This window comes from Ambystoma mexicanum, chromosome 5p (assembly GCF_040938575.1).
Source record: "Ambystoma mexicanum isolate Mex_15411 chromosome 5p, UKY_AmexF1_1, whole genome shotgun sequence".
In the NCBI taxonomy this organism is placed as follows: domain Eukaryota; kingdom Metazoa; phylum Chordata; class Amphibia; order Caudata; family Ambystomatidae; genus Ambystoma; species Ambystoma mexicanum.
Window position 1 is genome coordinate 1,167,827,268 of NC_090930.1, and position 288,358 is coordinate 1,168,115,625.

A 288,358-nucleotide genomic window follows, 5' to 3' on the forward strand; every position below is an offset into this window, starting at 1 on the left:
GAAAGCAAAATCTCTCTGGACCACTTTGGCAATCTTAGAAGCTGCTGAAGCTGTGCGCTCATATAAATCTTGGGTCAAAGGCCATCACCTGATTCTATACCAACAGGACGTGGAAAGTATACTAAAGGCAATAAGCAGCCATAACAGTCGGGAGTTTTGGAAACTACTGAAACACTCTTCCTCAGTCGCTGAGCCTGCTATTATAGACAACATTGGAGAACTGTCGTGGACACATTTCTTTAAGACCTTGTTTCAAGAAACTACAACCTCTACACCAGGAAGCGCCAGTCTAGCTACATTAAAGTTGCCATGTCTAGACGACATAGAGGAAATAACCATCATGATCAAGAAGCTGAAGAATTCCAGAGCACCAGGGCCAGATGGCATAACCAACATAGATTTGAAGGCATTCCTGCATGAATGGGCGAATCTCTTGAGCAAAATCTTTCGCAGATGCGCAGAATTGAAATCGATCACTCCGTCATGAAAATCTGCCATAGTGGTGCCTATTTATAAAAGAGGAAACAAAAGTGACCCATCTAACTACCGGCCTATCGCCTTGCTTGATTCCATCGGGAAGGTGTTTGGATCTCTGCTGATTCAAGATTTTAAAGAATGGGACAGAAATGCCCCATGCAATGATTTCTTGCAAACCGTCTTCAAGAAAAACCTGGAACAGTGGCTAACATCCTGATGATAAGTGCATTGAAAAGGGGGGCCCTAGACTTTTCATAGCCTTCATCGACCTAACCTAGGCCTTTGATCATGTGGATAGATCACTCCTTTGGTCTAAACTTGAGGCATGGAACAGCCCGCAGCAACTTCTAGAGCCAATCAAAGCCCTCTACACAGGCAGTAACATGAGAGTGCGCTTAAATCAGCAAGGGCTCTTATCCTCTGTAATTCCAACAGAAAGAGGAGTCATGCAAGGGTGCCTACTGGCACCAGCACTCTTCCTGGCCTTTATAGGGGACATCCAAGTTTTGGGTCAGTCCGTCCGCTGCTTCCCACCAAAAATGGGCGAAACACCTGTAAACCGCCTCCTTTACGCGGACAACCTCATTCTTCTTGACTTTACACCTATCGGATTGCAGCACCAACTTGACAATTTACAGGGATACATGACCAAAAACCAACCTAGAGATAAACGAAAAAAAAACAAATTCATGGTCCTCGCAGCGTCCAACAGGAACAATGAAAAAATAAACTTAAGGCTCTCTGGGCAGCCAGTAGAAAAGGTGACTGAGTTCAAATATCTTGGGGTTACCCTGGACAGTTCCAGGTCAGAAACAGCAAAGCAAGATTCCTTAAAAGCCAAAAAAAAAAATGGCGGCCAAAGCAAAGGTGATCGACAGGAAATATGGCTGTTTTTCTCTGATCACGGTTCTGGAGTTTTACAAACTAAAGGTGGGGCCCACATTGACATACGACGCAGATGCTATGCCCAAGATCCCTGTGGCACTTTGGCCAAAACTGGAAGCCGTGTTTTGGAGATCCGTTTTGGGCTTACCAAACTCTACCTCAGTCGTGGCAATCAGACAGGAACTCAGTCTGATGTCCCTGGGAGGGACCGTCAAATCCAACACCCTCATGCTATTTCGAAAATGCACAATGTCTAAAGACCCACCAATCTACAACCTGATACTAAAGCAAAGTAAGGGTTCAAATTGTAAGATGTTTAATTTCTGGACCAAGTCGAACCAAGAAACACTACTTTCAATTGAATGTGAAGAGGAGACACTGCATACGAACCCTGTACGTGTGGTAAAGAAATTAAAAGACCAAGATTGGATCAGAAATAAAGAAGCAGCTGTTAACAACAAGCTGATAAACCACCTCCCCTGTAAGATCAGAAAACCTGATGAATTACAACCATACATCAAAAAGTTTCCATCCAGACAAGCCCATGACACACTACCGAGAGCTAGACTTAAATTACTCCAAACAAACGAAATCCTTGCAATCAGAGGTTTGTCAGAAACAGACAAGTGTTGCTTCTGTGATCTGCTTCCAGCAAAAGAGTCCATACGACATCTGCTTCTTTCTTGTACTAGAACTCAACGGATTAGAGCTCTGTATTTGAGACGAACTTTCTCAGAATTTCCGTTAAGCGATGAAGACGCCTGTTGGTCAAAAATGCTGGCGGGAGATAGAACATCATGGCTTTTGGCGACATTCAAAATACTCAAATACGTGAACACTTTGCTTCTCTCTACAAAGCCAGTGCTTCTCTCTTCAAAGCCAGTAACTGCAGTGGAACAGCAATTGGTAGCTTTCTAATCTACCGGGCAAAGAGGTCAAAGACTTTTTTGCCATTTTTTCCTTTTGTTCTTCTTGTTGTCGCTTAAGCTTTTCCATCTACAAATATATGACATTGATTGTTTTCTTCTTCACCTTTTGTAAAAATCTTAACGATTAACACAAATAAAAAAATAATAATAATAAAAAAGAAAGTCAACAGGTGCCTCATGCATTTCTCTGATTCCCTCAACATGTTACTTGTTCCATCAGGAAAATGCACACCAATTCTCCCAGAAAGCTATCTAGCCACTCAAGGATACAAAAACATATAAAATTATGCAAGGTTACAGACCCCTCACTCTCAACAGTCCTTGGTCAATGCTTTCACAGCAGCAACATTACTCATGACACATGAGAAAGACATTTAGGCCTCCAACACCTGAACCTCACCAGCAATTCACTGCATACTTCACACATCACCCATATGCATACGTGGATTGTGAGTGTCAAGTGTTATGCATGCCCATGCATCATGGACAGGGATGAACTGGGAACCAAACTAGGCCCTGAAAAGAATTCCCTAAGTGGCACCATACCACACTTCTACTACAGGCCCAACCCTTTCCCCACGAGAAAATGTGGAAATGCCACACAAAAAAGGGTCAGAGTGCAGCGGTCTACTGCAAAATTACCAGACCAGACCAGGCAAGTCCATCCCTGATCGTGGAATAGCTACTTGACATGACACATATCAGGATAAAAATTTCAAGGTTGACATGACAGGTGTGTAACTCTAATGCCACACAACAAAGAAGCTACTACATCAGCCCTCACCAAAACATGTGCACATGAACATCCCGAGGAGACTGACTCTAAGCAACATGTCGTGGAGCTGGAACCAGTAACACAAACCACATGCATAGCTGATCAAGGAGACATGCACACACACGACTGGGTAGGACAACTCACATCTTCAATGACAGTAACCATCACCCAATCATCACCATATTACATTATTCATGAAAGCCATGTGTGCTTTAAGATAGGCCCAAATGTTAAAGGTATTTATATTGTGCACCATCACCAAAGGAATTAGTCCCCAGGTGCTCAATAAAGTAAAGAAGTTCAATAACCGAGTAACTCCAAGTGCACGAGAAAACCCAGCTTTATTCCAATATAAACGGACGCTGGCAGAGCATACTAAAGACAATCTCAAAATGGTGCTAGGCACAACAAGTTTTTAAAAAAGAAAGTCATCATAGCAAGCCTTCTTTGCATGTGGTATTGCCCTTGTGTAATGGCTTGGCAGGAAAAAAACAATGGTCTGGATTTTTGCCCAGAGCAATGCCAGAGGTTAAGATTCATTCTAGACCTCCCAAACATCACCTATTTTGCTTTCCTGTAGTCACCCTGAGTGGGACAGGTATGCCCAGACGTGGGTTCCGTGATTGGTGGGCCTAGAGACCCAAGCTAATCCTCACTGATGAGGCCCAACAAGGCCGAAACAGGTTTTATGTAGAAGGGATGTGACCAAGCAGTTTGAGCTGGACTGCCCCTTTTGGGGAGGGACCAAGACTGATTTGGATATGGTCTTTCCCCTTTTGTTATGGCTTGGCAGGTGAATAACGATGATCTGGAGGGTTGCCCAGAGCAATGCCTGAGGTTAAGATGAATTCTTAGCCTTCCAGTCATCACCTCTTTTGTTTTGCTATAGTCATATTAAGTATAATAATAAAAACCTCTGTTCTCTCTCTTTATTTGTTGGTAGAGTAAAGAACATTTAGTTACCTACAAGCAAACCTGTTACTTTTGGTCCTTCTATAACAAAAATTATAGGTTTAACCTTCTACATATGATACATTTCAATCTATCATGCTATTGGCTGCATTCCTCTACACTAGTCAATAAGAAGAACATCATTTTGTTGGCGAGTCATTTGCTCAGGCATTTTTATGCAGTGCCAAGTTATTTGGCAAGGAAGGAGTGATGGGTGAACCGCTATTATCCAGGTTTTAAGAAGTTACTCCTTTCTTGTTCCCAGGCCTGAGGCCTTATGTGCCAGTCTTTTTGTGGCCTTGCCGTATTGTCTCTGTGTCTGGGTGTGCTAAGAAATTGGCAGGTGCACTATCTAAAGGACCGTACTCGGCAGTACTACAGGCAGTGCAGACCCGGCAGAGTGAGTGACGGCCCTCGTTTGTGACGTCTTAGCCCAGAGTTCTTAGCGCGACAGAGTTCTTCCTTTTCGCAGCCTGAGTGATTTAGAGAAGTTGGGGAGTTTGCCCGTTGATTTATCCTTGAGCCACGTGTCCCATTTGAAGGGTACAGTGGAAACATTGAAGGAATTTTATTTCTTTACCTCTATCCAACGCAGAATAGAAGACATTTGGAGAGATATTCCCAAAGAAAAGGAAATCTTGTTTTTCCCCCCTTTTTTACCATTTGGTGGTAATTCCCCGCCTGTGGAACGTCGTTACCACAGTTTGGAAGGGTTTGAAAACCACTGAACATACCTGACAAAGAAAAAAAGTGATAGGAAAGAAGACTATCACGTTTACAGAAACACAAGTAACGAAATACCCCTGATGAATGTCCTACATTTATATGTGCGTTTAGGGACAGAAACTTGTGCAAGTTGGGCCAAGGAAACAGTCAGAATATCAGTGTGTAAAAAAAGAAATACAACTCCAATGTGAAGTTTCACATGGTGTTAATCCAGTGATCAAGAGAATTAACCCACAGCATGTGTTTATTCTTGTGTCCTTTTTTTCTTCTTTTTTTTGTGAAAAAATTTGTTTTCATGTTTTTATGGAGTTTTATGTAATGTGATCATTTCATGAGTACTATTATCTATGTGTTTAATAAAAAGATATTTTAAGGTTTATAAGAGAATTTTTGGGGTAACTGATATACCTTTTTGTCATAGGAATTCGTGGGTTTCAGACACATATCAGCATACCTTCTTTTTTGAAGAATATATAGCTTAACCGTGTGGTAAGAAGCGTATGATCTCCCATTACACGGTCAAGGCCGTCTGAGAATAGTGCACTATCTAAAGGGCCTGGAATGGGGTAGAGGACCACTGTTCAGAGCTCAATTTGATCTATTTTTTGGATTTTCAGCTATCCTAACGTGTGTTTTGCTTTCCTTCAGCAGCCACTCGTGGCGGTGTTTCTTCATTTGTTACTGGATCAATTGGCGTGGTAGCCACTTGCACCTGGCATTCAAGGAAATGCATACTTCTCACTGCTACCAATTGAAACGTATTAATGTTAATAATTGTATGCTGTATGCCCTGGGAAACGTTATCTGGTGTGGTTTCAGCTTGCTAAACAGAGCTCACCTCCGCGCACTGACCTTAGTTTTTGGCGCTCGTCCGATCATCAGGTTGGGAAACTTGTTTTAAGACATTTTATGTCAGGCTGTACTATTTCAGAATTGAGGCCTAACAGTGTTTGGTCTGAGTAATGGTGGTACTTTTGTTCATTCTCCGGCATGTTGTGTTTTGTGTGCCTTGAATGCATGCCGCTATTCATTGTTCCCTGCCCATGTATGCTGTAACCTTCCCCTACCTAAAGATGTCTATACTACTTGTGTAAATCTGTCTGGGTATTCTGCAGCCCTCCTACTTCTGTGAATGCAAACTACTTCTTATGTGAATGCACCCTACTTTGCGCCCTACTTGTGTCGCACAACTATTCTAACCATCATCTCCCTCAACATGTCCAGAATCGACTATGCCAGCAGCTTAAACCTAGGAATGCCAGACTATTTACTAAAGAAACTGCAACCTATACAGAACTCAGATGCCTTACTTCTCCTAAATCCCTCACAAAGGGACCACTTAACTCCAGCGGTAAGGATGCTAAATTGACTCCCAGTCAAAAAAACGAATCACCTCAAAACTATTTGCATAACACACAGAGCAATACCTGGCCTAGGAGCGGAATATATACAAAAGAAAATGACCATCTACAAGCCCACTTGAACACTCAGATCCAGCGATGACATCCACCCTGAACCTAAACCGCCACAAGAAAAACACCTGGTGGACCAGCATTCTCCTGCTTAGCCGTAAAAACTTTAGAACTCCCTACTATAAGAAATAAGAACTATGAAGGACCACCTCAAATTCAGAGAACTTCTACAAACCTGGCTCTTCCACTCTGAATGGGACAAAAACAAATGAACAACATTGCCTCACCATGAAATGAACACACGATAGAGAAAGAATGGAAGGTATGCCAAAATGAAGTAGAGCGTGAGGAGGAGGAGAGAGGTCCGAATTGGTGTAAGACCCAGTTTCACCCTTCCCTATAGGGGGTGAAATTGGAAGTGAAGTGGGGGACAGAGATGGGTCTATCCTTGCTGGACCCACTGATGGAGAGCCTGTGTTAAGGAGGGGAGAAAGAGATGGACAGATTGGAGCTGATGGACTGCAGGACAAGATGAAGACATTCGAACATTGAGGAACCCGTGGGGGTGGCATTTGTGGCACACTGAAAATATACTGGAGGGGAAGATACAGCAATTTGGGGACCCAATATTCTGCACACATCATATGGGGGGGCAAGTTTATCCTGCCAGAATACATGACAGTGGAAGGGATACGTGCAACAGTCAATCAAAAGAGACGGTGTAGGATAAGGCACCGCCACTAACCATCCCTACTAAAAACCTCATCCATCTGCATACACCAATCAAACTCCTAACTAAACACAACCATACCTCTGCAACAAAACAAGCACTTCACTACACTACAATAATGAAACAAACCACACATAGCCTCACACAACAGCACATGATGGCCACCAATCAAAAAACACACCTATACGCAGTGAATAGTGTCAACCAAACGGAAGCTGCCAACAGCACATCACAGCGCTCTTGCTTCCTTTTCTCGCGGAGTCCCACTATCTTACCCACCTCCCTCTTGCTTTACAGAGCTGGCAGAGCACCAAGGAAACACGCAAGTGGTGAACCTTCACCATAAAATAACATAACATAACATAACATAACATAACATAACATACCTTTAATGGTGACTGCCACTAGTGTTTTGTTAACCGTTTACTAAACATTTCTCAGCTTGTATTGTCTCTCATGATTGGGAACAGGTTGGGCCATAGCCACGACCAGTGCAACTCACATCGCCATTATTACAGTGCCACATCATGCCACTATTGGGATGTGTATGTCACCAGCCATGAGTCAACCAAACGGAAGCTGCAACAGCACATCACAGCGCTCTTGCTTCCTTTTCTCGCGGAGTCCCACTATCTTACCCACCTCCCTCTTGCTTTACAGAGCCGGCAGAGCACCAAGGAAACACGCAAGTGGTGAACCTTCACCATAAAATAACATAACATAACATAACATAACATAACATAACATAACATAACATAACATACCTTTAATGGTGACTGCCACTAGTGTTTTGTTAACCGTTTACTAAACATTTCTCAGCTTGTATTGTCTCTCATGATTGGGAACAGGTTGGGCCGTAGCCACGACCAGTGCAACTCACATCGCCATTATTACAGTGCCACATCATGCCACTATTGGGATGTGTATGTCACCAGCCATGAAAATCAATGACAGCGCACCACCTTTCCTGGTGGAACAGCTGTGAAACCCTCACCACCTCCCCTAACACTGGGCCTCTTCATTGGTGCTAAGAGGGTCAGTGTCCAGCAGGGGCAATGGGAACTTGGGTGGGCATAGGGTCCTGGAGGGGTCCTCTCAGGGAGTGTAGGCATTGGATGAGGCAAAATACCTAAAATCTCACTGAACGTTTGTTTGCATCAGCTAATGTGGTATGGCTGACAGACTGCAGACATACACATCAATGTTGAACAGAATGTTCACCTGTATGTGGGAGGCTGCAGCAGTTCACAAGACCATGTCAGTTGACTCTACTGAGCATTGCTGCATGTCGAGTCCCTATGCTCGATAATGTGCCCAGTGCTATGAGCAGTTGACTCACTGCCCTCGAGAGCACAATGGCCCTTGAATAATGTAGAACAAATAATACAGTCCACTTTGGATGGGGGGTAAAAATGAAATAGAGTCTTCCATGGACGGGGGGTGTAAAAAACAATAGAACAAAAAAAAATTGTCCACCCTGGAGTGGGTGGGTGGGGGTTAAACATTTAAAAAAGGAATAAAATCAATGTTCCCTCCACAGGCTCATGGATACCAGTGTGCATTCAGAAGGTGTGGTGGTGACGAGAGGATAGGATTGTGTGGGGGCATGGACAATGGCATCAAATGTGAGGTTCAATTGGTCCTTCCATCCTGTGGTGGATCCTGGGAAGGTGCACTCTCACCATGCAATGCCAACACCCGATCCATTTTGGCTGCATCCACTCGGGTCCCAATTGCTACAGAGTCCGGATGTCGTAAGGGGCAAAAAAGTCATTATGCATGCTGAACCTTGACGTCTCCAACCGCATGGTGAGAGATTGTATTAAGGAATCCATCGCTTGGTGGTGGATTTCTCTTGTGACAAACATTTCATCAACTACAACCCTCTGACTGACACCAGCCTCCACTGCTCCCTCCATGATGGTCGAAGGCAATCTTTCAGACACTGAAGCCAACATTGCTTCATTGCTTCCCACTGTATGGGTCCCCGGCCCCCTTCCACTCAGTGATGTACCCTCCAGCATATACCACAGGATGGGTTCCACTTCAGATTCAGCAGCATCATCAGAATAGCAGGCAGGTCTACTGGTGATGACCTGCAACATGAGGGGATTCTCACCAGGTACTGGTGGATCGTTGTGCCTTATCCACCTCCTGCTACTTCTTTTCCTCATTCCACTGTTTCCTCACCTGTACATAGTCATACAACAATATTCAGAGCCCTACCTACTTGGATGGGCATGCATATGTGAATACTAATGCATGGCAATCCTATAGGGCCAGCCACACATACATCACACTTTGAAGCTGGACATTCTGAAACTTGAAAGGCACAGGTGACTAACATTCAATGTTCAGCGCAATCATGTTGGTGCATATTAGGCCCTTCTTCAAGTCATGGATTGGAGGAATAGGCAACCATACCTAGATGCATACATGAATGAGAGTGGAAGTTTGAAAAGTAGATGGATGGAGGTCTGTATGTTGTTGCTGATCCTTTTCTATACTTCAACCAAACCATGCCTACTTGCAACATGTGGATATAGCATGTTTTCTCCTTCTGAATAAACCTGCATGTAGGTATTTATGTAGAAAAAAATGTTCATCAATCCCTACACCACATTGGCCAGGGACAGATATGAAGCTCACATGCATCTCAACTATGTGTGAGGAGAGTGCAACATGAACATAACCAGTTTTCACCTGCAGGACCACTGAATAATTGACACTTCAAATGTGGAATGAACATCACTCAAACATATCTTGGCCAACCCCTGCACCTTCTGCCTGGAACAAACCCTCATTCGACTTCTCATTGACATTGTCGCGTATCTATGTCCACTGGAAGCAAGGGCCAATGAATTGATGACTCAGAAATTGTCCACTGCTTGGTGAGTCAAAATGTGTATTCCAATGCACTATCAACAAACATGATAGTATGAGTGTGTCCACTGACATGTGCCTTGCAGGCCATTGCCACATATAGGTGTACCAGCCACGCTAGAGAATACTGTATACATGAATGTGTGCTGTTAGATCACCTTCCAGGATGCACAACATGTAATGGAAGTGACCATGGATGCATTACTGCAGTACTCATGAATGGGTGAGAATGACCCCAACCAATTGCATCACATTTGATGGCATATCATGTCAACATGCACACATGGCACTCACCTGATGAGACTGTATAGCTGTCCATGCCTCCCATGCCAACCACCTGCTCACTGCTGATGAAGCCATTGCCGACATCTTCAAATGGAGTCAGATCATCCACATGTGGTGATCCACCTCCAGTAGCCTGGGCATAGTCCAGCCTGGTGTCGAGCTTCTACTTGGTCTACGCTATGAGGTTCCTCACCCTCTTGTGGACCTTTTCCACAGAGTGGCTCTCCAAACCACAGGCATTGATGTGATCTGTGACCTCCTGCCACTTCTTCCACTGCTGGGCCATGGGAAGGGTACTGCCAGCCCAAGGGTAGAAGCTGACCTGATGTTTGTCGACATAATCAGTGAGGATTGTTATCTCCACATCTGTAAAGCATCTCTACCTTGGTGGCCCCTTCTCCTTGACCTGTGCCTCTTCATGGGGTGCTGCCTGTTCCTGCTCTTCAGGCTTGCCCCTCTTGGCATTAGTGGGCCTTGGTGGTATAGGGGCACCTGTAGGGTTACCACAATGTGTAGCAGGTGCACCCTTCTTCTGCCCTCTTCCCTATCCTGGTGCTCTCCCTCTTTGTGGGACACTCCCACTCATGGTGCTAGCAGAGTTCACGGCCAAGTACCTGCACATTTTGTTGCAATAGCTGTGTTGTACCCCTGAACTTTGCCACCTCCATGCATGCCATGAAATACATGGTGTACCCCCTACATATCACTGTCTCCGCGTACACCAGCAATTCTGTGGTCTACCCACTAAATATCACTACCTCTGTGCACGTAAGAGCAGGCACATCATATAAAGCGTTAAGCGCATAAGCACCCTGCATGCAGCGTGGAGATTGCATGCAGTAGGATCATCTTCTGATTTTGTCACTGCTGCCGATATGCAGTAATAAAATTGTGGCAAAAATATCACCTTTACAAAAATCGCGGCAAAAATGCTGCGGTTTGACCCGGTAAAGATGTACCCCATTATACCATTTAAGGGCAGTAGGGGTTCTGGGGGTTTCCCCCGCTCCCCTTAAATGGTATAATGGGTCTGGGGGTTGCAGAAGTGTCTACCGCATCCTTTACATACACAGCCTTTTTGCCGAGATTGTTTGTGAAAACGGGCATTTTTGCTGCAATTTTAACACATGGAATCCTGCTGCCTCGTCCACGGAGATTAGACACCTGCACCTTTCTGTAGCTGCTGCCTTGTGCCATATCTTGCCTCCTCAATTATTATTTTGGCTCCATACCTCAATAACTCTTGTGGCCTGTTAGTGTGTCACTGGCTGCAGACCTCCAGCACTGCCTTGGAATGCCTGCTATTCCCACACAGCCTGTTCTTTTATGCCTCTCCTCTCAGGATCTGTGACCACCTCTTCTGCTATATATGGTCCTCAACCACTCTAACCCACCACCAGAGCCCCACAGTACTTTGGTCAGGGCCCAGATTCACTGCACAAGCCTGGAGTGCCCCATGTGCAGAACATCAACTAGAACTCCCAAGGCGAGCCTACGTGCTGTCAAATTTTCAATTGGAGTAGTTGGCATCCAGGGAGAGCGGATCCTGGCTAATTATCATGCCCTCTTCATTCTGGAGATGCAGCTGCTTGGAACATGTGACCCTCAGAAGATCTGGGTGGATATCATGGCTGCCATCAAACAGGAGGGTGTGGCAGTATGAACAGTTGACCATGCGAAAGAGGACTGGTATGACCTCAGGATCTGGAGCCAAGCAAAGACAAATGTTGCCCTTGAGGCAGATTGTCTCGGGAGGACAGCTCAGGGGCAATGTGCTTGCCTTGGAAGCAAGACAACCTGAGCAGCACACGTTCTATCCCCGGGTCCACGCTTAGAAACCTCTGGGTAATAAGCACGTTATAAATAACCAATCATATCAGATGCACATGTGGCGGTGCACCATGCAGGCCACCACCACATGTCACCCCTTCACCTCTAGGTCCTGGAGAGGATCTGCCCAGCGGTCCATGCCTAGGTCCTTGACCTGCAGGCACACATCCAAGCTGCTGGTAAGTATTCGATGTGTAAACATTTCCACAGACTTGTATATGTCCTGCATGACATAAGCTAGTTAATGCTTTTCACAGCATATGTGTTTCACAATACTTCACTGGCATGCTGGCTGTTGCTAATGAAGTAAGCATGAAATGGCACACATCTGTGAAGTTGACAGGTGGAGGTCTGAGTGTAGGTCTGAACACTTTTAGCTTTTGTGGACAAAAATTACTCGTGTGTATGTACTGTGTGTATGGCGTCTGACAGGAACAGTTGCTAGATGTAGATGTTGAGGCCATGTGAGGCACATTCATGCAGTCTCCTCTATGGGTTGTTAAATTGAGTATGATGATAGTATTATCTACACTCAGCAGCTGAGACTGAAACATGGGTATGACTGTCTGTCATGTCATTTTAGTGCATCTGACTATCCATATCAGCATTGGGCACTGTCAGGCCACTGAATGAGGAGGCATGCATTGCATGTCATCATCACATATGTTTGTGTAAGGAGTAAGAGCATTGTTGCTTGATCCACAGAAATTGGTGCATGTCTGTTTTGCATGTTTTCAGGTTGGACTGTCATGAGTGCATTTTGCTATATGTGGTTTGATGTAGATGTAGACATGGTGCTACTGACGCATGTGGCCAGATGGCCTTTCCATGTCAATGTCTGCAGGATACACTTGGATCATTGTTTCATTGTGATGGTGATTTATTATGAATTGTCATGTGTATGTGACCACACATTGATGGGCTATGTTCACATGTGCATGTCTCATCATTGTGACTCCTTATTTTGCTTTCAATTGTGTGACTGGATTCAATCATTTGACAGATGATGGGTCTGTGTGTGTGAGACAGTTGCTTGTTGCTTGATGCTGACAGCAGGCTACTATTGATACCTATGTTGTTTGTTCCCTTTTGCAGAGTTGCAGCAGAGGAAGAAGATGGTACGACCAGTGATTTTGAGATGCATCCCAGGGGCAAGGCATCCAGATGCAGGCATATACCCCAGCCATGTCCTGTTATATCCACCTCCGCTGAGGGCAATGTGCCAGGGGGGCACCTCATTTTGATGTCACTGCTGGTGAGGAGAAACCCCACGGTCCCATCATCAAGGTGGACATCTCAGCAGCAGAGGGACCGGGTAGCGGTGGTGACATTGACACACAGGGGCCTGAAAGCATGGAGACCTCATTGGAGGTGTCTGTGTTTATAGAGGAGGAGGAGATGGCCATTGCAAGCCTGCCCACGTTGTCATGTGGGGCAGTGAGGGGGATGTGCAGGATGAACACCTGGCCCTGTGACAGAAGTCTGCGCAGTCCACCATGGAGGGGTCTGCACAACCAACTGCCCCTGGACATCTGCTGGAGCACTGCCCACCTGCACAGATGCCTCCACCCAGAAGAAGAGCCCGCACTTCCGACCGATGTGGCCATCTGGGATTCAGTTCTGCCACTGCTGATGGGTGGCTTGAGGCGTAAGTTGTCTATTGGTGATGTTGTGCAAGCAACTCAGGTGCTGCTTGTAGGACATCATGGGCAGATGGTTCGCCTCTTGTACCAACTGGGAGCAGCACTGTTTTCTGGAGGCCACTTTGGACAGACGAATACAATGACCCCCCTCCTCCTGTTCTGTGCCCCAGTCATACTCAACTGAGGCCTCCATGCCAGTTACCACCATGGCCTCCTTTGCTCCTGCTCTGTCATCGGTCAGTCTGGAGGTGCCTGGTCCTCTGGTGGAGGTGGAAGTCTTTACTGTGGCAGATGAGGAGGTCTCTGGCCTGCCCAGGAACATGCAGGCGAACAACCTGTGGGGAACAGCAGGCACTTGATGGCAATGCAGGTGTTGTACTCCCCTCATGCAGACTGTCATCCAGCCAGAGGGTAGGTCCATTTCCAGGCAGCACGAGATGTTGTCGATGAGGAGGCAAATCATGGATGGCATTGCAACCAAAAGGAGGCATGCAAATGCACATATGGTGTAAGTGAGGCACGAGTCATGACGAGGCTATGCAGAATGCACATGCCTCAGCATTGGTAGGGCCCAGGTAGCTCAGAGATTGGAGCGGGTGCAGGCTACCGGCTGGAATATTCTTGGAGGGCTGCAGAGGAGAATAAGTTACAGTTGAGGGAAGCCATGCAAGCCCTCCTGGAAACAACAGAGCCTGTCTGCAAGAGACAAATATGTAGAGTGAATCGGCCATGCCTGAGGTATTGTCAAAGATTCCAGTGTCTAACCCGCAGGCTCATGAACATAGGTCACCAGTTGTACCTTTCCTTTATTTATTCATTTTAATTGACAATTATTTTCTTTCCATGTTTGTACATATTTTGTCTTTAATACATATTTCATTCATGATTCAACTACACAATTTGCCATCTCTTTGTCCATGCACACTTTTGGTTTGTACATGATCTCCAGCTAAGTATGTCATATGGCTGTCATGTGGTTTCAGGGCAGACTGTGTGGTTCATGTTTGTACTGGGCTGTTTGCTGGGGACATGTGGGAATGTTCCATCCATGTGTGATGTTTAGTAGTATGCAATCATGGTCATTTCAGGAATGCAGACTATTGTGGATGTGGTGAGCTGACATGTTTTGTGAATCACGTTTCCCATCTTTGTCATACAAATCTGTTGCTTGCCAACTTTTGTGCTTTGCAATACAGGCATGTTGTTCAATAATGTATATGGTGCATGTGGGTGTGTGATACATGTATGCTGTAGTTGACATGGCACTTCATTTGTGAATATGTTTATGGGTGTTGAGTAATTTTTGGGGTTGTTTGAGGAAGGAATGGTGGCATTACTTTGAATTGATCATATGGCCATGTGGACATTTGTTTCACATGTAGGAGAGGGACCATCGTAAGCCTGGAGGTGGCAAGGGATGGTTGTCTGATTCCATTCCTTGTGCAAGGGCACTGCATGTTTGGTGTCAGTGTCTCAGTGTTGGTTGAGTACATTATTATTGAGTTTCTGATGGTGTCAATGTGGGGATACATTTGGTGATGAATCAGATGTTTTATGCCAGTGTTTTGGGTCTCTTATTGGGGATGGCTAATCATTTCCTCATGTGCCTTGCCAGATGTTCCACAGAGTAGAGATGATTGAGGTATCTAGTACAGCTCATTCACCTCTGCCCATTCACTTCTCGAGGTTCTGTTTATTGTACTTTGTGTTCCTTTCTGGTACCACTGAGGTTTAGGTGTCAGTTTGGCATCCATCTGCTTGTCCATGTGGATGTGCTCACAGGTATGGCTTATTGGCATTGGGGATGATGAGAAGGGATGTGGTCTCACTCTGGATCACTGCTCTACACACATCACATGTCGCCTGCACATTAAGGGACCATCGTGTTGTTGCAGTAAGAGTATGGCTGGCTGTTGTTGTGCAGCAGAGTGTGATCCGATGGGGAGCCATGGAGGAGGTGACTGCCCTGGATTCAACGGCATGGCTTCCAAGTGATCATGTTAGAGGAGAATGTTTGGCAGATGTACTTTATGGTAGACACAGGCCAGAAGAGTTGATGTAGGTAAGTACTCCACATTGCACTGGGCCATGGGTTTCTTTGTTGAGTTACCCGAGGTGAGGAGTTTGGGGTGCAGATTATTGGGGGTACTGGGACATGGTTGGAGTTGTGGGTGCTGCCTTAATTTAGGGGGTTGGTGCGCAGAGTAGTGGGGGTACTGGGACAGGGTGGATTTGTGGGTGCTGCCTTATGTTAGGGGTTTAGGGGTTCAGATCAGTGGGTATACTGTAATGAGGATGGATTTGTTGGTGCTGCCTTAAATTAGGGGTTGGTGCGCAGATTTGTGAGGGTACTGGACATGGGCAGACTTGTGTGTACTGTCTTATGTTAGGGGGTTTGTGTGCAGATTAGTGGGGGTACTTGGATGTGGGTAGACTTGTGGCTGCTTCCTTATGTTATGGGGTTGATGAGCAGAGAAGTGAGGGTACTGGGAAGAGGGCAGACTTGTGGGTGCTTTCTTAAATTAGGGGTTGAGGTGCAGATCAGTGGTGGTACAAGGACGAGGACTTGTCGGCTGCAGGAGAGGATAGGAAGTAGTGGTGATAGCTGATAAGTAATCCTTCATTACATTTTTTCCCATGTGTTCAGGGCAAAAGTTGTCCTACGGCACTATGTTCTGTTTGCCATAGGACATGTTGTGGGCTTCCTGGCTCTACTTGTTTTCCTTTGTGATGCAGGTGTCTGGGTGCATTTAATTCCATTAATCCAGTCCCAGTGCTGTACATTTCGTCCACACAACGTTCTTGCTCGCACTAAGTACTTAGCGCAGACTTAGCGCTTTTTTTGTAAATGATGCCCAAAGTCTCGCTGTAGGGCCAAAAACGTTTGCTAGCAAAGTCCGCTGCTTTATGAACTGTTATTACATTTTTATGATACAATTTAGAGAGACAGAGAGTGGCTACTTAATGTAATGGATTTATATTCCACCAACAGCTGCCAAATCATTTGCAGAGAGATGCGTTATGGTGTCTCGCGTGTGCACTGCGAGAGTTACAAAAGCAAAAAAGCTGTTTGTTAAGCAAACGGCATACAGATATTAAACATTGTCTTCTGGAAAGCAATTAAAACGGGTAATCTCTCTTGCGTGTAGATTAATTAGCAGACACATGCGAGCCACATTTGCATTTAGTTCCTGACAAAACACATTAAAGCACAACTAATTCAAGCAAATGTTTACAAAGTATTATGCAGGTAAGGCCCATTTAAAAAAAAACTTCTATTTGTTTTCAAATATTTTGAAGTGCATTTTGAAGACTTGTCCATTCCAAAATGTTTTTGTTTTCTGTACACTTGTTTACAGGCGTGGTTTAAAAGTGCTTTAGCAAACCGATATATATCAGTTGTTGTTTATGCTGACAGGGACGTCATTTGGGGGTCGCCAGAGGTTGCAACTGCGACCTCTGAGGTCTCCCTTGCGACCTCTGTGGTCACCCTTGCGAAAAAGTTTTTTTTTTTTTGTAATGTAAACTCATGGGCTGTGGCCAGCACCATGTTGCTCTTTACTTCTGGTGTGGCTGGCTTTCTTGTTAAAGCCCCTTAAAAAAAAAAAATAAAAAAAAAATAAGAACAGGAGTGGCACAAGTCTAACACTTTCAGCACTGACCCTAAATAAGAAAGATTAGGAATACCAAATAATGTCTCTTTCTGGAATTCTATGCAATAATTGCTAGACTCATTAAAGGTTTATTTCAGGCACACTTCAGGGGGTGAGTCACTGATTTAATCTGTTCTTAAACGCCTCAACTCAGCCTTTAATCCTTCTGAGATCGATAAATGAGTACCAACACAGGTTGGGTGATATTGGGTGTATATTTTTTCTATATAAAGCGCTTAAGCGTAAGTGCTATATAATAACACATCATTATCATTTGGTCGTGGACGTCTGCTTGCATTCACAGTAATTTGGTAATATGGGCCTATATACACTTATCTTGATGATACATATGGCGATCCATTCTTGCATGAAATGTACATCACATTATAGCGATATCGTAACCATATTTTTTGTAGTGTACAATGCTATGTGATAGCACTTCCTGTTTTGTTAACGGGTGAAAGGTCGCGTTCATCGCATCCCACAATGTCACTTTGGGGTGGGGTCAAATGACATCACTTCCTGTGATGTCACCAGGGAATCAAGGGTTGTGCTTTGTCACTTCCGCTACCCCTGGCAATTTGGTGAAATGATGTCCCTGTATGCTGATATGGCTGAACACAATTTTTATGCAATATACGACAAGAACAACTAAGGTCTGATGGGCTGAGTGATTGTCAGGAAATAGCATTTCTCTAACATTTGCCCTGCTAGCATATTTGAAAGAAATATCCTTAAAGCTAGAGGGAATGGATGTCATATCTTGAGAGAATACAGTTAATTAGTGCCCTCGTTAAGGAATGTACGGAGAAAAGTTTAATAATTTAGACACATAGCATCTAGAGATTGATTTCTTGTATGCTCGTTTCTTGTATTTTGTAATCTGTAAATTGTGTTTTGTTTCTCCTTTTTTCTATTCTTCTTTTCTCTTTAACTTCTTTTCGTGCTTCCATTGCAAATTGATTACATTTTCGTTTGATCATTTCTTTTTTAGTCCGAGTGTGATATTCACTCTGCCTTTCTTATCAAATGGTATCTTCGTGATTAGCATTGGAGAGATTTTCTGTGACTAATTCATTTTTTTTCATGTATAATTTAATTTTGCTTAAGGTTTTGATTGTTTTAAAACCAAATGCAAATAAAAAAATACAATAAAAAAATAAAAACATGATATAAAAATACAGCTAATTACATACTAGCTGCAACTTTTGTTACACCAATGAGCCACTCTTTGTTTTGCATCATTTGGTCTGCTTCATTGCCAGACTAGTGTGTACAAGTAAAATGTTCCCATAAAGCCAAAAATGAAAATGTGCATGACGACAAATCCACTCGTTTAGTCAATGGGCCTCATTACGACCCTGGCGGAAGACCATGGTGCTCTTAGCACCATGGTCCATGCCGGTAAATTACCGACTCCGCCATGGAGAAAGGGGGAATTACCACCCCATTACAAGGTTGGCGGGGCGGTAATTCCCCTTTCCTCCATGGCCCTTCCCCATTCCCATTTTTGCCCCATAGGGCTCAATGGAAATGGGGAATGCGCCAAGTATGGTGCCGCAATTTGCGGCACCGTAATTAGCACCAAGGTCCCTTTGCGGGTCCCTACTTTAACGGCTGATCTAGACCAGTCGTTAAGGTCGGGTCCCGCAAAGGGACCTCGTAATTAGGCGCTAATAGGTTAGCGGCGCCGCAGCCTTTTACGGCACCGTTAACCCATTAGCGCCTGGGTCGTAATGAGGCCCAATGTCTTATTCGTAACTGTGTCAGTAAACTTGTGGCTACGAAGCATGTTAGCAATTTATTTTTCCCCGGTTCCATTCAATCAGAGGCACTTCTTCTATAGTAACATTTATCAAGTTTGCTTTACCCGTAATTGGTAGTAAAGTTTCTGCATGGCATGGCGCGCACACACACACACACACACACACACACACACACCACTCAGTTCATTACCATCTGAAAAAATAGTGTCGTCTCTCCATATATTCAAAACTGTCTTGATGTTCATATACCCTTGCCTCAAATATTTACGTGGGTTTCAGGAATGCGCAACTACAGGCAAGCTGTCACACGATGCTTAGTGTGAGTATGTGCTGTAAACTTATCTGGCATGTTTCAGGCTCCTGTTAAGCACTATATCAGAAGCTATACTCTATGATCTAACATCACAACTGAAAATATGAGTGTGTTTAATCTATCAATTTACATTATATGATATCATTAATCTCATCCGCCACTCGAGACCTACTTAAGGATTAGGTGAGGGGCAATGGTATGGACAGTGCTATCTTTCCTTTGATCTAAGTATTGTCATGTGGAGAACTAATGAACATGTATTATTCATCCAATCCTTTCTTTTTCTCCAACATCCAGACTCGCCTTGACTACTGGATTTGGTTGATGTTTCACTCAAATTTATATTTACTATCATATGCGATATGTGAAGGTTTAAAATGTGGGTAATGGATTGATTATTTTTTGTGTGTAATGGAACTGTATTAATGTATGATGTTTTGATAATAATGTTAATCTGTTAGCCCTGAAGAAGATTTGAGGTTTACGTGTCAAAACACGTGTTGGCTACATATTAATTGTAACAACAATTGTATTTTAATGTGCTGAGTTATTGTTCCTCTCTGATCGACCCTCCCAGGTCCAAATGGATCCTTCCATTACTCTATTTCACTCGCTACCTGTGGTGTTCCCAAGGGGCCTAACCTCTCTCTCTGGCTGTTCAACCAATACCTGGCACCTCTTGCCCACAGCATTGCCACTCTCTGCTCCAACTTTCAGTGCTATGCGGATGACACTCAGCTCGTTTTCGGCTCCCCTCTGCCACCTCTTCTCCTTCTACTTCTATGATCTCTGACTGTCTGCTATCCAGGAGAGGTGTGGCATCAACAATCTCTGCCTTAATGCCAGTAAGACAGATATTCTCCTTATCAGCACACCTGCCCCTCCTTTCCTGTCACTCTCTGTCTGGCCTCCCTTGGCCCTCTTCCACACCCAGGAGGGTAAGAGCCTCCTGGGTCATCTTCAACTCCACACTCTCCTTTTCTCGTCACATCTCTGATGTCTCTAAGAAGTCAAACTACCAACGGCACATCCTCAGAGCAATTCTTCCTTTCCTCTCCTTCCCCCAGATGTTCACTGCCTCTAGAGCGCTGGTTCTCTCTAGGCTGGACTACTGCAGCAGCCTCTTTCTAAATCTGCCTGATTCTACTCTCTGCCCTCTGCAACTCATCAAGAACAGGACTGCAAGACTAGTCCTTTGCCTCAAGCCCAGGGATCACATCTCTCCAGCACTGAAATCTCTGCATTGGTTCCCAGTGGCTGCAAGGATAAAGTTCAAGACCCTCTGCATTGTCCACAAGGCCGCCTGGGGTCTGGGTCCTCAATACCTCCAACTCTCATTTCGTAAATACCTTACTACTCAAGCTCTTTGCTCCTCCACCTCCAACTCCCTCAGGGTCAGTCGCTTATCCAAGCAACCAGTTGGTGGTAGATCTCTTTCTTCGGCTGGGGCCTCCCTCTGGAACAGCCTCCCTGTCTCTCTAAAACTTGAGGAGAAACATCTGTGGTTGCAGAAGCAGCTGAAGACCTTCCACTTTGCTTCTGACTTCTCTCTTCCTCTCCCAATGTCGATTTCCTGTCTGATATTGCACTGGTCAGCTAGCTACCCTCTGATTTCGAGCCCAGGTCCCTGCCCGCCCAGTTGCACACCTGCACAGCCTCCAGGCAACCGCTGCACATGGGTCTTTATCTGTAACCCCTATAGGGGGTCCTACAGGTGTAGGTCCCCCTAGCTACACTTTTGGACACCTGCTCTCTCTACTTACCCTTCCACCTGCCACCTGCTGGACGGACTTCTTGTTATTGTTTTGATCCCATGTACAGCGCTGCCCCCTCCCCTTTCTGGTGGCACTTTTCCCTTCCCTCCTCTCCTGCGCGTGCGTGATCTCAATGTCACTTGGCCTAATAAGATGGTTGTCTCTGTCCTCCTTCTGTTGCCCCTTCCTTGCCTTGTCGCACCTTGAAAAACTTGTGCATAGCCACATTACAAATGCCATATCATATCATTGTTATTAGTGAAGGTTACAATTTAGGTTATGTAGGGTGTAGCACTCTGGAATAATAGTGCAACATACATTTACACCTACAATATTACCCCAATGAATCTTCCACTGCTGTGCCATGCCTTGTCATTAAAACAGAAACAAGTCTGTCAGACTATGGGAATGCTGCTTAGGAGTCAACACTTAGTTCAGGTCATTGCCCACGGCTCGGTGCAAGAAGTATGCATTGGTAATCAGAGGTAATCTGTAGATAATGGGCTTGGTGAGTATATCGGCTCTTAACTCTGGTGCCAAAGCAGAATGGATACACTAACGTTTAATACACTTCAGAGATACCCATTGTGTACTAGTACTGTACAGTAACTACATGCATCTGTCAAGGTGCATGCATAGGCGAAGTTGTGGGTCCAAAACGAGACCAAGCAGTATCTTTAAATTATCTTGCATTCATCACTAGACCACTGGGGGTCTATTGATCATGGGCTTCCGGTTGAGTCAACATGAACACACATTCCACTGTAAAAAAAGGGTTTTTTTTTCTTTCATTGCATTTCAGTAGGCTTCGGGTCTTGTTAATACATTCTCCTTGGTTGTGCTGTGCTGTTTAATTGCACATGTGGGACGATTTTATTGTGTTGCTAACCCTAGTGTGTGCTTCCATTCTCCTTCCAGCTTGGTAGAAGTTCTGGAACTAGTGTCCCACCTGCTTGTGCTTGTCTGCTGCAGCTCTATAACCACATTAACCTTCTCTAAACATAGCCTTCCCCACCACCCATAAGACACCCTTCGTTGTGCCTCTATGTTTTGGCAGCTGTTCTTGGGTCTACAGTTTAGGAAGGGGGCTGGAAACTGCATAGAAGCTGAGTTAATAAGGAGCCCAAATAATCCCAACCATCTTGGGAAGATGCTCGATCTCTCCTCTGCCTTTGACACTGTCAACCATGCCATCCTGCTCAACCGTCTCCGTGAAAACCTGGGTATCACTGGTCAGGCTCTGGCGTGGCTGACCTCTTTCCTTTCAAATCGACCCTCCCAGGTCCAACTGGGGTCCTTCCTCTCCGACATCTTTTTCTCCACCTGTGGTGTCCCCCAGGGATCTAATCTCTCTCCCTGGCTGTTCAACCAGTATCTGGCACTCCTTGCCCACCGCATCGCCGCTCTCTGCCCTAATTTCCAGTGCTATGCGGACGATACCCAGCTCATTTTCAGGCTACCCTCAGCCTCCCCCTCTCCTTCCCTCATCTCTGACTGTCTGTCTGCTATCCAGGAATGGTGTGCCGCCAATGACCTCTGCCTTAATGCCAGTAAGACTGAGATTCTACTCATCGGTACACCCACTCCCTCCTTCCCTGCAGCTCTCTGGCCTGCCTCCCTTGGCCCCCTCCCTGCTCCTACCTGCAATGCAAAAAACCTTGGGGTCATCTTCGACTCCACACTCTCCTTCTCTCCTCATATTTCTGACGTCGCTAAGAAGTCACACTACCAGCTGCACCTCCTCAGAGGTATTCTTCCCTTCCTCTCCTTCCCCCAGAAGCTCACTGTCTCCCGAGCCCTGGTTCTCTCGAAGCTGGATTACTGTAACAGCCTCTACCTTAATCTGCCTGCCTCCACTCTCCGCCCTCTGCAACTCATACAGAACAGAACTGCGAGACTTGTCCTTGGCCTCAAGCCCAGGGACCATATCTGTCCAGGACTGAAATCTCTACACTGGCTCCCAGTGGCTGCGAGGATAAAGTTCAAAACCCTCTGCATTGTCCACAATGCCTTCTGGGGCCTTGGTCCTAAATACCTTCAACTCTCTCTTCCCAAATATCTTCCTTCCTGAGCCCTTCGCTCATCCGCCTCCAACTCCCTCAGGGTCAGCCGCTTTCTCGAAGCAACGAGCTGGGGGTAGATCTCTCTCCGCGGCAGGGGCTTCCCTCTGGAACAGCCTTCCTGCCTCCCTGAAACTTGAGGAGAACCATCTCCGGTTCCGGAAGCACCTCAAAACCTTCCTCTTTGCCTCTGCTTTCTCTCTCCCTCTCCCCTGCTGAACAGCTAATATTCTTCACTGAAACTGCACTGATTCTGCAACTGGACCACTCTTAACGGCCTCGGTCCTGGGCCCAGCCACTCTCCACTTGCACTGATGCCCTGGAACCCCTCTGCACTGCGGGACTGTCTCTGTATCCCTACAGCCCCCCCCCCTTTTTCCAGCACTTGTTCTGCACTTACCTTGCACTTGCCACCAGCTGGCCCTATTTATTTATTACTTTACGCCACTTACCTTGTACTGCACTTCCCCCCCTCCCCTTGCACTTTTCCCCCTCCCCCACCCCTGCACTTGCGCGATCTGAATGACACCTGGCCTAGTAGGATCGTTGTCTGTCTCTCCTTGTTTCCTCCCCTCCCTGCCTCGTCGCGCCTTGAAACACCTGTGTATAGGCGCGTTACAAATGCCATATCATATCATATCATTCCCTCAAAGCAATTGTTTGAGTGTGGCGAGATGTGCATGTCATTTGTTTTTAAAACATTATTTCTCTGTTCAATAGGTTACATGCTTACTGTCTGTTAGATCTTGGCAGTACCAGGTAGCAAGTGGGTTTGCTCTGACCTTGGTTTAGAGGCTTTTGGATGTAGACTTTCATGTGCAGTGGAGGGAGTTGATGTACATAAATTGGCATACGTTTCCCATCCTGGAGTGGAGACTGGCCTCCAAGGCCATTGTGGGCAATACCTGGAAGGTGCAATGGGTATCAGATGTAGGTAGCTTTTTTGTACATTCCATGTTTGTGGCAGAAGGCTTGATCAGGTCAAGTATGTTGCAACTGACACGGTTAGAGTCTGTTATGTGTTACATGATGGCCAATGTTTCAATGAAGTCCACAACACTTGTATAGCTTTTTTAACCTGTGGATCAAGGAAGGTTGATGTTACCAAGAAAGATGGTTTTGAGTGGTTGATTGATACTGATGTTTGAAACCATTCAATAAGCTCAGAGTGTGTGCACTAGGCATGGTAGATGATGTCAAATATAAAATGTAATGTGTGGTGGAGAGGAAAATGACAGGAGAGGCACTCCATGCATGGGACCAGAGAGCAGTGGTTTCATGCAAGGGGTGCAGACCATGCACTCTTCGGGATAATCACAGCCCACTACTGATCTTACCCACTCTATCTCTGTGTTGATGGCTGCCTTCTGGTATGATAAGGACATCAATTACTTAGGAAGATATGGAGATTAACCAAGACTCTTCAATAAAGAATGAAAGCACCCCACCTTAAGGGAAGTGAGCAGATCTGTGATGTTGACAGCATGTAGGACTACTGACTGGGCTGTTACCATCATCATATTGCATGTCTGGGTGGGGCGGAAGGGACCCTGCATGCAGTGATCAGCAGGAACAGAATCAGATTATGTGTGTCGAGATTGCGATGCAAGTGCAAAACACACTAGCTTTGTATTTATGACAATGTGCAGTGGGAATTGAGGCCTTTCATGGTGCAAGCAGGTTCAAACAGGTGTCAGCCTTTCCTGATTCTGCCCTTTTCTTGGGATGCCTGAGAGGCGGTTGCCCTGAGAAAAATTAACATTACAACTGTGTCATTTGATTGACGTATGCGGTTGGGAGATTAAGAGGCTTTTATGATCGTCAGTCTTTAGAGGAAGGAAGGTTGTCCTGCAACTGGAACATGCCTGCCACTCTGAAAAGTAAGTCAATGTAAGGTGCGCTGGGTCTGTAGTCTTAGAGCCTCATGACAAGTTCATCTCTGTGGTAAAAATCATAACTGTAATTCTGCTATTGCCAATTGTTAAGGTGGTAATGGAATTACTGGCACTTTTTCAACACCACTGCATTCTACTTTTGGACTTGAAGTGGAATAATTTCCCCAGCAATGCTGGAGGTAAATTCTCCACTTTAATGACACCATTTCGGTGATCTATCTTGACAGAATTATTGCTTGCAGTAAATCCATGAAAATAATAATTGATTCCAAAAATGTGGAATTACATCATTTTGCCACCTCTCATAATCTCATGGTAAATCCTTGGAACCAAGTGGTAATCATGATCAATTCTGGTAGTTATTCAAAGGCTTTTCTCTTTAATTTCTGCCAAACTCGTAAGGAGTCTCTAAAACCTTTACGGCTATCATAGTTAGAAGCCGGTCAAATGATTAGCCCAACTGACTCAGTTTAGTGGTTCCATTCTTTCAAAGCCCCAGCATGGAGGAAGGAGCATCCAGCAAAGGGCATGCTGTTGAGGCTCTGAAAAGGAAGTCATGGTTATGAGGGTCAGGGCTGGAGGATTTATAAGCCTGTCATCAATCGATCAGATGGCATGTGAAGGGTGTGGTACTGCTCCAGTGATTGTAAGTCCTGGGTTGAAAGTAGGAGTGTCTACAAACCCTGTGTTTCTGGGGTTCTTAAAAGCAAGTAAATTTAAGGAGGTTCATGTCTGGAGTCTTAGGCGTTTAAGCCTATCAAGATTGTTGGTGTGTCATGTGAATTGCATACATGGAGCATGTGAACTCTGGCCTCCACTTTCGGAACATCCGTTAAACTATATAAAGAAACAAACAAATCATGATTTTCTCTTAGAATGTGAGCTCTGCCTATTTCCTCAGATTGATCTGTTAATGCCTTAGGTTGTTACATAAGATGTTGTCATATATTGGCTCTTCTGAGTAAATAGCATTTGTTCTTGTGGCTGTTATGTGATATGTTGACTTCAGCAATGCATTATCTTGGTCTTTTGAAGCATCTGTTCTATATGCTGCAGCAGGTTCAGAATCTGGCTGGTGTGCTTGCACTTCATTTCAACTACACTGTCCCCTGCACTCTTTAATGGTTTCCTTTATAAAGAGGCGTCTCTATTAATTCTTTGTGATTGGCCCATTGAATTGTTTACTGCGTCTGCCAATTGTTCTCATCTTCAGATTTACATTCCCTTGCCCTTCACATTAACTCTAGTCCATTCATAAGTACTTACATGCTGTGTGAACATTCTGAAAGGACTAAACTGGAGGAAGCACATTTGCAGCTACACCGCTCTGAAAATCCCAACCTTTCTCAGTTTGAAGGATTCTGCTTTTTAAAAACAGGTCCTCATATTTCTACTTAACTAACCTTTTTGGCACGGTCCTGTCTCAGTCTGCACCATGAACCCTGTGGCAATGCATGTTAATTAAAAGCTTAACATAAGATATTTGAGGACGAATCACACATGTGGATATCATTCATTCAACTGTATTCAATACAGTCAAAAGAGGGGGGGGAGTAACAGGAACTATTGGTTGAACGGTGCAATAGTACCTTCCATAAGATGAAAGTGGAGAACTATCAACTCATGTCTTTCTAGATAGCCTGGAAAAGATGCATGGAAATATATTGGTAGGTCATCTAGAGATTGAATCCACATCTTGTTGCATTTCCTTTCCAGTTTTCAATCAGGAATGATATCAATCCACGTGCTCTTTCCTCCGAACATATTGATGACACCATACATAATTAAGAGGAATCATTATATTTGAGTTTTCTGAAACAAAGAGCTGAATTTGGTTTTGTATATTTTTTACCAGGTCTGGGATTCACTGTAGGTCCTTTGGCTCACCTTCCTTTTAAAAACTATCTTGACTCTTCACAAGGAAAACCTGAACATTGCATGGTGCGGTGAGTTTGCAGCAGGGTGTCTTTGCTACTGTTTTATTTTATTTTCCTTCTACAGGCCCTCATTGATTAAATGAATATGTTCAACGTCACTCATTCAAAGCTGGAAGAAGAAAGCATCAGCATTTTGCTTTCCATTGATGATGTCTTCATCTCTAGGACACCAATGGGACTAGCGTGCTTTTTAAATGGATTGGAATATCACAGGACAGTAAAAGGCTAAGCATAAACAAACCCCAAACATATTACATGGCCTAGAATTCACTGTTAGGCATTAAGGAGAATCTCCAAATAAGTGATTACTGCCTACATAAAGTATCCTCTTTTGTTTGCTTTGGTGATTAATTAGAAGAGGTAATTTGGGTTGAGGACATTATCAAACCTGAGTTCTGTTTAAAGAGAAATTGGGCTGTTTTATGGTGCTTTGCAATTGTATTTGGGGAAGAGCAAGGGCAGTTATGCTTGAAGACTATCAAACTCATCCTAAGGTTTCCATATTATATGCGACTGAGCTCTGGGGTTTTGAACTCAACCAAATATAACCTGTAAAGGACAAGCTCTTACTTAAATAGTTCTCATATGTACCTACAAGAACACTTAATTTAGTACTTAAAAAATGCAGATCTGAATAACAAGTATTTAATGTGGGGCCAAAAAGAATAGCTGTTCGAAAGCCCAGCCTGGTGCAATTTTTTGAGAGGAGCCCGCCATCTTAAAAACATCCACACGCCCTGCCATCTCTAAAATATATTGCATACCGGAACACAGAACAAGTGCTGGAGCTGCAAAACTGGGATCATAATATAATTATCTGGCATAAATAACTTTGAGGCGTGAACCTACACTGAGATACTCCTATTAGGTCTAGCTAAACTCATAACAATAGCAGTGAATCAGGATTAAACCCAATTGGCAAAGGAACTTTGATGGCAGGGATAGTTTTGCCCCCTTAGATGTGCACCTGTGGGTGGGCAGTTTGAATACTGCTGGGAACAGTATTGGAGAACAAAATTATAGCGAGTTAGGCTAATGCATCCAGTGGATCATCAGCACAGCCATGTCCAACATTTCAAAACCAGCAGTTCCCAGGTACTACATTGCTTTAGTGAGCTAAATATGACCGGCCCTCACCCATTAAATCACTTCTGTATCCAATCCTGACATACCTACTTGTAAAAGTTGAAGCTCTACAGCTTTTCACGCAAACTACAAATTCATGTATTTTGGCAAGTGAGGATAGATTGCGTAGATTTTAATCTTGTCACTAGGATGTAGAGCAGATTGTGAAAACCTTTATGTTCTGGGGACAAAGATCACAACATTGAAAAGAAATAGTCCAATATTTCTTTTTAAAAACACATGGTAAATGGGTAAAATATAGTTTAATATTAAAAGACGGAGACACATCCTGCGATAAGGTGGAATCCTGTTCTTCCTCCAAAATATCCACCATTGGTTTCTCTGGAGAAAATGAACAACATGACATCCTAGAGCCTGTCTTTTAAAGCCCTTTTCTCCCAGTGATTGGTATGTCCCAAGAAGGATCTGCACTCTGAGTAGGCTGTAAATTAGAGCATCTGTATGGTGGGCTGGTTTTCCCTTTTCTATCATCCCTGTGGGCAGGGACTACCAACCTAGGATCATGACTTTCTCCTGTACTTGAGGCAGTCTGGCCTCCTATCTCCTCAGCTCCTGGTGCCATCCTGTGCAGCTCCAGACCAGGTAAGGGTTCAGTACGGTCTATGGACCGTTGTTCAGAAGTGGGGGGCCTTTAACATCTTTCCACATTAGTGTTAGTGGGTGGGGCGACCTCCTGGTGGTACAGTTGTGTCAGTTGACTGTGGCAGATTCCTGGCAATGTCTATGCTGCCCAAACCACTGATGACACCCCAGGGTCGCAGGGCCTCACAAGGAGTATCACTTTTGAATCTGGAAAAGCTGTTCTTACTGATTCAGGGATTTCTGAAGTTTGTTCCCAATTGTATATGGTACCCTACATGAATCCACGTCAATTGTAACCACCATAAACATATTCCAGGTAAGAGTGTGGAAGTGAAGTATTCTCCCCAGTCTCATGTAAGTAATCACGAAGCGGGAACCACTCCAGACCAAGTAATGATGAAAAGGAATGCATAGTTATTATGTCTTAGTTGCAGGTAAGGTTAGATAAAGGAGAAAGGTAACTGAGCATCCTTCTGTTTCCTGTATCTCTCCATCAGTGTCCAACAGTCACTTAGAGAACTCCCATCCCACAACCATTCTACATGCATCTTACAATTCTCACAGTCCATGAAGCCTCACAGCTGACATAATACAAACATACTGATATAGAATACTACAGAAAGCCTGTGTTAGACACTGACTGCCTCTAAGTTCTGAAGGTCCTGATGCTTTTGGAGGAGGTTAAGGTTGCAATAAATAGTTAGAGGAACACTCAGGATCTTATGGATTTTAAATTTGTGTTATCGTCTTATGAAGAGCTCTTGGTCTGAACCTGCTGGCCCAGTTTAATTATTTGATGTCTAGTGATCCCATAAGCTCCTCATTCCTGGATGCTATGATCCTGGCTAAAACGGTTAGAGATAACTAACTTTCTAAAAATCACCACCTCCGGAGTCTTATTGATGGTGAATGTAAACTCCACGCCAAGGATTTACCCGTGAGATTGGAAAAGGTTCTCCCTAAAATTAAAACTAAATTAAACTGGGTTCATTTGAAAAAGGCTGTCTGTGGTGAATGTGTGTTTCTTTTGTTCTATTCTGTTGAAGGCCTATTATAACAATACGTAATGGGCCAAAATGGTGCCAGAAACATGAATAGCATATGACAGAGTGAACTTGTGTTTTTTAGAGAAGGTAATGCAATCGGATTGCCTTGGCCCGAAGTTCAGGAATCTGGAAGCCCTCTTACACGGTTTACCCCAAGCAACTGTATTTGCTAATTGTGTACTTCCAACTTAAGCATGGTATGAGGCATGGGTGTTCTCTCTCAACAATCCTCTTTGCCCTGTCCCTGGAGTCACTTATGGAAACAAATAAAACATCGCATAACTAACATCTGCAAAGAAATTCATTTGTCTGTCTGTGGGGATGACATTTTACCATGTTTCACTAACCCATGGTCATCAATTCATCTTTTCAGGGGTATCCAGGCATAAAGAGAACCTTGAAAAAACAAAAGTGCCACTTCTGTACAAGTGGTACTCCAAAGTTGTATTAGCTCAAATGGGAGTTTTATGGAGTGCTGACAAAATTAAGCAATTAGGAAAACGGGTGCCCATCCTTGACTCAGGAAATGATAAGACTCGACAGTACATTTATGTTGACAACACTGGGGAATCTGGAGAAAGTAAAACATTAATTATTCCCTTGTGGTGCTACACAGGCTTACTATGCTGCCTGTTCGTTTTCCCCAGGTGCCTTTTGAGTACTGGACTATAGCATTTGATTATTCTTATGGAATTAACATGTTGAACGTGTACAACAGTCAGGCGAAGAATGATTGTGAGACTACAAAAGATATCACTCTTGTCTGAATCAGGTGTGGAGTAGATTGTACATCTTACAGCAGAACCAATATGGTTGTCAATTGAGAGTTGCTGGAAGCTTCCATTCTGCTATGAAGCTTTTATGTTATGGGTAAATATACTTAGACATGTGAATCCCCAGTTGTATGCAGTATTAAGCATATTATTTCACGTGTATTGTATGGATCACTTCTACATGTTTAGGGTATGATATAAAGATCAAGGCAGCTTGGAAACCAGTGGTTTGGAAAGTATAAGAGAGTGATAAAAAACCCTCTCCGTATTACATGCTAACGGGGCTGTTATAAGCTTTCGTGACCTTCAAAATAATGATCACTTTTTCCATTGCTTACAGTTGTAAAAGAGTCTAGATACGCCACCTATGGATGATTTGATTAGGTTTGGTGAGTGACCACAGATGGGCAAACAGGCGAATCTGGGGCACATGGGTAATACTGTAGCATAGATAAATCAAACAATGATGGACATGAATTGGGGGAGCTGCATGCATTCATGAGAGGGGTATTTGCAGAGAGAGCTAAAACTTTAATTGATTAAAATACCATCCTTGTTCTTCCTATATCACAGCTCTAACTGCACCCCGATCAAAGGATTCAAGTTAAACTTTACTAGTAGTGAGGAGTGTTTGACAGTTTGTTTGATGCATTTGTTCTACCACTGCGTTTATAGGTGGGACGTCTTTGCTAAAGGGTTGTCCATCAGTTGTCAGCTGTGAGTTATTCAGATCCCTACTCTCTGCCAAGGTAATGTTTACTAGTCAAACCACTTTGGAAAAATGCTATGTTGAAATTGATTAGTTTACTTTTCATTGCAGCAATATGCTGCATGTCTTCCAACTGGAGGAATATGTCCATGGTTTCCATTCATCATTACTGCAATACCATGTGTCATATAATAGATATAGAAAAAGATGCAGTGGTATCCAGGTTGCAATATCTAAGATAAGCCTCCATTTGATGCCTCTTTGAGCAATTACTCTCTCTCCTTCTCACTTTATTTACACCCCTTTCCCATCATCCTACAATACACTACACTAAACATAGATGGTACCACTCTCTCTCACAAGCACCTCATCGTACTTACACTCAGCCTCCAACACTCCAACACTCTTCTCCATCTTATTATCAATATTGGTGTTGCAGTTCTGAAATACTCGAAAGAGAACTGTGGCAAGACACTGTAATGGGAGGGATTGGACAATAAATACAGGAACCATTGTGAACATTCTTGGCAAATGAGGACGAATGTTTAGGTGCTGGAGACCTCCCAACTCTCACTTCCCATATTTGGGTCAGTGTTGGTTGTGGCTGTTGTCTTGGCCTCCTGCCCCGCATTGTGCAGGGTCCCTCACCCTAATTCCCCCCTTGACAGGTTAATGACTTTGACCATGTCACACAAAAAATACAAACCCCGAATAAAGTTTTCTACCATTCAAAGTGGACTAGGAAGGAGGTTAGTTCTCTTTCATTCCCAAGAAAAGATTGTCAGATTAAATAACCAACATCATTTTTACGCCTACCATTGAACAAAAAGAGAAGTAAAGATTGTGTGACCCTGTAATACATCAAGATAATTTTCTCTCTAGAATAAAAATTCTACCTTGAGCCAAAGCCTTTAGAACAAGTGTAACCAAGTGAACCCTACTAAATATTTTTGTATCTATGTAGAAGAGAAGGTAAGTCTCTTTTTAGGCACACTCCAGAGTGAATACAACCCTCTAGGGAAATAAGTCAGGAGATAGCTTTGCAAGGATAATAACATTTTTATAACACAGAATACAAGTATCCGCAAAGGACTCTGCAGCTCGAGAACATTCTGGTTAATCTTAGAGGAAACAGAAGCTTAAAAAGCACAGTGATGTCATCAGATACAGTACAAATTAGTGCCACTGATTGGCGCAACCATATACAGGGACCTGCTCCATAGGGGATTTCAAGCTACACTTGGTTGGTTTCTCCGCCGACTATCAGGCTCCATGCTGGCCTCATCTTGTCAGCATGGAAAGGTCAGATTGCTTACGAGATACAGTGTCTAAGCTAAACTAACATCTTAAGCCTGCTACTACATCACTGTGGCATGCACCTTGGGGGTTTGGAACTCGGTGCCAGGGGGAAGGGAGCAAGAAATACGGTCATTCCGATCCACACACTCTGGGCTTCATTGATACCGCACCTCCCGCACCCAAGGCTTCCATCCTTACCTTGATCTATAATGTATCCCTCCCTGTGCCCTGTGTTACAAAGGAAGTATGTTATGCTGAGCGGTAAATTAGTTGAGCATGCTTAGATCTTTTATGGTTCCTTGGTTTATGCTAGGACTGGGAGGTTGCTCGCTTATCCTAGAATGCTGGGATGTGGGTGTCGAGTCAGTGATGTAGGCTCTGGCTCCTAGACTGGGTTGGGGTTAGAGGCCTGCTGGCAGTTTGGTTGTGGCAAATGGGCACTGCAAGGAGCCTGGTGCTGTCTTGGGCCCTTGCAGAGCACATTCCTCCCAAAGATACTAATTGTTTGCAAAAGTGAGGGGACAGGAGAAAGTGAACCTCTTTGAGGACTGGTGCTGCGGATTCATTCTGCCTTGCTGATTTGGGCCAAGAGAAATCTTTGCATGGGCTCGACTGGTGCAGTGCGGCCATACAGGCTTGTGCCTCCGTTATAAGTACAAAATGGTGTTTTCCTCTGTGTGTCTCCTAGTGCTATGCAGCTGTTGTTCACCCTATTTTGTTTCCACTCCGAGTTTCATAGTGTGGTTCTCTCCCGGCATATATAGTACACTATCTCATATGGGTTTCACCTCACCTTAAAGTGGCAAGGGAGTTGGGATATGCTCATTTCCATCCCAACAGAAGATCAAAACCAATGTTGTCCCAGATTTTACAGTTGAATCAGCTCTAAAAAAAGAAAGTCAATATTATTCTTTGATGCCAACACTTGCCACTTGTGGGATGTCTCAACCCACTCATCCAAACCCTACAACATCACTGTGCATTGCTGGCAGCAGAAACATCAGAATGGCCACTGGAAAGCATGCTGCTCACTCAAAACCATCCAAAAATGCACAGTAAAAATCTGCAAAATAGGCTGACATCCACTTTTGCCTATCTTAGTGAGCACAGGAGATCACTGCCTAAAACCACTATTGGGCTACACACACAGTAGCCTGAAACCACCTGGAAATAGCAATACTGATTGCCAAAAGCATCCCAGAGCTGTTTGGGAATTCATTTTCTTGATTGTCAAAAATTGCTAAAATCCTGGCTCACAAATCACCTAAAAGATCCAACTTCTTGTTGGGTGATCCACATTATTCGACTGCAAGAATCCACATCAGTACAATGTCAGCAAGAATCATATGCTATCAAGCTAAATCCCCTTTTAAAAGATAGACAGCTGTCAAAAATGGGTGCAATACCGTTACTCACCTCTACCAGAAAGCCGGCATTTTAAAAACATTTGTGTAAAATGGAACAACTGAACCCAAACTATGCCAAAGCAGAGAATTCCACCAAAATGCCATATAAAGTGCTACACAGTGATTTCATGTTGAAAAAGACTTGATTTAAAGATATGTTGCTTATTTTCAGTTTATAATGTTATATTTTTTTCACAAGGAAGTATGCACAATTGATCAGGAAGTAACTTGATGCAGGCAAAACTTCAAAAGGCTTGCTGTCCTGGGAATCCTTCACACATGGGGCCTTCCCAGCAACAGGAGAGGATGTTGCATGGACATGTTGATTAAAAGGGAGGAGATTTCCCCTGCTGGTAGGAAAAAGAGACAATAGATTCCTTGACTTAATGGAATATGCTGATTTGGGTGTGACTGGCCAACAAGTCCTGGCAGGAAACAGGCCATGTGACCTCTGAGTCAGAGCCAAGTTCTGGGGGGGCGGACCAGACTGAGATGTGAATTCAATTGAGAGCAAATATATGTTTTATAAAATTGCAATTTACAAAGTTTACCAAGCTGACAGAAATGTCAAACTTTGGGATTCTTAAAATGAAATATTCACCCACAATTTAAGACTAAGCTGGGCGCTGTGTGATGTTCTGAGACCAAACCCCGTAATTATTAATATTTTAGTTGCAGTGTTGTTGCTAGGAACATAAGAATTTACGGTAATATGCTCAGAGAGGGTGTGTATGTCTGGGTAAAATTTGGTGCAGAACTAATCTTGGCAAACCCACCAAAATCATGAATAAGTTGTCATTTCTGAACCCAAGCACGTAGGAACATGGGGCTTGAACAGAGACCTGCCTTAATTCATCTGTGAGGCCTTAATTCATCTGTGAGGTGTACATGTATTCGCAACAACTTGTGTATCTGGGAAATATGTTTTTTATGAAAAATTGATTTTCTAAGTAAAAGCAAAGGGGAGTTTCTTCACTAGATTGCAAAACAGAGCATCACTCTGACTCATTCTGACATGCAAATCCACAGTCAGGTCACAGGGAATTCTCTAACCTATCAAATCCTTAGGGGGTTGGGCATGTAGACCCAGCCTTCCCACCCACTTTGAAAACACATAGAAAGAGTCTGCTTAATACAGGCGAGGACACACTCATTTTTCCACTTCAACTGATTCCTGCGAAACACTCTGCCGGACCAGATCCAGACAATATCCAGACTCCAGACTCCAGATAGATCCAGAGACCAGACTCTAGATCCAAGCTCTAGAACCTGAAAGAGAGGCCTATTTCACAAGCTGAATCCTTCTCAGCAGGCCTCAGAAATTTAGCAACCTGATTCTCACATTCAACAGCTGGGCTGAGCTGTTCTATTCTAGTCGAGAACACTGTGCTAGGACTGAGGTCCAGACCCAGAAATTTTGTGTCCATCCTGTGATTCCAAATCTGTAAAGTGCCTTCTGTCATTTCTGAAATCTTTACTTTCTACCTTAACAAAAAAGTCTGTATCTTTTGAACCGCATGTCCTAAGAGCGTAATTTAACTGTCATTTATAGTTTTTCCGTAATCGCAATTTACGCACGCGGAAAAAGTGCCGCGAATTGCAATTTGGCTCAATTTCACCACATTTTATAAATAGCTGCCTCTTGCTTTCTACTAATGAAATTAGTTTTCAATCTGATAATCACTCATGAATCATTGCTAGTGTTGACCTGAACCAATCTAAAGTAACTCTCACTTATCCTGAATATCCCTTAGTGAATTAAAATCAATTTAGTAGATTTTCCCATCCTTTAAGCATTTTGACCTGTGTTTTAAAATCATACCTGTTTTCTCTAAGCTTGCTGGGGGGAACTGGAATTGAACTACATTATTGATTGTATTCTTGAAACCTGTGTACCCTCCTTCCCATCTCTTCATACTGCATAGTGGGGGGAGTGAGTAGTCACAGAGGAAAAAGTGATCATATTATCTTTTGTTGAAATCATATCAAGTTTATTCCTGTGTTGTATTCTTTCCCATCATTGTATTTCTTTGAATCATTTAAGGTATTCTCTGCTACAGTATCCTTCATATTCATACTCCTAAGTGATTAAAGGGAGTGTCAATTTTGTAATATTACCCATTGTTGATTACCGTCCATATTCATAAGTGCGCTATTCAGATATCATTTTGTTCATAAAAGTGTGATATATATATTGTTTAATTCTTCAAATAAACCTTTTTAATTTGCAAAACAAACCTACTTCTTGGCTCAGTGAGGTCAGGGGGATTCAAAGAGAGGGGCGTTATATAAGGGTTCATCATTCAGATTTAAGACCTTTGACATAAAAATATATAAATAAGGGCTTCCATTGGGCATCCCATCCTAAGCATTGACCTAGTTGGATTGCTGGATTGAAGTCACTTACACACTGGTTTCAGAGAAAACAAAGGGCCTCATTACACGGATGGCGGTAAGGGTTTACCGGTACCGGTATTTTACCGGTACCGGTAAATCCTTACCGCCTTACTACGAGGTCCCTTTGCGGGTTGGGGAATTTAACGCCTGCTTTTTGCAGGCGTTAAAAACCAACCCGCAAAGGCACCAGTGGAGCTAATTACGGTACCGCAATTTGCGGTACCATAATTAGCGCCTTCCCCATTCCCATAGAGCCCTATGGGGCAAAAATGGGAATGGAGAAGGGCAATGGTGGAAGGGGGAATTACCGCCCCGCCAACCTTGGAATAGGGCGGTAATTCCCCTTTCCACCAAGGCGGTGCCGGTATTTACCGGCTTGAACCATGTATTTCCCAAGATCTGTGTTTGCCACCACCCTTTATACTGCCATCGGTTGCGGCGGTCCGGTACGTTGCACCTTCGTTCCTTTGGTTCGTAGGCTTACGCTAGTGTGTTTTCTCTCATTGATCTAATGCTCCACAGTTCACCACTTTCTGTGGCTTTCTTCCTGTTGGGCATCTCTCCACCCGTATTCGCTCTCCCTCTCTCCCCTGTTACGCTCCTCCTCTTGGAGTGTGCTGCTGTCTCCCTTTCCCCACTTTCTATGGTCATTCAGCTTTCCATGCTTTGTTTTGTTTACTTTCTGTTACTTTCCGGTGCTCAGACCTGCTGGCTGTTATTTCCCCTTTTGTAATACTCTATCCTTTCCTTCCCGATTTCTTCTGTTTGCCAATCTGTATGGTCTCCGGAGAGTTTTCAGGTTGCCTCCCGAGCTGTGTCACCAGAGGCAACCCGCAGCTCTCTTTCCCTTTCCCAAGTCGCAGCTTGCCTGTACAGAGTCTCTGCTTCACAGATCTCACGCCGTCTCTTCTGGCACTATCCTACGGCTCTCTTTCTCTTTGCCGAGTCTCTGCTTGCCTGTACGGATTCTCTGCTTCACAGCTCTCACACGCTGAATTACCTGGAGCTATTGGGACACCAACAGCAAACTATGAACTCACTGGTGCTGTCATCTGAAAAGCTCCCTCCGGATCATCCACGGACATTGACTTAAATTCCGGACTCTGATATCTTGAGAGACAAGAGCAACCAGGGTTTTTTCAGCCAGGAGGCTTTTTCCCTATATTTTGGCTTGCTCCCGGGGTACCCCGCAATCGGGTGTTTGGTCATCCAGACAACATGGTCTCCGGCGGAGCTCGCCCTTACTTGCACGAAAGGAAACCAAAGAGGAAGACTGGAGAAAGGAAAGAAGTTTGCAGAAGAAGGAAGATGGACCCCATGAAAGTCCCATTGAGGAAACAGGTTAGGAGGAGGGGCGGGAGGAATAATTGGAGTTTGACAACGCCAAAGAAACTCTTACACTTGTAATTTATATATTATATATTTATTATATACACACACCTGAATCACTTTTAATACTTTAGACATTTACACTAGAAAACCTCGGCATACTTGAGAATACACTTCAAAGGATGCTTTCACTTTTGTGTTTGTTCCTGGTTATATTTGAGCAACGTTAGAAAGGGAAATGTCAATGTTATCGTATTATCGGTTATTGCGCGCACCTGCGGTTTTTAACAGTTCATACGGTAATACATGTACTCTGCAAACACATACAGTAAAGTCACTTTAAGTGAGGAAAATGGTTACTTAGTGTCACATTAACCTGATTCAAGGTTCTAGAGAGGGTTTCTTTGCACAGCAAGTATTTTAAGTCCAAAAATGCAACCCTAGTTAAAGAAAGTTCGGAGAGGGCTCAGCGTCTTGACATAAGCAGAATATGAAGAGTTCCAGAGGATTTCATCCAGTCTCTAGTGATATAGAAGCAGCAAGTTAACAACTAACAAGGGATACCTGTAAAAGGACTCGATGAAGGGACACAAGCAGAAGCTTGAGTCAGAGGTAAGAGGGGGTGACTGGAATGACTTCTTGGAATCAGGTAAGCAATACATTTTTCCCCACAGTACCTTAGGTTAGAAGAAAATGTTTGTGCTGAATTCTCCGCTTTGTTGCAGCTCTGGACCTGACCTCCAGATTCCTTGCTCTGATGACTGAAGGCAGGACAATGTAAGGGATTGCTCAGCATCAGTCTCGCAGGAGGACCTGAGGCATGATGTTTTCTTGGTTCACTCTGTGGTTTTGGCGCCTTGTCTGCAGCATCAACAAAGGACACGGATTGCCCGGTCAATCTTCTTTGCTTCCTGCAGTCCCATACTCGGATGAGGGGGTCTGCATGAGTTGGATCAGATCTCTGGAGTTTCCTTACAGGTTTAGCAAAGAGCTGGATGGATTCGGCCTTTCCACGATGATGCACTAGAAAAAGGCAGAAGGTCCCCAGGAATTGGGGTTCTGCAGCTATGGATACTCCAAGGACGTCAAGAGATAGCCAATTCAAAGTTTGTCTTGGGACTGGTTCTTCCCACCAGCTAAAGAAAGGAGCCGCCCTCTTCGGAGCTCCTCTGTTGCACAGTAAACAGGGTCAGGACAGCAGTGGTCGCTTCACAGTCTTGCAAAGGGTCTGCAGGCATCTCTGGTTATCTTCTTCTTCGGTTACTTCAGCTTCCAGTGGTAAACTTGCTTTTCACTACAGAAGCTTCACCTTTTATATAGTACCGCACACTCTCCTCTGCAATCTCTCTCAGCGTTTTACAGAAAGGGGTGTTTGGCTCTCTAATCAGGACAACCAGACCCCCTGTGGGAGCTGGTCCTATTCAGACATTCTGGCAGACAAAGGACAGGGGAGTGTAAGACTCCTCCCCCACTTCCTGCCTGCCCAGGCACTCTGGAGCCTAGGTGGGGATACCCAAGGGTTCCCGTCAAAAACTAAACACACACATTGACCTCCCCCTCCCAGAATAGGCGCTAACAAAGGACAACCATGCTAGTAATGGCGAAAAAAGAAGGGAGGCCCCAAGTTGGTACTTGGGTGTCCTTATTGTGAACTACAGAGGCTATGGAAATAGCCTGTGGTATATAAATGACACAATAAATGGTAGAACATGTCCACTGACACGAGCCATAACTAAGAGACTATCTATGTGACTAAAAAGTCACAGGCGTAGAGAGAAGGGGGATACCAACTATCCCTTTGTCACACCACTGAAGGTGGTGTGTGTCAATCTCTCAGACTATAGAGTGTTGGGAGAGATACTAAGGATCCTTAAGAACTGTAGTTACTCGAGGATATAGAAAAGGAATGTTAAAGGAGGACCCTAAGGGTCCCTACCAACACTGCCCATAAAGAGATCTGTGCTGCAGTAGTAAAAACACAAATCCCTTTCAGATCTTTGGAGCAAACAGACTCCATAGTACAGGTAGGATACAAAGAATAGAGTTCCAAAAGACAGAGCCCGCAAGAATGGATGAGTGGAAAAAGGCTCCACTCATTCAGGATTGTAAGAAAATGGTCCAGAAGTCCAGCAAAAAGTGTTGGGGGTCTCACTAGGAGAGGGGATGAAGCATAAATATGATAAACGTCCCTAACAAAGAACTTCTAGAAAAGACTGCAGGATAAACTCTACAGGCAAGTCAAGCGATCTTGCTTTGTGTACACTGAGAACATGAACAATATATGAGCATGGGTTCAGTTTACTGCGGAATTGTCAGCTAGTTGCCTCTGTGCAATCGAATGCAACTCTTCTTTAATCCTACACATTATTTTATCAATCAAAGAAAATGTAAGCTTCACAATCATATCTGGCTATGTTGGTGGGTTTACATTTGATGTACATTCCTTCATTACACTGAATGCAAGTACCGTCTCCGAGCTTCCCCTTGTGCCTGCAAGAGTAAAAACAGCGAAGGTGACTTTGATTAATATGAGCCATTTTGCAGTTTCCCCTGGATGACATCTCTGTTGGCAAGAATAGCATCTGTGCTAAGTAGTCTGCTAGATTATATACTGGTTAAATTGCTTTCTAGATAATGGCTGCTTTGATTAATGCTGCCTTCGTAGTCTCAGGTAGTGTTTTAAAATATCATTCTTTATGCTCAGTTTACCAGTTCCATTGATATGGTGCCATTTCTGTAACCGTCCCAATTGTGCGTCTAAAGATACATTTTTGCTTAGGGAATGCAAAAAAATAAATCGACACAATATTAGAGCAAGTTTGAGTTTGCAATAGTCTTAGATGCAGTGCTTTGCAGAGTGGTGAGAATGTGGACCTTTGATTGTATTGGGTGTCTACAATTACATTTGTATGGTCATTTACTTTTGGGCATGGGCGATGAAGTTTATGAACAACGGGATTGAATAGTTTAATTTCAAATTCACAATTTGAAAGTGAATTTTTCAAAGCTGCCGCAGTATCAGCTAATGACACCATTGAACAAGGCCTACAACGTTTTAGCGAAGTGCCTGAGTATTACAGACTTTATGAGGTACCTTTTTTTCGAAGCAGAGAGTATTGTTTCACCTGCTACCTACCATCTTTCCTGGTGTACTTGTTCTCTAAAACCCCCTTATCAAAATGTCAGCAATATAACCTTTGAATCGTTCAGAGGCCTCCTAGTCGGGCTCCACCAATGGCAGCTGTTCAGAATGAAAAATATATCAATAAAACCAATTTAAATACACTGAATTACAATGCATTTCCTGTGGGTAGTCTGAAAGCATGGAGTGGAATTGGCTACTGAGTACTGGACTAAGAGACCCCTGCTTTAAAGTCAAGGCAGAGGTACACACGTTTACTTCTCCAATCATCTGATAGTCCTCCTTATTGTCGAGATATAAACAAGAGAACCTTGCTGTGTGGTTGAGCACACTGCATCATAGCCTTTCCTGTGTTTTACCACGTGGCAGTGCCTGGTGTCAATCAACTTACTGTCAAGATGTGCATATTTGATGGTATAGACTTTACAAGAGTTCCTTGATGTAATTAATGGAAACACACACAATCTAAAGATGCACAGGACAACAACTCATCCACAAAAGTAAATTCAACAAACTATGGATTGATGGGAGAAGGCTTGCCAAAGTGGACTTCGAACTTTAAAACAGGAGAATGCAGCCTGTGGGTCCGCAGACGTTTGGACTACAACTACCATGATTCCTCACCATTCACTATCCTGGCTAGGTATGACGCAGTTGTAGTCCAAAACATCTGGCAAGCAAAAGATTGCAGATCCGTGCTTTAAATCAACCTCACTGAGGACTTGAGTAAACAGTCTAACCACCTGCATTCTAGAAAATCCCTTTACAATTCACCAGAGCCATCCCAGCGCGAATGTGTCTGATTTCGCCAGGCAGCTGTAGGAGAACATGCTAGTCCATTCAGTAAATTAGTACAACCCTTTCCTATGCAGCTATCATTCATTGCTAATTATTCTCAGCCAACACTATTTTTTATGAGGCCATCAGACAGGGGCACTTGGAGGCGGTTCATCACCTCTAATGCAAACTGTTCTTCTTGCAGTGTGGACTGAACTTTTTTTTTTTTTGTGGCTATCTTAGTGCCATTTGTTACAGTGGAATGTGCTCTTTTAGCTCTATTTCTTAACAGTAAATATATATGTCCTCCTCCTTCTGCAGAGACAATTATTTTCCATTTGAGCGTGACACTGTTTTATAGGAATGGTTATTAGCTAATTACGTCTCCCGAAGACTCCATTCATGTGTTACAATGGCGTAGGTACCGACCTCAAATGTCATTATGGTTTACACTACTCTCTGACTATTAAGCTTCTGCTTGCACTGACTAAACATGGATAATTCCTGATTAATTAATGAACTTCTCAAATATTTATACAAAACCATTTATGACTTATTGCTTCTTAGTCATGAATTCAGATACATAGTACAAAAATTAATTATCTTCTGCATGAATCAATTGGTATTTTTTGTCCTTTGGTTTTCACAATTCATCTCCTTAAATAGCTATAGGAGTAATGGTATTGAGCTAATTATCTCAGTGCTGCTATATCTGTGGTCATTCCCATTGGATGTCAAAATGATGTTTACACCACTCAGCCTAACTTTATAAGTACTCTACAGTGTGTGTCTTATTTGTTAGCCAACAGTTGAGCTTTATTTTCCGACTGAAAGACACCAATGTTACGTGGAATTATTTATCCGTCCATACAATAACCGTTATGGGTGATTAAAAAGTTTGAACAAATGCTTTGTTATTGTTTTTAGTATGGTGACATATGCAGTGCTTAATTTGTAAAAAAAATAAGTGCCAGTGCCCAAAAGATATTGGCCACATAATGCAGGGTACGGCGCCACCTTCAGCGCAGGCGCCGCACCGCCTTCAGCGCAGGCACTGCGCTGCCTTCAGCGCAGGTGCACCGGCCACGCCAGTTCAGTGCTAGACCTTCCTAGATCGGCCCACCACCAGCCCATCACACTCCTTCTGCTCCATGTCACATGTTTGGCGCTGCAGCAACTGCTGGCACAGACTAGTAGTGGGATGGATGAGGAAGGGCACACATGGGTTGAGGAAGTATAATGCTTTAAAGTTGGAAAACACTTGTTATGGTAGGTGACGTGGTTCCAGCATTCCGGAAAACCCAGAGGCAAAAGAGTGCATTTGAACACACTTCTAAGTTCTAGACCACACTTGTTAGACGTCTGGACCATACTTGCTGTCCCCGAAGTTACCTCAGGAAGATCACCCTCCCCTCAGCCCGTTCCTCAGTGAGTCACCTCATCCAGGTGTTTTGCGTAATCAATTTACTCTCAAGTCCTTATAAGTCATTCATCTCATAAATGCATCGCCCTTCACACTTCCTTCAAGCATGAGCATGTTGTTGTATAACTTGGAAAAAGTCGTTTGTGCAAGACATTGTTGTGAAATCAACGGCCTGTGCTACTTCTGCTTTAGGGCCTATTTCCACCTTAACACATATTAAAAAACTAAATATGTTTTGTCACCCAATATTCAGGAGCCAGAGGAGAATGCATATTTGGATATCTCCTTCCCACTGACATGTTCTTGACATACTTCACTAAACTGCGGGGTGCAACAGACACCCACCTCAATCTGAGGATTCCTATCTGAGGATTGCATGTGCTCTCATTCGGAGCACATGCTCGGAGTGTATTGTACCTAGATTAAGGGGCCAAATCTGGTGTATAAACCACACATCAGGATAGAAAACATGAGCTGGAATTATGTAAAAAAATGACAGCAAAAGACGGTTCAGAATTATACACGAATACTCAACTAGTGCTTTTATTTATGACGACAGGTTAGTGGGCACGTGCACCATGTTTATCCCTGTCTAGTTTCCATGTGTGTGTATCTTTAAGCCTGAAATGGCATTTCAGAAGTTTGTCTTTTCATGGGCTTTCCTCGCGAAGTGCAGCCGGTTCGGTTTTGGCCCAATACGTGCACCGTTCCGGGTCCCCTCACTGAAGCTCGTTTGTGAACTAATGAGGCTGATAACATTAAAAGCAAGAACGGAAACACCCAAGCAAAAATTCACAGTTCATGTTTCGCTTAGATGAATGCTATCCAGGCTCTGACTGGGGCATACAATTGTCTCGAGTCGGGCTCGGCACCAATACAAAAGTGGGCAAAGTTGCAAACGACATTTCATTCCTTTTGTGACAGACTAGTGGGACCACGATGCCGCCCGTGCACCGCCCGGTCCTGGGCCTTACCCTGCCTTGCCTCAATCACTTAGGCTACCTTCCATGGGGCCGCCACTGCCACGGCCATGCTGAGCCTAATGATGACAAAAATAGGTGCGCGGCGCAGCGGCCCCACGGAAGGTAAGATTTTAAAAGAAAAAACGTATATTTGGGCAGCTGGGGCCCATCACTTTTGAAGTGATAGGCCACAACCGCCACTCAAAATAAGTTATTTCTTTTAAAACCTACCTTCCGTGGGGCGGGGCCCCGGCCACTGGCCCCACGGAAGGTCAGGTTTTCAAAGAAAAAAGTCAAAAACTTACTTTTGGGCACAATCCACAGACACGGCCGCCCGCGGCAGAGTCATCCGACTCAGTCTGCGGCTGCAGCCAGCAGCCCATGGTCACAGAAATTGGCCTGGGCCTGGAACTGACTGCAGTCAGCAGCACACTGCACACAGGTTACACAGACAGAAGCCCGGGCGCGGACGGGCCCCTGGTGGATTCCTGACTCCTGGGCAGTCAGGACACCACCAGGGGACTGTGCCGCCACCCTGGCCCCGACCTGGGCCTTGCCTGATCACTTGACTGTGACAGGCTGAGGCTGAACGCAACAACAAGTGACTTACCAGCCAGCCGTTAAGGCAGGTCACAGACGCAGTCACCCAGGAGTCCACCAGGTACCACGCTGCCAGGGCCACCCCTGCCCGCCCGGTCCTGGGCCTTGGCCTTGCCTCAATCACGTAGGCTACCTTCTGTGGGGCCACCACCGCCACGGCCATGCTGAGCCTGATGAAAAAATAGGTGCGCGCGCAGCAGCCCCACGGAAGGTAAGATTTTAAAAGAAAAAACTTATATTTGGGCGGCTGGGGCCCTTCACTTTCGAAGTAATGGGCCACAGCCGCCACTCAAAATAAGTTATTTCTTTTAAAACCTACCTTCTGTGGGGCGGTGCCCCAGCCACCGGCCCCATGGAAGGTCAGGTTTTCAAAGAAAAAAGTAAAAAACGTACTTTTGGGCACAATCCACGGGCCCAGACGCCCACGGCAGAGTCATCCGACTGTGGCAACCGGCAGCCCCATGTCACAGAAATTGGCCTGGGCCTGGCACTGACTGCAGTCAGCAGCACACTGCACACAGGTCACACAGACAGAAGCCCGGGCGTGGACAGGCCCTGCTGCGGTCCTGACTCTTGAGCAGTCAGGACAGCACCAGAGGACCATGCCGCCACCCAGGCCCCGTCTGGGCTTTGCCTGATCACTTGACTGTGACAGGCTCAGGCTGCACCGCACGCAACAACAAGTGACTTACCTGCTTTGCCGGCTGGGACTTGGTCTCCTGTCAGGGCCTCAGGGTGTGGGAGGGGGTGGGTGCGCCCACTGGCACCCGCACAAATGAAAAAGCAGGCAGAGGGGGCCCCAGGAAGCAAGTTGGCCGCACCACGCAGGGCAGGCTCTCTCCCTCACAAGTCAGGGCCGATGATGCCATGCCTGGACACCTTCACTTCACAGTAACCTGTGAAATGAAGGTGGCGCCGCGCTACCTCCGGTGGCAACAACAACACGTCACCATGTAATTTCACTGGCTCAGAAGATCAGCCAATGAAAACTGCACATTCTGTGTTACTATACAGAATGTATCCAATACTGCATAGTAACAACAGAATGGTAGTTTTCATTGGCTGTTGTTTGTAACAGTTTGTTGTTCATTGCTATTGCTGGCCCCTCCCAGGCCTAGCCAGCCATGGCCTACAACCTGCAAGCACGAGAGAGATCGAGATCAGAATGACAAATCCCAATGATTTATAATCGTAGCAAAGCGAAGTGGAAGAACAGACAAAGCAATTGCACGTGCGCTGGCCCGCATGAGTTCCGGTACCCAAAAAAGAGTGCCGGTGTTGGCCACCGGCAACCACCCCCACAAATTAAGCACTGGACATATGTGTCGTATAACCACTGTTTACTAACTAAACACTCCCAATCAATGGTGGTCAACTCAGGTACACGTCTTCTATAATTCTCATGTTAGCTCATACAAATCACATTATATGCTTTCTGTGAAATGCGTTTCCTGACCAACCTCTGCTTCATACAGAATCCTCCAAGAATCCCATCACCCCATTACAAAACGCCCCCATAATATAAATTATATGTGGAGCTGTTGTGGGACCAAATAATCAGTTATTGTATTTCCATGCCACTGTACACTAATTATCCTCACTTGTAACCTTCCATGAACTCTTTTTTTTACATTTCTTTTGGTTCATTACAAACCTTTTATAATTGAACCTAAACATTTCTATACCACATTCATCTTCATCGATTCCAATACACTTCAACCATTTTTATCCATTTCAACTTTTAAAATGTCACCTAAAAATGCCACAAGTGCCCCAATCGAACTCTGCTTCTCCCCAATTAAAACCTTTCCCACCATTCCAGGGCCGACAATGTGTCTAATTCTTTAAAGTAAGACTCCAGATGCCTAGTTCTTAACTCTCACAATTCTCCACATCCCACCACCAGATGTTATAATGACTCAGTCATACCCTCTTTTTCTCAAAATATGCATTGCACAGTCTCGGGAGGATTGCTCACGGGAAACACGTTCACCTTGGAAGCAAGACAACACGAAGCAACACAGGTCCGATCCCCGGGTCTGTGCTTGGAAACCTCTGGGTATTAAGAGTGTTATAAATAAGCATTCATAATCATAATCATTTGGGCGACACAAACGGATGCTGCTTCTAAGCATGCAGAACCTTGCTAGTTGGCAGAATATTCAGACAGAGTCTCGTAAATATGTCCCGGTAGAAAGGGGATGGAAATTGAAGAAGATAAGCTAGTACTTGATTCTACGCCCTCCTTTCAAATGTCAAAGCCAGCTTAAATCTTGCTCTTTCATCTTGATTATCAATCCAGTCTTGGCGTTTTAATTTCTCCTTTACTTTCTGCGGATTCCTTCTCAAAGTGTCCAGTGAGATGTCCAGATATTCCAGCCACCCCATACTTTCCATTTTCCATTTGCTCTAAAGCTAATCTAAGGTTCCTTTCTGTGGATTTCTCAGGATCTCAAACGGGGATAAATAATCAACCATGATACATTTCCTAAGAAAAATTCACTTCCATAATAAAATGGATTAGATAGATTGGAGGCCCACCTCATTTTGAATCATAGCCACCGGCAACTCATTAAGAGCCTTAGAACTTGTCTCCAAAACTATCCTTCCAAGATCCCCCATGTTTTCCAGGGCAAATTTATCATTGCCTCAGATCGGTAGGTTAGGATTGGAACCACCTTCTGTTTGAAGAAGATTAGAATTGTGGCGGTTGTGTATTTACCGTAGCATGTATGTAGTGACACCCCTTTGGCTGCCACACTCTTAACCTTATTTCTAAGAGATACTTACCACCCCCTTTCATTTATGCTTCAATCAACCTTGGTCCCCAGATATGTGATCAATTCCACTTCGGGACCCACTTCCCCCCGAAGGCCCAACAAAATCTACTCTTTTCTTTTTTCCGCCTTTTTTGGGAAGCTGTTAATATCAGGATATTCGATATTCTGATGTTTACTTTCAAATTATTTTCCACTGTGTAGGCCATACAATGGTTTAATCTGCACTGAAGACCTATTGGGAGTTTGATCTATAACTATCAGGTCATCAGCGTACAGCATCCAGGGTGTGGACATTGCTGGATCTTTGGCGGAAAGGCACAGACTTCATTCTGTGATTCAGAGAGGTCAGAAATGTATACATTAAATAAGATCAGGGCTAGAGGACAGCCCTGTTTCAGTCATTTATAGGTGTTCATGTTTTTTGTTAACAGCCCCTGCCTTGTCATTCTGTCCTCAATTGACATTCCGGAATGTAGGGTCCTAATTGCACCCACTAAATCCCAAGGGCATCCACAGTTGTACAGCTTCCTCCACAGCCTGTCTCTATTAACACTTTCCAAAGCCTGCTCTAAATCAATAGTTTCATCAAAAAAAGAAGTCAGACATATTATTACCAATTCATAACAGGTGACATCTGGTTTCTTAAAACACACAATACCACTACTTGGTTCTTTATCAAAAATACAATTTTATTTTAATCAAAACACCATGAGAAATGTAATACAAAGAATTCGTATTCTTTCATATATAAAACCTTTTCATAAAAATGGTTGTTCCTTTTTTAGTTGTTTTCTTGTTTCGTTTTTTTGACCCCTATCGCCAGGTCAGGAAATGAACACATACAATACACAAGAGTACATTTAGACACCACCTTTAGACAATTATTTTTGCAAACAGAACAATGCCCACATATAACATTCACATAAAGAAGTCTGCTGTGTTATTCATTGAACCCAACATGTTTCTGTCAAAGAGACCTTCTTGCATCAGACATTCATCAGGGGAATCCTGTTCTTTGGTTCAGTGTCCAAACACCTGATTCCATGGGGATGGTTACACTTTTCAACCAATATTAACAGATAGAAAAATCCTAAGTCACCTCAAAATATACTTGTACTTGAACATCAATCCATTACATCAATTTACACAAAACGCTTAAATAAATCAAGCATCTATCTTATTCATCAATCGATGTGTCAGCACATAAGTGGTTAACATGTAAAATGTTACCTGCTTGAAGTAGCGATAAACAAACCCACTCAATGTGGGTGGAGTTTATTTTCACAGCAATCCTTATTACTTCAGACTTTTTTGGGAGCGTCGGAAGCGGCCAGTTCATAGCTCTGTTCACGTGAGCTTTGGAACGTGGTGCGGCTTGACGTTCGCAGCAGATTCTGTTCAGGTCCTCTACTCGAATCGTGCAAGGGCTGCGAGGGCTGCGAGTCACAGTCACAGCACCCGGAGCTGCCAAAAGAATTTGAAAGGTTTGCGGTCTGCTGTGTGGTCTGCGTGATCACCGGTGCTTGGTGCTGCCTCGGTGCTGCCTGGGGAGCGGGGGAGGGGCTGCCTCAAACTCATGTGTTTCTCCTTTCCCTGCCTTGGAGCTTGGAGACACCATTGGGTATGTTTCGTTATCAAAACCTGAGAGGATAACTGCTCAGGTAATTTGGCAGCCGGCAGCCGGTAGCTGGCAGCTTGAGGCCATAGCATCTAGGCAGGGACGCCTTGAGATGCGCGGAGTGTGTTAAGAAGAGGGAAAATAACGGATTTTAGAGGGAATGGGTGGCAACAGGGGCCTCTTCTGCTTACATCCTTATTGTGCCCCCACATACATCCCCTCTCCCTCCCCCCTATATTATATTATAAAGAGATTTATGGTTTGGTAAACTGGCACCACACAAGCATTCCCTTTGCCTTATTTGTTTGCCTACGGTGTCATTACAGGCACCAGGGTGGTGAGTCCATTAAAGCAGACAGTACCAACTTAGGCGGAATAGCGATAGACTGCATTGTTTTGGGACCACCAGTGTCTGCCCACAAATCCAGTTGTGAACACATTTGAACATTGGTTTGCCTTAATTCAGGAGACTGCTGGCCGAGTGCCTTGGATTCTGAAATTGACTGTATTTAAGGAAAGGAGCCCTGAGTGACACTGATCACGAGCTACTACTGAACTTGTGTGGGTATCTGATCAACAGCAAAAGTTGAGCCACTACAATAAGTAGTTGCTTGAGACACATTGGGTGTGAAGTTGACCCAGACATTCAGCCCACTACTAGGAAGCTTACAATGTCTCAGTGGAAGGGTTCCCCACAGACTAAAGAGAATCTTAGAAAATACAGGAAACAACCCAGGAAGGTGAGCGCCGACTCGGCACCTCCGGTGAACAATATGAGGCTAAAAAAGAAACTTAAGAACCCCATTCCCACGGATCAAGCCATGATCACAGGATTTTTCCCCCCGAACCCATTGATTCCTCCATTGGATATCACCTCCACCAGTATCGAAGAGATTGCCACCCCAGGACCTAGCGCCAGCGGATTAATGAGCTCAACCAACTACGAGAACTTCGACAACAATTCCCTATTGGAGTTATGTTTAAATATCCAAAAGGGAATGTTGTCACAAATCCCATTGCCAGTAGAAAATTGCACCCCGCCTCAGGTTGAGAACTATTCAGGTGGAGTGATGGAGCCACCAAATCCCTCGGGGAGCTTTGGCCATCTATCTGCCTCGCCCAATCTGGTCTTGACCTGAATGGAAGATGGACCAGAGAAAGAATCAGAGGAGTCTGACTGTCCTGCACTTATGGCAAACAAGATTGTGGAGTTGCAGTCTTCAGTGGCATCTATACAATTTACCCTTAAGATCCTGCTGCAAATGTCAGGAAGAATATTGGCCAATACGATTACATGTGCGCCGACCCAGGACCCGCCAGGAAACGAATGTGAAGAGGCCGACGAAGATGAAGCCATCCAAATTGCAGAGGACAATAATGATCAACAAAATAACGAGAACTCTCAGGACTCTGAGCAAAACCCTTCAGTCTACTTCTCTCGGAAAAAGCACTGACTGGCAAAGAAAGCATTAAAGAACATCAAATCTAGCATGCAGCCAGTGCCAGAGCCAGACGTATCATCTCCCATAATGCAGTCCAAAAAAGCCCTTTAGTCTACCTCTCTCGGAAACAGCGCTGACTGGCAAAGAAAGCATTAAAGAACATCAAATCTAGTATGCAGCCAGTGCCAGAGCCAGACGTATCATCTCCCATAATGCAGTCCAAAAAAGCTAGGAAAAGAGCGGCCAAAGCCAGGAAATAGAACCCTCCAGCCCATGCCCGCTTAACCAGCTGGCTGCTTAAGGAACAAGAGAAGTCGGCTGATTTGGTTGAAGATACCGTACTGTTGGACATTCCCGGCCACAGTGAAGATGAAAGGGCCCCTCTTACGCCTGCTATATCAGTAAAATCGTCAGATATAGGTGAAAAATCGATGAGGGCAACACCAATATTGCCTGAAGACGGTAAAGAGCCATCCAGCAATCGTGTGTGCCTTATAAAGAATCTATATCAGAGTGGCAAACACAAATGGCTAGCTCATTTCGACCTATTGGTGAGGTTCAATTCGGTCCCACAACTCTGTGTCCTCACATCTGATGATTTCTTATTTGTCGAGCCACTGAAGGGTCCTAACCAAAATGTTTCTTCTCTACACTGCAAATTTTCATCAACAGCTAAGATCATCAGAAAATATAAAGACGATCTGAGGTTAGTGGATATTGATATTGATGTCGGTCTGAACGAGGCCGACCCTTATGCAGTACCAGAGGATTCGACAACTCCACTTAAGCCCTTAGTATCCTGTTCTTCTATGGAAGGGAAGCGAGTGGACATTGCTGAATTACAGCAATCTCTAAAGTGGTTGTTGGACTCTCTTCTGGGTGCGGTAGCCAACAATTGAGATTTTACCGTCCTCACATGGAATTGCAGAGGCTTTTCCCACTTGTTGAGAGTGGAGGGGTCGGCCATAATCTTGGCCAGACATAGGTGCTTCTGTCTGCAAGAAACTAGGGCGACTGCCTCATTGGTATTTGATGGCTATGTGGTACATCAAGCTTTTGCAACTAGTGGAGAAAAAGGTCGTCCCTCGGGCAGTCTACTTATTTGGGTGACTTATTCATTGGCCTCCAGACGGGTTAACTGTTGCCAAGAAAACAACATTATTGCAGTTGAAGTGGAGCTTGGACATGAACTTAGACCAGAAAGATTCCTCCTCATAAACTTGTACAACCTACCTGGAGCAGTAAAAAGGGAATCAGTCCAAGAGGCACTACAGGAGTTAATGATATCTTGGTAAATAACATCTGGGAATTCAGCAGTGGTAGTGCTAGGGGACTTCAATTGTCATATGACAGGAGCGGGAATCTCTTCTTCGAATCCCAAGCTGAAAGACAAATGTACAATGATGCACATTAAACAAGATGTGGAGGGGCTGGGATGGTTACGACTGTTTGATAGTTGGGAACTGGAAATGATCAATGGCCGTACCCCCGGAGACTTTCCGGGAAAACAGACATGGACCAACGGTATGGCATTTAGTACATTGGATTACATTTTTTGTGCCCCAAAATGCTAGTTGCTGATATGGAAGTGATTTCGAATAATTGGAGTGATCATGCTTTCCTCCGATGCACTTTTAACATTGTGTTGGACAGTTGTGCTCAGAGCAATATGGGCACAATTAAGATAAATCAGGTAAGGACCAGAATAAGCTGGTCAGACAATAATATCAGCCGGTCTACTACATCCTTACTTGATGAGGACACTTGTAGCCGGCCTGATTTCTATGCCATGTCCATTAATGCTATTGAGGAGTGGGTGTCGGCCTTTTCTATCAAACACACCACATCTACTAGAGGACCAATGACAAGGGTGAAAGGAAATGAGCAGCCATTTAACAGTGAGATTAGAGATGCCAAGAGGGGTCTCAGAGCTAACCTTCACAAAATTAAGGTGCAGAATTTACCTATGCCAGAATATGATGCACTGGCAAGGAAAATAAAAAATAGATATAGGACCACCATCAAGAACATCAAAAGGGCGGTAAGAAATCGTGCTCATCAGCAATTAGTCCAAACTATTTGCTCTAAAAATGTGCGAAGTATCTGGACACTGCTAAGTGAGGCTGGGGCAAAAGCAAAAGCTCACTAGATAATCCTATAAGCAGAGTTCAATGGAAAAGTATTTGAATGAACGCAACTCTTTATTAGTGCCAGATGAGATTAATTTAATTAGCGAAGCACCGATATATCGCCCTTTCGATGTTTCACCGGAGGCAATATTGGCTAAAATTAAAGATCTAAAATCCTCAAGAACACGTGGCCCGAATGGATTGGCCAATGCTGTTATTAAGAACCATCCTGAATTCTGGTCCAGTTTATTATCCATCCTATTCCATAAGATCTTGGAACATGGAATAATTCCCCATTCCTGGCAATCTGCAATACTCGTCCCCATTTTTAAAAGGGGAAATAGATTAGACCCTAATAACTATAGATTATTATCTATGTTAGATGCTACAGGAAAATTATTTGCATCTGTATTACTGAATGAATGAAATGCAGAAATGGGTGGACAATACCAACATTCTGTGTAAATTTCAGAGTGGGTTCAGGCGAGAATATTCCAAGACTCATAATCTTGCTGTGATGGACATCTTATGCACTAGAGCGCTCAGTAATGAGCAGCCTCCACTCTATGCACTGTACATAGATTTTAAGGCAGCATTCAATTCCATCCCTAGAGATAGGCTGTGGCTCAAACTAGAAACCATCGGGTGCCCTAAGGGAATACTATACTATCTCAGACTCCTCCACTATAATACTATGGTCAGGCTCAAATTAGATCAGGAAGGGCATCTGACCAACATGGTGTACCAAAATAGGGGAGTCAAACAAGGGTGTGTCACTGCACCATTGGTGTATAACCTATATGTGCATGACATACCAGTAGTAATTGAGGCCGTTAACAACTGCCCCCCTAAAATTGGAGATTCTCACTGTGCTGTGTTAGCCTACACAGATGACCTGGTATTGTTGGATAGCACCATTAGTGGCCTCAGAAAATCTGCAATAGCACTATGGGAGTATGCCAAAAACAACAGGCTGACTATTAACCTTGACAAAACCAAGGTCATCAGATACACTCATAAAAGAGTCAGCCGGGTTAACCTCATGGTGGGCAATACGAGCATAGCATACACACTGTGTTATCGATACCTGGGGATTGAATTTGAACCACACGGTGACTATAATGCATGCAGACAAACGTGCATTATTAAAGCTGCCCAAGTGTCTGCCCTTATGGCTAGTTTTTCCTACTAACAGGGAGGATTCACAATGTGGGCCATGCGGCATATCTACATCCAAGTGTTCTCTCCACTCGCACTTGGGACCTCGGATCTGGCTTGGCTCCAGGTGATCGAAGGAAAATTCTGGCGCCGGATCTTGGGGCTAACTCCTGGGGCCTCATTATAACTTGTGCGGAATCGGTTTAACGGCGCCGGTGATGTTGCCTGTGCCGTTAAACCCATTCTGCACAATTACGAGGTCCCCTTGCGGGACCCGCTCTGGACGTCTGGTTTTTTTCCAGACGTCCATAGCGGGTCCCGCGGGAGGACCAGGGAGATAACAACAGGCCTGTTCGTAATGAGACCATTGTTAGCTCCCTCCCCATTCCCTTTGAGCCCTATGAGGGCTCGAATGGGAATGGGAAAGGACCAGGCCCAGGTTCCCTGAAGGAGGAAATACCGGGCCCTCCATACTCGGAATGGCCTGGTATTTCCCCATTCAGGGAACCCGGACACGATTTTGGTGGCAGCCATGCCATTAAGGGCATGGCTGCCTCCAAAGTCGTAATGAGGCCCCTGGAGTCCCAATGGCCCTCATAAGGCTAGAACTCGGACTCCTCTCTTTAAAAGCTACTGTCCTAAAAAAGAGAGCAGACTTTTTCCTGAGGATGATCGGCGGCTCTACCAATCCGCTATTGATAACTGTCTGACAGGTAAAAGCTGTGCCACTAGCTCACTTTATGAGCCCATGATTAAATACCTAACATAGATAGGATGGAATCACAGAGGAAGTAGTTATTCGAAAGCAGTGCAAAATGCGCTCCATAAGCGAGTTGCCTTATGGGATTGGTTAGAAAACTATGCCCATTTGAGCAAGCTAAAGAGATACCAGTTCGTTCATCATAGACACTATGGGCCTCATTACACGGAAGGCAGTAAACCATGGTGCTATTAGCACCATGGTTGCTGCCGGTACCACACCGGTACCACCATGGAGAAAAGGGGAATTACCACCCCATTCCAAGGTTGGCAGGGCGGTAATTCCCCCTTTCTCCATGGCCCTTCCCCATTCCCATTTTTGCCACGTAGGGCATAGTGGGAATGGGGAAGGTGGTAATTACGGTACCGCAAATTGCGGTACTGTAATTAGCACCAAGGTCCCTTTGCAGGTCCCAATTTTAACGGCTGGTCTACACCAGGCATTAAGGTCGCGTCCCGCAAAGGGACCTCGTAGTAAGGCGGTAAGGGTTAACGGTCACCGGTAATGAGGCCCTATGACTTTATGAAGCCTCAGGCATACCTAAATCTATGCCCAGCCATAAGACTCAGTCGATTCATTATCTTGCTAAAACTGGAACAACTCCCTGCTAGGATGAACTTGGGGAGTAGAGCAAAAACTCCAATGGAAGATCGAATTTGCCGTCTCCGCAACCAAGCAGAAACCCCTGAGACAGCTTCACACTTATTAACCGAATGTCATGTCATGTCCAAATCCATCCAGGTAACACTAGCCAAATATGTACACAATTTAGGAGCTATCGGCGAACTGTATTTTTGGCAATATTGCATGAACTATGAGAATATGAGCTTATTAGTGGCCTTATAAAATATATGGACAAGGATTGAATCCAAATTGGGCCCTCTGCTATAAAGTGTGATAAAAAGTAATCATATCAATGGTGACTGAACATAACCTGACTTGAATGCCAGTATAACTTTTATAGGTAACACCTATTTCTTTTTTAATCTTTTTTTGTTATTGACATAGGAAGGTACTTTGTTAATTTTGTATTTATGTGAAGATGTATATGTATCGAAATTGTTGTTTATTCAGTCTTTTTCTTTTACTGTGTTTTATTTATTGTGTATGTTTGGTTTATGATATGTGTACAGTTTAAGTTACTTAAACTAAATCACATTAAATAAATAATAATTCAGACTGCACAATTTCTTCCAACAACACCCAATTAATGGGTACAGGACTGGGCAATCTGTATCAAAACACAATGTAACCCACAAATATATACAATGTTTTCCCAAAACCAAAATACATGTTGACTATAGCACCGTTTTATTAAGTTAAAGAACATCTACACCTTTCTTACAATGGCATTCCGTAAACCACCACACTTAGCATGTACCAAAGTTCTTGTGGACTCAAAAAGTTATTCATTGCTCCATCTCCTTTGAACAAACGAAAGGACAAAAAAGTCAATTTAAAGGGGTCTTTAATGTTCAAACCATTAACATTAGTGTGCAAAATACAACCAGAGAGAGTCCTTCCGAGACACCAATGTCACCTCAATATTCCTTTTCACAATAGTTTATTTTGCCAGATTAAATAAGCCATAAAATGAAGTACCTAGCACCAACCAGAGGGCTTCTGTCATGCCCCATACTGAATGCTTTGCGTGCAACATTCAACACGCTTCATGTTCTTGGTGGACATCCAACCCGCTTACCTTAGTACACCAAACAGCGTTCTGAAAATGACACGTTCCGCTGGAAGCATTATCCTCAATCGATGACCCTCCCCCCCGGAAAACCAAAGTATATACACATGAGTTTTTGATACGCTGGCAACTCCCTCACATCGCATTTACAACATGTTATGGTCACTTGTTGTCATCGGGACAAACCTGAAAAATTCAACGTGAAGTAAAATGTTAATTTATACAAAGCAGTAATCCAAACAGGCTTTCTGATCACATCTAGTCCAGATCCATTGTGCGGGGATGTCTCCTGTGGTTTGGCCATTTAACATATGAAGACCACGTTCACTAGTCTCCACCAGCCAACGGTTACCTCTAATGTCCAAAGAGCTCTATGTACATGGGTTCCCCAGCCTAGAGTTTTACGTTCATATTCTAACTTGTGCCTTTAAATATTTCCCTCCTATTAGAAAAATTGGCAATTTGGGCAATACTGAGATCTTTTCCAATGGTGGTCTGGCACACATCCCTAACATACCACAGTACAAGTGCACTTTTGTTCCTTCCCCTTGGCCAAGTTAAATTTGACAAGTTGCATCCAATGCTTAGGTGCCAACCAATCAGGTGCTGAGGCATGAAGACTGAATCTCATGCTAGAGGTCTGCCTTCCATTCTGTGGCTGGCACCTTCCAGCCCAAATCAACCCTGCCCTTGCAAGACCACCCATTGCCCTTCCCCACCATCTCCGCCTGCAGCCAAGTACCTGGACTTCCACAAGAAGTACCAGATAAGGCTTTCCCTTTCCACCTGCACAAGCACTAAAAGCATTAGATTCCTAACCACTTAGCTCTTTTGTGTGCTTGGTAACCTTTGCCATCATTAGATGTCCTTGCCTTCTGCCCAGGAGCACTACTTGGACGACAGTCACACACTTCACTAATGAGCCCTTTGGGGCAGGCTCTTATGCTTCAATAGTTTTAGTCACTTGAACTCAAACAATACAGGTCGGTCTATAACCAACCACTATTCCAGCTACAACCGTGAGTGTTCAACTTTACTCCTGCGTATGTTTACAATTGTATTAAACTAAAAAGATATTCCAAACATTTTCTTGGTCACTGTTTCTCTTACGAATTGACTGAGAGATCTCCCCAATAGGGCTGAAAGGACCAGTACAAAAGAACACGTCATCCATTAGCAGGACATGAGAAATCTGACCACATCACCTCCCCAACCTGCATGACGCCAAATCAAACAACATAATGCAATCATAATTTACAAATCAGATACTCAGCGGATCATACGTCCTTTAAGATTACATTAAAATGGTAATTCAGCATATCAGATATTAGAGCATTGACTTCACAAATCCGAGTACTTACCATCCCTGTTGATAAGATTGTAGTTTTTGAACATGATCATTCATAGTTTCTACAAATGTAGCTGGAACAAAAAATGTTCAAATAATTGGAATTCTAACACTTCACAATTGTTAGAGGAAGATATTGTTTCTCTTGTAGTGTACAGATGTGCACTGGGATAAAAAGATTAACATCTCTTCACGGCCACCAGCCTGTACAGTGTGACCTCTAGGCGTGTACTTATACAACTAATCAACTATATTTAGCTGAGTTGATAAAGGTTTCTAGATTTCCTTAAACTACATAGTTATTGAACTCTAGAAAATAATCAAGCACGTTCAACTATATTTTAGAATGTTAGACCCTAAGACGAAGCACAGAACTGGAAGTGATAGGGCAACTGTACTGGCCTGAAGCTGTACATGTTTACATTAGATATGTCAGTGTTTTTTTCACATTGTCACTGATCCGAAACTATGTGCTCTCTGTTGTATCTATGCTCCCCTGAACATGCTTTTTATGGAAATGGTTCCCAAAAATGGAATTTTGGGTGAAGAAGCAATATGAGGATGCTCCTATTTCTTTCTTCAGAATAGCGACTTTATGGAAGACATGCGTTTTAGTGCCTAATGTAGAGCTGTGCCAGATGGCCCAATAGAGACACAAGCTAGACAAGGTCCAGGCATCGCAAGGAAGATATCCTTTGTTATTGAATGAATTCACCATTACGAAGTGATTATTCTTTTCTATATACCACACAATGATTAATGATTGAAATCCCTTAAACGCTGAATGTTATCAACAGTGTGATAACGTTGAGTCACACAAATGTGGAGTAGCGTTTAAAAATACCTGTTCAATGATAATATATGGCACTGGAGACCAAGAGTACACATGGTGATTTGTTTATAAATGTATACATGTATTGTAAGAGCGTGATTACATATTGCTCAGTGTTGACACCACATTGAGGCTATGTGCAGTTCAATTGACAAATAAGAGCTAGCTGAAGTATATATCTATAGGAAAACATGACCAAATCAAGGTCCTACTATCATGGCTATTTTTATCTGAATGCAGTGTATGTATTAGCTGTACATATGTGCAGCTTCCGTTTGAACTGTTAATACACTAGGAAAGCTTATGTTTAGCTCGGAATTCATTAAACCAAATTGCAGACAATTATTACTCAGCATAGTTTTTATAATAGAGAGATTATATTTGTCGGTGCAATTAATCAATTGATTGAATAGCAATTATGAACACATTTTGCATAAGAATGTGCCTTTAATTTTCAGAATGTGCAATACAACCTGAAATCTACATACCTCCTTATGCCAAGCATTTCAGCTACAGAGTGATAGATAGGTTTTGGATAAACATCCACGTCCCAAATGTCAGAATACATATTAGGAAGCTCCCATATTACTAGCTTTGCAAATGTTCTTTTATTGCTTCCAGTATAGGTCCCCATCTGTTTCTTTTGCTTTATATACCCAAGCAGGTGTTTGGGACTTGTCTTGCAAATGTTAGATCAGTGCCAGGTGTTTTTGGTATGCTAGCGAGGCAATCTGGTTAATGCCGTTAATGACAGACTACAACTTCAGCAGGTGATCAAAATTGAAGGCAGGGCCTCACTACAGCACGCTGAAGCTGTGATACATCCTGCCACCATCTTGAATTTGCATGTTCTTTTTTTGTAAATGCTGGCTGTTTTTTTCTTATTTCTTCATGGTCATACGTGAGCACGGTTCACTATGGCACCCTGTGAGCTGCGCCCCCATGGACCCAGTCTGTTTTGCTATAGTTACCAAGGTGACCGTGGACTACCATCATGGTGAGTCCAGGAGTGGGACATCCTTACAATTCCATGGTTTGTCTGCTAGATTTGTTATTATTCCCACTGAGTAACCATATGCATTTGGAGGCTGGCTTACTCTACAAAAAGGCTAGGGTGGTCGTGGGTATCTGTGGGATTCTATTTATACTGCTTATGGGGCCAGCATCACTGAGCAGCTGGTGGTACCTGGATCCCAATGTTCCCCATTCTTTATTACCTAGCATCCCACTTGCAACTCAATCACAACTCATAGCCTGTTAGTCATTGCTTCTATATGGATAATATGATAGTGTAATCAATAGGACTGGAAACCCCTTTTACATCCCATGTATTGTATTTAAAACATCTTCTAATGCTGTCAATAATAAAATTGCCAATGCCGACAGCTCAGAAAGTCTTCATTCTATCAAATACAAGGAGGCGAGCATTATGCTTTTCTTTCTTTAATACTGCCACAACAGCTTTTCAACTTATACTTTTAAACATCTACATTTGTGCTTTTTTTTTCTTTTTTCTGACATAAAATAAAAAATAGCCAATCCGAAGTTTAAAAGTTTCCAGAGTCTTACATCTCAAAAAAGCTCTCAAACTCCAACTCCCATGCACCTCCACGAGTGCAGTAGTCCTGACCCTATCCCATGCTCCAATGCAGTGATAGGTCATCCTATAAGAACCCTACTGTCCCAGGTCCTTTCCTCTTTCTTTCTTGCCTTGGAAATCCTCTGAAACGAATCCAACTCTGTTATGAACTGTCAACAACCAACTTCCAACTTATAACCGAAACAGTGTTCTTGGAACCAAACAGCCCTGCTTCTCAGACGACATATAGTACTTCGCCGGTACAGTGATTGAGATCATGCTGCTTTCTGATCATCTCCTAGAAAAAACAGAAACATATTCTTTTTAAGGGCGGGTGATAAGACAAAGTTGTACATGTGATATCAACATCATAACATCAACTTTTGAGTCTTTCCGGGTGGGATATAATGCTCGCCTCCTTGTCTTTAATAGAATGAAGACTTCCAAAAGACAGGAGGCTCGCATTATGCTTCTTCAAAGCTAGCCACCACCCTATTTGCCAAATCTGACACTGGCTTGAAATAAAAAGTCTTAAAGGTAGACTCGGAGGACCAATCTGCCGCTTTCATTATATCTTTCCTGCACCCCACCTTCTTTTCTCATTTTCACACCAAGTTCGTGTACTGCTGCAATCACGTGTGACAATGTCCTGTTTTCTGCATCTGAAGTAGATATGAACGTGCAACATAAACTTCCAATCTTTTTTGCAAACATCGCCCTCCCTTGCTGTAAGTAGTTCCAGGATATAGCGGTTCTGCATCGCCTTGACCCGCAGTGCTCTTATTTCTACCTTGATGTCATTGAACCCTTCTTCCGTGTCGTTTGCCAGCTGGATCAGCTCCCAACTGATTATTTGGAGCCATTTTGCATATGCTCATGTTTGGATGCTGGGTATTAGGGATGCAAAGAATGTTTCTGCCGAATTGAAGAGCTTGTACTCGTCAGGGATGTGTGCCAGCAGGTCTCAGCAATATTGGGATATGTAGTTTGAGGCATGCTTTCTTCGAGTCAGACTTTTTCTTTCTCCCTCAGACAGTGGGAGGTGCAAGTATGCCTGTTTGCCATACACCCAGTAGTAGTCCATTAGGGCGGCAGTGCCCTTTCTGAGATCTGGGATGACAAGTGTTCTGTTGCAGTGTGTGTTGGTACTCATTGGCACGTTTCCTTCTCCGTGGAAGCCCAGTCCATAATTTTCTTCATGCCCGGATTTTGATTCATTTTTCGAGGGCTGTGACCCATGTCAGTTTAGTGATATGTTCAGTACAAATTTGTGCACATGTTTCTTCCATCCATTGTAGCCCTTCATTAGACAAGCCAGACATTGCTTCTGCTTTTCACATGAAAGTTGAGTCTCACCATTTGTTATCTGCAGATGTTTTTCCTTCTATGGCTAGAAATGGCTCCTTCAAACACTTTGACTTTAGCACTCCTTGTTTGCACATTCTCTCGTCTGGCGGAAGAAGTTTAATTTTTACTGTGTGTGTCTGGAAGGTGCTCTTTATCCTTCATAGTGCGAGGTGGATGAGTCATTGAGATTCTACCAGAGGGGCCTCCTGAGGTACCAGAACCTTTGGTATTCCAGATGCGTGCGGTATCAATGAGCACACATAACAACTACCATGAGTTGATCTTTTCCCGAGGCACTCATGTCTGAGTACCATTTGTTAGATTGACCAGGATGATGGGGGTCTTTCTTCAACTTTATCTAGCCCCAAACCATGATATGCATCATACTTAAACTGTTGTGTTTGCCTCTTCCGCTTACTGTATTGTCAGACACATGGAGCATCCGTGAAGTGACTCCATACAGGACACCTCACCAATTCTTTGTGAGACTCCATCGAGGGGGAAGGCTGTCTTTAGCATTATCCATATCATTCAATACTTACTTCAAAGGAACGCTAAAATCAATTTATTGACAAACTATAGAAAAAACCCATATGGGTAAGACAGAGAGATACCCATTTGCTTTGAAAAAGACTTTTTAGTCGAAACACGTGTTGGCTGTTTCTGCTAACTTAAATACCAGACAATAAACTGGAATACCAAGCAGTTGAAGACTTTGGGACACTTTATATATGGACAATTATTGTGAACTTAATTGGCCAAGCGCGGAGCACAAGTGGTTCGTAAACCTTTCACTTGTATTGTAAGACATATTGTCTTTTCCCTACTAGTCTGCTTCACAGTCTATCAGTGGTGCACAGTGATGTTTGGACACTTATGGACTGCTGATGAAACATTGGAAAAATACCAGTATTCACATTTTCATTAACATCTGCGTTATCGTGCATATATGCCATAGGGAGGGGCGGGGATCGTGATGTTATTTCAGGGAATGTAATGAGGACCAATCATTGGATTGTATTGGACTTCAAGGTAGACATTATATTAGGTTGTGAGGTATCTTGCAAAGCATAGGGAGGGGCGGGGATCGTGATGTTATTTCAGGGAATGTAATGAGGACCAATCATTGGATTGTATTTGACTTCAAGGTAGACATTATATTAGGTTGTGAGGTATCTTGCAAAGCTGAAAACATGGTAGAAGGTGGCACTGTAACACTATTTACATCAGGTGAGATTTCACTTTAATTATTTACAAATACTCCGGGCTGTGGGGTTACTTTTGTTAAGTTTTATTACAGAATGCTAAGGTTAGGAAACGTGTTATTGTTCGAGGTCAGTTTTACCCCCCCCCCAATTCTTTTATATGGCTCCCCCAGATAAAAGATGATCCCCATAAAATGCCTAATATTGCTATTGCTAAAGAAAATGCCATTGCTTCAAAGTGCAGGCCGCATTCATAACTATAAACCCTTGTGGCACTTATTCTATTCCTACCGCTATCTAACTTATTGTCGTCATTGTTGAGTGGTCTGAGTTCCATTCTGGTTGCACCTATTGAAAAGGATAGAATGGGGTGATGTTATAGAATGGGAACTAGAACATGGGGAAGTGGTGAGACAAGGTGAGACAAGATAGTGAGAGAGGTAGGAGGTGGAGGAAAGTCAAGGAACAAGAGAGGGAGAGGGAGACAGACAGAGAGAGAGAGAGAGAGAGAGAGAGAGAGAGAGAAAGAGAGAGACAGTGATACATCATTCACTTATTTTTTAGTACTATCCTAATTACATAATATAGATGTTCTTATCTTCGTTATTTACCTTTTTTGCTTTCTTAATACATGTCCAGTAAACCATTATGGTACTGCACCATTTTCCTGATTAGTATCTAGTGTGTCAGACGATACACTATCGTGTGCTTTTCGTACATCTGAAAGGTGGATCCAGTACCTTAGCCCTTTCAATGTTACAGCGAGGGGAGTCCGATAAATCACCTCATATGGGGCATGAAATAGGGGAGAGTTCCACTTGCGGCAAAACTTCAGACATACACTAATTCTCCTGGCATCAGTGGTTGCTCTGGGCTATCTTGTGCCCAGTACATGTGTCAGTTACATTATCCGCAGTGAATGGTGTTGCGATCTGTCTGGCAATAGAGCTCACTGCTCGTGTGAGTTGTGTGAGGTACTCCTTGAATTCTTCTCCTAACACAGTGGCTGTTCTGTGTGCATCAGATACCCATCTTAGTGGTGAAAGTGGCGTTTGTATGCATCGATCAGTTACAATTTCATGGGGGGACAGGAGGAGGTCCTTACTTGGGTGAGTGCACAGCTGAAAAACAGCCAGGGGCAGACAGTATACCCAATATTTCTTCAGTGAATTGCATAGTTTGGACAATCTACTCTCCAGCAGGCCGTTAATTTTTTTCCACAATGCCATTTGCTTGTAGATGATACATCAAGCAGATTTTATGTTTTATTCCTAGCAGGGATGTTACTTCTTTGATCAGATCATTGACAAAATCTGACCTAATGGCGTCACATATACCCCATTGTGGAAAAACTTCTCCGACCAAAAATGTTGCTGTTCTCTTTGCGTCATGGTGGGCGCAGGACCATGCTTCCACCCATCGGGAAAATTGACACAGCACCACAATTAGATATCTAGCTCCGTTGCACCTCTCTCCCATGTCTGCGTAATCTATGTGCAGCTCTCGGAAGGGGCCCACGGGGTGGGGCACCATGCCTCGTAGTGTTCGTAAAGTAATTCCAGAATTGAACACTTGACATGTGGTGCATTCAACCAACATTTTATTGAGATGCTCCTGGAGGTTTGGGATGGGCCAATCCTCCTGAAGATCTGCAGCAATGTGTTGTTTTGTGCTATGGGCAGGAAAAAGCAATTGTTAGAAAGCAATTTGTAACAATTCTACAGGCATGACAACTTTCCCAGTCATGTTGTGCCTCCACAATAAGTCTGTAGGGGACTGTGTGCATCCTCTCTTGGTCCATAGGTCCTGCTCAGCTTGTGGGGCTCTCTTGTGTAATTCAATTATTTGGGCAATGGGTAGTGCATGATAACCATCGGGTTTTGCCTCTTACGTTTTGTTTATTAGTATGTATTCTGCACTCATGGGAATAGGGAGGTATGCCACCTCTTTTGTCACTGTGTCTGCGGCCATGTGTCCCAAAGAGATCTCATCCATATTATGGATGTGTGCTTGGCACGTCACGATCGCTACTACTTGGGGTTGTGCTAATGGTTCAATTTATTTAGTAACTCCGCATGTTGCACTGGGGACCCATCTGCTCTTCTAAATCCTCTCCTCCTCCATCTGGACAGACTGGCGTGCACTGTAGTGGTTATGTATGCCGAGTCAGAGTATATTGTTACAGAACATCCTTTTGCTACGTGGAGGGCTTCAATTAATGTCACTAGCTCTGCTGGTTGGGCAGAAAATTGTGTGGGCAACTGTTTTTTAATTAGTTTCATATTCCCCTTCCTCCAATCTTACTACTGCTGCTCCTAAATGTTTTTTTACCTGTTTCTTGACAAATGGATGCTGAACCATCAAAAAAGAACACTTCTCCTTCCTCTAGTGCATTTTCACTTCCTTTGGGAATGTCATCCCCCTCACCCTCATATGTAGCACAACCATGCTATCTTGAACAGTGCAGGGCTCGGTAAGGAATGTGGCAGGGTTTACAATCTTGCATCTGACAACATGGATATTGTGGCTTGACAATATGATTTCATATGCTGATGTTCATTGTGTTGTGAGAATGGATTTAGATCGCTCAAGTATGGCAAACTCGTTTTGATAGCAAAGGCAGATGCTGCGAATCGAGTGTGCCACTATAATAGGCCAGAGGCTTGTGACCCATGGATGTTTTCTGTGTGAGAACTGCTGTCATCATGCCCATTAGAGTGCATAAAAAGGTGACGTGTGCACTCATAATCAGGTGTTGCTAGAACTGGGGCTGTAGAGATCAGCTCTTTTAAGCTGTCGAATGCTGTCTGCATTTCAGATGTCCATATTATGTGTTTTTCTCTTTCTGTGTCTCCTTAAGGCCTGCCAATAAGGGCCTTGTATATGCAGCATAATCTAATATCCATGCCCTGCAGTAGTTACATATTCCGAGGAATTTCTGCATGTCCTTAATTGTGTGTGGTCTGGCCGAGGCACACACTGTTGATGCCCTGTCAGGTATAATTCTTTTACCAGTACCCTTGGGGAGGCAACCATGTTTGTATCTCCCCCCACCCCCAGTGTGAATGCTGTGAGGTACTGGGAACTGGGATCAAGGGGCACAGAGAAGAAGGCATTTTTCAAAGCCACCACAGTATGATATGATATGATATGGCATTTGTAACGCGCCTATACACAGGTGTTTCAGTAAAGTGGGTAGTCTGTTTTGGGATGCTCCACAAAATTGAAGCAGGATTTGGAACAAGAGAAAATTCTTTTTGTACTACGTCATTGAGGGGGCAGAGATCTTGTATCATACACCACACCCCGTTGTTGCTTTCTTGATCGGATATATGGCCATATTGCATGGGGAGGTGGAGGGGATGATTATCCCTTGTTCTAAGAGGGCACACAGTGTTTCCTGAATACCTTACCGAGCCTCTCTGGGCAGGGGGTACTGTTTCATCCTGGGCAATATCGCTCCTGGTTTTAATGTAATGTGTACGGATGTCATTTCTCTTAAATAGTCCTACCTCATGGGGGTTTGTGGTTCATAAATGAGGAGGCACTTGTTGCATGTCTTTGTCATAAAAGGACAGTGGTGCACTGACTACAGCCAGGGGGGGGGGCTGGGTACTTTTCTCTACTGTACCACCACTTCACAAGGTATAATTATTTCCAAGATAATTTCCCCATCATTGCAGTCGTCTGTGAACAGTTCCTCATCACTTAGCTGACGTAGGGGTATATTTGGGTCAATGCACAACACTGTGCGCCATTCACATCCACGAGTGTCCATTCTTATTGCTACAATCCTCTTAGCAGACACTTACACTCCTTCAAGATCTAGGGCTAAAATCATGCCAGTGGCCATTCCGGTGACAGCTATGGGTCCGAATACAAAATCAGAAGGCACCCTCCATTCTTTTCTCGCGAGCTCAGGAACTGCTCTAGCCAATACCCTGATCCCATAGATAAACATGTCAGGGTCCACTGGAATTGTGCAGCATCTTCATCCTCCCCCATTGTACATTGCATTATAGAGTGTAAGTCGGGGTGTCGGGAAGGTTCTCTGCAATGTATCCCACACTTGTGCCTGAATATTATTAAATGATGCCCCATCGTACGTGTCATTACTCAACGTTACTCCGGGGAACCCTGCTTTCACCCATATCGCGTCTACCTGGTCTCCTACTGCAGACACCAAGAGGCTTTTAATGTCCCCTATAGCAAAGGGTACTATATCGCGCCTTGATACACTTGTGTATAGGTGCGTTACAAATGTCATATCATATCATATCATATCATACTCCGGTGGTATTTTTTTCAAAGTCATATGATCACTTCCCCGCACCCACAGTGAGTGGGGGCAGGGACTTGAGGAGATTGTTTTTATCCATTTGAGCCCATTGAACATAATGGGGTCACCCTGCTCCCTTATGGATGAGGGGCATTTGCAATTTTTGATTTTACTTTTCCACCCTTCATTCCAGATCCTTTATTTTTAGGTAGTGCCATTCTTCCCAATCTGTTCTTCAACCTCCCTTCCAAGGCATTGTCTGCTGTAAGCAGGATCCACTGGACTGGCTGTATCCCTCCCGCTGCCCCTTCTTCTGATTCGTCAAAATCACTCCATGACTCTTCGTCCCTCACTGAAGCCACAGCATCATACCTCACACTATCAGCCTCCCCTTCTGCTCTATTCGCACGGCACGGATGGGTGCACTGTAAATCTTGAAGAGTATTTCTCCTGATTTCCATTTATCACCGGTATTGGTGGGGTACCCAGTTGGGGGCGGGGATCCCCTTCAAATTCCTGTGTTGGGTCACATGCTGCCCGTGATCAAGTTAGTTCTGTACATGTGGATGCTAGCGCCACCTCAAGATCCTGAACACCCACTCCTGCTGGGGTGGGTGTGGTGGTCGATGGAACATAAGGAGGGAGTGGAGCTGTGCTCGGAGTTACTGACGTATTCCTCCCAGGAACATACATAGTATTTGAATACCCTTCTGCAGGTTTTGTGAGCAAGAGGTAGTCGTTTAGGCTCTGCTTCGCCCATTTCTTTGTCTCTCCCTTCACCTTTCTCCACTGTCGGAGTTTCTGACCCTCGTTCCTTCTTGTAGATGGAGTTTCTTCGAACATCTGCCTCAAATCTTATATTTTCTTTCTATTCTGCAACTGTTTTCCCTTGTATTTAGCTGCTAGGAATGTGGACATGTGTTCTAATGTTCCCTTATCAAATGATCCGCCCTCTGACCAGGCATGCGATAGTCCCTCCCCTTTCGTTTCTTTTACCCACTGCCCATGGTATTTTTTTAATACGGTCATTGTACAGGGGGAGCTGCTTGCAAATATGTGACAATGGTGTTTCTGCCCCCATTGCTTGTCGTCCCTGTTCTTTTTAGTTTTTTCACTTCCTTCAAGGCTTGTGCAGGGAGAAAGGTACCCTTCCCTCCACGCACCTTACTCTGGTCAGATTAATATTTCTAGGTGGATATTCCCCGTCTACTGTTCATATTCTTATATTTGTTAATATACTACACAAGCACAATACATAAATGCATGTACTTATGGATACCTCAACACAAAACATTTTTCAAATCACTAGGACATAATACATAAAACAAACTACACCCCAACAACACCCCACCCCTATTTCAGAGCCACTCTTCCATTCCCACTCGCTCCTTCCTCATTCACATCACAGTAACCCCTCCTGGGCCTTCCTCCATACATATTTATTGAGAAAACACTGAAAATAATAAACAAAGATAATAAGCTAAAACAACAACTTCTACTTGTCACTGAGCCCTATAATTGTATGGAGCTCCTATTTTTGTCTCCTTATTTATTTCCAACACTGACCAAAACAGTGCCCTGAGGCGCCACCCTTCAACCTCTTTCTAGATCAGGCTCCAATACTTCCTCTTTTGTCTTTTCTCCATGTGTCTCTACCAAAAATAACTAATTGCCATAATAAATTGAAAGCACTTTACTTCAATAAGTCACCTAATTCAGTCATCCATTCATCCACTGCATGTTCCCCTCAATCACATTGCTCTATATTCCCCACAATAACCCCTGCTTTGTTGTACTTTGCAATTTATACTCACGTGCCAGTGTTCTTCCAGGAGCCTCCGTTTGCGGTCTATCACAACTTCTGGGCCTCTACTTGGGGATGCAACCGGCTCAGGCGAGCAGCGGGGTATTCGCAAAGCTGGGACCCACAAGAACCTCCTCCTTTAGCGTATGCGGTTTTTTGGGGACTGGTCAGCCATAGGTGGGGGTGGCCTTGCCGGAGAATCCCTGGATCTCACTGCATGTACTGGGGACTCAAGGATATCACATGTATTGGGTCAACAAATGAAGGCACTCCCAATACATGTGTCCCAATAAAATTGGAAAAATATTGTAGGTTCCCAGTTAGGAGAATGAGACCAGGAGATGAGTTGCAAATATAACAAAGTTTATATATCATAAAAATTGCCAGCAAAGACCTCTGCTGCCCGAGAGCGCTCTGCCAAAACATTACACGGGTTGCACATTAAAAGGACACACAGCATCACTGATGATGACAGGGATACGATACATTTTCTCGTGTTGGATTAGTGGGTGGCATATAGGACAGTCAATACTATATGGGATACAAGATGCTGATTGGTCGCCGTTGTGCAGTTGCTCTTGGCACACGTGGGTCAGCTGGGCTCATCTCCGTGGTGTGAAGGTCAGGGCAAGGGAGCACATTCTCTAACTAACTAAACTGAACAACAGGAACTGATAATGCAGAAAAAATGGCACACATAAAATCTTGCATGAATGGGGGTACTTAGGTCAGATGAGTTAATATATTGGCATTCCAACCTTTACACTTTGGACTCTCTTTGATACCACAGATCTCGCACCCAGGTGCCCAACCCTAAGGTTTTGAAATACCATCTTTCCTCCTGGGGTCCTAATGATATAGGTGGGCATGTGTTGCTTTTAGGAAAATATACTGCTACACAAGATTAGGGCTGTGGCGGGGGTCCTGGAGTGATCGAGGTACGGGCGGGTCAGATGGCTATAAGCATGAAAGGAACCCAGGGGTTGGGCTGGTGATCTCTGGCCTGGCAGGGTGGGGGTTGAGAGTGCATTGGCAGTTTAGTGGAGATGAGTGGGCACTGGGGCTTATGAATTGTCAATGTCTCACGCTCTCCGCAGGGCACATTCTTTCCGAAATGATACTACAGGATTGTAACAAGGCATGACTGGACTTCCGTGAGAACAGGGCTTGCACAGAACTGGCAAAGGGGAGGCGATGATTTGTCCTGGTAGTGTGAGTCGGTGGGGATGGGATAGCTGCATTTCTACAGAGAAATTGATTTTCAGGCCTAGTAGAAAAGATGGTGTTGGGCCTAGTTCAAAATGGCTTCTTATTGCGGGGTTGGGAGCTATAGTATATGTGTTATTCTCTATGAGATATGATGCAACCGGATTCCGCAGGGATGGCTGTGCCTCCCCCTTGGTTATTACATATGTTATGTTCCAGAAGTGATGCAAGGGGGGGAGGCAAGGATCGTCTCCTTCCCAAGAGACCTCCTGAAGGTCACCCGACCAGATCTCTTTTAGCCAGCTTAGTAAAGGTTTGAAACCCCTCTAAATTGAAGTTATAGATAGCCTTGGTCTTCTGTATGATTAGGACGTGTTTATCCACAAATTGAAATAGGGCAGTTGTAAGGCCATTGCTAAATTGCTATAGTAACAAACATTCCATATGATTAGCAAAAGGTTAAGGTTAAAGCTGCTCTTGGGCTGATCTTGAATTTGCAAACATCTCGAAAGCTGCCTCCAGCCATGTCCAGTCCTGGCTATACTCAGTATTTGGAACTGTGGCTCTATTTCCTCTCTGGGTGGCTGTATGACAAGTTCCTTCTAATCATTGTTTGTTGCTAGCTGGGAACGCGTGTGAGCGGTCTGAGGAAATAGTCGATAGGAAATTCTTTAGTTCTTATGGGTTATTCAACTCGTACAGGTCAGAGCCCAGAGATCTTAGAGACGCTATTTCCTCCAAGACGAACCTGGCCACCAAATTGGAATAAAAGTGACATATCAGGCAATTACAAACCTGGTTGCGAAATTGACATAATCTATATCACCTGTATGAAGAGCCTATAGAGATGATATCACTTGGAACATTTCCAGAACCTTACTCCTATTCAGGATCAAGTCACTGTTGATGTGGGTGATGTTGACCTATCCAATTGATTTGTAACATTACGGTTTACAGTTCTTGTGTCCTGGCATGCAGGTTCAAAGAGTGTTTATGGACCTGTGGTAGTTCTCACAATACTTCCGGCTCTTGTCCGTTCCTGTTTTGTGATGGAATATCAATCATTGATTCAACTTCACAAAGCAAGGTTGTGGTTGAATTTCCTTCCTCCCTGATCGTTGTTAAGGCACTACCTTTTAGTGTCCAGGTTGGTTCAAAGGGGCCTGTATAGGAGCTCATAGGAAGGTGGTCATTTTCTATTGATTCCCTGTATTCTCCAAGTGAGGGGGGTCTAGGGGTTCATCCAGGGTTATTGAATCCACCATCAGTAAAGAGGTGTTCCAATGGGGTTGATAACTTCCTCCACCACTGGCAAATACCTCAGAAACTTGAGCGAGGAATTCCTTCTGTTTTGATTCTGAGCTGCCTTGTTTTCATTTTCTTTTGCTGTTGTTGGCATTTCTTCCCTCTTAATTTGGCTTTCCTATTCCGTGTGGTAGCCAAACGAGATGGTGAAAATGTTTTGTGTAGCTGAGAAATAACTCCCTGTTCAAAGTTCTAGCTCGCAGTTGGTACTTCAGATTGAATAGGTGAGGCACAAGAATCCAAGTGACATTCAATAAGAGGTTATGGACTATTCAGTGTTAAACTAGCAGCTTCCTCTCCAAGTCCTGCCCCCAAGCCTGTCACTGTAGCCGGGCTATCACTGTTCAAGTCGATGATGTTGATGTTAAATGGCTTTCCACTCTTTTTTTCTTGTTGTTAGTCACTAGACCCAGCACTTTTAAAATGTTCGTATCTGTCCCTGTGATTTTTAGGGAGTTTTTCCTGGACCGTTTCTTTGAAGTTGTCGTAAAGCCTCAGTAATAATTCCAAGACCAAATTTAGGGCTGTTATTGAGGCCGGTTGCAGAGTGTCCAGGTTGGGTAGAACATTGGACTCACGCCTTGTTTGAATGTTGTGCGACATGAAGAAGTCATTTAAACCGGGCTCATAGGTAGTATGTTTTCTCCCAGATGGATTGGATTTCCATCCTGACAGTTGATCATGTTTCACGGCAAAACTCGTAAGTAAGAAAGACTCATTCAGGACAGTGGAGTTGTTGAGTGCCTTTTGCTGTAAAGGAGTTACTTGTTGTGGACTCAAAGTTGTTTTGCCCGGCATTGAACTGCGTATTGAGTTTGCTGCCACATGCACCAACACTGGAATGTTAAAGCACACAGTGTGTGGTAAATACTAAACAGGGTGTGTAGGCTCTAGTAATATCCCCTGACTATCAGGGGAACTGGCTGAGAGCAAATTTGCACCAGCACTTGTATTGAATATGCATGTTGACTGATTGTTCAATGAGACCAATACTAGCGGTGTACAAGCAAACCATGAATTTGAAGAAAAATTCTACAGATTCGCAAAAAGTTGATATTTTTTGATTGTTTGGGGTTGTCATTTTTTGTACCAACCTTTAAAGTCTCGTATAGTATCCAATTCTGTGCTCATCTTGCGCTTACTGCGCAGAGCCGCTGCCATGTAGTTTTACAGCTTGGGTAAGCATAGGCAGTTAATTGTTAATTGTCAAAGATTGCCGTAAGGTAAGTACTGTGTGCCCTTTAAAGAGAATTTACAGTTTTCAGTTTCAATCCTTGGAACACAGTCAGGAATGTTCAATAGTGTGCATCATATGCACCAAGTGGACATCAGTGTGAAACATAAATACTGGTTTAAAGGCAAAAAGGCAAAATAAGTTCAAGGCACTTAATGCTTACTTTTCCAGTTCTGCAGGGTAGAGTCTTGTCAGCCTGAGAATATTGCTGTGTACCAGAGAGGTAAAATAGGCGTTTAGCAAGGAGTGAGGTGGCAAGTGTGACATAGTGACCACTCCCAGCCCCACAGGAACACAAGAACACTCAGCCACACTATGTTGCGATCCGCTTGAGTCTGGAGTATTAGCAGCTGGAACCTCCTTCCAGTAATAGAAGCAGTAGAGAGGCTTGCCGGTCCAATGACACTGTATAACAATTAATGAAACAAAGTTGCCAAGTCCATGCTCACACAAGAAGACTCATCCACACTCTGTGGCACAACGCTTGAGCCAGGAGTATTTGTAGCTGGCACCTCCTTTGAGTAATAGAAGCAGTAGAGAGACTTGCCCCTCTGATGACACTGTATAACAATGTATAAAACACAGTTGCCAAGTCTGTGCTCACAGAAGAACACTCAGCCACACTCTGCCATGCTCCACTTCAGCCTGAAGTAGTTGTAGCTGGCACCTCCTTCCAGTAATAAAAGCAGTACAGAGAATTGCCTCTCCGATGACACTGTATAACAATGAAGGAAACAAAGTTTCTGAGTATGTGCTCACACAAGAACACTCAGCCAGACTCTGTGGCATTCCACTTGAGCCTGGAGTATTTGTAGCTGGCACTTCCTTCCAGTAATAGAAGCAGTAGAGAGATTCGTCACTCAGATGATACTGTATAACAATGAATGAAACAAAGCTGCTGAGTCCGTGCTCATGCAAGAACACTCAGCCTGTCAGGAATTGGGGCGGGGTCAGGAAAAGGCATGTTGTATGTGTAAAACTTTAGTAGAACTACACTTCCCAGCAGCCATGGGGAGTTTCTGGAGTCCTAGGCTTTGCGCGCAACTGCAGCTGATGTGGATTGTGGGACTAATTCTGATGCCCACCGCCCGTGCTCAGGTGTGGGTTATTGAGTGTTTTCAGCACGGGCGGTCACAGCAGCAATTTTTAGGCACATTGTAAGGTGCAGGGACGCCAGAGGAATGCTGGAATTTCATCAGCCTGGGTCGCAGCAGTGACAGGACGGCTCGGCGAGTGCTGCGCTTTACTTTTTCAGGTCTGGGTAGTTCTGTGGGGCTCCCAAATATTCAGTTAAGTAGCTGCATGTTGTTTCTTGTTATTATGCGCATGAGCTCTAGGTGTGCTCCTCGCACGCGTTTATGAACCTTATTTGAGAGGTAAAAGCCTGCACGCACTGCTGGCTTTTTGATGGAGGGACTGTTTGGACATTTATGTTGCAAGCACTGTTTATGTTTATCCAAAGGAAGTTATGAAGCCGGGGAAGAGCGCGGAATGCCTCTCTTTGAGTGGGGGACTGAGTGTTAATTTGAATATACAATCATTACATGATAGGAAAGGGGTCAGTTAATCGTAGGTCACATTATGGTACACATTTGAATGTAAGTTATGTTATGTTTGCTCCTGCTTATCCAACGGGCCATGTGTTTGTTATTCATATGGGCGAAAACCCTTTGCTACATTGTCAATATTTGCTATCATGTTGCATTAAGTTCCATTTTATATGTTTCACAATCACAGTCAGATGATTGTGGGCCTAGGCAGGAGTCTTCAGGGTAGGGTTTTAGGTTCACGTGTCAAGCAGGTCAAGGGGTGTGAGTAGATCAGATCAGATTGTTTGTGTATGTGTGTTTTGCTTTTTTCCTAATGTCCCCCAAACCTATCCAATTACAGTACCCTTACCCTCTAAACTGTTTCCCTTATCTCCCAGTCCCTATGCACAACCTCTCCCTAATCCGACTTCCCCCAATGGCTGCCACGTGGCTACCTGTTAATCAAAAATCCAGGCGCCCGTGCCAACCACGGTGGGAGGGTCGATCTATTTGGCTTCTGTGGTTTGGGGGAGAGAGTCAACACTCTCTCATCCTTTGGATGTTGACACAGTCACACTCTGCTTTCTACAGTGATGCTGCACATGTCAGGGAGCTCCCACACTTGCACAGACCCAGAAAGCCTGTGTTCATGAGTCATCACTGAAACAAAGAAATACCCTGATTTCTGATTGCCAGTCACAAGGAGTACATCTGCAACCTTGTGGCTGTGGTGAAAAAGCTGAAAGAGAGACCAATTGCATGCTGATACACTCAACCAATGAAGTAGAACTAGAGAAATTACAGTTCCAGTGAAAATGGGTCAATCTCTAGACATACTCTATATTTTTCAAATATATTGACCAGCTAGCTGGGGAGTAAGAAGGGCTGTGGGAATCCGAATGTTTGAGAATTAGAACGTTAAGACAAGAGATTGTGAGCTGTGAGCGTCAAAGTGGCAATGGATGGAGAAGGTTAAAGAGAGTAAGAGAAGCCATGGAAAAGGAAAGCAGAAGAATGATTGGGAGGAGCTAAGGAAATGGGGAGGAGATAAGCAAAGGGTGACAGGAGGAGGCTGGAGAATATAGGATGAGAGAGGAAGAAAATGAAGAATCCAAATTTAGTAAAGATAGAAAGGCAAGGAAGAGTGTAGAAGCTGAGAGCCAAGAGACGAAATCGAGATGAGAAAAGAGCAAGAACTGGGAGTGGAAGTGGAGTTTAGGGGAGCAAGAATGATAAAGATAAAGCTAAGGAGGCTAAGAAGAGGGGATGAGTGAGAGAGGAGGTTGGAAGGAACCACGTCTCAATGAAGAGGAATAGAATGTGGAATACGATTCAAGAAGTGGAGTAGAAGAAAGAAAGAGCAGAAGTATGCAGAAGGAAGAGCATGATATCAGGAGGAGACAAACCGTGTGTTGTGCAATTTTAAGAAAGAACATTCCAACCAGAGAGGGAAGCAGGAATTTTCCAGAAATAAGCGAGAGCTGGATAATGTTGTGACAGGTTACCATCTGCTATGGGCAATCCCCAGAGTTTTTGAAAGTAAATGAGCTCTAATAAGTGGATTGTGCTTTTCAAGTTAGATCTGCTTAACAGTCTCACTTTCAGACAGTGCTATGTGTTTTACAAACTGGTGTTTGCGGTCTTGTACGCAGCTGGACCTACCGGTTATTGGTTGTAAAATTGAACTTACCAACAGCCATATGTAAGACTCCCTCTGAAACTGCTTCTGGAAATCAGTAATGGGCATGCCAACAGCAATGGGCTTGGCTTTTAGCATGTGCGACAGTTCATATTTTCACTAAATGGTATAAGAGTGTGGTTGCCAAATCTACTACACAAATCATTGCTCCTTCCGAAAGATTCCTCCTACATGATTTTGACCTTGCATGTACAGAACCCAAGTCATTCAAATTGTGCCATTGGCATCATTCACAATAAAAACACGAATCCTTTTGAATATTAACAAGCCATTTTAAATATACATACATGTGACTTCCACAGGCATGATATACCATTAATTGAATTAAAAATACATATAAAGCCATCACTTTTGGAATGGTAGCTTATGGAAAGCTACAGTTATACTGATCAAACCATCTGATATCACTTTATTTGATGGCTTAGTTTCTACAATCACTCAATCTGCCAGAGATAATGGATTCATCTGTCTGGACTTGTTTACCAAATCCTGGAAACTCCCTTTTGAATCTCTCTTGGAAGGTTTGGCAATTCTCTGAAGGACAGGAAATCTCCCTTTCGTTGGTGTGTTTTTCAGTTTTTTTCTGTGCCTTGGCTCTGCTCTTTTTTTGCCCATGACCCCCTCCGGCTGCCCTACCCCCCTTTCTTTCTCTGTGTCCCTTTTCCTTTTATCTCCCTTGCTTAAGTGTGCTTTTCCATTTCAACCCGTGGCTTGGACCTGCTCCTTTCTGCTCTCTGACCCCCTCTTTCTGCCCCCTCCCTATCTGCATTGCCGACTCTTTCCTCTTACTTTAATTGGCCTACTTTGATTATTTATTGCCTTTCTGGCCTTGGCCAGGCCCCTTTTTTTTCCCACTCCCTCCGCTTGCCCAGTGTCCTTGGTCACATGACCAGGAGTCAACCGTAGGCCTTCAGACTGTGTCCCTGCAGTTTTGGTGTTCTGGCACCATGCAGATCTATACCTGTGCTGAGTAATGGCGTGGCCCATGCCATGGCCATGCTCCTTTCTGCCCTCTGACTCCCTCTTGCTGCCCCCTCTGACTTGTGTTTTCTGCTTTCTCTGTGCTTCTTTTTCCTTTCTTTAGTGTGCTTTTCTGTTTTTTTCTCCATGCGTTGGCCCTGTTCCTTTCTGCCCTCTGACCCCCCTCTTGCTGCCCCTTTCTACACCTGCATTTCTGCCACTTTCCTCTTACCTTAATTGGCCTTCTTTGCCTATTTCTTGCCTTTATGGACATGGCCCAGCACCTGCTTGCTTACCACTGTCTCTAACTGGCGGGTGTCCTTGGTCACATGACCAGGAAACACCTTGTTCACCAGCCCTCCCAGGGCAGCTATGTCCGGGAAGCCAGCGATTAAGGGCCAGGGGCAAAGGGCAACTCCATGGACATTTGACACAGACAACCTACATGACAGAAAAGCTAAGTGTGGTCTGAGCGGGGAGTACATCCATTACTGTACTCCAGTAAACCCCCTCACTCGTATTACCTAATACTGTATGCCTAGTGGCATCCAACCTAATTGTTTAAATTGGCCATATCCTGCATATAGTCTAATTCTGCAAGTTAGTCAGATTCTGCATCTAACCTTTTGCATACATTTGCCATATTTTGCTTCTATCCTAATTGTGTATGTTAGCCATATTTTGCTTCTAGCCTAATGGTCTAAAATAGCCATATTCTGCATGTAGCCTAATTGTGCAATGTGCAATATTTTGCTTCTAGCCTAATTGTGCAAGTTAACTATATTCTGTATCTACCCTAATTGTGTAAATTCCCTCTCGGATGGACATTATATAACATCTGTATTGTGGTTCTCTGCTCCCTAACCTGCTGGGCCCAGTAGGACCCACCACTTCTCTTCCAGGATGCATTTTCAGTACATTATATGCTTTGATTATGGGTGTATTTTTCAGGACAATGTGTCCTTGAAACTGGGAGCCTTTTCAGGACAATGAATGCTTTAAATTCAGATGCTTCCTCAGGACGACGTATGCTTCTGGACCTAAGCACTCTTCCCTAATAAAGAATATGTTGAGGGGAGGAAATGTGCTGCACTTAGATGGATTGTTAAAGGCGAGAAATGGGTTTCACTTAACTAGATGTTGGGGATAGAAAATGTATCACACATTTAATGGTGGAAGGAAATGTGTTGCTACTAACTAACGGTACTAAAAAGTCACCATTCTGCATACTCAGCCTCAAACTCTGAACTAAATACAAACATATCTCTACCACAACACAAACCACACACACTTCACAACACCCAACATGAAACCAAACCACACACAATCATACCTCAACACCACATGATGACTGCAAACCAAATGCGCACCCAACTTAGTGAGGGTTTTCTCCGAACTGAGACTGCCAACAGCACATCAAAGCTGTCTTGCTCTCTAAATCTGACTAACAAACACCTCCCGATTCTCTCTTCCATTGCAGATCCGCCAGAGAACCAAGAAACCATGCAAGTGGCAGCAGTGTGCGGTACAAAACCCATTGAGATTAACATAGCTGGGAGCCAGAATTCAAAGGCCGGTCCTGGCAGTGCAATAAACTGCTTCCACCAGGGTGTTAATTATTGGAGTCCCTTTCAAGCAGAACAGACTTCAGCCTCATTATGAGTTTGGTGGTATCTCTGTGGTAATACCACCAAGATACCACCAATCAGTATTACCGTTACCATGACTTTGTCTGGCAAAAGTATCACTGGATGCATTATCACCAGCAGCATTACAAGATGTTGTAGGTGCGGTGTTAGTCCCAATTAGTTGGAGTCCATACTACTCCATGGGGATTTCAGTGGTATTACCGCTGGCGGTATTACCACCACTGATAATATCACCAATTTGCCCATTTTTGGGCAGAAAGGTGGAGGAATTAAAGCCAGCATTCTGCTGGAGCTGTTTCCTCTGCCATACCTCCACACCTGTAGTTTGGTGATGTGATAATATGCTGGTAATGCAGTTGCAACTTTGTTACCGCTGCATTTCCACCGTTTTGTACCACACCACCAAACTTGTAATGAGGTCCAAGGATAGGGTGGTGTTAGAATGCCAGAGGAGGGAAATATCCAGGTAGAGACGGGTTCCACCAACTTGGTATTTTGCAGGCTACGACTTTTCCTTTGCCCTCTACCCATTTCCTGCAGAGAAGGCCCTCATGGTATGATATCGCCAGGCAGAAGACTCTGCAGACAGCATCCTTGTTTAGGGTCCTAACAGAAGGCTAGAATGGAACCAATCTGCTATGGCAGATTGTGTATTTTGTAGGTAAGCCATGCCCCCACCCCCTTAATTTAATATTGTCTCTACAGTAGAAGAAAATGGATTTCACCAAACACTTAATGGGGCACACTCTACCCAAAGTCCTCAGCAATTGAAATGAAGATAACGTCTTCCAAGAAAAGAGCAAGCCCTTTCCCCCATCCACATTGGAGTGACTTGTTGTTTGGACAAGCTTGTCTACTGATGAGACAATAGGAACTTCCTAATGCAGATCTGCAACCTTCCTGACTGGTGAGTGCAGAATAAAGACTTGCCTGATCCATTGAGACCATGCACCGGGTCTCACAGTAACCAAAGGACAAAGGAACAGTTCTTACCTCTGGTTCCTACTTGTGAACTTAACTAACCCAGACATCACCTGCCTGTCCCAAACCTCATCGTGTAAAGTGCTCTTGCTGCTTGTTGAAGCACACCATTTGTTTGAACTGGTCAACCCACTCACCACCCCAGTGGTGCTGTTGAGCCCAAAGAACAAGCCTGAAGTGTAGTGGTGTAGATCAGTAGTGTTGTCTTCCCCCGGCTTTGATTTAACAGTGCTAGTGACCTTCAAGACCTTACACTTTACCTTTCTATAAGATGTATGCTTTGAAATTATAATTTCTACCAAGACAATTGTCTGTTTACCCATCTCTTCAGTCCCAGAGTGCCCCTTGTATCCAAACGTTTGCATAATCTGTGTCTTCCTTTACAGGGGTAGTTTATTAGTGTTTTTGTAGTAGTTTGTTTTCATTTTTAGTTTGATTAAAGTTGTGCATGTTAATAAATCTTGATTGGGCATTTATGTTTTTGGTACCACCGACCTATATTTTTATGGGATGCTTCCATGTTAACTCACAAACTTCTTGAACAGTATATCCTGACCATGGTATCCTAAAGAGGCACATGATGTGTACAATCCATTGTGTGCCTGTTTCATTTTTATGACTGAGATCATGGCTGGTGTAGCATTAAAGTGAAGCTAAATAGGAGTCTTATTTAGTACTTATTTAGGGTTTCCTGCAGAGCAGTATTAGTGTAAACTAATTTGTGTTGTTTAGTTAAATTACTCCCTGCATTCACAGAGATACAGAGACAGACAGTTTTCTGAACCCTACAAGTTTGCTTTGTATAGTGTGTTGATCCCTTAACCTTGGAACCACTCAGATAGCAGGGGACATGTACCAGACACCCCACAAGTAAATATATAAAGAATTCAGTAGCAGGCGCAATCAGTTCAGGAAATAAAATAGTATGGCGGAGCCCTAAATACTTTTATGAACCCCTTTGTCTCTTAATAGCTTGTTTTGGTGTACTTTTCAAACAGTATGTAGATGATAGGCTCCTTTAATTAAAAATGTATTTATTTATGTATGTCATTTTTTATGTATTCATTACCAAGCTTAAATATCAAATTTATCCAAAGTGCTAGACAAAGAGAATGACAGGACTAAAAAGTGAAAGAGCTCACAAATCAAAGTGATTTTCACATGGACAACTTTTAGGAGGAAGCAGACTGCAACACATGAGATTGAAGAACTATTTTTAACTGATTTACATTTTGCAGGAATGAATGAATGTCCAAAGGTAACTCGTTCCATAATGTAGGGCACAACGTTGAAAAGAACAGAAACTAGAAGATGCACAGGGAGTGTGTGAAATAGAAAAAAGACATTGAGGAGCAGAACAAAGTTCTCTAGATGGACGATAACGAGAAATTAGAGAGCAGAGATGGGGGGCAGTGCATGAATACTTTTAAAGACTAAGCAAAGGAACATATCCTCAAAGTGTTTTACTACTGAAAGCCAATGAAGACAAACCAAAATATTGAAATGTTAGTTGATGGCGGCAAGCCAAACAATTCTTACTGCACAATGCAGGATCCAACATAAAGGAAAAAGGGCATAATTTGGGAGACCTACATATAAAGAGCAGCAGTAATTAAGACGGCATAACATGATAGAAGAGGTATTTTAGCAAACGCAAAAGTTAATAGATGCTGGATGTTGCTGACGTTAAAAATTGTAAATGGATTGGGCTAGAGCAGTGATTTGAGGAGAATGTGGCAAGGACGAGTCAATATTAAAGCCAAGCTTCTGAACTTGATGGCCGATTGAAAGGTAAAATGGAGGGAAAGGAATGCTCTGAGGATAAATTATCAAAGAAGAGTTAATAAATAAAAGGAAATCAGAGGACATTCAAGCTGTAATATCAGAAAGACAGGGGGAAAGGCTCTGTTGAATAGAATCATCAAAATCAGGTATGAAAGACATATGTGTATGTGGGCACACTCCTCCTGAAACCCCTGGTTGGAAATCAATGAAGTTACTGGACATGTAAAGATTCAAAATAAAATAGGCCAGGACAGAGCCTTGCGGAAAACAATAGGAAAGAGGGTACACCTGTGAAAATGAGCCTTTCCATTATACGTTAAAGGAACAACCAGAGAGATAGGAAGAAAATCACTGAAGAACGACATCAGAAAAGTCCAGAGATGATAGGAGTGTGGAGTGATCAACTGTATCAAATGCTGCACTAAGATCAAGTAAAACAATAACAGATTAATTATTAATATGACGGGTATGTAATATTGAATTAGAAACAGACAGAAGGCAGTTTTTGTGGAAAATCCCAGATGGAAACCAGATTGGTGTAAAGGCAGCAGGATTTGGGAATTTGGATAAGACCCAAGTTGGAAATAAACTAAGCGCTCAAGCAATTCAGACAGAAGGGAAATTGGACAGATATTTGAAGGTTTGTCAGACTCCAGGGACATTTTCTTTTCAGCAGAGAAATTATGGTGGCAACTTTTAAAGATGATGAAGGATTAAAGAGCAAAGTTAGTCTGGGAGCAAAGGCATAGAGAACAGACGTAATTAAAGGGGCAGCAAGAGGATCAGAGTGCACAAGAGTGGGATATGAATTGGAAATAGAGAAAATTATACCACTCTGAGAGGGAGAGTTGAAAGAGAAAGGCAAGCTCCCAGAATCACAAGTAGTGACTTTAGAGTGATCTGTTAACAAAACAGAGAGAGTTTGTTGGCTTAACGAACGTCTTATCATGTCATGTCATGTCATGCTTGAACAAATTCACACTCTAAATTTCATCCTTAAGATGATGAAATCTTGTTTACCCTGAACCTTCTGGTGCTTAAACCCAATACACATCTGGGACACATGAAGTCAGAAAGAGAACATGGTGTGCCACGGAGTACCCAGTTAAATGACAGCATTGCATATTTGTCATGCAAATGGCAAACCAGACATCATGTTGCATGAACGATTTGCATGTCTCACGAATGCACTAAAGATGTGGGCATTTACCCTACACCATCGAGAAAGAGGTAGTGGCCCCAAAACACCAAAGTTAATCTTTTTAGGCAGAAAGGACAAACTTGTGAAGCATAATGAGGTGGGGAAGAGGAGAAGGAACATAGAAGAAAACATGTCAAAGATCCAGGTATAGACCCATATTTATCCCAAATTGCATAAGGATGCAGTAGACCACCTTGTAGACCCATGCCTCAGGAACAAGGTTCATCTTGGAACCACTATCCACATCACCCTTTGTAAGTCAAATGAAATCATACATTAGGGACCCGACATCTATGATATTACTCCTTGTTGAACTTAATGACCAGACAAATGAGATCTTGGGAACACTCAATATGGAGCCCTTGTATACAAATATCCCACAAAGAAGAGAGTTTAAAAGTTATATAGAAAATCCTTTTTTACATACCCTGACCCCAGTCGGTGACAGTACATGTTTAAAATGTTTCTCGTGTGTGTTTTGAGTATTGCTCTGAGGAGGGACATCACAACTTGCCAGAGTAACGAAAGGATGATCATGCCATTGGTGTGCCTGGTGTTTTAGGAAGGAGACTTACCACCTGCCACAACCCAAAAGCAACACCACAGTGTGTGCCTAATTGGTCCCACACTAATTGTCGTCCCCAAGTACCTTTTAATCCTGGGAGGGGGGACGCAACACAAAAGGATGATGATCTGCTCCATACATGCTACATTTAGGTGTTTAGTAATGAGGTGGACAGCATTTTTCATCATCACAAAACAACATACAAAACATAAGATGATGTGAGTTTGAGTGACAGTCTGACCAGGTTGTGGTGGGTCGTAAGTGGGATAGGCACAAAGAACAATACATGGGTGGACTTACATAGATTAAGGACAATCAACATTAGACATTTTTAAGTGCAAGTAGGCTGTTTGGCAAGCTATGATGGTATGTGTCCATAATGAAGTGTTAGAGTGGAGGCAGAGAAAGTGAGGAACAGAAGCAGGTAAGAGGCGAGGGAAAAATGTTAGCTGAAAGTGGGATGAGAGGTTGGGTAAGAGCATAACTCGGAGGAGAGGAAGTCGGATTTCAATGTTGATTTGAACAAATCATTGTGGACTATTTCTCGGATGTCCAGGATCCAGATGCCAATAGGCCATGGATTGTGAGGTAACTGAGATATAGAGTGTGACATGAGGTAACTGAGATGTAGAATGTTTGCAGAGCTTGGTGAAGTATACAACGTAAATAATCACACTGCCCAGAGGATGTTTAGGACCATTTGGGTTCAGCGCCGGCACTATGAGACTGGTGCGTCCTACAACCACATAGGTGCATTCATAGAGCGCTATTTGTCTGTAATGTTGATGGCTTTCAAATGCAACCCTACATTCAAAGCTACATCAGTACAGTCTACTATTGTATGTAGTGTCACACACAGTCTCATTGAATCACTGAATTAACACAATCTATATGTTTACTTTCAGTGTTTATTTGGGGCAACACATAAATGAATACAGGGATTAAGGTTTTCACAGGATGGGTTTTAGGATATCTACAAATCTGTCAGGCTATTTCTATAGCACTTTGGTTCACAGTCCTCCCCTCTTACTCCTAAAGCAGATCTTCATTTTTGACGGAAGACAGTTAGTCAGAGTCTCTAGTATTTATAGTGTCCTCTACTTCATTTTCAGACTTCTCCTGGTCTTTCCTGGCTATCACGTGACCTGTCAGGATGTTGGAATCGTCGTGCATGGCATGCAGTTTACCTAGCACCACTATTCCTGGAGTCATGCATCATCTTAATAGAGGTCCGGAATCAAAGCCTTCCATTAACATTGGACACCAAGGTTCCTGATGTCTCTGCTAGGGCAATGTGCACCTTATCTGGGGGTCTTTTAGGGTATGTGTCTATATCCTTTGGCCTCTCCAATACTAGATGATCTTTCCTAATATCCATGTTTGATCAACTGGCTTCTGCTTTCCCCCTTTTCCTGCTCCAAAGCTGCTTTTCGTTAAACAAAAATGTTTTTCCTCCTTCATGGTGTTCACTCCCCTGCTTCCAAATGCCTCTTTTTCTTCTTCTATTTTCTGCCTGTTTCTCGAAGTTCTTGCAGCTCTCTCACACTTGATTTCATCTCTGTTCCTCCTCTCTAATCTTTATTCTCGCCTCCTTTTCTTCTCCATCACCTCCCCTCTCTTTCTTCTCCTCATCCTTCTCTCTCCTCTTGCTCCTCTCCTCCTCCCCCATCTCTCTCCTCCTCATCCTCCCCTCACCTATCTCTCCTTTCCTCCACCTCAACAGGGCACTCTCTCCATCTCTTCTCTTCAGTCACACTCTCTTTCCGCTTCCACACCTTTTCCTTTGTGCAATACCACAATGATATGTGCCAGCACCTCAGTCGACTTCTAACTCTCTTTTGCTCAACGCCCACGTTATCTCTCCATGGGCTTCGAAGTGAGCCGCATAACTGCATGTCTCTGTTTAGCTGTGTATGCAATGGGGATAGGGAGGTTTTGCTGGGGCAGATTTTGTCGAATTCGATTTAATCGAAATGTATTTCAATCAGTTTTGCCACAAATACATGTGAGGGGTGGGTTTAGGTGAATACATAATGTACTGGGCTTATGGGGGGGATCTCTGGGGGTCTCCCCCCACATATATTTGTGGATAAATCTACCACACAAAACATGCGATGATATCGAATTCGATTAAAAACAACAGCTTTGACCAAATCACATAGAATGTATGCCATCTGATAATGTCCTGGGATTGGGTATGGTCTGCGAGAACTAATGATTTTACAGCAACGTCTCGGGAGGAATGCTCATGGGCAACCTGCTCGTCTTGGAAAGTAGACGACAAGTAGCAACACAGGTTCGATCACCGGGCCTGCGCTTGGAAACATCTGGCTATTAAGCGTGTAATAAATAACCTATCACATCATAACGTGAATTGGCCAGTGGATTTCCCTGTGCTTCCACTATCTGGGCATGCTAAACATGTAACAGCCATATTTTAAGGAGTCTCCTAGCGGTTTGTACCTTTGCATCTCTTCGGGACTGCTGTAGTTGCTTCTTTACTGAGCATCTGTAATATGATGTGTTAAGCGCTCTTTTGACATATCGGCGACCCTGTGTGGAAGCGCCTGTGATTCTCCCCACAAGCTGCCATTGTCTTCCTTGTACTTTCTGACAACCAGCTCTCCCCAACTGCACTTAGGGCCTCATTCCAAGATTGGAGGTAGTCATGGCGCTATTTGCGCCATGACTGCCTCCAATAACGGTACCGGCAACGGTCTCGTTCAATGGGGACTTACCGGTGTAGTCTGACCTTTGCGGGACCGGTAAGTCCCCATTGAAAAAAACATTCCCCATTCCCATTTGAGCCCCCATAGGGCTCAATGGGAATGGGGAAGTAGCTAATTTGCGGTACCGATATTAGCTCTGAAGTCCCTTAGCGGGTCCCGTCCATAACGCCTGGTAAGTAGGGCAGTAAGGGATTACCAGCACCGGTCTCCTTAACGATGCCCGGTATCCCTTGCTGTCCTGCTTGTAATGAGGCCCTTAGTGTCTCAAGGAAACCCAAGGATGCATGACTATGAGCACTTTCACTGGCCTTGCTTTTTTCTGTTGCACCCGTGAACTGGGCTAATACACAACAATGGGTATTGGCTGGACACCCTATGGGATCCAGTATCCATCTGATGGTGACTGCACCATGGAGCAGTTGGATGGTGTCGGCCCCAATGTCAACAAATACCAATTCCCCTGCTTCCTCTGTGTGACAGCAGCCAAGCAGGAATATCACCAGTAGCAGCTGATGCTGGTTCCGGTGTCTCTGAGGAGGGGTGTTCACTTTTCTGCAGCAAGAGACATGCACACTACTGTCAATGGCAGGTTATACCTTGTAAATCGTTTTTTTGACAAAAGGCATGCAATTTACGGTTGGGTAAAGTAACTCGGCACTTAATTATGACTGATATTTAAAAAAACTAAATTCTGAAGTATCACTGCGTGAAGTGTTTTATTCAGCATGTTTGATTTTTGTGATCACGACCTCGGAACAGCCTTGTGCCGACTTACAATAGAAGCAACTTGCTTTGTTTAACAAGGTGTTTTAGTTAACGTGATCCGCACTTTGAATTGAAATGTGTGCGCAGGAAAAATGAGTCCACCTGACTGTCACTGAGGAAGTTACATATTTCTTGAAGAGATCTGGGCATAATGTAACTACATAAGACAATATATTAGCAGCAAATATAGAAGTAGTGATTGTCAGTGTTCTCATGGTAGGCCATGCCCACCTTGAGGACAGTGACATTTTAGCCACAGTACACAGGAAATATCCCGATCAAGTTGTTATCATACATGAACAACGTGCTCTGTTACAGGGTCTAGGCAAAACACATGCCAGATCAGTGAAAGGTCCATCTCCCAGGCCATCCCTACTTCCCACACACATTCTTGACAGTCACAGAATACCTGTATTCCTTGTTCCTGTACAGGGGCTCCCTGGACAAAGGGGGTCTGAAAGCCACGTGGGTGTAATCAAAGGCACCACACACTCCAGTAAAGCTTGTTTTGTCATAGAATGCCCACACCATGTCTGCCCGTCGACATCTATCAATGGTCATGCAAATATATTGCCTGGCATATGTGACAATGACATTTAGAACCTGGTGTAGGGCCTGTGCGAACTGTGAAATCTCAGCTGTGATAACAGTGTTCACCTGCAAGGAGCCTGCTTAAAATAAAATGCAAACTCGCTTCCTTGTGGGGTAATCCCCACTCCCGCTGTGTTAACATATCCAGTGTCATCTGGGGTAGTACCAAAATATGACCTCGTCATCTGCGAGCACACACATGGGCACACTCTGCTTGTATGCTATTTCCCTCTTCCTCATGCTGCTCATCAGTCATGGCATCAGCATGACGCCCAGACATTTGGTAAATGTGTACCGCTTGGAATGTGATACCGTTTTGAGTGTTCTCATTGTTGTGAGATGAATCATGTATTTGGTTGACAAAATCACTTGCTCACTTTTCTGACCAACTTGCTCCAGCTTGTGACTGTAGAAAATTGTGATCCGTATTTTTGGATCAAATCATTTGATCTAATTATCGGAATAGTGTTTGGTGCACGCTTACTCAATTGTAAATGGCACTTGATTTTTGAATGCATAATTTGGCAGATCGTCATGCTTTCTGCCCATTTAGCACATCTTTTGCCCTGATTTTGTGCAGTTATGTGTGTTTGTGCATCTCGAAAACGTACAATCCTATGACACATGCACATGTATTTGTTGTGCAAATCGTGTACAGTTTTAGAACATCTTCAACCTGTGTAGCAAATCATCTTGACCTCTTACTCTTTCTTCCACTGACGTCAATGTCAAGCAAGTAACACGAATAGCCAATGATCATTTCTACCTAATGAAGGAAATACAATAGTCGATGCCACACAATCACTTTGAATCCATGACGAAATCCTAATAGCAATCCACATTGATTTTGACAATGCCACATTGGCACTGTTAAAAGTGGCATACCACTCAGCTGCCTATATTATCACCGAAACCAGAAACCTTGACCACATCCCCAGACTTTTCAGAGTTTTTCATTTGGTCTCCTTGGAAACCAGAATGCATGTTAACATTGCTTGCCTCACATACAAGCCTTGCACTGTCACAAATAATTACATCTTGCAGATATACTTCACATTTAAAGTGGCATTCAGAAGCTAACCTTAGCCCAGCGTGTGCTTAAAAATAGGGACACAATGCCAACAGTTTTACGTTTTGGGGAAAATCTAAATACACATTTCTTTTGAAAATGCATGAATGTCCAATTCTACTTCTGTCTTTCTTCTTGCTGTTTTTCGAAATCATACTCTGTTCATTTTTCGCTTTCTACCTGTTTTTGTTTTTTCTACCTATTCATGTATATTCCTTTGCAAAGACTAGTTACACTGCCTACGTTTTTAGTATATGTAAAGCACCTTACAAAATACAATGGCCCTGACTGCAAGTTTGTGCATACGGGTAAAAACGGTAGTAAATTGGCAGTAATTCCGTTTACTGTCACTTTTTTGCCCTTTTCCACACCACCTCTGAGTTTGAAGGTGAAGTTGAAGGTTTACATCAAGTGTATAGATTGCGGTAAACGTTACACTCTGAGCCTGGAAATTATTGCGAGGAAAATCAGTACGTTTCACGCCAGTCTGCGCGCAAAACCTGGTTGGTGATTCATGGAAACTACTATGCAATAGTTTTCCCGCAACTTGCGGGGAGTTAGCACATGCTTGGCACGTCTCTGCGAGTGGTCGAGAGACTCACGTGAGACTCCTTGCAGAGTGTGGGGCGGGCCTACGCAGAGACCCAAATAGGGGGCGGGACATGCAGAATGAGGAAGAACCAGTGGTGCACTGGCCGATAGGGAACTCTGAAGATCTCCCAGTGGGCCTCAGGACCATGGGCCTATTAAGAAGTGTGTAGACTGTTTTTTTCTCCTCTCCCTCTCTCCCATACACTCTGCCATCTTCTTTCTATCTCTCCCTCACATCCCCTTCCAGATTTTCTTGCGAGAGAAACACCCAAACCATAGTTAGAGGGATTGGACTTGCTTACAGAGTGTACTTTGAGGCCACATGGAAAAAAGTTTCCAGGGCCACTATTGGTTCGCAGTCCACCCCTGGGAAGAACAAGGCAAAATGTGGGTGTGTTGAGGGACGGCACACAGCTAACCAAACGCAGGCCCATTCCCACGCAAACCCAAACGTATTCATGAATTACACCGTGAAACCTCGCACCAGGAAAACATACACACAAAACCCATGATCCATCTACCACATGATAGCAGGCATAAACTTCAAGGCGCATGGGATCCAAAGCATACAAAACATGCATGCAATGCACACCAAACTAATGTCTACAGCCATGATGAACCCAGCAATAGCAGGAGCTATCATGCACAGACACAGAAGGAGGAGCAGGATGCCCAGGATCTTCACAGAACGCACCATGCTGTTTGGGATGCCAGATGACCAGGTATATGCTAGGTACAGGTCCCCCCCATGTAATCGTAGACGTTGTCAGTGAGTGGGAAGATGACTTAGCATCACCCACCATCTGCTCCCAGCCCCTTACCCACCTAGGAAAAAGTGCTGACTGCACTCCATTCCTTTGCAAGTGATTCCTTCCAGTTAACCACAGCAATAGTTGGTGGGATATCGCAGGCCACACAATCCCGATGTATGCACCAGGTATTGTCATGCATAACAGCAGGTGCATGGGTGCACAGGCCCATAAATATGCCCCAAACACTGGCGGAAAGGCAGACAGATATCAAGGAATTCTACGCAGTAGCACACTTCCCCTGTGTAGTAGGTGCAATTGACTGCACACATGCAGCGCTATGGCCCCCCAGATTGACAGAGCACATCTACGGGAATCAAAATCATATGCACTCTATTAACGTGCAGGTAGTGTGTGATGCTAATGGAATTATCATGAAAGTGTATGCCATTTTTGCAGGCAGCAAACATGATAGCTACATCTTCTGCCTGTCACCACTGCACCGGGCCCTGGTATCTGGAAACATAGCAAAGCATGGCTCATCACTGAGTATGAACTGTCATGCACATGAATGCACATGACACACTGAACAACAGGCCGTGACAATAAATGGCAATAATAACCATGTACACATTTTCAGGGGTCAGTGCCTACCTACTGTAACCATTCATGATGACACCAATCCAGAATCTGCAAGCCCAGCTGAGGTGAGATACAATACAGCACATGAAGCCACTAGTGCCATAGTGGAGAGCACATTTGGGGAGCTGAAGTCATGCTTCCGCTCACACGACCACTCTGCTGGGGTGTTTCTATATGCACCACCACTAATATGTAAAACCATTATAACATCATGTGTAAAGCACAATGTCGCCACACGGCATGGCGTTCCAATGGAAATGCAGGGGGGACACCGCCCACAGGCACCACCCTTGTCCTTAATTGGCCAAAGAGCACGTGGCGAGGCTGCTCGCACCCAGCTGGCGCAAGCATAATTCACATAAAAACCTGCCCCTTTGGAGCATACAAAGTGAGCCTACATCCTATGTGCCATTCAATGATGAATTGGGGCCTATACTCCGTGCCCATAACAATACCCTGAGAATGTGTGTATGGGAGAGACACATTGTGTACATCCATTAGACATAAAACAACATGCACAAACAGTGCCCCATATAAGATTTGTAAGTGGTAGTATTGTACTCCCTATTTTTCAAATTTGGGAGTAAAATCATTTTGGAGGCATTACAAATGTAAATCCAATTCCCAAATGAGAGAATTTAATAAGCAAGTAAAAATATTGTGTAACTGAAAAACTGCATTCACGTGGTAACATTCATTTCTTAGCACCTAGTTATTTATGCCTGTTAGGGAGAATTCTCATTCTATGGTTAATTTCCTTTACCTACAGAGTCCCAAAACAGCTTTGCTGGATTTGAAGGGTTTGGTTTTTTCTCCTGCTAAGAGTGTGACTCTTTTTCCCACTCTTAGGCATGTTTGCTATGTGTGTTCTAGGCTATTTTTTGTGTTTAATGTCTATGGGGTTTTCTCACCCTATTAGTAACCATCTTTCTACACATGTGTTACACAGCACCAGTGCAGTAACACAGAGGTGTCATAGCGACCCCCAAACATAGACTCCATACCCTGGGACTTACTACTGCCTCCCAGGGCATGTAAAGTCCCCAATGACTTTACTAGTAAAATATTATGAACTAAACCAGTACAAACTATCTTACTATGGAGGTACTGAAAAGGGTTAATAGCTTTTCCCTGGTGTTCATTTTCGAGAGGTTACCGAACAGTCCCTCTCTCAAAAGTTTCTGGCTGGTGGCAGTGGTTACTACCAAAAATATTCGACCGCAAATATTTCCCAAGCGATTTCCCCATTGTTCGAGGCTACCACATTTTCTGACAGCCTCTTACATACCACTGGTTTATTTTATTATTAACTTTACTCCGGTAGATTCTATTTGCCAGAACTTTGATATAAATTCTTTCTTGTGTCTTTCTCTAAACTCCTAACCCAAGTCGGGGATCCTTTGTTTGTCCTTTTGGCGGGCTTCTGCCCAGAAGCCCACCTTTCGGCGCCACTGAGTCTGGGGTGGGTCCATTGTGTGGGAGGGGGAGGAGGACCCCTGGACAGGGTTGCCGCAGCAACTCATGTCACACTCTAACCCGATAGGCTGGAGGGTCTCCCGCCAAGGTGACTACTCCACTGTGTGAGTGACAGCTAGGCTGTATGAATGGGGATCTTTTTGCATAAAAGCGGGGTCCTGAGGACTGGAAGAGCAAGACATTGCCACTGGAACTACGGAACCGAAGGGGAGAGAAGCCAAAGACATCTGCAACGACTGAACCACCGGTGAAGCCCTGCTGCAGCGTCTCACCACTTTTCACCACATGACGAGAGGAGATCTTCATCTGAAAGAGCATCTTCCCTTTAGCTGGTGGGACCAACCAGTTTGCCAATCGCCTTCTCTGACCTGCCTTGGTCGAATCGCCAGTGCCCAGCACTTGTAGGCGGATAGCCAGGCAGCCATCCACCCGGACCGCGATTTAAAGGAGCGTACCTTTTATCCGTTGGGCAGCACCGTGGCTGGTCTCATCCCTGGGTAGTGCAGACTTGAACCTTCCTCCACAACGAGAGTCCTTCTTCCTCTGCTGGATCACCCAAACTGCAGGAACTACCAGGAACAACCGCCAGCGCAGGAGCCTCTTCTTCATTCTAAGGTACTTTGTTCTACCAGGCCTCCCTTTTTATGTGGTAGCGCTAAAGTGTTTTAAATCCTTTACCTACCTGTTGGGTTTGCCACCCCTATCGTCTAACATTGTCTTTTCACCTTCTGCATCCACCTTTTCGAAATCGTTAACCAAAGTCTTGACTGCAGCTACAAGAACATTTTGCTCATAAGCTCTGTGTCCTGTACCACTGACTCAGGCACAGGCCTATTGACTCTGGCTAAATTTGATGGAACTGCCCTCTCTAGATTGATTCTCAACTAGAACTGTGTGGTGCACCTGCTTCTTATAAGCACCTTTTCCTTCCCACTTTCAAAACTTGTGAAGTGCCATTTTGCTTGGTTTTCATTTAAGTATTCTCTATGCTAAAGTACTGCCTTGCCTAAACTTGTTCACAAACTTATTGGGAAGTGTTGCTAAGGTGCCTAAGAAGATATTCCTGTATAAATTGTGCTTTCCCTCCCTTGTGTGAAATTGCTACAGTGCCATTTGTGTTTGGTTTTCACTGTGCCGTTTTGCTCAGTTTTCACTCTTGCTCAAACTTGTCTACAATTAAACTAGGGAGTTGTGTATACTTTTCTTGACTGATTGTAACTTGCTTTATTAACTGTGATTAATTTGTTAAACTAGAAGTGTATATAAGAAATATATATATTCTTTTTAACACACAGATTTGGTCAGTGTTTCCTTGTATCATAGAACTGCAACCCTATTGTGTAAACCCTGAATACTGCCCATCTCCCTCTTGAGATAAGTCTGACTGCTTAGCCACAGCTACCAACTAAATCTTTGTGGTACAGACTGATACCAAAGGGGATGTATTGGTCATACCTGTAGTCTTAATCTTCTGTAGTGCACCCCAAGGGAACTGCACAGGATTCTGCCTAACAATGCCCATCAAACGCTACTTGTATACTTCTTCCAATCAGGCAGTCAAAACACTATTGTCTTCCTGTGGTACTACATGCACTACTGTGCCAAACCTATCCATGTCGCTGTGAGTGTGAAATCAGGGGCACAATGTTCCACATGTCTTTTTTTCATACTGTGTATAGGGAGTATTTGTACTCCATATTTTAATTTCCAGTGAGTATTTGCCAATCTTTAAGGGAGCAAAAGCAGTAGATACAACTCTAATCTGTATGCCTGGGCACAAATCACCAACCCAGTCATAGCAACCAGAAATAACAGTTTCCATGTAGTACACCCAAAAGCACACAGCGCAACCATGAAAGTCCACGACCACCATCACATGCACACCAACAACTCTACTGCATGTAGACACCAAACTACATACATGAGACCACAATTCAGAAGGCATAATGCAAAATGGAAATGATCAACACACTCATGTGAGGACTGACCTTCGATCACAGCAACCATCTTCCCCTGTAGAATGTCTCTGTTGAGAAATACAACACAAGGTCAGGGCAGGCAATACATCCATGCATCCAATTACACAGCAATATGTGCCCCCCTCGTTGCCATGCACCAAATGCAATAAGAACTCACCAGCCACCCATCACCATGTGTCTCTGCACCCATGCAGCCCAATCTGCCCATCACACATCAATGCAATATGAACACCCCACATTGTGACTCCTTACCCACCACAACACCTTCGCTGCCTGCCCCCCAGAGTGCCATGCAGTGAAGGACCAGGTAACATTTACCCATTCTCATGGTGATGGGACATTGTGAACACTCTGATCCAACCACAGTCAGAATGACACTGAAAGGACTCCCAAAAAGAGACCACTGAGAGGTTGGAAACCCAGGATCACCTTGGAAGAACTCCAAATGCCATGATATGGTATGCCATGATTAACATGGCAGCGGGACAGTGCAGTAAACACTGGTAGGGTAGCCAAAGATGAAAAGTACAAGGCGATGCGATGAAAAAATATCACCAATTAGATAGAAGACAGGGTCCGGCAGAAGGAAGCTGTTCATAGAGGCATACAGGAAGGCAGGGCACCAAGGCAACTGGCATGAAAGAGACAAGCTGACATGAGAAAGGAATGAGAAAAAGAGGCCAAGGACTCTGCCACACAAAATGGAGCAGGCAGCAGGAAAGTGGAAGGAAAGGCAGACTTCACAGAGACTAGATTGAATGGGGACCAATGTGTATGGAACTGAAGGAAGCAGTGAGATGCATTCAACAACTGTCAACAGGCTGAAAAATATCTCCCAGTGTACCGTGCATGGCACATGTTCACCTTGGCAAACAACATCTGGCCACTGGTGTGTGCCTGGTGTCTGTGGTGAACATGGCAGCCCCAAATGGCGAGCAATGCAGTGCTGTGTGTGGAATTGTCTTGGGACAGCACCCCAGACAGGGAAGAAGGACCAAGAGTGGACTGCCTGTGTGGATAGACATGGCTACTAAAACTAATTGAATGGGATGCACTGCGACAAGCAAGACACATGTGAAAACTGCAAGGAAACACTCCCCATCACTCCCATCTCCATATGTCACAGCACATATACAGCCAGACCTATCACCCTCATGACAGCTCACCAGAGGTGGACTGGGAACCAAAAGAGGCCCTGGAAATAGTTTTCAAAGTGGCCCCATATTATACATTTATTTGCATGTCCAACTTTTTTCCTATGAGTGCATTTGGAAATACTACACAAAAGAGGTCCAGGGTGAGAGGCCTACCAGGAAATCCCCAGAGTTCCCTATAGGCCAGTCCACCCCTGCAGCTCACCAACAAAGGCCCTAAAGTGTAAGCCTCCCTCAAAACAATCACCCTGCAACCAGTGCCACCCTGATTGTCCTGATAAAACAGCATGCATAGACACACCAACCTACCATCACAATTTATGACGTGCACCCATGAAATTGGACCCATTCACCTCAATACAAGTAAAAGAAAAACAACCCTACATAGTGCCAGACTCCCTGCCACCAACGACAATGCTTGTGCCACACTGAGTGCTTTTCACTTACCTGCACAGGGTAGCCGCCTGGCTCGCATCAATTGCATCCAACCTAAAAAAACATTTGAAACTCATAAAAACATGTATTGCATCAACATAAAGATACTGGGTAGCCATGCCAACTCCTGCATGGAACAAGGAAATAGGCATGAATCACCCAGTGTCGAAGGATGACATAGTTCAAGAGGGAGACAGGACACAGAATGACGATTGCCTAGCAGTAGAGTGGAGGGAGAGGGGAAAGGTGAAAAGCAGTGCGAGGAGGATACTGGCTGGTGGGGAGTTGTGGATGGGTATCTCTGATATAACAGCGGATGAGGGCAGAGAGAAATTGGCCAAGAGTGCAAGACAGAGACATGAACACTTGTGCAAGAAGCAACCTTTTCATAGAGCCTGGAAGGCACATAGATGAACCGTACCACTTGTGGTGGGCAATGAAGGACAAAAGTGGATGATGAAGAAGGCCGATGGGCAAATAATGGCCACCTGTCTGAGGTCAATTAGCAGCTCTACATCAAAGAAACAACATGCATGACCCACCATGGCATGCACACCAGAAAGAGACCCGTGTACATAACATCCCCCAAAGAAGTGCAAACAACCACATACCCATACCCTGCACTCTTCCACAAACCCACCCTGTTGGACGCCACTGTAAATGGACCTCAGGCCAACATGCAGCTGTTCACTCACCCTCCAACAGACATCCATCCTATCCATCCCAGTAAGTTTGTATTGATCCTAGGGTGCACTGGTAACTTCCAAAGGGACAACAGATGAAGACAACCTTTTGAGAGTGGACGATGTAACACATGCATGGGCCCAAAATGTGCACACACACCATGCAGTTACTTACAGTGCTGGATGAGATGAATACGTAATGTGAACAAAAAATCATGCAATACATCCTGGGTGTAGAGAACATACAGAAAAAAACAATGTACAAGAGACCTGTTGGGTAATATACAATCAGCCCATTAGGGGTAAAAATGCGCATATCTGTACAACCCTACATGCAGCAAGTGTGACAAACCTGTCCTGAGGAGTCAACATACACAAATACCCAGAACTCTCTCATCAAAGGCTACGCCATGAATCGGAGCATCTGAGGATGAGTAGAACTGACAATGGACGTATTTGTTAAATATGGAATAGTGGCAGGGCAGGGAAAGTCAGGTGAGTGGATAAGGGAGTCGAGCGGCCAGTGGCACAGGTCAAAGAGTAGTGTGGACAGGGAGTACACCTGCAGGACCCTGCAGGAAACATGTATCAGGGAGAGTAGAAGGGTGGCAGTAAGGAGACATCATCACAGTAAGTGAGGCAAGTGCTGGAGAATCAAAATTCACAGAGTCCATAGGCACAGACAATGCATGCCGTCAATTAGTATGTACATCTAGAATGATGGAAATAATGCCCTTGTCTAAAGTGTGACAATTGCTGCACAATCACTTCCATTTATTGCGTCAATTGTGAAAGAACATCCATGAAAACAATGAACATGCATCGAAGTGTAACTGCACAAACACACATGCATGTGGACAGACACATATCTGCGCTGACATTTAACGTGACCGAAGGATTACACCTCCATCTAGCAAATATGTGGCATGCATGCAAAGACCATGGTGACCAAAAATACAGATATAACATGAGAGACAGGGCACGTGCTTACCTGCTGACAGAGCTCACATAATGCGAATTCCTCATCACCTCCACCGGAAACTGTACCTCAAAATTCATTAAAGGAGGAAAGGAGGGGCAGTGACTGGCCGAGGGCCTGGGGAATAGGGTCGTGAAAGGGTGCAGGATGGATCTCCCATGTTGCACAGTCACCGGATGAATCAGGATCACTGCAACCACATGGGACATTGCATTTCACCAGGCATAGTGGCTAATCATGCATAAGCGCATATGTGTCAATATTCTGTCAACTCATTGTTACCTGTACATGCCATCCTGCCGACTTCAAGGTAACCATGGCAGTTGACACCACTGTGTATGGCTGCATGTCCACTACAGCACTCATCATGCCTTTGAGAGGGCAATAGCACATCTCAAGGAAAAACAATAAAGCTCTCCTTCACATGGCAATTCGAATTACAAGATGCCTCCTTCTCACGCCTCAGGGCCTTTATGTGTGCCTAAGCATCTGTATGCAGGCACATCTGCAGACACCTCAGATCAGACTGTCACCCCTTGATGTTGCCCTCAACGCCCAGTCTCTGAGAGCGGCTTGAGGACTGCATGACCAGCAGTCATTTCTCTACCCAGGTCGCTGGTGAGGTCATGGTCTTGGCTATATTATCCATGCACTCTGACATTCTTTCCAATAGATTGCCTTAGACATGGTGGCACGCAACATCTACTGCTCCCAATTTGTCTCTACAGCTTCCACAGGTCCACCAAATGTGTGAGGCCCACGGCAGCCTTATGCAAAGGACTGTGCCCAGAACCTGATGCCAAATCATGGGAGGGTGGCATTGCAGACATAACCAATGCAGACGGCAGGCCCACCACTGACTGCCTTGTGAAGCCAGCTGCACCACTGCAGGCTCAGTGGCCCCATCTGATCTGCCCGTTGGGGCACTCACATTTGCCCTCTTTGAGGCACACAGATGTTGTTGAGCATCCAAATTAGCTGATGCTGAAGAGTCAGAAAAGGTCACAGCATGACTGATGATGGTCTTGAGCAAGAGTGGGTTCTCATGGTGTAAAACACCACAGCCTTCACTGGTGGTCTGACATACCACCAACACGTGGTCCTCATTTTGATCCTCTGCATCTGGTGCATCCTCACCTGCACATGGACAGAGAAAGACATTTTGAGTCATGTGAATCCAGACACAAATGCACATGTGCAACAAAGTGCACACAGACACAAAGTGGCAGGACACATAAACATCTGGCATTGTGAATTCCTACACTATGAGCTGTGAGTCACAGATGTATGGCTTTTGCTGAAAAGGGGTCCCCAACCCTCCCGGTCCTGTTCATGCAGTCAGTTGACCCATCGACACAAAAAAGTGGCGTACACAATCACTGATGGGTCATGGAACTGGCATGTCAGCACACATGCCAGGGATAAGTACTGAACATGGGTCATTGTAATGCAGAAGGACATCACATGGGATCAGTCAGCCACCCAAATCCGCAGATACTACCATGGTCAACACATGACACACAATTCATGTTTTAAACAGAGAACTGGAGAACCATGTCCAATCAATACACATATGAAGAATGTACTACAATTTTGCAATATCACTACTCATGCTGCATGCCTGAGATCACAAACAGTGACATACGTGGATCAGTGGCCCTGTGGATGCATTGGGACACGGCCTTTACATGTATTCAATCAACATTGGCATCCACTCCATCCACCCAACATGTCAAGCAATGCCACATGTCACCTCAATGCAATCATGCACCTTTACCAGGACAGCACAGTCCATGGTGTCATTGTGCAGAGCGTACTCTGTGTGCACTGAACAATGTGATATGTGTTGAGCATAGATGTGTGCCTTGTATGAATGGCACCCTGTAAGTGTTGGCCTCCCTGTGTCTTTCAGACAATTGACCACACATTTGACTGTTACCATCTGCTGTGTCACATCAATGACAGCACACGGTCTCCCTGCACCCTGTGTGGGTCTCCACATGGGCAAAAGTCCCTTGCTGAATGCCTAGTAGCAGGAGTCAGGAATATGCATTGTAAATTGACATTGTGTGTGATGACAGTGGCATGTACATGACATAGTCATATGATGTGTCAGTTGCTAACTACCCATGACTGAGTGCACAGCAGTAATTGACTGTTGTTATCAGCGGCCGAAGTGTACGAAAAGAAGTAGTGGAACTATGTTCCCTACTAGCATGCACCGCTCCCCACAAATCCCATCGCCACACACTCTTCCACGCACAATACAAACCCCAAAACACATGCTCCTGCTGTTTAGGGGAACGCTGAGTGCAGTGCACTGAAAGTGAACGTTTCAGCTGCTTCCTACATTTTTATTTAAAAAACAAAAACATTCCGGAATGGTTTCTTTTTAAAATAAAAGTATAGGAACTCTAAAACTGAATTAAAAGAAGTAGAGGAGCACAGCTCCCGACCGCTCCCGCCCACTTCGACCACTGGTCGTTATATGTGACAGTGCCATGCAACGTCCACTGCCATCTCAAAGAATGCCAACTGCTAACGCACATCATGGGTGTATGTTGAGCACCATATTAGTTCATGCCTTATGTGGACCCACAACTTGTAATCCCCTTGCACCAGCACTATGGCAATAGGGATACAAATGGTGGACTGGGAACTTTGACGTATGCATCTACCACGAGTGTGGCATATTGGACATATTATCTATTGCATGCATCAATCATGGCTTCCTCCTCAAAAGCACTACTCCACTGTAACAAAACCCTTGCTCCCCCGCCAAAACATGCCATTCACTGGCTGCAGACCAGCACTGAGTGGAGACACGGGTGCCAGCACTGTCAGTATAAGCATTTATTCCATGGTTGGTATTGGGTATTCACAATGTACCTAAACCAGATGTGTACTGAGAAACAAGAAGACAAGAGTGTGGGGGAACAGGGAGGGTAACAAAGAAACCGGTCGTACTAAGCCTTGTGATGTTTGGATTGTGCAAATGCAGTAAAAGTGCAGGGGGTGCCAGTAAAAGCAGAAGGGCCTGTGAGAAAGAGTGAGTGCCAGGAGAGGCCAGGTGGACATAGCCAGGGCTGGCAGAGAGTGCAGGGGAAGAAAGGTCCACCAGACAAGTGCAAGGTAGGGGGGTGTAAGGGTCACACATGTGCAGGGACAGACAGCCCAGTGCAGAGGGAGGGGCCCAAAAGGGCAAGTGCAGGGTAAGGGGGGACCAGGGGAGAGGAACTGCAATGTTATACTTGAGAAGGGGGGCCTTGTGCCCTGTACGGCTCTGAAGGAACTAGGCAGCCAGTCAAGAGGCAGATAGGGACATTAGCAGTGTGCAGGAAAGAGCAAAGTAAGAAGAGAATAGGAAGGTCCTGGGAAGCTTCTGGAACTTAATGGAATCCGACTGAAGTATGGTGAGGGGTAGGGAGGTCCTTCAAGAGGGAGGCACTTGCGGAGGATGGATTTCTACCCTCCACTCTATGGTTAGCAAGGGGTCTGATCTGCAGAGAGTCACAGCTAGATGATCAAAGGGCTCTAGCAGGGAGGTATTTTGGGAGAGAGATTTGGATGTAGAGGGGTACTAAAGCCCTGAAAGCCTTGTAGATGATGCTGAGTGTCTTGAGCTGGATCCTTGTAGCAATCTGAAGCCGCTGGAGAGAGTTTAGGGCTGGATAGATGTGGTCACTGTGCTTGAGGCCAATGCAATGACTTGCAGTTCTGTTCTGGAATAGGGAATGGGGAAGAGGAGGAATTTGTCAGATTGAGGAAGAGGTGGTTGCATTGGTTCAGCCTAGAGAGGACCAGAATTCTGGAGACATTGAGATTCTGGGGGAAGTTCATGTAAGGGAAAATGCCTCTTAGGAGGTACAGCAGAAAGGGGGTCTTCTAGGCAAGGTCGGTGATGTGAAGAGAGAAGGGAAGAGATGCGAAGATGACACCAAGGATCATTGACTCCCAAGAGGGTGAGTGGAGTGGGCCTATGGAGTGTGGCGCAAGTATAGGAGGGAAAGAGGGAGCAGGGGTCCCAATGAGAAGGTTCTCTATCTGACTGGCATTTAGGCAGAGATTGTTAGCAGTGTGCCATGCCTATATAGCAGACAGGCAGTCATGAATGAGGGAGAATGAGGAGTAGGCAGAGGAGTGAGGCTTGGATGAGAGATCACTGTCATCCGCATGACAGTGGCATGAGTTCTGTCTTTTTGCTCATGCTCTGCCCATGCTGGTGGGGAGGCTGTGTATGTGCAAATGTGGAGCCCATACAACATATCCAGAGACACCTTTGTCGGGCATAGTGATGAAGGATATACAAGATCCAGTACTAGCATGTAGGTGCAACATTCAATCCCTACAGTGATGCCTCCGGTATAGATGTTCTTGTTTGTGAAGCTGTCCCTGTCTATGAGCATCATCCCACGATGATGGGTCAATGTTCATGACTGTGCATTTTCTGACTTCAAACCTGCACCACCGCTAATACTAATAACATTACAGAAGGCGCAACAGTGCCATCATGGCACATCTGAGTGGGCGATGTATCTAGCATGTCTTACCTTATCAAACAGATGACATGAGTATGGACAGGTATGCATGTATCAAGTACACAGACAGGCCAATGCTCATGATACTGTACAGCACAATGACTGTAGTGACAAGACATGTGCCTGTCAAGTTTCAACTGACAGACACATACAGGCATTTAACATCAGGCAGGTGCTTCTAACTTGAAATTGGTTGGTATTTTTCGACAACTACCACGCAAATACATTTAATGATATGCAGACAGGCACACTCATTACCATTCATGAGGCCTGTAACCTTTCACATGGGACATCTGTGGACATGTGATTTTATGATTGCAAGGACAGCAACCTCTGCATGACGACCCACCATCAGCTATTGTTCACCATGTAGTGCATGGCGTAACCCATTACTACACACAAGTGTTACTGCACCATCTTTAGGCCTGCAACTCGAGGAATGGTCTGTGGGCACTGATGTACCATTACTCTGACCACACCACAGTGCGTGGTGACAGACAGCTCTGATATGCACCATGAAAAGGCATTCAATAGGAGCAGGTGACAAATAGAACATGAAACTCAGCATGAAATTATGTGATTGGTCAACAGCTATCGCATTTACCTATTGAGCAGTGCAATGTGACATGCCACAAGAATGTAGCACACAACACTACTTGTAGGTGTTTCATTTCTTGTCCATAAAACAGACAGAGGAGTACCATGTGCATGATGTGAAACTTTGAAACACTGTCTTGTATAAGGGCCTTATAAATGTCCAATACATAAATGTTTACTGTCACACAGACATGTGGCACACATGCTCACCACGCAGGATACTCCCAGAATGAAGGCCATGTGACATGAGTCTAAACATCAGCAAATATGCATTCCGCAAGGATTTTATGCAACTGCAGCCAAATGTGGGTCATCCATGATTGGCAAAACATATGATGCATAATAAATGCCACTCACCAGATGTGTCACCATAGTTCTCCAGGCCTCCCATGCCTTGCACCTGCTCAAGGGTGATGAACTGACTCAAGGCCTCTTCATGCTGTGTCAGCTGCTCCTCCTCTGGTTGTGCTACTAGTGGTCAGTGCAGAGGCCAGGTTGTCACTGCGCTTCTGCTTTGTCCTACGTGTGAGATCATTACACTGCTTCACAACCTGTCCAGGAGTGTGCCTCTCTACACCTATGGCATTGATCTGGTCCATGACCGGCACCCAACATACCATCCATTGTGTGGTTGTATATGTGCTCGCCACACACTGGCACATCTCACTATAGTGATCAGTCAGGTAGTTGATGAGGATCTAGATCTCCTCATCAGTGAAATGTCTCTTCCTCTGCGGACCAGTATCATGTGCCGTGTCTTGGGGTGGAGCTTCTTCCTGCTCTGAAGGGTATCCCTTCTTGGCTCAAGGGCCCCTAGTTGGTGCTACTGCACCTGTCTGGCTGTGACCACCTTGGCATCCAGGTGCTGAGTCACCTGTGGACTGGGGCCCTCCACTTCCTCCTGGGTCTCCACACCGCAACCATGAACCCCTGGGGCTGGGGCAGAGGTGTCCGCCCCACGTCCCACACCCCCTGGGGCTGGGGCAGATGTGTCCTCACCATGTCCTCTGGGGCAGGGGCAGATGTGTCCTCACAACGTCCCAACCCTGTCCCTCTCTGCTCCCTTCCCCTCTTGGGGCATTTCCACTCATGTTTCAGGTGTAAAGAATAAATGGAAGGCAAATCAAGATATTGTTTTGTGCAAAATGAGGGTGGGAAGTGATGTGGCAGGATGTTATGCGATGCTATGTTATGCAGGATTGTTATGCTATACTATGCTGTGCTATGGTGTACTACACTAGCCTCTCTCTCATACATTTAGGCCTAGGATCTTCCATCTGTCTCACTCTGCCTCCCTCTTCATGCAGCACCCCAGACATCCCCAAACCCCTCCTGGGGCAGATGACACTTCAGACCTTCACTTCAGCTTATTCTCTATATGTATAGCATTAGTACATTATATGGGAGATAATAGTTGGGTTTCCGCGAATGTTGCTTATCCATAAAAAAACTAGATGTCCCTTCAAGGCTGTGTCACAAGTGAGATGTGGTCAGTTCTTGCCAAATGTCTGCAATATTGGGCCAGTAAAACCCCCCATTTGAAAGTGCTTTAATATAGTAGCGATTGCTTATGATATTATATTTAACCTAGGCTCTAGGGGTGGTCCCTGAGAGAGCTCTGTATGCTCACTGCCTAGACACTTGTGCTGCTGTGTGTCCTGCTGATCATTTCTTCACTCTGTGTGCTGTGCATTTGCTATTGTATACAAGAAGCTTGGTTTACCACCGGTTTGTGTCTGATCTCCTGACTTGCTGCAAACTGAGCCCGATCTTGGCCACCACAGAACAGTCTATGTGATGTGCAACATAGATGTCTGGTCCAGCAAGGATTCAATTTACCCCAGAGTCAAAAAATATGGTACACGATACGAAGATGCACCCCTAAACTCAAAAAAAACATACGTGATAGGAAAATAAAGTTTCCGAAATGCAGAAAATTCTGTACGAGGTACGTAGATGCACCCCTAAACTCAAGAAATGTATACACGACACACTGTAGGCCTCAAAAAGTAAAAGAATCCCTGCGCGTATGCGCAGAGGGAAGCCTCCTAAAACAAAAATGGGGCAGGTGTTACCTGAAGGAAACGGCTTGCATGGCACCCCCAAGTAGGAAAGCAATACTTGTCCAGATCGTACCTTCACGCGCACAACCAATGATGCGCGTCATGTGCCTTAAATGACACCATCATTGCTGTGAGCAGCATAGGCATGCTGCGTATCCACGCGTAAGATGTAACCTACTCGTTGAGGGTCTTTACTGTTATTGGCTGCTGCAAATTTGAGACGCATGCCACAGTTCCTCCTGCTTGCAAACTGATGTTCATGCCTCCTACCGCTCTGCTTTGCCTCACTCGCTCCTAATCTGCTGCTGCATGTGAGTGCCGGCTGGTGTCCAGCACTGGCTTAGAGGGCCAGTTTTCCAACATTTGCCTGTACTCCTGTGTTGGGCCTGTGACCACCCTTTCAGTACTTGGACTTCAACCTGTAAACACCACCACAGCACCTACCCATGACCCAGGAAAGCCATACCTGCCTTGGGGTACCATGTCTGTCTCATCCACATCCTCTGAGGAGTGCAGCACCCCCATGTCAAGGCAGAGAGCTGCCAACTTCACCACCACCAAAGTTGGCATCCTGGAAGATCGGGTCCTGGTCACCTATGATGCCCTCTTCAACCCAGCAACACATCTGGGCAATGACGCAAGGCTGAACATCTGGGACAACATCACGGCTGCCATCAAGGCAGAGGGGGTGGCGGACCGTATGAAGATCAGGGTCTGGACGCATTGGGATAACCTCAAAGTCCGCAGCCATTCCAAGGTGGTGACATACCTCACCGCGGGATCCACCGTGTTGGTGTACAGGGCAGGCTGCCACTGGTTCTCCCAGGTAGAGATTCTGGTCCTTGAGAGGTTACATCCAGATTTTCACTTCCAGATCTTGGCCTGGAGAAGTAGTCCGGAGGCTGCTGGTGAGTTCCCATGTGGGGCTATGCTCTACATCATAGTTGTGACATGCATTTTGCAGATGTAACATCATTTTTGCAGCTTGTGTGTGGGGTGACAGGCAACAGCTTGCTGCCTCATGCCAATGCTTGGCATATGTGGCTTCGGACATAGTATACTGCTATTTGCATGGGTATCGGCACATTTTTTAACATTGGCTTGTACTTGGGCACTTGCAGGGACAGTACGGAGGCAGACATGCTATGTTGTGGGCATTTGAGTGACATGCATGGTGGACTAGTCCATGTGTGGCACACCTGACAGTGCATCCGTGCAGACACTTCTGCTGCGGGTGACACATGTGCATGGGTGTCTTTGTATGTCACATTGATGCATTAACATCCCCGGGACAGGGATGTGATGTCTCATCCAACTGCATTTGGAGCACAAGTGTATGTTTGTACATTTAATATATGCATGGTGGGCCACATGACATGTGCTATTTGTTCCCTGATATGTGTTGCAGTACATGTTGCTTGCAGGTCATGCTGTTGTGTGTGTGTGCAGTGTGTGTGTGTGTGTCAGTTTCAGTAGAAAACATGCTACAAGTTTGGTGATGTAATGTTGTGTATGACACACATGCATTGACAAAAAATACTAATGTCAATGTGTTTTGTCCCATTTTCCACAGCTGCTGCAGCTCATGAAGAGGGCAGATGTATCACTGTGGAGCACAAGGTCAGGGACCGAACCATCAGACCAAGGTGCATACCCCTCCAACCACAGGTGAGAGCACCTCATCTGAGGGAGTGCTGGCTGGGGCAGTGCAAGGAACATCGGGCAGAGCTGCTAGGGGTATGTCCCAGGAGGTTTTTGTGGTGGGGGACTCCTCAGTGGCTGTGGGCAAAGGTGTGGAAAGGGAGGGGCCATCCATGGAGGAAGGATCTCTGAAGTCATCCGGGGAGATGGAAGTGGTGGTGGAGGATTAGTCAGAGGAAGGCCAGCGCATGGGGTCTTGTGGGGGAATCCAGGAGGGTGTTCATGCTGTACCCCTGGGCCAGGGACAGGAGCATGTGCAGTGAACCATGGAGGGAGCTTCCCAAACTCCTGTCCCTGTTCCATCTGCTGCAGCACTGACCACCATCGTGGATGCCTCTGCCCAGATCGAGCTTCGCCTTTGGCCCTGAGAGATCACCTGTGAGATGTTGCATGCCCTACTGGCTGGTATTGCAAGGTGGACGGCCAGGGTTCCTGATTATGTGAGAGCCATTTGTGCCTAACTCTCACAGCATCACAAATTGATGTCCCGCTAGCTGGGAGAGCTGGCATGTTCGTTACTCTCGGGTGCTCTATATGCCCTGGCGCACCCATCTGCCCCCTCCTCCACTGCCACCTCTGTGCCCAAGTCATTTTCCGGGGGGGCCTTCCTTGACAGTTCCAATCACAGCCCTCTCTACTCCTATCCCAACGAAACCACTGTGTCAGGTGGCAAGCATGTCCGTGCCTCCGGTGGAAGTCCTGGCAAGTAAAGAAGGGTGGTCACTGTGCCTGCCTTCGCACCAACACAGGAACAGGCATTATTGGGACAGCTGCCACCTCAGACAGTGCTGGCACTGTGCCCCCACCCCGATTTGCAACATCCAGACGGCAGGGGTACCTGCGCAGTGTGCTCTCGGCCAGGGAGCAGCAGATTTGGAGTGCCCAGAAGCAATTCTCACAGGGCCCATCAACATCTAGGAGGCAAGCAAGGCAGCACTGCTCAGTCATCTGGCAGGAGGAACATATGAGAATCAGGCATATGGTGTACGTCCAAGTGGACCTTAGAATGCAGCTAATGGCAGAAAAGCAGGGTGCCAGTATGGCAAGGGAGGGAAGGGTAAGAGCGAAGTAAGAAGAGAATAGGAAGGTCCTGGGTAGCTTCTGGATCTTAATGAAATACGGCAGAACTATGAGAGGGGCAGGAAGGCTGTTCTAGATGGAGGCACTTGTGGAGGAGGGATATCTACCCCGCACTCTCTGATAAGCAAAGTGTCTGATCTGCAGAGAGTCACAGCTAGATGAACGAAGGGCTCTAGCAGGAAGGTATTTTGGAAGAGACAGTTGGAGGTGGAGGGGTCCCAAACCCCTATAAGTTGTAACTCGGATGCTGCTGAAGAGGTCAGCCCAAGCACCCAGAAATAATGGCAGTGTGGTTATAATTAAGTATTTCTACACTGTTACTCCCTCTGACCCATCACCGATCCACAACCTGATATCATCAGCTCCAGGGCGAGGTCCGGCAAAGTTCTGTGCTGTCTCCAGCTGTCCGCAGATGGTGGCTGCGCTCTGTTTTTCTCTTTTAGTATTACCCATTTTGTGTTCTGTTATTATGCTTTCTTCTATCTATTTGCTCTGCTCTGCTGGATACATTTCTGACACTTCTTTGTTACCACATTTATGCTAGATTATGGGCTTTTTGGCCATACTATACAATTACATATAGATAGAGACAAGGTATTGACAGTTCAAGCTACATTAATGATCCATAAGTGTATATAAAATCAATTTATTTGTAACAAAACAATGGCAATTAGACTGTGAAATATACAAAATATGCATTTTAAAAAAAAAAAACTACTAGTCATTGAAGTAGTGCAATGTATCAATGCAAATTACAAAAGGTGAAAACAAATGTTATTGGAACAATCATTTGTCGGTGGGTCAAAACATAGTGGGGTTTGAGTTCAAAATTGGCTCAAAACCAAAAGGTCATATAGATTTTTTGTACTCTCTACATATAACCCTTATATGACTCTCCACGGGTTATCTTCTCAACACGTTTCTGTTTATTTCTTTCAAATAGCAAACATTCATCAGGAGGTTTCACACAGTTGGTTTCTTAATGTTGTAATAGTAATAGTCAATCTGCTCTCATTGAGTGGCATGAATAAGAAACTAAGCCCACTTTCCTTAGCCACATAATGTGAAGGGGTGAGTTTATGGTTCACCACCGTAGAATGAAAAGCTTTTATGAATACAATGGGAGTTTGGATTACCATACGACAATTTACCCCGCTGGGTGCATTCTGTGCAATGCAGAATCTTGAAATGTCCTATCATAAAAGACAGCTCTCCATTGAAAACACAGGAGACACCCTTTCTAGCACTTTGTTATGCAATCAAATGTATTTTAGATGCAGCTTCAATTCCCATTTACCTCTTACCCTTTAGCTCAGGTCGGGATAGTATGGGATTAGATATAATGGACTCTTCTGCATAGCCCAATAACCTCCTATTATTGTTGATGATACTGCTAGTTTTCTTTCTAAAGCTACCCCACCACTGCTCCCACAGAACGTCTCCCAACACTGTTAATTCCTATGGTCTATCCTTTTCTTCTTGCTCATCTAACTGCTCTTTATAATGCTTCTCTCCAATCCTCCACCTTCCCATCATCCTTCAAACATGCCACAATCCTTCCTATACTTAAGAAACCCTCTTTCGACATATATCACCTTTTCCGTATCATTCTAAGTACCTCAAGTGTATTGTTTATTTACAGGTTCCTCTTATCTCATCTCTAATTCTCTCCTCCCTCTCTTCCACTCTGGTTTTGGTCCTTGTCATTCTACGGACAGTGCCCTTCTCTCTGTCAATAATTCACTCCTTTTAGACAGCCACTTCTTGTACTTCTAGACTAGTCAGCAGCTTTTGATACTATTGCCCACTCCCACTTGCTTGTTTCTCTTGCTTCTCTTGTTCTTACCATCTCTGTCCTCCACTGGTTTTGTTCCTATCTTTCTAACCAAACTTATTCTGTCACTTGGGTTGGCCAACCTTCTCATACACTACCTCTTCATCATGGTGTCCCTCAGGGTTCAGTACTAAGACCTCTTTTCTTCTCTCACTCTGTTGTTCATTTGTATTTTGAAAGTATCTAGGAGCAATACGACTAGAGAGGTGAAATAACTACCACTGAACTAAGTTTATCTTAGTCCTCGTATTTTGATCTGCTTGTCCTCTATTGCAAGAAGTATGTTGAGTGCACATTTAATTGCCAGTCTTGTTTTAGGATCTCCCACTGGTATGGCCATAAATGGCTTAGTCAGTGTGGGTGGGTTGTGATAAATAGTGAGTGAGAAGGTTGTGGAGGGTTTTTCCTACTGGAGTCAAGGAGATTAGTTAAAGGGTGTTTGCTGTTGTGGATGTGGGATGTGATGAGGCTTTTGTTGGTAAAATTACCCCATGTTCTTAGACATATTTATTGCTTTGGTGGTGTAAGGTGGGTTAATGTGGGGCTGGTAGGGTAATGGCAGAATAGGTTTTGTTCAGGAGCACCTGGCTGGTTAGAGGCCATACTTTCAAAACTAAGTAGGATCATTTCTAGGTCCTAAAGGGGTACTTTTTTGCATGGAACATAATGGTTCACTTTTTGAGGGCAATGATGGTGATTGTGTTTAATTTTAGATAGGGGTTGGCAGTTTCCCATTGGTGGCCACCTATAATTGAGTTTGGGTTATGAGTGAAAAAGGACTGTCATGACATACTCTAGTTAGGACGATGAAGGGTGAATAGTAAGATGTCTGTGACCCATTCTTTAGAGTTCAAAGACCAACACATATCACTACATGGTGTATTAGAATTGCAAGCATGGTTTGTTGATTGAACTTCTTTTCGCCCTTATGATTTCAATGGTCCCTCCGATCATAATGGAGTAGCTATTTGTCAATGTTTGGGATCTGTTAAATGATATTTTATTGGGTTAATTTGATAACTAGGCTAATCGCTCTCATCAGAGTTAGCATCTAGGTGGCTGAAGATTACAAGTATCCCCTAGTGGGTTTCAGAAACTCCAACAGAAAAATACAATATGTGCATGAAACAAGTGAATGAAATCTTTAATCAATTCAATACTGTGTTTTCTGTGGTCCCAGAAACGGTTGGTATGCAGACTTGCGTGTCTGAGTGCATTGTTGTTTTTCTTATGCTGTTGGGGATAGGGCTGCTCAAAAGGGAGTTTGTTCATTGTAGGAACAAATAGTTATTGGAATAAAGCCCTCAGTATAGGTTCTTTGGTGTTCAAGGCATTTGACCATGAATTAGTAGTAACCGACCTGGTGAATGACATCTTTCTGTGCCATGCATATTATTCTTTCAAACTTAAGTCCACAAATGGAGTTGCTCAATTAACCAGGAAAATTGTAACTGAAATCCCTAATATGGGCAGTTGCAACTAACAAAACTAGAATCTCTCAACACATGAACTAGGTTTTTCTTTGAACCCATGTGAAAAAAGATCTGATTCTTCGGTTATACCTGACATATGTGTGATGTAACATATGTTTGAAAGCAGGATCTACTAAATTGCAAAATGATACCAGGTGCATCATACACCTGGTGGCAAACCCAGCTTACGTCTCTATAATTCATAGAGAAGCACACTTATGTATGACAACCACTGCTGGGAGATCTGCCGGTGAATTAACACAGATAGGTAATATTTTAACATAAAAGAGACAATAATTGCTTTTTATCACACAAACATTGGGCCTCATTCCAGGTCATCCTTTCTGGTAAAAAGTGCTGATATTGATGTATACCAGTACTTTACTAGACTGGCCAACTACAGGTTTGCCGATGGGGTATCTGAGTTATTTCCAGCTAAAAACTGGAGGTAAGGTAGATGCCCCATTGGCCATAAAAGCTGTAATTACAGGCACTGGTATTGCTGGTGCCGGTAATGATGGCAAATCCCTGGGGTTTAACACCATCATTTGGAATCTGGCAGCAGTGCTGCCAGAGGGATTGCTGGAAATGGTAATAGATTTTGCTGGTATCCTGGTGAGTTTTCCACCAGGATACCAGCAAGGTTAGAATGAGGCTATTGTTTGGTTACATACATCTACTTAATGTAGTCTATCCACACATTTCCATGCACTTGTGTCCAATTTCACACTCCTTAACCCACACTTACACCATGAAATCACTAGTGGTAATGTCATTGGTAACATGTAAATTACACCTTTCTTACAGTTTCACTCACAGACAACCTAACAGACCAACAGAATTAGGGACACGTCTATGACACAACTGTTGAAACTGCAATTCCAGGTGAGTTGAAGCAAATTCATGCTGGCAGATTCTCTACTGTGTTACCTGGCTTGGTGGATTTTCCACAAAGATATACACTACCAGAACACTCATGCATTCATTGTGAATCCGGTGTACTTCTTTTCCTGAATCAGTGTAAGCTCTGCTAGCATATGTCAATCCTTTTTCCAAGCATACATTTCATGAACATCTGGAAACCTGTATGTATCAGCCCCAGCGGGCTTCATCTCATTGAGATTGTGTTATTAGAGCATTGTTGTGCCCATGACCCCTGTAAAGCACATTAGATATGTCTATATTCTTCTCCCATCAAACAGCAAATCAAGTTCAAATCAATGTGCATAACGCACAGAGGAATCCATGTCCAAGGTGCAGAGTTCCTTAGAAGAAAGGTAAACATACATCGCACAAGAAGGCCACTCAGATCCATTAGCAACATCCGTTTGGAACCAAACCAAAAGAAAACTTGGAGGATCCTCTTTCTTGCACCTTGCACCAAAAACCTGGAACGAACTACCAAAGCACATATGTAACACAAGAGATCACCTAAAATTCAGGAATCTCCTCAAATACTGCCTCTTCATCCATAACTAGAAACCTATCCCCCATTCCCTAAGTCTTGACCCTCAACAGAAGTAAGGGATATACCAATCTACAACATATCCACTTACCAACTGACGATAGACAAACTGGAATCACAGCAAAGAACAACCACAGATTAATTTGGATGGAAGGTAATGATGACCTATCAATAACACCTTGGCCCACAGTGTAATCACAGGCAGCAATGGACCAACAATAGTAAATAGATAGGAAAGCAGCGGTGAAGGTAAAAACAACACCATTATCAGAGTGGGGAATAATGCTCGCCCAACCAGGTGTACTAAGCTCAATAACATAGCTGGGAACCAGAACCGCCATCACCTTAGAAACTTGATAGTCTGGAAAGAAAAGAGAAATAATTTACCACCCATATGACAACCGGAGATGTCTGGTCAAAGGATCAAATCCAAAGGGTCGAATGGTCAAAGGGTCGACACCAAAGGATCGAAAACCAAAGGATTTAATTTTTTTTTTAATTATATATATTCTTTTGGGTTTTCGTTTAGTGAAAAAAAGTGTTTTTACCACAAAAATGGGGGTTAGGGGTCCCCCCCGCAAAAAAATGTTTTTTTAAAAAAAACAAAAACATTTTGATCCTTTGGTTTTCGGTCCTTTGGTGTCGATCCTTTGACCATTCAACCCTTTGGTTATTGATCCTTTGACCTACAACCACAACCAGATACGTAGAACAAGAATTACAAGGACTAAGAGGCATGTAACCCAATGACCCAAAGCTCAGATTTCTGCATACTTAACTCACACAAAAACCCACACAACCACTTCTCGCACGGCAAACCTCATGCACTTCACCACACCGCAACAACAAACAATCAACACATAAATCACACCAACAGCACACGAGGACTCACATTGATGCGATATTCACACCCAAGCTCAGCGCAGAGTGAAAGCCGAACTGAAGCAGCCAACAGGACACCACCTTCTCACTTTCCTAGACCCTCTTCACCGCACTAACCCACCACAACCTCCTTGTTTGCAGATCCTCCTGAGCGCCTAGGGACCAATTATGTTGGTGATGGTGTGCTATATAAATACCTGTAACATTAACATTAATTATAATGTTATCCTTTCCGCAGCAGCATACACATTTTCTATAAATTCTTCCAGAGTGTGAGCTATTTCACAATGCTTACATTTTCTTAGTTAGCTATAGCTTCTGACACCAGCAGGAAAATACAGTAAAATACATGGTCCCTTTCCAATGTTGTCTGCTTGTGTGACAAATGTACCCGCCTATCAGGTGTATATAGCCTATTGTCTGGTTTTGACAGCTACATCACACAGGAATATATTTGAAACTGTAATGTAGTCTTCTCAGTACTAGACATCATTGGTGAACCGAATGCCTCTGAAGAGCTCAAATGCTCCTAAGGGATGTAACTGTGACTGAATTCCTGTATGCCATCTTGGGTTGCAATAATATTCTGGAAGTAGATTTTCAAACAAAGGCCTAACTGTGAATGTATTGATTTATTGTAAGAATTAAGTTATTTGCATAATCCTTATTTCTTTTTAAGTAGATTGGTTTAGTTTTTGAGTTCCAATCCACGAATAATCATGATTAAACACATTAGTATGATGTGCAATTAATTAGTAATTGCAACGAGAAATGTGTTACCTCATTACAGCACAATATATTCGGAAACGTGAAAAATTGTATTTGGATTTATATTATCTTGTTTAAAGCAATTATGGAGACTTTCAGTTTTAAATTCTTCTTTTTCATACATACGTTGCAATGTTTCTATGCTTCTATTTTGTTAACACACTATATTCCAATAGACATCTTTAAAATGTGCTACTGTAAAACTGAAGTCGTGGCTTGTATTAATAAAGATAACTGCACAAACATGCAACATTGTGCTGCTACCAAATAAAGAAGGAAAAAACGATATATATTTGTAGATTTCAAACACTAGAAAGAAACATTGTGAATTTATTTCCATGTGCATAATCGTCATTCAAAGTGAATTAATGTAATTAACAATGGCTAATCTTAGCTGTGCATTCTGAAGCAACATACAGGGGAGCTAAAGCACTGTGGAGAAACCCTTTGTAAAATTGTAGTGATGTAAGAGAACTACTGACCCTTTGGGAGAGGGTATACACGTATAATGTGTGATACATTGGCTCCCACAGCACCTAGACTATGCTATACATGGACTGAGATGAATAAAGTCTATTTAAGTAACCACTAAGTCACTGTTTGGCAGCCTGACTCAGCACAAGGTTTAATAGCTTCCAAAGTCAATGAGTGCACCTAGGTGAATCACCCAAAATGCACCCATGACAATCTCAGCTGGCCCACTCTCCGGATTCGAGTAAATCTGCGGAAGCCCGCCAGACTATTGCTCCATCCAAGTTACTGTCCTAAGTTGCAACGTGGTTGAGAAGGCAGCATGTAAGTGTTGGCATGACAGGGGGATTTGGTCTAAAACATCATAGTGACGTCAGATTTGATTCTTATCGCTTGAATTTTGGTTGAATTCCTAGGCAGAACATTAGTTTGGGAGGCTGCATAAAGAACAAGCAACTTTCTATTTTTCTTGTGGGATTTGTTTGGCTGGAGGAAGCTGAAGCATGTGTTATCAGTTGGTGCTAGACATGGCGCTATTAGCGCCATGACTAGCACCATTACCGGTACTGTGTCCGGCCTCGTTCAATGGGGACTTACCGGTCTAGTCTGACCTTGGCGGGACCGGTAAATCCCTATTGAAAAATACCATTCCCATTCCCATTTCAGCCCCCATAGGGCTCAATGGGAATGGGGAAGGTGCAAATAACGGTACCTCAATTTGCGGTACCGTTATTTGCTCCCTGGACCCTTTGTGGCTCCCGCTAAGGCCGCCTGGTAAAACCAGGCGGCCTTAACGGGACCCGCAAAGGGACCTCGTAGTAGGACGCAAAGGGATTACCGGCACCGATGTCCTTAACGGTGCCCGGTATCCCTTTGCGCCCTACTCGAAATGAGGCCCCGAACTTGAAGAAAGTGAGATTTCTGAGGGGTTAGACAGGATTTCTTTTTTCTTTATGGACTGTGGGTCTCATTCCAAGTCAGGCAGTCCAGTAAAAAACTGCCAGTATTCGTGGATAATGGCACTTTGCCGGACTGCAGACTATGGGTTTTGGTGGGGCACCTGGCTTACCTCATTACCGGCACCAGTATTGACGTTAAATTTGTAATGATGGTAAATCCCCTCATGGAGTCCGATGGGGCTCCATGAATGGGTATTAACACCGTCACTCAGAATCTAGCAGCAATGCCGCCGGACCGAGTGCTGGACACTATAATAGCCTTTGATGGTTTCCTGGTGGGTTTACCGCCAGGATACCGACAAGTTTAATATTAGGCCCATTGTGCTGTTGCATATATCTACTTACTGTAGTCTAATCACACATTTTCAGGCACTTGTGTCCAATTTCACAATGCTAAACCCAAACGTACACCATGAACTGTTCAGTGTAAGATAAAATTCACTATTGGTAATGTCCTATGGGACTCTGTGAATGGGGATTTACACCGTCATTCTGGCACTCAGAATACAGCAGCAATGGCATTGGATGGAGTGCGAGAAACGGTAATATTTGCCTATATCCTGACAGGTTTATCACCAGGATACCGGCAAACTCAGAAATAGGTCCAGTGTGTGTGTTATTTGTATTTGAAAGCTTTTTTATTTTAGCTGGGAAATCTTTATTTTTGTTTTCTGACTGTGTGTAAGAGGCCGATAGGCCACTTATTTGGAAGCCATGTTTTGTGTTTGTTAGGTAAAGCTTTGCTTATTGTGTTTTGATTTTGAAAACGTTGATACTTAGGTTGGCGACATTTTTAATTCTTCTTTTTTTTTTTACATTTTGTTAGGGAACCCTTTTCTAAGTTAATTGAGAAACATTTTCTTTTTCTTTTCTTTCACAAAATAACGTATTTTTTTATTTTTTTTTATGGAAACCTTGCCAGATTACCGCTACAAGAGATTCCCAGCAAATTGTGTCACTATTAATACTGACTCTACCTCACTTGTGACTTTGGTGATCCAAGCCCTTCCTGCCTATCTGCAGTATGGGCTCCACTTGCCGGCTGCCCCACCGTCCAACTGAGAGACTCCCAGGACACTGCACTGCTCTAAACTTTGTCACTCTGCCAGCTACTCAAATACCGTCAGCTCAGAGACAACTCCAGCAAGTTTCAGGGCTTTGGTTTTTCTATCATGCTTGGAAAAGCAGACTGAACGAGCCAGCCTGGTTTCCTCACCCAACGCAAACAGAGGTGACAAAAGCTCATTGCTCACCCCACTTCCAGGCAAAGGCAGTTCTTTTACTCGCAAGCCTCAGAACGCTTGCAAAATTCAACAAACAAAAACTCCAGGCCGTGCTCAGATTTTGTCAAAGCCCTGCCCCAGTTAAAACTCAGGGCAAAAATCCATACTGAAATGAACAGATCAACAAGCCATTAAGCAAAACTCAAGACCCATTCTTCCAGCTGACAGTCTTTTATAAACCTTTCTCCAGAACCATGCTTTTCTCCTATATCACATATGGATTCTGAATATTTTAACCCAACTAACCGGCGATGTCACCCGTCACCTACGTTCAACACATGACAGAGCCGTTGAGAATCTTCTAGCCCTTTCTCGGTCCACTCACGTCCCCAGACTCCAGGCATCCTTTGACAACATTCTTTCTGCAGCAGAAAGGGAAATTCCACACACATCTCTTTGCTTTCCTGACTGCTGCAAGAACAATGACCATGTTCATTTCCCAAGACCTCATCATCTTGTTACATCGCACATCTCGCCTTGCAAGCTGAGCTGTTCATCTTTCAAATGTCCGCTTTATTTTTTAAACTGTTTTTTGTTTTTGCACCTACTGCAGTGTTAGTAGACACAGAGTCTGGCCTACAAATCTAGCCCACACACCACCCCTATATCAGCTGTAAGTACCCCAAACACACCCCCATTTCAGTTCCTAATGCTACAGCCCCGCCTTTTTAGTGAACCACCTTAGTAATGCATGTTAGTAACCCATGTATTACACCACACAGCACATAGCATGTGCTGCACAAATTATTTAGTGCATAGCTCCTTACAGCTTCCACTGTGCTGCCTATACAACCTTATGCTCCTTACACCTACACATTGTGGGGACATATTTATGGTTACCCCATCTTGGTGCTGGTTTGTTAATTATTTTTCTAGTTTTGCCATTCTGTCATTCACACACTTATCCTATTTGCTTTCATTTCTACCATTTTCTACCTGTCCCTTCTTACTTTGCTTTAAATCCTCTGACAAATCCTCTGACTCCCTATTTTTCCAATCGCAATCTGAACAATTTTATTAATCCTTTCTTCACAGACCATTCTCCCCCATCAACATTGCTCTTTGAAATGAACGTTCTATTTGTAACAAGGCTCACTCTACCATGGACACCTTTTTTTTATCCAAATCTGCACCTTCTATACAATACTCAAACCTGGCTATCTTCCTCTAATTCTGTAACTCCTGCTGCGATAACATCATCTTCTATTTCTTTTTTCTATACTGCATATCCCTCAGGTCGTAAGGGTGGCATTGATATTCTATATCACTCTTCCTACACTATTTATCCATCTTCCTCTAATCTGCCTCTTTTATGTTCCTTTGAATATCCGTATTCTCTGTTTTCTAAACCATTTTCTTTAGCTTTCCTTTTGATTTACTGCCCTCCTCTCTCACCTTCCTCATTCTGTGAAGACATTGATACTCTCTTGTCCTCTATTGTTCCCTCTGAAACCACTTTGATTCTTTCTTCTCAGCGATTTTAACATCCATCTTCCTCAACTCATTCATCTGTTCCTGTCGTATCCCTTCGCAATTCTTTGTTTCTTTCTTCTGTTCCTTCGCCTCCTTCACATATTTCTAGTTCCTACCAGGATCTAATATTCTATTCTCCGTTATCCTTGCCTTCGGTTAATGCTTTTCCTATTTGCTCATCTGATCATGCTTTCTTATCTTTTTTACGTATACCTCAGTCTGCTAATCCTTCCTTCCTTCCCTTCCTCTCCTACTTTCCATCATCATGACTTATGTAATTTCCATATATCGGGTTTCAATTGTGCTGTAACCTCATCTCTTCCTCCACTACACGATTTTATATCTTCATCTGTTGATTCTGCGTTTTCTAATTTATTTCCATTATTTCTGATACGCTTGAATCTTTCTACCCCACTTCTTCATTTACCCCCCCACGTAAGTCCCTGCAACCCTGGCTGGCTCTGTCACTCCGCTCATTGCGTCATAAGTTCAACCGCTTGTTTCAGACCTTGTCATGTGTTCTTTCTTCTCCTGCCACTTCATCTCCTCTCTCTGCTTCCGATCTGCCTTCTTATTTGACTCAAGAAAAGCTCTTCTGTGCTGTTCTATTACCTTGTTTTCCTTGTCCCATAACTTGCCCTCTTCCACTTCCATTTCTTCTTCTTTGTCTGCCTTTCTCCCTATTATTGTTCATGATACTGCTAGTTTTCTTTCTAAAGCGCTCCACACCAGTGCGCCTACAGATCCTCTCCCATCACTGTTAATTCCTAAGGTCTTTCCTTTTCTTCTTCCTCATCTCACTTCCCTTTTTAATGCTTTTCTACAATCTTCTACCTTCCCATCATCCTTCAAACATGCCACAATCCTTCCTATACTTAAGAAACCCTCTTTAGACTCTGCTCTTCCCTCAAATTTCTAACCTATATCACTTATTCCATATCATTCTATGCTCCTTGAATGCATTGTTTATTTACAGGTTTCTTCTCATCTCAACTCTAATTCTCTTCTTCCTCTCTTCCAGTCTGGATTCAGTCCTTGTCATTCTACTGAGACAGCCCTTCTCTGTCACTAATTCAGTCCTTTCAGTCAATTATGCCAAGCACTCTTCAATACTTGTACTTCTAGACTTGCAAAACAGCTTTTCTTACTGTTGACCACTCTCCCGTGCTTGTTTCACTTGCTGCTCTTCTTCTTACCAACTCTGTCCTCCACTGGTTTTGTTCCTATCTTCCTAACCAAACATATTCTGTCACTTGAGCTGGCCAATCTTCTCCAACACTACCTCTTCACCATGGTGTCCCTCGGGGTTCAGTACTAGGACACCTTCTCTTTCACTCTGTTTTTTGTTTGTATTTTGAAGCTATCTGGGAGCAATGTGTCTAGAGAGGTGAAGTAATCACCACTGAACTAAGTTTATGTTAGTCCTATTATTTTGATCTGCATGTCCTCTATTGCAAGAGGTATGTTGAGTGCACTTTTAATGTCCAGTCTAATTTAAGGATTTCACAATGGTATGGCCTTAAATGACTTAGTCAGTGTGGATGGGTTGTGATAAATAGCGAGTGAGAAGGCTGTAGGGGGTTTTGTTATTGGAGTGAAGGGGCCTAGTTAAAGGGTGTTTGCTGTTGTGGATGTGGGAGGTGATGAGGCATTTGTTGGTGGATTACCCCATTTTCTTAAACATATTTAAGGTATGTGTTACTTGTGTGGTTAATGCAGGTTATTGTGGGGCTGGTATGTTAGATTTACCCCCCAGCTTACCGGCTTTTAGGTAGATGCCCCTTTGTTTGCCATGTGTTGTGAGCTAGGAGTTGCTTCCATAGGGCGCCAGCTGGCCTTAGACTAAAAGCTTACTGGGTTTGTCTGTGGTCTAACCCCCATACAGATGTCATGTCATTAGGCAGGCACTCTTACATGTTCTGTCTTTGGATAATTACTTGAAGCCTGGTTGGCTTCACTTCCTCAAAGAAGGATTCTCTTTTCTGGGCCTAAATGATCTTTGTTCCTAACCCAGTGTGTTAAGTAGGGGTGATGTTGTTGTTCTGCAACAAAATATTGGGTCCTAAGGCGATTAGTGGACATAGAATCAGTGATGATGGGTTATCTGTTGCATGTTTATTTTTAAACTTTCCAAGCAGAGAGACAATACTAATCGTATTTGGTAGAAATGCCTTACCCAGCCCCTTATTACACACTTTATAATGAAACTTTAAGCTGTGGGATCTTCCTTTGCAGTGTTTGCTTTGGACTGGGAATGCAGCACTAACTTTCATGGGGCATGTCTATGTGCTAATGTTTCAAAAGAGATCATAATGCATTTAATTTTATTTTTCTGCAAGTGGCATTATTTATTAAACCAATGGTAATAATTTAGGGTGGATCCAGTTTGCCATGCTTCATTTTAGCATGGACTGCGAGAAGATTTAAAAAAATCTGAATTTGTAGTGAGCTTTTTCTTCTTTAGTGTATTTGTGCTCTTTTTTACTTTATTTCATCACGCTTTTTCAATGGCATGCTTTTTTAACTTGTGTTGTGATTGCACTGTTGAGCTTGACAATACATTGACATTGAATTGCATTGACATACGTGTCCCTTCCTACTGAAATTGTCTGACCCCCCATATTGTTGCAGAGTTAGATAATAATCATTGAAATTTGACACATGGGCAATGGTTAATATTTTGTCCGGCCTGGTTTGGGATAGCTGGGCACGCTTAACATGGAACTTGGTCAAGAAGGGAGGTTCATCCTGATTGTCTTGCAACATTTTTTCAGCATATGTTTCCATAGACGTTGATATGCATTCAGGCAACCAAAGGATCCTTATGTTGTTCCAGCAGGCACATGACTCCAAATCCTTGTTTTTGCATAGACAACTTTCATATTGGGGCCAACATATTCATTAGACCTTTAGTAGCATTCCTCCATTCTTCCATTGGAGCGATTCTATCTCTGCTTCAGTGATCTTCCTACACTCCTTGTCTGTCCTTGGCTGCAATGTTTTTTCGAACCTGCATGGCAAGTTATCAGTCTTAGTGTGTACTGTATTGAGTCCATCCTTTCTCACGATAATACCCATCAATAAATCAGTAGAAGTGACAGGGGTGCTGCAAACACAGCCATAACTGAGTACTCACTTCCATCAGATGACAGTGAGGGAAATCCAGATAAGATTCAACCTTCCTCCCCTCTGCCATAAAACAAAGGGTCTGTTAGTAACTCCTATAGTGAACCGATGGAAAAAAACACTTAGGGCCTGATTCATGGAATTATTTGCGTGGTAAATGTGGACTTTGCATGCCAAACCATGTGCAAAATCCCATTTGTCGATTCATGGAATCGACTAGCCTGCACTTTTTTTTGTACCTTGCAGGGACCTTGCGCAGTTCTGCACACCTTTGCGATCAGCCGAGTGCCTTTCGCGAGACACACACAGAGTGTGGGCATGGCTTGCGCAGAGAGCAGGGAAGGGGGCGGAACTCATAAAATGAGGACGAACAAGGGAAAATGTGGGCGTTTTGAGGGATGGCCCGCAGGCAGTCCATCACACACCCACTATTGTGCGGAACGATACGTATTCATGGATTCATCTGAGCAACCTCTTGACAGGGAAATGGCAATGCAAAGACCTAATCCGACTCGCCATCCGAAGGCAAGCATACAGACACTTGCGCATGGGAATCACAGTGCAGAGGTAAGGTGGGTGTCAGATTTAGGGGTGCGTGTTTGCAGCCTGGGATCCAAACTAACTTAGGGGTGGGGGTATGCAGTGCAGTTGGGTGCAGGAATGGTTTACGGGGGTTCGCATGCAGAATTTTAGAGTTTTACCCAAGTTACAATAAATCATACGCATGTTGTCAGGATGCCGGTAACAGTTATAGGGGACCCAAGGCAGGGTCGCTGAGATGTAGGCCTGCTTAGGGGGGGACCCAGACCACTGTTTTAGGGGTGCATATATCTGTGCTCGGGAGCACACAAAAATACTTGTTTCTGGCTGTTTTGCTGGGCATAGAGGCATGTCAGGGGCGTTCTGGCCACGACTTGTGTACACGGTTACTTTGCGCAAACAAGAATATGCAGAGCACACAGAAAAACCTCTGCGCGCAGGCTCATGCAGAGTCGTTCTCTGCCCAGATGCTTTGTGAGATGACTGCACACTATTCCATGAATTGAGCCTTGATTGTCTGTAAGAGGGATATGATGGATTTGGAAAAATATTTCTAAGAGTGAGGAAGTTATATAGGGAATCATTACAGCATTCCCGATATCCTGCTGGTAATTCTGGTGGGAAACGGGAAAAGCTGCATTACTGTCTCCAGGGCCCAATATCCTGGTATTAAGGGGATGTTAGAGTTGGCAGAGTAACAGTAAGTTCCCATTCGGGAACTACTTAAGCACCAGTCAGTGCTTCGGTCATTTCTCTGCCGGTAGGGGCCTGAACTCCCGGCAGGATTGGCATGCCGCTAGTTCACTTCTCCTACCTGCAGACTCGCAGTATGCCAGTCCGGAGTAATGTGTTGGTAAATGTTGTTGCCAGCACCTTATTTCCGGACCGGCATGTTCATAATGAACCCCACAGTCTCAACTAACTCTGTACCCACTCGGTTTTATGCCGGAGACCTTGTTAATATACAGAGGACCGGGATCAAATCATTGTTAAAGGGACTTATCTACAGGGTATGTGCACTCATACAAGATTTAGCATCAAGCAAAATGATGGGCTGTGTATTTACATGTGAGTATATGAATTCAGAGTGTAGGAGGAGGAACTTGTAATGTCATGAATGGTATAGAGACGTCTGCAAGAAATGTGGTGGAATGCAGGCTCAACCGATATTAAAAACACTCAGTAACAGGTTGGAGCAAGCAAGGGGGCTGCATTCTCTGACCGATCAGGCTAGTCGGACTTTGAGGTTACTACATCCCTACACATCCCTCTCCTTCAGAATCTCCAGAAGTAGTAATCATCTGTGCAAAGCAGCTCCATCCAGTGCAAATGAGTAGAAAGAAGAATCTACATGCAATGTTGTGGTCTTGGCTTGGAGGATGCACGCAGAGCCTGAGAATCCAGTATCCTGGGCTGGGCCTTGACACCTCCGGCTCCCCGGTTGCCCCTGCTCTGGTACCTGCTGTTCTACCAATGTGGCAACCTCAATAAAATGTGCATGAGCCTTATTTCATGGCAGACAATGTGCTCTGCGACAAGCTACCTCCATTGCAGCTGTCTTCTGACGGTCTGAATCTCAAGTTGGTGCAGTGAGCGTGCTATAGAGCACTAATCACTGAGCCAAATCAGGACACCCAGGCTCCACCACTATTCTCAAGTGGGCCTGGGTGTCATCGTAGTGCACGACAGTGCACCATGGTCATTGCACCTGTTTTTGGGCACAAGGGGCGCAATGCAGAAATCTTGGCAGCACTTTTGTAAAATAACAGCATAATTGTTATTTTACGAAAGTGCTGCCGAGAACACGGGTGTATCATCTCCTGCACCAGTCCTGTTCTTGGTTGTGAATACCCCACCAAATCACAGAAAGCAATGTTCCAGTGTGTACATAATCTATAAGCAAGTGAAGAATCCATAAGAACCAAGCTCATTCCCCTTCCCACTATGCTATTTAAGCAAGCTAGTGGAATAATTAAACAACTATGCTCACCCTAACAGCAGCTTCAAAGTTATAGCCTGCCCTAACACAGGATACAACGTTGAAGCTGCTTACTTTACTGGTTTGCCCACCCACCTGCACTGCAACTGGCCTCCTGTGGCACTACTCCACAATACCGGCACCAAAATGGTACTGTATATGTGCACCACTTTAGCGCACATTTAAAAGTGGAGTAGTGCCACAAGAATAGCTGTCTTAAGTGGCAGGTAACAAATGTGGTGGTTGCTAGGTTGGTTTCCTACCCATCCTAGCAACTGCCACATATATTTCAAAAGTGGTTCATTCATACCGATTTCGGTAGAATGCGCCATCTTCAGAATAGGTCTTAACAACCGGTTGTTAAGGCTTTTAACTACCTTTTCGGTGCTTAACACCCACTTTAGAATCAGGCCCTGAGGCGTGATGCTACACTGCAGGGTCTCAGGTTCTATTGTAAAATTGCATAAAGGCTTCCAGTAAACTCTAGTCACTGAATAGGCCTGCTGCTGTAGGGGCCCAACGGAGCAGTCACTGGCACCTGCAGGAGAGGCAGGTCTTCACAATGTCATGCAGTCTAAACTAGTGCCTCTACTTGCAAGTTAGAGCAGACAGGATAACTGATTACCACAATCCATACAGAGCTTATCTAAAATGGGCCATTTTTGGAAGATGACACAACTGTGCCCCCCTGCAGCTAGCTTTACAAAAAATGTATGTCTTAATACAAATATGCTTACTGTGTTTCGTACCTGTATAAAACACACTTCAGAATTCAAAATGATAGCATTTGAAAGTACTAAGCACAATTAATATTTCAAATCGAGGAAGTATGTGTGTTATACTTTCGCATTGTGCTATTTAATCAAAGCTTTAAATCAGAAAAAGCACACACACGTACTGTCTACACAGTTCATATATTTTTGCATGCAATTTAAATAAATGTTTTATATATTTCTGTTTGCTGTACGTTACAGAATATCATTATACCTGACATCCTTTCTGTGTACAACATTTTAAAAAATGAGTGATGTTTCAATACTTCAGGAAGGCCCTAGAGAAGGTAATTCAGCAAAGAGGGTGCTTGAATGACATTGTCAGACCATGCACTATCAAACTTAGTTCAGTGCATAAACAACCTTTTGTTTCCACTTTACTGCAGAGGCAGACATTTTAATGTTTCTAGTTCGAAAGCCAAAAAACGATGCGCTTTAATTGAACTCAGTAATTCCTCTTCTCAATTTGAAATACAATGGCCCTCATTACGACCCTGGCGTTAAGGGGTTAACGGCCCCGTAAAAGGTGTCGGAGCCGTTAAACCCTTAACCCTGGTTTAGACCAGCCGTTAAAGTAGGGACCCGCAAAGGGACTTTCGAGGTAACTACAGTACTGCAATTTGCGGTACCATAATTACCGTCTTCCCCAGTCCCATTGAGCCCTATGGGGCAAAAATGGGAATGGGGAGGGGCCAATGGTAAATGGGGAATTACCACCCCGCCAACCTTGGAATAGGGTGGTAATACCCCATTTACCATTGGCGGAATCAGTAAGTTACTGGCGTTAACCATGGCGCTATTAGCACCATTGGTTAACGCCGGAGTCGTAATGAGGGCCAATGTGTACATTCGTACCCACTGTTATTTCGAAAGACATCAGGCCTGATTCATGGAAGTGTTTTATAATGGCGCAATCCCACAGGAAAACATTCTGTGAATCAGGCCCATTCAGTCAACATTTACAGAGATGCAAACATCAGGTTGAAACAAAATCTAATGGTTCAAAGAGGGGATATGATATCATAGAAACAAGTTTTATCACATGCACCTAGAAATGAATGTAATCTCTGTTGCTAAGGCCTCAAAAAAAGTTACGTTGATGATGTTTAATGGCATATTGTATCCAAAGTTTCTCCAATCTGCTGGTTTTGGGACAGCCATAGGGTGTGGTAGGCCGCGGTATTGAGACACGAGACATGCCAAATCATTTTTACCACTCAACTTTATTTGAATTACAGAGGAAAGGTGGGATCCACGCCAGTGGGTGCCTTGGCCGGGTCTATAAACAATAACCTCTTTTAAAAGGCTGAGAGGATCTGTTACTCTGGAATAATACCCATCTACCCACCTTTGATTGAATGCTCTAAAATCAGACATTTCTGCATCCTTGGAGACACCCTATTCTAAGAACCAAGGCTTCAAAATATTGGCCAACAGAAAATCCAACATCATTTTCTTCAGAGGATCTTCCCCTTCTGTTTAACCTAGAGTAAGAAAAAACTGTAAAGCATCACCCAAAATCTGCTTCAAAATTCGCTAGCCTTCAGAAGTCCATTGCTATGTTAAAGTATGAGAATATCATACTTTCCTGTGTACTTTACTTACAGTCTTGGTCTCCTCTCTCCAGAAGCATAGACAGGGTAGGGCCTGAACTGGCAAGGCCTGCCCAGAATCTGAAAATACCCATTCAGCAGCACTGTGTGGGCATTTACAGATGTTAATGTCACAAAAGTGGGCCCAGCTGCATTATCTTCAGGCCCGCATGTTAGGTAATACTGGCTACACTCACCCTCTCTGCTTTGACTTGTTTCCCCCTCCTTCAAGCATTTTTCATAGAAGTCCGACCCTGACCACCTCTCAGGTATCCTTGAGATCTCCTTGTGCCTTTATGTTTCTGTGGGTCAAGTGTTTCTCTTGGGTGTGTTAGAAGCCATTCCAGGCTTGATATGCCATCTTTATATCAGCAAGCTCTTTATCCTGGGTTTGGACTTTCTTGCCATGACTTATTGGGGATCCTTAGTAATTTAGGGTCAAGGGGTATGTTCCCAAACCTTTTGATTTCAGAATGTTCTGCATGGTTTTCCTCATAACATGGATTCAGGTTTCTAGACAGGTCTTCTTTCCAGCCCTCGCGTTTGAGGGTATCATTTGGTAAGTCTCTTCCCAGACCTTTGGTTTCAGTTTTTTTGATAGGTTACTCCCTCTCCTTAGGCGACAGGGTTCTATACATTTCCTCTGTATTTTTTCTCCTTTTGGATGTTCCAAGGCCCTCTAAACCACTTCTGCACTATCACATTGAGACAAGTATTTCCACCACCCTTCTCTCTATTCTTCTCAGCCAGATAAACATCTTTTGGTTGACCTCCAACCAGGGCAAATCTTTCTACCTCAAGGTTGCTGGTGAACACTGTAAGCCAGGGACTCTCCAATTCCCAAAGGGTTCAGATGTGTGTTGTTCACTTCATAGTTAGCCCATATGTCAAATGGTCACTGGAAGGGTTGTTCTTCCTCTTAGTTGCCAGCCACCTCTCCCAGGAACTAGCATGTGTCCACCAGCAAGCAATCGTCTTGGGCCCTTCCTTCCCTCAGCTCACTCCTTTACAAAAGCCAGCAGGAATTGACACATCTGTATCCCTGACTGGGCTTTCCCAGTCCCTCGTACCGTCCTACCAATAGGGCAGGATTTCCAAACCCTGTCCCCATAGCATAGGATATTCTCATGTGAGATTTCAATGTGTAAATCAAATTGGTTATTCCCCCTGTGTCACTGATTCCCCTTCATTGTATTTCTTTTGGTTGCAGGCCGATATTTTGTAGTTATTTCAGTGTCTTGATTTTACTTTAGGAGGGCCTGTGAGGTGTTAAAGAGCACCAAGTTAGTCAGCACCTTGGAACCTAAACAATACAGAACACAAAGCGGTGTAGTTCCACATCTCCTTGGTCTTCAGTGCTCAGTTTTATCTCCAGAGCTGCCAGCGCACAGCACATGTGATTCTTGGCTTCTCAGTATTGGTTTAGTTAACACTCATTAGAAACATGCTGAAATCTGGGAACTCTGTGGGCTTGTGACCCTGCCAATCCTTAGTATCGCCCGCCTGCTGGGTTTAAAAAATCCACGTGTCCACGGTTCTCATAGTAATTGACTCACAAACCTGGGCTTTGGTGAATCATACCTAACTTCACTTCTTCATAAAATTCAAAAGTTTGAATACATATCCTGGTTCCCCTTGATTTAGGTCTGCAGGCATTATGGGACTTGTGGATTTCTAAGTCCTTACCTACACTTCAGTGGGTCCCTGAGAGGAAACTTTATCTCCTGCAGAGTAGAGGACCACGGGATCTCACCTGGTCTGCCCTCAGGGAGACACATCTGGTAGTGGATGGACCAAACGAATCCCAACATACCCACTTCCCCTACACGTGAGGATGGGGAGTTAAGCAAGGGGTAATGTATACGTTCATGGACTCACTCTGGTTTAATAGCTGGGAGCTGGGAATCAAGGTATCCAAGGAGGTTCAGTTTTCCTTATGACAAATCTTGCAATAGAGGAAATGACACACTGCTGATGATTTGACTGACAATTGTGGTTTATGGATCACTCATTTCTGGTGGAGTCTGCACCCCTCAGTTTCTGGCTGAGCGGAGTCACCACAGCATGAACCTGGATAGGTCAAGCACCTACCTCTGCAGTTTTTAAAAGTAATTCCATATCTTCTTGACAGTTGTGGCCAATCCGGGCATTCTAGTGTGCAGTTGAAGGTGCAGTATATAAGAACTGATCAATCCTATCTAATATCATAACTGCATCACAATCTCCATGGGTTTTGACAGCTTCATACGCTTTGTTCATCCGAGGACAGGCAGCATGCAAGCAACTCCGACTTCGGAAATGTTTCTCATTGCTTCATGAGTAGAACAACGGAAAGGGGCTATCATACTCATTGCAATCCCTAGGTCTACCAGGGTGATGGAATCCCAATTGTCAAATTCATTAATGTTTTCATAGCTCATTCTGTGAATGGCCACAGCACTTAGAGTTGTATCCTTTTCAACATAGATGAAATGCTCAGCCACCATTGTGTTCTTGTCTGCGTCATGGTATCAATGAATCAATAAGCGGCAACACTAAATCAATTCAAATATAGAACAACTGGAGATTTTCCTGTCCTCATTATAATTGGCAATTCTCCCATATTTGATCCCTTCTCGCCCAGAACTTGTGTTGTTCGAATTAGTAACTCTCAGCAAAAATGTAGAAAAGCTTCAGAGTTGAACCTTTAAGAAGGGTGTCTACAATATCTCCCCAGGAAGTGGAACTGGAAGTGATGTCTGTTGTTAGGGCCACAGCATACTTACATGCTTCATCAAAAGGCTGAGTGCCACTTATGATTCTGTTCAGCTGAGCCATCCATTCACAGTGCTAATTCAGGAAACATTTGTGTTTTTTTTATTTGTCTAGTTAAAATGTACAATAATATTTTGAATTCGCAGAATTAACTGAACATTGCAAAACATCAGGCTCAAAGACACTGTGACGGCACATGCACTTCCATTTGAGAGGTAAAAGCAACTCAAATTTAAAAAAAAAATCATTATTCCCATATCCTCAAAAGCATGCATAGATTGATTGAAAACAGAGCACAGTGTTCAGCATGCAATGTGCATCTTCTCTAATGAGGATTTTCTTCACAAGGATGAGCCCCCAATGCTCCTTGGCACAGTATAGATGCTGAATTTTGGAGACAGTCTTTAAGAGAATGCAGTTTAGGATTGGATCTCCATGAGCAATGCAGGAGTGTCATTGTCAAGCCAAGTGGTTATAAATGAGAGTCAGACACACACAGCTGAGGTTTCATCAAATGTAGGCTTTATTGTGGTTGAGCAAAACCGAGGTCACCCAAAGCAACTGTGACAAAAACAGCCGCTCACAGTCGGAGAGTTTAAGTGTCCATGCACGTCTTTCTTGGTCCCTGGTTCAGTCTGCGGTTTCTCATCCTGGTCGCTTCTGTTTGTGGGAGTCTCAGGACCCTGCACTCCAGCAGCGGCAGTTGGGAGGCTGTGAACCACTGGCCAAAGTTCCACAGCTTCACACAGGGATTAGGCCACTGATGTCGGTCAGTCAAATGGGTCGTGTCTCACACACCTACTTCTAACCTGGGTGAATTGACACAGCTTCCCAATACCCTTTCTGTCTTATTCACATCTTCCTCAATGAATCAAGACATATGTGAGGAAGCCTTCCCTGCATCTCCTCTCTTCCTCCGCATGCTATATTCTTCTAATGGCTTCTCTGACATCTCCTCAATGTTTCGCCATATGCGTGTTCATATTCCCCATCCTTAATCCCTTTTTAACAGGTGTATGTGTCATGCCTGTTCCTCTCATCTCTCACATTCAGACACTCGTTATCCATAATGTTTTCCTCCTTTTCCTTATTCTTTTTTTCTCCATACTCCTTTATATGATTCTTCACAACTCTTACCCAAGGTCTCTCTCCTCATCCTTCATCTTACAGTTTTCTTCTATGTGGCACCTTCCCACCTTTATGCCCTTCTGGCATTTTCCCTTCTCCTGGTGCTACCCCATCAACGTATCTCTCAGATCTTCCTCTATAGTATTTCACCTCTATTATTATTGTTATTATTATTATTATTATTATTATTATTATTATTATTATGCTACACGTGCATGAGAAGAGGCCTCTGCAGCAGAGTCACACACTCCATGGTCTTCCGTTGCATCAACCATCATGAGTAGAACTGTTTGTTAGTTGGTTAGTAAATCATGGGATTCTGGAGCGTGATAGCTCACGCATATAGACTAGAAATCTCTCTTTAACAGAACTCAGGTTTCTCATTGTCTGGCACCTCCTACAACAATCGAATGTGGTTAATGTGCAATCCTCCTCTGCTCCTGTTCTGTCCTACTTTTACATTAGGCCTGGCTTGGGGAATACTTGTGCATTGGAGAGTGGCACTCTACAAGAACATATTCTAAATATTATGTGTCTTTGAAGCGGCAGGATTATGGATTTTCTCTACTTGACAAGCCCCTCCCATAAAGCTGGTGTGTGTTGGGGGAGTCGCACCACTCCTGGGGCGAGCTCACTTAGCAGGTGGTGGCACCCGGCTGCCATGGCTCGTCCAGTCTTCTCTGAGCCAATCAGGGAAAAGCCTAAGAGTGCATACAATCTCGTAGGCTGTTCTTACCCAAGTGCCATCAGTTTGGTGCATGTTGCCGTAGTACTGAAGTGCATGTCATGCATTCAAGGTGCAGATTACACTGAGATGTTTAGCATCAAAAATGAATGTACTGCAATTTTAATCACACTGCATGTTAAAATATTGGAGCTCAATAGGAAGAAAATCTGCATGACATGACTGGAGGTTTTTCCTCCAGAATAATTGAGAATTTACTGCAGGTGGTAATTCTGCAAGCAGTACATCCTCTATGTCCTTCATCCTCCGAACATGAGGTTTGACAGACTTCTCACATCACCCTCATCCTCGCGCCCTGCAACCCACAGAATACGGCTGACTCCCATGAAACATGTGGTCCAACAGTCACATAGTCACTGGCACAGCAGTCTTCCTATGCCTATGCAATATGTGCGGCATGAAATATTGCTTTAACTGATTGACGTCTGTTTATCACGGATTTGGCAACAAATGTTTGCACGCATTGTACAGCTCCGGTCATTTACATGTCCACTCAGACCACGGTCTTCCAAAGGCCATTCATCCACCACAGTGCTTGGAGGCCATACCAATGGCAGTAGACACTACACAGATATCAAATAACGTAACATAATATATCACAACAGAGGCAACAATCAAAATGGAGTAATATAGGAATAAAATCTGTTGACCTCTAGTTCCCAAAGCAGTAATGTAAAACGGTAAATGGTTAATGATTAACCAGACTGGCAGCATTCCCTGTTTTCATTGTTAGGGTTGCAAACATTGATAATCGACTGAATTGGTCACTGGCAATAATTCATCCAGGAAATATGCAGTTTAAATTATTTGTCTCTAAAGTTATAAAATATGTATTTCTTTCCTTTTTCCAGGGTTTTGATTATTTATTTTTTGTGACCGATTTATACATCAATAATTAGCTGTCCTACAACTAAACCGACTGCTTAGCATGTGCTTATTGATTTTGTGTGTGGAACTAATTGTTTAAACAATGTGTAGGTCAATAGACTCGATTTTATGATTGATCCAATTACTAGATGATAACGGGATATGGAAACATACGTTTTGATTGCCTATTGTGAGAGCTAGTGTGCACATCACATTTTGGATTTCTATGTGACATAAAAGTGCCATCACTGTACATTATAGGATCATGGTTTCAGATTCACCAGAGCAATGGTATGCTTCACGGGTTAAAGGGACAGTAAGTTAGAAAAACAAACGGCCCTGTGGGTAATTATCCTGGGTCGATTTTGGCCCCTGGATGCTGTCACCTTGGGCTAACTGTAAACACAATGGTCCAGTATTGTAGAGACTTAGGTTCCCCATGCCACAAGCATCGATGAGATTATATTTAAGCAGACTAATGGTATGCCCTTAGGCTGGAGTTGTTGGATACTCCTGCATCTGAGACTGTTCACAATGATTGGTGAAGTAGAGCTCTGTGAGCTATGATATGATATGATATGGCATTTATAATGCGCCTATACACAAGTGTTTCCAAGCGCGACGAGGCAAGGGAGGGGAACAAAGGGAGGACGGACAACGATCCTACTAGGCCAGGTGTCAAGTGCATGGGAAGGGGCAGGGACAGTGCAGTACATGAGAAGATGATAACAATACTAAAGATGGTTGTCATGAGATACATCAGCAGTTAATCTTTGTCTGGTGAGTCTCAGTTTTCATTTTATGCTGCACTATTATATGCAAGAGCGAGGTACAGTGGTCCACTGGGACAGTTCTCATCTGAAATAAACCAATTGTGAATGATGTATGTAACGTACTTTTTTATGAAAAGTAAATAGAATGGAAGCATGCATTTGATAAATATGGATGTGTTGATACAAACTTAAATCATTATAAAATGTTGTTTTAGAGTAAATATACTGATACACGTGTGAAGGTGTGATGGGATAAACATTGTTCTATTGAGGACTGATTAATAACCCATGGCTATTGTACACGATAGAAAAAAAGGAAAGAGTGTGATGAAGGTTTGGGTTATTCTCCAATAAATGCATTTTGATAGATTTTTTCGGGATATAGCAGTAGCTATGAACATCATTTAGTTCTAGTAAAGTTCCCGAGGAAGACCTCTACATGTGTGTGTGCTATATATATATATATTCAGTGAAAAAACGTTGTTAAAGGGACATTATGGTTCAAAGTAAAACCGAAAAAACCCTGAAATTCGGCAGTTATGGTAAAATAAGCAATCATAACTCGCGCCACCGTGCACTGCTAACACTAACACCCAGGACATCAAAGATGACATCACAAATGTCATTGATGACATCACTGATGACATCAAATGGCTGGCTCTCCCTTTTTTTCCTTTACTGACATATCTAAGCCACATAGTTTTCTTCAGTAACAGTCAGGAAGTAAAAATTGAAAAGGTACTATATTTGTAGACTTAGGGTCAAGTCACATCATATGAAACATATACATAGCGGAAGACACAGGCTTGAAAGAGAGCAATCCTTTCTGTGCATGAAGATAATCATTAGGGTTATCAGCACTTTCTCATAGTTTTATTTTTATTACTCTACCTTCCCTGTATATGCTCATATTTGTATACATTATACTCTCTCCTTTCCTTTGGGTGCAGTCACATCAAGTGATACACATGCATATGGTAAGTAGCAGCTTTGAAACAGAGCAATAGTTTCTCTGCATAAAGACAATCACTTAGGTTATGAACTCTTTCTGCTACTACTTCTGCTTTTTTGTTTACTTCACTGTCCCTGTATATACTGATATTTGTATGTGTTGTTGTCTCTTTGTGTTTTGTCTGTAATAATTATGTATTAAGTGGGTTTTATTATCTACTTATTACATGTTTCACAGTACGCAAAATTCTAATAAGAAAGCATTTATCATTTCACTATTCAACATGGCAAGATTATGAATATGGCACCTTCATCATGTATGCTGCACACACTGCCTATGTTTCTGCATGAGTAGCTTAGTATACTGGATAAAACTTCATAATAGAATGCTATTTAAATCAATGCATTGCTTAATGCACTAATTAGCTCATGATATTTATCCCAAGGATTCTTGACAGTTTTTGTTCAGCATTATAAGAATCCCTTGTACAGAGTTTTTATGAAAAGTAAATGCACATGTGATGTCATCAGTGATGTCATCAATGACATTTGTGATGTCATCTTTGATGTCCTGGGTGTTAGTGTTAGCAGTGCACGGTGGCGCGAGTTATGGTTGCTTATCTTACCATAACTGCCGAATTTCAGGGGTTTTTCGGTTTTACTTTGAACCATAACGTCCCTTTAACAACATTTTTTTACTGAATTTCATAGGTTTTTAGTAGCGCAAGTTAACCATAACGTCCCTTTAACAAAGCTTTTTTTTACTGAATTTCATAGGTTTTTAGGAGCGAAACTTAACCATAACGTCCCTTTAACAAAGTGTTTTTACTGAATTTCATAGGTTTTTAGTAGTGCAACTTAACCATAACATCCCTTTAACAATGTTTTTTTACTGAATTTCATAGGTTTTTAGTAGTGCAACTTAACCATAACGTACCTTTAACAAAGTTTTTTTACTGAATTTCATAGTTTGTTATTAGTGCAACGTAACCGTCCTTTTCAATGGAGGAAGACCACTAGCATCCTAGGTTCTCAAAGTGGGAACCCGGGGTGGTAAAAAAGAGATTTTTCTTCCCAAACCGGGACGCCGCAGGCAGGCGTCCCGGTGTAGGAAGGAAAATCTTTTACCAAGATGGACACCAGGGAAAGGGAAGGCAGGGTATATAAAGAGAACACAGCAGGGCATCGGCGGGGGGTCGGGAAGACCAGGAGAGAGACACGGGGCATGAGCAGGGGGTGGAAAGAAGGGAGACACGGGGCATAAGAGGGAAAGAAGGGAGACACGGGGCATGAGCGGGGGTGCTGGGGGAAGAAGGGAGACACGGGGCATGAGCGGGAAAGAAGGGAGACACGGGGCATGAGTGGGGGGTGGGGGGAAGAAGGGAGACACGGGGCATGAGCGGGGGTTGGGGGTGAACAGGGGAGACACGGGCCATGAGCGGGGGGAAAAGGAGGGAGACAGACACAGAACAACATGAGCAGGGGTGGGGGTGAATAGGAGAGACACGGGGCATGAGCGGGGGTAGAGCAAGGTGGGGCCCCCACCCCCACTCATGCCCCGTGTCTGCCCTATTCCAATAGTGCAGACAGGGGCATGAGCGGGGGGGGGGAGGGAAAGAAGGGAGACACGGGGCATGAGCGGGGAGTCGGGGGAAAGGAAGACACAGGGCATGAGCAGGGGGTGGGGGGGAAGAAGGGAGACACGGGCCATGAGCAGGGGGTGGGTGGAACAAGAGGTCAACAAGGGGCATCATAGGAGGGGGGACAAGAGGAAGACACGGGGCATGAGCAGGGGGTGGGAGGGAACAGGAAGAAGACACAGGGCATCAGCGAGGAGTGGGGGGGACAAGAGGAAGACACGGGGCATGACAGGGGTTGGGGGAACAAGAGGTCAACAAGGGGCATCATAGGAGGGGGGACAAGAGGAAGACACGGGGCATGAGCAGTGGTGGGGGGCAACAGGAGAGATACACGGGGCATGAGCAGGGGGTGGGGCCAACAGGAGAGAGACACGGGGCATGAGCGGGGGGTGGGGGGCAACAGGAGACAGACACGGGGCATGAGCAGGGGGTGGGGCCAACAGGAGAGAGACACGGGGCATGAGCAGGGGGTGGGGAGAACAGGAGACAGACACAGGGCATGAGCGGGGGGTGTGGAGAACAGGAGACAGACACGGGGCATGAGCAGGGGGCAACAGGAGAGAGACACGGGGCATGAGCGGGGGGTGGGGGGCAACAGGAGACAGACACGGGGCATGAGCGGGGGGTGGGGCCAACAGGAGAGAGACACAGGGCATGAGCGGGGGGTGGGGAGAACAGGAGACAGACACAGGGCATGAGCGGGGGGTGTGGAGAACAGGAGACAGACACGGGGCATGAGCAGGGGGAACAGGAGACAGATACGGGGCATGAGCGTGGGGTGGGGAGAACAGGAGACAGACACGGGGCATGAGCAGGGGTGTGGGGGGCAACAGGTAACAGACACGGGGCATGAGCGGGGTGTGGGGGGCAACAGGAGAGAGACACGGGGCATGAGCGGGGGGTGGGGGGTACAGGAGACAGACACCTGGCATGAGCGGGGGGTGGGGGCCAACAGGAGAGACACGGGGCATGAGCGGGGGGTGGGGGGTACAGGAGACAGACACGGGGCATGAGCAGGGGGTGGGGGGCAACAGGAGAGAGACATGGGGCATGAGTAGGTGGGGGGAACAGGAGACAGACATGGGGCATGAGCGGGGGGGCAACAGGAGAGAGACACGGGGCATTAGCGGGTGGGGGGAACAGGAGACAGACACGGGGCATGAGCAGGGGGTGGGGGGTCCAGGAGACAGACACGGGGCATGAGCGGGGGGTGGGGGGCAACAGGAGAGAGACGCGGGGGGTGGGGGTAACAGGAGACAGACACGGGGCATGAGCGGGGGGTGGGGGGAACAACAGAGACAGACACGGGGCATGAGTGGGGGGTGGGGGGCAACAGTAGACAGACATGGGGCATGAGTGGGGGGTGGGGGGGCAACAGGAGACAGACACGGGGCATGAGCGGGGGGTGGGGGGAACAAGAGGTCAACAAGGGGCATCATAGGAGGGGGGACAAGAGGAAGACACTGGGCATGAGCAGGGGGTGGGAGGGAACAGGGGGAAGACACAGGGCATCAGCGAGGAGTGGGGGGACAGGAGGAAGACACAGGGCATGAGCGGGGGTTGGGGGGAACAAGAGGTCAACAAGGGGCATCATAGGAGTGGAGACAAGAGGAAGACACGGGACATGAGCGGTGGTGGGGGGCAACAGGAGAGAGACACGGGGCATGAGCAGGGGGTGGGGGGTACAGGAGACAGACACGGGGCATGAGCAGGGGGCAACAGGAGAGAGACACGGGGCATGAGCGGGGGGTGGGGGGCAACAGGAGACAGACACGGGGCATGAGCGGGGGGGTGGGGCCAACAGGAGAGAGACACGGGGCATGAGCGGGGGGTGGGGAGAACAGGAGACAGACACAGGGCATGAGCGGGGGGTGGGGAGAACAGGAGACAGACACAGGGCATGAGCGGGGGGTGGGGGGAACAGGAGACAGATACAGGGCATGAGCGTGGGGTGAGGAGGACAGGAGACAGACACGGGGCATGAGCAGGGGGGTGGGGGGTAATAGGAGACAGACGTGGGGCATGAGTGGGGGGTGGGGGGCAACAGGAGAGAGACATGGGGCATGATCGGGGGTGGGGGGTACAGGAGACAGACACGGGGCATGGGTGGGGGGCAACAGGAGACAGACACGGGGCATGAGCGGGGGGTGGGGGAACAGGAGACAGACATGGGGCATGAGCGGGGGCTGGGGGGAACAGAAGACAGACACAGGGCATGAGCGGGGGGTGGGGGACAACAGGAGAGTCACGGGGCATGAGCGGGGGGTGGGGGGTACAGGAGACAGACATGGGGCATGGGCAGGGGGTGGGGGGCAACAGGAGAGAGACACGGGGGGTGGGGGAACAGGAGACAGACACTGGGCATGAGCAGGGGGTGGGGGAACAACAGAGACAGACACGGGGCATGAGTGGGAGGTGGGGGGCAACCGGAGACAGGCACAGGGCATGAGCGGGGGGTGGGGGCAACAGGAGACAGACACTGGGCCTGAGCGGGGGATGGGGGTACAGGAGACAGACACGGGGCATGAGCGGGGCATGGGGGGAACAACAGACACGGGGCATGAGCGGGGGGTGGGGAGAACAGGAGACAGACATGGGGCATGAGCAGGGTGGTGGGGGCCAACAGGGGACAGACACGGGGCATGAGCGGGGGGTGGGAGGAACAGGAGACAGACAAGGGGCATGAGCGGGGGGTTGGGGAGAACATGAGACAGACACGGGGCATGAGCGGAGGGCTGGGGGGTAACAAGAGAGAGACACGGGGCATGAGGGGGTGGGGGAAACAGGAGACAGACACGGGGCATGAGCAGGTGGGGGGAACAGGAGACAGACACGGGGCATGAGCGTGGGGTGGGGGTGAACAGGGGAGACACAGGCCATGAGTGGGGGAAAAGGAGGGAGAGAGACACGGAGCATGAGCGGGGTGAACAGGAGAGACACGGGGCAAGAGCGGGGGTAGGGCAAGGTGGGGCACCCACCCCCGCTCATGCCCCGTGTCTGCCCTATTCCAACAGGGCAGACACGGGGCATGAGCGGAGGGTGGGGGGGAAAGAAGGTAGACACGGGGCACGAGCGGTGAGTGGCGGGGGAAGGAAGACACAGGGCATCAGCGAGGAGTGGGGGGACAGGAGGAAGACACGGGGCATGAGCGGGGGTGGGGGGATCAAGAGGACAACAAGGGGCATCATAGGAGGGGGGACAAGAGGAAGACACGGGGCATGAGCGGTGGTGGGGGGTACAGGAGTCAGACACGGGGCATGAGCGGGGGGTGGGGGTGAACAGGGGAGACACAGGCCATGAGTGGGGGGAAAAGGAGGGAGAGAGACACGGAGCATGAGCGGGGGTGAACAGGAGAGACACGGGGCAAGAGCGGGGGTAGGGCAAGGTGGGGCACCCACCCCCGCTCATGCCCCGTGTCTGCCCTATTCCAACAGGGCAGACACGGGGCATGAGCGGGGGGTGGGGGGGAAAGAAGGTAGACACGGGGCACGAGCGGTGAGTGGCGGGGGAAGGAAGACACAGGGCATCAGCGAGGAGTGGGGGGACAGGAGGAAGACACGGGGCATGAGCGAGGGTGGGGGGAACAAGAGGACAACAAGGGGCATCATAGGAGGGGGGGACAAGAGGAAGACACGGGGCATGAGCGGTGGTGGGGGGTAACAGGAGAGAGACACAGGGCATGAGCGGGGGGTGGGGGGTACAGGAGACAGACACGGGGCATGAGCGGGGGGTGGGGGGAAACAGGAGAGAGACACAGCATGAGCAGGGGGTGGGGGGCAACAGGAGACAGACATGGGGCATGAGCGGGGGGTGGGGGGCAACAGGAGACAGACACGGGGCATGAGTGGGGGACAACAGGAGACAGACACGGGGCATGAGCGGGGGGGTGGGGGCAACAGGAGACAGACACGGGGCATGAGTGGGGGGTGGGGGGCAACAGGAGACAGACACGGGGCATGAGTGGGGAGTGGGGAGGGAAAGAAGGTAGACACGGGGCACGAGCGGTGAGTGGGGGGGAGGAAGAAACAGGGCATCAGCGAGGAGTGGGGGGACAGGAGGAAGACACGGGGCATGAGCGGGGGGTGGGGGGAACAAGAGGTCAACAAGGGACAAGGGGCATCATAGGAGGGGGGACAAGAGGAAGACACGGGGCATGAGCAGTGGTGGGGGGCAACAGGAGAGAGACACGGGGCATGAGCGGGGGGTGGGGGGTACAGGAGACAGACATGGGGCATGGGCAGGGGGTGGGGGGCAACAGGAGAGAGACACGGGGGGTGGGGGAACAGGAGACAGACACTGGGCATGAGCAGGGGGTGGGGGAACAACAGAGACAGACACGGGGCATGAGTGGGAGGTGGGGGGCAACCGGAGACAGGCACAGGGCATGAGCGGGGGGTGGGGGCAACAGGAGACAGACACTGGGCCTGAGCGGGGGATGGGGGTACAGGAGACAGACACGGGGCATGAGCGGGGCATGGGGGGAACAACAGACACGGGGCATGAGCGGGGGGTGGGGAGAACAGGAGACAGACATGGGGCATGAGCAGGGTGGTGGGGGCCAACAGGGGACAGACACGGGGCATGAGCGGGGGGTGGGAGGAACAGGAGACAGACAAGGGGCATGAGCGGGGGGTTGGGGAGAACATGAGACAGACACGGGGCATGAGCGGAGGGCTGGGGGGTAACAAGAGAGAGACACGGGGCATGAGGGGGTGGGGGAAACAGGAGACAGACACGGGGCATGAGCAGGTGGGGGGAACAGGAGACAGACACGGGGCATGAGCGTGGGGTGGGGGTGAACAGGGGAGACACAGGCCATGAGTGGGGGAAAAGGAGGGAGAGAGACACGGAGCATGAGCGGGGTGAACAGGAGAGACACGGGGCAAGAGCGGGGGTAGGGCAAGGTGGGGCACCCACCCCCGCTCATGCCCCGTGTCTGCCCTATTCCAACAGGGCAGACACGGGGCATGAGCGGGGGGTGGGGGGGAAAGAAGGTAGACACGGGGCACGAGCGGTGAGTGGCGGGGGAAGGAAGACACAGGGCATCAGCGAGGAGTGGGGGGACAGGAGGAAGACACGGGGCATGAGCGGGGGTGGGGGGATCAAGAGGACAACAAGGGGCATCATAGGAGGGGGGACAAGAGGAAGACACGGGGCATGAGCGGTGGTGGGGGGTACAGGAGTCAGACACGGGGCATGAGCGGGGGGTGGGGGTGAACAGGGGAGACACAGGCCATGAGTGGGGGGAAAAGGAGGGAGAGAGACACGGAGCATGAGCGGGGGTGAACAGGAGAGACACGGGGCAAGAGCGGGGGTAGGGCAAGGTGGGGCACCCACCCCCGCTCATGCCCCGTGTCTGCCCTATTCCAACAGGGCAGACACGGGGCATGAGCGGGGGGTGGGGGGGAAAGAAGGTAGACACGGGGCACGAGCGGTGAGTGGCGGGGGAAGGAAGACACAGGGCATCAGCGAGGAGTGGGGGGACAGGAGGAAGACACGGGGCATGAGCGAGGGTGGGGGGAACAAGAGGACAACAAGGGGCATCATAGGAGGGGGGGACAAGAGGAAGACACGGGGCATGAGCGGTGGTGGGGGGTAACAGGAGAGAGACACGGGGCATGAGCGGGGGGTGGGGGGTACAGGAGACAGACACGGGGCATGAGCGGGGGGTGGGGGGAAACAGGAGAGAGACACGGCATGAGCAGGGGGTGGGGGGCAACAGGAGACAGACATGGGGCATGAGCGGGGGGTGGGGGGCAACAGGAGACAGACACGGGGCATGAGTGGGGGACAACAGGAGACAGACACGGGGCATGAGCGGGGGGTGGGGGCAACAGGAGACAGACACGGGGCATGAGTGGGGGGTGGGGGGCAACAGGAGACAGACACGGGGCATGAGTGGGGAGTGGGGAGGGAAAGAAGGTAGACACGGGGCACGAGCGGTGAGTGGGGGGGAGGAAGAAACAGGGCATCAGCGAGGAGTGGGGGGACAGGAGGAAGACACGGGGCATGAGCGGGGGGTGGGGGGAACAAGAGGTCAACAAGGGACAAGGGGCATCATAGGAGGGGGGACAAGAGGAAGACACGGGGCATGAGCAGTGGTGGGGGGCAACAGGAGAGAGACACGGGGCATGAGCGGGGGGTGGGGGGTACAGGAGACAGACATGGGGCATGGGCAGGGGGTGGGGGGCAACAGGAGAGAGACACGGGGGGTGGGGGAACAGGAGACAGACACTGGGCATGAGCAGGGGGTGGGGGAACAACAGAGACAGACACGGGGCATGAGTGGGAGGTGGGGGGCAACCGGAGACAGGCACAGGGCATGAGCGGGGGGTGGGGGCAACAGGAGACAGACACTGGGCCTGAGCGGGGGATGGGGGTACAGGAGACAGACACGGGGCATGAGCGGGGCATGGGGGGAACAACAGACACGGGGCATGAGCGGGGGGTGGGGAGAACAGGAGACAGACATGGGGCATGAGCAGGGTGGTGGGGGCCAACAGGGGACAGACACGGGGCATGAGCGGGGGGTGGGAGGAACAGGAGACAGGCAAGGGGCATGAGCGGGGGGTTGGGGAGAACATGAGACAGACACGGGGCATGAGCGGAGGGCTGGGGGGTAACAAGAGAGAGACACGGGGCATGAGGGGGTGGGGGAAACAGGAGACAGACACGGGGCATGAGCAGGTGGGGGGAACAGGAGACAGACACGGGGCATGAGCGTGGGGTGGGGGTGAACAGGGGAGACACAGGCCATGAGTGGGGGAAAAGGAGGGAGAGAGACACGGAGCATGAGCGGGGTGAACAGGAGAGACACGGGGCAAGAGCGGGGGTAGGGCAAGGTGGGGCACCCACCCCCGCTCATGCCCCGTGTCTGCCCTATTCCAACAGGGCAGACACGGGGCATGAGCGGGGGGTGGGGGGGAAAGAAGGTAGACACGGGGCACGAGCGGTGAGTGGCGGGGGAAGGAAGACACAGGGCATCAGCGAGGAGTGGGGGGACAGGAGGAAGACACGGGGCATGAGCGGGGGTGGGGGGATCAAGAGGACAACAAGGGGCATCATAGGAGGGGGGACAAGAGGAAGACACGGGGCATGAGCGGTGGTGGGGGGTACAGGAGTCAGACACGGGGCATGAGCGGGGGGTGGGGGTGAACAGGGGAGACACAGGCCATGAGTGGGGGGAAAAGGAGGGAGAGAGACACGGAGCATGAGCGGGGGTGAACAGGAGAGACACGGGGCAAGAGCGGGGGTAGGGCAAGGTGGGGCACCCACCCCCGCTCATGCCCCGTGTCTGCCCTATTCCAACAGGGCAGACACGGGGCATGAGCGGGGGGTGGGGGGGAAAGAAGGTAGACACGGGGCACGAGCGGTGAGTGGCGGGGGAAGGAAGACACAGGGCATCAGCGAGGAGTGGGGGGACAGGAGGAAGACACGGGGCATGAGCGAGGGTGGGGGGAACAAGAGGACAACAAGGGGCATCATAGGAGGGGGGGACAAGAGGAAGACACGGGGCATGAGCGGTGGTGGGGGGTAACAGGAGAGAGACACGGGGCATGAGCGGGGGGTGGGGGGTACAGGAGACAGACACGGGGCATGAGCGGGGGGTGGGGGGAAACAGGAGAGAGACACGGCATGAGCAGGGGGTGGGGGGCAACAGGAGACAGACATGGGGCATGAGCGGGGGGTGGGGGGCAACAGGAGACAGACACGGGGCATGAGTGGGGGACAACAGGAGACAGACACGGGGCATGAGCGGGGGGTGGGGGCAACAGGAGACAGACACGGGGCATGAGTGGGGGGTGGGGGGCAACAGGAGACAGACACGGGGCATGAGTGGGGAGTGGGGAGGGAAAGAAGGTAGACACGGGGCACGAGCGGTGAGTGGGGGGGAGGAAGAAACAGGGCATCAGCGAGGAGTGGGGGGACAGGAGGAAGACACGGGGCATGAGCGGGGGGTGGGGGAACAAGAGGTCAACAAGGGACAAGGGGCATCATAGGAGGGGGGACAAGAGGAAGACACGGGGCATGAGCAGTGGTGGGGGGCAACAGGAGAGAGACACGGGGCATGAGCGGGGGATGGGGGGTACAGGAGACAGACATGGGGCATGAGCGGGGGGTGGGGGGAAACAGGAGAGAGACACGGGGCATGAGCAGGGGGTGGGCGGCAACAGGAGACAGACATGGGGCATGAGCGGGGGGTGGGGCCAACAGGAGAGAGACATGGGGCATGAGCGTTTGGGTGGGGCGAACAGGAGACAGACACGGGGCATGAGCGGGGGGAGGGGGGTGGGGGGAACAGAAGACAGATACGGGGCATGAGCGGGGGTGGGGAGAACAGGAGACAGACACGGGGCTTGAGCGGGGGGTGGGGGACAATAGGAGACAGACACGGGGCATGAGCGGGTGGTGGGGGCAACAGGAGAGATGCACGGGCATGAGCGGGGGGTGGGGGGTACAGGAGACAGACACGGGGCATGAGCAGGGGGTGGGGGGGCAACAGAAGAGAGACACAGGGCATGAGCGGGGGGTGGGGGGTACAGGAGACAGACACCGGCATGAGCGGGGGGCAACAGGAGAGAGACATGGGGCATGAGGGGGTGGGGGGAATAGGAGACAGACACGGGGCATGAGCAGGGGGTGGGGGGGTACAGGTGAGACACGGGGCATGAGCGGGGGTGGGGGGGTACAGGAGACAGACACGGGGCATGAGCAGGGGGTGGGGGGCAACAGGAGAGAGACACGGGGGATGAACGGGTGGGGGGAACAGGAGACAGACACGGGGCATGAGTGGGGGGGCAACAGGAGAGAGACATGGGGCATGAGCAGGTGGGTGGAACAGGAGACAGACACGGGGCATGAGCGGGGGTGGGGAGGTACAGGAGACAGACACGGGGCATGAGCGGGGGGTGGAGGGCATCAGGAGAGAGACGCGTGTGGTGGGAGGAACAGGAGACAGACACGGGGCATGAGCGGGGGTGGGGGGAACAACAGAGACAGACACGGGGCATGAGCAGGGGTGGGGGGCAACAGGAGACAGACACAGGGCATGAGCAGGGGGTAGGGGGAACAGGAGACAGACACGGGGCATGAGCGGGGAGTGGGGGAACAGGAGACAGACACGGGGCATGAGCGGGCGTGGGGGGAACAACAGACACGGGGCATGAGCGGGGGGTGGGGAGAACAGGAGACAGACATGGGGCATGAGCAGGGGGGTGGGGGGCAACAGGAGACAGACACGGGGCATGAGCTGGGGGTGGGAGGAACAGGAGACAGACACGGGGCATGAGCGGAGGTGTGGGGGGAGCAGGAGACAGACACGGGGCATGAGCGGGGGGTGGGGGGAACAACAGAGACAGACACTGGGCACGAGCGGGGGTGGGGGCAACAATAGACAGACACGGGGCATGAGCTGGGGCTGGGGGGGAGAGAGAGAGACACACAGGGCATGAGCGGGGGTGGGGGGGAGGGAAGAGACACACGGTCATGAGCGGGGGATGGGGGAAGGGAAGAGACACACGGGGCATGAGCGGGGGGGGAGGGAAGAGACACACGGGGCATGAGCGGGGGGTGGGGGGAGGGAAGAGACACACAGGGCATGAGTGGGGGGTGGGGGGGAGGGAAGAGACACACGGGGCATGAGCAGGGGTGGAGGGGGAGCTTCAGAGACACACGGGGCATGAGCGGGGGGTGGGGGGCAACAGGAGACAGACATGGGGCATGAGCGGGGGGTAGGGGTGAGGGAGAGAGACACACGGGGCATGAGCAGGGGTGGAGGGGGAGCTTCAGAGACACACGGGGCATGAGCGGGGTGGGGGGCAACAGGAGACAGACACAGGGCATGAGCAGGGGGTAGGGGAAACAGGAGACAGACATGGGGCGTGAGCGGGGGTGGGGGAACAGGAGACAGACACGGGGCATGAGCGGGGCGTGGGGGAACAACAGACACGGGGCATGAGCGGGGGGTGGGGAGAACAGGAGACAGACACGGGGCATGAGCGGGGGGTGGGGGCAACAGGAGACAGACACGGGGCATGAGCGGGGGGTGGGGAGGGAAAGAAGGTAGACACGGGGCACGAGCGGTGAGTGGGGGTGAAGGAAGACACAGGGCATCAGCGAGGAGTGGGGGGACAGGAGGAAGACACGGGGCATGAGCGGGGGGTGGGGCGAACAAGAGGTCAACAAGGGGCATCATAGGAGGGGGGACAAGAGGAAGACACGGGCATGAGCGGTGGTGGGGGGGCAACAGGAGAGAGACACGGGGCATGAGCGGGGGATGGGGGTACAGGAGACAGACATGGGGCATGAGCGGGGGGTGGGGGGAAACAGGAGAGAGAGACGGGGCATGAGCAGGGGGTGGGGGGGAGGTAAGAGACACACAGGGCATGAGTGGGGGGGAGGGAAGAGACACACGGGGCATGAGCAGGGGTGGAGGGGGAGCTTCAGAGACACACGGGGCATGAGCGGGGGGTGGGGGGCAACAGGAGACAGACATGGGGCATGAGCGGGGGGTAGGGGGAGGGAGAGAGACACACGGTGCATGAGCAGGGGTGGAGGGGGAGCTTCAGAGACACACGGGGCATGAGCGGGGGTGGGGGCAACAGGAGACAGACACAGGGCATGAGCAGGGGGTAGGGGGAACAGGAAACAGACATGGGGCGTGAGCTGGGGGTGGGGGAACAGGATACAGACACGGGGCATGAGCGGGGCGTGGGGGGAACAACAGACACGGGGCATGAGCGGGGCGTGGGGGGAACAACAGACACGGGGCATGAGCGGGGGGTGGGGGCAACAGGAGACAGACACGGGGCATGAGCAGGGGGTAGGAGGAACAGGAGACAGACACGGGGCATGAGCGGGGGGTGGGGAGGGAAAGAAGGTAGACACGGGGCACGAGCGGTGAGTGGGGGTGAAGGAAGACACAGGGCATCAGCGAGGAGTGGGGGGACAGGAGGAAGACATGGGGCATGAACGGGGGGTGGGGCGAACAAGAGGTCAACAAGGTGCATCATAGGAGGGGGACAAGAGGAAGACACGGGCATGAGCGGTGGTGGGGGGGCAACAGGAGAGAGACACGGGGCATGAGCCGGGGATGGGGGTACAGGAGACAGACATGGGGCATGAGCGGGGGTGGGGGGAAACAGGAGAGAGACACGGGGCATGAGCAGGGGGTGGGGGGCAACATGAGGCAGACATGGGGCATGAGCGGGGGTGGGGCCAACAGGAGAGAGACATGGGGCATGAGTGGGGGGTGGGGCGAACAGGAGACAGACACGGGGCATGAGCGGGGGGTGGGGGGTGGGGGGAACAGGAGACAGATACGGGGCATGAGCGGGGGGTGGGGAGAACAGGAGACAGTCACGGAGCATGAACGTGGGTTGGGGGGCAATAGGAGACAGACACGGGGCATGAACGGGTGGTGGGGGGCAACAGGAGAGATGCACGGGGCATGAGCGGGGGGTGGGGGGTACAGGAGACAGACACGGGCATGAGTGGGGGGCAACAGGAGAGAGACACAGGGCATGAGGGGGAGGGGGGAATAGGATACAGACACGGGGCATGAGCAGGGGGTGGGGGGTACAGGAGAGACACGGGGCATGAGCGGGGGGTGGGGGGGTACAGGAGACAGACATTGGCCATGAGCAGGGGGTGGGGGGCAACAGGAGAGAGACACGGGGGATGAACGGGTGGGGGGAACAGGAGACAGACACGGGGCATGAGTGGGGGGGCAACAGGAGAGATAAATGGGGCATGAGCGGGTGGGGGGAACAGGAGACAGACACGGGGCATGAGCGGGAGTGGGGGGGTACAGGAGACAGACACGGGGCATGAGCGGGGGGTGGAGGGCATCAGGAGAGAGACGCGTGGGGTGGGAGGAACAGGAGACAGACACGGGGCATGAGCGGGGGGTGGGGGGAACAACAGAGACAGACATGGGGCATGAGCGGGGGTGGGGGGCAACAGGAGACAGACACAGGGCATGAGCGGGGGTGGGGGGCAACAGGAGACAGACACGGGGCATGAGCAGGGGGTAGGGGGAACAGGAGACAGACACAGGGCATGAGTGGGGGGTGGCGGAACAGGAGACAGACACGGGGCATGAGCGGGGCGTTTGGGGAACAACAGACACGGGGCATGAGCGGGGGGTGGGGAGAACAGGAGACAGACACGGGGCATGAGCAGGGGGGTGGGGGGCAACAGGAGACAGACACGGGGCATGAGCGGGGGTGGGAGGAACAGGAGACAGACACGGGGCATGAGCGGGGGTGGGTAGAACAAGAGACAGACACGGGGCATGAGCGGGGGGGTGGGGGCCAACAAGAGAGAGACACGGGCATGAGCGGATGGGGGGAACAGGAGACAGATACGGGGCATGAGCGGGTGGGGAACAGGAGACAGACACGGGGCATGAGTGGGTGGGGGGAACAAGAGACAGACACAGGGCATGAGCGGGTGGGGGAACAGAAGACAGACACAGGGCATGACCGGGGGGTGGGGGGCAACAGGAGACAGACACGGAGCATGAGCGGGGGGGTGGGGAGCAACAGGAGACAGACACGGGGCATGAGCTGGGGCGGGGGGAAGAGGAGACAGATACGGGGGGTGGAGAACAGGAGACAGACACGGGGCATGAGCGGGGGAACAGAAAGACACGGGGCATGAGCGGGGGTTGGGGGAGACAGACACGGGGCATGAGCGGGGGTGGGGGGCAACAGGAGACAGACACGGGGCATGAGCGGGGGGTGGGGAGGAGGGAGAGAGACACAGGGCTTGAGCGGGGGTGGGGGGAACAACAGAGACAGACACAGGGCATGAGCGGGGGTGGGGGCCAACAGGAGACAGACACAGGGCATGAGCGGGGGTGGGGGGCAACAAGAGATAGATACGGGGCATGAGCAGGGGGTAGGGGGAACAGGAGACAGACACGGGGCATGAGCGGGGGGTGGGGGAACAGGAGACAGGCACGGGGCATGAGCGGGGCATGGGGGGAACAACAGACACGGGGCATGAGGGGGGGTGGGGAAAACAGGAGACAGACATGGGGCATGAGCGGGGGGGTAGGGGGCAACAGGAGACAGACACGGGGCATGAGCGGGGGTGGGAGAAACAGGAGACAGACACGGGGCATGAGCGGGGGGTGGGGAGAACAGGAGACAGACACGGGCATGAGCGGGGGGGTGGAGGGCAACAAGAGAGAGACACGGGGAATGAGCGGGTGGGGGAACAGGAGACAGATACGGGGCATGAGCGGGTGGGGGAACAGGAGACAGACAGAGGGCATGAGCGGGTGGGGGTAACAGAAGACAGACACGGTGCATGAGCGGGGGGTGGGGGGCAACAGGAGACAGACACGGGGAATGAGCGGGGGGTGGGGGGAAGAGGAGACAGATACGGGGTGGGGACAACAGGAGACAGACAAGGGGCATGAGCGGGGGAACAGAAGACAGACACGGGGCATGAGCGGGGGAACAGAAAGACACGGGGCATGAGCTGGGGATGGGGGGAGACAGACACGGGGCATGCGCAGGGGTGGGGGGCAACAGGAGACAGACACGGGGCATGAGCGGGGGGTGGGGGTGAGGGAGAGAGACACAGGGCATGAGCGGGGGGTGGGGGGAGACAGACACGGGGCATGCGCGGGGGTGGGGGGCAACAGGAGACAGACACGGGGCATGAGCGGGGGGTGGGGGTGAGGGAGAGAGACACAGGGCATGAGCGGGGGGTGGGGAGAGGGGAGAGACACACGGGGCATGAGCGGGGGGTGGGGGGAGTGAGAGAGTGTTAGGGAGAATTCTCTGTTTAGGCTGCATTTCCTAACCTAGTGAGTCCCCCAGCGGCTTTGCTGGATTTCGGGAGTTTGTTTTTTCCATCCTGCCAAGAGTGAGACTCTTTTCCTCCCACTCTTGGACATGTATGTGTGCAATTCCTTTGAATGTCAATGCGTTCTATGGGCTATGGAGTCTTTTACTCCATAGGGTCTCATATGTTTTTCTATGTGTGTTACACCGCACCCTACGTGCCGTAGCACTGGGGCGTCCTAGCGGACCTCCACCATAGACTCCATACCCGGGGACTGACTACTGTCTTCCCGGGCATGTAAAGTCACCATTGGCTTTACTAGACCTAAATTTACTAACAGAACTAGTACCAACCATCTTATTGTGGACGTGCTAGTTGGGGTAATTCGATAACATCTGGGTCTGTTACTCGAGGGGGCACTGTCCCGTCCCTCCTCGTCGAGTTTTGGCTGGTGGCAGTGGAAACTACTTGTTATGTTCGACCCCGGACATAACCCTATGGGATTCGTCCCATTGTTGGAGATTGATACTTTGCCTCGTTAATCTCTAACGTACCACCGGTGTACTTATCTTAAATAAGTTTATCGGATGGTATTTTCTGCCAGAACTCGGTTTTTAAAATGGCGTCTGTGTTCGTCTCTGTGACTCCTAAACCAAAGGTTGAGCCCTTTGTTCCACTTTTGGCGGGCCTCTGTACAGAGACCCTCCAAAGTGGTGCCATTCTGTCTGGGTTAACACAGGGGTGTGGGAGGGGGTTTAGGCACCCTGGACCGAGTTGCCTTGCCAACTCCGGTCGCACTCTGGAGTGATTGGCCCAAGCGGTGAGCCTCCCCGCTCACCACTTAGCGAGTGTTGATTGACAGCTAGGCTGAATGAATGGGGGTTTTCTGCATAAAAGCAGGGCTTTTTGGACTGGATCTTCAGAAGTCGCCACAGGACCTAAGAATCCGACGAGGGTAACGCTGAGCCAACCTGCAACGACGACACCTCCGGTGGAGCCCTGCTGAACCGACTCGCCACTTCCCGACGACAGAGGAGATCTCCCTGCCGGAGAGTCTCTTCCCCTGACTGGTGGGAACAACCAGTCCCCTTTGCTTTTTCTTCGCCTCAGGACGCGGTGGTCGAATTTCCCGTGCAGAGCACCCCGGCAACTGGATAGCCACTACCCCTGTACCGTGACCAAAAGGTGGTGCCTTGTGACGGAGCACTCCGCGGCTGGTCTCTTCCCTGGTGGTGCACCGGACTTCACTTTTCTTCGATGACGAGATCATCTCTACTCTTGGCAAAGACCCGACGTGCATCCACCACCAGGAACAACTGCCCCCGCCGGAGCTGTCTCTCCACAACCAGGTACCGTGTCCGCCTGGCTTCCCTTTCGATCGGTCCGAGTGATGTGTCTTAATCCTCGCCTTTCCGTTGGGTCGCCTCCAAGCTTTTTCTAGCGTGTTGTTCTGAACTGGTTCAATCTGCCGATAACAATTTGCTACAAAGACTCGAACGCATTTCCACTAGAGAGTTTTTGGGACATATCGCCTTGCCTCTCTCCGAGTGGGCCTGGCCTCTGAACTTTATGATCTATTGTGGTTCTTGCCTTCTTGCCTTGCATTTTACCCCCTGAAGTATTGAACTGTGTTGATTTCGTAACCTGCCTATTTTTCTCTCCATTCCTAACTAATATTAGAGTGCCATCTAGGTTGAGGTATACACCTCTGTCTGAAAATAAGTGATACCGGTAGAACCTAGACTTGTCGAAATATTGTTAGGGGGATTGATCGTTTTCTTCTGTGTAGAGTAATTGTAACGGAAGTGTTTGCCGTGATAGTGCCATAGTGTTTTCTATAGATGTTCCGTTATAAATAAATACCTTAATATCTTTACACTGAAGCTTTGTTGCGTGTTTGCTTGTCTTACTGTGAATAATTGTCCTATATTGTATACTCCACATACTGCTCAACTCTTCTTGAGAGAGGTCTGACTGCTCAGCCACAGCTACCAAGTGAATCTGTGTGGTGCAGACTGCTACCAAGTGGGTTCACCGCCAAACACCTGTAGTCCTAAATCTTTTGCAGTGGTCCCAGAGGGAACTGCACAGGTTTCCGCCTAACAGAGAGACACACGGGGCATGAGCGGAGGGTGGGGGGAGGGAGAGAGACACACAGGGCATGAGCGGGGGGTGGGGGGAGGGAGAGAGACACACGGGGCATGAGCGGGGGGAGGGGGAGAGAAACACGGGGCATTAGCGGGGATGGGGGGAGGAAGAGAGACACACGGGGCATGAGTGGGGGTGGGGGGGGAGGCAGAGAGACACGCGGCATGAGCGGAGGGTGGGGGAGAGACACGCGGGGCATAAGCGGGGGGTGGGGGAGGGGAGAGACACGGGGCATCAGCGGGGAGTGGGGTGGAGGGAGAGAGACACACGGGCATGAGCGGGGGTGAGGGTGGACAGGGGAGACATGGGCCATGAGGGTGGGAAAAGGAGGGAGACAGACATGGAGCATGAGAGGGGGTTGGGGGTGAACAGGAGAGACAGGGGTCATGAGCGGGGTAGAGCAAGGTGGGGCCCACACCCCGCTCATGCCCCGTGTCTGCCCTGCTCCAACAGTGCAGACACGGGGCATGAGCGGGGGGTGGGGGGAAAGAAGGGAGACACGGGGCATGAGCGGGGGATGGCTGGAACAAGTGGTCAACAAGGGGCATCATAGGAGGGGGGACAAGAGGAAGACACGGGTCATGAGCAGGGGGTGGGAGGGAACAGGAAGAAGATACAGGGCATCAGCGAGGTGTGGGGGGGACAGGAGGAAGACATGGAGCATGAGTGGGGGGTGGGGGGAACAAGAGGTCAACAAGGGGCATCATAGAAGTGGGGACAAGAGGAAGACACAGGGCATGAGCAGTGGTGGGGGAAACAGGAGAGAGACAAGGGGCATGAGCGGGGGGTGGGGAGCAACAGGAGACAGACACAGGGCATGAGCGGGGGTGGGGGGGTACAGGAGACAGAAACAGAGCATGGGTGGGGGGGCAACAGGAGACAGACACGGGGTATGAGCGGGGGTGGGGGGAACAGGAGACAGACACGGGGCATGAGTGGAGGTTGGGGAACAGAAGACAGACACAGGGCATGAGCGGGGGGGTGGGGGGCAACAGGAGAGAGACATGGGGCAGGGGGTGGGGGTACAGGAGACAGACACGGGGCATGAACACGGGGTGGGGGCAACAGGAGAGAGACACTGGGCATGAGCGGGGGGTGGAGGGGTACAGGAGACAGACACGGGGCATGAGCGGGTGGGGATAACAGGAGACAGACACAGGGCAAGAGCGGGCGGTGGGGGGAACAACAGAGACATACATGGTGCATGAGCGGGGGGTGGGGGGCAACAGGAGAGACACAGGGCATGAGCGGGGGGTGGGTAGAACAGGAGACAGACACAGGGCATGAGCAGGGGGATGGGGGCCAACAAGAGAGAGACACGGGGCATGAGCGGGTGGGGGGAACAGGAGACAGATACGGGGCATGAGCGGGTGGGGGAACAGGAGACAGACACGGGGCATGAGCGGGTGGGGGGAACAGGAGACAGACACAGGGCATGAGCGGGTGGGGGGAACAGAAGACCGACACAGGGCATGAGCGGGGGGTGGGGGGCAACAGGAGACAGACACGGAGCATGAGCGGGGGTGTGGGGGGCAACAGGAGACAGACATGGGGCATGAGCGGGGGTGGGGGAAGAGGAGACAGATACGGGTGTGTGGAGAACAGGAGACAGACAAGGGGCATGAGCGGGGGGAACAGAAGACAGACACGGGGCATGAGCGGGGGAACAGAAAGACACGGGGCATGAGAGGGGGGTGGGGGAGACAGTCACGGGGCATGAGCGGGGGGTGGGGGGCAACAGGAGACAGACACGGGGCATGAGCGGGGGGTGGGGAGGAGGGAGAGAGACACGGGGCATGAGCGGGGGTTGGGGGGAACAACAGAGACAGACAAGGGGCATGAGCGGGGGGTGGGGGGCAACAGGAGACAGACACGGGGCATGAGCGGGGGTGGGAGGAACAGGAGACAGACACGGGGCATGAGCGGGGGGTGGGGAGAACAGGAGACAGACACGGGGCATGAGCGGGTGGGGGAACAGGAGACAGACACAGGGCATGAGCGGGTGGGGGTAACAGAAGACAGACACGGTGCATGAGCGGGGGGTGGGGGGCAACAGGAGACAGACACGGGGAATGAGCGGGGGGTGGGGGGAAGAGGAGACAGATACAGGGGTGGGGACAACAGGAGACAGACAAGGGGCATGAGCGGGGGAACAGAAGACAGACACGGGGCATGAGCGGGGGAACAGAAAGACACGGGGCATGAGCTGGGGGTGGGGGGAGACAGACACGGGGCATGCGCGGGGGTGGGGGGCAACAGGAGACAGACACGGGGCATGAGCGGGGGGTGGGGGTGAGGGAGAGAGACACAGGGCATGAGCGGGGGGTGGGGGGAGACAGACACGGGGCATGCGCGGGGGTGGGGGGCAACAGGAGACAGACACGGGGCATGAGCGGGGGGTGGGGGTGAGGGAGAGAGACACAGGGCATGAGCGGGGGGTGGGGAGAGGGGAGAGACACACGGGGCATGAGCGGGGGGTGGAGGGAGTGAGAGAGTGTTAGGGAGAATTCTCTGTTTAGGCTGCATTTCCTAACCTAGTGAGTCCCCCAGCGGCTTTGCTGGATTTCGGGAGTTTGTTTTTTCCATCCTGCCAAGAGTGAGACTCTTTTCCTCCCACTCTTGGACATGTATGTGTGCAATTCCTTTGAATGTCAATGCGTTCTATGGGCTATGGAGTCTTTTACTCCATAGGGTCTCATATGTTTTTCTATGTGTGTTACACCGCACCCTACGTGCCGTAGCACTGGGGCGTCCTAGCGGACCTCCACCATAGACTCCATACCCGGGGACTGACTACTGTCTTCCCGGGCATGTAAAGTCACCATTGGCTTTACTAGACCTAAATTTACTAACAGAACTAGTACCAACCATCTTATTGTGGACGTGCTAGTTGGGGTAATTCGATAACATCTGGGTCTGTTACTCGAGGGGGCACTGTCCCGTCCCTCCTCGTCGAGTTTTGGCTGGTGGCAGTGGAAACTACTTGTTATGTTCGACCCCGGACATAACCCTATGGGATTCGTCCCATTGTTGGAGATTGATACTTTGCCTCGTTAATCTCTAACGTACCACCGGTGTACTTATCTTAAATAAGTTTATCGGATGGTATTTTCTGCCAGAACTCGGTTTTTAAAATGGCGTCTGTGTTCGTCTCTGTGACTCCTAAACCAAAGGTTGAGCCCTTTGTTCCACTTTTGGCGGGCCTCTGTACAGAGACCCTCCAAAGTGGTGCCATTCTGTCTGGGTTAACACAGGGGTGTGGGAGGGGGTTTAGGCACCCTGGACCGAGTTGCCTTGCCAACTCCGGTCGCACTCTGGAGTGATTGGCCCAAGCGGTGAGCCTCCCCGCTCACCACTTAGCGAGTGTTGATTGACAGCTAGGCTGAATGAATGGGGGTTTTCTGCATAAAAGCAGGGCTTTTTGGACTGGATCTTCAGAAGTCGCCACAGGACCTAAGAATCCGACGAAGGTAACGCTGAGCCGACCTGCAACGACGACACCTCCGGTGGAGCCCTGCTGAACCGACTCACCACTTCCCGACGACAGAGGAGATCTCCCTGCCGGAGAGTCTCTTCCCCTGACTGGTGGGAACAACCAGTCCCCTTTGCTTTTTCTTCGCCTCAGGACGCGGTGGTCGAATTTCCCGTGCAGAGCACCCTGGCAACTGGATAGCCACTACCCCTGTACCGCGACCAAAAGGTGGTGCCTTGTGACGGAGCACTCCGCGGCTGGTCTCTTCCCTGGTGGTGCACCGGACTTCACTTTTCTTCGATGACGAGATCATCTCTACTCTTGGCAAAGACCCGACGTGCATCCACCACCAGGAACAACTGACCCGCCGGAGCTGTCTCTCCACAACCAGGTACCGTGTCCGCCTGGCTTCCCTTTCGATCGGTCCGAGTGATGTGTCTTAATCCTCGCCTTTCCGTTGGGTCGCCTCCAAGCTTTTTCTAGCATGTTGTTCTGAACTGGTTCAATCTGCCGATAACAATTTGCTACAAAGACTCGAACGCATTTCCACTAGAGACTTTTTGGGACATATCGCCTTGCCTCTCTCCGAGTGGGCCTGGCCTCTGAACTTTATGATCTATTGTGGTTCTTGCCTTCTTGCCTTGCATTTTACCCCCTGAAGTATTGAACTGTGTTGATTTCGTAACCTGCCTATTTTTCTCTCCATTCCTAACTAATATTAGAGTGCCATCTAGGTTGAGGTATACACCTCTGTCTGAAAATAAGTGATACCGGTAGAACCTAGACTTGTCGAAATATTGTTAGGGGGATTGATCGTTTTCTTCTGTGTAGAGTAATTGTAACGGAAGTGTTTGCCGTGATAGTGCCATAGTGTTTTCTATAGATGTTCCGTTATAAATAAATACCTTAATATCTTTACACTGAAGCTTTGTTGCGTGTTTGCTTGTCTTACTGTGAATAATTGTCCTATATTGTATACTCCACATACTGCTCAACTCTTCTTGAGAGAGGTCTGACTGCTCAGCCACAGCTACCAAGTGAATCTGTGTGGTGCAGACTGCTACCAAGTGGGTTCACCGCCAAACACCTGTAGTCCTAAATCTTTTGCAGTGGTCCCAGAGGGAACTGCACAGGTTTCCGCCTAACAGAGAGACACACGGGGCATGAGCGGAGGGTGGGGGGAGGGAGAGAGACACACAGGGCATGAGCGGGGGGTGGGGGAGGGAGAGAGACACACGGGGCATGAGCGGGGGGAGGGGGAGAGAAACACGGGGCATTAGCGGGGATGGGGGGAGGAAGAGAGACACACAGGGCATGAGTGGGGGCGGGGGGGAGGCAGAGAGACACGCGGCATGAGCGGGGGGTGGGGGAGAGACTTGCGGGGCATAAGCGGGGGGTGGGGGAGGGGAGAGACACGGGGCATCAGCGGGGAGTGGGGTGGAGGGAGAGAGACACACGGGCATGAGCGGGGGTGAGGGTGGACAGGGGAGACACGGGCCATGAGGGTGGGAAAAGGAGGGAGACAGACATGGAGCATGAGAGGGGGTTGGGGGTGAACAGGAGAGACAGGGGTCATGAGCGGGGTAGAGCAAGGTGGGGCCCACACCCCGCTCATGCCCCGTGTCTGCCCTGCTCGAACAGTGCAGACACGGGGCATAAGCGGGGGGTGGGGGGAAAGAAGGGAGACACGGGGCATGAGCGGGGGATGGGTGGAACAAGTGGTCAACAAGGGGCATCATAGGAGGGGGGACAAGAGGAAGACACGGGTCATGAGCAGGGGGTGGGAGGGAACAGGAAGAAGATACAGGGCATCAGCGAGGTGTGGGGGGGACAGGAGGAAGACATGGAGCATGAGTGGGGGGTGGGGGGAACAAGAGGTCAACAAGGGGCATCATAGAAGTGGGGACAAGAGGAAGACACAGGGCATGAGCAGTGGTGGGGGAAACAGGAGAGAGACAAGGGGCATGAGCGGGGGGTGGGGAGCAACAGGAGACAGACACAGGGCATGAGCGGGGGTGGGGGGGTACAGGAGACAGAAACAGAGCATGGGTGGGGGGGCAACAGGAGACAGACACGGGGTATGAGCGGGGGTGGGGGGAACAGGAGACAGACACGGGGCATGAGTGGAGGTTGGGGAACAGAAGACAGACACAGGGCATGAGCGGGGGGGTGGGGGGCAACAGGAGAGAGACATGGGGCAGGGGGTGGGGGTACAGGAGACAGACACGGGGCATGAACACGGGGTGGGGGCAACAGGAGAGAGACACTGGGCATGAGCGGGGGGTGGAGGGGTACAGGAGACAGACACGGGGCATGAGCGGGTGGGGATAACAGGAGACAGACACAGGGCAAGAGCGGGCGGTGGGGGGAACAACAGAGACATACATGGTGCATGAGCGGGGAGTGGGGGGCAACAGGAGAGACACAGGGCATGAGCGGGGGGTGGGTAGAACAGGAGACAGACACAGGGCATGAGCAGGGGGATGGGGGCCAACAAGAGAGAGACACGGGGCATGAGCGGGTGGGGGGAACAGGAGACAGATACGGGGCATGAGCGGGTGGGGGAACAGGAGACAGACACGGGGCATGAGCGGGTGGGGATAACAGGAGACAGACACACGGCAAGAGCGGGCGGTGGGGGGAACAACAGAGACATACATGGTGCATGAGCGGGGAGTGGGGGGCAACAGGAGAGACACAGGGCATGAGCGGGGGGTGGGTAGAACAGGAGACAGACACAGGGCATGAGCAGGGGGATGGGGGCCAACAAGAGAGAGACACGGGGCATGAGCGGGTGGGGGGAACAGGAGACAGATACGGGGCATGAGCGGGTGGGGGAACAGGAGACAGACACGGGGCATGAGCGGGTGGGGGGAACAGGAGACAGACACAGGGCATGAGCGGGTGGGGGGAACAGAAGACCGACACAGAGCATGAGCGGGGGGTGGGGGGCAACAGGAGACAGACACGGAGCATGAGCGGGGGTGTGGGGGGCAACAGGAGACAGACATGGGGCATGAGCGGGGGTGGGGGAAGAGGAGACAGATACGGGTGTGTGGAGAACAGGAGACAGACAAGGGGCATGAGCGGGGGAACAGAAGACAGACACGGGGCATGAGCGGGGGAACAGAAAGACACGGGGCATGAGAGGGGGGTGGGGGAGACAGTCACGGGGCATGAGCGGGGGGTGGGGGGCAACAGGAGACAGACACGGGGCATGAGCGGGGGGTGGGGAGGAGGGAGAGAGACACGGGGCATGAGCGGGGGTTGGGGGGAACAACAGAGACAGACAAGGGGCATGAGCAGGGGGTGGGGGGCAACAGGAGACAGACACAGGGCAGGAGCGGGGGTGGGGGGCAACAGGAGACAGACACGGGGCATGAGCAGGGGGTAGGGGGAACAGGAGACAGTCACGGGGCATGAGCGGGGGATGGGGGAACAGGAGACAGACACGGGGCATGAGCGGGGGTGGGAGGAACAGGAGACAGACACGGGGCATGAGCAGGGGTGGGGAGAACAGGAGACAGACACGGGCATGAGCGGGGGGTGGAGGGCAACAAGAGAGAGACACGGGGAATGAGCGGGTGGGGGGAACAGGAGACAGACACGGGGCATGAGCGGGGGTGGGGGGAACAGGAGACAGACACGGGGCATGAGTGGGGGTTGGAGAACAGAAGACAGACACAGGGCATGAGCGGGAGTGTGGGGGGCAACAGGAGAGAGACACGGGGCAGGGGGTGGGGAGTACAGGAGACAGACACGGGGCATGAACACGGGGTGGGGGGCAACAGGAGAGAGACACTGGGCATGAGCGGGGGGTGGGGGGTACAGGAGACAGACACGGGGCATGAGCAGGGGGCAACAGGAGAGAGACACGGGGCATGAGCGGGTGGGGATAACAGGAGACAGACACGGGGCAAGAGCGGGCGGTGGGGGGAACAACAGAGACATACATGGTGCATGAGCGGGGGGTGGGGGGCAACAGGAGAGACACAGGGCATAAGCGGGGGGTGGGTAGAACAGGAGACAGACACGGGGCATGAGCGGGGGGGTGGGGGCCAACAAGAGAGATGCACGGGGCATGAGCGGGTGGGGGGAAGAGGAGACAGATACGGGGCATGAGCGGGTGGGGGAACAGGAGACAGACACGGGGCATGATTGGTTGGGGGGAAAAGGAGACAGACACGGGCATGAGCGGGGGAGTGGAGGGCAACAAGAGAGAGACACGGGGAATGAGCGGGTAGGGGGAACAGGAGACAGATACGGGGCATGAGCGGGTGGGGGAACAGGAGACAGACACAGGGCATGAGCGGGTGGGGGTAACAGAAGACAGACATGGGGCATGAGCGGGTGGTGGGGGGCAACAGGAGACAGACACGGGGCATGAGCGGGGGGTGGTGAGAAAAGGAGACAGACACAGGGCATGAGCAGGGGGTGGGGGGCAACAGGAGACAGACACGGGGCATGAGCGGGGGTGGGGGGAAGAGGAGACAGATACGGGGGTGGGGAGAACAGGAGACAGACAAAGGGCATGAGCGGGGGGAACAGAAGACAGACACGGAGCATGAGCGGGGCAACAGAAAGACACGGGGCATAAGCGGGGGGTGGGGGGAGACAGACTCGGGGCATGAGCGAGGGGTGGGGGGCAACAGGAGACAGACACGGGGCATGAGCAGGGGGGGTGGGTGAGGGAGAGAGACACGGGGCATGAGCGGGGGGTTGGGGGGAGGGGAGAGACACACGGGGCATGAGTGAGGGATGGGAGGAGGGAGAGAGACACACAGGGCATGAGCGGGGGGTGGGGGGAGGGAGAGAGACACACGGGGCATGAGCGGGGGGAGGGGGAGAGAAACACGGGGCATTAGTGGGGATGGGGGGAGGGAGAGAGACACACGGGGCATGAGCGGGGGTGGGGGGAGGTAGAGAGACACGCGGCATGAGCGGGGCATGGAGGAGAGACACACGGGGCATAAGCGGGGGGTGGGGGGAGGGGAGAGACACGGGGCATCAGCGGGGAGTGGCGGGGAGGGAGAGAGACACACGGGCATGAGCGGGGGTGAGGGTAGACAGGGGAGACACGGGCCTTGAGGGTGGGAAAAGGAGGGAGACAGACATGGAGCATGAGAGGGGGGGGTGAACAGGAGAGACAGGGGTCATGAGCGGGGTAGAGCAAGGTGGGGCCCCTACCCACGCTCATGCCCCGTGTCTGCCCTGCTCCAACAGTGCAGACACGGGGCATGAGCGGGGGGTTGGGGGAAAGAAGGGAGACACGGGGCATGAGCGGGGGGTCGGTGGAACAAGTGGTCAACAAGGGGCATCATAGGAGGGGGGACAAGAGGAAGACACGGGGCATGAGCAGGGGGTGGGAGGGAACAGGAAGAAGACACAGGGCATCAGCGAGGTGTGGGGGGGACAGGAGGAAGACACGGAGCATGAGCGGGGGTGGGGGGAACTAGAGGTCAACAAGGGGCATCATTGAAGTGGGGACAAGAGGAAGACACAGGGCATGAGCAGTGGTGGGGGAAACAGGAGAGAGACACGGGGCATGAGCGGGGGGTGGAGGGTACAGGAGACAGACACGGGGCATGAGCGGGGGGGCAACAGGAGAGAGACACGGGGCATGAGCAGGGGTTAGGGGGAACAGGAGACAGACACGGGGCATGAGCGTGGGGTGGGGGGAACAACAAAGAGACATGGGACATGAGCGGGGGGTGGGGAGAACAGGAGACAGACACAGGGCATGAGCGGGGGGGTGGGGAGAACAGGAGACAGACATGGGGCATGAGCGGGGGGTGGGGGGAACAGGAGACATACACGGGGAATGAGCGGGGGGTGGGGAGAACAGGAGACAGACACGGGGCATGAGCGGGGGGTGGGGGGCAACAGGAGACAGACATGGGGCATGAGCGGGGGGTGTGGGGCAACAGGAGACAGACACAGGGCATGAGCGGGGGGTGAGGGGGAACAGGAGACAGACACGGGGCATGGGTGGGGGGCAACAGGAGACAGAAACGGGGCATGAGCGGGGGGTGGGGGGAACAGGAGACAGACACCGGGGCATTGTTAGGCGGAAACCTGTGCAGTTCCCTCTGGGACCCCTGCAAAAGATTTAGGACTACAGGTGTTTGGCAGTAAACCCACTTGGTAGCAGTCTGTACCACACAGATTCACTTGGTAGCTGTGGCTGAGCAGTCAGACTTCCCTCAAGAAGAGTTAGACAGTGGGCCTCATTACAACTCAGGCGGTAAGGGGTTTACGGCAGCGTTAACAGCGCCGACCCTTACCGCCTGATTACGAGGTCCCCTAGCGCCATGGTGCTTTTAACACCTGCTTTTAGCAGGTGTTAGGGCCTCATTACGACCCAGGCGGTAAGGGGTTTACGGCAGCGTTAACAGCGCCGACCCTTACCGCCTGAGTACGAGATCCCTTAGCGCCATGGCGCTTTTAACACCTGCTTTTAGCAGGTGTTAAAATCCATGGCGCTAAGGGACCATGGAGTTAATTACGCCACCGTAATTTACGGTGGCGTAATTAACGCCTTCCCCACTCCCATTATGCCCTATGGGGCAAAAATGGGAATGGGGAAGGGTAAATGGGGATTGGGGACTTACCGCCCCGCCAAGGTCGGAATGGGGCGGTAAGTCCGCCAACCACCATGGCGTAAACGTAGTTTACGCCATGGTGGTAAAGTCACGGCCCAGGCGGTAACTTACCGCCTGGGTCGTAATGAGGCCCTTAAAATCCATGGCGCTAAGGGACCATGGAGTTAATTACGCCACCGTAATTTACGGTGGCGTAATTAACGCCTTCCCCACTCCCATTATGCCCTATGGGGCAAAAATGGGAATGGGGAAGGGTAAATGGGGATTGGGGACTTACCGCCCAGCCTAGGTCGGAATGGGGCGGTAAGTCCGCCAACCACCATGGCGTAAACGTAGTTTACGCCATGGTGGTAAAGTCACGGCCCAGGCGGTAACTTACCGCCTGGGTCGTAATGAGGCCCAGTATGTGGAGTATACAACATAGGGCAATTCTTCACAGTAAGACAAGCAAACACGCAACAAGGCTTCAGTGTAAAGATATAAAGGTATTTATTTATAACGACACATCTATAGAAAACACTCTGGCACTATTATGGCAAACACTTCAATTACAATTACTCTACGAAGAAAAAGATCAATCCCCCTAACAATAGTTCGACAAGTCTAGGTTTTACCAGCATCACTTATTTGCAGACAGAGGTGTATGCTTCAACCTAGATGGTACTCTAGTATACGTTAGGACGGGAGAGGAAAATAAGCAGGTTACGAAATCAACACGGTTCCAATACTTAAAGGACAAATGCAAGGCAAGAAGACAAGAACCACGGTAGATCATAAAGTTCAGAGGCCAGGCCCACTCGGAGAGAGGCAAGGTGATATGTCCCAAAAAGTATCTTAGTGGAAATGCATTCGAGTCTTTGTAGCAAATTGTTATCGGCAGATTGGACCAGTTCAGAACAACACGCTAGAGAAAGCTTGGAGGCAACCCTATGGAGAGGCGAGGATTAAGACACCTCACTCTATCCGGCAACAAGGGAAGCCAGGCGGACACAATACCTTGATTGTGGAGAGACAGCTCCGGCGGGGGCAGTTGTTCCTGGCGGTGGGTGCACGTCCGGTCTTTGCCAAGAGAAGAGAGGATCTCGTCTTCAAAGGAAAGTTGAAGATCGTTGCACCACCAGGGAAGAGACCAGCCGCGGAGTGCTCCGTCACAAGGCACCACCTTTTGGTCGCGGTACAGGGGTAGTGGCTATCCGGCTGCCGAGGTACTCTGCACGGGCAATTCGACCACTGCGTCCTGAGGCGAAGAAAAAGCAAAAGGGACTGGTTGTTCTCACCAGTCAGGGGAACAGACTCACCGGCAGGGAGATCTCCTCTGTCGTCGGGAAGTGGTGAGTCGGTTCAGCAGGGCTCAACCGGAGGTGTCGTCGTTGCAGGTCGACTCAGCTTTACCCTCGTCGGATTCTTAGGTCCTGTGGCGACTTCTGAAGATCCAGTCCCAAAAGCCTTCTGTCATGATGCCTACCTCCAAGGAGCCAGGTCCGACCCAGCAACCCCAGAGGCAGGCATCATTTCCCCCAGGGAAGTGCCAGCGGGTCCAAGCTGGGGCCCTTTGGACACAGTCCTGGCGCCTTAGGCGCCAGGCTCATGTTGGACCCCTGTCCTGGCGCCTTAGGCGCCAGGCTCATAAAGCTAGACATGTGTTCAAGTGTTTTAATGTGCACTTACCTGATGCAGACCATGCTGCTACATCCAGGCCCTCTTGAGGCCTGAATGGAACTACTTTACCTGTGGGACTACTTTCCCTGGGTGTGGTCGGGGAAGGATACATACCTGATCGGTGGAAGAATACATACCTGGAACTTCTTCCAAAGCTATTTAAACCACACCCGATCAGCAACTCACGCTTCGCGTTGTTCTGCTCCTCGCAGCTGGACGCTCACCGTGTCAGCTCCTGCTTCTGGACTTCAGCCACGCCTGTCAGCATTCTGGGTCACCTGCTAAGAGAGAATTGGAGAGAAAGAAGACCTTACCTGCTAAAGCTGCATCACGGAGACATCACACCGACAATCCTGAAAGGGAAGACATCATTTTAAAAGCATTTCACTTCGATCGCTGCAGCGCTGCATTTCACTCACCTTTCCTGGGCACCTCCATCTTCAGCAGCGATCATCCAGACCCGCAGCCACTTCCCAGAGCCTAGAGAGAAAAAGACAAGAACACAAGGTGAGAGAAGGAAGGGAATAGGAAAAGCTCAGTTTCCTTCTAAGACTTACCTGTTGGGTAATTTCCTTTTCATTTCGGGTCCTGCCGCTTCCTGGCATTCCGAACCCCGGCCCCTATGGGGAAAAAAGACAAAGACATTGAATGAGCGAATGCAACGCTCATCCAGAACTTACCTGCCATTTACTGGAACTGCACGTTTCACTTCGGGTCGGCGCCATATCTCCGGCATTCCGAACCCCGGCCCCTAAGGGGAAAAAGACATAAGCGTTAGCGCTTGCTGCAATAAGACAATGAACATTATTATTAAGCTTGAACTTTTGAACTTGCTACAGAACTCTTACAGCGCCTTACCTGAATAGTCAAGCTTATTTGAACTCCCATCAAACCTCAATCCAGTGAAGTAATTGGGTTTCAACGCGCCCCTGCATCAGAAGCAGGATGGAGAGCTCATCCTTCCTGACCCTAAGGTGAGACTTCACGGGGAATAGAGGAAGGGTATCGTGGAGGGTTGGAAGGGAGTGGGAGGCTTGAGCATTATTCCATCAGTAGGTAATACTCCCTTTTCACGCACAGGGGAATATTCCTGCGAGCCAGTGAGTCCATCTTCAGAGTCCTGCGCTTCACCATTGAAGAAGCATCAGCACTCGAAGCCAGACCTGCGCCTCCGTGGGAATCAGGTGAGCATGACACAACGCGAAGCCTACCCACAATTTCCCACCCGGGCGCTATGGAGACTTCCGAGACAGATCAGCTGGCCCAGCTTTTGGGGGAATTACGGGCAGAAGTGCACTCAGCCCGCCAGGAGACTAACGCTCTCAAAAGAGAACTGATCCTATCCAAGGAAAGAACAGATGACCTGGCCAAAAGGTTATTGCAGGCCCAGGCAGGGCACACTCTTTTACCTAATTCCGGAGGTACTTCCACATCAATGGGTTTGAATAACCCGGTACAAATCAATCTACCTGAACACATGCCTTTGGCCCCGCCAGAACGTTTTGCGGAGGATCCCAAGAAATATGCCGTCTTTATGAACCAATGTCGTTTACACTTTCTATGCAGACCCAGGGCCTTCCCTAAAGATCAGACCAAGGTAGCCTTTATACTATCTTACCTCAGTGGCAGTGCTGCCGATTGGTCTATTCCATTGGTAAATCAGGATGATCCCATTCTCCAGAATTTTCAGGGTTTCCAGGCCAGCATGGAAAGATTGTTTGCTCGACACTCTCAAGGACAGGCCCTTGATAACGAACTGCTATCCTTACGACAAGGTAATCAGGATCTCCTGTCCTACGTTGCCACCTTTAATAGACTGGTTGTGGAAACTGGATGGCCAGAAAACAAAAGGATCAGATTGTTTCATCGAGGCCTGCGCGGAGAGCTTAAGGATGTTCTAGCTCAGATAGTAGATCCACCCCAGGTCTGTGCAGACTACATAGACTTGGTGGTTCAACTTGATCACAGACTTCAAAACAGAAAAGCAGATCGGTTCAAGTACGAAACCCGAGTACCGATCAAAACCCACGCTAACTCCAAGAGTACCGACGTATCCGAACCTATGCAAATCGGCGGTGTTAAAGGACCATTAACGCAGAAGGAACGAGAGAGAAGGCGGCAAAAGCAACTTTGTCCGTATTGCGGGACTTCCGGTCACTTTCTTCGAAATTGTCCGGTTAAACCACCTAAGAAGGTGGTTGGAGCCACTGATAACGATTTATTGACACCTGATTCGGGAAACGACCTATCCCGACAAGCGTAGGGGTCCGCTTGCCGAGCTTGAAAACAAACTCTTTGACCTCGCATTTTGTCATGCCAATGGTGCTCGTGGACTCAAAACAGCCTCAGCTGTTGCATGTTATAAAAGCATACATCGACAGTGGAGCTATTGGAAATTACATAGACCGTGAATTGGCTTCCAGGATTAAGCTCCCTCTCCGCCCGAAAGTAACCCAAGATGTCATTACTACAGTAGATGGAACCGAAATAGCCTCAGGGCCTGTAACACATTCCACTGTTGAAATGACACTGGTGGGTCAGGATGGACATCGGGAAGCAATCGTGTTTGATGTGATGAAGGGCCCACAATTCCAAGTAATTCTTGGAATTCCTTGGTTAGTGTTAGGCAGAAACCTGTGCAGTTCCCTCTGGGACCACTGCAAAAGATTTAAGACTACAGGTGTTGGCAGTAAACCCACTTGGTAGCAGTCTGTACCACACAGATTCACTGTGATAGCTGTGGCTGAGCAGTCAGACTTCCCTCAAGAAGAGTTAGGCAGTATATAGAGGACACAGGATAGGTACAGAGGCACAGTAGTACAAGCAAACACTGACCAGAGCTAGGTGTAAAAGTATATACTTATTTATTTTTAAGGCACACTCATAAATTACACTAGCACAGAAAAAGGTAAGTAAGTCAAAACACAGTCACTATTACTTATATGTACATCCCTAGTCATTTGTTGGACAAGTCTAAGTTAACACCACTTATTTCCAAACAGAGGTGAGCGCTTAACGTTAGATGGCACTCCAACAAGTTAGTTAAAAAGGGAGGGAAAAAAGGCAGGAGTAATAAAAACAACAAAGTAAAACACTTTTCACCTAAGGTTAGAAAGACAGTCAATTGTGGAACAAGGAGAATAGGCCCGCTTTAGAGAGAGCCAGGCGAGAATATGCCCAAGATCACACAATGTCACAAGTCTTTGCAGGTGAGTAGAAAAGGTTTTTCTAAGTTTAAAAAAGTTTAGTTAGGGTGTCCCAGGCTTACCCAGGTTCGAGAGCCGAGGGCTAAATCTACCCCGTACAATCGGTGGCAAGGGAAGCCGGGCGGAACACAGTACCTTTAAAAGTGGAAAGGATCCTCCAGCGGTGGTAGTTGTTCCTGGTAGTGGGTGGAAGTCGCGGTGTCATCCAGAGGAAGAGGTGATCTCGACGTGGAGGAAAGCTGAAGGTCGTTGCACTACCAGGGAAGAGACCAGCCGTGGAGTTTTCCGGTTACAAAGGATTTTACCCCTCTTTCGCAGTTGAGGTAAAAAGTGGTATCCCGGTTGCCGGGGTGCTTGGCACAGGCAAGGCGGCCACGAGATGCTTCGGGATGGTGAAAAGAAGGCAGAAACTGGTTGTCCCCACCAGTCAAGGGAAGAAGACTCTCCGGCGGGAGATCTCCTCTGTCGTCAGGAAAAAGTGGTGAGACGTTTCTGCAGGGCTTCACCGGTGGTGTCGTCTTGGCAGGTCGGCTCGGCTTCTCCCTCTTCGGCTTCTTAGGTCCTGTGGCGACTTCTGAAGAACCAGTCCCAAAAACTCTGCTTTTATGCAGCAAACCCCCATTCATACAGCCTAGCTGTCACTCAAACATGCTAAGTGGTGAGCGGGGTGGCTCACCACTTGGGCCAATCACACCAGAGTGCGACATGAGTTGGCAAGGCAACTCAGTCCAGGGTGCCTAAACCCCCTCCCACACCCTCTGTGGTACCCAGACAGAATGGCACCACTTTGGAGGGCTTCTGTGCAGAAGCCCGCCAAAAGTGGAACAAAGGCTCGACTCGGGTTCAGGGTTACTGAAGTGAACCTAGACGCCATTTTGGCGGCGAGTTCTGGCAAAAAATCCCAACCAGTGAATTTATATTAAATAAATAAACCGGCGGTATCTTTAACATTGCACCAAAAAGTGGTGCATTAAAATCAATGGGAAATCCCATTGGGAAATATTCCGGTGGAATATTTCTGTGGTATCCACTGCCACCAGCCAGAAACTCGGCGAGGGGGGACGGGACAGTAGCCCCTCGACAACAGACCCAGGGGCAATCTAATTGCCCCTACCAGTACTTCCACAGTATGATGGTTTGTACTGGTTAAGTTCCTAAGTTAAGACTAGTAAAGTCAGTGGTGACTTTACAGACCCAGGGAGACAGTAGTCAGTCCCAGGGTGTGGAGTCTATGTTTGGGGGTCACTATGACACCCCTGTGTTACTGCACGGAGGGTGCTGTGTAACACACATTCAAAAACCAATGATAGCCTATGGGGAAAAAATACCCCATAGCCCATAAGCATATAGCAAGTCACAGTAACACTCTCAAGTCATGTCCAAGAGTGAGGGTAAAAGAGTCTCACTCTTGGCAGGAGAAAAAATAAACCCCAAAAATCCAGCAAAGCTGCTGGGGGACTCACTAGGTTAGGAAATTCAGCCTAAACAGAGAATTCTCCCTAACACTCGCCCCCCCCCCAGACTAAGGGACAGGAGGATTTAATCCACTCCTGGATGAACCTCATACCTCTAGTCGATGACATACATCCTAGAGAGTCCATCAGCATTTTGATGGTGACACCCTGACCTGTGCTCAATGGTGAAATCAAACCCTTGGAGGCAGATTGACCATCTCAATAGTTTTGGATTTTCCCCTTTCATTTGCAGGAACCATCTCAAGGGTTGGTGGTCAGTCTGAATGACAAAAGTAGAACCATACAAGTATGGCCTAAACTTCTTCAGTGCCCACACAATAGCAAAGCATTCTCTTTCGATTGTTGCCCACCTTGTTTCAGGATCCTTAAGTTTTCTACTGATGAAGCAAATGGGGTGTTCCCTACCCTTCTCATCCAGTTGGCTAAGAACTGCACCTATACCTACATTGGAAGCATCAGTTTGTACAATGAAAGTTTGGTGGTAGTCAGGAGCTCTGAGTACTGGAGCTTGGCAAAGGGCTTTCTTCAGGTTTTCAAAGGCCTGATTGCATTCCTCATTCCATTTGACCTTTTTAGGGAATTTTGGAGAGGAGATTACATTCAGAGGAGAAGCTATGGTCCCATAGTTCTCAATGAAATTCCTGTAGTACCCAGTGAGGCCTAAGAAGGCTCTTACCTGGGTCTGAGTAGTAGGTGTTGTCCAATTTTGCACAGCTTCAATCTTGCTGAGCAAAGGCCTTATTTCTCCACCTCCTACCTCATGTCCAAGGTAGACCACTTTACTCTGACCAATTTGGCATTTGCTTGCCTTTATGGTCAGATTGGCCTGCTCAAGAGCCTGCAAAACATGTCCTAAGTGGTTCACATGTTCCTCCCAGGAGTGGCTGAAGACTGCAATGTCATCCAAGTATGCCATGCAGACGTCCTCCATCCCAGCTAGAACTTGGTTCACCATCCTTTGGAATGTTGCAGGCGCATTTTTTAGTCCAAAAGGCATAACCTTGAATTGGTATAGGCCAACTGGGGTAGAAAATGCAGTTTTCTCCTTGGCATGGTCTGTCAGGGCTATTTGCCAATAGCCTGACGTAAGGTCCAGTGTGCTGAGGTACTTGGCTGCACCAAGTTTATCCACCAACTCATCTGTCCTTGGCAAAGGATGGGCATCAGTCTTGGTGACTGCATGAAGAGCTCTATAGCCCACACAGAATCTCAACTCTTTGGATCCTGCCTTTGGTACTAACACCACTGGGCTAGACCATGGACTAGTAGAGGGCTCTATTACCCCGAGATCAAGCATCTTCTTGACCTCACCTTTGATGTGGGTTCTGACATATTCTGACATTCTGTATCCTCTGCTTTTGACTGGCAGACAGTCACCAGTGAGTATATCATGCTGTCCCCAAGGGGTGAAGCCTGGTGAAAGTGAGAACAGGGGGGCAAACTGATTTAACATAGCTTTGCACTCCTCCTGTTGCTCAGGGGTCAGATCCGAAGAGAGATTGACTCCTTCAACCTTTTCGTCCAAAGGTAAGCCTCTAAGGAGGTCAGGTAGAGCTTCACTCTCCTCCTCCTCTTCTGATGAAGCTAGAAGCAATGCTCCTACTTCTGGTCTAGAGACATAGGCTTTGAGGCGGTTGGTGTGGAAGACTCTGGGAGCTTCCCTGGGTTTACCCAGATCCACCAAATAGTTGACCTCTCCAAGTTTTCCCACAACCTTGAAGGGTCCCATCCATTTGTCTTGCAAGGCCCTCTGCCTTGTTGGAAGCATAACTAGAACTAGCTGGTCTTGAGTAAACTCAACCATGTTAGCCTTCTGATCATGCCAATGTTTGATCAGAGCTTGGCCAGCTTTCAAGTTGTCACTTGCTTCTGCCATCATGTGTGACATTCTCCTTCGGAGACCTATCACATAGTCAGTCACTCTGACTGGCTTGGGGGAAGGAGCACTCTCCAACCCCTCCTTAATCAGGGCCAAGGGGCCTCTGACGGGATGGCCATAGAGAAGTTCAATGGGAGAATAACCTACTCCCTCCTGAGGGACTTCTCTATAAGCAAAGAGAAGGCATGGCAATAGAAGGTCCCACTTCTTTTTAAGGGGTTCTTCTAAAGCACCTATCATGCTCTTCATGGTTCTGTTAAACCTTTCTACCAACCCGTTTGTCTGAGGGTGGTATGCGGTTGAGAACTTGTAGGTGACTCCGCAGGTTTTCCACATGGCTTTCATGTAGTTGGACATAAAATTTGACCCCCTGTCAGAGATCACCTCCTTAGGAAAACCAACCCTGGTAAAGATACCAAGGAGGGCCTTAGCCACAGCCTGAGCTGTAACAGTCCTCATAGGAATTGCCTCAGGGTACCTAGTAGCATGGTCTACTACAACAAGGATAAACCTGTTGCCTGAGGAGGTTGGGGGATCAAGGGGACCAACAATGTCAATCCCCACCCTCTCAAATGGGACTGCCACAACGGGGAGAGGCACTAAAGGTGCCACATTCTTGGAACCAACCTTACCAGAAGTCTGGCAGGTATGGCAGCTCCTGCAATATCTATCTACTTCGGCCCCCATCTTTGGCCAATAAAAGTAGAGAGAGAGCCTATCTTTGGTCTTCTTGAAACTCAAGTGACCAGCCAAAGGAATCTCGTGGGCTAGTTGCAAGAACTGTTGTCTGTTTTCTTGGGGCACTACCAGGCGTTGGTAGGCTCCAGGTTCAGATTCAGTTGGCTCACTGTAGAAGAGGCCATCTTCCCAGTGTAACCTATACTTCCCAGGCTCTTGCCCATCAGCCTGAGAAGCTGCCTGTTGGCGAAGGCCCTCCAGAGTTGGACATTCTCTTTGTCCCTTACGAAAAGCTGTCCTGCTGGGTCCACCTTCTGCCAGTAAAGACTACAGCTCAGGATGGTCAGCCGGGTCCAGGTCTCCAATAAGTTCTGGGCCTCCTACTAGCTCTTCTTCAGAGTCTAGTTCAACCAGACAGGGTTGTACCTCCCTCTCAGCCTCAGCTGGAGGTGGAGTTACAGGTGTAACTTTGGACAACCTCGGGGAAATCCTGGTTGGAAGCACTGGGGTGCTTGCTGTAGGTTTTTTCCTAGGAGTCTTGGGTTGCCCCTTTACTCCTGATCTGGTAGTTACTGCAGTAAGTTGCTCCAGTGGCAGAGGCGTGATTTCCGTCATCATCTCCTGAGATAAACCTCGCAGGGTTTTCTCTCTTGCAGGTTTGGTGAGCTCCTGTAACCTTTTACTAGGAGGTCTGGGGGTATGTGACACAACTCCAAGAGCTTTCAGGTCATTTCCCAACAGAACCCTTCCTGGTACTTCACATTGTATACTGACAGGTATCTTCACAGCCATATCATTACACTGGATGAGAACTGGTAACTGGGGACACATCTGCACAGGCCCGCCAGCTAACTTGGTGAGGCATTTGGGTGCCTTAGCAACATCCTCTGCCTTGAAAAATGATTCATCCACCACAGTTATGCTGGCTCCAGTGTCTCTGATGGCAGGAGTCCCCTGACCATTCACGTGGACACTGTCCTTATAATACTCTTCAGTATTATCTGGGATAGAATTATACACATCTAAATTCTGTTGTTCCCACAACCCCAGAGAGACTAAAGAAACACTGGCTGAGACTCCAGTGGGTTCATCAGCCAGTAGTAGAAAGTTTCCACTTGCCATAGTGACTTCCTCCTCTGGAGCGAAGGCTAAGGAGACAAGCTGGACCCCTGAAGGTTTACCCTTACATCTGGGATCTCCTTTCACATGGTCAGTAGCCTTACAAACATAACAGGCCCCAAAGGTCCTTTGAAATGGAGGCTTGTTCTGACCTCCTTCTGGTTTAGCACCAGAAGGTATACTACTCTGCTGTGGTTTCCCAGGTGGCTTACCCTTATGGTTTGGTTTGGGGCCCTCTTTGGAATTGGAATTATTAGAATTCCCTTTGGAGTCTTTCTTAGGCTGTCTTCCCTCATCCTTCTTCTGAGTTACCCCAGAATCCTTGTGAGTAGCCCTGTTGGCAACCCACAAGTCAGCAGCCTTAGCTAGCCTTCTAGGATCTAATTCCTGTGAATCAGCCAAGTGCTGTCTGAGCTCAGGAGAGCAGGCATCATAAATTGACTCCATCATTACAAGATTTCTCATTCCTCCATAAGTGTTCACTTTGTAACCCTTAATCCATCCCTCTAAGTTTTTCAACCCTTCACACACCCAGGTAGCCCAAGGGGTACCATCATGCTTTTTGAGGCCTCTAAACCTCTTAAGATACTGGGAAGGGGTCTTCCCAAACCGAGCTATCAAAGCCAGTTTCACACATTCATACTCTTTCCTATCCTCCTCCCCCAACTCCATTACCGCATCAGTTGCAACAGGGGGAAGTCTAGAGAACAACCAGGTGAGTAACTCATTACCTGTGATGTTCTGGAGCCCATGATTATACTCAAACATAGACAACCAATCCAACATATCCAACTTAGGCTCATACATACCAATCAATTCTTTAGGCATCCGGGGTCTTTTAGGACTGGAACTTCTAGAGGAGCCAGAGAGAGAAGCATTCTCAACAGATAATTTCTTCAATTCTAGCTCATACTTGAGCTCCATTTCTCTTAGCCTTAGTTCTTTTTCAGTTTGAGCAGTAAGTTTCTTGTACTCTAATTCAAGTTTCATTTTCTCCAGTTCATAGTACTGAGGAGCAAATGTGGGACCTGGTAAAGGTCCAGTAGGTACAGCTGGTAGAGCAGACAGAGGCCTAGAGGGAACATCTACAACAGTTTCATCCTCCTCTTCTGGTTCTGACCCAAGATCATCAATACTTTGTTCAATATCAATATCATTGCTGTTCTCTACATTTGCTGGATTGATAGGTTCCTCTGAACCATCATCCAGACTTTGGTTTTCTAACAACCTTTCTATTAGCTCCATTTTCTTTCCTTTAGTCATGAGATTCTTATGCTTACAGAGAAGTCTTAGACAATCAGCAGTTTTTGTAGCAAGAGATTCTTGACTATAACTTTCCATAGTAGACAGGTTAGAAAATGACTTTTTCTTCATTTTTTTCTGTACTTAAGCTTTGTGGTTAGTTGCACCAAGGTATCTCAAAAGTACACTAAAGTGTATACTCAATACAAATCCCACCGCTGTACACCAGTGTTAGGCATACACCTGTGCAGTTCCCTCTGGGACCACTGCAAAAGATTTAAGACTACAGGTGTTGGCAGTAAACCCCCTTGGTAGCAGTCTGTACCACACAGATTCACTGTGGTAGCTGTGGCTGAGCAGTCAGACTTCCCTCAAGAAGAGTTAGGCAGTATATAGAGGACACAGGATAGGTACAGAGGCACAGTAGTACAAGCAAACACTGACCAGAGCTAGGTGTAAAAGTATATACTTATTTATTTTTAAGGCACACTCATAAATTAAACTAGCACAGAAAAAGGTAAGTAAGTCAAAACACAGTCACTATTACTTATATGTACATCCCTAGTCATTTGTTGGACAATTCTAAGTTAACACCACTTATTTCCAAACAGAGGTGAGCGCTTAACGTTAGATGGCACTCCAACAAGTTAGTTAAAAAGGGAGGAAAAAAGGCAGGAGTAAATAAAACAACAAAGTAAAACACTTTTCACCTAAGGTTAGAAAGACAGTCAATTGTGGAACAAGGAAAATTGGTTCGAGGCCCGCTTTAGAGAGAGCCAGGCGAGAATATGCCCAAGATCACACAATGTCACAAGTCTTTGCAGGTGAGTAGAAAAGGTTTTGCTAAGTTTAAAAAAGTTTAGTTAGGGTGTCCCAGGCTTACCCAGGTTCGAGAGCCGAGGGCCAAATCTACCCCGTACAATCGGTGGCAAGGGAAGCCGGGCGGAACACAGTACCTTTAAAAGTGGAAAGGATCCTCCAGCCGTGGTAGTTGTTCCTGGTAGTGGGTGCAAGTTGCGGCGTCGTCCAGAGGAAGAGGTGATCTCGATGTGGAGGAAAGCTGAAGGTCGTTGCACTACCAGGGAAGAGACCAGCCGTGGAGTTTTCCGGTTACAACGGATTTTACCCCTCTTTCGCGGTTAAGGTAAAAAGTGGTATCCCGGTTGCCGGGGTGCTTGGCACAGGCAAGGCGGCCACAAGATGCTTCGGGACAGCGAAAAGAAGGCAGAAACTGGTTGTCCCCACCAGTCAAGGGAAGAAGACTCTCCGGCGGGAGATCTCCTCTGTCGTCGGGAAAAAGTGGTGAGACGGTTCTGCATGGCTTCACCGGTGGTGTCGTCTTGGCAGGTCGGCTCGGCTTCTCCCTCTTCGGCTTCTTAGGTCCTCTGGCGACTTCTGAAGAACCAGTCCCAAAAGCCCTGCTTTTATGCAGCAAACCCCCATTCATACAGCCTAGCTGTCACTCAAACATGCTAAGTGGTGAGCGGGGTGGCTCACCACTTGGGACAATCACACCAGAGTGCGACATGAGTTGGCAAGGCAACTCAGTCCAGGGTGCCTAAACCCCCTCCCACACCCCCTGTGGTACCCAGACAGAATGGCACCACTTTGGAGGGCTTCTGTGCAGAAGTCCGACAAAAGTGGAACAAAGGCTCGACTCGGGTTCAGGGTTACTGAAGTGAACCTAGACGCCATTTTGGCGGCGAGTTCTGGCAAAAAATCCCAACCGGTGAATTTATATTAAATAAATGAACCGGCGGTATCTTTAACATTGCACCAAAAAGTGGTGCATTAAAATCAATGGGAAATCCCATTGGGAAATATTCCGGTGGAATATTTCTGTGGTATCCACTGCCACCAGCCAGAAACTCGGCGAGGGGGGACGGGACAGTACCCCCTCGACAACAGACCCAGGGGCAATCTAATTGCCCCTACCAGTACTTCCACAGTATGATGGTTTGTACTGGTTAAGTTCCTAAGTTAAGACTAGTAAAGTCAATGGTGACTTTACAGACCCAGGGAGACAGTAGTCAGTCCCAGGGTGTGGAGTCTATGTTTGGGGGTCACTATGACACCCCTGTGTTACTGCACGGAGGGTGCTGTGTAACACACATTCAAAAACCAATGATAGCCTATGGGGAAAAAATACTCCATAGCCCATAAGCACATAGCAAGTCACAGAAACACTCTCAAGTCATGTCCAAGAGTGAGGGTAAAAGAGTCTCACTCTTGGCAGGAGAAAAAATAAACCCCAAAAATCCAGGAAAGCTGCTGGGGGACTCACTAGTTTAGGAAATTCAGCCTAAACAGAGAATTCTCCCTAACAGTTAGAAACACATAATCCCAGAATTGACTGGCGAGCAAAGAAGATAAGTTTTCCTGATTGTGAACCAACTTGTTACCCAAGAAATCCAGTTATGGGTCTAGCCTCAGCAACTTCCACCCCTGTACAGCAACCGTCAGAATACCAAGAATTCCAAGACGTTTTTCAGAAGGAACAGGCTAACACGTTACCTCCCCATCGGTCTTATGATTGCCAAATCGATCTGGTACCCAATGCTCAACTACCTTGTAGTAGGATTTATGCTCTTACGGAACCTGAGAACCTACATTTGCGTCAGTATTTAGATCAGTACCTAGCCAATGGTTTTATTCGCCCGTCCAAGTCTCCTGTCTCCTCAGCTCTGTTCTTCATGCCGAAAAAAGAGGGCGACCTTAGAACATGTATAGACTATCGCGACCTAAATCAAATAACGATTAAGAATCGTTACCCTCTGCCCCTGATCCCTGAGCTTATCGACCAGGTGAAAGACGCTTGTGTGTACACCAAGTTAGATCTCCGAGGAGCTTATCACCTGGTGCGTATAAAAGAAGGCGACGAATGGAAGACTGCATTCCGCACCAAATTTGGGCTCTTCGAATATCAGGTGATGCCCTTCGGTTTGTGCAATGCACCTGCCGCCTTTCAGTACTTTATGAATGATGTTCTTCGGGAACTTATCGACGTCTGTGTCATTGTTTATATTGACAACATCCTGGTGTACTCTTCTTCAGAATCCGATCACAGAAAACATGTTAGGGCAGTTCTTGAGAAACTGCGCCAGCACAGACTATTTGCAAAGCTCGAAAAATGCGTTTTTCATACCACAGAAGTGGAGTTTCTCGGATTCATCCTGACACCTCAAGGAGTCCGAATGGACTCGCGAAAGGTGGACGCCATCCTCAAATGGCCATCTCCTAGCTCGGTGAAGGGAGTTCAGAGCATGCTCGGCTTCGCCAATTTCTATCGAAGATTCATCTCGGAATTTTCCCGAACAGTCCAACCCATCACAGCTCTCCTAAAGAAAAACAAACGCTTTGAATGGACTCTTGAGGCCGAACAAGCCTTTCAGGACCTGAAAACCAAATTCACCTCTGCACCTATATTGAAGCACCCGCACCCAGATCTCCCTTACATTGTGGAAACCGACGCATCCAGTTCAGCCATGGGAGCTGTCCTGTCGCAAAGAGACCCAGAAACTAACCAACTACACCCTGTGGCCTTTTGGTCCAGGAAATGTTCTCCTCCTGAAATCAACTACGCAATTACCGACAAAGAGTTACTGGCTATTAAATCTGCTTTCAAGGCTTGGCGTCACTACCTTCTCGGGGCAAGACACACCATCACCGTAATTACGGACCACAGAAATTTACAGTATTTAAAGACGGCCAAAGCTCAATCTTCACGACAACTCCGATGGGCTCTATTCTTTGTGGAATTTGATTTTGTAATTACCTATCGCCCTGGCTGCAAGAATGGTAAAGCGGATGCCTTATCCCGGATTGGCATGGAAGAACCCAATTCGAGTTTAGAACCTGTGCCAATCATACCTGAACAAAGAATCTTAGGCCTAACTTCATTGCGAACTATTGAGGACATCCAAACGCAAGTAAAACAACTTCTAGACTCTTCAGCCTTACTGGAATGGAGTCAAAAGGGTCCTCACTACACCGTTAAGGATGACTTACCCTACTTCCAGGAGCGGTTGTTTCTGCCTAGTAAAGAATTGCAAGAACTTGTTATTGCCCATCATCATGAATCATTAATGGAAGGACACCCTGGTATCGCTAAAACGGAGGAAAAAATCAAACGCCACTTCTGGTGGCCTTCTTGGAGAAAAGATATAACGTCTTTTGTATTGTCTTGCGGAATTTGCGCCCAAAACAAGGGTCAAAAGAAAAGGCCAGTCGGCCTACTTCAACCCTTGGACATTCCACCGGCACCATGGCACACCTTGTCAATGGACTTTATAACTGACCTGCCTCCTTGTGCTGGTTACAACACTATCCTTGTAATTGTGGATCTATTCTCCAAAATGGCCCACTTTATCCCTTTAAAAGGTTTGCCTTCAGCTTCCACTTTGGTAAAGGAATTTCTGGAGAATATAGTTTGCATACATGATTTCCCTTCCATATTAGTCTCGGATCGTGGAAGTCAATTTATCTCCCATTTTTGGAAGAAGTGTTGCCAACTAGCACAAATAGATGTGCGGCTATCCACCAGCCACCACCCCCAGACCGACGGACAAACCGAGAGAACCAATCAGACTCTGGAGCAATATCTTCGGTGCATGTTACACCAATCCGAGTTAAATTGGAAAGACATCCTTTGGATCGCAGAATATGCATACAACAATTCAGTGCATTCTGGAACCGGACAAACTCCTTTTTATACTTTGTATGGTCACCATCCTCGAACCTCTGATCTAGATCCACCTCTGACCCTGGAAATGCCCGAAGTAAATCATCTGCATTCCACAATAACCCGAGCCTTCAAAGAAGCTGCAATTCATTTACAGCAAGCCAAGAAAAAGTATAAAGAAAACGCTGATTTGCACCGAAGTAAAACTCCTCCTTACCAAGTAGGAGATCAGGTATGGCTAGCAACGAAACATTTACCCCTCAAGGGCCCGCGAACCTTCAATCCCAGATTCATAGGGCCTTATCCCATCAAGGCTATAATCAATCCCGTGGCCCTTAAACTGGATTTACCGTCTAACATGCGTATTCATCCAGTTTTTCATGCATCACTTTTGAAGCCAGTACAACCAGGGACCCGACTGTCCAAGCCTCCAGACCCAGTTCAAATTGAAGGGGAATTAGAATTCGAAGTTAAAGACATTTTAGACTCCATGGTGTTAAAGTCCAAACTCTTCTATCTTGTTGACTGGAAGGGATATGGACCTCAGGAGAGATCGTGGGAGCCAAGTAACCATGTTCATGCACCTCGATTAATACAAAGGTTCCACCGGAGATTTCCGAACAAGCCAAAACCCCCGGAGGGAACAACCTTGGGAGGGGCCTTGAGGGGGGGTACTGTCATGATGCCTACCTCCAAGGAGCCAGGTCCGACCCAGCAACCCCAGAGGCAGGCATCATTTCCCCCAGGGAAGTGCCAGCGGGTCCAAGCTGGGGCCCTTTGGACACAGTCCTGGAGCCTTAGGCGCCAGGCTCATGTTGGACCCCTGTCCTGGCGCCTTAGACGCCAGGCTCATAAAGCTAGACATGTGTTCAAGTGTTTTAATGTGCACTTACCTGATGCAGACCATGCTGCTACATCCAGGCCCTCTTGAGGCCTGAATGGAACTACTTTACCTGTGGGACTACTTTCCCTGGGTGTGGTCGGGGAAGGATACATACCTGGAACTTCTTCCAAAGCTATTTAAACCACACCCGATCAGCAACTCACGCTTCGCGTTGTTCTGCTCCTCGCAGCCGGACGCTCACCGTGTCAGCTCCTGCTTCTGGACTTCAGCCACGCCTGTCAGCACCCTGGGTCACCTGCTAAGAGAGAATTGGGGAGAGAGAAGAACTTACCTGCTAAAGCTGCATCACGGAGACATCACACCGACAATCCTGAAAGGGAAGACATCATTTTAAAAGCATTTCGCTTCGATCGCTGCAGCGCTGCATTTCACTCACCTTTCCTGGGCACCTCCATCTTCAGCAGCGATCATCCAGACCCGCAGCCACTTCCCAGAGCCTAGAGAGAAAAAGACAAGAACACAAGGTGAGAGAAGGAAGGGAATAGGAAAAGCTCAGTTTCCTTCTAAGACTTACCTGTTGGGTAATTCCCATTTCATTTCGGGTCCTGACGCTTCCTGGCATTCCGGACCCCGGCCCCTATGGGGAAAAAAGACAAAGACATTGAATGAGCGAACGCAACGCTCATCCAGAACTTACCTGTCATTTACTGGAACTGCACGTTTCACTTCGGGTCGCCGCCATATCTCCGGCATTCCGAACCCCGGCCCCTAAGGGGAAAAAGACATAAGCGTTAGCGCTTGCTGCAATAAGACAATGAACATTATTATTAAGCTTGAACTTTTGAACTTGCTACAGAACTCTTACAGCGTATTACCTGATAAGTCAAGCTTATTTGAGCTCCCATCAAACCTCAATCCAGTGAAGTAACTGGGTTTCAACGCGCCCCTGCATCAGAAGCAGGATGGAGAGCTCATCCTTCCTGACCCTAAGGTGAGACTTCACGGGGAATCGAGGAAGGGTATCGTGGAGGGTTGGAAGGGAGTGGGAGGCTTGAGCATTATTCCGTCAGTAGGTAATACTCCCTTTTCACGCACAGGGGAATATTCCTGCGAGCCAGTGAGTCCATCTTCAGAGTCCTGCGCTTCACCATTGAAGAAGCATCAGCACTCGAAGCCAGACCTGCGCCTCCGTGGGAATCAGGTGAGCGTGACACCTTCTTTTATGCAGAAAACCCCCATTCATTCAGCCTAGCTGTCAATCAACACACGCTAAGTGGTGAGCGGGGAGGCTCACCACTTGGGCCAATCACACCAGAGTGCGACCGGAGTTGGCAAGGCAACTCAGTCCAGGGTGCCTAAACCCCCTCACACACCCCTGTGGTAACCCAGACAGAATGGCACCACTTTGGAGGGTCTCTGTACAGAAGCCTGCCAAAAGTGGAACAAAGGGCTCGACCTTTGGTTTGGGAGTCACAGAGACGAACACAGACGCCATTTTAAAAACCGAGTTCTGGCAGAAAATACCATCCGATAGACTTATTTAAGATAAGTAGACCGGTGGTATGTTAGAGACTAATGAGAAAAGTATCAATCTCTAACAATGGGAAGAATCCCATAGGGTTATATTCGGGGTCGAACATAACAAGTAGTTTCCACTGCCACCAGCCAAAACTCGACGAGGGGGGACGGGACAGTGCCCCCTCGAATAACAGACCCAGGAGTAATCGAATTACCCCTACTAACACATCCACAATAGGATGGTTTGTACTAGTTCTGTTAGTAAATTTAGGTCTAGTAAAGCCAATGGTGACTTTACATGCCCAGGGAGACAGTAGTCAGTCCCCGGGTATGGAGTCTGTGGTGGAGGTCCGCTAGGACGCCCCGGTGTTACGGCACGTAGGGTGCGGTATAACACACATAGAAAAAAATATGAGACCCTACAGAGTAAAAGACCCCATAGCCCATAGAACACATTGACATTCAAAGGAATTACACACATTAATGTCCAAGAGTGGGAGAAAAAGAGTCTCACTCTTGGCAGGATGGAAAAAACAAACTCCAGAAATCCATCAAAGCTGCTGGGGGACTCACTAGGTTAGGAAATTCAGCCTAAACAGAGAATTCTCCCTAACACTCGCCCCCCCCAGACTAAGGAACAGGAGGATTTAATCCACTCCTGGATGAATCTCATACCTCTAGTCGATGACATAAATCCTAGAGACACCATCAGCATTTTGGTGGTGGCACCCTAACCTGTGCTCAATGGTGAAATCAAACCCTTGCAGGCAGATTGACCATCTCAATAGTGTTGGCTTTTCCCCTTTCATTTGCATTAACCATCTCAAGGGTTGGTGGTCAGTCTGAATGACAAAAGTAGAACCATACAAGTACGGCCTAAACTTCTTCAGAGCCCACACGATAGCAAAGCACTCTCTTTCGATTGTTGCCCACCTTGTTTCAGGATCCTTCAGCTTGCGGCTGATGAAGCAAACGGGGTGGTCCCTACCTTTCCCATCCAGTAAACTGAGTATGGCACCTATCCTACATTTGAAGCATCTGTCTGCACGATGAAGTGTTGGCGGTAATCAGGAGCTCTGAGTACTGGGGCTTGGCAAAGAGCCTTTTTCAGGTTTTCAAAAGCCTGATTGCACTCCTCGTTCCATCTAACCTTTTTAGGGAATTTGGGCGAGGAGATGACATTCAGTGGAGAAGCTATGGTCCCATAGTTCTCTATGAAATTCCTGTAGTACCCAGTGAGGCCTAGGAAGGCTCTCACTTGGGTTTGAGTAGTAGGTGTTGTCCAATTTTGCACAGCTTCAATCTTACTGACCAAAGGCCTTATTTCTCCACCTCCTACCTCATGTCCAAGATAGACTACCTTACTCTGTCCAATTTGGCATTTACTCGCCTTTATGGTCAGATTGGCTCGTCCAAGAGCCTGAAAAACATCTCCCAGGTGGGTTACATGTTCTTCCCAGGAATTGCTGAACACTGCGATGTCATCCAAGTATGCCATGCAGAAGTCCTCCATCCCATTCAGAACCTGGTTTACCATCCGTTGAAACGTAGCAGGTGCATTCTTCAATACGAAAGGCATTACCTTAAACTGGTATAAGCCAACAGGGGTAGAAAATGCAGTTTTCTCCTTGGCATGGTCTGTCAGGGCTATTTGCCAATAGCCTGACGTCAAGTCAAATGTGCTGAGGAACTTGGCGGTGCCAAGTTTATCCACCAACTCATCTGTTCTTGGCAAAGGGTGGGCATCAGTCTTGGTGACTGCATTAAGAGCTCTATAATCCACGCAGAATCTAAGTTCTTTAGATCCGGCCTTTGGTACTAACACAACTGGGCTATACCATGGACTAGTAGAGGGCTCTATTAATAGCCCGAGATCGAGCATCTTGCTGACCTCACCTTTGATGTGGGTTCGTACGTTTTCTGACATTCTGTATCCTCTGCTTTTGACCGGCAGACAGTCACCAGTGAGTATGTCGTGCTGGCCCCAAGGGGTCAAGCCTGGTGAAAGCGAGAACAGAGAGGCAAACTGATTCAACATAGATTTGCACTCTTCTTGTTGCTCGGGTGTCAGATTGGAGGAGAGATTTACTCCTTCAATTTTTTTGTCTAAAGGTAAGCCTCTGAGGAGATCCGGAAGAGCTTCACTCTCTTCTTCTTCCTCGGATGATGCTAGAAGCAACGCTCCTACATCGGGTCTTGAGACATACGCTTTGAGTCGGTTGGTGTGAAAGACTGTCGGAGCCTCCTTGGGATTGCCCAAGTCCACCAGATAGTTGACCTCTCCGAGTTTACCCACAACTCTGAAGGGTCCCATCCACTTGTCTTGCAAGGCCCTCTGCCTTGTTGGGATCATAACAAGAACGAGCTGTTCTTGAGCGAACTCAACCATGTTAGCCTTTTGATCGTGCTAGTGCTTGACCAATGCTTGTCCAGCTTTCAAGTTAACGCTTGCTTCCGTCATCATGTGCGACATTCTCCTCCGGAGACCTATCACGTAGTCCGTCACTCTGACTGGCTTGGGGGAAGGAGCACTCTCCAACCCCTCCTTAATCAGGGCCAATGGACCTCTGATGGAATGACCATAGAGAAGCTCGAAGGGAGAGTAACCTACTCCCTCCTGAGGGACTTCTCTATAAGCAAAGAGAAGGCATGGCAGTAGAAGGTCCCACTTACGTTTAATGGGTTCTTCTAAAGCACCTATCATACTCTTCATGGTTCGGTTGAACCGTTCTACCAACCCATTGGTTTGAGGGTGGTAAACTGTTGAGAACTTGTAAGTAACTCCACAGGTTTTCCACATGGCTTTCATGTAGTGGGAAATAAAGTTTGACCCCCTGTCAGAGATTACATTCTTAGGAAACCCGACCCTAGTAAAAATACCAAGGAGGGCCTTAGCCACAGCCGGAGCTGTAACAGTCCTCATAGGAATTGCCTCAGGATACCTAGTAGCATGGTCTACTACAACAAGTATAAACCTGTTGCCTGAGGAGGTTGGAGGATCAAGGGGACCAACAATGTCAATCCCTACTCTCTCAAATGGGACTCCCACAACTGGGAGAGTCACTAAAGGTGCCACATTCTTGGAGCCAACCTTACCAGAGGTCTGGCAAGTGTGGCAGATCCTGCAGTGTTTTTCCACTTCGGCCCCCATCTTCGGCCAATAGAAGTAGAGAGAGAGCCTTTCCTTAGTCTTCTTGAAACTCAAGTGACCAGCCAAAGGAATCTCGTGGGATAACTGCAAGAACTGTGGTCTGTTCTCGTGGGGTACTACAAGTCGTTTGTAGTCTTCAGCTGCAGACTCGGTCGGTTCACTGTAGAAGAGGCCATCTTCCCAGTGCAACCTGTATTACCCAGGCTCTTGCCCTTCAGCCTAAGCTTCTGCCTGGTGGCGAAGACCTTACAGAGTTGGACATTCTCTCTGTCCCTTACTGAAGTCTGCCCTGCTGGGTCCACCTTCTGCCAGTAAAGACTGCAGCTCAGGATGGTCAACAGGATCCAGATCTCCAATGAGTTCCTGGCCTTCCATTAGCTCTTCCTCAGAGTCTAATTCTACCACACAAGGTTGTACCTCTCTCTCAGCCTCAGCCGGAGGTGGAGTTATGGGTGTAACTTTGGACAACCGTGGGGAAGTCCGTGTTGGCTGCACTGTAATGCCGGCTGCTGGGTTCGGGGAAGAAGTCTTAGGTTTCCCTTTCGCTTCTGTTTTCTTCGAGACAGCGGCCGATAATTCCAGTGGAGCAGGAGTGATTTCTTTCTTCATCATCTCCTGGAGAGTACCGCGCATGGTCCTCTCTCTTGCGGGTCTGGTTAGCTCCTGTAACCGTTTACTAGGAGGTCTGGGAGTATGCGATACAACTCCGAGAGTTTTCAAATCGTTACCCACAGTACGCGTCCTGGTACCTCACTCTGTATGCTGACAGGTATCTTCACAGTCATGTCGTTACACTGGATGAGAACTGGTAATTGGGGAAGCATCTGCACAGGCCCTCCAGCTAACTTGGTGAGGCGTTTGGGTGCCTTAGCAACATCCTCAGCCTGAAAAAACAATGTATCCACCACAGTTATGCTGGCCCCACTTTCCCTAATGGCAGGAGTCTCCTGACCATTCACCTGTACACTGTCCTTATAATACTCTTTAGTATTATCGGGGATAGAATTATAGACATCTAAATTCTGCTGTTCCCACAACCCCAGAGATACTAAAGAAACGCTGGCTGAGACTCCAATGGGTTCGTCAGCTAGCAGTAGAAAGTTTCCACTTGCCATTTGGACTTCCTCCTCTGGAGCGAAGGCTAAGGAGACAAGCTGGACCCCTGAAGGTTTACCCTTACATCTGGGATCTCCTTTCACGTGGTCAGTCGAGCCACAAACAAAGCATTTACCGAATGCTTTCTGGAATGGTGGCTTGTTCTGGCCTCCTTCCGGTTTGGCACCAGAAGACACACTATTCTGCTGTGGTTTTCCTTGTGGCTTACCCTTCTGGTTTTGTTTGGGGGCCTCTTTGGAATTTGAGTTATTAGAATTCTCTTTTGAGTCTTTTTTAGGCTGTTTTCCCTCATCCTTTTTCTGAGTTGCCCCAGAATCCTTATTGGTAGCCCTGTTGGCAACCCATAAGTCAGCAGCCTTAGCTAGCTTCCGGGAATCCAATTCCTTCGAATCAGCCAAGTGCTGTCTGAGCTCAGGAGAACAGGCATCATAAATAGACTCCAACATAAAAAGATTCTTCATACCCTCATAAGTGTTCACTTTGTAACCCTTCATCCATCCCTCTAAGTTTTTCAACCCTTCACTCACCCAGGCTTTCCCAAGGGGTACCATCATGCTTTTTGAAGGTTCTAAACCTCTTAAGATACTGGGAAGGGGTCTTCCCAAATCTAGCTATCAAAGCTAGTTTCACACTTTCGTAATCCGTCTTATCCGCCTCCCCCAATTCCATTACCACATCAGTCGCAACATGAGGGAGCCTAGAGAACAACCAGCGAAGTAAATCGTTCCCGGTGATGTCCTGGAGCCCATGATTGTATTCAAACAGTTTTAACCAATCCAACACATCCAATCTCGGTTCATACATACCCACTAATTCCTTCGGCATCCTGGGTCTTTTGGGACTGGAGCTCCTAGAGGAACCAGAGGAGAGAGAAGCATTTTCCATAGACAACTTTTTCAGCTCTAACTCGTGATTAGGTTCTATTTCCCGGAGTCTTAACTCAGCTTGCTTCTGCTCAGCCTGGGCATTCATCTGTCTGAACTCGAGCTCTTGGTTTCGTTCAGATTGAGCCAAGAACCGTTTGTATTCTAATTCGAGCTTCATTTTTTCGAGTTCAAAATAAGCAGGGTTACATGTGGGACCTGGTATGGGCCCCGTAGGTACAGCTGGTAAGGCAGGTAGAGGAGCAGGGGAGACAGTTTGGTTAGCCTCTCCTTCCTCTTCAGCCTCTTCATCACTATCATCAGAATTACGATTTAGATCAACACCATCACTGTTATCTACATTTGCTGGAGAAATTGGTCCCTCTGAACCAGTACCCAGACTTTGGTTCGCCAGCAATCTCTCTATTAGTTCTAACTTCTTGCCCCTTAGAGGAAGATTCTCTTGCCTACAGAGAGCTCGTAAACTGTCAGTATTTTTACCTGAAAGGATTCTTGACTGTAAGCTTCCATAGTAGACATGTTTTTGAAAGTTGCTTTTTAGTGCTAAGCTTTGTGGTTAGTTATCCTAAAGTGTCGAAAAGCACTCTAAACTGTATACTCAATACAAATCCCACCGCTGTACACCATTGTTAGGCGGAAACCTGTGCAGATCCCTCTGGGACCCCTGCAAAAGATTTAGGACTACAGGTGTTTGGCAGTAAACCCACTTGGTAGCAGTCTGTACCACACAGATTCACTTGGTAGCTGTGGCTGAGCAGTCAGACTTCCCTCAAGAAGAGTTAGACAGTATGTGGAGTATACAACATAGGGCAATTCTTCACAGTAAGACAAGCAAACACGCAACAAGGCTTCAGTGTAAAGATATAAAGGTATTTATTTATAACGACACATCTATAGAAAACACTCTGGCACTATTACGGCAAACACTTCAATTACAATTACTCTACGAAGAAAAAGATCAATCCCCCTAACAATAGTTCGACAAGTCTAGGTTTTACCAGCATCACTTATTTGCAGACAGAGGTGTATGCTTCAACCTAGATGGTACTCTAGTATACGCTAGGACGGGAGAGAAAAATAAGCAGGTTACGAAATCAACACGGTTCCAATACTTAATGGACAAATGCAAGGCAAGAAGTCAAGAACCACGGTAGATCATAAAGTTCAGAGGCCAGGCCCACTCGGAGAGAGGCGAGGCGATATGTCCCAAAAAGTATCTTAGTGGAAATGCATTTGAGTCTTTGTAGCAAATTGTTATCGGCAGATTGGACCAGTTCAGAACAACACGCTAGAAAACCCTATGGAGAGGCGAGGATTAAGACACCTCACTCTATCCGGCAACAAGGGAAGCCAGGTGGACACCTTGATTGTGGAGAGACAGCTCCGGCGGGGGCAGTTGTTCCTAGCGGTGGGTGCACGTCCGGTCTTTGCCAAGAGAAGAGAGGATCTCGTCTTCGAAGGAAAGTTGAAGATCGTTGCACCACCAGGGAAGAGACCAGCCATGGAGTGCTCCGTCACAAGGCACCACCTTTTGGTCGCGGTACAGGGGTAGTGGCTATCCGGTTGCCGAGGTGCTCTGCACTGGCAATTTGACCACTGCGTCCTGAGGCGAAGAAAAAGCAAAAGGGACTGGTTGTTCCGACCAGTCAGGGGAAGAGACTCTCCGGCAGGGAGATCTCCTCTGTCGTCGGGAAGTGGTGAGTCGGTTCAGCAGGGCTCCACCGGAGGTGTCGTCGTTGCAGGTCGACTCAGCTTTACCCTCGTCGGATTCTTAGGTCCTGTGGCAACTTCTGAAGATCCAGTCCCAAAAGCCCTGCTTTTATGCAGAAAACCGCCATTCATTCAGCCTAGCTGTCAATCAACACACGCTAAGTGGTGAGCGGGGAGGCTCACCACTTGGGCCAATCACACCAGAGTGCGACCGGAGTTGGCAAGGCAACTCGGTCCAGGGTGCCTAAACCCCCTCCCACACCCCTGTGGTAACCCAGACAGAATGGCACCACTTTGGAGGGTCTCTGTACAGAAGCCCGCCAAAAGTGGAACAAAGGGCTCGACCTTTGGTTTAGGAATCACAGAGACGAACACAGACGCCATTTTAAAAACCGAGTTCTGGCAGAAAATACCATCCGATAAACTTATTTAAGATAAGTAGACCGGTGGTATGTTAGAGACTAACGAGAAAAGTATCAATCTCTAACAATGGGAAGAATCCCATAGGGTTATATTCGGGGTCGAACATAACAAGTAGTTTCCACTGCCACCAGCCAAAACTCGACAAGGGGGGACGGGACAGTGCCCCCTCGAATAACAGACCCAGGAGTAATCGAATTACCCCTACTAGCACTTCCACAATAGGATGGTTTGTACTAGTTTTGTTAGTAAATTTAGGTCTAGTAAAGCCAATGGTGACTTTACATGCCCGGGGAGACAGTAGTCAGTCCCCGGGTATGGAGTCTATGGTAGAGGTCCGCTAGGATGCCCCAGTGTTATGGAACATAGGGTGCGGTGTAACACACATAGAAACACATATGAGACCCTATGGAGTAAAAGACCCCATAGCCCATAGAACACATTGACATTCAAAGGAATTACACACATTCATGTCCAAGAGTGGGAGAAAAAGAGTCTCACTCTTGGCAGGATGGAAAAAACAAACTCCAGAAATCCAGCAAAGCTGCTGGTGGACTCACTAGGTTAGGAAATTCAGCCTAAACAGAGAATTCTCCCTAACAGGCATGAGCAGGGGTTGGGGGAACAGAAGACAGACATGGGGCATGAACGGAGGGGTGGGGGGCAACAGGAGAGAGACACGGGGCAGGGGGTGGGAGGGTACAGGAGACAGACACGGGGCATGAACACGGGGTGGGGGCAACAGGAGAGAGACACTGGGCATGAGCGGGGGGTGGGGGGTACAGGAGACAGACACGGGGCATGAGCAGGGGGCAACAGGAGAGAGACACGGGGCATGAGCGGGTGGGGATAACAGGAGACAGACACGGAGCATGAGCATGCGCGGGGGGTGAGGGGGTACAGGAGACAGACACAGGATGTGAGCGGGGGTGGGGGCAACAGAAGCGAGATACGGGGCATGAGCAGGGGGTGGGGTGACAGGAGACAGACACGGGGCAAGAGCGGGCGGTGGGGGAACAACAGAGACATACATGGTGCATGAGCGGAGGGTGGGGGCAACAGGAGAGAGACACGGGGCATGAGCGGGGGGTGGGGCTGTACAGGAGACAGACTCGGGACATGAGCGGGGGGCAAGAGGAGAGAGACACGGGGCATGAGCGGTTGGGGGGAACAGGAGACAGACACGGGCATGAGCGGGGGATGGGGGGTACAGGAGACAGACATGGGGCATGAGCGGGGGGTGGGGGGCAACAGGAGACAGACACGGGGCATGAGCGGGGGGTGGGGGGAACAACAGAGACAGACACAGGGCATGAGCGGGGGTGGGGGGAACAACAGAGACAGACACGGGGCATGAGCAGGGGGTGGGGGGCAACAGGAGACAGACACGGGGCATTAGCGTGGGGTGGGGGCAACAAGAGACAGACACGGGGCATGAGTGGGGGGTGGGGGGAACAGGAGACAGACACGGGGCATGAGCAGGGGGTGGGGAGAACAGGAGACAGACACGGGGCATGAGCGGGGGGCAACAGGAGACAGACACGGGGCATGAGCGGGGGTGGGTGGCAACAGGAAAGACATGGGGCACGAGCGGGGGGTGGGGGGAACAGGAGACAGAAACGGGGCATGAGCGGGGGGTGGGGGGAACAGGAGACAGACACGGGGCATGAGCGGGGGGTACAACAGACACGGGGCATGAGTGGAGGGTGCGGAGAACAGGAGACAGACATGGGGCATGAGCGGGGGGGTGGGAAGCAGGAGACAGACACGGGGCATGAGCGGGGGGTGGGAGGAACAGGAGGCAGACATGGGGCATGAGCGGGCGGTGGGGAGAACAGGAGACAGACACGGGGCATGAGCGGGGGGTGGGGGGCAACAAGAGAGAGACATGGGGCATGTGCAGGTTGGGCAACAGGAGACAGACACGGGGCATGAGCGGGTGGGGGCAACAGGAGACAGACAAGGGGCATGAGCGGGGGGTGGGGGGCAACAGGAGAGACACAGGGCATGAGTGGGGGGTAGGGGGAACAGGAGACAGACACAGGGCATGAGCGGGGGGTGGGGAGAACAGGAGACAGACACGGGGCATGAGCGGGGGGTGGGGGGAACAGGAGACAGACACGGGGCATGAGCGGGGGTGGGGGGAAGAGGAGACAGATACGGGGCATGAGCGGGGGTGGGGAGAACAGTAGACTGACATGGGTCATGAGCTGGGAGAACAGAAGACAGAAACAGGGCATGAGCGGGGGGTGGGGGGCAACAGGAGACAGACACGGGGCATGAGCGGGGGGTGGGTAGAACAGGAGACAGACACGGGGCATGAGCGGGCGTGGGGGGCAACAGGAGAGACACGGGGCATGAGCGGGGGGTGGGGGGAACAGGAGACAGACACGGGGAATGAGCTAGGGTGTGGGGGGAACAGGAGACAGACACGGGGCATGAGCGGGGGGTGGGGGGAACAACAGAGACAGACACAGGGCATGAGCTGGGGGTGGGGGCAACAATAGATAGACACGGGGCATGAGCTGGGGGTGGGGGGGAGGGGGAGAGACACACGGGGCATGAGCGGGGGGAAGAGACAGACAGGTCATGAGCGGGGGGTGGGGGGGAGGGAAGAGACACACGGGGCATGAGTGGGGGGTCGGGGGGAGGAAAGAGACGCACGGGGCATGAGCAGGGGTGGAGGGGGAGCTTCAGAGACACACGGGGCATGAGCGGGGGGTGGGGGGCAACAGGAGACAGACATGGGGCATGAGCGGGGGGGTGGGGGGGAGGGAGAGAGACACACGGGCATGAGCGGGGGTGAGGGGGAGGGAAGAGACACACGGGGCATGAGCGGGGGTTCGGGGGAGGGAAGAGACACACAGGGCATGAGCGGGGGGTGGGGGGGAGGGGGAGAGACACACGGGGCATGAGCGGGGGTGGGGGGGAGGAGGAGACACACGGGGCATGAGCGGGGGGTGGGGGGTTACAGGAGACAGACACGGTGTCAGGAACGGAGAATGGAAGGTTTGGAAGCGCTAGAAGCATTGACTTGCGAGCGCTCTAGTCCTCACTCAATATGGTGGCGGTGCCTTTAAATTCTGGCTCCTCCCCCGAACCGGTGCGTTGTATCTGTACACATCGCTCCAGTTCGTGTGGAACTTCGTTCTTGGAAAATTCCTCCTTGCCGATCTTCATTGCAGCTACCTTTTGCCTTCCCTGTGCCTTCCTTCTGTGCTCAACTTAATTTCCTCCCGGGTTACCTGTCTCCTGGTCGTGCTACTTCTGCTAGTGTTTCTTTGCCTCTCCTTGTCTGTTCTACGGCTCCGCCTCGCCTGAGCTTCTGCACCTACGCCTCTTGTTTTTTCCGCCGAAGCATCTTAAGTTTATTTGTTCGGCGTTTTCTGCCTTTCGTCTTCTCTGCACTCTCATTTCTTGTTTGCAAACTTACTGCGCTCTGCAGGCATATTTCTACTTTCTGTTTATGGTTTTCCCTGCACACTATTTCTATACTTACTCTTTTCGACAATCTTATCACTGTTATTTACGGGCATTTCTATCTGTTCTGTTTTCCCTTAAGATTTATTTATTGGTTTATTTGGGTTCCTGTATCTTTCCTCTGTGTGCCTCTTCCTACTGTCACCGCAGAGCTTAACTGGCTTTCTCCACCGGAGTTGGAGGTCAACTTCCTTAGCCATCAGCTGCAGCAAGACTTCTATTACTTGTGAAAGGAATTCACAACTCCTTATTAGAACCCATCTGGAAACAGGGTTTTTTCTGCCTTCGTGCTTTTTCCCTGAACTAGGTCTGGCCCCCTGGGTGTCCCCGCGGACAGGGTTCCATCTCTGCCACGGTGGCCTCCGGAGGGGCCCGACCCTATTTACACGAAAAGAAAGCCAAGACACCAAAGGACAAGACTCCTATAAGGAGGAAGGACCGTAAGAAGACGGAGTCTACTCTAAAGGAATCCGCCACAGAAGATTCAGGTGAGGAGGATGGGGATAAGGCCTCCAATCTTGACAGTATACAACGCCCAATATCTACCATGGCATCGTTCGAACAATATCAAGAATTGGTAGCAGCGATGCAGAACCTTACTATGGAGGTCCAGGCTTTGAGAACAGAGAACATAGCCCTCCGACAACAGGTTGTGTTGCATCGTGATGACAGGGGAGACCTGCCTACAATGCCACTCTCCTTTGGCAAATATGATGGTCACCCTGGAGGGTTGAAGGACTTTCTTGATGCATGTAAGGTGTATTTCGCCTTTCGACCTCATGCTTATGAGACTGCTAGATCCAAGGTCGGGTTTATCATTGCCAACCAAATGGGTAATGCTCTGTCATGGGCTACACCGTTTGTCACCGGAAACGAACCGATTTTGGGTGACTATGATCGTTTTACGGAGGTGTTTAAAGAACGTTTCGACCGACCAGAAGTCTTCTATTCATCTCTAGAAGCTATCCTAGATGTCAGCCAGGGAAACACTGATGTACAAACCTATCTATCTCGTTTCCAGAGGCTTGCAGCCAAGGCAGATTGGCCTGATTCCGCTCAGCAAACCATCTACAGACCTGGCCTTCATGATGAAATCAAGGATGAGCTGGCCCGAGTGGCTAGACCTGAATCTGTTCAAGATCTGGTTACATTATCTCTTCAGATTGAGTTCTGTCTACAAGAGAGACGATTAGAAAGAAGACGAACCAGAGGAGTTCCACAGCCAACCGGCCTCCCCTCTCCTGTTCCTCCCACCAGAACTACCCATCCTCCTGAAGAACCTATGCAGATAGGGGCGGCCGAGGACCTCTAACTCAAGAAGAAAGAAGAAGAAGAAGAAGAGAGGCTGGATTGTGTATGTATTGTGGCTCCTCGAAGGACTTATTGAGAGACTGTCCTGAGGTGCCACATCAAAGACAGGGAAACTTCCACCCCGATCTACAGCAAGGAAGGTTTTGGGGGAAGTAACAAGCACCCTTGCAACTACACAAGAGCAGTAAGCACTCCGGATGATAACAGTCTAATGGTGTTTCGAGTTGACTTGTGGCTGTCTGATGCAGGTCCCATAGAGGTACTCGCAATGCTTGACTGTGGAGCAGCAGGGAATTTCATCGACTCCAAGTGGGCTGCGGAACATCTTGTTCCCACAATATCCAAGGCCACTCCCATTCCGGTGGAAGGGGTGGACGGTAAGCCCTTATCTTCTGGACCTATTACCAAGGAGACCAGACACGGGGCATGAGCGGGGGGTGGGGAGAACAGGAGACAGACACGGGCATGAGCGGGGGGGTGGAGGGCAACAAGAGAGAGACACGGGGAATGAGCGGTTGGGGGGAACAGGAGACAGACACGGGGCATGAGCGGGGGGTGGGAGGAACAGGAGACAGACACGGGGCATGAGTGGGGGGTGGGGAGAACAGGAGACAGACACGGGGCATGAGCGGGGGGTGGACAGAACAGGAGACAGACACGGGGCATGAGCGGGGGTGGGGGGAAAGAGGAGACAGATACGGGGCATGAGCGGGGGTGGGGAGAACAGTAGACAAACATGGGGCATGAGCGGGGAGAACAGAAGACAGACACAGGGCATGAGCGGGGTGTGGGGAGCAACAGGAGACAGACACGGGGCATGAGCGGGGGGTGGGGAGAACAGGAGACAGACACGGGGCATGAGCGGGGGTGGGGGGCAACAAGAGAGACACAGGGCATGAGCGGGGGGTGGGGGGAACAGGAGACAGACACGGGGCATGAGCGGGGGGTGGGGGGAACAACAGAGACAGACACGGGGCACGAGCGGGGGTGAGGGGGAGGGAAGAGACACACGGGTCATGAGCGGGGGTGGGGGGAAGGGATGAGAGAGACACACGGGTCATGAGCGGGGGTGGGGGGAGGGAAGAGACACACGGGGCATGAGAGGGGGGTGGGGGGAGGGAAGAGACACACGGGGCATGAGCAGGGGTGGAGGGGGAATTCAGAGACACACGGGGCATGAGCGGGGGGTGGGGGGCAACAGGAGACAGACATGGGGCATGAGCAGGGGGGTGGGGGGTAGGGAGCGAGACCCACGGGCATGAGCGGAGGTGAGGGGGAGGGAAGAGACACACGGGGCAAAAGCGGGGGTTGGGGGGGAAGAGACACACAGGGAATGAGCGGCGGGTTGGGGGAGGTGGAGAGACACACGGGGCATGAGAGGGGGGTGGGGGGGAGGAGGAGACACACGGGGCATGAGCAGGGGGTGGGGGGTTACAGGAGACAGACACGGTGTCAGGAACGGAGAATGGAAGGTTTGGAAGCGCTAGAAGCATTGACTTGCGAGTGCTCTAGTCCTCACTCAGTATGGTGGCCGTGCCTTTAAATTCTGGCTCCTCCCCCAAACCGGTGCGTTGTATCTGTGCACATCGCTCCAGTTCGTGTGGAACTTCGTTCTTGGAAAATTCCTCCTTGCCGATCTTCATTGCAGCTACCTTTTGCCTTCCCTGTGCCTACCTTCTGTGCTCAACTTAATTTCCTCCCGGGTTACCTGTCTCCTGGTCGTGCTACTTCTGCTAGTATTTCTTTGCCTCTCCTTGTCTGTTCTACGGCTCCGCCTCGCCTGAGCTTCTGCACCTACGCCTCTTGTTTTTTCCGCCGAAGCATCTTAAGATTATTTGTTCGGCATTTTCTGCCTTTCGTCTTCTCTGCACTCTCATTTCTTGTTTGCAAACTTACAGCGCTCTGCAGGCATATTTCTACTTTCTGTTTATGGTTTTACCTGCACACTATTTCTATACTTACTCTTTTCGACAATCTTATCACTGTTATTTACGGGCATTTCTATCTGTTCTGTTTTCCCTTAAGATTTATTTTTTGGTTTATTTGGGTTCCTGTATCTTTCCTCTGTGTGCCTCTTCCACCTGTCACCGCAGAGCTTAACTGGCTCTCTCCACCGGAGTTGGAGGTCAACTTCCTTAGCCATCAGCTGCAGCCAGACTTCTATTACTTGTGAAAGGAATTCACAACTCCTTATTAGAACCCATCTGGAAAAAGGGTTTTTTCTGCCTTCGTGCTTTTTCCCTGAACTAGGTCTGGCCCCCTGGGTGTCCCCGCGGACAGGGTTCCATCTCTGCCACGGTGGCCTCCGGAGGGGCCCGACCCTATTTACACGAAAAGAAAGCCAAGACACCAAAGGACAAGACTCCTATAAGGAGGAAGGACCGTAAGAAGACGGAGTCTACTCTAAAGGAATCCGCCACAGAAGATTCAGGTGAGGATGAAGGGGATAAGGCCTCCAATCTTGACAGTATACAACGCCCAATATCTACCATGGCATCGTTAGAACAATATCAAGAATTGGTAGCAGCGATGCAGAACCTTACTATGGAGGTCCAGGCTTTGAGAACAGAGAACATAGCCCTCCGACAACAGGTTGTGTTGCATCGTGATGACAGCGGAGACTTGCCTACAATGCCACTCTCCTTTGGCAAATATGATGGTCACCCAGGAGGGTTGAAGGACTTTCTTGACGCATGTAAGGTGTATTTCGCCTTTCGACCTCATGCTTATGAGACTGCTAGATCCAAGGTCGGGTTTATCATTGCCAACCTAATGGGTAATGCTCTCTCATGGGCTACACCGTTTGTCACCGGAAACGACCCGATTTTGGGTGACTATGATCGTTTTACGGAGGTGTTTAAAGAACGTTTCGACCGACCAGAAGTCTTCTATTCATCTCTAGAAGCTATCCTAGATGTCAGCCAGGGAAACACTGATGTACAAACCTATCTATCTCGTTTCCAAAGGCGGGCAGCCAAGGCTGATTGGCCTGATTCCGCTCAGCAAACCATTTACAGACGTGGCCTTCGTGATGAAATCAAGGATGAGCTGGCCCGAGTGGCTAGACCTGCATCTTTTCAAGATCTGGTTACATTATCTCTTCAGATTGAGTTCCGTCTACAAGAGAGACGATTAGAAAGAAGACGAACCAGAGGAGTTCCACAGCCAACCGGCCTCCCCTCTCCTGTTCCTCCCACCAGAACTACCCATCCTCCTGAGGAACCTATGCAGATAGGGGCGGCCAAGGACCTCTAACTCAAGAAGAAAGAAGAAGAAGAAGAAGAAGAGAGGCTGGATTGTGTATGTATTGTGGCTCCTCGAAGGACTTATTGAGAGACTGTCCTGAGGTGCCACCTCGAAGACAGGGAAACTTCCACCCCCGATCTACAGCAAGGGAGGTTTCGGGGGAGGTAACAAGCACCCTTGCAACTACACAAGAGCAGTAAGCACTCTGGATGATAACAGTCTAATGGTGTTTCGAGTCGACTTGTGGCTGTCTGATGCAGGTCCCACAGAGGTACTCGCAATGCTTGACTGTGGAGCAGCAGGGAATTTCATCGACTCCAAGTGGGCTGCGGAACATCTTGTTCCCACAATATCCAAGGCCACTCCCCATTCCGGTGGAAGGGGTGGACGGAAAGCCCTTATCTTCTGGACCTATTACCAAGGAGACCAGACACGGGACATGAGCGGGGGGTGGGGAGAACAGGAGACAGACACAGGCATGAGCGGGGGGGTGGAGGGCAACAAGAGAGAGACACGGGGAATGAGCGGGTGGGGGGAACAGGAGACAGATACGGGGCATGAGCGGGTGGGGGGAACAGGAGACAGACACAGGGCATGAGGAGGTGGGGTAACAGAAGACAGACACGGGGCATGATCGGGGGTGGGGGGCAACAGGAGACAGACACGGGGCATGAGCGGGGATGGTGAGAAAAGGAGACAGACACAGGGCATGAGCGGGGGGTGGGGGGCAACAGGAGACAGACACGGGGCATGAGCGTGGGGTGGGGGTGAGGGAGAGAGACATGGGCATGAGCAGGGCGTGGGGGGAGGGGAGAGACACACGAGGCATGAGCGGTGGGTGGGGGGAGGGAGAGAGACACACGGGGCATGAGCTGGGGTTGGGGGGAGGGAGAGAGACACACAGGGCATGAGCGGGGTGTGGGGGGAGGGAGAGAGACACACGGGGCTTGAGCGGGGGGAGGGGGAGAGACACACGGGGCATGAGCGGGGATGGGGGGGAGGGAGAGAGACACACGGGGCATGAGCGGGGGTGGGGGGGAGGCAGAGAGACACGTGGCATGAGTGGGGGTGGGGGAGAGACACACGGGGCATAAGTCGGGGGGTGGGGGGAGGTGAGAGACACGGGGCATCAGCGGGGAGTGGGGGGGAGGGAGAGAGACACACAGGCATGAGCGGGGGTGAGGGTGGACAGGGGAGACACGGGCCATGAGGGTGGGAAAAGGAGGGAGACAGACATGGAGCATGAGAGGGGGTGGGGGTGAACAGGAGAGACAGGGGTCATGAGCGGGGGTGGGTGGATGAAGGGAGACACGGGGCATGAGCGGGGGGTGGGTGGAACAAGTGGTCAACAAGGGGCATCATAGGAGGGGGGACAAGAGGAAGACATGGGGCATGAGCAGGGGGTGGGAGGGAACAGGAAGAAGACACAGGGCATCAGCGAGGTGTGGGGGGGACAGGAGGAAGACACGGAGCATGAGCGGGGGGTGGGGGGAACAAGAGGTCAACAAGGGGCATCATAGAAGTGGGGACAAGAGGAAGACACAGAGCATGAGCAGTGGTGGGGGGAAACAGGAGAGAGACATGGGGCATGAGTGGGGGGTTCGGGGGAACAGGAGACAGACACGGGGCATGAGCGGGGTGGCAACAGGAGAGAGACACGAGGCATGAGCCGGGGGTGGGGGGAACAGGAGACAGACACGGGGCATGAGCAGGGGTTGGGGGGAACAGGAGACAGACACGGGGCATGAGCATGGGGTGGTGGAAACAACAAAGAGACATGGGGCCTGAGCGGGGGGTGGGGGGCAACAGGAGACAGACACGGGGCATGAGCGGTGGGTGGGGCCAACAGGAGAGAGACACGGGGCATGAGCGGGGGGTGGGGAGAACAGGAGACAGACACAGGGCATGCGCGGGTGGTGGGGAGAACAGGAGACAGACATGGGGCATGAGGGGGGGTGGGGCAACAGGAGACAGACTTGGGGCATGAGCAGGGGGTGGAGGGCAACAGGAGACAGACACAGGGCATGAGTGGGGGGTGGGGGACAACAGGACACAGACACGGGGCATGGGTGGGGGGCAACAGGAGACAGAAATGGGGCATGAGTGGGGGATGGGGGGAACAGGAGACAGACACGGTGCATGAGCGGGGGTTGGGGGAACAGAAGACAGACACGGGGCATGTGCGGGGGGGTGGGGGGCAACAGGAGAGAGACACGGGGCAGGGGGTGGGGGGGTACAGGAGACACACACAGGGCACGAACACGGGGTGGGGGGCAACAGGAGAGAGACACTGGGCATGAGCGGGGGGTGGGGGGGTACAGGAGACAGACACGGGGCATGAGCAGGGGGCAACAGGAGAGAGACACGGGCAAGAGCGGGTGGGGATAACAGGAGACAGACACGGGGCATGAGCATGCGCGGGGGGTGGGGGTACAGGAGACAGACACAGGATATGAGCGGGGGTGGGGGCAACAGGAGAGAGACACGGGGCATGAGCAGGGGGTGGGGTCACAGGAGACAGACACGGGGCAAGAGCGGGCGGTGGGGGGAACAACAGAGACATACATGGTGCATGAGCAGGGGGTGGGGGGCAACAGGAGAGAGACACGGGGCATGAGTGGGGGGTGGGGGGTACAGGAGACAGACACGGGACATGAGCGGGGGGCAACAGGAGAGAGACACGGGGCATGAGCGGTTCGGGGGAACAGGAGACAGACACGGGGCATGAACAGGGGGTGGGGGGAATAACAGAGACAGACACAAGGCATTAGCGGGGGGTGGGAGGCAACAAGAGACAGGCACGGGGCATGAGTGGGGGGTGGGGGGAACAGGAGACAGACAAGGGGCATGAGCGGTGGGTGGTGAGAACAGGAGACAGACACGGGGCATGAGCGGGGGGGCAACAGGAGACAGACACGGGGCATGAGCGGGGGGTGGGGCAACCGGAGAGACACGGGGCATGAGCGGGGGGTGGGGGGAACAGGAGACAGACACGGGGCATGAGTGGGGGGTGGGGGAACAGGAGACAGACACGGGGCATGATCGGGGGTGGGGGGAACAACAGACACGGGGCATGAGTAGGGGGTGGGGAGAACAGGAGACAGACATGGGGCATGAGCGGAGGGGTGGTGGGCAGCAGGAGACAGACACGGGGCATGAGCGGGGGGTGGGAGGAACAGGAGACAGACATGGGGCATGAGCAGGGGGTGGGGAGAACAGGAGACAGACACGGGGCATGAGCGGGGGGAGCAACAAGAGAGAGACATAGGGCATGTGCAGGTGGGGGGAACAGAAGACAGACACGGGGCATGAGCGGGTGGGGGCAACAGGAGACAGACATGGGGCATAAGCGGGGAGTGGGAGGGGCACAGGAGAGACACGGGGCATGAGCGGGGGGTGGGGAGAACAGGAGACAGACACGGGGCATGAGCGGGGGGGTGGGGAGAACAGGAGACAGACACAAAGGCATGAGCGGGGGTGGGGGGAAGAGGAGACAGATACGGGGGGTGGGGAGAAAAGGAAACAGACAAGGGGCATGAGCGGGGGGAACAGAAGACAGACACGGGGCATGAGCGGGGGAACAGAAAGACGGGGGGTGGGGGGAGACAGACACGGGGCATGAGTGGGGGGTGGGGGGCAACAGGAGACAGATACGGGGCATGAGCGGGGGTGGGGGTGAGGGAGAGAGACACGGGGCATGAGCGGGGGGTGGGGGACGGGAGAGACACACGGGGCATGAGCGGGGGTGGGGGGAGGGAGAGAGACACACGGGGCATGAGCAGGGGGTGGGGGGAGGGAGAGAGACACACAGGGCATGAGCGGGGGGTGGGAGGAGGGAGAGAGACACACAGGGCATGAGCGGGGGGAGGGGGAGAGACACACGGGGCATGAGCGGGGATGGGGGAGGGAGAGAGACACACGGGGCATGAGCGGGGGTGGGGGGGAGGCAGAGAGACATGCGGCATGAGCGGGGGGTGGGGGAGAGACACACGGGGCATAAGCGGGGGGTGGGGGGAGGGGAGAGACACGGGCATCAGTGGGGAGTGGGGGGGAGGGAGAGAGACACACGGGCATGAGCGGGGGTGAGGGTGGACAGGGGAGACACGGGCCATGAGGGTGGGAAAAGGTGGGTGACAGACATGGAGCATGAGAGGGGGTGGGGGAGAACAGGAGAGACAGGGGTCATAAGGCCCCCACCCCCGCTCATGCCCCGTGTCTGCCCTGCTCCAACAGTGCAGACACGGGGCATGAGCGGGGGGTGGGGGGAAAGAAGGGAGACACGGGGCATGAGCGGGGGGTGGGTGGAACAAGTGGTCAACAAGGGGCATCATAGGAGGGGGGACAAGAGGAAGACATGGGGCATGAGCAGGGGGTGGGAGGGAACAGGAAGAAGACACAGGGCATCAGCGAGGTGTGGGGGGGACAGGAGGAGGACACAGAGCATGAGCGGGGGGTGGGGGGAACAAGAGGTCAACAAGGGGCATCATAGAAGTGGGGACAATAGGAAGACACACAGGGCATGAGCAGTGGTGGGGGGAAACAGGAGAGAGACACGGGGCATGAGCGGGGGGTGGGGGGCAACAAGAGACAGACACGGGGCATGAGTGGGCGGGTAGGGGGAACAGGAGAGAGACACAGGGAATGAGCGGGTGGGGGGAACAGGAGACAGATACGGGGCATGAGCGGGTGGGGGGAACAGGAGACAGACACAGGGCATGAGCGGCGGGGGGTAACAGAAGACAGACACGGGGCATGAGCGGGCGGTGGGGGGCAACAGGAGACAGACACGGGGCATGAGCGGGGGGTGGTGAGAAAAGGAGACAGACACAGGGCATGAGCGGGGGGGTGGGGGCAACAGGAGACAGACACGGGGCATGAGCGGGAGGTGGGGGGAAGAGGAGACAGATACGGGGGGTGGGGAGAACAGGAGACAGACAAAGGGCATGAGCGGGGGGAACAGAAGACAGACACGGGGCATGAGCAGGGGAACAGAAAGACACGGGGCATGAGCGGGAGGTGGGGGGAGACAGACACGGGGCATGAGCGGGGGTGGGGGTGAGGGAGAGAGACACGGGGCATCAGCGGGGAGTGGCAGGGAGGGAGAGAGACAAACGGGCATGAGCGGGGGTGAGGGTGGACAGGGGAGACATGGGCCATGAGGGTGGGAAAAGGAGGGAGACAGACATGGAGCATGAGAGGGGGTGGGGGTGAACAGGAGAGACAGGGGTCATGAGCGGGGTAGAGCAAGGTGGGGCCCCCACTCATGCCCCATGTCTGCCCTGCTCCAACAGTGCAGACACGGGGCATGAGCGGGGGGTGGGGGGAAAGAAGGGAGACACAGGGCATGAGCGGGGGTGGGTGGAACAAGTGGTCAACAAGGGGCATCATAGGAGGGGGGACAAGAGGAAGACACGGGGCATGAGCAGTGGGTGGGAAGGAACAGGAAGAAGACACAGGGCATCAGCGAGGTGTGGGGGGACAGGAGGAAGACACAGAGCATGAGCGGGGGTGGGGGGAACAAGAGGTCAACAAGGGGCATCATAGAAGTGGGGACAAGAGGAAGACAAAGGGCATGAGCAGTGGTGGGGGGAAACAGGAGAGAGACACGGGGCATGAGCAGGGGGTAGGGGGGTACAGGAGACAGACACGGGGCATGAGCGGGGGGGAAACAGGAGAGAGACACGAGGCATGAGCCGGGGGTGGGGGGAACAGGAGACAGACACGGGGCATGAGCAGGGGTTGGGGGGGAACAGGAGACAGACACGGGGCATGAGCGTGGGGTGGGGGAACAACAAAGAGACATGGGGCATGAGCGGGGGGTGGGGGGCAACAGGAGACAGACACGGGGCATGAGCGGGGGGTGGGGCCGACAGGAGAGAGACACGGGGCATGAGCGGGGGGTGGGGAGAACAGGAGACAGACACAGGGCATGAGCGGGGGCGTGGGGAGAACTGGAGACAGACATGGGGCATGAGCGGGGGGTGGGGGAACAGGAGACAATCACGGGAAATGAGCGGGGGGTGGGGAGAACAGGAGACAGACACGGGGCATGAGCGGGGGGTGGGGGCAACAGGAGACAGACATGGGGCATGAGCGGGGGCAACAGGAGACAGACACAGGGCATGAGCGGGGGGTGGGGGGGAGTTAGAGAGACACACGGGCATGAGCGGGGGTGAGGGGAGGGAAGAGACACACGGGGCATGAGCGGGGGGTGAGGGGGAGGGAAGAGACACACAGGGCATGAGCGGGGGGTGGGGGGGAGGGGGAGTGACACACGGGGCATGAGCGGGGGTGGGGGTGGAGGAGGAGACACACGGGCATGAGCGGGGGGTGGGGGGTTACAGGAGACAGACACAGTGTCAGGAACGGAGAATGGAAGGTTTTGAAGCGCTGCAAGCATTGACTTGCGAGCGCTCTAGTCCTCACTCAATATGGTGGCCGTGCCTTTAAATTCTGGCTCCTCCCCCAAACCAGTGCGTTGTATCTGTACACATCGCTCCGGTGCGTGTGGAACTTCGTTCTTGGAAAATTCCTCCTTACCGATCTTCATTGCAGCTACCTTTTGCCTTCCCTGTGCCTACCTTCTGTGCTCAACTTAATTTCCTCCCGGGTTACCTGTCTCCTGGTTGTGCTACTTCTGCTATTGTGTCTTTGCCTCTCCTTGTCTGTTCTATGGCTCCGCCTCGCCTGAGCTTCTGCACCTACGCTTCTTGTTTTTTCCGCCGAAGCATCTTAAGTTTATTTGTTCGGCGTTTTCTGCCTTTCGTCTTCTCTGCACTCTCATTTCTTGTTTGCAAACTTACTGCGCTCTGCAGGCATATTTCTACTTTCTGCTTATGGTTTTACCTGCACAGTATTTCTATACTTACTCTTTTCGACAATCGTATCACTGTTATTTACGGGCATTTCTATCTATTCTGTTTTCCCTTAAGATTTATTTATTGGTTTATTTGGGTTCCTGTATCTTTCCTCTGTGTGCCTCTTCCTACTGTCACCGCAGAGCTTAACTGGCTCTCTCCACCGGAGTTGGAGGTCAACTTCCTTAGCCATCAGCTGCAGCCAGACTTCTGTTACTTGTGAAAGGAATTCACAACTCCTTAATAGAACCCATCTGGAAACAGGGTTTTTTCTGCCTTCGTGCTTTTTCCCTGAACTAGGTCTGGCCCCCTGGGTGTCCCCACGGACAGGGTTCCATCTCTGCCACGGTGGCCTCCGGAGGGGCCCGACCCTATTTACACGAAAAGAAAGCCAAGACACCAAAGGACAAGACTCCTATAAGGAGGAAGGACCGTAAGAAGACGGAGTCGACTCTAAAGGAATCCGCCACAGAAGATTCAGGTGAGGAGGAAGGGGAAAAGGCCTCCAATCTTGACAGTATACAACGCCCAATATCTACCATGGCATCGTTAGAACAATATCAAGAATTGATAGCAGCGATGCAGAACATTACTATGGAGGTCCAGGCTTTGAGAGCAGAGAACATAGCCCTTCAACAACAGGTTGTGTTGCATCGTGATGACAGGGGAGACCTGCCTACAATGCCACTCTCCTTTGGCAAATATGATGGTCACCCGGGAGGGTTGAAGGACTTTCTTGACGCATGTAAGGTGTATTTCACCTTTCGACCTCATGCTTATGAGACTGCTAGATCCAAGGTCGGGTTTATCATTGCCAACCTAATGGGTAATGCTCTCTCATGGGCTACACCGTTTGTCACCGGAAACGACCAGATTTTGGGTGACTATGATCGTTTTACAGAGGTGTTTAAAGAACGTTTCGACCAACTAGAAGTCTTCTATTCATCTCTAGAAGCTATCCTAGATGTCAGCCAGGGAAACACTGATGTACAAACCTATCTATCTCGTTTCCAGAGGCTGGCAGCCAAGGCAGATTGGCCTGATTCCGCTCAGCAAACCATCTACAGAAGTGGTCTTCGTGATGAAATCAAGGATGAGCTGGCCCGAGTGGCTAGACCTGCATCTTTTCAAGATCTGGTTACATTATCTCTTCAGATTGAGTTCCGTCTACAAGAGAGACGATTAGAAAGAAGACGAACCAGAGGAGTTCCACAGCCAACCGGCCTCCCCTCTCCTGTTCCTCCCACCAGAACTACCCATCCTCCTGAAGAACCTATGCAGATAGGGGCGGCCGAGGACCTCTAACTCAAGAAGAAAGAAGAAGAAGAAGAGAGGCTGGATTGTGTATGTATTGTGGCTCCTCGAAGGACTTATTGAGAGGCTGTCCTGAGGTGCCACCTCGAAGACAGGGAAACTTCCACCCCCGATCTACAGCAAGGGAGGTTTCGGGGGAAGTAACAAGCAGCCTTGCAACTACACAAGAGCAGTAAGCACTCCGGATGATAACAGTCTAATGGTGTTTCGAGTTGACTTGTGGCTGTCTGATGCAGGTCCCACAGAGGTACTCGCAATGCTTGACTGTGGAGCAGCAGGGAATTTCATCGACTCCAAGTGGGCTGCGGAACATCTTGTTCCCACAATATCCAAGGCCACTCCCATTCCGGTGGAAGGGGTGGGCGGAAAGCCCTTATCTTCTGGACCTATTACCAAGGAGACCACTCCATTGAGAATGAGGTTAGGTCATCACGAGGAGTTCCTGGTATTTGACCAGATTAGAGCAGCTCATTTTCCGTTGGTCATTGGCATTCCTTGGTTAAGGAGGCACAACCCTCAAATTGATTGGACGGCTAACAAGGTAGTCTTCAATTCTACATTATGTAAATCACACTGCATGAGCTTGTCCTCGACGTCCAACACCCTAGCATATGACCAAAACAGTACTCCAGAGCCAATCACAGTGGCCTCAGTTCCCATCCATTATCAAGAATTCTCAGAGGTGTTCCTGGATGCCGTTCCCCGTCTACTCCCGCCTCATAGAACAGAGGATTGCAGTATAGACCTGATACCTGAGGCGGTGGTTCCTTTTGGGAGGATGTACCCTTTGTCTCTACCAGAGAGGAAGGCTCTGAGAGAATACCTCGACGCAAATCTTCAAAACTGACTCATCCAAGAGTCCAGATCCGCTTGTGGGGCTTCCTTGTTCTTCATTCCTAAAAAGGACTCAGCAGAGCTGCGCCCTTGTATAGACTACAGGGGGCTCGACAAGGTTACCATTCGGGATAGGTATCCTATGCCTTTGATCCGGGACATCTTGGAGGCAGTACATGGGGGGGTGTTCTTTACTAAGCTTGACTTGAGAGGGGTTTATCACCTCTTGAGAATCAGGCAAGGGGACGAGTGGAAGACAGCGTTTCGTACCCCTTTTGGACTCTTTGAATACCGACTGATGCCATTTGGTCTTGTGAATGCACCGGCTATTTTCCAGAGGTATATGGACAAGGTTTTCGCAGATATGGTGTTTGTGTCGGTGGTAGTGTACCTGGACGACATCCTCATTTTTTCCAAGACTCTATCGGAGCACAGGTCACTGGTCAGACTAGTCTTACAGCGTCTGCAATCCCATCAACTTCTGGTTAAGCCGGAGAAATGCTCATTTGAAGCTACGTCCGTGTCCTACCTAGGTTATATCTTATCTAAGGAAGGTATCGAGATGGACTCCAGTAAGGTGAGAGCTATCAGAGAATGGAGAAATCCTGTCAATGTCAAAGAACTCCAAAGCTTCCTAGGATTGGCCAATTTTTATCGAAGGTTCATTCCCAACTTTTCTAACAAGGTACTTCCGCTGACCTCTCTGTTGAAGAAAGGGGTCAAGTTCGTATTTGATGAAGGGCCCAAAAGAGCCTTCTGTTTTCTAAAAGAATGTGTTTCCATAGCCTCCATCCTGGTCCAACTGGATCAGAACCGACCCTACATTCTGGAAACAGACGCCTCTACAGGGGCGGTGGGAGCAGTTCTGCTTCAAAGGTCAGAAGACGACTATGAACATCCTATAGCTTATTACTCCAAAACACTTACCTGTAGTGAATGCAACTACTCGGTTATAGAAAAGGAGCTATTGGCTATCAAGCTGGCCTGCCAAGAGTGGAGACATCTTTTACAGGGAGCTACTCATCCGTTTACTATTAGAACAGACCATCGTAACCTTCGGGTTTTACAACAGTTGGAATGTTCCAATGCCAGGCATGCCAGATGGGCATATTTTTTTTTACAATATGATTTTGTAATTACATACTTACCTGGTACAGAGAACATGAAGGCTGACGCCTTGTCAAGAAGTCTTGGGGATACTTCTGGCTCCTACACGGGACACGATTTGGTTTTCCCTAATCTCACGGTGTTCGCTTCAACTGTTTCATTTCTTCAAGACCTAATTCCACAGTATCAAATGGGCACCGAGCTTCCGTCAACTGTCATTCAGGATAAGGACGTATTGTATTATCATGAAGGAGCTCTCTATGTTCCCACTAAGAAGCTACAGAATCAAATACTTTCTTGGTGTCATGACACCCCTTTAACTGGACATCCCGGAATCAGGAAGACATTGGATCTGCTACGGAGGGGTTTCTGGTGGCCGACCTTAAGAAGAGACGTAAGCCAGTACGTTTCCACTTGTTCGGTTTGTGCTTCTAACAAACACCGAACGGGAACACCTCTGGGACTACTGCAGCAAGACTCCTTACCGGACCATCCTTGGGAACACATCTCTACCGATTTTATTGTACACCTCCCTCCGTCATATGGCATGACAACGATTATGGTGACAGTTGACTCATTTAGCAAGCTCGCCCATTTTTCGGCCTTTAAACAGGTTCCTTCAGCCTCCGAAATGGCCGCTACCTTTCTTCAGGACATAGTCCGTCTACATGGTTTGCCCAGGACCATAGTGTTGGACAGAGGACCCCAATTCACCTCCAAGTTCTGGGCTTCTCTCTGCCAAGTTCTAGGGATTCACAAGGCACTCTCTTCTGGATACCACCCACAGAGCAATGGCCAAACTGAAAGATTAAATGCCAGCCTAGAACAGTACCTCAGGTGTTTTAGCAGTCCACAACAAGAAGAATGGTATTGTTTCCTCCCACAGGCAGAATTTGCCTACAATAACTCTCTCCATACCTCGATCCAGATGAGTCCTTTCTATTGTACATACGGATATCATCCTCAACATTTACCCTGGCTCAATCCTCCTTCTACCAAAATTCCGGCGCTGGATGGGGTTCTAGAGGACCTACAGGAGGTACACAGACTCGCTAAGGAAGCACACCAAACGAGCCAACTTACACACAAGAAATGGGCAGACAAGGGTCGTACTGCCAATCCGAGCTGGAAGATAGGGCAGCTTGTCTGGTTTTCCACCAGATTTCTACCCAGATGGGTTCATAAGGGGAAGTTCTCTCGTTTCCTTGGGCCATTTCCCATTCTTCAAAAGATCAACCCTGTTGCATATAAGATCAAGCTACCAGAGTATCTCAGAAAGGTACATCCAGTCTTCCATGTCTCCCTTCTTAAAGAACATAAGGAGGACCCTTTTAAGAGACCTGTGTTCATAACGTGTGCTCAGGTGAGCCCTACGCCTGAAGAATATGAGGTATCTCATCTTGTCGATTCCAGATACCACAAGGGGCGGTTGCACTATTTGGTTCATTGGAAGGGTTATCCAGTGGAAGAGAGGACATGGGAACCTGTGAGCCATATACATGCCAAACGCCTAGTGCAGAGGTTCCATCGGCTTCATCCGGGCAAACCGCGGAGACCCCTGAGAAGACGGGGGTATACTGTCAGGAACGGAGAATGGAAGGTTTGGAAGCGCTGGAAGCATTGACTTGCGAGCGCTCTAGTCCTCACTCAATATGGTGGCCGTGCCTTTAAATTCTGGCTCCTCCCCCAAACCGGTGCGTTGTATCTGTACACATCGCTCCGGTTCGTGTGGAACTTCGTTCTTGGAAAATGCCTCCTTGCCGATCTTCATTGCAGCTACCTTTTGCCTTCCCTGTGCCTACCTTCTGTGCTCAACTTAATTTCCTCCCGGGTTACCTGTCTCCTGGTCGTGCTACTTCTGCTAGTGTTTCTTTGCCTCTCCTTGTCTGTTCTATGGCTCCGCCTCGCCTGAGCTTCTGCACCTACGCCTCTTGTTTTTTCCGCCAAAGCATCTTAAGTTTATTTGTTCGGCGTTTTCTGCCTTTCGTCTTCTCTGCACTCTCATTTCTTGTTTGCAAACTTACTGCGCTCTGCAGGCATATTTCTACTTTCTGCTTATGGTTTTACCTGCACACTATTTCTATACTTACTCTTTTCGACAATCTTATCACTGTTATTTACGGGCATTTCTATCTGTTCTGTTTTCCCTTAAGATTTATTTATTGGTTTATTTGGGTTCCTGTATCTTTCCTCTGTGTGCCTCTTCCTACTGTCACCGCAGAGCTTAACTGGCTCTCTCCACCGGAGTTGGAGGTCAACTTCCTTAGCCATCAGCTGCAGCCAGACTTCTGTTACTTGTGAAAGGAATTCACAACTCCTTATTAGAACCCATCTGGAAACAGGGTTTTTTCTGCCTTCGTGCTTTTTCCCTGAACTAGGTCTGGCCCCCTGGGTGTCCCCACGGACAGGGTTCCATCTCTGCCACGGTGGCCTCCGGAGGGGCCCGACCCTATTTACACGAAAAGAAAGCCAAGACACCAAAGGACAAGACTCCTATAAGGAGGAAGGACCGTAAGAAGACGGAGTCGACTCTAAAGGAATCCGCCACAGAAGATTCAGGTGAGGAGGAAGGGGATAAGGCCTCCAATCTTGACAGTATACAACGCCCAATATCTACCATGGCATCGTTAGAACAATATCAAGAATTGATAGCAGCGATGCAGAACCTTACTATGGAGGTCCAGGCTTTGAGAGCAGAGAACATAGCCCTTCAACAACAGGTTGTGTTGCATCGTGATGACAGGGGAGACCTGCCTACAATGCCACTCTCCTTTGGCAAATATGATGGTCTCCCGGGAGGGTTGAAGGACTTTCTTGACGCATGTAAGGTGTATTTCACCTTTCGACCTCATGCTTATGAGACTGCTAGATCCAAGGTCGGGTTTATCATTGCCAACCTAATGGGTAATGCTCTCTCATGGGCTACACCGTTTGTCACCAGAAACGACCCGATTTGGGTGACTATGATCGTTTTACGGAGGTGTTTAAAGAACGTTTCGACCAACTAGAAGTCTTCTATTCATCTCTAGAAGCTATCCTAGATGTCAGCCAGGGAAACACTGATGTACAAACCTATCTATCTCGTTTCCAGCGGCTGGCAGCCAAGGCAGATTGGCCTGATTCCGCTCAGCAAACCATCTACAGAAGTGGTCTTCGTGATGAAATCAAGGATGAGCTGGCCCGAGTGGCTAGACCTGCATCTTTTCAAGATCTGGTTACATTATCTCTTCAGATTGAGTTCCGTCTACAAGAGAGACGATTAGAAAGAAGACGAACCAGAGGAGTTCCACAGCCAACCGGCCTCCCCTCTCCTGTTCCTCCCACCAGAACTACCCATCCTCCTGAAGAACCTATGCAGATAGGGGCGGCCGAGGACCTCTAACTCAAGAAGAAAGAAGAAGAAGAAGAGAGGCTGGATTGTGTATGTATTGTGGCTCCTCAAAGGACTTATTGAGAGGCTGTCCTGAGGTGCCACCTCGAAGACAGGGAAACTTCCACCCCCGATCTACAGCAAGGGAGGTTTCGGGGGAAGTAACAAGCACCCTTGCAACTACACAAGAGCAGTAAGCACTCCGGATGATAACAGTCTAATGGTGTTTCGAGTTGACTTGTGGCTGTCTGATGCAGGTCCCACAGAGGTACTCGCAATGCTTGACTGTGGAGCAGCAGGGAATTTCATCGACTCCAAGTGGGCTGCGGAACATCTTGTTCCCACAATATCCAAGGCCACTCCCATTCCGGTGGAAGGGGTGGACGGAAAGCCCTTATCTTCTGGACCTATTACCAAGGAGACCACTCCATTGAGAATGAGGTTAGGTCATCACGAGGAGTTCCTGGTATTTGACCAGATTAGAGCAGCTCATTTTCCGTTGGTCATTGGCATTCCTTGGTTAAGGAGGCACAACCCTCAAATTGATTGGACGGCTAACAAGGTAGTCTTCAATTCTACATTATGTAAATCACACTGCATGAGCTTGTCCTCGACGTCCAACACCCTAGCATATGACCAAAACAGTACTCCAGAGCCAATCACAGTGGCCTCAGTTCCCATCCATTATCAAGAATTCTCAGAGGTGTTCCTGGATGCCGTTCCCCGTCTACTCCCGCCTCATAGAACAGAGGATTGCAGTATAGACCTGATACCTGAGGCGGTGGTTCCTTTTGGGAGGATGTACCCTTTGTCTCTACCAGAGAGGAAGGCTCTGAGAGAATACCTCGACGCAAATCTTCAAAACTGACTCATCCAAGAGTCCAGATCCGCTTGTGGGGCTTCCTTGTTCTTCATTCCTAAAAAGGACTCAGCAGAGCCGCGCCCTTGTATAGACTACAGGGGGCTCGACAAGGTTACCATTCGGGATAGGTATCCTATGCCTTTGATCCGGGACATCTTGGAGGCAGTACATGGGGGGGTGTTCTTTACTAAGCTTGACTTGAGAGGGGTTTATCACCTCTTGAGAATCAGGCAAGGGGACGAGTGGAAGACAGCGTTTCGTACCCCTTTTGGACTCTTTGAATACCGACTGATGCCATTTGGTCTTGTGAATGCACCGGCTATTTTCCAGAGGTATATGGACAAGGTTTTCGCAGATATGGTGTTTGTGTCGGTGGTAGTGTACCTGGACGACATCCTCATTTTTTCCAAGACTCTATCGGAGCACAGGTCACTGGTCAGACTAGTCTTACAGCGTCTGCAATCCCATCAACTTCTGGTTAAGCCGGAGAAATGCTCATTTGAAGCTACGTCCGTGTCCTACCTAGGTTATATCTTATCTAAGGAAGGTATCGAGATGGACTCCAGTAAGGTGAGAGCTATCAGAGAATGGAGAAATCCTGTCAATGTCAAAGAACTCCAAAGCTTCCTAGGATTGGCCAATTTTTATCGAAGGTTCATTCCCAACTTTTCTAACAAGGTACTTCCGCTGACCTCTCTGTTGAAGAAAGGGGTCAAGTTCGTATTTGATGAAGGGCCCAAAAGAGTCTTCTGTTTTCTAAAAGAATGTGTTTCCATAGCCTCCATCCTGGTCCAACTGGATCAGAACCGACCCTACATTCTGGAAACAGACGCCTCTACAGGGGCGGTGGGAGCAGTTCTGCTTCAAAGGTCAGAAGACGACTATGAACATCCTATAGCTTATTACTCCAAAACACTTACCTGTAGTGAATGCAACTACTCGGTTATAGAAAAGGAGCTATTGGCTATCAAGCTGGCCTGCCAAGAGTGGAGACATCTTTTACAGGGAGCTACTCATCCGTTTACTATTAGAACAGACCACCGTAACCTTCGGGTTTTACAACAGTTGGAATGTTCCAATGCCAGGCATGCCAGATGGGCATATTTTTTTTTACAATATGATTTTGTAATTACATACTTACCTGGTACAGAGAACATGAAGGCTGACGCCTTGTCAAGAAGTCTTGGGGATACTTCTGGCTCCTACACGGGACACAATTTGGTTTTCCCTAATCTCACGGTGTTCGCTTCAACTGTTTCATTTCTTCAAGACCTAATTCCACAGTATCAAATGGGCACCGAGCTTCCGTCAACTGTCATTCAGGATAAGGACGTATTGTATTATCATGAAGGAGCTCTCTATGTTCCCACTAAGAAGCTACAGAATCAAATACTTTCTTGGTGTCATGACACCCCTTTAACTGGACATCCCGGAATCAGGAAGACATTGGATCTGCTACGGAGGGGTTTCTGGTGGCCGACCTTAAGAAGAGACTAAGACAGTACGTTTCCACTTGTTCGGTTTGTGCTTCTAACAAACACCGAACAGGAACACCTCTGGGACTACTGCAGCAAGACTCCTTACCGGACCATCCTTGGGAACACATCTCTACCGATTTTATTGTATACCTCCCTCCGTCATATGGCATGACAACGATTATGGTGACAGTTGACTCATTTAGCAAGCTCGCCCATTTTTCGGCCTTTAAACAGGTTCCTTCAGCCTCCGAAATGGCCGCTACCTTTCTTCAGGACATAGTCCGTCTACATGGTTTGCCCAGGACCATAGTGTTGGACAGAGGACCCCAATTCACCTCCAAGTTCTGGGCTTCTCTCTGCCAAGTTCTAGGGATTCACAAGGCACTCTCTTCTGGATACCACCCACAGAGCAATGGCCAAACTGAAAGATTAAATGCCAGCCTAGAACAGTACCTCAGGTGTTTTAGCAGTCCACAACAAGAAGAATGGTATTGTTTCCTCCCACAGGCAGAATTTGCCTACAATAACTCTCTCCATACCTCGATCCAGATGAGTCCTTTCTATTGTACATACGGATATCATCCTCAACATTTACCCTGGCTCAATCCTCCTTCTACCAAAATTCCGGCGCTGGATGGGGTTCTACAGGACCTACAGGAGGTACACAGACTCGCTAAGGAAGCACACCAAACGAGCCAACTTACACACAAGAAATGGGCAGACAAGGGTCGTACTGCCAATCGAGCTGGAAGATAGGGCAGCTTGTCTGGTTTTCCACCAGATTTCTACCCAGATGGGTTCATAAGGGGAAGTTCTCTCGTTTCCTTGGGACATTTCCCATTCTTCAACAGATCAACCCTGTTGCATATAAGATCAAGCTACCAGAGTATCTCAGAAAGGTACATCCAGTCTTCCATGTCTCCCTTCTTAAAGAACATAAGGAGGACCCTTTTAAGAGACCTGTGTTCAGAACATGTGCTCAGGTGAGCCCTACGCCTGAAGAATATGAGGTATCTCATCTTGTCGATTCCAGATACCACAAGGGGCGGTTGCACTATTTGGTTCATTGGAAGGGTTATCCAGTGGAAGAGAGTACATGGGAACCTGTGAGCCATATACATGCCAAACGCCTAGTGCAGAGGTTCCATCGGCTTCATCCGGGCAAACCGCGGAGACCCCTGAGAAGACGGGGGTATACTGTCAGGAACGGAGAATGGAAGGTTTGGAAGCGCTGGAAGCATTGACTTGCGAGCGCTCTAGTCCTCACTCAATATGGTGGCCGTGCCTTTAAATTCTGGCTCCTCCCCCAAACCGGTGCGTTGTATCTGTACACATCGCTCCGGTTCGTGTGGAACTTCGTTCTTGGAAAATGCCTCCTTGCCGATCTTCATTGCAGCTACCTTTTGCCTTCCCTGTGCCTACCTTCTGTGCTCAACTTAATTTCCTCCCGGGTTACCTGTCTCCTGGTCGTGCTACTTCTGCTAGTGTTTCTTTGCCTCTCCTTGTCTGTTCTATGGCTCCGCCTCGCCTGAGCTTCTGCACCTACGCCTCTTGTTTTTTCCGCCGAAGCACCTTAAGTTTATTTGTTCGGCGTTTTCTGCCTTTCGTCTTCTCTGCACTCTCATTTCTTGTTTGCAAACTTACTGCGCTCTGCAGGCATATTTCTACTTTCTGCTTATGGTTTTACCTGCACACTATTTCTATACTTACTCTTTTCGACAATCTTATCACTGTTATTTACGGGCATTTCTATCTGTTCTGTTTTCCCTTAAGATTTATTTATTGGTTTATTTGGGTTCCTGTATCTTTCCTCTGTGTGCCTCTTCCTACTGTCACCGCAGAGCTTAACTGGCTCTCTCCACCGGAGTTGGAGGTCAACTTCCTTAGCCATCAGCTACAGCCAGACTTCTATTACTTGTGAAAGGAATTCACAACTCCTTATTAGAACCCATCTGGAAACAGGGTTTTTTCTGCCTTCGTGCTTTTTCCCTGAACTAGGTCTGGCCCCCTGGGTGTCCCCACGGACAGTGTTCCATCTCTGCCACGGTGGCCTCCGGAGGGCCCCGACCCTATTTACACGAAAAGAAAGCCAAGACACCAAAGGACAAGACTCCTATAAGGAGGAAGGACCATAAGAAGACGGAGTCGACTCTAAAGGAATCCGCCACAGAAGATTCAGGTGAGGAGGAAGGGGATAAGGCCTCCAATCTTGACACACGGGGCATGAGCAGGGAGCAACAGGAGAGAGACACGGGGCATGAGCGGGTGGGGTTACAGGAGACAGACACAGTGTCAGGAACGGAGAATGGAAGGTTTGGAAGCGCTGGAAGCATTGACTTGCGAGCGCTCTAGTCCTCACTCAATATGGTGGCCGTGCCTTTAAATTCTGGCTCCTCCCCCAAACCAGTGCGTTGTATCTGTACACATCGCTCCGGTGCGTGTGGAACTTCGTTCTTGGAAAATTCCTCCTTACCGATCTTCATTGCAGCTACCTTTTGCCTTCCCTGTGCCTACCTTCTGTGCTCAACTTAATTTCCTCCCGGGTTACCTGTCTCCTGGTTGTGCTACTTCTGCTAGTGTGTCTTTGCCTCTCCTTGTCTGTTCTATGGCACCGCCTCGCCTGAGCTTCTGCACCTACGCTTCTTGTTTTTTCCGCCGAAGCATCTTAAGTTTATTTGTTCGGCGTTTTCTGCCTTTCGTCTTCTCTGCACTCTCATTTCTTGTTTGCAAACTTACTGCGCTCTGCAGGCATATTTCTACTTTCTGCTTATGGTTTTACCTGCACAGTATTTCTATACTTACTCTTTTCGACAATCTTATCACTGTTATTTACGGGCATTTCTATCTGTTCTGTTTTCCCTTAAGATTTATTTATTGGTTTATTTGGGTTCCTGTATCTTTCCTCTGTGTGCCTCTTCCTACTGTCACCGCAGAGCTTAACTGGCTCTCTCCACCGGAGTTGGAGGTCAACTTCCTTAGCCATCAGCTGCAGCCAGACTTCTGTTACTTGTGAAAGGAATTCACAACTCCTTATTAGAACCCATCTGGAAACAGGGTTTTTTCTGCCTTCGTGCTTTTTCCCTGAACTAGGTCTGGCCCCCTGGGTGTCCCCACGGACAGTGTTCCATCTCTGCCACGGTGGCCTCCGGAGGGCCCCGACCCTATTTACACGAAAAGAAAGCCAAGACACCAAAGGACAAGACTCCTATAAGGAGGAAGGACCGTAAGAAGACGGAGTCGACTCTAAAGGAATCCGCCACAGAAGATTCAGGTGAGGAGGAAGGGGATAAGGCCTCCAATCTTGACACACGGGGCATGAGCAGGGAGCAACAGGAGAGAGACACGGGGCATGAGCGGGTGGGGGAACAGGAGACAGACACGGGGCATGAGCAGGGAGTGGGGGGGTACAGGAGACAGACACAGGATATGAGCCGGGGTGGGGGCAACAGGAGAGAGACACGGGGCATGAAAGGGGGTGGGGTGACAGAAGACAGACACAGGGCAAGAGCGGGCTGTGGGGGGAACAACAGAGACATACATGGGGCATGAGCGGGGGATGGGGGCAACAGGAGAGAGACACAGGGCATGAGCGGGGGGTGGGGGTACAGGAGACAGACACGGGGCATGAGCGGGGGGCAACAGGAGAGAGACACTGGGCATGAGTGGTTGGGGGAACAGGAGACAGACACAGGCATGAGCGGGGGGTGGGGGGTACAGGAGACAGACACTGGCATGAGCGGGGGGTGGGGGGCAACAGGAGTCAGACACGGGGCATGAGCGGGGGGTGGGGGGAACAACAGAGACAGACACAGGGCATGAGCGGGGGGTGGGGAGAACAACAGAGACAGACACGGGGCATGAGCGGGGGGTGGGGGGCAACAGGAGACAGACACAGGGCATTAGCGGGGGGTGGGGGGCAACAGGGGACAGACACGGGGCATGAGTGGGGGTGGGGGGAACAGGAGACAGACACGGGGCATGAGCGGGGGGTGGGGAGAACAGGAGACAGACACGGGGCATGAGCGGGGGGCAACAGGAGACAGACATGGGGCATGAGCGGGGGGTAGGGGGCAACAGGAGAGACGCGGGGCATGAGCAGGGGTGGGTGGGGGGAACAGGAGACAGACACGGGGCATGAGCGGGGGGTGAGGGGAACAAGAGACAGACACGGGGCATGAGCAGGGGGTTGGGGGAACAACAGACACGGGGCATGAGTGGGGGTGGGGAGAACAGGTGACAGACATGGGGCATGAGCAGGGGGTGGTGGGCAGCAGGAGACAGACATGGGGCATGAGCGGGGGGTGGGGAGAACAGGAGACAGACACGGGGCATGAGCGGGGGGGTGGGGGGCAACAAGAGAGAGACATGGGGCATGTGTGGGCGGGGGAACAGGAGACAGACACGGGGCATGAGCGGGTGGGGGCAACAGGAGACAGACACGGGGCATGAGCGGGGGGTGGGGGGAACAGGAGACAGACACGGGGCATAAGCGGGGGGTGGGGAGAACAGCAGACAGACACGGGGCATGAGTGGGGGGGTATGAGGGGCAACAGGAGACAGACACGGGGCATGAGCGGGGGGTGGGGGAAGAGGAGACAGATACGGGGCATGAGCGGGGATGGGGAGAACAGTAGACAGACACGGGGCATGAGCGGGGAGAACAGAAGACAGACACGGGGCATGAGCGGGGGGTGGGGGCAACAGGAGACAGACACGGGGCATGAGCGGGGGGTGGGGAGAACAGGAGACAGACACGGGGCATGAGCGGGGGGTGGGGGGCAACAGGAGAGACACGGGGCATGAGCGGACGGTGGGGGGACCAGGAGACAGACATGGGGCATGAGCAGGGGTGTGGGGGGAACAGGAGACAGACACGGGGCATGAGCGGGGGTGGGGGGAACAACAGAGACAGACACGGGGCATGAGCGGGGGGGTGTTGGCAACAATAGACAGACACGGGGCATGAGCGGCGGGTGGGGGGAGGGAAGAGACACACGGGGCATGAGCGGGGGGTGGGGGGAAGGGAAGAGACACACGGGGCATGAGCGGGGGGTAGGGGAGAGGGAAGAGACACACGGGGCATGAGCAGGGGTGGAGGGGGAGCTTCAGAGACACACGGGGCATGAGCAGGGGTGGGGGCAACAGGAGACAGACATGGGGCATGAGCGGGGGGGTGGGGGGGAGGGAGAGAGACACACGGCATGAGCGGGGGGTGGGGGGAGGGGGAGAGACACACGGGGCATGAGCGGGGGGTGGGGGGAGGAGGAGACACACGGGGCATGAGTAGGGGGTTGAGGGGAGGGGGAGAGACACACAGGGCATGAGGGGGGGTGGGGGAAGGAGAGAGACACACGGGGCATGAGCGTGGGGTGGGGTGGAGGGAGAGAGACATACGGGGCATGGGCGGGGGTGAGGGGGAGGGAAGAGACACAAGGGGCTTGAGCGGGGGGTGGGGGGAGGGGGAGTGACACACGGGGCATGAGCAGGGGGTGAGGGAGGAGGAGACACACGGGGCATGAGCGGGGGGTGGGGGGGAGGGAAGAGACACACGGGGCTTGAGCGGGGGGTGGGGGGAGGGGGAGTGACACACGGGGCATGAGCAGGGGGTGGGGGGAGGAGGAGACACACGGGGCATGAGCAGGGGGTGGAGGGGAGGGGGAGAGACACATGGGGCATGGGGGGGATGGGGGAAGGAGAGAGATACACGGGGCATGAGCGTGGAGTGGGGGGAGGGAGAGAGACACACGGGGCATGGGCGGGGGGTGGGGGGGAGAGAGACACGCGGGGCATGAGCGGGGGGTGGGCATGAGGGATGAGAGACACACGGGGCATGAGCTGGGGTGGGGGGAGGGAAGAGATACACGGGGCATGAGCTGGGGGTGGGGGGGAGGGAAGAGACACACGGGGCCTGAGCGGGGGGTGGAGGGAGGGAAGAAACACACGGGGCATGAGTGGGGGGTGGGGGGAGGGAAGAGACACACGGGGCATGAGCGGGGGGTGGGGGGAGGGAGAGAGACACACGGGGCATGAGCGGGGGTGGGGGGGAGGGAGAGAGACAAACGGGGCATGAGCACGGGTGGGGGGAGGAAGAGAGACACACAGGGCATGAGCGGGGGGTGGGGGGAGGGAGAGGGACACACGGGGCATGAGCGGTGGGTGGGGGAGGGAAGAGACACACGGGGCTTGAGCGGGGGGTCAGGGAGGGAAGAGACACACGGGGCATGAGCGGGGGTTGGGGGGGAGGGAAGAGACACACGGGGCCTGAGCGGGGGGTGGGGGGAGGGAAGAGACACATGGGGCATGAGCAGGGGGTGGGGGGAGGGAGAGAGACACACGGGGCATGAGCGGGGGTGGGGGGGAGGGAGAGAGACAAACGGGGCATGAGCGGGGGTGGGGGGAGGAAGAGAGACACACAGGGCATGAGCGGGGGGTGGGGGGAGGGAGAGGGACACACAGGGCATGAGCGGGTGGTGGGGGGGAGGGAGAGAGACACACAGGGCATGAGCGGGGTTGGGGGGGAGGGAAGAGACACAAGAGACACACAGGGCATGAGCAGGGGGTGGGGGGAGGGAAGAGACACACGGGGCATGAGCGGGGGTGGGGCGAGGGAAGAGACACATGGGGCATGAGCGGGGGGTTGGGGGGAGGAGAGAGACACACGGGGCATGAGCGGGGGTGGGGGGAAGGAGAGAGGCACATGGGGCATGAGTGGGGGGTGGGGGGGAGGGAGAGAGACACACGGGGCATGAGCGGGGGGTGGGGGGGAGGGGGAGAGACACACGGGTCATGAGCGCGGCGTGGGAGGGAGGGAGAGAGACACATGGGGCATGAGCCAGGGGTGGGGGGGAGAGAGAGAGACACACGGGGCATGAGCGGGGGGTGGGGGAGTGGGGGAGAGACACACGGGGCATGAGCGGGGGGTGGGGGTGAGGGAAGAGACACACAGGGCATGAGCGTAGGGTGGGGAGGAGGGAAGAGACACACGGGGCATGAGCGGGGGTGGGGGGAAGGAGAGAGACACACGGGGCATGAGCGGGGAGTGGGGGGAAGGGAGAGGGACGGCATGAGCGGGGGGTTGGGGGGAGGGAAGAGACACATGGGCATGAGCGGGGGGTGGGGGGGTTTGTATGTCAGGAGATGAACAAAAACACGGACATGAGTTCCTGCGGCAGATCCCGCTCCTTGGCCCTCCGCTGGCCACCGTGTGCGATGGCGTGAACAGTGGGCTGGAGGAACAGGGCAGACACGGAGCATGAGCGGGGGTGGTGGGGACAGGAAGGACACACGGGGCATGAGCGGGGGTGGGTGGGACAGAAAGGACACACGGGGCATGAGCGGGGCTGGGAGGAACAGGAGACAGACACGCTCCTGCTGACCTGTCAAAGACTCTCATGGGGGAAAGAAAGATGGCGGGTGTCTCTGAAGCCAGACGCACACGCAAGCTGCTTGCCCAATCACCGTCCTGTCCGCGGAGCGAACAGGGAAGTGTGTCTGCAAAGCGAACACAGATATCACTAATTTTTTTTTTACCATTACCTGGTCATTTAAAAAAAACTACTGTACGAATTTTCACCAAATTTGCAAAAGCACACTTTTGGGACCAAGCCGCCGCTCCTTGTCCAAATTTGGTGAAAATCCGTCCAGGGGTTTGGGCTGTAGGCGTGAGCAAAAATGTTTTCCCATTCAGTCTATGAGAAAAACAGAAATATTGGGACCCCCGCTATAACTTCCCCCCCCCTGGAAGAATCCTCACCAAACTTTGCAAAAAAATTCAAAACGGGCCATATACTTTTTTTTGCAAAGTTTGGTGAGGATTCGTCCAGAGGGGGCAAATTTATAAGCCGCCCAAAAAGTGCTCTTCCTATAGATATATATATTACATGGCCACGGTAGTGGCCATGTAGTTATGGTTAAGTTGCTGTTTCCATAGGAAGAGCACTTTTTGGGTGGCTTATAACTTCGCTCTCCCTGGACGGATCCTCACCAAACATTGCAAAAAAAGTATTTCGGTCACTCCTATTTTTTTTGCAAAGTTTGGTGAGGATTCGTCCAGGGGGGGCAAAGTTATAGGGGGGGTCCCAAAACTTTTTTTTCCCATAGACTGAATGGGAAAAAAATGCTGCTCGCGCCTACAGCCCAAACCGCTGGACGGATTTCCACCAAATTTGGACCAGGAGCAGCGGCTTGGTCCCGAAAGTGTGCTTTTGCAAATTTGGTGAAAATCCGTCCAGTAGTTTTTTTTTAAAATGACCAAAAAGTAGGTAAAAAAAAATTAGTGATATCTGTGTTCGGTTCGCGGACACACTTCCCTGTTCGCTCCGCGGACAGTGTCCTGATTGGCCAATCGTCTTGCGTGATGTTCACGGACATGCAACGTGTTCGCTGATTGGACGACGTGGAGCGTGAAGCGCGTCAGATTTTTCGGTAGCGCCCGCCATCTTGGATTCGCGGACGTCCGCGGACAGCGCGGTGAAACTTTGTTCAAAATGTGTATTTAGTAGAGTGTGTTGGTGTGTAGGAGTGTTTGGGGAGGGTGGGAGTGTATGAGATAGGATGAAAGTTGTGTTTTTTATGTGTTAGATGTTCTTTTTGTGTTCGATTTGTTTGCGGACATCACGGGTGTTCTGAAATGTTCTAAATAAACTGACTGGGGGGTGTTCTAAGGACGCAATATGTGTCCGTTTTGTTCGTAAGCAAAGTGAAACTGTTCTAAGAACACTCGCGGTGTCCGGGGAGTGTTCGTAGGGGGTGTCCTGAGGACGCTGTCCGTATTGTTCTCTGTCAAGTTGAATGTGTTCTAAGGACACCTGCGGTGTCCTGAAATGTTCGCAAATAAACAAAATGGGGGTGTTCTGAAGACGTTTTTGAGAACACTCCCGGTGTCCTGAAATGTTCATAGGGGGTGTCCTGAGGACGCTGTCCGTATTGTTCTCTGTCAAGTTGAATGTGTTCTAAGAACACCCGCGGTGTCCTGAAATGTTCGCAAATAAACAAAATGGGGGTGTTCTGAAGACGCTTCTAAGAACACTTGCGGTGTCCGGATAGTGTTCGTAGGGAGTGTCCTGAGGACGCTGTCCGTATTGTTCTCTGTCAAGTTGAATGTGTCCTAAGAACACTCGCGGTGTCCTGAAATGTTCGCAAATAAACAAAATTGGGGTGTTCTGAAGACGCTTCTAAGAACACTCGCAGTGTCCGGGGAGTGTTCGTAGGGGGTGTCCTGAGGACGCTGTCCGTATTGTTCTCTGTCAAGTTGAATGTGTCCTAAGAACACTCGCGGTGTCCTGAAATATTCGCAAATAAACAAGATGGTGGTGTTCTGAAGACGCTTCTAAGAACACTCCCGATGTCCTGGAATGTTCGTAGGGGGTGTCCTGAGGACGCTGTCCGTATTGTTCTCTGTCAAGTTGAATGTGTCCTAAGAACACTCGCGGTGTCCTGAAATGTTCGCAAATAAACAAGATGGTGGTGTTCTGAAGACGCTTCTCAGAACACCCGCGGTGTCCGGGGAGTGTTCGTAGGGGGTGTCCTGAGGACGCTGTCCGTATTGTTCTCTGTCAAGTTGAATGTGTTCTAAGAACACCTGCGGTGTCCTGAAATGTTCGCAAATAAACAAAATTGGGGTGTTTTTAAATTATTAAAATTAGCCAACAATACATCCATTTTTTCTTCTATATTGTGAAGACTGTTATCCATAACAGGGTTTTCTGAAGTTGTTTCTATTTTGGTATGCTCTGTACAAAAAAATAATATATATGTTAAATGTATATAAAAAAAAAAAAAAAAAAATGGTTTATATTATAAAGTGTTTACCATTAGTTTCACTATCTTGTGACATTTCTTCATGTGGGAAATTGTCCTCTAGCCATTCCAGAGTACTAGACATTTCTGTGAGAAAAAAAAAAAAGATAATATATTTTTTAATCTAATACAGAAAGTTTATAAATATATGAGTAAAATAAAGTACAATTACTATTTCTGGTAAGATAAGTCCTATGCATTCAGTGGGTCTGGTCTTGTTCTCAGTTCTGTTGTGTCTGTGAGGTAATTATGTTGGAAGCCAATTTATCTTCTTGTGGTATATTCCATTTCAGAACATATTGTATTTAAATGAATGGTTAGTGTGTTACATATATGGGTTACATTTCTTATGTATTACTATATAAAATGTGTTTGTGTGCTGCTTTTTGAATTTGTTAAATGTTCCTATATTATGATATAACAATCAAACATACCCCCCCACCCCCCCCACAGTTTTTAGGTAGTGGTACTGTTCTCCGAACATGTCCGCGAACATTAAATAAGTTCGCGGACATCAAGTTCATAAGAAGAGATCTAGTCAGTTGCATATGACATGTATATAAGGTCAAAGTCATTATTGTTAAGTTGTGCTACTAAAAAACTATGAAATTCAGTGAAAAAACTTTGTTAAAGGGACGTTATGGTTAAGTTGCGCTACTAAAAACCTATGAAATTCAGTGAAAAAAACTTTGTTAAAGGGACGTTATGGTTAAGTTGCGCTACTAAAAACCTATGAAATTCAGTGAAAAAACTTTGTTAAAGGGACGTTATGGTTCCAAGTAAAACCGAAAAACCCTTGAAATTCGCCAGTTATGGTAAGATAAGCAACCATAACTCGCGCCACCACCGTGCACTGCTAAGACTAACACCCAGGACATCAAATATGACATCACAAATGTCATTGATGACATCACTGATGACATCACATGTGTATGTACTTCTCATGAAATATGTGTAGAAGGGATTCTTATTATGTTGCGAAAAAAGCGTCAAGAATCATTGCAAGAAATATACCCTAATAAGTGCATTGAACGATGCATTGATATAAATAGCATCCTATTATGGGGTTCTATCTAGTATACTAAGCTACTCATACAGAAACATAACATTGTGTGCAGCGTACAAGATGAAGGTATGATATTCGTAATGTTAATATGTTGAATAATGAAATGATAATTGTTTTCTTAATAGATTTTTGTGTACTGTGAAATATGTAATAAGTAGCTAATAAAACCCATGTATTACATAATTGCATTACTATAGACAAAACACAAAGACACAAGAACACATACCAATATGGGTATATACAAGGAAAGTGAAGTTAGCAAAAAAGCACAAGTAGTAGCAGAAACAATTCATAACTTAACTGATTAGTTTCATGCAAATAAATGATTGCTCTGTTTCAAAGCTGCTATTTACCCTATGTATATGTATCACTTGATGTGATTGGACCCTAAGGAAAGTAGTGTGAGTACAATGTATACAAATATGACCATATACAGGGAAGGTACAGCCATAAAAAAAAAACAGAACTATCAGAAAGTGCTCATATGTCTAGTGATTATCTTTATGCACAAAAAGGATTGCTGTCTTTCAAGCTTATGTTTTCCCATATGTATATGTTTCATATGATGTGACTGTACTCTAAGGGAATTACTGTAAGAACCTACTAGAAGGATATGTCTACAAATAAAATAAAATTCTTAGTTTCTGACTGTTACTGAAGAAAACCATGTGGCCTAGACATGTCAGCAAAAGAAAAAATAGTGAGCCAGACATGTGATGTCATCAGTGATGTCATCAATGACATTTGTGATGTCATCTTTGATGTCCTGGGTGTTAGTCTTAGCAGTGCACGGTGGTGGCGCGAGTTATGGTTGCTTAGCTTACCATAACTGGCGAATTTCGAGGGTTTTTCGGTTTTACTTGGAACCATAATGTCCCTTTAACAAAGTTTTTTCACTGAATTTCATACGTTGTTAGTAGCGCAACTTAACCATAACGTCCCTTTAACAAAGTTTTTTTCACTGAATTTCATAGGTTTTTAGTAGTGCAACTTAACCATAACGTCCCTTTAACAAAGTTTTTTCACTGAATATATATATATATATATATATATATATATATGTTCGCTCCGCGGACAGGACGTGATTGGCCGAGTGGCTTACGTCATGTCCGCGGACAAATGGCGTGTTCGCTGATTGGACAGTGTTAAGCGTGAAGCACGTCAGATTTTCGGTAGCGCCCGCCATCTTGGATTCGCGGACGTCCGCGGACAGCGCAGTGAAAGTTTGTTCAAAATGTGTATTTAGTAGAGTGTGTTGGTGTGTAGAAGTGTTTGGGGAGGATGGGAGGGTATGAGATAGGTTAAATGTTGTGCTTTTTTATGTGGTAGATGTTCTTTTTGTGTTTGATTTGTCTGCGGACATCATGGGTGTTCTGAAATGTTCTAAATAAACTGAATGGGGGGTGTTCTGAGGACTCAATATGTGTCCATTTTGTTGGCAAGCAAGCTTAAACTGTTCTAAGAACACTCGGGGTGTCCTGAAATGTTCGCAAATAAACAAAATGGGGGTGTTCTGGGGACGCTGTCCGTATTGTTCTGTGGCAAGTTGAATGTGTTCTAAGAACACTCGGGGTGTCCTGAAATGTTCACAAATAAACAAAATTAAGGTGTTCTGATGACACTGTCCGTATTATTCATTGTCAAGTTGATAGTGTTCTAAGAACTCTCGGGTTGTCCTGAAATGTTCGTAGGGGGTGTCCTGAAGACGCTGTCCGTATTGTTCAATGGCAAGTTGAAAGTGTTCTAAGAACTCTCGCGTTGTCCTGAAATGTTCGCACATAAACAAAATGGGTGTGTGTTCTAAGAACACACTCGTTGTCCTGAAGTGTTCTAAGAACTCTCGCCGTGTCCTGAAATGTTCGTAGTGGGTGTTCTGAAGAAGCTGTCCGTATTGTTCGTTGTCAAGTTGAAAGTGTTCTAAGAACTGTCTCGGTGTACTGAAATGTTCGCAAATAAAAAAAATGGGGGTGTGTTCTAAGAACACACGCGCTGTCCTGAAATGCTCGTAGGGGGTGTCCTGAGGACACTGTCCTTATTGTTCGTTGTCGAGTTGAAAGTGTTCTAAGAACTCTCGTGGTGTCCGCAAATGTTCGCAGGGGGTATCCAGAAGACGCTGTCCGTATTGTTTGATGGCAAGTTGAAAGTGTTCTAAGAACACTCGGGGTGTCCTGAAATGTTCGCAAATAAACAAAATGGGGGTGTTCTGAGGACGCTGTCCGTATTGTTCGTTGTCAAGTTGAAAGTGTTCTAAGAACTCTCGCGTTGTCCTGAAATGTTCACACATAAACAAAATGGGGGTGTGTTCTAAGAAAACACGCGTTGTCCTGAAATGTTCGTAGGGGGTGTCTTGAGGACGCTGTCCGTATTGTTTGTTGTCGAGTTGAAAGTGTTCTAAGAACTCTTGCGCTGTCCTGAAATGTTCGTAGGGGGTGTCCAGAAGACTCTGTCCATATTGTTCTATGGCAAGTTGAAAGTGTTCTAAGAACTCCCGCGTTGTCCTGAAATGTTCGTAGGGGGTGTTCTGGAGACGCTGTCCGTATTGTTCGTTGTCAAGTTGAAAGTGTTCTAAGAACTCTTGCGCTGTCCTGAAATGTTCGCACATAAACAAAATGGGGGTGTGTTCTAAGAACACACTTGTTGTCCTGAAGTGTTCTAAGAACTCTCGCGGTGTCCTGAAATGTTCGTAGGGGGTGTCCTGAAGACGCTGTCCGTATTGTTCGATGGCAAGTTGAAAGTGTTCTAAGAACTGTCTCTGTGTCCTGAAATGTTCGCAAATAAACAAAATGGGGGTGTGTTCTAAGAACACACACATTGTCCTGAAATGTTTGTAGGGGGTGTCCTGAGGACGCTGTCCATATTGTTTATTGTCGAGTTGAAAGTGTTGTAAGAACTCTCGTGGTGTCCTGAAATGTTCGCAGGGAGTGTCCTGAAGACGCTGTCTGTATTGTTCGATGGCAAGTTGAAAGTGTTCTAAGAACACTATGGGTGTCCTGAAATGTTCGCAAATAAACAAAATGAGGGTGTTCTGAGGACGCTGTACGTATTGTTCATTGTCAAGTTGAAAGTGTTCTAAGAACCCTCGCGTTGTCCTGAAATGTTCGCACATAAACAAAATGGGGGTGTCTTCTAAGAACACACACGTTGTCCTGAAATGTTCGTAGGGGGTGTCTTGAGGACGCTGTCCGTATTGTTCGTAGTCGAGTTGAAAGTGTTCTAAGAACTCTTGCGGTGTCCTGAAATGTTTGTACGGGGTGTCCTGAAGACGCTGTCTGTATTGCTCGATGGCAAGTTGAAATTGTTCTAAGAACTCTTGCGTTGACCTGAAATGTTCGCACTTAAACACAATGGGGGTGTGTTCTAAGAACACACGCATTGTCCTGAAGTGTTCTAAGAACTCTTGCGGTGTCCTGAAATGTTTTTAGGGGGTGTTCTGAAGACGCTGTCCGTATTGTTCGTTGTCAAGTTGAAAGTGTTCTAAGAACTCTTGCGTTGTCCTGAAATGTTCGCACATAAACACAATGGGGGTGTGTTCTAAGAACACACACATTGTCCTGAAGTGTTCTAAGAACTCTTGCGGTGTCCTGAAATGTTCGTAGGGGGTGTCCTGAAGACGCTGTCCGTATTGTTCGATGGCAAGTTGAAAGTGTTCTAAGAACTGTCTCTGTGTCCTGAAATGTTCGCAAATAAACAAAATGGGGGTGTGTTCTAAGAACACACGCGTTGTCCTGAAATGTTTGTAGGGGGTGTCCTGAGGACGCTGTCCATATTGTTTATTGTCGAGTTGAAAGTGTTGTAAGAACTCTCTTGGTGTCCTGAAATGTTCGCAGGGAGTGTCCTGAAGACGCTGTCCGTATTGTTCGATGGCAAGTTGAAAGTGTTCTAAGAACACTCGGGGTGTCCTGAAATGTTCGCAAAGAAACAAAATGAGGGTGTTCTGAGGACGCTGTCCGTATTGTTCGTTGTCAAGTTGAAAGTGTTCTAAGAACCCTCGCGTTGTCCTGAAATGTTCGCACATAAACAAAATGGGGGTGTCTTCTAAGAACACACGCGTTGTCCTGAAATGTTCGTAGGGGGTGTCTTGAGGACGCTGTCCGTATTGTTCGTAGTTGAGTTGAAAGTGTTCTAAGAACCCTCGCAGTGTCCTGAAATGTTCGTACGGGGTGTCCTGAAGACGCTGTCCGTATTGCTCGATGGCAAGTTGAAATTGTTCTAAGAACTCTTGCGTTGTCCTGAAATGTTCACAAATAAACACAATGGGGGTGTGTTCTAAGAACACACGCATTGTCATTGAAGTGTTCTAAGAACTCTTGCGGTGTCCTGAAATGTTTTTAGGGGGTGTTCTGAAGACGCTGTCCGTATTGTTCGTTGTCAAGTTGAAAGTGTTCTAGGAACTCTTGCGTTGTCCTGAAATGTTCGCACATAAACACAATGGGGGTGTGTTCTAAGAACACATGCATTGTCCTGAAGTGTTCTAAGAACTCTTGCGGTGTCCTGAAATGGTCGTAGGGGGTGTCCTGAAGACGCTGTCCGTATTGTTCGATGGCAAGTTGAAAGTGTTCTAAGAACTGTCTCGGTGTCCTGAAATGTTCGTAAATAAACAAAATGGGGGTGTGTTCTAAGAACTCACGCGTTGTCCTGAAATGTTCGTAGGGGGTGTCCTGAAGACGCTGTCCGTATTGTTCGATGGCAAGTTGAAAGTGTTCTAAGAACTGTCTCAGTGTCCTGAAATGTTCGCAAATAAATAAAATGGGGGTGTGTTCTAAGAACACACATGTTGTCCTGAAATGTTCGTAGGGGGTGTCCTGAGGACGCTGTGCGTATTGTTCGTTGTCGAGTTGAAAGTGTTCTAAGAACTCTCGTGGTGTCCTGAAATGTTCGCAGGGGGTGTCCTGAAGAGGCTGTCCGTATTGTTCGATGGCAAGTCGAAAGTGTTCTAAGAACACTCCGGGTGTACTGAAATGTTCACAAATAAACAAAATGGGGGTGTTCTGAGTATGCTGTCCGTATTGTTCTTTGTCAAGTTGAAAGTGTTCTAAGAACTCTCGCGTTGTCCTGAAATGTTCACACATAAACAAAATGCGGGTGTGTTCTAAGAACACATGCGTTGTCCTGAAATGTTCATAGGGGGTGTCCTGAGGACGCTGTCCGTATTGCTCGATGGCAAGTTGAAATTGTTTTAAGAACTCTCGCGTTGTCCTGAAATGTTTTTAGGGGGTGTTCTGAAGACGCTGTCCGTATTGTTCGTTGTCAAGTTGAAAGTGTTCTAAGAACTCTTGTGTTGTCCTGAAATGTTCTCACATAAACAAAATGGGGGTGTGTTCTAAGAACACACACATTGTCCTGAAGTGTTCTAAGAACTCTTGCGGAGTCCTGAAATGTTCGTAGGGGGTGTCCTGAAGACGCTGTCCGTATTGTTCGATGGCAAGTTGAAAGTGTTCTAAGAACACTCCGGGTGTCCTGACATGTTCACAAATAAACAAAATGGGGGTGTTCTGAGGATGCTGTCCGTATTGTTCTTTGTCAAGTTGAAAGTGTTCTAAGAACTCTCGCGTTGTCCTGAAATGTTCGTAGGGGGTGTCCTGAAGACGCTGTCCGTATTGTTCGATGGCAAGTTGAAAGTGTTATAAGTACTCTCTTGGTGTCCTGAAATGTTCGCAAATAAATAAAATGGGTGTGTGTTCTAAGAACACACACGTTGTCCTGAAATATTCGTAGGGGGTGTCCTGAGGACGATGTCCGTATTGTTCGTTGTCGAGTTGAAAGTGTTCTAAGAGCTCTCGTGGTGTCCTGAAATGTTCGCAGGGGGTGTCCTGAAGACGCTGTCCGTATTGTTCGATGGCAAGTCGAAAGTGTTCTAAGAACACTCCGGGTGTCCTGACATGTTCACAAATAAACAAAATGGGGGTGTTCTGGGGATGCTGTCCGTATTGTTCTTTGTCAAGTTGAAAGTGTTCTAAGAACTCTCGTGTTGTCCTGAAATGTTCACACATAAACAAAATGCGGGTGTGTTCTAAGAACACATGCGTTGTCCTGAAATGTTCATAGGGGGTGTCCTGAGGACGCTATCCGTATTGTTCATTGTCGAGTTGAAAGTGTTCTAAGAACTCTTGCGGTGTCCTGAAATGTTCGTAGGGGGTGTCCTGAAGACGCTGTCCGTATTGTTCGATGGAAAGTTGAAAGTGTTCTAAGAACTCTCGCGTTGTCCTGATATATTCATAGGGGGTGTTCTGAAGACGCTGTCCGTATTGTTTGCTGGCAAATTGAAAGTGTTCTAAGAACACTGGTAATGTCCGCGGACATTAAAAGTTTCCATAGGCCATAGTTGAAATGATTTACTCTATGGGTGTGATATGCTGCGGTGGTTGTGGCCAGGGCATAGAGTGTTGGGTGCATGGCCATTTGGCCATGCACCCAACACTCTATGCCCTGGCCACAACCACCGCAGCATATCACATTTATAGTTGCTTATAACTTTGGGTCAAAGACAAATTTATAAGGAAAAAAGTTATAAGATACTATGGGTGTGATATGCTGCGATGGTTGTGGCCAGGGCATAGAGTGTATAATATACTTACTGTTTGGTTTAGTAACTGGAGTACATGTATTTCTTGTTAGTTTCTGTGATAAAAGAAAATAGCATGTTAGTATTAGTATTTTGTAATGACTTTTTACATTGTATAATCAACATTTTTTTTTGGACCCTCATATTTAGTAGATTACAAACCAGAGTACTGTGCAATTTGCTCAGTTTCTGTGTTTGTTGCTAAAATCATTGGGTCTGTGGGAGAAAAAAAAATCCATGTTGGATTAAAAAAAAACCTTTTTCTGTTATGCTACAGTTTATTTGTTTGTTTTCAGTGTTCATTTGTTGTTTCTGGCTAATGCTTTATACATTGGGTTGCTGCATTTTTTTTGGAGCAGTAACATATTATTTATTTGTTTGGATATTATGAAATTTTGGAGCAGTTAGATACCAGTAGGCGTATTCTAACTGTCTATTTCTTTATGTATTTTAGTGGTATTGATTTATCTGTTTGGATATTGTTAAATTTTGGGACAATTAGATATCAATTGGCGTATTCTAACTGTCTATTCTTTGCTCTAATTTAGTGGTATTCATTTATGTGATTAATTGTTGTAGAATCTTTGGGCAGTTAGATAGCTTTTTCCAATATTCTAACAGTTTATATTTTTTACTACAAGTTTACTTGAGGTTTAAGTACAGTTTAGTTATCAAATTTTGGTTTTAAGAACATTAAATAAGCGTTTGTAAGATTTACTGGTAATCTCTGCTTTAGAGTAATGGTACTATCATTACATTCAAACCATCCACATTTCTTTTTTATATATGCAGTGTAGTGCCCTGAATTGGTTGTGGCTCCTGCGTAGGAGATTATACCTATTGTTGTGAAGGTTTTCTTACCAAGTGATATTTGACCATGTGTGAATCCAGTCAGCTTGCAGTTGTTTTTGGTGGCATCTGCATTGTAACGTAGAAGCATTAGTATTACGTATTTAATATGTGTTTGTATTACTAACGTGGAGCGATTATCTGAATTGCAGGTAGAACATAATCTACCATGGTTTGCATTTTGTACAAGTTGCTGAAATGGAATGGATTCACAATTAGGTATTGATATATATACGAAGCGTTCATTGGGGATTTCTTCTTGTGTCACATTGTTGCAGAGAGTGCATGTATGTTTCCACATGTATGAAATCTGGAAGATTTCATACATAGGTATGTTTTTGTTTTCCAGTACTTGTAGTAAGTACATTAGACATTCTTGTGGATCTTCCTGTGAGTTTATAGTGAATTTCACCATTCCAGCACAGTAGTCCAATTGTTGTCTTATTCCATAAACACTATACGTGTTGTCAGGATTGTTTGCTGCATTTCTGTGAAGTACTAACATTTGCATACACAATGGGTCTGTACTGTGTAAGTAAATGTTGTCAACAATTGGTGGTAATTGAAATAGAATATTCATTGCTACATTTGCATAGCAACTTACACCAACTATATTTGAGAGTTTAAATGGACCAAGTAGTTCTGTATCTGACTGCTTTTTTTGGAGTTTGTCTTGCTTCTTTGAAGAAGTACCTGGTTTACTTTCCCTAATTGATTCTTTTTTGCTTGTGGTACTTGATGAAGTATGACTTTCTTTTACTCTCTTTGGAGGATTTGCAGTGACATCCTGCTGCTTTTCTGTTTGATTTATTTTTCTTTGATAACGTTTTACTTTTTGTGGAACAGAATATGTGTTTAGATGGGGAGTGTATAGTGAGCGAAGTCTTTTGTATTCTAAAATGCAAGGAATATCAGCATTTATTTTACTTGCATCCAAGTTGATTAGAAATAGACCGTCAAGTGTACGTAAGTGTGAGAGTGCTACGTAGCTCATGCCTTCTTTAAAGACTGTGCTACCAATATCTATCATTGCTTTGTCTAGGGTAAGACCATGCGATTTATGAATTGTGACTGCGTATGCAAGAGTTTGAGAAAATTGTTCTCTGCGTACATACATGTCTTTGAAGAGAAGGAATCGAGCAGTTGAGCGTCCTATCCTTTTAACTTCTGAAAGTTTGTCAAAGAGTATATTGACAAACTGAATTTTGTTGTCGCGTTGGTATGTTTGAAACCCAACAACTGTACCCAGTGCTCCATTAACTAGTCCTTGGTCCACGTCAAGGTTACATTTAAGCATTACTCTGCAATTTAAGGATAATTTTAACATCTTTTCTAAGCCTGCTGTGTTTGAGATTGATTTTTCTAAACTATTTAGTCTTGTTGTGGCTTGGTCACACATAGGTAGTGTCATACCATGTACATCTAGTTTGTCTGTGGCGCTAATTTCCATTATTGGTTGCATTTCTTTACTTAACATTATTTCATTGAATTTGAAACAGCTTGCAAGAGTTGGCATTAAGGCCTTGTCACGCCTTGAAACACTAGGCGCGTTACAAATACCATATCATATCATATCATACAATTGACATTTTTGTGGGCTAATTGTTCCATAACATCTGTAGCACATGCATTATCGCCATAAAGTGCATTAATTTGCTGGGTTTTCAATAGTGTTTCTACTTCTTTAGGGAGTATACCAACTCTGATACTTTTTAAGATGTTGGAATAAGTGAGCACTGCAGATTGACTCATGTTTTCTGTTAATTCTCTGTATTGGAAATGTTGCCAAAGGTTGACATTTCCAATGCTGCCAACAGTTTTACGGCAGAGTTTGTGTCCTAATGTTTTAAAAATAGGCTCACCTTTTACTGGTGTCAATTGAAGAAGATCTCTGAAAACAATAATGTGTTTTCCTGCAAAGAGCTCTTCATAGTTTGTTTTCAGTACTTCTTGTAATCTGAGGTGAACCAAGGCCAACATTAGGTTGGAGACCATGCTCACTTCATCTATTAGTAGCATTTTCATTTGTTTCAATACTCTGCGTAGTTCCATTGCAGCTTCTGCAGAAAGTTTGTAATAGTCTAATTTGTTCTGGTGTTCTACTGGCAATAGTAGTAATCGGTGTAAAGTGACACCACCTATGTTGTAGGCAGCTAAACCTGTGGGCGCAGTGACAACAGCTGACAGTTTGTTGTTTGTCAATTGTTGAAGGAATTTACTGATGATTTTGATTAGGAATGTTTTGCCAGAACCAGCTTCACCACTGACGTACAGTAGTATAGGTTTATAATTATTGCAGGAACATTCTTTATTTTCATGTTGTACACCATGTGCAATTTGTTTTGTTACATCTTCAAAAATGCTACGTTGTTCATTGTTTAGTTTTGATCGTAGTATAGTTAAGTCTTCTTTATCTTCAAACTGACACAGGGTGTTTTCTACTTCTATCATAGCTAATTCTGCCTCATTTATTATTAGTGGTTCTCCAAGTGGTTCTTGGCTTCCTGTTACAGAAAGTTGACTACTGTCACGAGTGTCTTTATCAGTTGGGCCTGGAGTTCTTCTTCGCGTTGCTGTTCATTGTGCAACATTGTTTTGTATTGTGTAAAGTTTACATCAGTTATAGTGCTTTCATTTGCTTTGAAAGCATCTTCATATGAGTCATAGTTTTTTAGTATTTCTTCTTCTTTTCTCCATGGTTTATAGAGTTGTAGCAGGGACATGTAATATATTTCTTTATGTTGTGGAGTCTTCAATGACAATTTTATATGGTTAATTAAATTTGGTTTAGTGAGTTTACCTAAGCTGCCTTCACAGTTTGTCACTCTGTATTTATCTTTTTTTTCATCAGGTTTTATATTATTTTTGTATGTGTAGTTTTGGGCTTTGTGGTATAGACACATGGTTTCCAAAGTACAACTTCTGTTTGGGTAGTATGTGTGCAATAAATTGTTTTTTAAAATGTCTTGGCTGTTTTGATCATGTTTGGCTATTGTTTCTATATCTTCGTATGTTTTTAGAACTCTTTTTCTAGATTTAGCTGGACCAAGACTTAGCCATACTATATTTTCAGATTTACCCTACAATGCAGTACCAGTTAAACGATCAGCTGCTTCATATGATCCACATTCTCTATGGGAGAGCATTTTTATGCCCAAGCTGTATAATTTCTGAGACACTGTTTTATCTGATGACAGGTCATTCCAGAGGTCTTGGAGCTCTGTCTTTTCTGCTTTGGTTAAGTATGCTGTGACATATCGTGCAACTGCAGTAGAATTGTCTGCAATGTACTGCACATCTATGTTTGCATTCCATAAGTGGGCAATGATTGCATTATAATCATTGATATATTTTTCTTCTTCTTTTCTTTTTATGTAATATGTATTTTTAGGTGACTTACCTTTAACACTATGGGCCTCATTACGACCCTGGCGTTAACCATGGCTCTATTAGCGCTATGGTTGACGCTGGTATTTTACCAACTCCGCCATGGTGGATGGCGGAATTACCGCCCCATTCCAAGGTTGGCAGGGTGGTAATTCCCCATTCACCATTGGCCCTTACCCATTCCCATTTTTGCCCCCATAGGGCTCAATGGGAATGGGGAAGGCGGTAATTACGGTACCGCAAATTGCGCAAAGGGACCTCGTAACTAGGCGGTAAGGGTTTAACGGCGCTGACACCTTTTACGGCATTGTTAACCCCTTACCACCTGGTTCGTAATAAGGCCCTATGTCTACCTGAAGACATGAGGTTGTTCACTTGACCTGTATTTGTAAATGGTCTTGGGAAACCAAATCGGCATTTGGTGTAGTATTTCCCTTTGTTTTTGTATTTGCAACGACAATATTTGCCACATTTATGTCTTTGAAATTGTAAAATGTGTGCATGAAGATCACTATTTGTGGATTCTGATGGAATTTCACAAGTGACATATTTTTCAATAAACTGTAAAACAGTGGCATCACTGTCTTGACCAAATTTAGGAGCATCTTTAATCCATGAAAGCATGTGGATATGCGGTGCTCCTCTGGCTTGGTATTCTTTTCTCCAAAAGAAGGGTTGCACTTCTCCAAGGGGAGGAACAGTTTTATTACAAATAAAATGTAGCATAGCAATGAAGCGATGGTGAAAATATCTTGAAACATTAACAGGATCCAAAGAACAAAGTTCTCCTGGTGTTAGTATATCTATGTTTGTTTTGTTTTTATTTGATATGCGTAAGAAATCATGTAAATCTTGCCATGCATATTCTGCACAACTTAATGTAACAAACCAAGTGGGTGGGCCAAGGTTTCTGATCATACAACGTACATCTCCATGATGTCAAAACCATTACTCTTTAGTACCACGCATATTTGCTAATAGATTTGTAATATTTGATTGTAAAACCTCATCCTATTGTTGCACTTTTTGTAATAATTGTGTAGCTGTCATATTTTGAAAGTGTGATCCTGATTTTAATATGTGTGCAACTCCGTAACATAAAGTTGCTAGTTCACTTTCAAAGAGTAGGTGGAATATGTATTCCACATTTTGTCTAAATCTGGGATCTTGAGAATACATCCGTAATGAGCGGTATTCTGAAGCTGACATTTGAATAGGTCTATCATCAGATCTTCCTCCTTTGCCAGTAGGAAAGAGTAGAGGAAAAGCATGTGCTTCTATACTTTTTTCCCATATGCTGATTGGTGATCCTTTTGTTTGACGCATTTGGTATGTTTCCAGTGCATCTTCTATGGTGTTGTTAGAGTGCAAAGAATGAATTGTATAATGGTCTAAAGTATTTGATATTGTAGCAGGATCTAGTAGCTCAAATTGACCAGCTTCTTGTGTTTCTTGAATTATTTCAGTTGTATCTTTCAAGTTTTCTTCAATATTAATTTCTTTGTAATATTCATTATTCTTTTTAAGATATTGTAAGGCTTGTCTAACTTTATGCAAATCTACCAGCTGTTGCCATATTTTTTTGTCTTTTGTAGGTACTCCATTTACTAAGATAATTAAAGATTGCTGCATTGGACGTTGCACTCCTAGAGTATGCACATTTTCTTTTAGATCTAATGGTAAATAAACTACTTTTCCACAAATGCCTTTTACCAATTCAGAGGGAGGTAATTTTGCTGTTTTTGGTTGAAGGCGTATTATTGCTCGAAATGGGTGTACTGTTTGAATTATGATGCGCTCATATAAATTAAGTTGTTGTAGGGGTTTTGGTAGTGGGTATAATTCCAAATTATTCATGATAGCACGTGAAGGAGTTTGGTTGTTGTCAAGTTTTATAGTGCAGTAACTGCAAAGTATTAAGGGGTCACTTATTTCACATTTGTTTTCTGCTACAAGGTAGAGAGCTAATTCAAACCATTTAGAATCTTCATTGTCTTCTATTTTATATGATAGGTCTACAGTTTTTGTGTTACTTTTATAAAAAGTTCTGCGGCAACATACACATACATGGTTTGGTACTTCAGCTGATGTACTTTTAAATTTTAGTATTTCTTTTTTGTATGTGTTTAGCAAAAGGTTGCCATGTGTAGAATTGTTGCTAATTTGGTTTAAAGCTATTTCATTCTGTAAATGGCTTTCACTTCCAAAATATTTTTTCTGGATATAGTCAATTTCTTGAAGTAGGTCTTTCGCTGTACCATGTAGAAGAATGTTATTTAAATGTGCTAGGGCTAAAGCAGGACTTTTAGCATAGTACATTTTATAGACTAGATTTCTTATAGTTGAATGATGTGTTGATATTCTTTTGATATCATGGAAGGTGGTTTTACAAGTAGGTCCTGTAATGCAGGCCAATGAATGTCCTTGTAGCCCTGTGTATTTGCGCAATGGACAGGTATCCATATTTTGCAGTAGTTTAATTTTGATTTTGTCTTTGCTTTTTACATATTGATTGAGGAATTGGTGTAAAGACTTGAAAAATTGTTTGAGAATGTTACATATTGACGTGCATGGTCATTTGTACACGAAACGTTATGATTCAGTTGAATGGAGGGGTAATTCTAAGTTTTCAGGGCATATTTTTGTAAGGAGTACTTCTTGTTCCATTATGGTATTATTAACTTTTTTATAACCTCGACCACTGCTATGTATGGCAATTGTATTTGTTTGCTTTTGTTTGTACACTTCTTCATTAAAGTATGGTTCTGTGCTCATAGTGTGACTCCATTCACCTCCGCAGATACTTAAGAAGTTCTTTCTGTTGACATTTCGTGTATTGACAAGTCTTTTTTGTAATTTAGTTATTAGTTTTGTTAGTGGTTTCATTTTGTTTAACACTAAAATAAATAACTTTCTTTTGAGAAGAATTGCACTATCTATCAACGCTTCTAAAATTAATTTCCTACGATAGGTTTTAAGCATTGAACCTGATTTCTCTCCTGTTTTTATAAGATTTTGAAGGACTTTGTGACGGAACATTTTGGCTAAAATACTTTTCTTGGTATGCTTACTTTGCACTATATTAAAATTTAAAGAAGCAGTTTTATCTGTAGTGATAGCTGATTTTCTGTTAATTGTTTTTTGGTTTGTTTTACATTTTGATAGAGGAGGCAAAGTTTAAATGACTGTATTAGCTGTTTTGTTTCAACTTTTTTTTTACAAATTCTGCTAGAGATGGATGCTTATGTTGGACACTTTTATTTTCATTTGCTCTACTTCTGCGTTGCTTTCTATGGGCTTGACTTTTGGTAGGCATTCTTTAGGGTCTGTTGAAAAAAATAAAGAAGGTATGGGTTGGGGTGTTCTGCAATGTATGTGTGCTGTGTGTATGAGTTTTTGAGTAAGATGATATATGTAATGGTGTCTGATTGTGCATTGGGAACTACAACTAGTAGGGGTGTGTATTCTTCAATTAATATGTTACTAAACTCAGGTTCAGATGACAGAAAAAAATAAGCTAGTGGTGTGGAGAAGTACAAATAGTAAATCTAATGTATACAATTAAAACAGTTGTTTGTTCTATAATATGAAAATTCTAGCGGTTGAGTTGGGTAATTTGTGTGTCCAAAAGTAGGAATTTGTGCGCCATTCTGGCTGTAAATCGCTGTTTAAGACATGGGGATTTTTGGACAGAATGGTGCACAATCTTTATTTTTAGGCACAGAAATAGCATGAATTAACTTTACAGTTTGTTTAAGTAATAATACAAATATTATGGTGATATTCTACTTACTTTTTTTCTAAAAATGAACAGTTTAATTCTTAGTTCTTCTTTGTTCTTCAAATTCGCCTGCTGCTTCTTTTCAGGAGAATGGTCTTCACTGCAATTGTAAAAGAAACAAATTAGTAATTTTGTTTGTATATAGCATTGTTTTTAATTTAGATATTGAATTTTTTAATTGAAATCCTCAGCGCCTTCCTTAAAACCATTAAAACTATCTTATTCACATAAGATACGTCGCACCAGTTCAATACATATGATATGTTATTAATGAACAAATTGTATTGCAATGAGTACATGTAACAAACAAAATATCTTTAGTATGTCTTGTGAAATTCATAATGTACCACTGAATACCACTATTTCTGTAACTAAGCTGTTCTAGGTAATAGTGCCTTAATGTGATGCTTAAATTAAATTAAATTAATGAAATAATTAATTAAATAAATACATGTAATTGTATAAGTATTATTTTTTGAGATTTGAACATAGAGTGTGCATGCATATAATTTTGTTTGAATATATGTAGTCTACAAATTTCATTTAAAAAATGTTAGTTTAAGATGATTTGATAGTGTGTGTATAAGGAAAGTAAATAGTATAAAGGTTTATAAGTGATAGCTGATTTTAGGAAATTGGAAAAAAGACAGTAGATTCATTTTACAGATTACACAAGCTAAAAGTCAGCTTGAAAATGTGTTCATGTACTGTACAGAAAATATGCATACCTGTAGTTTGTGTTCATGCATATGGATATGTATGGAGCTGCAAGTAGAAATCTTGGAGACTTGTACAGTATTTCTTGTAGATGGTGCTTGCCAATGATATGACACTTGTACTCAGAGAGATTCACAGTACATTTGCAGTGCTGATCTATGATGATGCAGTTAGATGAAGAGGTCTTGAATGTGATTGGTGCATGGTCATGTGATTTCTTAGCTATATCCAATGAGGGAATGGCACAGAGAGTGAAGTGGAAATAGGAGAAGGGCTGTTCAGGTTACGATATGTCCGCGGACATGGCGGTAGTTCGCGGACATCGGGAGTTACATCCAGGGATTTTTGGGTTCAGAAGCCATGCAAATGAGAATGAACACTGAAAGGGATTGGTCAGGAAAGTTTAGTGGGTGTGTTGTGCCATGAGAGAGTTTCTCATATACTCTTTTTGCTGAGAGAACAACAGATAGCTATGGCTGTGTGTTTCAGAAAACAGATTGTTTGGATTTTGGGAGATTCATGGATACATTGGTTGAAGGTGCATGCAGAAAGCTCTGGAGTAGCTGTAGATCTTGGATTTCCACATATGGAAGTACACTGGCATGGAGTACGTGGAATGAAGTGGTTGGACTTGCTACCTCTCTGTGCTACTTTGGAAACAGAGCAACATCCAGACATAATTGTAATTCATTGTGGAGGGAACAGTTTAGGACATGTGTCTGGAATTTCTTTGCAATTTGCTATGAAAGAAGGACTTGGGAAAGTCATGGACATGTTTCCTAATTCTCAAGTAATATTTTCACGGATTGCGCAGAGACATGTGGCTTCGTTCTTCTTCATTTGGTCCGCAAATGGAAAAAGCAAGGCGCAAAGTTAATAAGGCTGTTTGTGCACTTCTAAGAGATTTTGGCATGTCCTCTTTTCACAATGAAAATATTATGTTTTGTAGTACATACATTTTTCGCAGAGATGGAGTCCATCTTACTTATGCTGGCAATCAGATTTTTCTGAGAAATGTACAAAATGCATTGCAACCTTTTTTTAGAACTACATCATCCATTTTGAAGTAGTTGTTAAGTATTTATCATTTTTGACATACAAACACCTCCCAAAGGCTCTTTTCAGAGCCACCACTTCCTCCCAGAGAAAAATGCAATGGTTACAATAGGGTAGCACCCCAATGTTTTTAATGTTCGCAAACTGTTCGTGGACTTTTAAGAAATACAAAGGGCCCTGCTTTATTTATCTTCACTTCTATTTTTTAACTGTGAAAGGCGGCTCTGAAAAGAGCCTTATTTTTTTGATTTTTGTAATTTAGTATTTTTTTTTTGTTTTTTAGACATGACACACTAGCAGAGGAGGGGAAAGGAGGGTAAAGGGGGGGGACACCAACCACAGGGATAAGAAAGGCGAGCTGAGAGAGGAAGATGTATAGTGGGTTTTATTTGGGTAGTGAGCAGGTCTTCTCGTGCTCTCAGACGATAGTCTCAAAAGCACTCCAAAGTCCCTCCCCCCTGCAGAGTACTGTGTCACAGTACATACATACAACTGTGACCCTCGACAGGTAAGGGACATCAGAATTCTGTATGGCCTGTGAGGCAGCTTGAGGAAGACGTTGTCCCACAGAGGTGGTCAGGTGACAGGATCAGAAATGGAGGATGAAGTAGAGGAAATCAACCTACAACGTTCTTCGCAAGGTACAAGCTTGCAAATAGCCCCAGAGTGAAAAGACCTCAGGTGTCGCTTCATGGTCGTGGTCCCAAAGCTGTACAAACCGTGCTTCCCTCGACTGAGTATCATTTTGCACTCATTGCAGATGACACGGTTCACACAAGCCTTAGGACCATTCCCACGTCTAGTGCGGGTAGTAGGGATTTCCTCCTCCTCATTCTCGTTATCCTCTTCTTCCTCCTCTGCATCCTCACTCCTGTTCCCCTCTTCAGGCCCTTGGGAAGGTGGTGGCGGTGGAGGGGGTGAGGGTGGTGCTGAAGCAGGTGCAGCACCAGGTGGCAGTTCTGCAGCCAGGGATGGCATCTCGATGGTGTAATCAGCAAGTTGCTGGAGAAATAGCTGTGCTCTGAAGAATAGCCAGAAACACAATGAGAATAAGCTCTAGGGCGTGGTCTTTTATAGGGGTGCTTGTACGCGGTTCGCGGACATGCGCGCTGTCCGCGGACAGATCGAACACAAAAAAGGGTTCAAAAAGTTTCAAAAGATATGTAGAAACTCAGGATTACTATGTGGGACTTGTGCCATGATGAGTTTTTATGGAAAAATATTGTGGATTACTCGAAAATGTACTTTTAAATTGTTCGGGGGCACGAACAGTGTCCGCATTCAGAACACGCGATGAGCATGGGCACGGTCACATGATCCCTTCATGAACAGGTCCGCGAAGGAACCTCCTGTCCGCAGGACACCAAATGCACAGACATTGGTTTGCGCATGCGCGTTGATGTTCTACGGACAGTGTTCGGGTCCTGAATTAATTAAAAGTGCGTCACACATCAAATGAACATTTCTGGACATCGCGTATGTTCTAGAACAGTTTAAACTTGCTAGCGAACACTACGGACAGATATAGTGTTCTTTAGGACACTTCCATTTTCGTTTGATTACAAACTTTTCATGACATCAATAGTGTTCTTAGAACAGTTTAACTTGCTATCGAACATTACGGACAGGTATAGTGTTCTTTAGGACACCTCCATTTTCGTTTAATTACGAACACTTCAGGACACCGCTTGTGTTCTTAGAACAGTTTTAACTTGCTAGCGAACAATACGGACAGGTATAGTGTTCTTTAGGACACCTCCATTTTCTTTTAATTACGAACATTTCAGGACACCAATTGGGTTCTTAGAACAGTTTCAATTTGCTAGGAAACAATACAGACAGGTATAGTGTTCTTCAGGACACCTCCATTTTCGTTTATTTAGGAACATTTCAGAACACCCGCGCAGTCCGCGGACATTTACATTGTTTAAAAAAAAAAAAATGGGAAGTAATTACAACACAATATAAAAATGTAACTTTATTTCACATATATTAATAATTTATGACAGAGAAGATGAGGCAGAAACAAAAACAAAAACAGGAGACATGATTTCAACATGATTGGTATCAGGTGAAGAAGGGATGGAAGTCTCATCAAAACGTTTTGGATTATGGAGAGTGTTTGGGGATAATTGACTGGGATATGGTGAGGGGGGACAAGTACATGTGGGACAATGGTATGAGGTTTTTGTTTTAAAATGATCCTCAACAAAAGTTTTAAAATTATTAAAATTGCTCAATAATAAATCCATTTTTTCTTTTAAGCTGTCAAGCGTGTTTTCCATAACAGTTTCTTCAGACATATGTTCTATTTTGGTATGCTCTGTACAAAAAGAAATATATATGGTAAATATATATAAAATAATAACAATTAAATGGTTTATATTGTAAAGTGTGTACCATTAGCTTCACTATTTTCTGACATTTCGTCATGTGGGAAGTGCTCCTCTAGCCATTCCAGAGTAGTAGACATTTCTGTGAGAAAAAAAAAATATATATAATATTTTTTTTTTAATCTAATACAGAAAGTTTATAAAGATATGAGTAAAATGATGTACACTTACTATTTCAGGTAAGATATGTTCTGAGTACTCTGTAGGTCTAGTCTTGGGGCCTCATTACGACCCTGGCGGTAAGGGGTTAACGCCAGCGTTAGCTGCGCCGACCCCTTACCGCCAACTACGAGGTCCCTTAGCGCCATGGCGCTTTTAACACCTGCTTTTAGCAGGTGTTAAAATCCATGGCGCTAAGGGACCATGGAGTTAATTACGCCACCGTAATTTACGGTGGCGTAATTAACGCCTTCCCCACTCCCATTATGCCCTATGGGGCAAAAATGGGAATGGGGAAGGGTAAATGGGGATTGGGGACTTACCGCCCCGCCGACCTCGGAATGGGGCGGTAAGTCCGCCAACCACCATGGCGTAAACGTAGTTTACGCCATGATGGTAAAGTCACGGCCCAGGCGGTAACTTACCGCCTGGGTCGTAATGAGGCCCTTGGTCTTAGACGAGGAGTGTCTGTGAGGTAATTATGTTGGAAGCCAATTTATCTTCTCTTGGTATATTCCATTTTAGAACATATTGTATTTAAATGAATGGTTAGTGCGGTACATATATGGGTTACATTTCTTATGTATTACTACATATAATATGTATGTGTACTACTTTGTGAATTTTTTTAATGATATCATGTTGTAATATAACAATAAAACATACCCCCCCAGACTTTTTAGGTAGTGGTACTGTTGTCCGAATATGTCTGCGGACATCAAAAATGTTCGCGGACATTACATTCAGTAGAAGTGGTTCAGTATGCTCCATTTACATGTACATAAAGTCAAAGTTACTATTGTTAAGCTTTGCTACTAAAAACATATGAAATTCAGTGAAAAAACTTTGTTAAAGGGACATTATGGTTAAGTTGTGCTACTAAAAATCTATGAAATTCAGTGAAAATGTTTTGTTAAAGGGACGTTATGGTTAAGTTGTGCTACTAAAAACCTATGAAATTGAGTGAAAAAACTTTGTTAAATGTACGTTATGGTTCCAAGTAAAACCGAAAACCCTTGAAATTCGCCAGTACGGTAAGCTACGCAACCATAACTCGCGCCACCACCGTGCACTGCTAAGACTAACACCCAGGACTTCAAAGATGACATCACAAATGTCATTGATGACATCACTGATGACATCAAATGTGCATTCATCTTTCATGAAAAGTCTGTACAAGGGTTTCTTATTGTAATGTTAATAAAAAAAAGTGTCAAGGATCATTGGAATAAATATCAAGTGCTAATTAGTCCAACCAGTATACTAAGGTGCTCATGTAGAAACATAGGCATTGTGTGCAGCATTCATGATGGAGGTGCAATATTCATAAACTTGCCATGTTGAATAGTGAAATGATAACTGTTTTCTTATTAGACTTTTGCATACTGTGAAACATGTGATACGTAGATAATAAAACCTACTTACTACATAATTGCATTATTATAGACAACACCACATACAAATATGAGTATATAGAAGGAAATTGAAGTAAAAAAAACAGCAGTAGTAGCAACAAGTGTTCATAACCTAACTGATTACCTTTATGCAGAGAAATGATTGCTCTGTTTCAAACCTGCTACTTACCCTGTGTGTATATATATATATATATATATATATATATATATATATATATATATATATATATATATATATATATATATATATCACATGATGTGCCTGGACTCTAAGGAAAGTAGTGTGAATACAAGATATAAAAATAGGAACATATACAGGGAAAGTACAGTAATAAAAAACAACAGAACTATCAGAAAGTGCTGACAACTCTACTGATTATTTTAATGCACAGAAAGGATTGCTGTCTTTCAAGCTTGTGTCTTCCCCTATTGACCATGTTTCATATGATATGACTGGACCCTAAGGGAATTATTGTAAGAACATACTTGAAGGATAAGTCTACAAATATACTACCTTTTATACTTTTAATTCCTGACTGTTACCGAAGAAAACCATGTGGCCTAGATATGTCAGTAAAGGAAAAAAGGGGGAGCCAGACATGTGATGTCATCAGTGATGTCATCAATGACATTTGTGATGTCATCTTTGATGTCCTCTGTGTTAGTCTTAGTAGTACACAGTGGTGGCGCGAGTTATGGTTGCTTAGCTTACCATAACTGGCGAATTTCAAGGGTTTTCCGGTTTTACTTGGAACCATAACGTCCCTTTAACAACGTTTTTTCACTGAATTTCATAGGTTTTTAGTAGCACAACTTAACCATAACGTCCCTTTAACAAAGTTTTTTCACTGAATATATATATATATATAGTTCTGTAAATAGAAAATAGGCTGAATATGTGAGTTGGTGTTAAAATGAAAAAGCATTTTCTCAAATCTCAGTTTTCAGAATGTACAGCTCTTCTACTCTTCTAGGTTTATTTGAACATAATAAATATGTGGGTCCTGATTCATGGAATTATCTGCGTGAAAAATAAGGACTTTGCACGCCCTTCTGCTCGCAAAACCCGGTTCGCCGATTCATGGAATCGACTGCGCAGTACTTTTTCGGGACTTCACACAGGTCTGACACACCTCTGCGAGCAGTCTAGCACCTTGCGCGAGACTCCTTGCAGAGTGTGGGTTGGGCCTATGCAGAGTCGAAAATAAGGGGAGGAACATGCAAAATGAGTGAAACAAGGCAAAATGTGGGCACGCTGAGAGATGTTCCACGTCTTAGCAAATGCATGCCCATTCCCACGCAAACCCAAACCCAAAACTATTCATAGATTACAACATGCAACCTTGTATCGGGAAAAGGTACGTGCAAACCCTGTGATCCATCCACCACATGATTGCAGGCTTTATCTTCAATGCACACCAGATCCAATGTGTATAAAGCACACAATGCATACCAAACAAATCGTACACAGACACAGCAGGAAGAGGAGGATGTTCAGGGCTGGATCTTCACACAATGCAACAGGCTTTTTGGGATACCGGATGACCAGGTAATTGCTAGGTACAGGCTCCCCTAATGTAATCGTAGACCTCGTGAGGGAGTGGGAAGATGACTTAGTATCACCCACCATCTGCTCCCAGGCACTGGACCCCCTAGTAAAAGTGCTGACTGCACTCCATTTCTTTGCAGCTGGTTCCTTCTAGTGAACCACAGCAATAGTTGGTGGGATATCGCAGGCCACACAATCCAGGTGTATGCACCAGGTATTGTCATGCATAACAGCACATGCATGAGTGCACTGGCACATATATATGCCCCAAACACTAATGGAAAGTCAGACAGTGGTTCATGAATTCTACGCAGTAGCACACTTCCCCCTTGTGGCAGGTGCAAATGACTGCACACATGTAGCGCTTCGGTTCCCCCGATTGATGGAGCATATCTTCTGGAATCGAAAGCACTGGCACTCTCTTAACATGCAGGTGGTGTGTGACGCTAATGGAATTATCATGGAAGTGTATGCCAATTTTCGGGCAGCACACATGATAGCTCCATCTTCTGTCAGTCAACACTGCACCAGGCCCTGGCATCTGTAAATTATGGCAACGCATGGCTCATCTGTGAGTATGAACCGTCACACACATGCATGCACATGGCACACAGAACAACAAACCCTAACAATAGATGCAAATAACAACCAAGTACACATTTTCAGGGGACAGTGCCAACCCGCTGTCAACATTAATGATGACACCAAATCCACATGTACCACCCTGGCCAAAGGGCATGTGGCGAGGCTGCTCGCACAGAGCTAGTGCAAGCAGGCTTCACATAAAAACCTGCCCCTTTGGAGCACACACAGTGAGCCTACATCCCTTGTGCCATTCAATAATGAATTAAAGCCTATGCTCTGTGCCCATAAGAACACCCTTAGAATGTATGTCTGGGAGAGGAAAATTATGTGCATCCATTACACATAAAACTACATGCACAAACAGTACACCAGATAAGATTTGTAAGTGGAAGTAGTGTACTCCCTATTTTTCAGAGTTGGTAATAAAATGATTTTGAAGGCATTAAAAATATAAGGACGATTCCCAAAAGAGAAACAGAAATAAGCAAGTAAAAATATGTTGTAACAAGAAAACTATATTCACTTGCTAAAATTAATTTTTAGCACCTAGATGTTTAGGCCCATCAAACGCTACATGTATACTTCTTGCAATCAGGGAGTCAAAATACTATTGTCTTCCTGTGGTACTATGTGCACTTCTGGGCCAAACCTATCCATGTCACTTTAAGTGTGAAAGCAGGGGCACAAGATGCCACATGTCTTATTCATACTGTGTATAGGGAGTGTATGGGAGGAAAGGTCTTTTAGGCACCCTCGATTCCGACACACTTGCACATTATGTCCATCCAATGGCTACCCATGCGCCTGTCGCCAGGGATGCCGGATAGGCACGGGATGACCCATATGGATGCAAAACTCAACCAGAAGGCTGATTACAGACGCCATTTTGTACCACACTCTGACTCCATTTTGTACACGGTAAAACAGGCCTCATGAGCAAAAGCAGTCTGCAGGGCTGCAGCTCTCCCTTCAAGATCGCACACAGTGAGCCAGTCATTTCCCTCACCCTCCTCCCCTCTGTGTTCCTGTCGCAGTCCTGTTCTCACGGGAGACTAGGCACGAACGAGCTGCAAGATAAACACTATATCTTTCGCCATCCTCCGTCCATCCCTGAACTGTGAATGGCCGGGCAAGAGCTTGGGTTTGAGAGAAACCATTTGTCTCCACAAACATGTCCCATTGCCTGCAAACGCTAAATTTATGATATACGCTGTGGATAACGCCCCAACCTCACTCCACGTTTGAAGTAACAGATACATACCGCACGCCTGTGTGCCACCCTGTCTCACCCACACTGCTAACCCCCCTGAAACAGGTTCACCCCTGTTCCTCCAAAACTATCAAGGACCACATCGACTCCCTGTCTCCTGCCCTGGAAGATTTCTGCAATCACTCCTTCACCACTGGAGTCTTCCCTTCCCCCCTGAAGCACTTCCTTGCACACCCTGTTTTTTAAGAAACCCTCTGCCATCCCCACCTGCCCGGCTAAATATTGCCCAATCTCCATCACTCCCTTCACGGGCAAGCTTCTGGAAAAACTGGGCAAATCCCAGCTCATTCTCCACACTGAAGCTGTTGGTTGTCTTCATGACCATCAGTCTGGCTTCAGAGCTGCCAGAAGCACAGAAACTGCTATCCTGAACATCCGTGAAGACCTGCTCACTAACCTTGACTCTAACACCCCATGTGTTCTCTTCTTGCTTGATCTCTCTTCTGCTTTTGACATGGTCAACCATGCCATCCTGCTCAACCGTCTCCGTGATAACCTGGGTATCAACTGACCCTCCCAAGTCCAACTTGGGTCCTTCCTCTCCGACATCTTTTTCTCTACCTGTCGTGTCCCCCAGGGATCTAACCTCTTTCCCTGGCTGTTCAACCAATACCTGGCACACCTTGCCCACCACATTGTCGCTCTCTGTCCCAACTTTCAGTTCTATCCGGATGATACCCAGCTCATTTTCAGGCTACCCTCGGCCTCCGACTCTCCTTCCCTCATCTCTGACTGTCTATCTGCCACCCAGGAGTGGTGTGCCACCAACAACCTCTGCCTTAATGCCAACAAGACTGAGATTCTACTCATCGGCACACCCACTCCCTCCTTCCCTGCAGCTCTCTGACAAGCCTCTCTTGGCCCTCTTCCTACTCCCACCTGCAAGGTTAAAAACCTCGGGGTCATCTTCGACTCTGCACTCTCCTTCTCCCATCACATCTCGGACGTCTCCAAGAAGTCACACTACCAGCTGCATCTCTTTAGAGGTATTCTTTCTTTCCTCTCCTTCCCCCAGAAGCTCACTGTCTCCAGAGCCCTGGTCCTCTCTAGGCTGGACTATTGTAACAGCCTCTACCTAAATCTGCCTGCCTCTACTCTCCGCCCTCTACAACTTATCCAGAACAGGACTGCAAGACTTTTCCTTGGCCTCAAGCCCAGGCATCGTATCTGTCCAGGACTGAAATCACTTCACTGGCTCCCAGTGGCTTCGAGGATTAAGTCTAAAACCCTCTGCATTGTACACAAGGCTTTCTGTGGTCTGGGGCCGCAATACCTTCAACTCTCTCTTCCTAAATATCTTCCTTCTCGAGCTCTTTGCTCATCCGCCTCCAACTCCCTCAGGGTCTGTCGCTTCTCCAAGAAACGAGTTGGTGGCAGATCACTCTCTTCGGCAGGGGCCTCTCTCTGGAACAGCCTTCCTGCCTCTCTGAAACTTGAGGCAAACCATCTCTGGTTCAGGAAGCACCTCAAAACCGTCCTCTTTGCTTCTGCTTTCGCTCCCCCTCTCCCCTGCTGAATTCCTGACCGAAACTGCACTGGTTACTTGGCCACCCTTTCTGATCCCTGGCCCAGGCCCCATCTATTGCCCACCTGCACTGCCCCCCTGGCAACCCATGCACCTGGGACCGCTGTTCTGTATCCCTACAGTCCCCCTAACAGCACTTATGTCTGCACTGCCTTGCACTTGCCACCAGCTGGCAGTTTTATTTATCTTATTTATTCCACTTTTCCCATGTACTGCACTTTCCCCTCTCCCTTCCCCCCTGCACTTTTCCTTCTCTCCCCTTCCCATGCACTTGCGTGATCTGAATGACACATGGCCTAGTAGGATCGTTGTCTGTTTTCCCTTTGTTCCACCCCTTGCCTTGTCGCGCCTTGAAACACTTGTGTAGGCGCGTTATAAATGCCATATAATATCATATCATATCATAAAGGCTATAATTCCCTTTCTGTAGTTGTGTACTAAAGGGCTGACACTATGAAATGCAACAAAACAATCTTCCCCAATTGCACTGAGGTATATGTCTGGGTCCCATATTGTTGGTTGCACATTGTTCCTTGTCAAAGACCTACACTAATGTATGATTTGCCAAGTTGCTTGCTCGATCTGATGCAAAGTATATGACCCGTATGCTCAATGGTTTTTTAAGTATGTTCGCAAACATGTTCAAATAGTATAAGTTTCTCATATGCACAATATAAATGGCAAGGCCACAAGGCAAATGTAAATAGAGTAATTTTACAGTACGATGATCATGGTTAACACAAAGGTATAATCTATAATGTAATCAAAGCTCGCTTATTATTTGTTGTGCATGCAGGGACAATGGGGGTCATTACGAGTTTGGAGGTAGCCATGGCGCTATTAGAGCCATGGCTGCCTCCAAACACTGGTCCGGGTCTGGTCTGGCTGAATGGGGACTTACCGGTACATTCCAACCTATGCGGACCCGGTAAATCCCCATTCAGTTTGCCATTCCCCATTCCCATTTGAGCCCCCATAGGGCTTGTTTGGTATTTTGTATAGATATGGGGCCTAGCAGTATTTTCTTACCGCCAAAATGAAAATAATTCAGTAATAATCACTCTTTGCATTCAGATTAGATTTGGTATATAGTACTATAGTATACATACATTATTTCAGCGCACTGATACATTTAGTGGTATATATTATGTTGGTATGCGTTATTGGTGGTATTTATGGGTGAGCATAAATCCTTTGTTTTATATATGTGACCACAATATCCAGAACCCCTTATTTTTGTTTAGTTGGTTCGTGTGATCACTAGAGAGACCTCAGGCTTGCATTTCAGAAACACCACATTTCCAATTGGAGTGCCACCATGGGCTGTTCTCACTGACTTATCTACGACAGCAAGCTATATGTGGTATTTATCACCAACTTATTTATGTTTGGTGAGCTATGTCCAGGGCCTCTCTTTCATCGACTCATAGACCTTTGGCAGCAGGCTATTTCATCTTGTTATTATTATGTTCCATTCAGAAAACACACACACACTCATATACTGAAAGGATTCATGCACACAGCTACTGCCATGTCTTATCTTTTAGCAACTTTTAAAAATGACAATTGCACTGTGCAAAGATCTTCCCATATTACCAGTGTTATAATGATAGATGCACAAAGGACAAGATAAAATGAAACACACTTCCCGCCTGCTTTCAGATAATTTTGTTTTGTATTATAAAACTTGCATTTCAACACAAGCTTACTCTTTTTTTTACAGAAATAAATGGAAAACTCACAGTAACAACATTATCTTTAACAAAATGAAAAGAGAGTGGCGAGAAACAAGAATTCAATTTGCAACATTGAACATGTGGTTAAAACACAGGAATCTCCTCTCCTACTCTGAATATTTTCGCACACATACGCACAGCTCCCACACTTCAGCGAGATAATTACCAGGCTTGTTCAGCATGTAACTTCTTTGGCTGGTCGCCTTCTGGAGGGGTTCACCCAGCAAGGACAAGCATTTACTGTCACTCAAACTGGGACTTGTTGACTGGAAATCCCAGCCTCTGTAGCAGTATTGAATCTGCTTTAGGAATCAGGCATCCCCAGCTATCAACCCAGTCCTTCTCCGAGCCGTGTCAAGATGTCGTCTGCCTAGCTTCTTCCCCGAGATTTTACAAGAAAACTCTGGTTATCTCCTACCAAAGGATCCTAACCAATGAAATTCTATTATGCCCTATCCACCCTCTGCGCACAATAGAAATCTTTTACAGTAAGCAACTGTAACAAAACTGATTTCCTGCTATTCGAATCCTTGCTTCCTGCAAAATACTGTGGACAAAGCAGCACAGAAAAACAAGAAGAAAAAAAAAATCTGCACATAGTCTGAAATGAGTTTCAGCTTGCCTCATTTTGCAGTGGAGAACACATTATATTATTAAGACGTTAGAATCATGTTAGTACGGTTAATTATATTAGTTCATTAATCTTCAAATGTGTCTCTTGCAACATAGGCATTTCAGATGAAAAGAAAAAAAAATTGTGTGCATTTTGAATATGAAAAATAAAATGCGCTTTTAAATGAGAAAATGGTTTGTTTTTAACCTGTGTAGCCTGTCTTCATTTACATATCCATATGTTGCACTGGCAACACATAGCTTGAATCAATTGCATTAAAACCATGCAATGGCGTTGCATAAAAAAAAATGCTCAATAACACATGTCTTGCTGTACCACATTATATCAATGCACCAAATCCATGCAGTGGCGCTGCACTCCAAAAAAACATGCTATACATTGATCCTGTGCAGTGGTGCTGCGCTCTGTGCTCCCAAAACACGCTAAACAATCCTACATATACCCTCCTTTTTCTTTTAGAACTTGGCTATGATCCAAGCCGATTTAAAAAAAAACAACCTGCTTATTTTCTTCTTTTCAAAATGTATGTGTTTTGGGATATCTTTCTCTTCCTGACGTAGCTACTAAAATTATCAACATTTTCATTTATACTGATAGTACAATCAACCATCCACCCATCATTAGCACCAGGACAGCCAAACCCACTATAGAGCGTTCTCCCCAGGTTCCCCAATTAAATCTTTCCACTTCTATTATACCCAGGTTACTAACTGTAATATTGTTTTTTTTTTAATTCATTCTCATTACATGTTTTTCTTTGTGATTCAATAAAAACTCCACATCCGGATCTAATGGAAATGTGTCCCTTTGAAAAGAATCAATGTTTTCTACTTGGCTTTCCCAAATATCGTTTGTTACATGAAACAATTTTAACCCTCCAATTGTATCCTTCGGAACCTGCAAGTAAAAAACATTGGGCCTCATTCCGAGTATGGCGGTAAGGGATAGCGGCCACCGGTAACGAGACCGGTGGCGGTATTCCCTTACCGCCATGCTCCGAGTTCCCTCTGCGCCCTCGCCCTTAACGCCTGCTTTGAGCAGGTGTTAAAGTCGAGGGCGCAAAGGGGCCTCCAAGCCAATAACGGTGACCGTAATGAACGGTCACCGTTATTTGCATCTTCCCCATTCCCATTGAGCCCTATGGGGGCTCATTTGGGAATGGGGAAGAGCCTTGGTGAATGGGGAATTACCGCCCCGCCAACCTTGGAATGGGGCGGTGATTCCGCCATCCACCAAGGCGCTGCCGTTCCGGGTACGGCGTCAACCAAGGCGTTAATAGCGCCATTGGTTAGCGCCGTACTCGGAATGAGGCCCATTATATTTCACCTGTTTAACCACATATGTTCCATCATTCAAATGTATTATTGTCATGTTCTTTAAATATGTGCTGACTAACCATTTACCTCTGACCATCTTAGCCTGTGCCAATTCTTCACTCCCCATATTGCTAATGATCACTTCACATCCTTCTGATAAACTTGGGTCAGATCTCAAACCACAAATAGCGTCTGTGGCATCAGGAACAAACGGTTTACCCGGGCACATATAGTTTTGTTCTTTAAATTTGACACACGTTTCCAAGTTTGGTATCAAGTAAACTTCAGGTTCCCACGATTGAAATGCCACTACTTCTTGAGTCTTAAGTCCACATATAATGGCATTGCATTACCCATTTCAAATGCAATTTTTACTTGTAGCACATCAATCTCCCTCCTGGTCAACCTTTCTATCATTTGATGAATAATATCCTGTGAAACAAAATACAATGGTATACGTCCTTGAATCAATTGTGAAATTGCAGCTTGAACTTCTCTCATATAATTTATCAATAGTCTATCCACAGGACTCATTATATTCAAAATCTCACTGAGTGTTTTGTCATGCTTAATAATTAACTAAGTTGCTCGTTGCATCACATCCGCCTGTTCATTCAATATGATCGCAGTTTCATTTATGAACCTTACTTGTTCATCCAATCCCCTCTGATTCCATCTAATGTTTTTTGTATTATTTCTAGGTCAAAACTCAGTTGTTGTGCTTTAGTGCTTAGTGTCCCTACTGAAATGGCATTGGCTGTTGATATCGTGGTACCTATTATGGCTCCAATTATAGACATTACCAATGATATCGCCAGCATCACGGCTCCTCTCTTTCCTCTCCTCTTCTTAATGCTTGCTGGATTCACAAATGTTTTCTCCAATTGCATCAATATATCTCTTATTCACTGCTTAGAGTCCTCTTTTCTTATTTCCAGCCACTCTTTAGTCTGTTCAATCTTAATTCCGGTATTGTTCAAATGTTTTTCAATCAAAATCCCCAAATTCAATGGTATGTAGATATTTTGGAAAATCATCCTTCTATCACTCATGATGAATCCTGGTGCCTCTTCTACCGTGATACCAGATGCCGGTCCAGGTTCAATGACAACCAGTGCTTCTGAATTTTTTAAGATCCCTCCGAACATCATCATCATTAACCATATTGTTGGTGTCATCTTCAATGCTGATCGCTTTGCAGCCTTGGTCTTCGCCCCCCTTCGGGCTTTTCCGGAATCCGTCCACGTGGGCTCCAGGACTCCATCGTCTCCCGTGACCTCCGGTACAAATATGTTAATATTCAGGCTTGTATCATTTTTCCATGTTTAAGTGGCTTTTTGTTGTATGTAACCATGCCTCTCGCTTTCCAGCCAGGTAACTACTCCACAAAGCTATTTCGTGCATAGTCAGAATCAGTCACCAGGACAATTTCACTGAATTTATTATCAACTGAAGTAGCAATTGCTTTATAAATGGCCGCCAATTCCACCACTTGACTGATTCTAGCTCCAATCCTCATCCCTACACTGGGGACGCCTTCACATTTCAACCAGACATTCCCTATTCCTGACACTAATTGTTTATTACTGTCATTTCAATGTGAAAAGCACAACCATCCACATATACAGTTGGCAGATCCTTGCATGTTTTTTCATCAAAAGCTTTGTGTGGTGATTGTTCAAATTCCTGCAAACTAGGTTCCACTTCCATTTCGTTTGATACTTGTTCAGCTGCACAGTCATGTAAGTCAGCTAACCCTTGAGCAATTGGGCTCTTTTTATTTTGTCCATATCTCACTTCTACAGGAAAACCTTGTAATGCCAGCGTCCATGAAGTGATTCTGGACTGCGCTAGATTACCTGACCTAATTGTTTTACTCTCTAAAAACTGGAAAGGTTGATGATATGTTTCTATAATCACCTTTTCTCCCTGAACAATAGGGCGGACATGTTGTAGCGCCCACACAGTGGTTAATAGGGCCTTTTCACATTCATTGAATTTCATTTCAACTTGGGAAAATGCTTTACTTGCATATGTAATGGTTTTGTGATCACATCATGTTTTTGTGATAACACTGCTGACATACAATGTTCAGAGAACCCTATTTCTATAAAGAAATCCCTACCCTTTATGCGATATGCTAAACATGGTGCCTTTACAAGACATTCCTTCAATTTAGCTACTGCCTCAGACTGCTTTTTTTCCCATATCCAGGGTGTATTCAGTTTAAGCAGTTTAGTCAATGGTTGAGTGATTTCAGCATAATTTTCAATGAACTTTCTGTTATAGCCTGTCATCCCTAATAAACTGTTTACCCCTTTCACATTTTTAGGGTCCTTTAGTTTTTGTATGGCTCTATTTTCTTCTTTTGTGGATTTAGCCCATGTTCAGTCACTTCATGGCCTAGAAAGTTCACTTTTTTCTTGCACCATTGTGCTTTTTGTAAAGACACTTTGGTGCCTGCTTTCTGCAATTGGCCAAGCACATGTCTTATTTCATCAAAATGGATTTTCAGGCTTTCATTTTTTATCAAGACATCATCCACATAAACTATGGTTCCTCTTTCCGCTGCATCTGGCATGGCCTTTCTCAAAAATATGCCAAATTCACTCCCACTATTGATGTACCCGAACGGAGCTCTAAGCCAGGCATATTGAGTCCTGTCAAATGTAAAGGAAAATAAATTCTGTATCTCCTCTGCCAATGGCACGCACCAATATCCAGTGGTGAAATCTAATGTGGTAAACACTTTTGAACCATGTACTTGAGCTAGGCCCTGATCAATGAATGGCAGTGGCCATACTGGCACTCTTTTATTTAACTCCCTCAAGTCGGCACATAGCCGCCATTGACCATTTGGCTTTAACACACCTAAAATAGGTGTATTGGATGTGCTATGAATGGGCCTGATGATTCGCCGAGCTTCCAAATTCTTTATAATCTCTGCTAATGATTCTAAACATGCCAGCGGTAGTCTATACTGGCGTACAAATACTGGACTTCTGCTACACCCTTCCGGAAGTGTGGCCACATGTAAATCAGTTAAAGTGCAATCATAAGCATCTTTTGCAAATACATTTTTAAATTCCATAAATATCTTTCTCAGTTCGTTCCTATCTACATCGCTATCACTCGAATCCGCTAAGGAGACCTGCACTTCTACCATTTTGGAAAATTCTGGAAAATCTTCTGGTAAGGGAATCTTGGCACTTTCCTCTAACTGTGTGGCTGTGTCTTTTTGTAAAGCTGCCGCTTTTAAAGGTTTTGGCATATCAGCTTCCACTTCAATGGGCTGATTTTCTGTTTTATTTTCATTTAAATTAAGGGGTCGATTCATGGAGCAAACGTGCACCGAAAATCCCAGCGCAAGCAGGCGCAAGGTGGCGCAAGCGTGAGAAACCCAGCGCACGTGCACGCGTGCGATTCAAGGAAGACGCTGCGCATGTTTCCCGCTGTCCGTGCGCCAAATCCTGCCATGGAGCGCGCGGGCACAAACTGCATGCGCTACGTGCACAGCAAAAGCGCACATAGCGTGCCGCACACAACCAAAGTGGGCGGAACAGTGGGCGTAACACGCGGAATGGGGAATAACTCGTGAAAAAGAAGGCGTAACTGGGGAAGTACTGCAGGGAACTACACGGAACGCCCACACGCACGCGAACAACCCGTATTCATGGATTCGAATACAGGAAACCCGTGCACGGCAAAAGACGCACACAGGCGTCAACGCGTCCACCACACGAAGGCAGGCGGAAGCGTCCCCGCGCACAGTATAAAAGTGCGCGCAAACAACAAACACGTATATACAGCTACGATGAATGCCCCATTTGTCGCAGCACTGATTGTGGGACACCGCAGGAGGAGAAGAATAGCCAGAGCACGCATTTTCGCACCACGGACAAGCCTTTTTGGGATGCCTGACGACCAGGTCTACGGCAGGTATAGGTTTCCACCCCATATCATCCTAAACCTGGTCAGGGAGTGGGAAGATGACTTTACATCCCCCACACTTTGCTCCCAAGCATTGAGCCCCTTGGAGAAGGTGCTCAATATCCTGCATTTCTTGGCCACTGGGTCATTTCAGCAGACTACTGCCATAGTGGGGGGGTCTCACAGGCCACGCAGTCACGCTGCCTACACCAGGTACTGGCAATCATGACAGCGCGCCCCTCAGTCCACAGGCACATATACATGCCCAGAACACCTGTAGAAAGGCAGGCCATTGTCCTGGATTTTTACAATGTGGCACACTTCCCCAAAGTGCTTGGTGCCATAGATTGCACCCATGTGGCCCTACGTCCACCTACGGCCACTGAGCACATCTACCGAAACCACAAGCACTGGCATTCCATCAATGTACAGGTGGTATGCAATGCAAAGGGAATCATCACCTCTGTCTATGCAAACTACCCTGGCTCCACCCATGACAGTTTAATATACAGAATGTCCACCGTGAGCCGGGCCCTGGAAGCTGGGCAGCATGGCGACACCTGGCTCCTAGGTGAGTACAAATGCCCTTGCACATGCATGCATGTCACACACACACAAATACACAAACCCCAATAATCACAACCATTTACACCTCCCCACGGGACAGTGCCTACCCTCTGAGCAACCACATGATGACGCCAATCCGGAACCCCACCACACCACCCCAGGTAAGATACAACGCTGTCCATATTGCAACCAGGGCCATAGTGGAGCGCACATTCGGAGTGCTCAAGTCACGTTTCCGCTCCCTTGACCGCTCTGGCGGGCAGCTACTCTATGCACCCCCAGTGGTGTGCAGGATCATTGTGGCATGTGTCCTGCACAATGTTGCAACACGGCAGGGCGTACCGTTGGACATGGTGGTGCCCCACATCCCCAACCACAGGCACAGGCGCTGCACATGGGAGGGGACAGGGCATGTGGCGAGGAAGCCCGGACCCAGCTTGTGGCCACAATTTTCACCTAAACTCCCACCCCTGCGGAGTGCACACAGGCCTTGCACATACCAGGTGACCATCGATGATGACAAAGAGACAGTCAACTGTCACAACCTTACCACCCTGAGATAGTTGCCATGGAAATGCCACATTGTCTGCATCCCTAGCTACTTAAACACAAGCTATCCTGTGTGACCAAAAGGCACACATATGACATATGACATGGCATGATATGGCATTTGTAACGTGCCTATACACAAGTGTTTCAAGGTGCGACGAGGCAGGGAGGGGGGAACAAGGGAAGACAGACAACGATACTACTAGGCCAGGTGTCATTTAGATTGCGCAAGTGCAGGGGTAGGGGGAAGGGAAAAGTGCAAGGAGAAGGGGAGGGGGGGAGTGCAGTGCAGGGTAAGTAGAATAAAAAACAAATAAATAGGCCAGCTGGTGTCAACTGCAAAGGTAAGTGCAGACAAGTGCTGGGAAGGGGGGGCTGTAGGGATAGAGAGACAGTCCCGCAGTGCAGGGGTTGCCAGGGAGGCAGTGCAAGTGGAGAGTGGCTGGGCCAGGGACTGAGGTCAGTGAGAGTGGCCCAGTTGCAGATCCAGTGCAGTTTCAGTGAAGAATTTAGCAAGGGAGAGGGAGAGAGAAAGCAGAAGCAAAGAGGAAGGTCTTGAGGTGCTTCCGGAACCGGAGATGGTTCTCCTCAAGTTCCAGGGAGGCAGGAAGGCTGTTCCAGAGGGAGGCCCCTGCCGCGGAGAGAGATCTACCCCCAGCTAGTTGCTTCGAGAAGCGGATGACCCTGACATGCAAGGTGTGAATCACACACACCTGCAAAACAGGCCATGACCATCACTGTTATGTCACTCAAACCCTCCCAAACCACAACATGACATGGCAAGCAATAGCCATACACCAACACAGCACCAATAAGGTACACATTGCCATGTCAAAAATGTACAGCCGCATCAGACAATGATGCCTGACATGGAATCAGATGAAATGACTGACCAACAACCTCCCACCCAAAATAAGTCATTCCCAAATGCATTACAAAAGTTGTAGACGTAACATAACAATGAATGCCTGTCTGCATGCACATTGTGCATTGCAAAATCAACACTGCAGCTTCTGTGTGCTGTGTCCAACTCCTGCAACACACTGCTCAGTGCACAGCACAGTGAACAGCTATTGTGTGTGATGCACACCCTGAGCATCACATCTAAGCGACAAACCACATCAAAAAGCAAATTAGGCATGTACAGGATCCATAATTGGTCACCGAACATGTGCTGCAGGGACACAGTGGGCACCAGAAGGCAAACAGAGTGTACACGTGGATATCCAAGGGTGGTTGTACATGTAGTGCATCATAGTGCAAGTGTGTGGGTCAGTAAGGACATGCACTCAACATATGCATGTGCAATCAAGTGACCATCAGTCTCCTCTACACATCACATGTGAACATTCACCATGTGTACACCCCAGCATGTCAAACCACAACTATCCCCTCACACCTGAAAGGTAAACACAACACATGAACAGGCATTGATCAGCAGAACCCAACATGTACATAGGATACCACAATTACAATGTCAGGGTTCCCATCACACTGCAGGGCAAGGCAACTATCAACAACAAAACACCCCCCTCCCTCACAAATGACCATGACCCACTGAACAACTGCACCTGGGTCATGGAGCCTTCAACTCTCAATTTCACCTGGCCACAGGATCACCCTTCCCCTTCGTCACCATCTCCTACCTTGTGTGTAAAAAGGTGCCTGCACCCTCAGAGTCCACCCTCATTTGCAAAATCACTAAATCCAAGCCAGAAAAACGAACCAGAACACCCTTCAGTAGATGACTTGATGTAGCAGTACCTCACAAAGGCCAAGTACTACCACAATGATGTAACAACCAAGGTAGCACAGTAAAACAAACCCCCACCGTGGCCCGGGTGCCTGCAAGGTCAAACTCACACAGGCCTCTGAGACCCTGTTGGGGAAGGAGGGTCAGGGATATGCAGTCGGGACAGGTGTTGGCACACTGGATAACTGGAATGAGTTGCAGGAGAGGGGAGGAGGAATGACACATGAAAGTAGGGAATGCACGAAAATGTAATACCTGCATGAACACATACACAATCCGAACAAACTTGGACATCATTGTCATGGCCTTCTGTAGTCCAGGCTTAGGAGTGGCACGAACCAACCACCCCCTCTAGGGTTTTGGCGCCTGCAAGTTTGGGGCTTACACAGGCATCCGCAACCCCAGCGGGGAAAGAGGGTTAGGGAACGTTGCTTGGATAGGTACGGGAAGCAGGAACACCGGGTAGAGGGTACAGGTTTTAAAATTGGATAGGACTCCGGGTGATTAGGGGAAAAAAAACATACCAAATTGAATTACACATTCATCCATGCATTACTGCACCCCCCAGCAAGCCTATGCAGAGCAGTTTGAAAGAAAAACAACAAGACACTTAGCTCTGGTTTTGAGTGCTGGCCTCTTGCCTGCGCACTCTCAGGTCCGGTTACAGGAGCACTTCAATGCTGCAAAGAGAGCCACAGTTAATAATCTGTACGTGCCCATAACACAAAAACACACCACCAAATATGCCCCATAGCAACAAAATACTCTAGAAACAGACAATCTGGTGTAGATGCTTCGTACCCATATGTAACATTACCCCTGTGATGGGTCATACACAGTCAATGCAGTAAGTCAGCCGCCGGTGGGTGCGTGGCAAATGGAACATCAATGTGTCACAATTCACACAACATGCAATGTTCCCTGGGTAAGCAGACAGACCCATATAGCAAGGCATGACTTCAGAACAAGTCGTGTTCCACCATGACCAAAACAAAGTAGGCAGTGCATGTTTCATAATGTACATGGAAATGAAATGCACTGCACCAGAGTGTGTCCCTTGCTGTATGTCCCTGTGAGCTGCCCCTTTCCATGTCTCGGAAGGCTACATGGTTGCTACAAGTGCCTCAATGGACCTTGGTGTACCAGAGGGTATGTGCCACTGCCCCTGCAGGTGCCCCAGACAACCTTACAATTAACAGCCATCAGTCCACCAACACATCTGAGCTGTATTGTGTGCTTCAACACCAATATTCGTTCAAGCTCACCCTCAGTGCTGTTACTAAGCCTGCATGTGCAACCGGCCTGGTGCAAGCTTTGCTGTGTTGTGGCCCCCCTGTGCTGCTCACCTTGCCTGGATTTCCTTGGAACACGTCAGCAGTTCTAGGATGTAGGTCTGCAATCCCTGTGCCTCTGCTTGTGCACACATGTGCATGTGGGCACCAACAAACGTGTCCAGAATTCAGACGTCCAATGGGCCATGTCTGCTGGCAAAGGTGGTCGGGAGGCTCATCCCCCTGCAGAAAGGGCATGAAACACATGATTAATGCTTTAAAGTCATCTGTGTGTGTCTCTTCAGGCATCTCATTACTGGACCATGTCAGAGACTTACATCAGAAATCACACCATCAGTCCGTCTTTCACATCCAAAGTGTGGAACACACTGGGCCTCATTACGAATCAGGCGTTAAGGGGTTAACGGCGCCGTAAACGGCGCCGACCCTTAACGCCTGATTCCGAGGTTCTTTTGCTCCATGGTGAGTTTAACGCCTGCTTTTTGTAGGCGTTAAAATCCATGGCGCTAAGGGACCATGGTGCTAATTATGCCACCGTAATTTACGGTGGCGTAATTAGCGCCTTCCCCACTCCCATTATGCCCTATGGGGCAAAAATGGGAATGGGGAAGGGTAAAATGGGAAATGGGGATTTACCGCCCCACTCACCTTAGAATGGGGCGGTAAATCCGCCACCCACCATGGTGTAAACATAGTTTACACCATGGTGGTAAGGGTACTACCCAGGCGGTAAGTTACCGCCTGGGTCGTAATGAGGCCCACTATCTACGGCATGAATTGCAACAAGCACGTTTACAGTAAAGATAAGAAACATACTACACAATGCATAGCAATGAATGTACACATTAATCATGAAACACCCTATCTAGCAAAAGCTGAACAGTGGTCAATAACACCGCATTCATCCCCACTAGGGGTGCCAACACAAGTTACACAGCACCAGACATGCCACAGATATGACAGTCCAAAGCCCTTGTGTAATAGGCTGTCACACCGAACCATCCTTGCGAGCCCATGGATAAGGGAGGCAGGAGTGGCATATGTGAGTCAAGGACCCCAATCAGCAAACACATACACAAGACAAGCCTGAAGGGCCCAGCTGGAACAGACAGTGGATGCCTTCAAAAGCCACAAAGCACCGCACCGTCACATGAAAGCACAATAGACAAGCATTTTTAAACTATATTAACTAATTACACTAACTATGAAAAATCTACATTACCTAATTAAACTAACTATCAAACAGAAACTTAACTAAGTAAACTAAAAGAAAAATCAAAAATGGCCACATACGACCCGGGGGGGGGCACCTAGGAGAGGGGAGGTACTGGGTGCTGCTCAACACCCACATGTGATGATGCTGAGCCAAAAGAAAAACCTCCATGGGCTCAACGCCTGCACAGCCCGACCTATGTGGGAGATAGATGGTCGTCCGAGTCTGGCTCATCCTGGAAAGGAGGACGTGGCACAGTAGCCTGGCCACGCCTAGCTGCAGCTTGCCCCTCGTCGGCAGCAAGTCTGCCGGACGGGTGAGCCTGGTTCTGTGTGGCGATGTGACATAGGTCTGCATGCAGAACCTCACGTGATACACGTGCTTTCTCTTGCAAGGTAGCACGTGTAACACGGAGTTCCTCCTGCAAAGCCTGTCTGGACAACCGCTGCACCTCCCGGCAAGCCTGTAGCTCAGTCGAGATGGTACGCTCAAGCTGTGCAAACCTCTCCTCTGCCTGCTGCCTCTGGGACATCATAAGGACACCCAGAGTGGATTTGAGGGAAGCATACTCCTCCCTCAGGGCATCCATGTGCGCCTCTGCATGAGCAGCAATTGCTTGACGCAGAGATGACATTTCAGCCTGGCGTGCCCTGTCTGAGGCCGCCATGCCCAGCCTGAGCGAGCGGGCTGTGGACTGTGTCGCCTGCTGCTGGAGAAGCACCTGCCCTGCAGGGGGGAGCACAGATTGGGCCACACACTCCATGCTCTCAGCGATGTTCTCCATTGCTGCCCCCTGCCGTTCTGAATTGGCAGTCATGTCTTGCTCCCACTCAGTATACTGCGGTTGCACGCGGCGACCGCATTGCTGGGCTTGACCCCTGCGGGACCCAAGGACCGGGTGTCCTCGCTGTGTTGGCACCGTCCGTGGCTGCACGACTACATGCCCCCGTCGATGTGATGTCCCAGGCACATCAGTGACTGGTGTGGAGGGTGACCCTGCGTCCCGATCCACCATGGGCGGAGGAACCAAGACTTTCTGATCCCTCAGTGCAGGTGTCGCGGACAGAGGAGTGTCCACATCAGAATCACCCACCCCTGACACATGGACTTGATGCTTATCCAACTCGACATGAACGTCAGAGTCGTCATCAAGGCTGGACTCATAGGCAGCCAGAGACAAGATGGACTGTAGCACTTGGGGGTTTTCGTGGCCTACCACCCCACGACCCCCACTTGTGCCGGGTTGATGTAGTGGTAACAACCCTGTGTCTGGCATGACAACACCATCCTCCACCTCCATTGCGTCATCACCTGAAAAATAGAGAGAAAAAAGGTCACTACACATGTCAGAAGCACACAACACACACACACACCGACAACAAACACATCAGGCAGACATGTGACACACAACATATAACCTTGCATGCATGCTGGGTCAACTTTGAATTGCTTCTGTGATCAGACCTGTTGAAAGGTGGCAGTTTCCATGGAAGTTGGTCTATGCAGTGCAGAAAATGTGTACGCCACTCACTACCTACATGTACAAGGACTCCATGGTGTGTGTCAGGAAATGTGAAGGCAGTGCAAGGTCAAATTCAGGCATCACGTGCACTGTGCATTCAATGTGTAGCATATCTACAAGCCAAGCACCCCTCCACCCAAGTACAAAAGCAGGGATGCCTAGCATGGTATCAAAAGGCTGACCATACACCTGTGTATTGACAGGCAGTGTTGACTGGCATCAACAGCTTAATGTGATTTAAGTGACAACACTGAAAATGACGATGAGACAGTAAGCAGGACACATGATGAAAACTCTGGAGGCCGCCCTCGTGTGAAGAAGACACTACAACAGTTGGACAGAGTCATTGGCCATTAAACAGGCTAAGGCCTGTGAGCCACACAGATTGTCAGACCCTAAACATGTGTGCAACGCAGTACTGAGCCACAGTTGACATGGGAAGGCTGATGAGATGCCATGCAATGTATGTCACCCAGGACTTGTATTACAGTGATCATCCAGTCAAGGATACATAGGGGCATGCGTGCAATGCACATGGAGCATGAATGGGCACTCATGTCCCTGCGGGACATCTGACCGATGCACAGTACAAATGAGATACCCTGCATCAAGTACTAAGGCTATACCACATGACATATGTCTGGCAGATTGTACGCTGGAAGTTAGCATCTACACAGGATGCATGAACAGGAAAGTACACATTGGCAAGATTGAAGCAGACCAGTGTAAAGGTGGAACTGGGGTGCAGAGTGGCGGAGGAGGGGCAAGGGAGCATGCCTACATGGAGTCCCTGCATGCAGGCAGAGGAGACATGCACGTCAGTCATGCAATGACATTGTGCCTGGGCTGAGAGGAAAGTCACCCCACGCCACATGCAGAAGGGCCAGTGAGCTGGAACATGGATCGGAGGGGCATACTTGTAACCAGCATGTCAGTAGGGTGCAATAGTGGTGATGCGGACAGTCCCCGTCTGCTCCACATATCCACCATCCAGCAGAGCAGACATGCATCACGGAAGCATTGCATTACTTAGACATCAGAACCATGTACACCTCACATGTAGTGGCAATCATGCACAACACATCCCACAAGTGAAACACACACGTCCTCAACAAACACGCATCAACACTCACTGGACTGGGCATCAAAGTCCAGCATCTCTCCCACTCCTTCGACCAATTCAGGTGGTATGAACTCTGCAACGAGTGCCTCATGCGGAGTGAGCTCTTCCTCCTCTGGTGCAGGCCCACCGCCAGTCACCAGAGTTAAGTTGTAATTAGAGGCACGCTTAGCCTTAGTGCTGCGTTTGAGGTCATTCCAATGCTTTTTGCACTCTTGCGCCGTGCGCACCTCATGGCCGAATGAACTGACATGTTCCGCAACATGCTTCCAGTGGGTGTCACGGTGGGCAGCCGTAGTCTGACTATTGGCACCCACTAGCATGTCACGGCTGTGGCCCCGCACGTAGTCCACGAGGAAGTCCAGTTCCTGCTTGCAGAAAGGCTTCTTCCTTGACGTGCAGGAGGTTGTGGCTATGTGTGGGGTCCCAGCCTGTGCTGCAGGTGCAACCTTCCTCCTCTTGGACTGTGGTGCAGTCCCTGGCTGGCTAATGCCGCCCTGACCAGTATGGCCAGTGGGTTCGGTGGATTGAGCCAAGGGAGTGGCAGGTGGAGGGACGACCAAAGGCCTGACTTGTGTCAGTGGCATCTGGGTGCCCTCTAATGGACCCTGCGCAGCAACATCCGCTGTGGCAGGGTCATTGACCGCAACGGTCCTGGTTGGCAGACTCACAACTGGGGTGGTGTTGTGTGCATCTGCCCCTGCACTTGCCAACACATGGCTGTTCAGGGCAGCAAATGACATAACTGCCCCAGGGACACGTGTCTTGGTCTGAGCAGCCCTGCCTGCCCCTATGGTTTCCCTCCTGGCCTGTTGGAAATCTACCAAGGGCTCCTCAAGTGCCAACGCAGCCTGCGCTGGCAGAGCCTGAGCCTGGGTGGCGGTGTACACAGCTGCACCTGCAGCTACCACTACCCTTGGGCCCGTGGCAGTCGATGGAACGGACTGCCGGGTCACAGGGCGCCAGTGCCAGATGCAGAAGCTGCATCCCCCGGAACCACAGGGGTTGGTGGCATGACTGCACCAACACATGGCACAACATTGTGCTCAAGTGGCGCACCCCTGCCTCTTCCCCCTCTGTGGCCGCCCTGGACACCCTGGAGTCCCCCTACTCCCTGGTCACCACGGCCACGCCCCCGACCACACCCGCCACGAGGAGTACGCCCAGCTGAGGCGCCCCTCACCTTTGGTGTCCTCCCAACCATGGCACAGATGTAGTAGTGCCAGCACAGATGGAGTAATGCCAATGGGAGGTGTACACCACAGTTGACCTGGGCAATTGGGGTGAAGGGGGTGGGAAGCAAGATGTTAACAGCCCCCCTGCACCTGCAAGGCTGTATGTGACACCGGTGATGTAGTGACGGGTCACGCAATGCTCAGGCACCCCAAAACTGCAGTAAAACCGTGCACGCAACCCTGCAGCCTACGTGCGTGGAATCAACCTCCCGCAGTACGCGGTGGCACCCAGTAACACGAATAACAGGTACGCGTGGGACACGCAGGCTACTATGACCTCGAAAATGGGTGCGATACACAGGGGCACCCGCAGTGGGAAAAATAGCGTGTGCGACTCACTGTCTGACTAGCGCGATGCAGAAAAACACGCATAGGCAATACCCCCGCCAAAAGAAGAGATACGTCCTTGATAGCTGTGAAGTTGTGATGGCGCGCGAAACAACAGGAAGCAGCAACACATTTCGGTCACCACGAAAGGCACGTACAGCAAACTGCTGCCCCCGCTCACCTTTAACCCGTGCTGAGGGAAACTCCCGCGCGTGTCACGTCACTTACACGCATGGGCCCTTTCCTCGGATTACACCCATTCCCACGTGGACGTGCAGTTTTTCACGCGTGCTGAAACGCCTGTGCACGCCTGCGCGCCTCACGTCACAGAGGCGCTTGCGCTTGAAGGGCCTTCTGTCCAATGAAATTGCGTATGCGTGCAGACGTGCTTACGAGCTAAGGGCCTTTCCTCGAATTACACGCTGACGTGCAGATTTTTCACGTGCCAAATCACTCCGTATCAAGCTGGCCACGCGTAAGCACACGGAAGACCATGCTCCTGCCCAAAAGGCCGAATTACTGCCCCTCAGAGCCCCGAGCAGCCTCCCACAAGCCATCTGCTGCTGCCTGCCTGCCTGCCTGCCTGTCTGCTGCCACCGTGCCCTGCCATTTGGTGCCTGCACATCAGCCATCTGCAGGGGTCCAGTTGCTGTGTCCACCCCTGCTGGAACAGAAGACTCCCGACTGGGATACCATCGCTCCACAGCCCAGCCCCAGGACCCAGTTGCCCACCCACGCCTGCCTCGGGGGTCGCCATGTCGGGGCAAACACCATCCGAGACCACTGGCGACCCCCAGCCAGAGGGGCAGAGGGCCACCAGCTTCAGTCAGAAGGAAGTTGGTGTCCTGGTGGAGCATGTCCTGGGGCATTATGATGCCCTCTTCGAATCATCACACGCCGACAAGGATGGACGGGACAGGATCTGGACGGACATCGTGACTGCCATCAACGCGGAGGGGGTGGCAGTCCCACTATTACATCATGTCAAGAAGCGCTGGGAGGACTTCAGGTCCAGGACCCTCAACAAGGCCCGGCGTCTCTTGAAGGCAGCGGATGCTAAGGGGCGCCGGGGCCACTTGTCGGAAGATCAGATGAGGGTCCTGGAACGCATATCCCCAGCTCTCCACGTCCAGGTACTTGAGAGGCAGACCCGTCTGGAGTCGAGCGGTAAGTGGCCAGGCATTGCTGTGCGAGACAGGGCATGTTGCAGTGTGCTGGTTGTCTGATACTTGCCTATATGTGTGACATAGGCCATGTACGCGTGTGTGTGTGCAGTGACATCATGGTCATGCATGTGAGACCAGTAATGTGTGAAGCACACGGTTGGTGTATGTGTTTAAATGCTACATGGGGAGCCCTTTGCGGAATGGACACATGAGTGCATGCCAGTCTCTGTTCCTGGACATGGGTGGGGGTGAGGGATGGGTGATGATGCCATGTACATGTATGGTGTCCATGTCTGTGTGTCTGACCTGCGTGTCTGTGACTTGTGAATGCCATGGATGCATGACACATGTCTGTGTCAATGTTCAGATCCACTGATGCAGCCTAGCTATCCTTGTATCCACTGTGTCTGGGGTGTACGAGTCCAGATGGATGAACGTACGGTGAAGTGTGTGAATGTGATAGGCATGACCCATGATGTATGTGAGTTCAAAAACAACATTGTATGTTTCAAGAGTCCCTTGGACATGTTTGCTTATGTCCATAGCATGCGCCATGCCTGTTACTGCATGTGTTTTGCCTGCACTGACCCATGTGTTGTGGAGGGACATGATGGAAGTGATATTTGACAGTGCCACTCATCTGCTATTGCTTCCTGTCTAGGGGACCATTGTACAGTACCCTGATGCTTGTGTTCTATGTCTCCCTCTACACAGCGCAAAGTGAAGAAGAGGGCGGAGACGGCGCTGTGGAGCAAAGCGGCGGGGATGCCCCCACGGCTGCAGCGGAAGGGGTGGGTGAGCCTCCACAGGGACTTGCAACGGCGGAAGGCGGTGTGGAGCCATCCAGGTTGGTGGTTTCCACAGAGGAGGAGGAGGCCGCTACTGAGCCGCACATGGGGCCTGGTGGGGGCATCCCTGCTGGTGCAAGTGGTGCAGTCCAGGGGCAGGCGGCAGCACAGGTCACCGTGGAGGTGCCTGTGCATGTCACTGTCCCTGACACTGTGACTGCACCACCATGCACCAGCAGGGATGCTCCATCCCAGGCCCGTCCGCAGGTAGCAGGGATGTCCATGTCATCTGACTCCCCTCCACCTGCGGACGAGGGGATCCCTGGCCGTATGGAGAAGGTCCTGATTGGTGTTGCGTTGCGCATGGGTGTCATTTGTGATGAGGTGCGTGCTTCCCGGGGGGAGCACCACGTCATCACGAAGAGCACTGTGCCAACGTGGCCCAGTTGGGACCGGTCGTGGTCGGGGGTCTCGTACATGTGTCGGGCACTTTGGCGACCCTCTCCTCCTCTGTGGTGGCTATGCGCCAGTCATTCTCCATGCCGTCTTCCGGCCCAGATGCCACCAGGGCCCCCTGTGGACCTGCCCCAACCAATGCAGCCAACTGGGTGGGAATCCCATCCCTGCCACAGTCGCGAGTCGGGGGTCCAGCAGGGGTGGACACACCAGCAACTGGACCCCAGCAGATGGAGGATGTGACGGCATCATCGTGCAGGGCACGTGCACAACGGCGTCGGTGGATTCCATCAGCCTGGATGCCGTCGTGCTGGCACAGGCAGTTGCGTCGGAGGCAGCGGCAGGCTCGACGTGGGAGGCATCATGGCTCGGGGCCATCAACATCAGGGGTGCAGGCATCGGCCGGAGGGCAGGAGAACCCTGGAATGGGAGTGGCTTCCGTGTGGGAGCGGTTGGGCCAGCAGATAGGTGCGTAGTGGCAGCGGGCAGAGGAGGAACGGCTCACAATGGTCAGGGCGGAGAACTCCATGCGGAGGGCGCTGAGGCGGGCTGAGTGCCTCGAGGGTCTTCGCAGGGAGTTGGAGCTGGACACTGCATTATCCCTGCGAGACCTCTTGGCCAGGGAACATGCCCGCCTCCAAGCCATTGAACAGGAGTTCGATGATGCCCTGGCCCATGACAACATCCAGTGAGCCGTTGGACTAGCCCGCTGCCCTTGTAAATAGTTATGTAGTTAGTGTTAGCTTTCCTTTGTTTTTTTCTCGATTTTGGACCTTTTGGACAATGGACCACATTTTTGTATATAGTTTTTTTATTAGGTAGTATTTTTAGATAGGTTTCATTTCTTCATTTGGGATCATGGACCCTGGATTGTATATCTGTATATAGTTGACTGTTGGATTATGTTTTTTTTTTTGATTTACCCATGGAGCAATGGTTTTTGGTTTTGTTTTCCCCTTGGATGTACTTTTTTGAACTGTGACTTTGGACACCTTTCCTTTGGATTATGATTTGTGGTTTTTCATTATTTTACGGACATGCTGCTTTTTTGTTTTTAATTCCCATTGTCGTTTGTTTATTTTTAATCCCATTTATGTTGCTTTTAATACATTATTTTCATCAAACTTCAATGTGTAGTATCATATCATTGGTTTCATGCATATCATGATATGGGTTTTGACATTCATTTACACCCATTGTGTGTATGTGAGGGACATGTGTTCATTTACATACTTGCCATTGGGGTAGTATCATGTAATTGGCAATTCTGAGTGGGTGGATGCAATACTTGGGTGGGTGTTTGGCATGTGGAGGCTGCCCATAAGGGCCAAGGATCTAGATTGTGATGACGTGTTGGCTGGGGGACATGTGTCAGGGCCTGCTGGCAGGTGCCCCACAATGCTGGGGGGTGGGGGTGCAGGGGGACATGAGTGGGGGCCTGCTGGCAGGTGCCCCACAATGCTGGGGGGTGGGAGTGCAGGGGGACATGAGTGGGGGCCTGCTGGCAGGTGCCTCGTAATGCTGGGGTTGGGGGTGCAGGGGGACATGAGTAGGACATGAGTGGGGGCCTGCTGGCAGGTGCCTCGCAATGCTGGGGGATGGGGGTGCAGGGGGACATGAGTGGGACATGAGAGGGGGCCTGCTGGCAGGTGCCTCGCAATGCTGGGGGGTGGGGGTGCAGGGGGACATGAGTGGGACATGAGTGGGGGCCTGCTGGCAGGTGCCTCGCAATGCTGGGGGGTGGGGGTGCAGGGGGACATGAGTGGGACATGAGTGGGGGCCTGCTGGCAGGTGCCTCGCAATGCTGGGGGGTGGGGGTGCAAGGGGACATGAGTTGGTGTTCAGTGGTGCAAGGAGACATGTGCCTTTGCTGGGGGGCATGGCCATGTTGGGTGGGCTGCCTGCGGGACATGACCAGGGATGCAGGGTAGTCCCCTGTGGTGTGGGCTGCCTGCAGAGGCCATGGAGGGTGTACAGGGAACACCTGGAGGACCCACACTGCCAAATCACGTGTGGGACTCCCCGGCACCCCAGTAATACACGTACCCAGCTGAAATCGTGTGTGAAACTTCCCGCGCATCCCAGTAATACACGTACCCCGCTCGCACAGGGCCAATCGCGTGTGGAACTTCCCACGCACCCCAGTAATACACGTACCCAGCTGAAATCGCGTGTGAAACTTCCTGCGCACCCCAGTAATACACGTACCCCGCTCGCACAGGGCCAATCGCGTGTGAAACTTCCCGCACACCCCAGTAATACACGTACCCAGCTGAAATTGCATGTGAAACTTCCCGCGCACCCCAGTAATACACGTACCCAGCTGAAATCGCGTGTGAAACTTCCCACGCACCCCAGTAATACACGTACCCCGCTCGCACAGGGCCAATCGCTTGTGGAACTTCCCGCGCACCCCAGTAATACACCTACCCAGCTGAAATCGCACGTAGAACTTCCCACGCACCCCAGTAATACACGTACCCAGCTGAAATCGCGTGTGAAACTTCCCGCGCACCCCAGTAATACAAGTACCCCGCTCGCACAGGGCCAATCGCTTGTGGAACTTCCCGCGCACCCCAGTAATACACCTACCCAGCTGAAATCGCGTGTAGAACTTCCCGCGCACCCCAGTAATACACGTACCCAGCTGAAATCGCGTGTGAAACTTCCCGCGCACCCCAGTAATGCACGTACCCAGCTGAAATCGCGTGTGAAACTTCCCGCGCACCCCAGTAATACACGTACCCAGCTGAAATTGCGTGTGAAACTTCCCGCGGACCCCAGTAATACACGTACCCCGCTCGCACAGGGCCAATCGCGTGTGAAACTTCCCGCGCACCCCAGTAATACACGTACCCAGCTGAAATGGCGTGTGAAACTTCCCGCGCACCCCAGTAATACACGTACCCAGCTGAAATCGCATGTGAAACTTCCCGCGCACCCCAGTAATACACGTACCCCGCTCGCACAGGGCCAATCGCGTGTGAAACTTCCCGCGCACCCCAGTAATACATGTACCCAGCTGAAATCGCGTATGAAACTTCCCGCGCACCACAGTAATACATGTACCCAGCTGGAATCGCGTGTGAAACTTCCAGCGCACCCCAGTAATACACGTACCCCGCTCGCACAGGGCCAATCACATGTGGAACTTCCCGCGCACCCCAGTAATAGACTTACCCAGCTGAAATCGCGTGTGAAACTTCCCGCGCACCCCAGTAATACACGTACCCAGCTGAAATCGCGTGTGAAACTTCCCCCGCACCCCAGTAATACACGTACCCCGCTCGCACAGGGCCAATCGTGTGTGAAACTTCCGGCGCACCCCAGTAATACACGTACCCAGCTGAAATCGCGTGTGAAACTTCCCGCGCACCCCAGTTATACACGTACCCCGCTCACACAGGGCCAATCGTGTGTGAAACTTCCCGCGCACCCCAGTAATACACGTACCCAGCTGAAATTGCGTGTGAAACTTCCCGCGCACCCCAGTAATACACGTACCCAGCTGAAATCACGTGTGAAACTTCCCGCGCACCCAAGTAATACACGTACCCCGCTCACACAGGGCCAATCGCGTGTGAAACTTCCCGCGCACCCCAGTAATACACGACCCTGCTGGAATTGCGTGTGAAACTTCCCCCGCACCACAGTATTACACGTACCCCGCTCACACAGGGCCAATCGCGTGTGGAACTTCCTGCGCACCCCAGTAATATACGTACCCAGCTGAAATCGCGTGTGAAACTTCCCGCGCACCCCAGTAATACATGTACCCCGCTCGCACAGGGCCAATCGTGTGTGAAACTTCGTGCGCACCCCAGTAATACACGTACCCAGCTGAAATTGCGTGTGAAACTTCCCGCGCACCCCAGTTATACACGTACCCCGCTCACACAGGGCCAATCGTGTGTGAAACTTCCAGCGCACCCCAGTAATACACGTACCCAGCTGGAATCGCGTGTGAAACTTCCCCCGCACCACAGTAATACACGTACCCCGCTCGCACAGGGCCAATCACGTGTGGAACTTCCGGCGCACCCCAGTAATACACGTACCCAGCTGAAATCGCATGTGAAACTTCCCGCGCACCCCAGTAATACACGTACCCAGCTGAAATCGCGTGCGAAACTTCCCGCGCACCCCAGTAATACACGTACCCCGCTCGCACAGGGCCAATCGCGTGTGAAACTTCCCGCGCACCCCAGTAATACACGACCCTGCTGGAATTGCGTGTGAAACTTCCCCCGCACCACAGTAACACACGTACCCCGCTCACACAGGGCCAATCGCGTGTGGAACTTCCTGCGCACCCCAGTAATACACGTACCCAGCTGAAATCGCGTGTGAAACTTCCCGCGCACCCCGGTAATACACGTACCCCGCTCGCACAGGGCCAATCGTGTGTGAAACTTCGCGCGCACCCCAGTAATACTCGTACCCAGCTGAAATCGCGTGTGAAACTTCCCGCGCACCCCAGTTATACACGTACCCCGCTCACACAGGGCCAATCGTGTGTGAAACTTCCAGCGCACCCCAGTAATACACGTACCCCGCTCGCACAGGGCCAATCACGTGTGGAACTTCCGGCGCACCCCAGTAATACACGTACCCAGCTGAAATCGCATGTGAAACTTCCCGCGCACCCCATTAATACACGTACCCAGCTGAAATCGTGTGTGAAACTTCCCGCGCACCCCAGTAATACACGTACCCAGCTGAAATTGCGTGTGAAACTTCCCGCGCACCCCAGTAATACACGTACCCAGCTGAAATCACGTGTGAAACTTCCCGCGCACCCCAGTAATACACGTACCCCGCTCACACAGGGCCAATCGCGTGTGAAACTTCCCGCGCATCCCAGTAATACACGACCCTGCTGGAATTGCGTGTGAAACTTCCCCCGCACCACAGTAATACACGTACCCCGCTCACACAGGGCCAATCGCGTGTGGAACTTCCTGCGCACCCCAGTAATACACGTACCCAGCTGAAATTGCGTGTGAAACTTCCCGCGCACCCCAGTAATACACGTACCCAGCTGAAATCACGTGTGAAACTTCCCGCGCACCCCAGTAATACATGTACCCCGCTCACACAGGGCCAATCACGTGTGAAACTTCCCGCGCACCCCAGTAATACACGACCCTGCTGGAATTGCGTGTGAAACTTCCCGCGCACCCCAGTAATACACGTACCCCGCTCGCACAGGGCCAATCGCGTGTGAAAGTTCCCGCGATTCCCAGTGATACGCGTTCCCCGCTTTCCGTGCTGGTACAGGGTTAGCGCAGCCCTTTGCGCTGGATTGGGGATTTTGATGGCTTTTCCCTGCGCAAGGGGCGTTCTTGGGGGCCTAACTGGCGCTGCTGCAGGGTCGATGTGTCCCTGGGGATCTGTGTCACTGTGAGCTGTGTCACTGTGAGCCATGGCTGGTTTTGGTGGCTGGAATCCATGAATACGCTGTGTGTGGAAATGTATTTTAGCGCACGTGGCTGGCGCTGGGATTCGCACGCGCACACTGTGCGCCAGCCGCGTGCGCCACTTGTGCGCTGAAATCTATGAATTACCCCCACTATGTTATGCAATCCTCTTGATGGCAGCACACTGTCTCATTTGAATCATAAGGATACACAGAATTAATTTTAAATATTCCTTTGGGCTGAGAGTCCAGGTGTTCTGGCAACTCACCCTTGGCATCTACATTCTTTTCAGGAATATTTCCAATCACCATGTTATTTAAATCTGCCGTATAATGTGATTTTTGTATGGCCATTCCTAATGAGGAGTTTTCCTCTAAATGAATATCCTGACAACCTTTATTATTTACCATAATTTTTACAGATCCTTCACCAATATCTACCAATGGAATGTATTCATAATCCAGGCCTTGCTGTTTTATGGATTCATTCAGGCATACAAATGCATCAGAGTTTTTCATCTGCTGTCCATTTTTGCATTTCAGTGTTATTGCAAACTGTTTTGTAAATGCAGGAATAATAGTATCTTTCCTCATTTTTAATTCGATTGCATAAGGAACCAGTTGTGCACAATGATATGCCCTTCTTTTGTCTTCAAATTCAGGTGCCGGCCCACCTAGGCGTGACCATATTTTTTGATTAAGGAAATCTAACACCATACACATTCTGTGCATGATGTCATTGCCCATGTAAAAGTCATTTTGTGCTCCACTCACTATCCATACATTATGGTAAATTGTTTTCTGCCCAATGCTAATTTTAAGCATGCATCTGCCTGCAATTCGGTTTTCAAAGTCTGGACTGTCCAACCCAGAAACATATTGGTTTTTAATCCTAAATTTCGGAATCTCTTCCCTCTCCATTATCTTTTGCAACAATTTCTCATTAATGAAGCTCCTCTCCTGTTCAAGCGCTAAAGTGGCTTTCATTGTTGTAAAACAGTCATTTATACCAACATGAACCCATGGTTGCTCATCTTCCATGTGTATTTCCGCAAGAGTGGTAATGTGTTTTTCTGAATCTGTTTTAGGAGCAATATTCTGTTTGATCGTTTTCTCTTTTAAATAAAAACATAATGTGTGCTCATCTATGGCAGTCTGCCAATTTTTCCTTGGGTACAAGTATATTTGTATAGGTAGTTTTTCATTGTCGCTCTGCATTTTGTCTTGACACATTAATATAACTGTGACACTAGGTATGCAACTATTCTGGAGATATACCTCCACAGCATCATTTGTTTTGGCAACGGTGTGACATTCATTTATGTTGCTGTTTTGTGATTTTAGTTTCTTAGGTCTCAATGGTTTTTTGGTTAAGGACCACAGCACTCCATTCACCCCATCTATGAGAGGAGACAATCTTTTCAGGCAATCTGTCCCCATCAGAAATGGAATTTCACAAATAGATGTGATCAATACCTCTTGTTTCATTCTGTGCTTTCCTATTTTTATGTCAACCTCAGTTACACCTATGATGGGCACCTCCTCCCCATTAAAGTTATGCACTGGACCTTGATTTTCCTTCACTGTGATCTGATTCTGTGGGGCTCTCCCTTCATTGATACTCTTTACCAGCTCCTTGGACATAATTGTGGCCTGTGTGCCACTGTCAATCATAGCAAAAGTTTGGCATTTTTCTTCTACAGTGATGGGTGCATAATATCTGTCCTCAACTTCCTCTAATACACATAAGAAGTGTGAATTCTTACTGATTTCAGGGCTCACCTTTCTCAGGCCTTTTTCACTTTTGGCTAAGCACATTGGTAAATGGTAAGACATTTTTCCTTTTTTTTTACCCATTTCTGCGCGAGAGACTTTATTCATTTCTCCATGTTCAGAGGTTTTTTGAGTGTGGCCACTGTTCGCCCACCCATCTGGGTATCATCAGGGACCACATTACAACCTTCCAACTGAACATGTGTAACAACACCATTTAGTCAATAATAATTTGTCATTGTTTAATTCTGTGCATTTGTGATCATTTAGTGTTTTACCAGCCCTTTCAGCTTCTTCAAAAATATGTGGCTCAAAGAATTCCTCAGGTGATTGATTTGTACCCTCCTTTTGAGTATTTCCTTTTTCTGTCTGTGTTTGTTCACCATTTTGACTGTCCAGGGAAGGAGCTATAGCATCCCCACTTACTCCCTGTCACTGGTATTCCCCATGCATGAGTCATTTTTCTTAAATCTGTCTCTTTGTTCTCTTGGAGTTTCAGGTTTTCTTGTTTCATTTGTACAAATCTCCAATGTTTGATTTAACTCTAGGTTAAACCATACCACTCTTTTAGAATTATTGGCACTTTCTATTAGATGTTCATTCATTGGTGCTTTCACTTTTACATCATTAGGCATCTCAGAGTCATTATGCAAAATTACATTAGGGCAATCTGTCTTTTCGGCTTTGTAGGTATCATGAGTACTTAGTCACTTTTCAGAAGAAGCCCCCCGGTCATTGCTATGTCCATCAGCCCCCTCTTTGGATGGTTGTTTTTGAGCTGTATAGAGCTTGCCTATTTGCTCAGCTAACATTTTCACTTGGGCCTCGAGGCACTGGAACCTTTCCATCTCTCTAGAATCCTCTTTCTGTGGCCTAGGTCGATATTGGTTGTTTTCGCCCTTATTGGATCTATTCTGATACCTCTCAGGTGAGTGATTTCTATTGGGATGGTTCCTGAACTCTTGATTCATTTGTGGAGAGGAGCGGGTGCACTCATCCTTTGGTTGTAGTCCCCTGGTGGGGAATCATTGTACTGACGTGGAGTATAATTCATGTTCTGTCTCATGTCCTGTCTCTCATGTTGTGGGTACTGACCCCTATGTTGATTCCCATTATCAGCAAATCGATCCACCTATCGGGGTCTATCCTGATTACTATATATCATGGTGTTGGGATCAAATCTGCTCTGTGTCCCCAATGTCTGGTAGGGACCCTCATTTCTTTGATCTTGATTTTGTCTTTGGTTTTTATTCATATCTGACATATCAGGCCGATATCCCGCCCGGTGTCTATCCCCTAAATACCTAGGGCTGATGTAGCTCTCCCTATTACTAAGATCATGTGATTGGAACATTGGTGCAGAGTGTGATGACCTTTGTTGATTAACCCTTTGTTCAGGTGCCGAATTATTTTTGCCTGGACTTTGAGCAGACTCAAGGGACATTTTGGCTGACCTGATTTCCATCACTGTGGCTGAGGGTTCTTTAGATTTAGGTCTAATATCTTTCATTTTATCACTTTCTCTACCCTGACAATAGAGTACCTCATATAGTTTTGTGCTTTGATGTACAATCCATTCAAGGGACTTGTCACGGTCAAATTCACGGACCAATTGTGATATGATGTCTTTCTGTAGCCCATAGAAGTAGGCAGTTTTAAACTCATTGGAATTGGGGTCAAAAGATACATCAAAGCGAGAAAATGCCCTTTTTAAGTCCTGTAAAAATTGGCGAGGGGATGTGTTAGGCCCAGCAGTGATTGTGTAAGCGACTTTCTTTGCCCCCTGCAATGAATGAAAAGGAGAAAAATGACGCCTAATTTCTTTTTCAAACTCCACCCATGTCATATTCTGCTGTTCATTTAATCCCCTTATGATGCTGGCCGTCGGGGCATCTAAAGTTAAATGAAAATATTGTCTGTACTGTTCCTTAGGTATCTGGAGTGCTTTAAAAATGTCATGAACCGTTTCTAAGTGATCCTCAATGCAGCATCCCCCTCCTTTTTTAAATGGTTTGATCAGGGCTTTAATGGATTTCATTATCTTTATGGGGCTACTTGTTGCAATACATGGAATTGCACCACTTTGTGATTCAATCCTGGTTTCAGGTGTATGGGATTGGTGGCTGCCCCCAATGGGAGTATCAAATCCCCAAGGGCGCTGCAACCAAGTTCAGTCACCAGCCCAGTCACTGGAGCACTAGCTCTTTGGGCAGAACTAGAATTCACCTCCACTCCATTGAATGTAGTACCCTGCCGCCTCTCCTGGGACCACATTTGTTGTTCTAAGTCTTTGCACTTTTTAAGGAGCCTGCGTGCCTCATTTTGCAAATAGTTGTTTTCATCACTCATTTTATTTAGAAACCTCATGCATGTCGCACATTTGCATTTGGCATTCATTGAATTCTTTGTTTCTCTTGTCTTTTTCTTGAATCATTTTAACCATTTCTTGCTCTGCACCTTGGAGATCACTTTCTTTTTCAAAATTTTCTTTTTGTAAAATCTGCATTTCTGAAACAATCTCATCTTTATCCTGTCTAATGTGGTCCACTAAGGCTTTTAAGTGTACTAATTCTTGCTCACTGTCCTCAAATTGTTTCTTGCTTTTGGACAACTGAGCATCAAAATCTCTGCATTTTAATTGCATGTCTTTTTGGCATACATCCAATTCTGCTCTTAACATCTCCTCTTTTTTGCTTGCCCCATCTAAATCAGTATTTAACCTGTTAATTAGCTGGTTATCATTTTCTTGCATTCGCAGGGACCTATTCAAAATAAACCAGATCTTGGCGCATAGCCGTATTAAACAGTCTTTCTCTGCAGTTTTATCGGCTGCATTCAATAACCTTGTAAGGCAGACATGAATTATGCTGCCTTCTGCAAAAATATTGTCTAGTTTTTCTTTCTGCACCTCACCCTGAATGCAGTCATGCCATTCTAAGGTAGTGTTCGATGACCACGTCCCATGTGCAAACAACTTTGCCTCTAAATATTGCACTAGGTCTGAGAATGTGGTTTCCCTTTGTGACATTCTGAAATTCATTTTTAGTAACACACTGTTATTATAAAATGGGTTCCCTTAATGTACAGATGGCAGTGTGAGACACACTTGCCATGCCCAGTAGGTGCTCTGTGATCACTCTCCCCGCCAACGCACCATAAAAATGTTGGGTATTTTGTATAGATATGGGGCCTAGCGGTATTTTCTTACTGCCAAAATGAAAATAATTCAGTAATAATCACTCTTTGCATTCAGATTAGATTTGGTATATAGTACTATACTATACATAGATTATTTCAGCACACTGATACATTTAGTGGTATACATTATGTTGGTATGCAGTATTGGTGGTATTTATGGGTGATCATAAATCCTTTGTTTTATATATGTGACCAAAATATCCAGAACCCCTTATTTTTGTTTAGTTTGTTCGTGTGATCAATAGAGAGACCTCAGGCTTGCATTTCAGAAACACCACATTTCCAATTGGAGTGCCACCATGGGCTGTTCTCACTGACTTATCTACGACAGCAAGCTATATGTGGTATTTATCACCAACTTATTTACGTTTGGTGAGCTATGTCCAAGGCCTCTCTTTCTGCCGACTCATAGACCTTCGGCAGCAGGCTATTTCATCTTGTTATTATTATGTTCCATTCAGAAAACACACACACACACTCATATACTGAATGGATTCATGCACACAGCTACTGCCATGTCTTATCTTTTAGCAACTTTTAAAAATGATAATTGCACTGTGCAAAGATCTCCCCATATTACCAGTGTTATAATGATAGATGCACAAAGGACAAGATAAAATGAAACACACTTCCCGCCTGCTTTCAGATAATTTTTTTTGTATTATAAAACTTGCATTTCAACACGAGCTTACTCTTTTTTTTACAGAAATAAATGGAAAACTCACAGTAACAACATTATCGGTAACAAAATGAAAAGAGAGTGGCGAGGAACAAGAATTCAATTTGCAACATTAAACATGTGGTTAAAACACAGGAATCTCCTCTCCTACTCTGACTGAATATTTTCGCACACATACGCACAGCTCCCACACTTCAGCGAGATAATTACCAGGCTTGTTCAGCATGTAACTTCTTTGGCTGGTCGCCTTCTGGAGGGGTTCACCCAGCAAGGACAAGCATTTTCTGTCACTCAAACTGGGACTTGTTGACTGGAAATCCCAGCCTCTGTAGCAGTATTGAATCTGCTTTAGGAATCAGGCATCCCCAGCTATCAACCCAGTCCTTCTCCGATCTGTGTCAAGATGCCGTCTGCCTAGCTTCTTCCCCGAGATTATACAAGAAAACTCTGGTTACCTCCTACCATAGGATCCTAACCAATGACATTCTATCATGCCCTACCCACCCTCTGCGCACAATAGAAATGTTTTACAGTAAGCAACTGTAACAAAACTGATTTACTGCTATTCGAATCCTTGCTTCCTGCAAAATACTGTGGACAAAGCAGCACAGAAAAACAAGAAGAAAAAAAAAAATCTGCACACAGTCTGAAATGAGTTTCAGCCTGCCTCATTTTGCAGTGGAGAACACATTATATTATTAAGAAGTTAGAATCATGTTAGTACGGTTAATTATATTAGTTCATTAATCTTCAAATGTGTCTCTTGCAACATAGGCATTTCAGATGAAAAGAAAAAAAAAATCGTGTGCATTTTGAATATGAAAAATAAAATGCGCTTTTAAATGAGAAAATTGTTTGTTTTTAACCTGTGTAGCCTGTCTTCATTTACATATCCATATGTTGCACTGGCAACACAATGCTTGAAGCAATTGCATTAAAAACATGCAGTGGCGTTGCATTAAAAAAAATGCTCAATAACACATGTCTTGCTGTACCACATTATATCAATGCACCAAACCCATGCAGTGGCGCTGGACTTCAAAAAAACATGCTATACATTGATCCTGTGCAGTGGTGCTGCGCTCTGTGCTCCCAAAACACGCTAAACAATCCTACAGGCTCAATGGGAAAGGGGAAGGCGCTAATAACGGGCCTACAAATTGCGGGCCCAATATTGGCTCCAAGGTCCCTTAACGGGACCCGCAGAGAACGGCTGGTCAGACCAGCTGTTCCTGCTGGGACCCTCTAAGGGAACTCGGAATAGGGTGGTAAGGGTATACCGGCACCGGCATCATTACCGGTGACTATTAACCCTTACCAACCAACTCGTAATGACCCCCAATGACTTGGTTTTACCTCATCCTAATGATTCACATATAATCCCACAAAGTGAATAGGACCAAGTTCAACAGGCCTCATGGCCTTCTCTCCCCTCTCTTGCAACGCTGCATACTCAGCCCCCACCATCCTCCCCCTGTTGCAGGGCTGATGGCTAAAGGCCCTTTTTTCACTGAAGCCCAGATGCTACAAATGTAACATCTCACCCTTCCGCTGAGCCTGCAGCAAGTATCCACTCTCCCCTCAGCCCTCTGATACATGATGTCACCATGAACTCGTCTCGCACCCCGAGACTCTCGTTAAAGAAATATGGGCAATAAGCCCCTTACCCCAAAGCCTTTTGATGTAACGATTACATGCCCCTCATCAATGTACCACCCCAGCTAACCTCAGACCCCTGATCCCATGTGTGGCAATATATCCCCCTCACGATAACAAACAATAAATAATTGTCTTATGAGATCTAAAGGAATGGTTGATGGATGCGACAACATAATCTCGTGAATAGGTTAGGCACCTGGACCCATGTATTCTCACTTTTATTCTCCAGCTCAGAAGTTTAGTAATATATCTCTCATATGTCAAAATGCATAAATAACGTTCAAGGTATGTGTGGCCACAAGGGCGATTGTTAAGTAGCATAAATTGTAACAGCTCGGACATCATCTGACCCTGCGCTCCACCCAGAAGAGCCCAGCTGACCCGTGCACCCCACGCTGGCACCACGTGGACCTCCGCGAATCCTGGAGCATCGTGCCTAAAGAATACATAATGTCCAGTCGTCACGGTCCAATCCCCACAACTTATGTGCCCCCTATAGTTTGCATCATCTATGACGTGATTTTGTAATAAATATGAATGTTTTTCTATTGTCTGGCAGAGTGCTCTCGGAGTTTGCAGAGTTCTCTGCTTGCCCTATTTGGTTTTGGATAAACTTTATTTTTTATCTTCACCCGCACTTGGTCCTGGTCTCATTCCCCACTGGGGTGTGTCCATTACTGACTCTCATTGGGGAGTTATCACTGTTTTTTTGGGGGACGCTCACTTTCAGGAGTATCTGTACTCCATATTTTAATTTCCAGTGAGTATTTGCCAATTTGTAACGGAGGACAAGTGGTCGATACACACCTCCTCTGTATGGCTGTGCACACATCACCAATACAGTCATAGCAACTGGAAGCAACAGTGTCCATGTAGACAACCAAAAGCACACAGCACAAGCAAGAACGTCCCTGACCACCATCACAATCACACCAAGAACTGTTCTGCACGTAGACACCAAACTACACACCTTAGACCACAAGTAGGAAAGCATAGTACAAAATGAAAATGATCAACAAACACATGTGAGAACTGCCCTGGAACCCTATGCGTGTTCCACAAACAGGTCAAATGGCCAACCCATTCCCTGACAACAAGTATGCTCACAATACACAGTAACATCAAAATAGTCATGTACATTTCGAAAAATGCAAGTGCACTACAAGAAAGATGCACATCTCACCACAAACCTTATCCCTTGTGAGCCTGCAGCAGCTGGAGCCTGGAATCTGTGGATTTCTACATCTGTAGGCCTGGAAACCACCCAACTCAGAATCTGTGTTCTGTACATGCATTCAACAGCAACACCCTCTTCTATCGCAGCAACCATCTTCCCCTGCAAAATGCCTCTGCAGAGAGAAACAACACAAGGTTAGGGCACGCAACTCATCCATGCAACAAATTACAAAGCAACTTGTGCCCCCCTGAGTGCCATTCAACAAATGCAAACAAGAACTCACCAGCCAACCCATCACCATGTGTCCCTGCACATATGCAGCCCATCCACCTACCTCACACCAATGCAATATGAAAAACCCAACACTGTGACACCTTACCCAACCACAACACCTACACTGCCTGCCCCCAGGGTGCCATGCAGTGAAGGACCAGATGACACTACTGATTCTCATGGTGATGGGACATTGTGAACACTATGATCCAGCCACAGTCAGACTGACACTGAGAGGGCTCCCAAAAAGAGTCCACTGAGTGGTTAGAAACCCAGGACCACCTTAGAAGTACTCCCAATGCCATGATATGTAATCTCCTGATTAACATGGCAGCGGGACAGTGCAGTAAACACTGATCAGTCCAAGACGATGTGATGCAAAAATATCACTAATTCTACAGTAGACAGAATCTGGCAGAAGGCAGCTGTTCACAGAGGCAGGAGTCATACAGGAAGGCTGGGCAAAGAGGCAACCTGCAGGAAAGAGATAAGCAGATATGAGAAAGGAAAGAGAAAAAGAGGCCAATGACTCTGCCGCACAAAGGGAGCAGCAACAGGAAAGAGGAAGGGAAGGAAGACTTTGCGGGGACTGGATCGAATGTAGACCAATGTGCATGGGACTGAAGGGAGTGTTGTGACGCACTGAGCAGCTGTAGAACAGGCTGCAAAATATTTGCTGGTGTACCGTGCACGGTACATGCCACCGTGGCAAACAACAACACCTGGCCAAAGGTGTGTGCCTGGTATCTGTGGTGAATATGGCATGCCTCAAATAGCCAGCAATGCTCTGCTGTTTGTGAAATTGTCTCGGGACAGCACCCCCCCATCCCCGAAAGGGGAAGAAGGACCAAGAGTGCACTGCCTGCTTGGGTAGACATGAGTAGTAAAAACAAATTTAATGGGTTGCCAACCAGCAGGCAAGACACATGTGAAAACTGCAAGGAAACAATACCCATCACTTCCATCACCATGTGTCCCAGCACATACAGTCCAGAGCTGCCACCCTTATAACAACTCACCAACAAAGGCCCTACAGTGACAATCTCTCTCACAACAATCAACTCGCAACCAGTGCCATCCAGATTGTCTTGATAAAATAGCATACATATTCACAGCAGCCTACCATCACCACCTGTCACATGCATCCATGTAGCTGGACGCGATCACCTCAATACAAGTAAAAGAAAAACAATCCCACACAGTACCAGACTCTCTGCCAACTGAACAATGAGAACCAAAGGACCACTCTGAGTGCCTTTCACTTACCTACACAGGGTATCCACCTGGCTTGCATCCACTGTATCCGACCAGAAAAAAACATTTGGAACTCGCAAATACATGTATTGCATCAACGTAAAGATACTGGACAGCCATGACAACTCCTGTACGGAACATGGAACTAGGCAAGGACCATCCAGTGTCGAAGGATGACAGAGTGAAAGAGGGAGATAGAACACAGATTCACGATTGCTCAGCAGTGGATTAGGTAGAGAGAGAGAGAGTGGGAGAGAGAGAGAGAAGGATAGGTGAAAAACAAAAGATGTGGATGGATATATCTGACATCACAATGGGTGAGGACAGAGAGAAGTTGGCCAAGAGAGGAAGACAGAAACAAGAACACATGTTCAAGATGCAGACTGGTCAGAGAGCCTGGAAGGCACATAGATGCACAAGTACCACATGTAGTGGCCGGTGAAGTACAAAAGTGAGTGATGGAGAAGGGAAGACTTGCAAAGACTAGCCACCTGTGAAAGGTCAATCAGCAGTGCAACATCAAAGAAACAACATGCACAACCCACCATGGCACACAAAGAAGACAGAGACCCATGTACGCAACACCCTTGCAAAGAAGTGCCTACAACCACATACCCATACCCTGCACCAACCATCAACACCCCCCCCCCGGACACCATTGTAAATGGACCTCAGGACAATATGCTGCTGTTCACTCACACTTAAACAAACAATGCACCATGTGTGAGACCGTCCCAGTAAGTGTGCATGGAATACATCATGGTGTAGAAAACATACAGAAACAATGTACAAAAAGTGACCTGATTGGGTAACACAGGAGCAGTCCATTGGGGGTATACATGTGCAAATCTGTTCAACCATGCATGCAGCATGCGTGACAAACCTGTCCTTTAGAGTCAACATACACAAATGCCCAGAACTGTGTCAGCAGAAGTTTTGCCATGAAGCGGAGCAGCTGAGGATGAGTAGGCCTGACAATGTACGTGTGTGTTACATTTGGAATAGTGGCAGGGAAGGTCATGAGAACTGATAAGGGAGTGGAGTGGTCAGTGGCACAGGTCAAAGAGTAGTGTGGACAGGAAGAACACCTGCATGGCCCTATAGGAAACATGGGGCAGGGGGAGTAGAAGGGTGGCAGTAAGGGGACATCATCACAGTCAGTGAGGCAAGTGTTGGTGAATCACAATACACAGAGTGCAGATGCACCGAGAATGCATGCCGTCAATTAGTATGTACATCCAGAATGATGGACATACTGCTAATGGCTAAAGTGTGACACATGCTGCACAATCGCTTCCATTTATCTGGTCAATTGTGAAAGTTCATCCACCAAAACAATGCACACACATTGAAGTGTAACTGCACTTACACACACCTCTGCATGTGGACAGACACACATCTCCACTGACATATACTGTGACTCAAGGATTACACCACTAGCTAGCACATATGTGGCATGCATGCAAAGACCATGGTGGTCAATAATGCAGACATAAGAAGAGTGACAGTGCACACGCTTACCTGCTGTCAGAGCTGGCATGATGTGATTCCATCATCACCTCCACCGGAAACTGTACCTCCAAATTTGTGAAAGGAGGGACAGTGCCTGGCATATGGCATCGGGACTAGGGACATGAAAGGATGCAGGTTAGACCTCCAATGGAGTGCAGTCAGCAAATGAATCAGGATCACTGCAACAACATGGGACATTGCATTTCACCAGCCATAGCGCTAAGCATGCAAACATCACATGTGTGGCAATATTTTGTCAACGCATTGTTCCTGTGGACCTCAAGGCAACCAGAAAAAATAGAAAATCAAAATCAAAATCACTTCCATGGGCTCATGGACAACACAGCAATGGTGGCTCAGGAGGTTTGGCTGTGCTGGACCCCCCATTCTGCAGTTGATCTGCAGGTAGGTGTGGTGGCGTATGCATACCATGCAGTGCCAAGGCCTGGTCTTCATTGGCCAGGACCAGCTGTTTCATGGTTGCATGCACCAGCACAGCAAGTGTGCTGTGGTCTCCATGCACTTCCTCAGGAATGACCCTAGTTTCTTTATCGGCACTCACTCATGATGCATCGAGTGGCTGTGACAGTGTCTGTCTCAAGGCATCCATCTCCTCGTGGAGATGTGTTCTTGTGGCAGAGAGTTCATCATGCATAGATTGCCTCAAGAAATACAATTCACACCTCATAGTCTCTATGTGCACCTGAACATCTGCATGCAGGAACTCTTGCAAAAACCTCAGACACACCATAGGCCATTGTTGATGGCTGAGTAGTGGCATGAGGACCACATGACCAGCAGCCATTGCTCTATCCAGGCTGCATGTGGGATCATGGTCTTGTCCATTTTATCCATGCCCTCTGAAATGTTTTCCAACAGATTGCCATGTCGGATAGCGGCACACAACATCTTCTCCTCCCCCACTGTCTCTCCAGCTTGCAAATGTCCATCACTTGTGTGGGCCCACAGCAGAATGATGCAAGGGACCATGCCCGTTGCTGTGGTGCCCCTGTTGTTGGCTACAGGTCTGCAACACTCCCTTGGGAAACTGAAAGGCGCAGGGGACCCCACGCTCTGGACTAAGGTATTAGCGTACCAGATTTATATAGAACAAATTGTCCAGAGGACCTTAATTTTTTAATAAAGTATAAAAAAAGTTATTAAAATTGATACATCATTTGTAGAAATGAGTTAATCATGAATTAATTAGCACTTTTGTTCACATTGCAGAAAAACAGACCATTAAGAACATACCAGTTTGTAAAACAGACAATGAATCATTCACTTATTCGTCCACATTCAGCTCCATTTGTCCATCAACTAACTTCTAAAATTCTACCCAAATACATTAAATATGTGGTAGGACCTACTAATGGTCACAACTAACAATCCTATTTCATAGAATACATTCAATGTACAGGACCACTAAAATTCTAACATATGTGATCAACTAGTGGAGTCGATCGGATAGATGTAGTCCATGATCACATCCCCAATTTTTTGCAACCCTCCCATGGACATCAGCCCCAGAACATGATGCCAAATCATGGGAGGGTGGCCTTGCAGCCTTGCAGCCTTAACCACCACAGACAGGAGGGCTCACCACCGACTAGCCTACTGAATCCAGCTGCACTGCCACAGACTCAATGGACCCATCTGATCTGTCCGTTGGGGCACTCACCTTGGCCGTTTTTGAGACATACACATGTGGTTCAGCATTCAAATCAGCTGAGTCTGAAGAGTCCAAAGAGGCTACATCATGACTTATAATGGTCTGCAGCACCAGTGGGTTCTCATGGTGTACACGACCACGGCCTCCATGTTGGTCTGACTTACCATCAACTCTTCTTCCTCCTCCTCCTCCTCTGCATCTGGTGCATCCTCACCTGCACAAGGGCTGAGAAAGACATCTTGAGTCATGTGCCTCCAGACACAAATTCACATGTGCATCAAAGTGCGCACAGACAAAAAATGGCAGGACACGCAAGCATATGGCATTGTGAATTCTCACACTATGAGCTGTGAGCCACGGTTGCATGGCTTTTGCTGACAAGCCGCCCCCCACTTCCTGGTCCTGTTCATGCCCTCAGTGGACACATTGATGTACAAAAGTGGCATACACATTCACTGATGGGCCATGCAACTGTCATGTCAGCACACATACCAGGGACAAGCACTGCACATGGGTATATGCAGAAGGACATCACATGGCATCAGTCAGCCACCCAGATCCACAGATACTACCAAGGTCAACACATGACACACAATTAATGATTTGAACAGAGAACTGAAGAACCATGTGCAGTCAATATACATATGTCGAATGTACTAACATTTTACACCATCACTAATGATGTTTCATGCCTGAGATGAAAAACAGTAACATCCTTGGATAAATGCTACCGTGGATGCATTGGGACACGGCATACATGCAATCCATCACCATTGACGTCCTCTCCATCCACCCAACATGACAAACACTGCCACATATCACGTTAATGGAACCATGCACCCTGATCAGGACAGCATGGTCCGTTGCATTGTTGTGGAAATCGTACTCCATGTAAACTGATCAATGTGATATGTGTGTGGCATAGATATGTGCACTGTCTGAATCACACCCTCTCAGTGTTGGTCTCCCTGTGTCTGTCTGACAATTGTCCACACATATGACTGTTACCGTCTGCTGTGTCACATCAATGACAACACAAGGTCTCTCTTCACCCTGTGTGAGTCTCCATGTGGCCGTAAATCCACTGTGTATGCCTAGCAGAAGTCAAGAATATGCATTGTAAATTGAAATTGTGTGTGATGACAGTGGCATGTACATGACATAGTCATATGATGTGTAATTTGCTGACTGTCCATGAGTGACTGCACAACAGTAATTGACTGTCGTTATGAATGACACTGTCATTTAATGGCCACAGCCTTCCCAAACAATGCCAACTGCTAGTGCACATCATGGATGTATTTTGAGCACCATATTTGTTCCTGCCCTGTGTGTCCCGAGAACTTGTTATCCCCTGCACCAGCACTAAGTGTTAGGGGGATGTAAGGGCCACAAGTGTGCAGGCCCAGCCAGGCCATGAGGGGAAAGGGGGTGGGGGGCCAGTGGAGACCAAGTGCAAGGGTAGGCTGAAATAGAGGGGGCTGGTACCTTGTAAGACGTTGAAGGAACCGGGGAGTCAGTCAAGAGGCAGACAGGAACATTAGCAGGGGAGGGGGAGAGACAAGTAAGAAGATAATAGGAAGGTCCTGGTAAACCGGCAGAAGTGTGAGAGAGGAAGGGAAAATGTTCCAGGTGGAGCCATCTGCAGAGGAGGGATATCTACCCCCCACTCTCTGATTAGCAAAGCATCTGATCTGCAGAGTGTCGCAGCTAGATGAACGAAGAGCTCTAGCAGGGATATATTTAGGGAGAGATAGTTGGATGTAGAGGGGTCCCAAGCTCCAGAAAGCCTTGTTGATGATGCAGAGGGTCGTGAACTGGATCCTCGCAGCAACCTATAACCAGTGGAGAGATTTGAGGGCTGGAGAACGATGTGGTCCCTGCACTTGAGGCCAAGGAAAAGACTCACAGTTCTGTACTGGATTAGCTGATTTGGGTGCAGGGGTAATTTGGCAGATTGAGGAAGAGGCAGTTGCAGTAGTCAAGCCTAGAGAGGACCAGAGCTCTGGAGACATTGAGGTTCTGGGGTAAAATGAATTAAGGGAAAATGTCTCTTCTGAGGAGGTGCATCTGAAATTGGGCCTTCTAGGCAATGTCCATGATGTGAAGAGAGAAGGAGAGAGGATTCAAAGATGACACTAAGGTTTATTGCCTCCCAAGTGGGTGGGGGGAGTGGGCCCATGAAGTGCGGCCAGAGTGCGGGAGGGAAAGAGGGAGCAGGGGTTCTAATGAGATGGTTTTCTGTCTTACTGGCATTGAGGCAGAGATTGTTACCAGTACACCATGCCTATATAGCAGACGGGCAGTCATGAATGTTAGAGGATGAGGGGGAGGCAGAGACGTGAGGCTTGAGTGGGAGCTGTGTGACATCTGCATGACAGTAGCATGGCCCTGCACATTTTCTCATGCTTCACCCATGCCGGTGGGGAGACTGTGTATGTGCAACATTCAATCCCTACAGTGATGCCTCCGGGATAGGTGTTCTCGTTTGTGAAGCAGTCTCTGTCTCAATATCATCCCACAATGATGGGTCGTTGTTCCTGAATGTGCATGATCGGACTGTGAACCAGCACTGCCTAAAATACTAATCACATTACACAAGGAGCAACAGAGCCATCATGCCACATCTCAGTGGGCGATGTAGCTGGCATGGTGTTGTAACGAGTCCGCCATGGGGAAATGGGGAAATACCGCCCCATTCCAAGGTTGGCGGGGCGGTATTTCCCCATGGCCCTTCCCCATTCCCATTTTTGCCCCATAGGGCTCAATGGGATTGGGGAAGGCGGCAATTATGGTACCGCAAATTGCGGTACCGTAATTGCCTGCGAGGTCCCTTTGCGGGTCCCTACTGCGGGTCCCTACTTTAACGGCTGGTCCCGCAAAGGGACCTCGTAGTAAGACGCTAAGTGGTTAACAGCTCTGCAGCCTTTTACGGCGCCGTTAACCACTTAGCGCCAGGGTCGTAATGAGGCCCAATGTCTGTGCAAATGTGCAGCGCAATGATTTTAGTGACAAGGAATGTGCCTTTCAAGCATCAACTGACTGACACATAGAGGCCTTTAACGTCAGACAGATGCTTCTAATTTGAAGTCGGTTGATATATTTGAACAACTACCATGCACATACATTGAACGGTATGCAGACAGGCACACTCATTGCCATTCATGATGTCTGTAACCTTTCACTACGGACACGTCCTTTTCAGATTGCCTGGATGACAACCTTGCATGACGACCTACCATCAGCTATTGTTCACCATGTAGTGAATGACATAACCTCTTACAACATACAAGTGATATTGCACCAACATCATGCCTGCAACTCGGAGCAGTGGTCTGTGGTCTCCGATGGACTACCAATCTGGCCACATCAAAGTGCGTCGTGACAAACAGCTCTAATATGCTTCATGAGAAGGAATCGCATAGGAGCAGGTGACAAACTGAACATGCAACTCAGCATGAAATGATGTGATTGATCAACATCTATCACAAGTATTGGTTGAGCAGTGCAAAGTGACACGCCAAAAGAATATAGCAAACAACAGTACTTGTATGTGTGCCATTTCTTGCCCATGAAACAGAGGAGTACCCTGTGGGTGATGTTTACTGTCATACTGACATGTGGCACACATGTCCACCACACAGGATACTCCCAGAATGAAGGCTATGTGACTTGAGTCGAAATGTCAGCAAACATGCATTCCCCACGGATGTTATACAAATTCATCCAGATGTACCACTACATATATATGGTGGGTCATGCATGATTGGCAAGATATATGATGAACAATAAATGGCACTCACCAGATGTGTCCTCATACTTCTCTCCAAGCCATCCACGCCTTGCACCTGCTCAAAGGTGATGAATTGGCTTGTGGCCTCAGTGTCAGCTGCTCCTTGTCTGGTGTCTTTTTTTTTTTTCGGGTGTGTTACAGGGATGTCCCCCACAAAACCCTGGTCACTATACCACAGAGTATTGTGAGCAGGGTGAGTCCTTTTTTTTTTATACTTACCTATAATGCTACCACCAAAGGTTCAAAATTTTGGTGTTCGAACCTTTGATGGTAGCATTTTTAGGACTTTTTGACCATGCAAACTTTTGCATGCGGTCAAAACGTCCTAAACCTCTCTTCATCAGTGAAGCACCTCTTCCTCTGCAGGACATCCCTTCTTGGCTGGAGGTACCCTAGGTGGTGGTGCTGCACCTGTCTCGGTGTGGCCACCTTGTCGTCCAGGTGCCGGGTCACCTGTGGACTGGGGCCCGCCACATCCTCCTGGGACTGGGGCAGATATCTCCACACCACATCCCCAACCCCCTGTGGTTGGGGCAGATGTCTCTACATGACATTCCTGACCCCCTGGGGCTGGGACAGAGGTGTCCTCACAGCATCCCCGACCCTGCCTGCTCCTTTTCCCTCTTGGTGACTTTCCACTCATGTCAGAGGTGTAAAGGATAAATGGAAGGCACACCAAGTTATTGTCCTGGGCAATATGAGGAAGGGAATAGTATATGTGATGTGCAACGTAGATATGAGGCCCAGCAAGGCTCCAATGTACCCTAAAAGCAAAAGAATATGGTCCCTGATATGCAGAGGCACTGAGAGACTCAGAAATTACGCACGCGATACCAGAAATCTTCAAAAAAATGAAGAAAGTGTTATGCAATACGCAAAGGCACACCCACAC